The following is a 288,358-nucleotide window of genomic DNA, read 5'->3' as shown; positions in this document are numbered from 1 at the left end:
TTTCTCAAGGCCACTGTGACCTTTTTCTCTGATGAGGCTGTGGCTCCAAATTTGCCCCCCTTATCTGTCACTGAACCTGTCCACCCAAAAGAGGCAGCACGGAAGATGCTGCAAGGGTGAAGCTATGTTTGGGGATAGAGGAGGATGTTATCATTTCATGTGGGTTCAGAAAACTGCAGGACCTGCTGAGGTCTACATATATCTGATATTTGCAAGAAGTTGGTGCATCCCTTCAGCCCCTTAATTAATGGGTCCCAAATATAAATCAAAGCACAGCAAACAGCAGGAGAAACCATGCAGCTTTCTGAGCCATTGCAGACAGTGCCTGAGCTGCAGAGCTGCAAAAGCTGCCAGAGTTACAAAACAGCTCAGGAGCATGGGAGCAGTGGGACTGATCATGAACCACCTGCAGAACTCTGGCCAGGCAGGACAGCAACCTGATGCACCAGCCTGAATTTTCATTTTTAAAATGCATAACACAGCAAAGGCATGGAAGGGGAGCTGTTTGCATGAGGATGTTCTCAGAGGCAAGGTCAGAGCTGGGAGAGCTGCACTGCAGCATCTGAAGCCAGTGCTGCTTATCCATACGTGCCCCAAAGGCATGTGATGATCATTTAGCCCGCAGAAGAGAGGTTCTAAGCCAATCTGGGGCTTTTTCCATTATCTGACTTAATTTGGGGCTTCTTTCCTACCTATTTTTTCTCCTAAACTGCTTCTCTCCTTCTGTGTTTTGTGCTTTCTTGGACCCTTTATCCTGGCTATAGAGGTTTTGGGAGCAAACTGGAGGGATCCTTTGCCCAGATATTAAAGTAGTGAGGCAGTTGTGGTCAGTCAGTGCAGAAAAGTTTCAATCTCTCCAATGATAAATGGAGAAAACAGTGATTTGACTGTTGCTTTATCCATGGGCAGAGACTGCATCTTCTCTGGCTGTAGACAAAACAGAACTTCCGGGTGCTCATGGAAATGAGCAGAGACAATCAATTAAAATGGAGGGATTTATAGACTTTAAGTTATTAACAGAGTAATTAAGTAGTGTTTAATCAAATGAGATGATGGGAATGCAGACCTGAAATACAAATCCTGGCAGCAGAGCCCCTGTCAGTCAGTGATAGCAAGGGTAGAAACAACAGCACAAAGGCAGGGCAAGCTAATGCAGATATGCCTGGCTTCTTCTGCCTGTCAAGAAGCAAGGTGCACTGAAGTTACATGAGTGTGTTGAAGCTCAGCTAGTCAGTAGCAAATCCTTAAGCATCTGAGGGATAAACCTGTAAAAGAAGTTGGGTCCAGATAATGGAAGCTGAAGGCAACATCTGGGCTGGTTGGTGGGGTCTTGCCAGGGAGCTGGATGGTGTCTGCACCTTCACGGGTCTGTGCAGGCCACCATGCTGCATGGAAAAATCCAGCTGATGTCTGCCCCAGCATAATAAATAAATTAATTAATAAAAGTGAAATTGGAGCCATTTCTTGCTGTAGAGTAGCTTTTTACCAAGCCCTTGCATCAATGAGATGCTGTTTTGATGCTTTATTAAGCAAAAGATCATCTCTTGGTAAGCCCTCAGGATGCCAATTCAAAGAAACAGACTGGTTTGAATGGTCTGTGTGTGACTGACCACTTTTCAAAGTCTAAGCTTCAAGCTGGGGATGAAATACTGGCAAAAATGGAGTAAACGTGGAGAGAACAAGAAGCAAAGGGAGTGAAATAGAGCTTAGTGTGTAGCATTTGATCAAACATTGGATAACAAGAAACCCTAACATCCCCACACGTACTACTGTAAAAGTGGTAAATATGAGCCGTCCCAGGCTGGCTGGGAGACCTCACATCCAGCCTCCACCTCAGTGCTGTGCACTCGGCTGTCACTTGGATGATTCCCAGGCAGAGCAGAAAGCAAGTTCCTTCCCCACAGAGCCACTTGCGCACCACGCCTTGGGGCCTTCACGTCAAAGAGGCAAGTCCTGCAGAGCTGGGGTAGAAAAGTCCTGTCTGGGGTACCTGGAATTTAAGAGCAGTGCTTATGGAGACGGTCAGCCTGGGGGAAATCAGGGAGAGGATGGTCGTGGTCCGTGAAGCCCTTAGGCACCAAAAGGTCTCATGGCAGGGGGAAATGTACAGCAGCAATGAAAGAGGATGCTGAGTTTCAGGGTCTTAGTTGGAAGATGCACAAAGAAAAACATCAGTACAAAGGGTTAAAGGGTGACTCAGAAAAAGCCACATTGTATCTATTATTCCTGGTCTTTTTGTGGAAGAAAATTGCTCTCTTTGAAAGAAATCGGAAATTAAGACTGTCCATCCTCCCAAGCATAGAAAAACACAAACCCTCATTAGGTGGGCTGAAAAGCAATTCTCGGGCCTTTATCCGACAAGCTAAGAGCATGACTCTGTCTATAGCATCTAGGGAGAAATGACGAATTACCTGGCATGGGTTCAGCGCCTGAGCTTGGCATTGGGTAAGCACACAAAGAAGCTTGAAGCCAATCAATAACTTTGTACAAACCCTGCCGAAAGCAACCCTTTGAGGGATACAGTGAGGACATAACACCAATAAAATAATTCTGAACTTCCCATGCAGGAACATGTGCTTGGAGCACGGTTTACAAGAGCAGCTGGGCTCGTAGCATGGGAACACATGGCTGAGCCATGAGAGACACTGGCTGGAAGAAGGAAATAGGGGAAACAGTTTGGTACAGGCTGTTTCAGACACTGCTTTGAACAATAATATGGTTTGAATGTGTACAGATGCTGGGAGCACTTTGATGAGAAATAAATGCTTCTGGTAATAAAAAGTGCTGGAGTGGTGTGAACGAGAAAGGCTTGCTGGTGCAGTACGGTTGGAAAGGCTGCTTCATTGCTTTCCCACTGCAACTGCATTTCTCAAAATCAGTGTTCCCTGAGATACTTTGATATTTTTACCTCGGTGCTAGGCCCTTGCAGGGCCATGAGCTGTTCTGGAAAGCAGTCACCACTGCTGGCTGACTTACACAAAGGTCGCTGACACAGCAGGGGCTGCCGCTGCCACCCCTGTGCTTCAGCTCCCATCAGCACCAGGCACCAGACATGCTGGTGCTGTGCCCAAGCAGCTGGGGCTGTCTCCTGGTTCAGTGCCCGTGTGATCTCTGCCACCACTCCGGAAGCCTCCCCTGGCACAGCTCCTGCTCTGCGCCAGCTCCAGCAGGTAACGGGGGGCTGCTGAGGCCTGCCCCAGGCCACGCAGGGTGTTTGCAGCTCACCTTGGGGCAGTGCCCCCCGCAGGATTATACCTACATCCTCAGATGTAGTGTCTGGAGGATGCAAGACTTGCAGCTGCTTCTTTTTTTACCACAAACACTTCTGCAAGTAGCTTATTTTCCATGGCCTATAGGAAAATCTGCCTCTTTCATAGATTCAGCAGATTCTGCTCCTGTTGGACAAGTAATGTTAGTCCATCCCAGGCTTTCTCCTTGTTGGAAAACTGTGATAATCCTCTACCAGCTGGTAAGAGATTGCCAGCTGTACTGTGGTGGTGCAGCTAGGATCACTAGCAAAGCACACATGAGCACCTGCCTTACTGCGCAGGCTGTGTGAACTGAAGCAAGACTTATTTATTTCTGTGTCTCCTGCACTGCTGGAAGAGTTCTTCTGAGGGCCTCTGATGGAAATGCTGCTGTGGAAAGTAAAGAATACTAGAAGGAATAATAATTGCTAAAAGAGACATAAATGCTAATCTGTCTGGTAGGTTCCTGCTGTGCAGACAGCCACTGCTGCCAGCAGGCTTGGTGATAAAGGAATTTTCTGCTGGTGGAGTCCGAAGGATCTGAAATATCTGGCCCCTAAGCCCTTCCACACAGTGCCTTGGCCAAGTCCTTCTGAAAGGATTGTCCAGGGTGATTATGAAAAGACTGTTAATGGAGGCATCAGTGCAGGATTTTCTTGTTCAGTGTGAGCTATGTTTCTGAGAAACTGTCTCTGGATTTGTGTTTTGTTGTCTGTGTGATGGACTGCCTGAATCTAAGCTGCATTTACGGTTTGGCTTCAACTCCAAGAAGCACTTGATTATCAAAAAGATATAAAGTTCTTCCCCAGCATTTCTGCAGGAGATGTTTCTTCCGTTCAAAATCAGCACTAATAGATTATATTAGTGCCAAGCACAAATACAGGCTGGGCAGAGAATGGATTGAAAGCAGCCCTAATGAGAAGGACCTGGGGGTGTTGGTTGATGAGAAGCTCCACAAGAGCCAGCAATGTGTGCCTGCAGTCCAGAAAAACAACTGTATGCTGGGCTGCACTAAAAGTAGCATGGCCAGCAGGGCGAGGGAGGTGATTTTCCCCCTCTGCTCTGCTCTCGTGAGACCCCACCTGGAGCCCTGTGTTCACCTCTGGGGCCCCCAGCACAAGAAGGACAGGGAATTATTAGAGCAAGTCCAGAGGAGGCCATGAGGATGATCAAGGGACTGGAGCACCTCTGCTATGGGGACAGGCTGAGGGAGCTGGGGTTGTTCAGCCTGGAGAAGAGAAGGCTCCGGGGAGACCTTACAGTGGCCTGCCAGTGCCTAAAGGGGGCTGCAGAAAGCTGGGGAGGGACTATTTGCAGGGTGTGGAGTGATAGGACAAGGGGTGATGACTTTAAACTAAAAGAGGGTAGGTTTAGATTAGATATAAGGAGGAATTTCTTTACTCTGTGGGAGGTGAGGCCCTGGCCCAGGCTGCCCAGAGGAGCTGTGGGTGCCCCATCCCTGGCAGTGCCCAAGGCCAGGCTGGATGGGGCTGGGGGCAGCCTGGGCTGGTGGGAGGGGTCCCTGCCCATGGCAGGGGTTGGAACTGGATGGGCTTTAAGGCCCCTTCCAACCCAAACCATTCTAGGATTCTTATGATACTGTGATTCTATGTGTGAGCACAATGCTCAGTTGGGCTGTTGACATAGCTTTACTTTTCTTCTGGAATAGATCCTTTGCCTCCTTCATGCAGCAAGATGTAGAAGCCATCCTGCTGTCAGGCAGGATTTGGCACGTACCTAGGAGCAGTCTTGGTGAAGCTGGTTGCTTGGGCTCTGACACGCAGCCCACCCTGTCCAGCTATTGTTAGCTATTAAATTAGGATAAAGATAATTTAGTGCGAGATGGTAACATGGTGGCAACTGTGATGGTTGAGGAATTCAGCAGGGTGGGGTTTGGAAACTTAACACAATTGCACAATTTGGGGTTAAAATGTTTATTTCTTATTGTCTTTCTATGCCAGCAACCCCCTTCTGGCTGAGATGTTTATCTAATACAGTTGGCTCCTCCAGTTCTCACGACTGATTTTTGCCCTGGTCAACCCTGTCATGCTGGCTACTATTTGCTCGGGGAGCATTATGCATTGCAGTTACCCATATTGACTGTTTTAACTTAAACTTTATCTTTTTAGCTGCAACAAAATTAAATACTACCTGACTGTTTTGGCAATAGCAGTCTAAGGATAGATCCCCAATGCTTGTTGCAGATTCCAAGCACTGGAAAAAAATCTTTCAGGTTATTTCTCCTATTAGATGGTTCCTGTCTGCATGCCTGTTTTTTTTATGATCCAGACTGTCTGATATTGCTGTTGAGTTGTCCTAGTTTTACCTACGAGATGCGGAGTATGAAAAGCAAAACACGGCAGTTAGAATGCTTCTGCTTTTCATGGAAAATAAAAGCTTCCACTGTGTTCTTTGCTTTTACCCAGAGATCAGGGAAATTGCTACAAAGTGGAAATGTTTGTGTATGACAAATTAGACCTTATTGGCATGGATCATGGATAATTTTAGCAATCTTCAAAAATATATTCTTTAAAAAAGTTATATAAAGGGAATCACAGGACAGTGACCTGCTGCTGCTATGTAAAGGCGAAAGCTCAGTAATGGGCAGCATCTCTTGCAATAAAGAAACAAAACAAAGCTCAGATGTTTGTTTTCCACAGCTGGAAAGATCCATCCTGAAGTAACAGCATGCTTTGGTAACATTATTTACAGGGCTATTTATCTACAGCAAAAGAAATTGTTACATCACTTTGATTTTTCTGGCAAATCAACAATAACAGCCTACTGGAGCCCAGCTTTCAACTCAAATCTTGCGATACTGTTGATGAGAGACCACCTCATCATCCAAACAAAGGCTTGAAAATGTGATGGACTCTGTAAATGGCATGTACAGACCCCAGTAATCATTCTATCAAAAGCTGGTAAGTTGTATATACAATCAATTATAAGAAACCCATCAATTTTCAGCAGCATATTTGATCTGATGCATGGAGAAGAAAAAACACATTTTGCTCTTGTACTTGGAGCCATAGCTGAAAGAGGTTTTTTTTTTTTGGTTGTCGTTGCTTTGTTTTGTTTTAGATCATTCTGACAATAGGAAGATGAAGCTAGCTAAGTGAAAGCTGAAAAAGTAAATGCAATATTACATGGGCACGGAGCTGCTCCTGGCCTTAAAATGAACCCTGACGTTTGGGTTTACTCTCCTGCACTTGCCCTGCCTGCTTGTGCCTGTGAGGAGCCAAGATGCAACCATTTCCTTAAAGTTGCTGGTTTCCTTTAATGTACCCTTGTAAAAGTTTTTTTTGTTTGTTTGTTTGTTTGGATTGAGTAAGAGTTCAAGCTCTGCAAAAATTGTCTGATGTTTGGAATAAACATCTTGCTGCAAGGGTGCCCATTCTGTTCCCCGTGCTGAGAGAACAAGAGTCATTTCTGGAATGCAGCTGCCCCTCTCAGGCTGCTGTAACTTCTCCCTGGAGTCCCCCTTGGAATACAAAGCTGGCCGAAATTTTACCCTTGACCCACTTCAGATTAGCAAAGAGTAAAATCTGACTTTTTCGGAGAACTTAATGTAGCCGTTAGTGCCGGTTAGGCCTAGAGAGATTAGCAAGCACCAGTCAAATGCTGCCTTTCCAAGAATTGTCAAGAACACTTTCGAAACTTAAAAAAATATATATTTCTTAGTATCATATTAACCACTTCCAGCCCCCCAAGGGGTTTGTGCTCTAGCTGGCACCTTCTGCAAGCCATCTGCATTTAACAGGTCCCTCAGCTCCATCCCACTCCGTGGGCACCCCGTGCTCTCTCCATGGGCACCCCCAGCTCTGTCCAAGGGCACCCCAAACCCTGTCATGCCAAGGGCCTGCAGTGAGCCCAGGGCCACCACTCTGGGCAGATGGTGCCCAACACACAAAGGGCCTGATGGCCCCCTGGTCCCAGGGGGGTTGGCAGAGCCACCGCCTCTAACGAGTTCTGTCATTGTCTGGGAACAAAACCTCAGCTAATGGCAGCCATTAGCACCTGTCAGCACAACAGCCCATAATAGAGGAGGATGTTTTATAGACAGATGCCCTTAATTACAGATGAGTTGCTAAGCTACAGGCACTTAACCATTTCTGAGCCATGACAAATCCCCCAGTGCTCCTGTTAGCTGCCGAAGAAAAATGACTTCAGTTTATTGAGTAAGTCTCGGTGCTCATCTACATGTTAATCATAACAGAAGAAATAAAAGCAGTTTCCTGTCCTCGGGATAAGGGACGCAGTATATCACAGCCTTTCATGCAGTAATTGCTAGGATAGGTTAATAATGGAAGTGCATAAAAATACAGATTTACACTTCTGTTCTGATGTAACTACTTTAGCAGATGCAGATGTACAAGCTGTACTGCTTTACGGCTGCAAAGCACAGTATTTCAGTGAGAAAATAAGCAAATATTGCCACTGTGTCACAAATGAGACCCATCAGTGTAAATCATACAAACTGGAACATGGTGAGACTTCCATGCTGGTCCCTGGCAGCATCTGTATTCCATCCCCATTAATCTCTTCTTCAACAACTCTGCTTGCTGAGGCTCAGACGGGAAAGCACCGTACCACTGATAGTTCAAATACTCATCACATCTCTGTAGGGAAAAAAATAAAATAAAGCAAATGGGAAGACTAAATGTCAGTAAGGAGTGTTTTATGATAAAATATCCTTTGTCTGGATCCAGCAAACTGTCTGCTTTCTTGCAAATATAAGCCAGTAAGAAATAAGAACAAGGGGATGGGGAGCTCAGTAGCCCCTGGGTCCTGCAGGAAACTCTTGGCCCTGTGACTGGATAACTCTCCCTGTAAAACTGCAGAGGTGAAGCTGAAGGCAATGGCAAAGTCTCCCACTTGCACTGGTGACCTTCACATTGCTGCTCTACAAAACACAATGTAAAGCAGGAAACCAGCACAGATGGCCTAATTCAAAGCTACACACCGTAATGTGCTGTGAGATTTACACTGTGTTAGGGGTGATCCCGCACACCTCCAGCTGCCTGACAGTGGGGATCTCTCATACTGTTTCATTTCCAGGAGACTCGCTCTAGAGTGTTACTGTAACAGCATCACATGGCAAGTTTGCAAAATTAAAGTAATTTCAAGAGGGTACTTAAAACTGTGCGTTGTAAGAATCTCGTTGGAATGCAGTGGTGTTGCCCTGAGACATTGGCTCAGGTCTGGTTCACAGAGAGCAGTTGAGAACAGTTTAGTGACCAAAGGGATGGGATGTGACAACAGGAATTTGTTTGATACAAACTGCACCATGAGACCACCAGACAAGGCACCCTTTGTTGTGCCTTGGTCAGGATTCATTCATTGTTGCATGTTGATTGCTGCCTGGGCAATGCTGATGTTGCAAGGTAGGAGAGAGCTGCAACAGAAAGGATGTGCAATTAGCGCTGGGTGAGCTTGACTCAATACTCATGGAAAAGAGTGGGTCCATGACTCACACGCTGCTGTGGCTGAAGTTATAATTCACTGGGCCTCAGTATGGACCCTTGGGTAATGCTCTTATTACTCCATATCAACCAGATGTAGAACAATTGATTCCTGAACAAATATCTGCACTCTGGATTATTGAAGTTCCTGAAGGTATCACCTGTCCTAGCTACTCTCAGGCGAACAAGTAGGATTCAGGAAACTGATGTTCATCCAGAATGACCAGAGTCATGTAGAGGATGTCTTCTGGGTGCCCTCAGGAAACAGTCCCTGAAATCTCTTTCCTATCAACCCCTCTGGCAGTATACAGCCTCATTTCTGGTCTTATACTGAGCAAAACTCTCTCTGGGTCTCTTGGAAAGGCTGTCATTCATTATCTTTCAGGACATTAAAAAGAACCACCAGCACGTTTCCTTTTCTTCATATTTGGACCATTCTAATGAGCCTATTAAAAACAAAATAAGCAAAAAACTTCAGCACACCTGAATGGCTGGTAGGAATGAAAAAGCTAAAGGAGCGTTTGCTTTGACTCTATTTGTTTAATTGGTTGCTCAGAGTTCAGTGGTTTGCAACTGAATCCATTGTTAATCCTGTCAATTAGAAGATAACATGTTGCAAGAAGCACCCCAGACTTTCCATGGTTTAATGTGTGCTGTTCACACCATTAAATCTGTGCTTGAGGGAGTCTGGCTTGTATTCATGTGGACAAGCAACATCTGGGGACAATTAAGTCATCTGAATATCTGCCCTTGAGTTTGGGGAAATGTCTTTCTGAGAGATACATTAGCTGCTTTGTCCAAAGTTTATGCAACATGCTGGAAGTGCCCAAAATCCAGTGCTTTTTCTTTGTCAATATCACGTTGTGGTTTGGGTGACTGTTAGCAAAGAACCACTGCATCTGTCTTTCTCTTCCGCAATCCCTTGTAAATAAATAAATTTAGTTAAGTAATAAAGTCATTTAGAAATATGTTAATAAATAAAGTATTTTAGAGGATTTAATGAGCAAAGCATGGCAGCAAATGAAATGTGTCTTGCTCAAAGTCATCAGGCTTAAATTGTGGGGAAGAGACAAGGCACTTTTCATGAGAAAAGTCAAGTATCAGATATCGCTGTCTGGGATATGCCCTTGCAGTCCTTCTGACTTGAGTAGGGTTACCTGGGGCAAGCTAAGAGCAAAGGTTGTTCTCTAAACCAGAAAGAGCATGGTGATCTGTGACCTCTCTTTTTGTGGGTGCAGCCACCAGTGAATAGACAGGGTAATTTTAGCACAAATGACCAAGCTTACAATGAGCCAGCTACAAAATAAACACTCTAGGGACTAACCTGAAATCAATAACTCTTCACACATGTAAAGAAGCAGATGGTGTCTAAACCAATTACAAGGTACTTAGGGGTGTTTGCCTATTGTTCAAAGGACAAGGTGATGGGATTGCAGGGGTCTTAATATATCTATTTAGATGACCTCTGAATTGCTGATCATTCTAACAGCTGAGATTCAATATGTTGCCTTGTGCAAGATGAGCTTAGGTCAGCTGTGGCCTACACTTGCAGTTGAGCCCTTCCAGAAGGTCTTCCAGATGACTGCATGAGATAAAGGCTTCTCTGCAGAGACAGAGGAGGGTGGAGAGAGTGTCACATGCTTTACGGTCAGTGTGTGGACTTGGTGTGTCAGGCTTTTCATTTTGTTCCTCATGCCTTGGAAAGGCTGGTAGGGTGCACTTAAATGTTGTGTAGCTGGAAGGTGCTGGAGCTTTAGGGAATGTATCATTGGGTTCCCATACCAGCTTCCACAGAGAAACTTTTCTGTTGAGTTGCCTGCTAGGGTGGGTCTATTACTGTGTTACGGGATAGAAATGTTTCCTTTCTGCAGCAGGTTATTGTGGGATGACAGGAACTGCAGTAGCATGAATGCAAAATCTGAGTTAGAGGCAGGGGTTTTATACAGGTCCCAAATATTACAGTGTCTGTGTGTGTGTGAAGGAGCTTTTGGACATCACAGCAGTATGTGCTGAGTGGCAAGTTGCTACCAGGTCCCAGAAAAGCAGGTGAAGGCAGCTCCAGCCAAGTAAGCCAGGCTGCGGTCACACAACTGGGGATTGCAGCTTGTCTGATTGCAACTGGGAATAGGGCTCTGTGCAGGCTCCCATCTCCCTGACAGCACGCTGCTGTTGGGGTGCTTTGTCTTCTTGGGCAGCCCTATCTGGCTGCCACAGCCTCATCGCAGTGCGTTGGTTTCAGTGCTCAAAGAAATGTAGTCTGGGGGCAGATCTGCAGACCCTAAAACCATTTGGCCCCTGAGCTATAATGAGGCAGAGGAGGGCAGTCACTTTCTAACTGCATACAGAGCAGTATTGCTCTATTAGAATTACTTATTTGAGCAGTAATTTAAAAAATTCCATTTTAATTACATGTGGTCCGGTCCTTTATTTTCATTCCAGACCTTTATTATTTTGTCTCTCATTTATGAAATAAGTCTTCAAAGGAAGAAAGACAGACTTTCTGAATCCAGTTTGCCCTTTAATGGGTCTCGAAAAGCCAATGGTGCTGTGCTCTTCCAGCCCTCCAGGCTCCAAGAGCTGGGGTCTGGCTGACACGGATGGCAGCTATATGCGTGCTTTGCTCATTAAATGCAGATGAGATGGAAGCTCCCCCTTTTCTTGTTGGATGGGCAGGATCCAGCTAGCTACCAGCCCCTTGTGCTGCTGAGGCAGAGCCAGTCCCCTCCAGACACAGCAGTCATTGGCATGGCAAGCTCATTAAAATACAGCTGGATCTCAGACCTGTCACTTTGTGCTGATCCCCTTTCTGAAGGAAATAGCATCTTGCACTTGTCTGCCCCCATTCAGAAGATGTCAGAGCTCTCCATGCTGACTGAGCATGGTGCCACTGAGCATGGTGCCACTGAGCATGGTGCTGGCTGAGCAGTGGTGCCATCAGCAGGCCTCTGTGGCCTGGCGCCAGGGGCTGGAAAGCCTGCCGCCCTGTCTTGGCTGAGTCCTGGGCTTTTCTGCTTCGCAAGAACTACCTTCCTCCTATCCAGGTGACTAAACAGGAAACTAATCACAGAATCACAGACTGGTTGAGTCTGGAAAACACCTCTGGCCCAAGCTCTGCCCCAGCAGGGCCACCCAGAGCAGGGTGCCCAGCACCATGTCCAGGCGGCTGGGGAAGGTCTCCAAGGAGGGGACTCCACAATCTCTCTGGGCCTCACCTGTGCTAGTGCCCTGTCATCTGCGCAGCACAGAAGGGCTGCCTGGTGTTCAGCCAGAACTTCTTGTGTTTGTGCACACTGCCCCTTGTCCTGTCACTGGGCACCACTGATACTTCTTGTGTGGGAGCCATGTCATACAGTTCCTTGTGAAAGAAGATCTGTTAGCAAAGGACAGAGCCACCCAGCTAGGAGCAGTGAGGGGCTGGCCAAGCCAAGGGGACCTGGGTGTCTAGGCCATGTTCTGACCCACTGTGCACTCTCCAAGTTCAGGGGCCCTACTGCTTTTCTTAGGACACTCTTGCATGCCCTCTGTAATGGGCAATCCTTCACCTCTGTATGTTGCTCATGGCCTGAGAACATGCTTGATGGAGCAGAATCCTGAGCAGCCCTTGGTTACTCTGCTACGGAGCTAAAATCCTTAGTATTTCCCCCTTCCCACCCGGTCAAAAGTGCCCAAGGCTCTCTTAGTACCAGGCAAGGCTGGGTGTCAGAGACACTGCCCCCTGGCATGTTTTAACCTTTGGCCTTGGGGCTAAAGGTTGGGTTGGCTGTGTTGTACCATCAGCCTGCTGAAGGGTGCCTGCATCCTTTGGGTGTGATGGGACTAAGCCCTCTTCTCCACTCATCCCCCTTGGACATGGTGGGGAATACAGAGGTCACAAGCAAAAGCTGAGGCCAACATGGGTGAGCAGTCTGCAAGCTGGCTGGGTAGGAAAGGAGGTCCTCATGGTTGTGGCATTGTCTCTGCAACTCTGATCTCATCTTTACCATCCCAACTTCTGCTTTCTCAACAGAGACTCCAGAACATCCCAGGAAATGTCTGGTGGTTCAGGCAGGAGGCTGGCTTGTGCTGTAAGCATCCAGCCTGTACATCTGTGTCCTGTAACTGAGAGACCAGAAGCAGGCACCTACCTGGATGGAGGAAGGTCCCCTGGAGCTCTTCCCCCACAGCCTGAAAGGACAACAAATAGAGAGTTCCGGGCTTGAGGGATGGACAGAAGACACCTCTAGGTTTTAAGGTTAAGCCTTTAGCAAGGAAAAATAACTGTCAGAAGAAAAGAGCTGTTATACCAGAGAGAAACAATGCACGTGCAAAGCTACATGTTCCCGTTCTTGGGACTATCAGCTAAGACCATCTTTTTTCTGTCCTCTCTGAGCAGATTTTGATATTAAATCTCTCATTGGTCGGTTTGTGCCAGCTCAGCACAATGCGTACCTCCACAGCCTGCATGGGGCAGAGCTCCTCAGAAGAGATGGATTTCCTATCATCCAAGGGTAGAAATCAGCCATGGGAAATGAGACTGGCAGCAGTCTTAATGAAACGAGCATTTGCAAAAGCCCAGAAAGGGGGGTTTGCAGCTCTACCAGGGGTTGCTGATCACAAAATCACACTATATTAGGGATTGGAAGGACCTTCCAGTTGATCCTTGGACCCAGTCAGGCTTGGGCTTAGAGACAGGGGAGTAACAGACCAACAACAGTGCTAAAATCCCTGCAGGGAGAAGCACTTGAGCACATGAACTCAATGTTTACCCAGTCCTTCCCACACCATCCAGGGTCTGTTTTGACTGTAAGTATACGAACCTTCGTATATTGGTCTGCCAAAAGGACCTGTCTGCCTGATGCACACCCAACCCCCTGCTGCTTATCCAAGCAGGAACCAAATCCCACACCTATCCCCAGCATAAGCACAGCCCCTTTGCTGAAGCTCGTTTGCCCAGTTAATGCAAGAAAAGTTAATAATGAAGCCATTCAGTCAACACAGCTTTCAGCTCCTTGGGAAACTAAAATGTGATCCTTCTTTTTCTTCATTATTAAGGCACCACAAGGATTTATTATTCAATCCCTAAAGCAAGAGCAGGGCAGAGGTGATTAAAGCAGAATTTTCAGGCAGCAGCACCAGGCTCCCAGACAGATTGGTCACCTTAATAAATAAACTGACTGCAGACAGGAAAGTTGTTGTCTAAAGCTCAGCAGTGCCCTACAGTAGATGTGATATGGGGAGTGTATTTGCCATGCATATTTCATATCATCTGAACTAAACCCTGACAGCAAGTAAACATTACACAGAGGAATCCGATCCCCGTGGGACTGGGTTTTGGCAGCAGAGGCAAGACCAGGCTCCACGTGTGTGGCAAGCACTGAGTGTCATGGGGTTGAAATGGTGGTTGCTGGCATGTGGTGGGGGTGGGGGGTGGTGGGGGGTGGTGATGGGGTGCCTGCTCCTGCTGGAGACTGTGAGGAACTTCTGCTCCAGTGCAAGAGAGAGGGGACCATGACCCAGCTGTGCTTGAGGCACACACTCAACACCAGCATCATAGGATGTCTGTGGTCTCCTCCCAGCACACAGCTGGCAATCCCAGGGTGATAACCTGCTGGTATAAATGAACAAGCACACCATGGGGTCGACCATCCCTGCTTGGCCCCTGTGCCCCCTCTCTAGCAGATCTGAGAGCTTGAAGCAACCCAGGAGATAGCAAACTCCTAACTCTGTTTGAAACCTCTCCTGAAGACAGGGCTGCCTTTCCAAGGATGATGAGAACAGTGGTGGTGCCAGAAGGAGATTTTGGCAGGGGGTGGAAGGCAGGAGGGTGTACAGGGGCTTCTCCATTGCAGCCCCTCCTCATGCAGTAGCTGTCTGTCTCCCCTCTGTACTCTGGTTCGACTGCAGGCTTGGAAATATCTTAAATCCTTCTGGAAAGCATCGAGACAACGTTTGCATGGCAAGAGTGCCCTCTAGTGCAGACCCGGAGCTCGCTCTCCATCACCCCACCCTTGGTGCACGTCCCCCAAGAAAAGCCCTAGACCTGATCCCCACGCCTTCCGGTAAAGTTATTCCTCTTGGTCAATGTACACAGGCCGAGCTGGTGATGTCTTTGCCATGGGAATGGCAAGAAAGAAGATGAAAAGAAAATCGCTGTTTTAAAAGTTTTCCAATACTTAAAAAATAGTTCAGATTAATTCATTTTAAATAACTGTAAAATTTTAATATTGTCATGGAAATTTCCTTTCTGACACTTCATTTCAAATTTTGCACACTTGACACCTGAGAGGAAAACCAGGTGAGAAATGTCTCCCCTGGGGTGGCACTGAGAGCTAAGTGAAACTGAAACGTCCCACCTGCAGGATGTCATAGCAGAAAACCAGATGAAGGGTTTCTCCTGAAGGACAAACTCCCACCAAGGAGAGCCCAGCTTTTATTGGAAGGCTTCCCTGGAGGGAAAGGACAAGTGCTAATGGGCATCATCAAGGGACTCTGGGGGCTTTCTGTTTTGTTGTTAGTATTTGTTTGTTTGTTTTGCCATTCTAATTCCAAGGTGCTTTACAGTTGCAACTTCCAGGCTTTTATAGGCTGGGCATCATTTCCTCCTTGAGCTAAATCTCGAGCATCCTGGAGAGCTGTTCTTAGAAAACATCTAGCTGAGGTGCTGCAATGCTGCTAGTTAATGGAAAGGGAAGGCTTTAAAAAGCATGACCAAAGCAGGCAGGCTGAAGGGAACTGCTTTGCCTCGAGAGGATCTATCTGAAGCTATTTTCCTCTGAGCCCTGGAGGCTGACCTCAGAATGGTGCCAGTGGATGAATTCAGGTGGAAAGAGGTAAAAGCATCTTTTTCCCACAGAATATGGATGATTTGTCTACACTGGTTTTTGACAATTCCTTCAAACTGAGATGGATTTCAGGACAAACACAATGTCCTCTCCTCTCCTCTCCTCTCCTCTCCTCTCCTCTCCTCTCCTCTCCTCTCCTCTCCTCTCCTCTCCTCTCCTCTCCTCTCCTCTCCTCTCCTCTCCTCTCCTCTCCTCTCCTCTCCTCTTTTTTCCTACTTCCCTCCACCCCCCCCCCCTTCTGCTCTGCTCTTTATTTTGTGAGCTGTTTTTTCTGTCTGGCTACTTCCCATACCCCTCCACATCCAGCCAAGACAGGACAGACAGTAATCATAGCAGCAAAACCTGTGCTCTCACCCAGGTAGCCACCACCTCAGGTCCCAGCCTGGGATTAGGGATATTAAGGATGTGAGAGGCTGGGTGAGCCAATTTCTCTCTCTCCATCTCATTTGCATAGTGGGCTAATAGCCCAGTCTCATAGTCCAAAAGTGATTCTCTGCAGCAATGTTCCAAGGGCTTTAGCTAAATTTCCTTCAGAAATCCCTAAATGAAGCTGCCCTAAATTATACCATTTAGACTAATGTGACAGCATCCGTGAAAATTGCATTTTTCCCAATTGTTGGCTCCTCCTGAATTTGGGAGCATGTTAATTTTCTAGAGCAGCTAAATAGTTTCCTCTGGTGATTAAAAAATGAATAATAATAGCGGTGTCTGCCTTCCTGAGGCTCGTGTAGGACTTACCAGCAAGAAATTAAACACAGTAGGAAATTCCTTGAAAGAGTTAGAAAACAAATGATTGATACGATCTCTCCTCCCTCCCGGCTCTGTGATCTGCTTTTAGAATGATTATTAAACACAGCAAAATTCATTTGGTGCTGTAACATGAACAAGACAAATTACAGTCTCTGGAGCTCAGTTAATTGCTAAAGAACATACTGACCCTCTGCGGGTTCATCAGTTATGGTAACTAATGAAATGAAACGTAAGCCTTGCTACATGGGCCTACAGCAAGACTACCCTTGAGCTGCATGAAGAGGGAGATTCACCTGAACCCTGTGTGCTCTGGGGTAAACAATGTGAAATGAAGCTTCTGCAATACATTTCTGGACAAAACAAAAAGCTGTGGATGCCCAGGACCCACGGAGGATGGGTAGTTCAGCCATCAGGTTTGCCTCAGCTGTCCTGAAGGACCGTGCTAAGACACTGAGTCTTCCTGAAGTTTCATCTCAGCTAGGCCTAGATTTCTGGGGAGGAGGCCTCAGAATGCAGGCAGATTTATGGACACCTAAACTGAAACATCTTCCTAAGAGCTGTTGTCTATATTCCCTCAGTAGCTGATGTAGATCTTGTCACTGGAGCCCAGTGGTTCAGCTGGACAGATACTGGTGTCTACATTAGAGTGAACTTGTTGGGTCCAGCTCCACTATCATTGAACTCTCCAGGGACTATTTTGGGAGCTTGGACACTGACAGAACACCTGGAGGTGTTTCTGTGAAGATACTTGAATGTAACTATCAGCAGTCTGGAGCTGAACACCCCCTAGACAACTATTTCCAGTCTGGCCAGTAGAGAAACCAGTGCTCCTGGTGTATCGCACACGGAGGTAGAAGGCAGCAAACTACTGCCTAAAAATCACCTTTTCTCCTCCACCATGTGAAAAGGATGTGGAAGCCAAAATGAACTGCAGTAAAGCAGCAGTCAGGGGGGAGTACAGTTTTGCAATTGAGAGCAAAACACCAGGACATTGATGTAGTAACACACAGACCCTCCACCTAACCTGAGCTGTGCTGAAGGAAGGATTTTGGGCATAATAAAATCACTGGGAATGTTTTTTTTCCTTATTTGGAGGAAATATAGCCCAGAAGATCTAGTTCTGATATAATTGGAAATAATCCACTATGTTCATGGGGCTCACCATCTTCTGACAATGTTTGTGGGCATTTTCCCTACACTTGCCACCCAGGGGCAGTCAGCAGCTTCTCTGGCAGTTTCATACCTTCCTGAGGTTTTACCACTGTGATCCAAAAACACATGGCAAGTAGACTTTGAAAGATCAGAAGACTGCCCTAAAAATAACCAGGTATCATGTAAGGATATGGGCTTTTTCAGGCCAAAATTCAGGTAGTCATTTTGATTTTTTTAGTGTTAGCACAGACGTGGAAAGTCTGCGACTCTCAATGCTCAGTGCAGGGGCTTTAAGAGTAGTACTGTACATCACAGGAGTCATGATAAATTCATGAGTGCTGACAATGCTGCATGTGGTTTTATAAACAGACTCATTGCTCTGCTTTCATGAAAACATGCCCAGATTATTTTTTCTATTTTATTTTTTGTTGTTTTCCACTCTATTGTATTGGACCAAGATGTAAAATTATTAATAGAATAGTTCATTAATTTTATGATATTTCATTATTCAATTATTTCCTCCATTATTCTTCCACATTAAATCTGAATAATTTATTCAGTGAATTTTGCAAGCAAAATGTTCGATGCATAATTTTCTCCTTTGTTAATATTCTTCCAGTTCTAATTGTCCATGAGAATTTGATCTAATGCTCTACAGAAGAGCAACCTGAAGATAAAAAGCTCAACACAGTGCTGTGCTGAGCATGACTGTTGGTGCTTGTTCCCCATTTAGGCTCTCGCTGCACCACAGTGTGCTATGAAGCTGGCAAAAGGAGGCAACAGGCTGCATCCAGCACAGAAGCCAGCAGCAACTCATGCTGCACATGAGAAATGTCACTCCATTTGAGAACGTAGTACAAAGCCTTGAAAACAGCAGGGTAGGAAAGCAGTGACGTGCTTGACCGCCTTCTGCCAACAATGTCCTTTCCAATCCTGTGCAAAGAGCTCACTTCTCCTTGGAGGACATCGGTATGAAAAAGCAACAACTTGTTTCCCACCCTGTGCATCAGACCTGTGTTGACCTCCACTCGAAACCTTGGGAAGGGAAGGAGGCAGGCTGGTTGGCCAGGCTGCCATGGGAATGTAATCTGCACATGCACTGTAAGTGCCCAGCCCCTGCAGGAGTCCAAACTCACCAAAAATCATCGAGGTCCCATGCTGGCCGCTAGTGCTAAGCTCACCCCCTGCAGTGCGTGTGGGCTGAACACGCTGTGCCTGGCACAGCCGTCTCCACATGTCCCGCGGCACGAGCAATGCAACCTTGTGGTTGCTGGAGTCTGCAGCTTGGGTTCTTATAGGGTGGGCACACAGCCTGAGCCATGGGCATCTCATGGGGGGTAATACAGATGTGTAGGGTCACCTTGTGGTGGGTATAAGTCACCTCCTGGACATGCAGACTTAGGTCCAGCAAGCATGGGCTGTGTCCACATCATACCTAAGTCCTTTCCTTTACAAAGCAGAAAGTAAGAGCACCAGATAGTGCTAATGTTAAGGATTAGCATCATCTGCATGTCCCTGCCTGACAGCCTGGTGCCTTGCGTAGTGGCTGCCCAGAGGCCCTTGCAATCAACTGTGGGAGAGCAGCTCCTTCTGCTGGTCATTCAGACCACTTGTTCCTGTGGCAGGATGGACCAACAGCTCTCTGAGGGTACATCTGTCTTCTCTTCCCTGCACAAGGACCCTAAGGAGACAACCAGAGACCACAGTCTGAGAAGAGAGAAGCTGGATAACTGAAATCCTAACCCATCATGAATGGCATCAACAACTTCTTTGCAAAAAAGTAGGCCAAGCTTTAGTTTCAATTAAGATTTATTTCCAGTTTTCTGTTGGGCACATTTCAAGTAGGCCCTCGCACTGCCCGATCTCTGATAGCAGTTACCTGTTTGCTTCCAGGCTGGGGAATGCCTGTGAACAGGGTCTGAGTTGGGGAGGGTAGGAGACCTGCCGTACAAGGGCTGCTTCTGCTCCATGACTGGGAAGAATAAATGAAATGCTTTCAAATGACAGATTAGAAAATAATAAATAATGAACTTTTCAGTCTGGATAATCATTCAAGCCAAAATTTTGTGTAACTTTTGGAATTCACTATCATTTCCATGACAGCTCACTCATTGCTGGGATGTTTTCAGCCATTGCTGAAATGGTTTTAGCAAATATGATGAACTCTCAGAATTTCCCACGTACAAACCACAAGCAAACTGAGCCCTTTTGTTTCCATTAAAAACCATTGACCAGCCAGTCACCTTAACTGTTTACTCAGCTCAGCTGCCTGTGCTGTTTTATAGACAATATCCAGTTAAAACAGGACACAGTTGCTCCATATTAAGAGCTTTTTTTGGTTTGTTTTTGGTATAATTTCATGTGAGGAACAAATAAGAGTACTGTGATAGTAGTGTGATGAGTACTGTGACCACGGGCACAAGGACACTAGAAGGAAATATTAGCTTTTTAAATTGAAACTGAAAAGCAGAAAACAGACTAGATACTTATTGTATAGAGTTGAGAATTTGGGAATCCACACAGTACTTTGGGGCTATTAATTATTGCTTAATTAGAGGAACGAACATTTTCAGGTTATGCGATAACAGTTAATGTCTCATTCTCCTGAGAGACATGGATCTGGGTACAGAAATAGCAAGTTCCTTCATGAAGGGCAGCTGATTTCCTTGGGAAAAGAAGAGAAGCAGCTGATGGAGTGTGTCTTTATGGACCAGGGTATGTTCTCTGGAGAGCAACAAGAAGCCTGAAGAGAGAAACCCTGGGCCAGTTGTGCTGGAGGTAGAGCCATGTGAACACGGCTGTGACCCAGGAAAAATTGCTGGGCTCCAGGGGCCAGGCACCATGCTGCAGCCCCAGGGCCACACTGCCTCACCTTTGAGGGCCGTTTTGCATCTCTTGTGATATACCAACAATGTTAATGTAACAACTGAAGCAGGCAATCAGATAAAAACCTGCAAGAGCCAATGGAAGCCTCTTTCATTTGGAGTCAGCTAAAGCTGATCTCTAGGTCCCAACGTACATGGACCATTGGAATTGGATCCTCAAGAAGGAGAACAAACAATTTTTCTTGCTATTCGACAACAACAAAAAATCCATTTAAAATTGGTCATTCTTTGCGGAAATTTCAGAGATTGGAGTTACGGTAAAACTTCAGTTTGCCTTTTTTGGAGTGAACGCATATACTTTTCACAGTGATTTATAGAATAAGAGGGTCCTGCTTGCGTTGTCCTACCTGTTCTCTCTCTGGCAATCACCTCGGATAACCCCTTTAATAGATGTTGTGTTTGAAAGCAACAGTGTGTCCTATCATAAAGACTTGACTCCTGCTGTTCTGAACCTTCTTCTAACTCCCCACCAAAGCTGCTCAGAGCTGTCTGTGCAGCTCTGTTCTTGTGCTAAGCATTGCTCTTTAGAGAGCTTTTCCTTCCCTAAAGTTTACTCTGCTGTTTAATTTATAAAGATCAATCACTCCTTTACCAGCCTGCCTTCCTGAGTCAAGCTTTTCGTCTCCTCCTGGAGAACTGACTTCATGCCTCTTTGTTGTACTTGCTCCAATTTCTGCTCACCTTTCTGAACTGCAGCTGTACATGGTGTTTCAGATGAGGTTTGATCAACAGCTTGTGCAGCAATATTAACATGCGATATCTCCTTTGGAAACACTTTATCTGTTCTTGCCTCATATCTCTCAGAGTTTTCACAGTTACGTCATGGTAGTTGCAATACAACAACTTTATTCAAGTATTTCTCTTCCTCTTCTTGCTTCCAGCTGCAATCCTTATAGTATAGCAAAAACTCTGGTACTGAGCTCAAAAATGCATGAGCTGAAGCCTTACTTGGGAATTTCATTACATTTCCAGTGCTCCGGTCCTCAAAGTCACTGAATTCTTCAGATCCTCCACTGGGCTGCCCTTGCCTTCCACTTCTGCACGAGCAGTAATTTCTTGACCTCATTCCTACCTTCTCAGCCAAGGTCACTAAGTGAAAGACCAGTCTGATCTGCTCCAAGGTTGAGTTGTGAAACCTCACCACTCCCCTCCCAAGCCTGATAGCTCCTCTTTCAGTATGGTTTGTGTTTTTTTCAGCTAAGTTTTTAGCTCCTCACAATTCTTGCATTAATCCCCATCATTTCCAGATTAAATAATAATTTCCCAGGAGGCACTGTATCATATATGGTCTTTTCCAACCTTAATGTTTCTGTGATTCTATGTTACACTGATGAGAGGCTAGAGCCTGAGCTGGAAAACGTCATGTGGAACATGTGGAACAAGGTCTTCTCAGGCTGCAATTTGCAAGGTCCTGCAGTTTTGCCACCTAACCTAACCCATAAAAGTGGCCTAAAAGAAAGCTGGAGAGAGACTCTGTCAGGGAGTGTAGCCATGGAACCAGGAATAATGACTTTGAACAAATGGAGGGGAGATTTAGCTTGGATGTGACGTGAGGTAGAAATTCTTCACTCAGAGCACAAAGCGCACATGGGAATTAGGCCTGAAGATGCACCTTGCTTCTGTTCTTTTTTGTAAAGTAATTTCAACTTCCTAAAAAACAGTGTTAAAAATAAACCCAGGGCACAGGATGGGAGGTGCAGAGCAGTCCCTGTGGTCAAGGGGCAGCCTTTCTCTCTGGCAAGCCAAATGGCCCGGGGGAGCCAGCCCCAGAAAAGGGGCCCTCAGCCCCCCCAACCCTCCTCATCCTTCCATGGGAGGGCATCTTCCAGGCTGCTCCCAACACAGCCGCCTTTGGCCACGCATGGGCCACTGCATCGCAGAGGCTTGCTGAGGTCACAGTGGCCACCACTGCCCTGCCTTTGCTGCGGGCCCTATAAAACAGGCCCCCCTGCAGCTGGCCCACCACTCGCTCAGCGACTAGGTCCTCTGACAGCCGGCATACGTGGCAGGAAGGAGACTAGAAGCGGCAAGGCGAGAAGCAGCCCTGCTTGGTGTGCGAGGACAGCAATGCCGTCCAAAGAAGCACCAAGAAGGAATGCAGCTAACAAGAAGGAGAAGTGTCGGGCGGAGGGATAGCGCCGGCAGCACAAGGGACACCAGTGCTCGAGAGACCTCTGGTGCGCAGCCCACAGACACATACAAGCAGTACCACTCGTACCGCAACGACGCGGGGAACAGGCCGCCCCCTCTAACATCCAGCGACAGGGGGCCTGGGCCTTCCCGTAGGCGCGACGGTGGCGTGGGGCAAAATCAGGAGCATCAGGCAGACAGCCGTGGGGAGCAGAGGCGTGCCCATAGTCTGGAACGGAGCGTGGGACCCAGCCATGGCCAGAAAACAGATGGCAGCATCGAACCCATGCGTGAAAATCAAGCTGACAGTGGCATGGGACCTCAGGGACGACCCCCTGGTTCGGCACCCTGGCCTGTAAACATTCAGGATGGAAGGCATCCTGTTTGGGCAGTCCCGGGCAACGACTGGCTTATCCTTCTGCCAAACACTGTGGAGCCCATGGAGACGAATCCACCAGAAGATGTAGAGGAACAAATGGAAGTGGATCCATCTCCACCAGAACAGACCTGGGACTACCGCAGCATGTCGTTGCTCTCTTCCATCCGAGAGCACCAACAGTGTCTCAGGAGTGCCCGGCCAGCTCCCTACTCGATGCTCAGGCTCCATCCCAAGCATTAGCTTGGAGCCACCAAACACCACGGACATCCCGCAGGCTTACCTGCAAGATGTCCCGGCAAGAAAGAAATCTGTTGCCAATTCTCAGGGGTTGTGTGAGTGCTTCTTTCCCATCCCCCAGCCCTTGTGCGAGAGGTGGCATCCCTTCTGCACAGAGCCTCGAGGAAGAGCACAAGAGAGGACCCAGCTTCCTTCGTGCTGCTGCGCTGGGGTGACAGGAGGAGTCCCCGAGGGCCACCATGCACCTTTAAAATTTGTGAAAATAGACTGAGGGGTGCAAATTGTAGTGTGTAAGTGATTATAGGTGGCTGATTTCTTATATTTGGAGTGAGTTTCTATATCTGAGTAATTGGTAATGACAGCCACGGAGAAGGCTGAGGTACTCAGCAACTTCTTTGCCTCTGTCTGCACTGGTAGACGGGCTTTCCAAGTCTTTCATTTCCCTGAACCTGTAGATGGAGGCTGGGGGATCAAAGTCCCACCCACTGTAAGTGAAGAGCAGGTTCGACACCACCCGATGAATCTAAACAGGTACAGGTCTACAGGACCTGATGACATGAATCCCAGGGTCCTGAGGGAACTGGCTGATGTAGTTGCTAAGCCTCTCTCCATCATAGATGAAAAGTCCTTTCATCTGAGCGATGTCCCTGGTGAGTGGAAAAATGGAAACATCATGCCCCTAGTCTTCAAGGATTAAAACAAAGAATTGAACAAAGAGCACTACTCTTCAACAATTAAAACAATCAGGAGACTTTTCTTCTCAGAAAGAGCGGTCAGGCATTGGAACAGGCTGACCAGGGAAGTATTCGAGTCACTGTCCCTGGGGGTGTTCAAGGAAAGGTTGGACCTGGTTCATAAGGGCATGGTTTAGTGGGTGACTTTGGTGGTAGGGTGATGGTTGGACCAGATGGTCTTGAAGGTCTTGAAAGTCTCTAATTTTTCCATGATTCTATGAAGACAAAGTGACCAAAGCATGGATCTGTGAGAGCTGCTCCTCCTGCTTGGGCTCTTCCCAGGGTGATGTTGCCCTGACAGCAGCACCCCGTAGCTGTACCCGCACCCGGGGATGCACTGCTGCATTGGTGTGAAGGCCCTCATTGGAGATGGGTGCAAATTTCTGTAGACTGAGGCTAAAAAGAAATGAGATGTGCAGGGCATCCACGCACTAAACAACAAAGAGTGATGGGAACCAGGGGCCTGGCTGGTAAACCATTAGCTCAAGCTGCTCAGGACCACAGTAATCATGTTAAACCTACTCCCAGCTCACACCAGACCACAACTCTCCACAGGGGAGTCCGTGCTTGAGAGGAGTTTGGAAGGACTCCTGCAAAAAGAACAAAGCAATGAGCAGGGATTGGCACAGGGATCTGAGCACCACTGCTGACCCTGAACAGCCAGAGGTGTTGGTAGAGCATCTGAAAAATATGAGGGGTGGGTGAAGTATTGCAACCGTCTTTAGAGGGTGACTATCTTCAGTCCACATCCACATTCAGCCCTCCCGAGCGTGATACAGCAGCTGAGCTGCTTTGGCCTCTGGTGCCTTCATGATGGGTGCAGTGAGCATTTGGCTCAGTTTTTCCTTGCTGTAACACATGAGAATGACCCTGATGGTGGGGATGAAGGAGCTCTGGACCAGATGGCATCACAGTGGCATGGACCCCCTCCTCCTCCTCTGTGGAGCTTTTTGGGGCAGGTGAACACTCCTTGGCCACGAGAGCTGTAGGGAAAGTCAGCATTGCCTGGGGCTGTGATTCTGAATCACAGAATCACTGAATTGTAGGGGTTGGAAGGGACCTCAAGAGATCATCAGGTCAGACCCCTCTGCCAAAGTAGGTTCCCTAGAGCAGGTTGCCCAGGTAGGTGTCGAGATGGGCCTTGAATATCTCCAGAGAAGGAGACGCCACAACCTCCCTGGGCAGCCTGCTCCAGTGCTCCGTCACCCTCACCATGAGGAAGTTCTTTTGCATGTTGGTGCAGAACTTCCTGTGATCCATGTTGTGGCCATTGCCCTTTGTCCTATCCCCACAAACCACTGAAAAGAGGTTGGCCAAACCCCTCCGTCTCCCACACTTCAGGTATTTGTAAACATTAATAAGATCCCCTCTCAGTCTTCTCTTCTCAAGGCTGAACAGACCCAGGTCTCAGCCTTTCCTCATAGGGAGGATGCTCCAGGCCCCGTATCATCTTTGTGGCCCTCCGCTGGACTCTTTCAAGGAGATTCCTGTCTTTTTTGTACTGGGGAGCCCAGAACTGGACACAGTACTCCAGGGGAGGCCTGACCAGGGCAGAGTAGAGGGGGAGGATCACCTCCCTTGACCTGCTGGCCATGCTCCTTTTAATGCACGCCAGGATCCCCTTGGCCTTCTTGGCCACCAGGGCACACTGCTGGCTCATGGTCAACCTGTTGTCCACCGGACCCCCAGGTCCTTCTCCGCAGAGCTCCTCTCCAGCAGGTCATCCACCAGCCTGTACTGATCCATGCGGTTGTTCCTTCCCAGGTGCAGGACTTTACACTTGCTTTTGGTAAACTTCATTTGGTTTCTTCCTGCCCAGCTCTCCAGCCTGTCCAGGTCTTGCTGAATGGCAGCACAGCCTTCTGGCGTGTTGGCCACTCCTTCCAGCTTTGTATCATTGGTGCACCTGCTGAGGTTGGACACTATTCCCTCATCAAGGTCGTCAATGAAGATGTTGAACAAGACTGGACCCAGCACCGACCCCTGGTGAACACCACTAGTCACAGGTCTCCAGCTGGACTCTGAGCCACCAATCACCACCCTCTGAGCTCGGCCAGTCAGCCAGTTCTCAACCCACCTTACTGTCTACTCATCTATCCCACACTTTCTCATCTTTGTTAGCAGGATGTTATGGGAGACAGAAAAAAAAGAAAGCTGGAGAGGGACTCCGAGAGTCTTTGATATATGTTACTGAAGTCCATGTAGATTAGATCTGCATTTCCTTTGCCTAGAATATCCAGTATTGAATTGAAAGAGGGTACTGGGTTAGTCTGTCCTGGGCTAATGTGGATGAATCAGTGTCCCTTTTCCTCCTAGTCTATATTTACTTTCCTCTTCTCCATCTTTCCTTCAAAACATTTTTTAAACTCCCATGTATCATGGGAGACAAACAGTGCTGCTCCACAGGTTCCTTACTACTTTGGTTAGTTCAGAGCAGAAATGCAGTGCATTTAGTGTTCTGATGTAGGCTTTCTCCTCAGGCACAGGAATGTCCATTTCAAAACTCTCATTCATCAGCCTTTTCTAGCCGAAAGTCAATATATCAGTGTGGAACTGTTACAACTCATTACTTTAAGCCTTGCTCCAACCTTACGGTCTAGTAGCCCCACTTCTTGCCTCATCCTCCTGTTATTTATAAACCTGTCTAAACCTCTTCTATTAGGATCCCACAGCACCACGGCATGACACCATCTTCCTCTCCTGTCTGCGCTCCTCACCTCTCCCATGGAACCACCTTTGCTGCTCAGCCCCTTTCTCCTGTCCTCAGACCCCAGCATTTGCTGCTCGCATCCTTCCTGAGGCTGCTGTTCGTGGAGCTGGCCTGGGAGTCTCCCCTGCTGCTTCCTCCCCACTCCATAGGGTTGCAAATTCCATATGCTTTTGGACCTTTTACTTACAGAAGTCCTACGCCTCTTCCACATTTGGCTCCCTGAGCATCTGTGTTCACTTGACCTCCTTAAATAGTTTTTGTGGTTTCTCCTAGTTTGCCATTTTTTAAACTAAAACCCAACTTACAGGTTTTTTCCCCCTTCACTTTGATTCAAATTAAATCAACTCCTGATCATGCAATCCAAGGTTATTTTCTATTACCAGATCTTCTAAAAGTCTTCATCACTTGTCAAAACCATGTCAAAAATAGTATCCACCTCTCATTGTTTCCATGACTAATTGATGAAGAAAGTGGTCACTGTTCCACCAGGAATACCTGCATTCTTCTATTAATAGGGCCATTTTTTCTTCAATCTATAGCCTATAAGATGATGCATACGGCTATATTCTTGCTATCAGACTTTACAGCTGTCAGGATGAGCTCTCTAATTCTCTTTACAGAGAGACTTGAGTGGATTTTATGTTTACTCTAGGTACATAGGAAGGCTGCTTTAAGGAGCTACTGCAGTGGGATTCTGTGTCTTGGTATCAGACCTGGTTCCAACACTGAGGCTATCTTCTTATCTTATAACTTACCTAGGCAAAGGAGCTGGATAAAGCAAAGATACTGCTTGATAGATGCACCACATCCTTTATTTTACTTTTACATTTTAAAATACTGTTCCAGGCTTTGAAAACAGCTATTAGGAAAAACAAGTAGAGCTACTATTGCTATTCAATATTCATACCAGAAAACTACTAAAAAATGTGTTCAAACATACTCAGATAATGTCTCCAATATTGTAGCTTTGCAATGAGATAGAAGGTTACAGAAGAGCTTATCTGGGAAGAAAATTCATCTGTCAATAGCTTTGAAAAATTATAAGCCATTATCTTAGATTCTGAATTGTAGTCATTTTCCAGTACAGTGTTTAAACTAAACTTGCCCATATTGTCTTTTGTTGGACACTATGTCCAGGAGAATGCAGTGTGGTAGTACATGAAGGACAGCACATGCAGCCAGGCAGGAACTGGCCCCTGGCCTCTGCTGGTGCAATGTCTTGAAATATGGCATTTATTAACAGCAGTAGCAGGGGAAGGTAAAGTTTGGGTACAGTGACCATGACTGTGAAATTTTAATAGACTCTTAATTTCAGTTTTCGCAGCTTAACAGTATTTTAAATCACTTTAACTTTACAGCCTAGTGATTTCTATAACCACAGAGTACAAAGCTGAACTAGATTATTATTCCATGCTTACTGAGCCTTATGTCCTCAAAATCACGAAGAAGGGACTGAGTCCAGCTTCATCACAGGACCTTGTCTGCACATTTCCCTATTTTCTAAGGAAAGAAACAATATTTGTGGCAGACAGCATGACAGTCTCCCCACAGTGGGCTTGGTTGTCGGATGGGATGGGGCTGTACGGCATCTCCCTGCTGTGCTGGGGTGGAGGTGTGGGCATTTTCACGGACTGTGCTGCTCACCCATCAGCCCCGCACACTGTGTTTTGTGCTGGACAGACACAAAACTCCAGGAAAATGTTTTGCCTGAAAGTTTTTTCTTTTGCAAGAAAAATCTGAGTTGCCTTTGGACCACTAGAGGGAGGTGCCCATACTGATGCGAGCTCCCTGCGACTTTAAAGCATTTGTAAATAACATGAAAACATCAAAAAGGAATTTGAATCTGTGTTACTGGGCTGACAAATAGCAAATGAAATATAAAATAAAAACTGTCAACTAACAAATATGTTGCTGATGGTTTGGAGAGCTATTGGAGGAATTGCATGAGAATATAAGGCTGCGGGAGCAGATCTGTTGTTATGTTATGGTGTGAAAGGAGCTGGGGAAGAGCGTGCCACAAAAATAGATGGAAAGGAAGATGGTTTTTAAGTAGAAAATGTGTCAAATCACCAGAAACACATACTCTGCACATTCCACTCTTGGTCTGGAGTCTGGTCTGGAGCACAGAGGCTCCTCTGAATACCAGGGTTTGGGCTTCCTGTGTTCCCCAAGACGTCACAACAAAGCCATCTCCTAAGCTGCAGGGTGGGCCTGTGGGGCAGCAGAGGGCTATGGGACAACTATGGAGAGCAAATGGACCATAGGCCTGGGTGGGTCTTGTTCAGTTTCATTTTGGTAAGGGAGAACCTCAGCCTGCAGCATGTGCCCAAAAATGCTCTGGGCAATTGCATTTCTCTGGCCATCAGTGCATCAAAGCTGAGAAAGACAAGGGAGGGAGGGAAAAGGGGGCTGCAGGGTTAGACGGGCCATGGAGAGGCCTTTGGGGTGTTTTGTTATGGAAAATGAGTCTCAAATTTTGAAACTGCAATTTGGAATGAATTGGCTGCATGCTTTTTGTTGTGGTATCTGCCCCCCACTTTTATCAAACTGCCTGTACAGATGTGCATCCACCCACACTTGTACTTGGTCCTCCCGGACTTTGCATGCTCATGAGCTTGCTTTTGTTGCAGGTGCTGGGCTGGGCACCACACCCCTTGTGTGGGATGGTGTCACTGCCATTGTGTGTGCACAGAGGTGCAGGGATGGAAACACAGAGGGAAACACCACGTCTCCCGCTGCTCAGGTGCTGATCTCACGTGTTACCTCTGCTGTCACATCCACCCCTGCAGCCCAGCTTCAGGATGCCTTTCCTTGTCTGTCACTTTGTTGTGGGGAATGTACGGCAATTAGCTGCTCAGACTTCTGACTGTTTCCTGGTTTTTGCTTTTTCTTTCATTTATTATTCATCGTTCCTACTTGTATTAGATGTTTGCAAGTCTTCCTCCTTTGAGATGTGAAGAGAGCATTGGGCTTGAAATGCTTGATGGTGGTGACATCTTGGATTTTTTATGATAGTGTTTGCTTGAACAGTTTTGTGTATGAAAGTGGAATTGATGAGCCAGGAGGATAGTGGTGCGATCTGTGAGCTGAGCTTTATTGCTGCCATGGGCACTCCTGCTGCAGAATGGTCCTGACACGCTGCACAAGGCTCCTTCCTGTCCCAGGCGAGGTCTGCCTGAGAGAGGTGGGATGCTGAAAAAGACAGAGGCTTGATTTTTTTTTTTTTTTTGGTATACTTTCTGTAAAGTTATCTTCCCCCCAAAGCCCCTTGTAATGCAAAGTATCCAATCTTTGTTCAGCCGAAATACAAAAGAACCTGAGCTCTCTGCCCTGCGGCATTGAAGGAATTTGTTAATAGTTTCTAAGTAGGTGTCTCTCACTTGTGCAAAAATTTTGTATCCATTCTGAAGGGTTTATTAACAAATTGGGTATTTAAAACAAAACTAAACTAAAAAAGCACCAAACCAAACCAAACTAAAACAGTTTTTTAAAAGCCACATTTTCAGTAACCACTGGGATACTATTGCCATAGAAATATCACTAGCATGCCATTTTTGTCATGTATCCTGCAAAGTCAAGAGACTTTGGGGAAAAATGACATTTATAAAAGGAAACTGGTTTCTGGTGAAAGTCACTTAGCTTGAAAAATGTTGATGAACTTGTCTGTGGCATCTCTGCCCTGCTCTCCTTCTGTGCTGTGCGGCACCTTCTGGATGTACTTCTGGTACCCACGCAAAGGCAGTGTACTTCTAAAGTGCCATGCAACAGAGCTGAGTTTGCAACAGTCAACACCAACAAGGAGCACGTCAGGCCAAAGAAACCAAGATTCTTGTTTCCTCCCATTGACTGTATGATGAGCAAACCTGCTGGGCAGTGCTGACCCTTCTGTCCATTAGAAAAAGTCTCCACAACTTTTGCTAACATTTTTAGAGTACAAGGCTAAAAAAAGTCATCTGATTTTTCCTTTTCCTCCAATTTCCCAAATTCCTCTAAATGTGGGCAGAAATGGCCATATCCAGGAGAGCATTTTTGACACCTGCACTGGCATGGACTGCAGAAACCTGCAGTTGAATTGAGCTGATTGTTGCAGCTGAGGGTTGCAGGAATGGCAACAAACCTCAGCTTACACTAACTTGCCCCTTAGCATCTCCCCAAACCTCTGTGTTAATGTATCTGCACCTGTACACATGCACAAATGTAGATCAGCATGTGGAACGAGCTTCTGTGAGGTGCTGCAGTGAAGTATTTCCTGGCGAAGGCTGGCTGCGGAGAGGCAGTGTGTCAAGCCAGGATGGCTGAGAAGAACACTTCCAGGCTCAAATGCCAAAGCTAAGACGATATTGGAGGGAATATTAATAACACAGACTCCAATATAACTTTCCTTTGGAAACTGCCAGGCAGTGACTTAAAAATGCAGCATCTGAAAAGATTTCTGCCTTTCAGCATTTAAACAATGATTTTAAATTCAGTTCACACATCAATAACATCCTTTGAACAGAGGACCTGGCATTTATTTCAGCTGGAGTTGCAAGTGCTGAGCTCTTGTGAAAATATGGACTCAAGAGCAGAGCTGTCCACTAACATATTAAAAAATCTTGCTCTTAAATTTTTGAAACATGCTACATGAGTTTTGAAGGGTTTGCTTTCAGTGTTAGACATATTCAATATTTATTCCTTTAAAATGTGATTATGGCCCAAGCATCAAAGACCTGCTGTTTCAAACAGATTGTCAAAAAATAGAAGATTTTGTCAGAAAAATGTGAAGAAGGAAAACATATTTGAGGGCAATTCTCACTTTTGTCAGAAGAATGAAAACCCAAATTCCAGAATAGTTTGGACAAAGAAAGGGAAGTCAGATCGGGATAACTTTAGTCTGACTTTCCAGAGAAATCAAACCAAATTGCTGCAAATTACCTTTTTTATACAATGCTAAATTCTATCAAAATAGGAAAAGAAAACCCTCACTTCAGCATTTACCTTTAAGAATGATGTTGGTGGTATTTTTTCCTCTTCCAACTATCCTTGAATAGTATTGGAAGCACTGGCATACCTATGTAGCATTCTAGTGGTAAGAACCACTAGAATTTTAAAATAGAATGTTATCATACGAGGAGGAGTAGATTTGTCCATTCTCACTAAGATTTTAGTTAATGTATCCAGACCTGGTGGACTCTGTTGTTGTGTCCCCAGAACATCCCCCAGGAAGATGTGATCCCTAGAGATAAATATGGAGAAATGCAAAGTCTGTCCCTGTGCACTGAGTACTGAAACATCCACAGTGAGTTTGCCTGGGCCAAATCACACCACATCAGATGACTCAGATTCAGTAAGTGGATTATTTTTTTTTTAAATTATAATTATAATTATTATTTTTTTGCCATTCCACAGAGATTTAGACATGTGGGGAATCACTTCTATAGTGGACCGCAGACTGGCTGGCCAGTGCTACCAGGAAGGTGTGGGAGCAGCAAACACCAGTGATTTTTGGGGGAAATCAGTTTTATAACTATTGTCCAGCTGCATTTCATTACAGTTACTTTGCAGCTGTGTAAGAATTTTAAGTAGGATGGAGACTGGAAGAACCTAGCAATGATAATTAATGTGGGAGCTGGGACTCATCTGTGTGAGAAAACAATAACAAACTTGAAGCATTTCAGTTCTGTCTGTAGCAATCTGCAGGCTCGGGATAATCCTGTTAAAAGGCCTAAGGAATGTTTAGCAATAGGCACTCTGTGTCACTGTATCCACAGAGGAGCCAGGGAGGGGGAAATGCTGTCCTCAAGGAAAAAAAAAAAGAGAGAGAGAAAGAAAAGAAATTGTATATTTGCTTTTCTTATGGAAGACTGATGAAGCCAAGAAGAAATGTGGGGAAGCTGAAAAGGATCCTGTGGTGGAGGAAAGAGATGGGGCAGCTGATGAGAAGTTCTCCATGTCTCATACAACTTGGTGGGCATCATGTGGCGTAGGAGTGGGGTAATTCAAGGCTTGGTCCATGCTCTGCTTGATAGGTCCTGCTCCAGTCACACAGGAGGTGGTTGCTGACCTGCTGAGGTTGGACCCATACAAGAGGACATCAGGAGGTTGTACACTTACCTGTCGCCATCTGCAGAGCAAAAGCCAATGTGATGGAGAAGGCCAGAAACAACTCAGACCCTGAAAGTCCTCAGAATGGAGCTGCATCTTTGCACTACAAGGATTCAAGGGTCACTTTCCCAGTGAGGAGAGAATGGTCATTTCAGCTTGGGAAAAAAAAAAAAAAACCTTTAACAGAATGGTTAGGCTTCATCTGATGCATGGCACAGGTCCATGGGCTCCATCAAGCAGGGTATCACAGCAGGAGTGGACTCTCCTCTATGGAGGGAGCCCAACTCTTTTAATATTAATGATCTTCAGGGTTTTGTACTTGGTACAGACGTGCCTGGAACTACAAAAACAGCTCCAGGGAGTTGCAAGGTGTACAAAAAAATTACATTAAAAACTGTCCAAATTGGAATAATTTACAGAGAGTTAAAAAAGGGTATTCAAGAATAGACTTGTTCTAAATGTCTCCATGCTGATTTCACTGCCTCCAAATGTGAGGTACAGGTATTTGCAGAGTTATAAGTAGGTCAGTTATTTTTGTCACTCATTATTACTTGTGAAAAATGTGTGTAGCAAACGTACTAACATACTGTAGCAGCTGAATTTGGGACGCAAGCATTTCTTTTACGCATTTCTTGGATATGTCTAAATGACACAATTTCCTGATCGCAATGTAAAAGCCAATTATTTCCAAAGTCCAGCATATTGGGACATGCCATATAAAACCCCATTCTGCTGTCATGAAACTGCCTCTGAAAATATCTGTGCCACTTTGCTACACCGTGGCTCTCAAAGGAGCTCGATGGACCTTGCTGAAATTTGGTGATCTTGAGTCTTTCACCTGAGTTGCAGAAGTTTTTTTCTGCTGTTATTTACAGAAATGTGTTCAGCTTCACAAAGCACACATTATTCAGGGCCTTCTGGCAGAGCATGCATGGTGTTGCATTAGGATTCCTCTCCTCTTGCTTCGGATGTCTGTGCTGGGTGTCTCTGTAGTGAGCCTAGAGACTTGGATACCCTCAGTGGGGAATCTGCCTCATCTGGAGGTGGGGGCTGAACTTTCTCCAGGGAGCTTTTGTCTCTCCACAGACTTGTGGGCATTGTAGATGGTCCAGTTAGTGGACTTATAAACATCATTGGGCATATTTCCACCAGCTGATGGTTGTCCTTGGTGTTCACTCTTGACAAAGACACTGCTGTAGCCAGATGCTGCAGGCTCTAGTTACAACGTGAAGAAGTCCAAGTAGAAATCTCCAAGAGTGATTCCTGGTAGCACATCCAAGCATTTTGGGTAGATGAGATGCAACCAAGGGCTCATCGCCCTTGCACTGAAAGATAACATCGGTAGGGAACCGGGGTGCTGCCTCCTGAACTTCTGAAGAGCGTAAGGGGATGGATTGGTTTGCAGGGCTGTCCCTAAAGGTATGAGGATGGTCTCAGGGGAAAAATGAAATTCTGGGCTAGTTAGTGTGTTGTCTTGAGCTGGGTGCTTGGACAGAGCAAAAGAAAAATAGCAGCTACACAGATTTCAGGATAAATCGACTCTTTTGGGAAAATTGTTGAATATGCCGCCTTAAGCACTTTGTTCCTGCCTCTTTCCAAATGGTAGGTCATCTTCTAACATTCCTGCCTTGAAGAGGACACTGCATCCATCTGTTCACTGTCATGAGAGAAAATTTAAAACACACAAGATAACAAACGCATGAGTGTCTCTTGGGTTTAGGATATCCTGATAGAGAACTCCCTCTTGCCCTCTGACTGCTGTCACTTTTGGCACTGCCAGCAGTGGTTGATAAGTAGCATATTCCAGCATGAACAAAGTCACTTCTGTGCACAGAATGTGTGTAGAGCTTCTGGAAACACCTTTGGGAAGGTCAGTTCAGCCCCATAGCATTTCACTGGGATTTCCCTAATGTTCCTTGCGGTGTGCAGGGATGATGGAGAGAGGATGGCTTCCTGAACCTATGCCTCAGCTTGCACTTAGAAATGTCAGTAGCAATCTGGATATTCCATCGGTGGTTCTGCTCCAGAGCTGACAATGTTCACTAGTGTTCAAAAGAAAATTTTACAGATTTTCCAGGTAAAAAGAATGTTTTCCCCACTTCCTCATTTTGGATAATCTCTTGGGGCCTTTCTCTCTCTTAGGGGAAAAAGACAAAAAGAAAAAAAAAAAATCTACTTCTTGTGGTGTGGCCTGCTAAAATTCTGGCCTGAAGGCTGAATTGTGACACTGAGTTCCTCAGAGTGATCTCTTACTGAATATTCCCTCAGTATTTTTGAGTTTCATGTCATTCAACTTCATAGGATTCTGGTGTTCAAGATATGAAGATAATGAACCATAAAATGATTTCCTTCATCTAAATCATACATTATTTCCTATTACTGTACCTAGTTCCCACTTTTTTTGTCTCCTTCAAAACTAATACATAATAATTCAAAATAAATACTGCCCATCTTTGAAGTCTGTTTTCACAAAAGACACCTTGTCTTTCTGTAATATCTGTTTTGAGATGGAGTTCTGCTATACAGAGATGCCTAAGGGTGAGCCTCAAAGATGTTTATACATCTAAATTCCACAGAAATTGGAGGGAATGAGGTTTCTAAATGCTTTTGAAAAGCTGGGGCTTGTACTTCTACATTAGATGCATTTGAAAGCCCAGCTCTGAGCAGAACTGAATGCAGCCTCAGGGATGACATGCAGACAATCTGGGCAATGGTTTTAGGATGTCATTTGGATATTTTTTCACTTGTTCCAAACTCAGAATACATTTATAGAAAATTTCTGAGTCAATTTGAACATGCTTTCAAAGTGGATCCGTAATTTCATTTGAAAAGCTGTGTGAGAATGTTATTGTGAAATATTATTTTACTTAAAAATCAAAAAAGTTGACCAAACCCAGAGAATCTGCACACAAAGTGATAAATGATACTCTCCAGGCAAACAAGACATTTGCTGCTGAGCAAGTAAGCACTTGTGAGCAATTGTGAGCACTGCTGCCTCACTGACCTATGGACCCAGATATCCGTGTTGAAATACCCTATTGTCCTCAAATAAGTTTTCCAGCTCCCAATTTTCCCTCTTCTTGTTTGGATCATTCCAGTCATCAGATCTGACTTTTAAATTTGTCAGAGGCAGAGAAGTTTGACTCACTTTTAAAACCTGAACTCTCTTGTGGTCCATAGTAGTACAGTGCCAACAAGAACTGGATTTGGCTAACTATATATATATATAAAATATGTATATTTATACAGTACACGGCTTACTGTGTGTCCCTGATAAGTGACTAATCCCCAAATAATCCAAAACAGGCAGCCAAAAAGATGGGGAAAAAAAAAAAATCACATCTACTGTGTCACTGCAAGACTGTGTTAAAACAAAGCTAGAGGTGCAGGATTGTGAAGTGAACAGCACCCGTACAAGAAAGGAAACCTGGAGTTTCTTTATCTGAGCAGGAAGGCACCACTCCTCCTAATTATGTAGGAATCCTGGTTACTTTTGCTGACTTGGTCGTAGGAAACCTCTGAAAAACATACAGATTTCCAAATGGTAAATCTCTGCTTCCACAGTGCTTAAAGCTGGAAATTGTGTTAAAGGAAAATAAAAGAAAAGAAAAGAAAAGAAAAGAAAAGAAAAGAAAAGAAAAGAAAAGAAAAGAAAAGAAAAGAAAAGAAAAGAAAAGAAAAGAAAAGAAAAGAGAAAAGAAAAGAGAAAAGAAAAGAAGAAAAGAAAAGAAAAGAAAAGAAAAGAAAAGAAAAGAAAAGAAAAGAAAAGAAAAGAAAAGAAAAGAAAAGAAAAGAAAAGAAAAGAAAAGAAAAGAAAAGAAAAGAGGAAAGGAAAGGAAAGGAAAGGAAAGGAAAGGAAAGGAAAGGAAAGGAAAGGAAAGGAAAGGAAAGGAAAGGAAAGGAAAGGAAAGGAAAGGAAGGAAAGGAAAGGAAAGGAAAGGAAAGGAAAGGAAAGGAAAGGAAAGGAAAGGAAAGGAAAGGAAAGGAAAGGAAAGGAAAGGAAAGGAAAGGAAAGGAAAGGAAAGGAAAGGAAAGGAAAGGAAAGGAAAGGAAAGGAAAGGAAAGGAAAGGAAAGGAAGGGAGGTACAGTCAAATAAAGGAATACTTTCTCATATAAATCTTGTATAAATCTCTTCCTCTACTAGCATTCTTTCCTGTGGCTTTTGCTTTGCTGGCAAATGGCAAAATCTCTCACTGCCAAGGGCATCCTCCTGGCCAGGGGCACTGGGCACGTGGGACGGATGGGGCTGGGACCAAAGGCCCAGGGCTGCAGGGAGGCTGGGCTGAGCATGGGGTCCATGGGGTCAGTGACTCCCCTGCCACCCCACAGCAGGGCTGGCAAGCGGCCCCTTCCCAGGAGTGGAGAAGTGCTTGCGGACCTTCTGTGTGATACCCACTCCCCACCAGTGTCTCTGGGTACAGGGATGTGGAGGGATGGAATAATAAAGGGTGGGGGAGATTATTTTGTGAAATGCCCAACACTGGTACCAAGAGATGTGACTAAACAGTCATGTTCAGAAAGGAGTTGGAAATGTCCTGAATGTTGGATGTATTGTGGCCCTGATTTAGTGTCTTCTGCCACCGAGAAGGTTGAAACATGCCATGTCCTACTGTTGGGCGCTTTGTGCTTGATGTAAGGTAAAACATGACTTGAATCTGTATCAAGTTATAGATTTTAAAAATAAAAACTGGGCAGGCTAATGCCAGACAATATTCCTTGTTTTCAGACCAGGCTTTCCTTTGCTGCAGCTTCACAAACCATTTTTAATAACTGAAATGAAACATCAGACTGTGACCTATCACATCACATTGCATCAGTCAAATTGTGTTACATCCAATAATAAACTACTGCAACTGATGTTACCCAACATGACAAGCCAAATATAAACCTAGAGCTGGAAAATTCAAAGAAAAACACAGTTTTGATAAGCCAAGATCTTAAAAATATCTGAGCTGCTTTTGATGGTGATTCTTAGATTTATTCTGAAGTCTAAAACCCTTGGAGAAATCGGACTGGCTGTGAGCAGGCATATTTTTCTAGACAGTTTTGAGGATACGTGTCCTATAAATGCTTCAAAACAAACTTCAGCCACCATTTCCACAGAAACAGCACTTCCTTGCACACAGCAGGTAGCAGAGGAAGAACATGAAAAGACATACCTAGAACTCTCTTGAAATTTAGGGTGTTGACTGTATTTGGCTTTTATTAATCCAAAAATCCAGTTTCAGGACGCTTAAGGCTGGGGGTGAATTACTGTTAAAAGAAGAATGGGTGAAAATGTGTGGAAAAAAATGTGCATTTCTGATATGCATTGTCAAGTGGTTCAGTTAGAAATCTAGTTGTATGGGAATTTTTACTGAAAAGAAGAAATATCTTAGAAATCAAGCCAAAACAACTTTGGGTGAAATGTTTTGACAATTTTGCATATGGAGTGCTTTGTTGCTGTAGCCAAAAGGGTACAGAAAATATATTTTAGTTTTAGATAAAAAGCAATAAAAATATGAAATCCATCAAATTGAAACTGAAAGAATAGCTCAATTATTTGCAAAACCTTAATTCTTATTCTTGCACAATGAGTAGCATCATCATCTTTTTCTACACCCACTGTATTTTATGGGTCTGCACAGGATGTATTAGTAGGGGATGAATGACAGGTACAGATCTGTGTATACTTCAACAAAGTCATTTTCAAAACATGAATATCTTGGCATGGTTTAGCCCAATTTCTTCTTTAGTTACTTTTGGTCTGGTTTAGTTCCATATTTTCTCATGGTTTCATGGCCAAAAAAAATGCATACTCTATAACAGTACTGTGATATGACCACGAATAATTCCATATCTAGCAGGCATCAAGAGTAGCATTTCAAAAGAACTTACTTTTACAAACTACTTTGGACTAGAATTTGAAAGATGCTCATGCATTCAAGATGTAGGTTATTTGCTCATAAATTCGTATTAAAAGCATATGTATAAGAGTTTAAACGTCACCAGCAATACTTTTGGGTCTTTCTGACCAGTTGGCCATTCAGGATAACCAGCTATCACAAAACTGTCATTATTCTGAACAGTGAAAAAGTCACGCAATCAGCCAATTATGTTGGTAAGTGCTGTGTTGTATCAAAATCTTGTGGGAGCAGCTCCTCCCCTGAAAATTCAGCCAGAGACCAGTTCCTTTGTTCTGGGATCTATGTTTGACAACAAATGTTTGCGCACTGTGTAGTTGAAAGACTAGGTGATATGGCCATAGGGATTTTACATCACAAGTCATGAATCATTCAAAGGAAAAAATATATTAAAACTCAAAATATTTTACTGCTAAAAAGAAATAAAAATATGATTGAAACCCCCCAAATTCTGAAATATCTCAGTCTGTTTACTGGATGCTTTGATATTAAACACAATTCTAATCAAGTTACATCTACTCTTAATATTTCTATGTTCATGGTGAAAAAAAACCACACATACTATATCCACTGTTTCTTACTCTTTTTCCTTTATTTCACACAAAAAGAGAAAAGAGATTGATAGAGCTGAAATTTGAAACCAATCTCAGGGGATTAGTTTCATATTCACTTAGTTTCCTGTAAAGCTTCTAAATTTATAGTTATTTTTAAAGAAAAACTAAACTGAAGGTTGAAAGCCATTAGCAATAGCTCACTTGGATTTTAACTCATTCTGATGTTTACTTATTTTGATTTTAATGTACTCTGATATTCTTGTGCCGCTTGTTGGCATATTTCCATGCACTCAAGGAGCTGAATTTTCTTATTTGCAATACTGCAAGAAGGAATACAGAGTACCAGACCCACCAGATAACCAAGTTCCTTAAGATTTAATCTACCCATTTGTTTTATATTGGTAACGATCCAATTTAACTCCTTCAGAATTTTCATCTTCATCCAGTCTCATACAAATGTATTCAAATTCTTGGAAGAGTTTTTGAGGGCCACAAAATCTCAGAGCTGCAATGAGCAGAAATATTTTTGCATTTGGTGTAAGCACGAGGGTGAAGAGCACAAACCAACCTGCCAAGTGCTGATGTCCACATTGATGTGGGCTGTGCTCAACTGCGGGCTCTCCACTGCTCCCATGCCCAGGCAGCACTTTGTGGGTGGCAGCAGGTCCAGGTGGCGAGCAGAGTGACATAGGAGAGTCTGCATGTAAAATAACAGTACAGAGTAGCTCCTTCTGTGGGTGCTCACCAGCTTCATCAAGAGCAGAGGAGGGGCTGGCTGTGAGCGATGTGGTGCTGGCCACACGCAGCCAGGGGTAATTCCTGGCATTGTGGAGGAAATTGCTGTGCTAGAGAAAGTGGTGGTTCTCTTCACATACTGCGAACAATGATGAGCTCTTCCCTTCCTTACACAAAACTTACAAGAAAGCTCACAGAGGATCCTCAACTACTGAAGTGACGGTCATCAAGATTTCTTTCATAATGCATATGGTGCCACTCAAAGTATACCTGTGAAACCCATTTCTGTGCAAGGCACCAAGCTGGGAGAGCTGTGAGACACTGTTAACATGCACAGTGATCTTGAGAGGCTGGACAAAGACTGTCAACAGTGTGAAACCAAGTAAGGACATGTGCCGAAAAAGAAAATTAAATGCTTGCATAAAAATGGAGAATAGCTGGCCAGTTGGTCTCTAATAATAGCCAAAGCCACAGTCTATTCTGGGCTTATATAGCAGGAGTCTCACATGGGATTATGATATGGGAGGTAATTATTTCACTCTACTTGGCATTCATGAGGCCCCAGCTGGAGTCTCTGTCCAGTTTTGGGCACCACATAAAAAATGTTGGAGAGAATCCAGACAAGAATGGTAAAACCAGTTAGAGATTGGAAACCATGACCTCTGAAGACAGATTAAAAGAACTGGGTTTCTCTAGTCAAGAAACGTGGAACAGTCAATTGTTTTTCAAGGTGCTTTGGAATGATTTGAGGAAAAAGTTACACTATCTTTAAGATATGATGTTGGGATAATTTTGTGTTGGACTAGATTATCTAGAAAGACTGTACAACCACTGCTGGAATATTGGAGAGAGGTACTGAGCACTTCCTAGAGGAGAGCAGTGCATGTTTGGTTGGAACTTGCTGCCTGAGGTCTCATATGCAGATCTCCAGCTCCCACGAATGTCAGGGAGGGCCCCTGACATGCACCCTGCTCCTGGAAATTGGGACCAAGTACACATGCATTGATGCCAGCAACTTGTCATCGGCCAAAGATGATTTTCCAGGGACGAAACCCCAGCTTGCAGACATCAGGAGAACCACCATGGTGGCTTGCTTCAGTAGCTTATGTGCCACACTGTTAGAAACTTGGCCTTTACTTCTCATTTCAGTACGTCCATTTTCATCTTCTAACCACTGGTTCAAGCTGTTACATCTTCCAGGTTATTAGCACCTTGCTCAGTTATGCAGCATTTCGCCCTATGAACAGCGTAGTTAAGTCACTTCATAATCCTTTATAAGTGGAGACCATAAAGCCACCAGCATCCTACTGGAAGCATTTGCCTTTGGTGCTGTTCCTCACTGGCACTTACTGTATCTGATCTTTTATTAAAGGAGCTGATAACATCGAAAAATGCAACCCAAAGTTGAAACAAAAATTTGAGGTGCCAAAGCTTTAAGACTGTAAATGTTCAGAAGCCTGTTCTTTGGATCTTTTACTGTCACTGCCAGCAACCACTCACCATGAACCTTAACCATCTGCCATCCCCAGGTTATCATGGCCACCTCATTACTGTTATCTTTCATATTGCTCGGCATTAGTAAGCCTTTTAATACATGTACTGTTGATATCCCTGAGTGCAGCACTGCAAGCAGTGAGCACAATTTGAGTAGCTGCACTCAGAGCGGCCTTAATCTCACATCATGAGAGAGCAGTGTAACCAGAACAGGAACTAAGCTGTGAAATCTGCTTGGAAACCTGGGGAAATGTTTGTAAGTCTTCCAAGCTGAGCTTCACTATCAATTCTTCATCTGCTTAATTCAAATTAGCTTAGCTTTGACTACACTAGCTCCATCGCTCCCTTGGGTTGCAGAGTAGACACTGGCACACTACAGTGCATCCGTTATGTCAGTTGCAATCACATCTGCAATGTGAGAAAAGGAGGAAATCAGGTTTGTTTGAAATGGTCTATTTTTCCATAAAATCCTGTTGATTGACATTCACCATGTTACTACCCTTGCTTTCATTAACAGCTGGAGCTGTTTCTGCCTTTTTCATTATTTTGTCAGGACTGATGTTGGTTTGCAGTTTCATCAGGTATTCTGCCTGCCCTCTTGGTATACAGTTACCACTCCTGTTTTCTAGATTTTTGCCTTGAACTCCCGGATGAGTAAAAAAGGAACATCTGTAAGCCAGAGACCTTCTCAGTCAGTTCTCTTAGGACTTCTGCTACAAGCTATCCAAGACTTCTGATCTTAAAATGTTCTTGCACAGCAGATGTAGCTTAATGTTTTATCTTTGGTTATTGATGATTTTGTAAATACTTTGTTTACATGGGAAAAATACATCAACCTTTGTCTTTCCAAGTATACTACAAATATTTATTGCATATAGCTATTCCTATTTTAAATAACCTCTTGACAGCAAATAACTGCCAAAGTAATAGGTATTTTCAAAGTATCACTTCTGGGCAATCTGTTGGAAAATAAGCATGTGCGTGGTTGTCTCCGGGCAGTGCAGATGCAATGAGCCCCTCTTCTTTTTGTGATGTCTGATTGCTGAGGTATCCCTTCCAGAGAATACAAACCAGTATCCTAAGTCTATCCTCTGGCCTCATGCAATGGTAAAAATACTGTCCAGAGTGGTATCACTGTAACATCAGCAGGGTTGTTGTCCACAGAACTGACTGCAGGAGAGAGAGGAGGAAAGTATAATGCAGCATCCAACATCAAGAAGAAATAAACAGCAGGGCTACTAAACAACAAATCATGCCAGGAAAACCTGATGACTTTTGCTGTGTGGTTCAGTTGCTACAATTACTCTCCTCTCCTCTCCTCTCCTCTCCTCTCCTCTCCTCTCCTCTCCTCTCCTCTCCTCTCCTCTCCTCTCCTCTCCTCTCCCTTTTTTTTCAATCTTTTTCTATCTGTTTGTAATTAAAGTCAAAACACAAAATGCTCAGGACAAAACTCTGCAAGGAAGAGAAACAGAAAAACAGGGAGGAAAACACTTTGGAGGGATTTTTTCTTCAAGAAAAATTGAAAGCACTAATTACATTGAAATATTTAAATGAATACAGCCATATCACAGTGTAGATGCTGTGCTCAGTATGTCAATCCAAACACAAGCAGTGAAAGAAGTTAAAGAATTAAAGTCCTATGAGCTTTCGTAGATCTTCATCATCAGCCTCCCACGGATATGTGAGGATGGGATCAAGTACCACTCTCTTAAAACATTGTTTAAATGATCTGCTGCAGAATTGTCTGCTCAGATTTTGGAAGCAGATCAGAACTTATATTTGACATCAATGACAGCATGATACAATGGGTAATTCCCAGCTTGAAAAGCCAATTGGATGAAGCAGTCTTTTGTCTAATCAGAACAAGAGTGATGATGCACAAGAGCCACCAGACAATACTGATCTGAGAGTCTCTAGATGTTTAATTGCTGACTCCTTTCTTCCTGTTGCATAGTCAGGATGCTACACTTGCTGCTAATAGTGGCTTTGCTGCAACAGCTGTAGCAAGGGTGCATTTAAGTGCCACATTGAACTGTGCTGACTGAAGATATCGACTATGTAGGTTAATAAAAACATAAACTTTCACCTAACCTGTAGATTTTCTGGTCCTGACCTATTGAATTGAATCTGGCCCTGACTTTAAAGGGAGTTAACCCACTCTCTTTTAGGCGGCAACACCTCAGGACAAGCTGGCACACTCAGCAGTTGAGTGCGTAGCTCCCAGTGCCTTGCTCTAAGATCAGGTGTTGTTTGCAGTCAGAAGCTCCACCAGGCGAAACAGTTTGCAAGTTTGAGTAGACACTGTCATCATCTTCAATTTTCCTCTGTCACTTTGGCATCTGTAAAAGACATTCAGATTATCATAAAGAATGCTGAAAACTATTTGAGTGTCTGTAAAAGTTGCATAAATTTACCCCAAATTCTATAAAAGCATCTTTCATTAGAGTGGGCAACTCTGCATGCAACAAAACCCACCAATAACAGAGGTCAAAACATGCTGGGATAAGGATATGGTATTTTAGCCTAGAGATGGTGTTTGGGAGCTTCATCCACCTTTCATGGTAGCAATGGGCTTGTAGAAAGTGTCCTGCAGTAGAGCTGTCCTGATGTGACAGAGGTGAGGCTAGGACCTCTTTTATTTTGTCCTGCTTGGACTCTGTCTCAGAGTCATTCTGCTAATGTTACAAACACACACAAAAAAAGTGACGTTACCAGTTCACAGGAGAAATCTGAGAATTTGGTTTTGTTCCAATTCAGAACGTGAGCAAAATGTTGAAACATCAAACGAACTGTAAATTCTGGCCAGCTGTGAGAGGGAGCTCCTGCTGGGTCAGTCCAGCCTGCAAGCAGGACCACAGAGGTAGTGCCAAGAATGAGACATAATTAGTGAATGGTATTTCATGTTTTGGTGAGATTGAGGATGTCCCCCTGCTGCATGCAGGATGAGGAGGACTTCTGCCATAAAATAACACAGCTGGAATGACAGTGTTAGTCTCCAAGATTTAGCAAGTCAGAAAACAGAAATTCCTGCCTTGACCTATGAGCAGCTCTGTACCTCACCTTTTAATTCAAGCCAGTTTTATACTACAGCCCCTATCCCACTGTGAAGACAGACCGAAACTGCCAGTCCCAAAATTATCAAATCAGAAGGGCTGAATCCAACCAGGTTTCAACCTTCCCTTCACCAACAGCTTTTTGATTGAGGGCAATGGGAAGGAGCAGCATGGAAACTATTGCCATTGGGAGTGTACTCACCTGGTGTTCCTTTAAAATAAAAAAAAAATGTATTAATGCAGTGATTAATGCCAGTGATCAGTATTAAAGGAAGATTAGGAACTTGCTCAAACAGGCTGTTTCCACCTTCAGAAAACATGAGCCGTTAGCTTGCAGAAGTGTACCTATGCATCACACTGGATGAGCTGAGACCTTTAAGGTATTTATTTTGGATGGACCTTGTTCTGATCCATTGGTATTGTGATTTATCAAACCTTACTTTTTCTTTGTTGCCACCCTGTTAGTTTGCTTGTTGTTTGGGATTCCTCTTGGGACCATTGCTGTGGGGAATAGTTAGCATACATTTTGTCATTGCTGTCTAAAAAATTTCATCTAGGTGATCACTTTACTCATAACTGCAGGAGTGCCTAATGTCTTGCAGAACAAGCAAAATAAATGGGACTTCCAAGTACCTCTGGTGCCCTGTACTCCATGTGCTCTGGAAAGTCAGAGGAGGTCAAAGAGGCTTTGAAATGAAGCAGAGGCTACAGAAGGGCCTTTTGGACTCTTCTTTCCATATGAGCCTTTCCAGTGTTTGAGTCTAGCAGATCTCAGGAATCTGCACTAGCTGGCTCTACTGTGAGTTGGACCAGCTGGACTCCAGATATCCTTCCAACCTCAACATTTCTGTGATTCTATTGTCCTATGTACTTGCTCTCTTTCCTTCTCTTCTCTCTTCACCCCAGGCCTTCTCCTTCTTTTCCTGCCACCTGGCATAAATGAGCTAATGTGCTGAGATCAAACCGTCAAGTTGCTCTAAGATCCATCCCCAGTTTGTAAAATGATCATAACAGCAGTCTCTATGGCAGGAGAAGGTTAGCTCATTACAACAGTGTCCAAGAGATGGTAAGTCACCTGCCTCTATATCAAAATGTGTAGTAACAGTTCATGCAAAGCACTGAATTGGCACAAAATAATTTGCTAGGTCAAATTTCTTTGAGACTGTTTACAGTGCTCATGCTTGATCTGAACCAAACTTGTGCTGAGTGGTGAGATGAGATTGCACAGGTGCACTACTAGACAGCCTCAGAGATGTTACTCACCTTGAAATCCAGTTAGAGCAAAACTATTGCTTTACTGAAACAAAATCATTGGAAAAATAACTGAGCGTTACAGTAGTCCTCAGCTGCCTTGAAGAGAATAAGCAACAAACATTCTGCAGCTGCATCCTATTACCTTCAAACCTCCATCAACTTAGGACAAGGTCCTACGAGAACACTTGGCAGAAAGCCTGATCACTCCATGGGGCACCCATCATCCATTCCTTTGAGCTGTTATGAAAACACATGGGATGATCCATTGCCCACATCTCTGCAAACAAGTTAAAAGCTCACCTTGTCAAAATGCCCTTGTAGAACACAGGCTAATTTGCTAACATTCTGAAAAGAGACGGAATAGACAAAATAAAAGCAAGATACAAACACAGCCACAGCAGTTGTAATTGGAGGGATGGTTGAATGCTTTGTTTTTCCTGTGAAGTGCTGTCAGTTCAAACTGAGGCTGGAATCTCAAATAAAATGAACCAGTTTTTCCTTCCTGGAAACATCCCAGGACTTCCAAGTGATCTGGTGTCACATTGCCAGCAGAGTTGGGCAAATGATTTATTCCCCAATTTTGGTGTCTTTTTCTCTCTTGCGACATCTGTGAGTAGTTCAGGATGTCTTCAGACATATTGCTTGATCAGGTTTCTTCAATGAAATAATGGCAGAGCTTTTTTCCAGTCCATGATCACTATGCTAGGAAAATCAGATTTCTGCAGTACAGTGAGCTGTGTTACAGTTTCTATTTCTGTACAGTTTCCTGACACTATTATTGGCTAAATTAAGAGCCTTTAGAAGTCACCCTAAGTATGCCTGGGCAAATGCATGTTGGGATTTAGGTTGCTTAATTTATGAAATTTACAGTGGTTCAAAGCAGTTGTCTTGGCAGAGTCAAATACTATCCCAGTCCTCTTCGTGAGACCATTTGGGGTGCATGGATCAAAGGTGTGTACCTGATCCAAAGAAGAGGTCTCTCACAGCTCTAGCAGCTCAATAGCATGTCCCAACACCCAACCTAAGTGCAGGGCTGCAAATGTGCTTGGCTCCAGATGCCTCCTCAAGCTGGTAAAGTCCCACTGAAATACCTGGGGAGCTGGGAACTGAGACAGTCTTCACAGACTCAGCCCTACCACCCGTTTAAGAGAACTGAGAAGCTAAGGCATTGTCTACTCTCCAACTTCAGAAAAATTGTAAGAAATCTGAAGCCCACTAAGGATGTGCAATGACTCTGAAGTGGGGGACAGTGCACATGAACAGGTGAATATTAAATTTATGCACAAGGTGGTGGTTGTGGTGGTGGGAAAATGCTGGAGCAGGAAGGTGTTACTCCCACCTCTGTAGAGTTCAAGCTTTAGAATGAGTTGGTAGGAAAGAAATAGTAAAGGTATGGTGGAAAATGAGACTCCATGCAACAGGAAAATTGCTTTAAAAATAATTCAATCTACTCTTTAAATGCTTGGTGTATCGGACGGTAAGTTACAGCGGAGTGTATTAGAAATATATTTCATTGCAAAAACAATAATCATACAGTGCAGATAAGTGGTTTTGTCTTGGCAGACAGCTAAAGAAAATTCACTAAACAAAGAACAGAGTGACCTAGCAATAAATGTAATCCAGGTGAACAAGTTTTGGGGTAGAAAAAAACAATAAATACAGGTAGTAATGCATAAATGTGCTGACACTTCCTATTATGAGATTCAGTTCTCACTTTTTGATAACTTTGCTACTTTTATTCACTTGGGCTGCACTCTTCCAACCAGGGTCTGCTTAGACTGGGTTTGAAAACTTTCTGATATGGATCAGAACTAGGGGTGGGGGTCTATGAATTTATTAGCCCTGGCTCTGACAGCAGCCCATGCAAGGGTCCAAAATGATTCCAGGTTCTTTTCCTCCAAAATGTTTTAAAAATCAGGAAACTCATCCAAGTATTACATTAAAAGGAAAGTGAAGCTCTAAAGGGGAGCACCAAAGAATTTGAAAATGTCAGTCTTTTGCCCTGATCTGTTGGCCATATGGCCCAAGAGCCCCAGCTTGCCTGCCAGGCAGAGTGGTTGTGTAATATCATTGCAAGAAGTCAAGAGATTATAATACCATATAATACTAGATTTTCCATTTTAGCCTGGGAGAAAAAAAAGATCTGTAAAATATGACTTTCACATTACAATTTCACTTGAAATATTTATTGCTGTTTGTGCATAGCTTCAGCAGTGGAGAGAATCTCCCATTACAGGTTTGTTATGACTATTTCAGTGAGGGTCGTCACTTACATCCACAAATAGCTTTTGGTGCCTAAATATCTCTTCAGCTGTTTAAATCCAACCCACAGGCTCCTCTAACACTCACTAATGTCCTTCTTAGCCATCATCTTCTCCTTCCTTTATGTTCCTGCCCAAGTCCTGGCACTACCTCTCTTCTTCTGAACCTAAATTCAGTCTGCTTCTGGCCGAATCCTGGGTTAAATTCTCTGTGTTTGATTCAGACGTGTGCTCAGAGCCTTCCCAACCCTGACACGTGATAGCCACAGGGAGACCCTGGACCTAATATGTCTCTGCATTCCAGCAGAGAGAGCTAAACTAGTGTGTTATGTATCTAGAGGGTGTCCTAGTGTGGACAGGCTGATGTGGACATGCTTTTTTTGGTCTCCCACACTGAACAAAACATTTACTGGTCAGGAAGAGAAAAGTCAGAGATGCTTTTGGTGCAGCTCAATGGCTTTGGCTTTTGCTGGGTACCGTGGATGGCCAGATTGGAACCCTCCTTTTTGGCTACCATCCAGCTCTGGAGTGGGCTGCTCAGACAGGGTGCAGGGTGTCCATCCTTAGAGACATCCAAGACCCAATGGAATTTGGACCCGAGCAACCCACTCTAGCAGGACTGGGAGATATCCAGAGGTCCTTCCGACATCAGCGATTCTGTGATAATTCACAGTTATTTCAGATTCCTGTTTTCTGAAAACCTACATCCTGTTGAAGAGTGAAATGATGAGTGAGATCCCTTATTTTACATAGACTGGATGAATTCTCGTGAAATTTAATGTTTTTATGAAAGGCATATGCTGGTGTTAGATGACAGGATTGTGGGATAATACGATCTAAATTTGATTTTAGGTTAGTCTTTGGAACAGAGCTTTGTGATGCTCAAAAAGGCATTAAATAACGGGCTGACCTTGCTGAGATTTTCAGCTTGTTTCTTTTTGCACACAGTCCCATAGCGCAGATGTGGGTGGAGCTCATGTGACACACTTTTATCTCCATTCTATTGTTCCATATTTGGAGGTTGTTTGGGTCAATAGTGGCAAGATTTGGCCCTTTTTAATTATGTTGAGCTGTCTGACAGTGATTTCATCTGCAGAAGAGCTCCAGTCCTGCTGATGATGTGAGTATTACCTTTACCTGGCATGTATTTTTAGATGGAGTTTCATTGCAGATCCCACTTTTCCTCAGCTAAATTTTCTAATTTATTCTTCAGAGGGTTGCTGACCTCCGAAGACCTAGCTGAGGCACTTTACAAGCAGGTCTTCTCCATTAGAGAAGCACAAACTGGTACGCAGGTTCAAGGTGTGCTCCAAAACTGCTCCCCCAGTAACTAACAATAACTATTAGAAGGGTTGTTAGAGGATGCTAAATCCTAGGGACGCCTGCTCTTAGCATGAACAAAACCAAAGAAATCTCAGCACTGCTGCTGCAAATTTCAAAGGAATCCAAGGAAGCAGGTTGATTTAGGCACATGGATTTAGTCTGCCTGCAAAGGAAAATTCAGCAACTTAACTCTGCCAGTGTAATTATACTCCTACAAGCAAGAGTCCTCACATGAACACTTGTATGCAGCACTGAGTGTTTTGTTTTGTTTTGTTTTGTTTTATCTTGCATTGCATTCAAAGTAAAGCAAAGACACTAAACTGGAAAAAGCATCTGTAGGAAGGAACGTGAGTGGGAGTCGTACTGGTAAAATTATAACGGTGGTATAATTATCCTGATCAATTTTCCATATAAAACAGACTTCAGAAGAACTCATTTGTTAAACAGTATGTAAGCCTCAGCCTTTACTCTAGTGGCGTCTCTGTTCACCAATCAACATAATGAACATAGGCAATTAAGGTGCACCAGAAACCTGGCTACATTTCCTAGAGGCATTTTCCAATGTCCAAATGCTTGATTTGCAAAATTAATGAGCTGCTAAAGTCCCTTGGTATAAATCAGCACATCTCCACTGACTTCAGCTGAGATCCTCTTATACATACCAGCTGAAGGTTGGGCCCTCTGTAAGGCATGGGCTGCTCTGGGAAGCAGAATTATGGTTATTTTCAATATTTACAACTTGATCCTAGAAGTTAATTTGGACAATGTAACCAGTGATTGAATTAAATAGCAGCCTCGGCACAACTGCAAGCACTTAAGCTAAGAAAAAATGGCAGTTTCCTATGGCGTGAGCTCTGCTTAGTGAGGTGCCATTCAATGCTGTACCATAATGGCTGGACTTACAGCCCCCAGTTTTCATCCAAACAAATTTCTTCCCAGAAAACTGAATAAAACCTGCAGAATTTAGCCCCCCAGAAACCAGGAACCAGCACTGCCTCCTCATTAGCAGTAGGATATAATAGTAGCCGTGGTACATTTACCATTTGCTAGGCGAATACCATTTAAATGTACAAAAGAGTCTGGTACTTGATTGTTCAGCAGCAGAGAGCGAAAGGATGTCAAGTCCTTTGCTCACAACTGTGTTGGCTAATGCTGCCCTCAGGGGGCGAGACTCTTTCTAAAACCTGAAGTGTTTATGGCTGATTTGAATGAAAGTGATTTGCTCAAAAACCTCCCTGTATTTAGCAGTTTTAGCTTTAATGGACCAGCCCTACTCCTACAAAGGATCTGATTTCAATTCTGCTACCAGCAGTTTGTTCCAGAAAAGTGTTTGGAGGAGAAAGAGTGCAAGGAACAGCGTCAGAGGTAGCGTGTCCTGTCTTAGCAGCAGTGCGACGCCACAGCTTCATCACCCTGCCTGCAGGGACAGGTTTTTCCTCAGGAGCAGCATTAATTTGTAGGCAAAAAGCAATGACTTTGGGATCTGAATTTGGTCAGTAGCTGCCAGCTGTGCTCCTCTATGAACTCATGCTTAGGTGGTATCATTAGTACAAGATTGATTATTGTGCAGCCTTCACTGTTCTTCTCTTGCATTCATATTCTTGTTGACATGGCTCCAGGCAATGCTGCATTAATCACACATCACACAACGTAGGGCTTGTTCATCCCAAGGCAAACTCCCTAACTTTCGAGGCAAGAATTTTGGCCAACTCAAGCAGAAGACTGGAAATCCTAAAGGAGCCATGTTTACATAACCTCCTTGTAATTTTAAATGGGAGATGAATTATGGCTTTCCCATGAACCTGACTATATGGAATTGCTGGTGTGTTGGTCTTATGCCATAGCAGAAAGGTGGCTGCAGCTCTGCAGCTGAGCTGCCACCATGTTCTATAGCAAGGCTGTTGGGGGACTTCCAAACAGTGCTTTAGGTAAGCCAGTACAGCAGTTCTTTCTGTTTGCCAGCTCCCAAAACAATCTGAAAATTAGGGTGTGCACGGTGACAGTGAAGGACAAACTCTCCTATGCAGCCTACTGCCTCCAAGTATCACTGAGGCCATGGGAACAGCAGACTGAAAAGGGACTAGAAACTACCTTAAAAAAATAAAGACAATCAATGGGTCTTTGGGGAGTAAATGTGAATGGAATAAGCATTTGTGTTTCTGGACACATCAATACACATGCAGAGGTTAGTAGAACTTCCGTAATATCCTTATGTTTGAAGACATCCTCTTCTCCTTCAAATCTGCCTTATTTCAACTGGTGTCAATCATGATGGACTGAAGTCTAAAATTTTGGTAAATGGAGACTTACACTGCTGATCTTAGGGTTTATTTCCCTTTGTAAACATTGTTTATTCACGGCTTTCACAGAAATGAGGGGTTGGACTTCAAATATTATACTAAGGCAGGAATTTTTAATGTTTTCCTGGGTTGCAGCCACGTCACAGAAAAAAAGTCAGAGCATATATGAACAACAACAACAACAAAAGGAAAGGAAATGAAACAGTGGCAAATTTTCAATTTACTTTTGATGGTGGCTGTTAGATTGTTGCTCTGAAGGCTGGGCTGTTAGGAGTATCTGTATTAGAGAAGATGTGTAGGTTGTGGGAGGACAAATAAGACTGTCAATGGTATCTAACAGGAAGACGTTCTCTTTGCACATTAGTCAGAAGAGAAAGATCAAGGAAAGGTTTGATCCACTATTCAAGTAGAATGAGATATCAATAGGTGACAGGAAGGTGACCAAAACATTTAATGTCTCTTTGGCATTCACTAAAAAAGTCAAATGCAGTCAGAGAGAGGTCACAATTAAAAATAGTGTTAAATGGAATGTTCTCAGCCTTGAATAAGGGTAGAACAGAAAACATGTTCCTAAACAGACATTCAAAAATTGGCCAGGCCTGACAAACTTCATCTCAGCTTTCTACAAGAGCTGATTAATGAAATTTCAGTCTTCAGGCATTTATGAAGGATGGGCAAGGTGCTGAAATACTGGAGAAAAGCAGCAGCATGTCAGGAATGTAAAAAGTAAAGTGTGAGTCCAAGAATCACTAACTCACTAACTTTGCTCCTGTTCAGTCAAATTATTTGCAAGGACTAGAAAGAAGACAAGATACATATTTGGATTCAACAAAAGCAAATTATCTGCTGTTTAATTAATTTAGTTCCAAAATTAGGAAAAGAGTTGTGTGGGCAATTGTACTTTAAGAACATGATTTTTAAGTGCTCACACACTCTTGAAGAAGTGAGGGGAAAAAAAAAATATCTGAGTGAATCCGCAACAGGTGGCTGCACTGCTGAGTACTGAGGACATTGTCATGAGCTACCCAGAGAGATGCAGAGAGGGTCTCCACATACATCTCTCCTGGGAACTGGATGATGGAGGGAGAATGCACATTTTAAAGCCATGGAAGACACCAAGCCCAAAGGCTCTGTTAAAATGTCAGAAGACAAGGTTGAATCAAAAATTTCTTGGTAAATGTGAGAAACAGCCTAGAAAGGAAAAATAAAATAATAATAATAAAAAAAAAAGGATCAGTGCTGGATAGAGAAAAGGATTTCAGAAGAGATGGAGGGATACATGAGCAGGGATATTCTGCTACTACAAAAGGACCAAGCTACAGGTGTCTACAAATGGGTGTTTCATCCTGCTGGATGAGGACTACAACTGATGCTCTTCTCAGTGCTGGAGAGGCCTCAGCAGGATCTGGGATCCAGGCTTGGGCTCTGTACTTCAGGAAAAATGTGTGAGAGTTTGCATAGGTCCAGAGGAGAATGAGGAAGGTGGTAAGTCCAGAAAGCTGTGAGTTGTTTAAGCTGCAGTAAGAGGGGTGAGAAGGTGGAGACAGAACGAGCAGTGCTGAGGGCATCTTCAGAGAGGGAGGATGAGAAACAGGGGCTGCAGTCACTCCAGGCATGATTTCGTACAGTCAGAGGGAAGGCTGAAAACTAAGCATGTAAACTGCTAGCGTTGAAAGCTGTTAATTCTGTCTTTGACAGTCTTACAGAAAGACACACTTCTCTTGCGGTTCATATCGACTGAGCTCATCCAGTCCTGGTGGAGAGGATGGACCAGGCAGGTCCACGAGGACCCTGGAGAACTTCTGATGGTAATTGCAAAGCACTCAGTTGATTACTACAGCCCACTAACACGAGTTTTAGCCTCCTATCTCTGTGCATTGCTGTATTCATAGATAACCACCTTTGGGTATGTGGCTCAAGTGTTTGGCTCTGTGCAATCTCTGCCAGCAGAAACACCTGTGAGGTCAGCTGTCAGAGATGTGGCATCTGCTCAGCAGCAACAGGGCTATGAAGAAAGGTCAGAATGATGCAGGGGACAGACCAGTCTTGTTGTCCCACTGTGAGATTGCGCTCTTGGTGTTCAGGGGAACACTGAGCTACAATTCAGCAGCACTGAGACTACACGTTTCCAGAAAGTCTTGTATTTCTTGCAATGTGCAAATAGGCCAGGCTCAACATCCTTCGTAGAACAAGGACACTGAAATATTTCAGATGCAGAATTTAAGGCATTTTTAATGACCCATTCTTTACTCACATTTATTATTTAGGTCTGACTGTTTCAGAAACCTGAGCATTTCTCCTTATTCTTAGAGACCGATACTGATGCTGAGCTGGAAGTTTTTCATTTTGTATTTACCTTGAGCTGACCTCTCTCTCTCCTGCTAACATGAACAGTGAAATACATGAAAACACACATCCAGAGCTGTTGTCTTCCTCATTCTGTTTTGAGGGGCAGAGAGGCTAAAGCTTTTCCTGTGACTGATGAAGTCAGAGTTGGGCCCACAGGAGGGCCATAAGGATGCTCAGAGGGTTGGGCCACCTGTCTTGTGAAGACAGGCTGAGGAAGTTGGGGTTGTTCAGCCTGGAGAAGAGAAAGCTCCAGGCTGACCTTACAGTGGCCTGCCAGTGCCTAAAGGGGGCTACAGAAAGCTGGGGAGGGACTCTGTGTTGGGGGTACTGTGACAGGACAAGGGGTAATGGCCTTAAACTAAATGAGGGTGGGTTTATATTAAATACGAGGAAGAAATTCTTTACTTGGAGGGCGGTGAGGCCCTGGCTCAGGCTGCCTGGAGGAGCTGTGGGTGCCCCATCCCTGGCAGTGCCCAAGGCCAGGCTGGATGGGGCTGGGGGCAGCCTGGGCTGGTGGGAGGGGTCCCTGCCCATGGCAGGGGTTGGAACTGCATGGGCTTTAAGGTCCTTTCCAACCCAAACCATTCCAAGATTCTATGATAAATTATTGTAATACAAGTTACAACTTTCTCTTACTGAGCATCTGTATCAGGCTTACATCTTTGTGTGATGATTGCTTCACACATCCTCAGACTGCCCGAGAAATTCACCCTGCCCTTCACCTTTGGTGCACTTAGACCTCACCTAGCACTCATCTGATCATCACTTGGTAAAGCAAGACCAGCTGTGAATAATGACATGTTGTTCCTCAATGAGCACCCAAGGGTAATTAATGGCCCCACCTCCCAGGGGAGGTTGTGCCAGACCATGCAAAGAGCCAGCCTAACTCTGGAGAAGCCAAACCAGGAGCTGGCAGAGGAACACAGTGGAAACAGAATACACCCCACTCTGAACTAGTGAGCTTGGTTCACCAGCCCAGTACACCAGACAACTTGCTTGTCATATCTTTATCTTGTTCTTTGCAGGGCTGGGTATGTCTGCAGGTACGGTCTGTCTATGTGGCCTGGTGCCATCCAGTGGAGGGTCTGGTGATAGTGGGGACTTTGGGGTGGTTCAGGCTGCAGCGTCAGATGCATTACGTGATGCCTGCTCAGCTGGAAACTTTGTTGTGTTGTGGTCACCGGAGTCATCGCACATGCTGAAAACAAATATTTACCCATCTCTTGAAAAAAAAAAAAAAGACTTAAGATTAAACTCATCCTCCAAATTTTCTGCAGCAAAACTCAACAGAAAGGGCTGAATCTTGGCACTAGCTGCACCTGTGGACTTCAGAAGATTATACTGGTGTAACTGGGGCAGTGTTTGACCCCTCAGATGCCATCTGGAGCGGGCAGATACAGGGGGTACTGAGGTTTCCATGTAGAGATAGTTGTTTTATCTCATGTTTCTTATTTTATAGGTTTAGGGCATTCATTCTAATTTTCCTCTCTGGTAAAGCCTCTAAAGGTTGCATGTCAGAAATGTGCATAGGAGAATGTCAATCTTGCACGGATTCTGTAGATGGAGATAGTGTTTTATGACCTGAGTCTGGGATAGAAAGACATGGACAAGTCTCATCCTGCACCTGCAGGTACATAAGAAAAAGGCTTTTACCTTTATAGCAAGTCTGAGCTGCAGCCTGAATTCTGGTTAAAAAAAATGACTGATGGGGACCTAGTAACCTTTGGTATTTTAGTTCTTCTTTTACAGTATCCATAGGCAATTAACATTCTGCAACCTTCTTTAGAAGTACTTGTGCTCCTTTAGAAATACTCATGTTCTTCTTGGGAAGCTGACAGACTCTGCCACGTCACTGTGTCACTTCAATTCAAAATGTTCAGAATTGTTGTTATCCAGTCAGGAAAAAAAATAATAATCTTCCTGTTTCTGAGCTTTATAGCTTGGTGCAATCCAGCTCTGTGGCTATTTTTATGGCTGTACTCCTAAAAACCACACTGGAAACTGGGGATATCTACTGTAGATGAGCATCCATACAGCTGTTCCTTGGCTATTCAAAAGAGACTTGCAAAGGGTAATAAATGTTTATGGATTCTTTTTTTTGTGGTGGTTCTTAGGTTCTGCCTCTTCTAATGCCTCTATTTGGATTTAATATAAAATAAAATAAAGTCCTGTTTAGTCCACAAAAACTTCTTTGACCTTTGGAAGTAGATACGTAGGTGTAATGACCTGGAGAATGGAAGTTGAGTGGTCACAAAGAGAAAGCTACAGTGAAAAGGCTTTTCTGTAGATCTGCTAATAGACCAAACTGTGCACTAAACCATGAGATCACACAAGAGGAAACTTTACATTTAAGTACAATTAAAAAAAAAGGGAAAAAAAATCAACCCAAAGCTTTTTTATCTGTGATTAAACACTGCTTCTTTGTGTGGATCAACTAGCCAATAGTTTTTGGCTTTGAAAATACATTAAGTTTCATATCTCTACAGATATCAGATTAGAGAATATTCTGCAAAGTCATTGTGAAGAGGGTGTAGGAGTCACGTGTGTGAGTTCCAGAGTCAGTGAGTGGATTTAAAAATCCTACAAGAAAATAAAAACTTTAAGTGAACTTTCAGAATTTAATCTCATTTTTGGTGGGTTGTAAATAAAAATCATGTGAAGGCACTGCAAAAAATATTTTTGTGGATATTTTATTATTATTATTATTATTATTATTATTATTATTATTATTATTATTATTATTATTATTATTATTATTATTTTGTCAGGCTAAGTGGCCCTTCAAGACTCAAAGGCTGAGAAGCACCAGTCTGTGCTTGGAAATGGGACACAGAGACATACCTAAGTGCAATGGTGTGCCTGGCAGCAACCTGGGGAGCACAGCTGGACCCCCACAGCTGGGTGTGTGAGCGTTGCACAGATTCCATAAGGAGAGGTACAGTATTTTAACAAAGTCAACACTTCGTATTGGTATGAAAAGGACAGTAAATTCTGGAGTTTAGACAACTCCTAAGTACCTGTCACCACTCGGCCACCAGTGAAACTGCAGTGAGGCACAAGTGCCTGGGTTGGGTGAGCTTTCTTATTGCCCGAGTGAGAGCATTCAAAGAATATTGCTATCAGTTATTGCTCCTATTAATTATTAATCAAATAAGGACTGGGTTCATTTTCTGCCATTGTCAAAGGCTGCCATGCTCAGCCTTTTGCAGTGAAACTATGCCTCCCTGCACTCCCTGCTGTTACCCTTACTTAGATATAACTTGGGAGTTTGGCCCCATGGTGTTTGTGGATGGAAGCTGAATCTCTTCACTTGTGTTTGCTGAACAGAACAAGTTCTTGTTCCTCATGTTTGGGATTGGGAGGTTTGAGGGGTACTCCTGAAAACACATTCTCATTGATCACAGTGCTTTGGCAACTCCTCTGCTCATCACTTGCCTTGGGCAGGAGATGCCTTTCCAGACTATTTTTCTGTTTGATATATAGTTAGAAACATTTGACTGGCTGGCTGTTAGACCTGTAAACTCATTAGGTACTCCAAGCAGACAATTTGGGTGAGAGAGCACCATGTGGTGGTCTGAGAGGAGAAAAGATCATGCTGCGTGCAGTATGCAGGTGGCACTCAGCAGCCTGAACAAGCTGCTCCCCAGATTACAAGGCCAAGGACTACAGTACCTCCCTGATTTGGGATTTTTCTGAGAAACTGCTACCTTTAAAATAGACTAAAGACTTCAGAAGCATAGTTCAGAAGGAGACATAGCCCATCAGTGCTAATTTTTGGATTTATTTTTCTTGACAAACCTTTAGACCTGAGAACCTGTGATTACATGTATGGGTTGAAGGATTTGCAAGTTGTATTTCTGATGTGAGTCAAATGTGGCTGACGTTATTTCAGTGAGATCCATTTCAGGACTTCCAGCCTGAAATGTTAGAAAAACAAATGCACAACATTTTCTCCTCAAGAAATATGCCAAAAATAAAATGAAAAATAGAAGACAGACTTCACACACCATGCGAGGAACAGAATGGTAACACTTCTTCAGGCAACAAGGGAAATGTTGTGCTCTGTTCTTTCTCAGCTACATATGCTCACGCTGCCTAGCCGGTGCGGTGCAGCACACACCTTCCCACGGCGCTGGGCTTGTGCAGGCGCTACAGCACGTGGTGGTGGCTGCTGTCAGAATACAGCTGCACTGGGTCATTTCCTTGTTCTCCTGGGTCATTTGCTTTCTGCTATATCCATGGACCTGAGTGCCCACCCTCTGTCCACCAAGCACCAGCCCGTTGCTTCTACAGAGGTAGCAGATGGGCCCTGGGAAGCTTCTGAAAACTAAATAAGAGGAAATGCACAGGATAATGTCTCTAAGATCTATATGAGATTCTCTGGAGTCATTTTCATGGGTGAATCAATAGCACAGAAACCTGGGCTGGACCAGGAAGGTCTTCTCTGGTGCTGGAGGCTGTGCCCTTACTTAGTTAGACTGCCCGTCAGGGAGCAAAGAGGGTGATGTTCCCCAGTGAAGGAGTAGGTGTGGAGTCCAAGCACAGTGTCATGCAAAGAAATACAGTCTGGGAAAAGCTGTACAACCATGGGCCAGGCTTGGTGTGGGACAAGTCTGGTTTAGGACTTCTTGTTTTAAGGCTGTGTTTGCCTCATGTTAGAAGAGTCCTCTCCAATGTCCCTCTGCTCTGCAGGTTTCTCAGAATTTCTATTTATAGATGATCACAAGCGTCCACGTTTCTGGACTGTCATCTTTTCGCCAACTTCTGCGGGTCTGCCCTATGCACTCAGAGAGGTGCTGGAGTTTGACACCTGGCAGAAAATTCTTGTCAACCCTGATTTTCTTAGGCACCTTTCAATTAATTAGGTCCTCATTATAGTGTCTTTGTCTAGACAGCACCTTAGCTCCACGCACATCAGATTCTTCTGCTGACTCACAGGAAATGGCTTTTTAACCTTTAAGTAAGCATTTTTCTACACATAAGGAAGAAAAGCTATGGGGGAAATAACTTTTGAAGCAGAAATCTAGGGCACAGAGTGGGAACCAGAGTGTTTTAAACAGATTCTGCCACCAGCTCCTCCAGAAAGTGAAACTTTGCCCTGAGACCATCACACAGCTCAGAGCAAATCCTCCAGAGTTGCTGGCTGGACCCTGTGTCCCAAGGTGTGGGCTGGGAAAGGTGAGGGTGTCCCGTGGTTTGGTGGTGCAGGGGCTTGGGCTGCTGGGGACAGGGAGCAGAGGTGAGAAGTGCAGCCAGACAAAGCATGCCAAGGAGCCCAGAAGGGAGAAATTCAGAAGGGAGATGCTTTAACACAGTAAGTGAAAGGTCTTGAAGCAAGTTGGCATGGGCATTTTGGATCAAATCAGGGGCTTTCATCTTCTGCAGCTGCTCTGCTCCTCTTTTAGTTGTTTGGCTTTCTAGAGCTAGCAAGGCAGTGACCCAAGGGAGGAGCTCCACTGCCTCTCTTCATCTCTGGCAGCATCTTTTCCCTTCTGCCTTGGAGCTGCAGGAAGGTGTTGTGGCAGCCAGGTCAAGCGGCACGAGTAGGATTTGGGGACGCAGGTGGATTGGCTGGGCTGGAAGTATTTAAGAGTGGATTAGGATGTGATGGGAAGTGACCTGCTCCTAGCAGACCAGGCTATGGTTTCTGTTTGTCAGGTTATTCAGGGCCTGAGAAGAGGGGTAATTTCAGCAGTTTCTCATTTCACCAGCTGCATGAGTCCAGACCCTGCTGTTAGCTGCAGCTTTTCCTGATAGCTTTACTTCCTTTATCAGCAGTGAGTTTTGATGCTGCTGTTGGGTCAGCATCAGGCTGATAGTGGCTGGGTGGCTGCCTTTGGAGAAAACCAGCTGCATCAATTCATTAAATACCAACCCAAGTTGTGTTTGGTCATCAGTGGTTCCTGTATCTTTATCAGCCCGTGCCCCGCTCCAGCAAAAATCTGTGTCCCCCCATCCACTCCAGTGAGGCAATGAATGCTGTAAGCAGAGCCAGCCCTGCTCCGATGGGATTTCTGTTTTCCTTTTAACCAGAGCAAACCCGTGTAGATCTTGGTCCTCAGCATTTAGTGTTGAAATATGGAGGAAACACATTGTGCTCTGCACCTCACCACTGCATCTGCAAATGGGGGATATAGAGTCTCCTTGGAGCCCCAGGAAAATTGGGTTACAGCTGAGCTCTTCCCATAGGAGCAAGAGCAGGTCATCCTGGTCACCTTCCACCAGGGGCTGCTTGTCCCTAGACCTGAGATTCTGAAAAAAAAGCTATATATTTTTTTGATAAAAAGGCCTTGTAAAGTTCCCTCAGTACCTCCCAAAACAGGTGCTGTCAATGGTCATGATCACATTCACCCCCCTGGTGACAAAACTGAAATTGCCCAAAACAGCATGGATTTGGTGATTGCCACTAATTGTGTCATGATAATCAGGTGTGCTTTGCTTGTTCTGACAAGCCTACTAACTTAATTTTCCTGTCTTTTTGCCTTTTTTTTTTTTCCATATTAAAATGTTTAGCAGTTGTTCTTGCTAATTCTTACAGCTTTTAGAAAATAGATTAATATACAAAATAACATCATAAGCAGCAGGGAATCTGATAAATTCAATTGGCTAAATGACTGATGGCTGTGTTTCTTCCTAAAGCAGAAATCTGTGTGTGAGGTACAGGATTGCATGAACGGTAACGTTCAGCAGTACGTTGTCTATGTGTGTGTGAAAATGTATGTGTGCGCATAAACACTTGCGGGTGTTGTTTTTTTTTAAATCAGCACAGCATGCAAATATATATTTCTGCTGAAATTATGTTCAAACAGTCAAAGTAGAAACAGATGTATTGAAAATATAAATACAGCGCTTGATAAATATTTTATTATCAAATATTTCAAAAATGTCATCTTTAAAAACATGAAAATTCAGCCTCAGGAGGACCAAAATATTTAATCACTCTCAAGAAATTCTTAAAAGGGAATCTCTTTTTATCAGATTCCTTCTGAATAGAAGAATGAATTTCCAGGTGCTGTGAGCTATATTTATTTTAATCAAAATCAGTCAGTTAAAGGAGATAGAATAATCAGTGAGGTCATTATTAAGTGAGATAACAACTTCTGAATGAATGCTCCCATTAATCTAATTATAAAATGGAATAGTATCTTACTAATCAGGCTGTTAATTGAATCACAGAAAATGTAAGGCTGTAATCACAGTTATTTGAACCACACCAGGCTCCATGACACCGATGCAGTGGAAAATGAGCTGGAGACACGTTCTCTGCAGCCGTGCAGGACATCTGTCCCCATCTACACAGGGGCACACCAGTGACACAGGTGACTGTGGGTGGGGTACGACCCGCAGCTCATCATCACAGAGCTGAAGGTCATTAAAAATTGTCTGAAAAAAAAAAAACAACGCCAACAGCAAAAGTAATTGATGAAACCTGTACTCAACAGCGCAGTGCCTGCCTGCATTTAGGGACACATGCCATATCAGCCTGATGGTCTGTTCTGAACCTCTGCCTTCTTCAGCCCTGGTGGTGCCCCATGCCTTGGACACGTAGCAGGACCCCATGAGTGTTCCCAAGCACTGAGGGTAGACAGAACCAGCAGAGTTCATATTTGCTCTGCAGATAGTGTTCCTAGCTGGGGGTGGGGGTTGGAAAAGGTGAGATTGTCTTGGAGGATGTAGGTCCAGCTGGCTGTCTGGATACATGGACATCAGGACTGGGCACACATGGCCTTTCTGTGTGACCTGGCCACAGCTGTCACAGCCAGGGCTTCTGGCCCCCTCAGCTGTGACGTCTGGTTAACCTGGAACATACCTTTAAAACAGAAATACCTGGTTTTAATACAAGGACTTAAAACGTCCTCGTGATCTTCATACAAAAAGCTGGGCATGTTCAGATCCTCCAGTGCTCAGCTCTACCCACACCACTAGCCTTCATTTTATGGCATCTTCCCATTTTCTGTGCATGTGTATTAATTTTTTTAATTCCTGAAGGGTTTCATAACCCAACCACCCTCACCCAGGCAAGTCTTCCCCTTGGCCTGCCCTCACTGAGGACATCCAAACACATATCCCTCTATCTTGGCAAGGCCCATCTTGGCTGTAGACGGGAGAAAACGGCACGAGGAACCTGGAGGGCAGGGTGGGAAGAGCCAGGGGGACAAGGAGGCAGACAGCGGGTCTCAGGGGCTCTAACCCTGCACCTCCTTCAGATGGTAGGCAGTTTTCTTCACCAGTTTTTCTCTCTGAATCAGAGATTGCTGGTGGTTTACCAGTGTCAGTGATCTGGATCCATGTAACACCAGGGTGAGGATGAGAAAGTATGTAAACACATGTGGAGCATCCTTCCAGGCATACTGAGTCTTCTTCATCCTTAATTGCTAAAGGAACTGGTGTGCCTCCCCCATCTAAAATCAAGTCCTGGGGCATGTCCATCCTGCACAGTGTTGGCCATGTGTCTTTGCATTTAAGGGTGCAAACAGACAAGAATATTGTTTTGGCTCTAAACACTGCCCAGCTTTACACAGAGGCATTGTTCCTCTTTTCAACCTCTGCTGTTCGTAAGGTGGGAGTAGAAAATGCTGCCTGTACATCTCACCCTGACCTAAGTCACCAGGAACTCAGCAGTGGCGGCTCTCTGAGAGTGCTCCACTCAGGATGGAAAGCTAAAAATTCTGCATCTTTAACTGATACCAGGTGAATGAAGAATGCTTGCTTTTTTTAGAATATATGCCAAGAAATACATGCATTGGAGCTTGATGAAAAGCTAAAACGACATACCCCTAAGTGAGCTCTAAAAACCGTATAACAGGTTTTTAAATATTTGAGAAGAAAGATAACGTATAAATTGTATAAAATGTATGCCTCTGTACCACTGCTCCAGCAAGAAATGCATTTCAAGTGGAGAAAAGGTATATTTCTTTCCTAGGTGTTTTTGTAAATCCCACCCAGTTACTTTCTGCATTTTTTGTTCATAATTTTTTTTTTCCAAGTCCAATCTAATAATCTACTTTTTTGAGGAAAAAAAAAAAGGAGAAAAAAGTTTTTTTCTCCTATTTATTAACGCCTGCTAAGAATTTTCACAGCTATTAGCAAAAACACAGGATTTTATTTCACTTCAGCAGATACAGGAGCCAAGTGATATCCCACCAGACATGTTTTGAAATTTCCAGTAAAAATATATTGTCACAAATAATATGGAAAGTGCAGTTCATTACAACACTCAGACTCTATTTTCTGTTGTCCATATAAATGCTATACAACCTGGTGCGACCAGCTTTTAAAATGTGAGATAAAATTAAGTTTAAATTAAGGAAGAAAGGTCATTTGGAACCCATCCCAGAAAAAGTCTTCCTTCCTAAAATATTTCAGTTCGTCTCTCCTGGATCATGGCAAGAGGATCCTGTGAGAGAAGAAGTAAGTGAGGAAAGGAGAACGGGGCAGGTTGAAGAATCAGGCTGGAAGCTGCACAGAGGTAGGGCTTATTTCCTAGTGCTGAGTGATGAGGAGGGAATAGACATCCTTATTTTCTATTTTCTTAGATAAAAATTAAGAATTACTCGAGTGGTTCAAAGCACGTGCTTGTTTTTGAGAATGGCCAGGTTCAGACACAGCAGTGGAATGAAAACAGATGGAGGATGTATGTTAGCACATGAAAGATGCCACATGGTGGGGTAGAAGACCTGGTCCCTCATGTAAATCTCCTATCTCAGGCCTCTGAACCGTTTCAAAATCTTTCTTCTTACTAGAATTGACCAGAAATGCAAAACAGAATGAGCTCTGGCCCTGCTCTGATGGTCTTCTGTGAGGACACCTTCAGCCATTTCTTTCTGGCACCCAAACCTCACCATTTCACGATGTAATCTCTGAAACCAGAATGGTCTTGACATTCACATCACCAGCACCTGCCTGCTGGAAGTCTGCTCTGACTCTGAGGAAGAGTACGAGTGAGCACAAAAGCCTCATTTGTAAGAAAAGGGAATTGGTGTTCAAAAGTCCATTATCAGAGAAGGATGGCTAAGAAGGACTGTTGGAGGATCCCCTCAAAGGTGTTCTGAAGAGTTAGGAGTCTCTAAAGCCAGCCTGATATCATTCTGCTGGATCTGAAAGTCATACTGCTAAAATGAAGGCCCATGGTATCACTTTGTTTTGTGGACAAGGACAGAAACAGACACTGGGCAACTCATTGAGCAGCTAGGGCAATTAAGTTCAAGCAGTCTGAACTAGTGGTGCCTATACACAGACCAAATGGCAATTGTGGCTTTCATGACAAATGAGTCATGAACGAGGTACCAAGAGCAGCTGTATCTCATGCTTGCCTTTAATAAATAATTTGTTGCTGTTGTTGGAAGATCTCACTGAATTAGATCTTCCTTGGGCATATCAAAGATGCTGCAGCTGCACAGTCTTGAGGCTCAGCGTACTATTCCAATCCTGAATCGACATTTCCGTCATTTGGGGAAATTTTCAACCCTTCAGAGTAGCTCTGCTTTCCATAATTCCATGCATCGTGCCATATTTGGACATTTTGATCATGAGTTCAATGGAAGATGAATTTGTTGAGCAACTTAGGGAATTTTCACACATATTTGGAAAATCTTATGCCTGAGTTAAGGCAAAAAACAATCAGGGCCATCTTCTTGGAATATTTCATTGGTGCACATCACTCTCTAGTACTAGAGTAACTGTCATTCACACATTTCTGGAGGAATCAAAGCTACAGTTCTAGAACATTAGGTGCACTTTGAGAACATTGAAATCTGAGATATGAAACACTTAAGTGGGAGCGTTAGCCAAGATGTAAGCCTGATTGCCCAAACCAGTGCTAATATATAGAGAGGATTGTAAGTGCAGGTTTTTCTTGCCAAGATATGCCCCAGGCCCTGCTGAAAGCTTGAATGTTTCCATGGAAAGTATCCAGAGGCAGTGGTCCAAAATCCAAACTGATTTCATTTGTCTTGTTGAGGGAATGAACTTCCAGACTGTGGTGGTTTCTTATTTACAGTAGCTGGAAATGTTTTTTGTCTTATCACAGACATCTACCACGATCATTTCTGCTCTTTGTGAATTGGTACCTTTTGTGGATTAACACATAACACAACGTCTGAGGGTGGAAATGTTACCTCCTCGACAAGTAGTAAGATTATACTCAAAGCAACCTCCTTTGAGTTGTCATCAAGTTGCCATACAAGCAGACCCTCCCAAGTGATGGCCAGGCTGAACACATAATGCAGAAGCCCAAGATGCCTCAGAAGGGACTGCTGAGGCTAAGTGGGCTTTCACTCATCAGGTCAGTCATTGTCTGACTGTTAGAGCCAAACAAGTTCATTTCTTCATAGGCTGATATCTCCAGTGCCACACCCCTGATCAGTCTAAATCCTGACACAAACAGGAAAGCTTTTGGGACCCAGCCTGCTCCACGTCCCCCTGTCCAGCTCTCCCTGCAGCAGCAGAGTTTTGGCTTCTGCCCTGCGGGGACGCCCAGCGGTCACCGGCACCAAGGACGAGGGAAACTGGGCGCCTTCGGCAGCAGGCAGAGTCACTCTGTCTGCAGTGTGCAGGCACCGGAGTGCTGCTGCCACTGAAGGAAATAGTTGTAGAAGACACTGAAAAGGCACCCAGGGCCAAATGCTGGTGTGCTTGCTACCATCAGCTTAGCTGGCTTGCTAGCGCAGGTGTGTGTCTGCAAGATGAAGGGTGAAGCACTTAAGATAAAGAAGAAAATCCACCATTGTTAAACATTCCCTTCCACCATTTACCAAAACACGTAATACAGATACTCTCACTATTTCGCCTCAGGAAAGGCATGGTGGGTTAAAATTAACAGCAATTCTATATTCATTGCTAGCTCTTAATTAACCAGGCTGGGCCGTACTGCTCCAGCCAGATAATTCCCCAATATTTAGCCATTATTTCTTTCCAATTTGGCCTGCTGCTGCTTCTGGCAAGTTTTGTCTCATAAACAATTATGCTGAATGCCAGATGTCCTAATAGACTGCTCCACTTTCACTAGCGGCTGTCTCATCAGGCCAGTTTTGCTGGAGCTGGGGAGACAGTTTGACATTTGACATCCGTGTGTGTATAAAGCTAAGGGTCAGTCAGAATCCCAGCGAGGACTTTTAATTACAGCAGCCTCACAGACTGAACACACACATCCATATCACAGCTGTTTTCTGACAAGGCAGCGCCCACATTTCATTCTCCGAGGAGAACTACTGCGTGCCTGAGCTCCTGCCATCCTCTTTTTCCACTTGAGTCCGATTTGCACAGGAGAAGGATTTGGAGATGGTGACCTGGACAAGGCAAAGTGTGCATCAGTATAAAGTTGATATTTATTTTACTTTGCAGGGAAACGAACCAACCAAAAAAAAAAAAAAAAACAAAAAAAAAACAAACAACAAGGCCCAAGAAGTCTTTTCATCTGTTCTGTGTACAAAAGCCCTTGAAGACCCACAGGTCTTTTCCCTGCAGACCCAGCAGGACCATGCATGGGGTGATCTCGTGGGCAGGATCCTCAGATAAAGAATGTCCCCACTCAGGCTCCACATGCAGTGGGTCTGAAACTGGAGTTTTGGAGAGCCTTGTGTGGGGCTGTCTGAGTGGGGCAGGATGGTGGATGATACCTATGAAGTTTCAAAACACCACCCCAGCACAGGTAGATCTCGGAGAGAGTCCAGGACTTGTCCCTTAGCCACCTAACCCCGTAGTAGGAATGCAAAGGAACAGTGGAGTCTGTGGGATCCTCCTCATTGTCCTCTCCCAGAGATGCCCTCTCTCCGTGGGGCCACTCCAGGGATCAGGGATCTCCAGCTAGGGGTAAGTGTATTGCACTCAGCCACATCTCTGCAGAGCTGTCTTGATGGACCAGGGTATGTGGCTGCAGTTTTTACTGCAGGAACAGAGGAGCAGTTGGGTCAAAGTACTATTTATTGTTTATTTTAAAGCAAATTTCATTAGAGGTGTGTGCATTACACGAAGAAACTTTTATAACTGAAAAGGTTTAATTCTTCTTAATGCAGAAGGATGAATTTCCCAGCTGAAATTCCCTGAGAGTCTCATGAGATTCAGAAACAAGCAAAGAATGTGCATTTTAATATAATATTCTTTCAGATTCCCACATAAAACATTGCATGTTTTTATCCTCAGTGTGGCAGCTTTTATTTTAAAATAAACAAGTGCAGGTTTAATGGAAGGACACTTTGACAGACAGATTAATTTCTCACTAAAGAAACACAGAAAAAGCACAGGTAAATTCCTGAGACAAATGTATTTTAAGATAAAAGGCTAGTGGTGTTTCATATTCCTGAGTGCTGGTTTATGCAGAGATGAGTTGATTCAGGTGGTATGGTTTAAGCTGGTTCTAGGGCAAATAGTGCAGTGGTACCCAAGGGAACCAGCTGTGGAGATGCAGTGATGGCACACAGGAAAACAAACTCTTATGAGATAGGGTTTGGCTGTGATTTTTGTGGCCAGTTAGTTCATACAGGAGTTTTTCTACTCTGTTGGCATTGCTAAGATACTACACTGATGTCCACTCGTGCCCTAGGTCATACAGAAGTTAGTAACACTTGCTCCCAATGATGAACATTGCCTAATTTAGGTCTAACTCTGCTATTTGCAGAAAAACAGTGAGCCCCTTGAAATGTCATAAAATGCACTTCTGAGAAAAGTTAGGTACACCTCTGAGGCCCTTCCAAGTGACTGTCCTTTCTCTGGGCCTCTTAAATCAGGTTCTGCTTGGAAAGTGCCAAAAGGAAATGACATTTCTTCCTCCTGACACTGGAGCTGTTTTGCTGGAGCAGAAGTTGCTCATCTTCCATTGGAGCCAGCATCACATTCTGGCAGGTGAGAATTGGTTCGTGACACACTGTCTTCTACAGGCTGGCCCACCCGAGATGTTCCTGCCTGTGGCAGGTACACCTTCTCCAAAATTCTTCTACCAACTGGGAGTGATACTGCTTTACATTTGGATTCGTCTGGCAGAGCCAGTTTCTAATAAATAACTTTATGTTGAATTATTTTTTTTTCTGACAAATGGAGGACTCACTTTATTAGTCTGCAAGTAAGGCTCTTGATTTTAAAGGGCAAATGATAAGCTAAATGAACTAAGATGACTGACCTGAGCAGCTCAGAGACATAAGTGAGAAAGCAGTGGGAATATATTGAAATCAAATATGCAACAGTGTCTGGAACAGGCTTCCAAAGCAAGTGGAAAAATCCTGGAAGACTGGGCTCCAGGTTTAACACAATGAATAACCTCATCCAAAAGTCTGTTAGGATCAAGCAGACAGGCTGCAAGGACAAGAAGAAAGAACTGAGCAGCAAATAAACTTGTCTTAAATCTCAGAAAGTGTATAAAAAAAGTGAGAATTGATAAAAGTCGAGCTGAGTTAAAACTAAATCAAAGCAAATTGTAAAATATTTGTTCTTGTTATGAATAAAAAGAGATGAGAGAAGGAGAGAAAGAGAGAAAGAGAGAGAAAGAGAGAGAAAGAAAAAAGAAAAACGACAAAAAAGAGACAGAAAGACAGGAAGGAAGGAAGGAAGGAAGAGAGAGAGAGAGAGAGAGAGAGAAAGAAAGGCATTTGCTGATCAATGATAGTGAAGATTAAAGTTTTTTTGGATATAGCCCCAAAACTCCATACATATTTTGCGTCATTTATCACAAATGAAGAAAACATTGAATGCAGAAGCAACGCCAGGATGCTGCTGTGAATGAAGGCATGAAAATGGAGTCGATCATCTCCATGGAGGAGCAACTTCTGAACAACTCAATGCTGAGGAGCCAGGGGGCCAGATAATCTTGGACTTCTAAAAGTATCCAGAACATCAAATTCTAGTGATTATTTCATATACATTTACTAAGTTGAGGGTGGTGTTGGAGCAACGAAGAGTAGGCGGGGGAGTTCCCAGGGCAAAAGAAAAGAGCAACCCAGCACCTATCAGCCAGCTAGTTTGATCCCTGCTGTATCTGAGCTGTTGGAGTCAATTTGGACACAGAAAAATGAAAGAAGTGGGATCAGTGAAAGGAGAGTAGAACTCAAAATTGATTTATTAAACTAGATGGTGCAAGACTAACTTTGAATGCTTTGAATAAAAAGGTGCTTTTCTTGATAAGAAATAATGTTGTTCCTCTAACCAGTCACACTGGAGGAAATCTTCTGATTCTGCATCATATAAGGAGTTATTATTTAAACTACAGTAAGGGACAACTGGGACAATGGGAGCAGATGAGTGTAAGTCAGGGAAATATTTCTCAGCTGTGTGTTGGAAAAAGTTTTGTCCTGCAAGGAGGATGCTTCAAGCCTGGCCCCAAGGGAATGGGCAGCACAGAGGCTCTGTGCCCCCTGCCCAGAGTTTCCAAAGCCCTTACAGACCTCAGACCATTTACACCACACTTTCATCGTGCTTTAGCCCTCCACTAAAACTGAACTGGCACTTGTTAATTCAGAAAATGCCATGCTTTGGGGGGTCCAGCCTTGCTGTAGGCCCACCAATACACCTGCTTGTCACAAATCTACATCTCAGACTTTCTCAGCAGGTTACTCTCATTTGCTCACCATAGAATGTTTTTTCTGCTTGCACTAACACTGTTTCACTGTCCTTTCTCATCAAGATGCTCTGTGCCTGCTCACCCACCTGTTCAGCACGTCCTCAGCCCAGACCCTGCCCTCCCCATGCAATCTTCAGCTCTTCCCTGAAAGGTCATGGAAGGACCTATCTGAAAAGCTCTGAATTACATCCACCTTCTGAACAGTCTTCTACACTCATATATCGAGACTATCTTGATATGTTCATCACAGTGACTAAGTTTTGTGAATCTCTTTATGTGATGCTGATGTAAGTCTAGCATGCCAAATGCGGTATTTATGAATAGTGTCGCAAGAAAATGTTGATAACATATTTTGCTGTATGTCTCCATGTGAAAAATTACATTGCTGCAGAAGTTTCTGTACTGATAATTCACCTGGATGGAAAAAAATTCTATTTCTAAATCTGTCATGTTCAGCCTCTGGATATCAGTGTTGCAAATATTTTGTCTTCTAAAGACTGGAATAACTCCCTAGATAGCTCAGCTAGCTGCAGTACAGTTATATAGCCTTCTCCCTTGGTTTATCTATTTTATTTTATTTTTAAGGTGGGCAGAATCTACCCCGTATTCAATGATCATTGCTTCATTTAATAGCTCTGAGGTTAGGGGGTTAGGGCAGCATCCTGCTGGTAGAATTTCTTACAGACACTTCCTACTCACCCCAAATGTTGCTGCTGGAGCACTGGCAAGGGACGCAGACAGTTAATCGAAGCTCTGGACGTCCCTCTGCCCCATGCTGAGAAGATTTCAGAATTGCCTTTGTCGCTTTTGCCACACTGCCTGGATGAGGCCATTACTCACATACTGCCTGCCAGGAGTGACTCTCCCCTTGGGTATCACTGATTTAATTACTTTCACATTTCCAAAAGGAGTTCTGCTTTCAGACTTTTGAGAAACAGTCAAAAAAAAGTCATTCTTTTTTTTATTCTTCTCCCACTAGAATAGTTTTCTCCCAAACTTTCTATCAGGACTAGCCTTCTGAAACCCTTTAGACAACTCAGAAGCAACTCTAGATGCTTGGTTAACGACTCCTTCAAGGAGCAGGAGGATGAAGGAGAGGGAACCTGGAGGAGAGCCCCTGATTTCAGGGGGACACCACTGCAGGCTGCTGCCGGCATTGAGGAACATGCAGCGGTGACAAACCAGCTGCAGGATATATCTGTGCCTCTGTTTTGTCTCTGTGAACATTATCTTCTTATTAGAAGAGGGAGAAATAATTAACCAATTAATTAAACTTTCTTTGCTTTTTATTCCAGTTAAACTTGCAGTTTAAAACTATCACGGTAGCTAAGATAGCAGTAATTAAGAAGACAGTTAGGTAAATAGCAGGATTTCAGGAAGAAATTTGTGACTTAGAGAAAAAATTAAACCAGAGGCCCTCGTCTACTTTATCTGAGTCATTTCTTTCTTCTTCCTGGGGCTCAAGTGGTGTTAAAGCACCTGAAGGCTAGACAGAGAGGGGATCATACCTGCCTTTCTGTAAAGACTCAGCAGAGCACGTCAGAGCAGGGAAGACTGGCAAAGCAGACGATGAGCAGTGGGACTGTTACCCAGCAAAGGGCTGGGCGCCCTGGCTGAACCCCCAGGGGATCTGTGCATTGCCTGCACCTTCACAGCCAGAATGAGGCACCCGTTATGGGGGCTATGGGAGGGTGGGTTTTATGCTGAAATGTTTCCTGGATATCTTGTAATCAGTTTCATAAGCAAAAGAATTCAACCACTATTATTACAATACACATTTTAAACATTTTCAATTTCTCTGTAAATGAAAAACAAAACAAAACAAAACAAAGAAAGGTTTCTTTTTTTTCCCCCAATAATTCTGTGCTAGGTGAAAGTTCCTGCCATGTCTGGTGATGATGATCCTGTCTGTCACAACTCTGACATGCTCAGGGCCTGCTCACTGATTAATGTCAAAATAACAATTTCTGTGCTTTTTGCATGCTTGAAAACTTTTCAGAACTATGCTATCATCAGTAATTATTTTTCCCCTTATATTTATGCAACATATTACAGTGACTTTAAAATTTAAATGAAGATGGAGTTTGGGACATAGGACTTTGTATAATATATTCACTCATCTGCATATTAGAATTCAGAAAGCAACAAATGATCATTTATTTTTATTACAAGAGGAGCTGGCAGAACTGCTTTATGCTTCAGGTTGCCTGACAACTCCGTTTTAAAACATTGTTCTGAATTGCTTAAAACCTTGCCAGATCTTGAGCATTTTTGTCAGAAACTTTCCAAGTTGAGTTCCTGTCTCAGATTGATGTTTTTACATATATATAGTTTTTGGAAACTGAAACTCAAATAGGTCAATCATTTCTTTGGATGCAATTAAGGGAAATATATTGCTATGCTAATGTTTAACAGCTCTTGAGGGTTTTCTTGTATGCGTATGTGTGCTGGATAGCTCTGATAGCTTCTTGGTTTGGAGCAACTCTTGATTGGGAGGGATGGCAGTCTGGCTAGGTAAGTCTTTTATTGTTCCTATGGACAGCAACCAGATGTATATGTACTATGTACCGCAGGAAAGAAAAAAACTGTTTTTTTACAAGTTCATGAGGCTGCAGCTAAACAGTCTGGAAGTCCATCTGTATTGTACGTGCTGTCTGCAGAGCTGGGCTGAGGTCTGTGATTGCAAATCTCATCTCCAGGTGCTGCAGGTGGCATGGAGGGGATGCTGGGCATCCCCCCAGTGTCCCTGTGCTCCCACCAGGGTGGTGGGACTGGTGGGTGGCAGCGGGGCAGTGGGGGAGCAGCCGGGACAGGAGCCCGCAGTGGGGACAAACATGCAGCTCCTCCTTGCAGGCTCACTGCGTTCCCAGGGCACGCAGGCAGGAGCATCAGGAAAATAAGAGTGAACTATCAGGTTATGCTGGTCTTCTGCAGAAGGAGTGGGAAAAGAGGGCAGGTTTTCTCTTCTGTTGCTCCACAATACCATTTGCTTGGGATTTCTGGGTAGGGGCACTATTCAGCAGTCCCCAGTATCTCCAGGGCTGTGGTCTAGGGAGAAAGGAGGGGGTTTAGCTGGTTTTGCTGCTAAAGCTCCATCCAATTTTTCTCTGTGTTATCATGCAGCTGATGACTGGGTCTTCTCTCTCAAGGCCAGAGAGGGGCTGGGAGATCACAGCCATCCCTCCAGCTTTGACAACCACAAGAGAAAAACAAATGTAAGCTGGAGGGTGCAGCTGGAGGCTCAGATGTCTGCTGCCGTCCTGCTGCCCCATCACGGGGTGGCCCAGCACACTGTTTTGCTCCCGTGGGACTTGGAAACCCCCAGACAGCATCCGCTGGGTCTTCACATCTCTGGTCTCCCTGAGAAAGGCGAAATCTTCATCAGCAATGTGGAGGTGGTTGGAGAGCTCAGCACAGCAGACAGCTTGGAGCTGAACACACCCTTCCTTGCCCATCCAGATTGTCCTTAGAGCAGGATGAGAGCTCTAAGCTTAGACAGTGATGCGTTGTGGAGGGACCCCAAAATCCTGATTTCTCCTACCAGAAGGAGGCAGGGCAGGACGGGGCTCAGTGCCGGGTGCTGGGGCTGGCTTCGCTGGCGTTTGCTGGGGATGAAATGCAGCTCCTGGGCGTTTCCCATGATTGCATACCTTTCTATTTAAAAATGACAAAATTGCTAATTAGAATTTTCTTTCTGCATTTGGCTTTGGAAAAAAATTAAAAATGTATAAGTCCCTCTGTACTGCATATGTATATTTTATTGCTGTATAATTGGGATCTTCATTAGTTCCCTGGGTGGCGAAGTGACAGGCTTTTCATGTGATACAGACACTAATGCATTGCGATACAGTTCTCTTTTATTTTTTTTCCAAGATGCTCATTGCTAAACACTTGCAATACTCCCTAATAAGGATTTATGCAGAAAGCCCCTTTTTTGGGTAACGCTATCCACTGTAGCGCCATTGAAAGACAAGACTCTGATTGCAGCAGAAGAGGGGGTGGGAGGGCCACTTGGAGATGGAGAAAGTATTAATCACGTTAATCCCAAACCCCAGGGTATAATTCCTGCTGCTTTCAAACAAAATGTTACTTTTATCTAAATTACTAAAGTAGGAAAAGCGCAATCTGGTTTAATTTAGCACTGGTGCTCCCAAGCAGGCTGCAAGGGGAAGGGAGCAGTGGGGCTCTTGGCACAGTGCAGTTCCCATCTTTGAGGACCAGAGATCTTCCCCGGTCCGGAAGCGGCTGACCCAGCTCCATCAGAGATAGAGGGGAGAGATAAGGGTAGAGGAAACTTCTGGGTGAAGGTGACCAACCCTGTGAGGGAACGGAGATTCCCAGCTGCCTTCTTTTTCCCCTTTTCTACCAGTATTCAAGATGCTTGTTCCCTCAGGAACCTGAAGAAGGCTTTCCTCTGCAAGCTGCCGAGAGCAGCATGGTGGATTTGGGGAAAGATGGCTCATGACCAAGCATGTTTCATATTTCTCCTGGTGGCTCATGACTTTTAGAGGCTGATCGCTGACTGATGAATTCTCTGTTCTGGAGCAAAGAAAAAAAATATATAAGTGGCCTAGAAGTGTGGCATTTTAAGGAAGAGTGTGGCAAAAAAATTCCCATCAACCCCAAAAGGAACTTTCAAAAGCAAATTTAGCCCTTCACTATTCATTTCCAAGTTTAAAATGTTGTTTTTTATTTCAAATCAAAACAAAGATTCTTTTGTCTTGCTTCAGAATGGTAGTTCCAAATGATTTTTTTTTTTCATTCTAAAAATCCCATGTTTAATCAAAATTAACATCTCCTTTGGGGAAAATGGATTCCTTTTGTACTGGCTTCTGGCCCATGAGGAGGTCAACTAATTATTCCACATTTAAAAAATATTTCAGTTGATTTCCCAATGGTCCTGGTAGCTCTGGACTAGCTGATATTTGCCAAGATGTCATACAGCAAAGGAGCAAGAAGCCTGTGTGCCAGCTTCCTTTGCAAGTCCCTTCCTCTCAAAGAGATTAGACTAGACCTGAAGAAGCTTTGGAGAAGACATCAGTTATGGTCAAAGGTCTGAGAAAGCCCCATTGTGAGGAACAACTAAGCAGAGCAGGACTCTTCAACCTAGAGAGAAGACAACTGAGGGGGCTGTGGCAGATGCCTACAAAACTGCAAGCAGCCCTGGAGAAGTCAGACAGGTTCACTCTTCCCAGCTCCACTAGGGCTATCAAGAAAACCTAGTAGGAACCAGTTTTGAAACAAATAAAAAGAGAGGGCCTTCACCAAGGGGCAATACACCTGCAAGCTGCCTTGTCAAAGCATGTTGTGGGTGATTAGAGTTTACAGAGGGTCAGCAGGAGACCAGAATAGCTCATTAAGTGGTTCATCCCCTGTGAAATACAGAAGCCACATCTAGTTCAAACTATTGATAAAATGAAAACATTTATAAGCCAAGAGATTCTTAGGGAAACGTACCCGGTATATTTGCCCAGTTGTCACTCTTCCTTAGGCTGTCAGAGACAAGCTCTGGGACAGATGAGTCTCCTGTACAGCCTGACAGTTCATACATTTGTAGACAGGGAAGGAGCAGTCACACTTGCAGTGTGCTCTGTCATCATCTGCTCTTAAAGGAGGTCCCTTTGGATGACAGATGAGACTAGAAGGGCTACTGAAAGCCAGCTTCATAAGGCAGACCAGCCTGGACTTTGAGCATCAAGTCCCTGGATTCAGCAGCATCTCCCTGCTCAACCCTCCATACCCATACTCATCTTGCCTGACCTTCCCTCTCCAGTTCTTCCTTCACCCTGGTTCATTGGGCTCTGTTGTCTCTCCATCGAACTGGTCCAGTCCCAGCAATTTTTGAGCTCACACCCCCACCAAATCTCATTCTTCACCCCAATGCATAATGACTTTGGAGGCCTTACAGCTAGGGGAGGCACAACTTAGACATTTAGTGGAAGGAAAGCAGAGTGGAAGATGGTCTGGTTACAGCTAGAGGTGGTGAGGGGCACAGCTCTGCACATGTGGAAGATGGGCCATCTGCTCAACAAAGGACCTTCATCCATCTACATCTAGTAGACTGTTGGGAATGTCACAGACAATTCATCAGGTGAGATTTTGATGCCTCCAAGAGTCACAGATGACTAACTCACTGTGCAGGAATTGGACTCATTATTTTTTAGTTCAAGTGGGTTTGAATTTTTTGGAGTTCTGGTGTTCTACTATATCAAATTTGTTTCAGTTCATTGTGGCAAGCTCTTAAAATTAAAAAATAAAGTAAAATAAAATAAAATTAAAATAAAACAAAACAAAAAACACAACAAAACACAATATACTTATGCAAGACATACTGTTTTCATGACCAGAACTAGCTACATGCTCACCAGGATCAAACAGCCTAGCAGAAGGAGCTCTCAATGCAACAAACAGTGTGAGAAATAAAGAGGAAAGCCAAGTGACTGTGCAGATACTGTCAAGGGCTGGTCCTATCCTCAAAGCTTGTGTCAATGATGCTTGTTCAGTGATTCATGATAAGCTCATTAGAACATGGAGTTACTGCAAAAAAATATCCTTCACACCAAGAAATACACTCATGTCACTGTTGAATCAGATGTGACACCAGCATACATTTTAAGAAGTGCATTTTTTAATTCCAAATAACCGTTGACAAATACGTGTCCCAGTTTTTTAAAAGACTGATCATATTTTTAGTTCTCTAAGCAGAATAAATATCAGCTCTTTCCTTTGTTGTCAGAATTTCTAATTCACTGCTGTCCACTACTGTTATCAGTGTTTTTATTAAAAAATCCCCCAAACACCCGACTGAGAATCTGTACACTGTGGAAGTGACTAATTTTGCATCAAGGTGTAATAAGAATGAAGGAACAGACATCCCTGGTCAGCTCCATCTGCCCCATTACCTGTCCCTGCCAGTGGTCACCAGAGAATGCTCAGGAGAACCAGAGAAACAGGACCAATGTGGAATGGCTTTTCCCTGGTGAGTCTCCCAGCTTCCAGCAGAGTGCCTCAAGGACTTTTCACTGAGCATTATTCTGCGTCATCGTGTTTCAGATTCCATCCTTCTGATGCATGAGTCTGTTTCACTGCTTTCTGATCCTATTTCTGATCCTATGTGTACCTTTGGGCTCAACAATGTGCTCACATTCAGACATTAAGAAGTGTAATTATGCAGATGATCTTTCCTGCTTTTAAACCACTTGCCTCATAACTCAATATGGTGATCACAGAGTTTAGGAAAATAGGGACCGACTGTTCTCTACTCACTGTTTCTGTTAGTAGGACTTTGTCCACCACAATCTTTCTCTGTCCTCTGCAACCACCCTTTTTCCAAGGTGAGTAGTGGTAGCCTTCTAAAACCCACAGCAGAAGTTGGTCTAAATCTCTGGTTATCCTTCCTGCCCTTCTTTGAAACTTTACTAGCTTGCTAAAAGCTTTGTGGAACAGTTTCAATGGGAATGTTTTCATTATGTTAATATTTCATTATGTTAATATTTCAAAATAATGTCATTCCACAGATTTGTACATGCAATCATGCTGTTTTCTGCTCACTCCTTTTGGTTTTTTGTTTGTTTTTTGTTTTATTTTTCTAACATTTTCTTTACGAGCATTATCAAGGATTGGGCTGATGTTCCCAAGAACTCTCTATAAAGATTAAATCAGAGAATTATAGGATGGTTTGGAGTGGAAGGGACCTTAAAGCCCATCTGGTTCCAACCCCTGCCATGGGCAGGGACCCCTCCCACCAGCCCAGGCTGCCCCCAGCCCCATCCAGCCTGGCCTTGGTCACTGCCAGGGATGGGGCACCCACAGCTTCTCTGGGCAGCCTGGGTCAGGGCCTCACCACCCCCACTGTGAAGAATTTCTTTTGAATATCAAATCTAAACACTCTTAATTTAAAAACTGCTACCCCATGTCCTATCACTCTACTCCCTGACAAAGAGTCCCTCCCCACCTTTCCTGTAGCCCCCTTTAGGCACTGGCAGGCTGCTGTAAGGTCTCCCTGGAGCCTTCTCTTCTCCAGGCTGAACAACCCCAACTCCCTCAGCCTGTCTCCATAGGAGAGGTGATCCAGTCCCTTGATCATCTTAATGGCCTCCCTCTGGACTTGTTCTAATAATTCCATGTCCTTCTTGTGCTGGGGCCCCAGAGCTGAATGCAGGGCTCCAGGTCAGATCTCAAGAGAGCAGAGCAGAGGGGGAAAATCACCTCCCTCGCCCTGGTGGCCATGCTGCTTTTGGTGCAGCCCAGGGTACAGCTGGCTTTCTGGGCTGCAAGTGAACATTGCCAGCTCGTGTCAAGCTTCTCATCTACCACTCCCCCAGGTCCTCCTCAGGGCTGCCCTTGATCCATTCTCTGTCTAGCTTCTATTCCTGTTTAGGATTGCCTCAGCCCAGGTGCAGGACCTTGCACTTGTCTTTGTTGAACCTCATGAGGTTCACACAGGCCCACCTCTTAGGCCTGGCCAGGTCCCTCTGAATAGCATCCCTTCCCTCCAGCGTGTTGGCCACACCACACAGCTTGCTGTTATTGGCAGACTTGCTGAGGATGCACTCAATCCTGCTGTCCATGTCACCAACAAAGGTTAGATAACACTGGTCCCAGTATGGATCCCTGAGGAACGCTACTTGTCAGTGGTCTCCACCTGTACATCAAATGGTTGACTACAATTCTTTGGACGCAGCCATCCGGCCAGTTCCTTACCCACTGAGTGGTCCATCCTTCAAATCCATGTCTCTCTACCTTAGAGAAAAGGATGTTGTGTGGGACAGTGTCAAAGGCTTTGCACAGGTCCAGGTAGATGACACTAGTTGCTCTTCCCTAGACCACCAATGCTGTGCTCCCATCACAGAAGGCCACCAGATTTCTCAGGCACAATCTGTCCATAGTGAAGCCATGTTGGCTGTCGGAAATCACCTCCTTATTTTCCATGTCTCTTAGCATGGTTATCAGGAGGATCTGCTCCGTTTCCTTGACAGGCCCAGAGATAAGACTAACTAGCCTGCAGTTCCCCAGGTCTTCCTTTTTTTCTTTTTAAAAATGGGGGTTATGTTTCCTCACCTCCAGTCACTGGGAACTTCGTTGGACCGTCATGACTTTTCAAATATGATGGATAGTGGCTCAGCAATCTTTATACGTTTTCATATTATGCCCTTCTACCATGCTTGGCATGGTGTGACGCGTGTCCATACCTTGTATTAGTACTGGTCTACTCTCTGGGAAAGCGTGGTTGTATCCACACTGATAATTGGATATTATCCCTGGGCTCTGCCAATTGCCAGATGATTTGTTCAGTACGATGTACATTGGCTGGGAAAACAAACAAATAAACAAACGAACAAAACCAAAAAACCTAGAGGCCAGGCATAAAATTTGACAGCATTATGTTGTAATTATTGAATTGCACTGCCCAGGAAGGTTCCCTGGCACTGTTTAATGTACTGTCGTAGGCAGATTCCCCCAACTCCAGCATTACTCTCTTGAGACATAAAACTCTGTGACTGTCCCCTCTTTTTTCCATAACATTTAAGTGTCCATTAGACTGTAGAAAGTCCTTTCTTTTTATCCCATGACTTCTTTTGAGGCAAACTTTATTGAAAGCTTTTTGGAAATCCAAGTACTCATGGCTACATCTGTCCTCATCTCCAGGATCTAGGAGTGCTCTACTGGTCAATTTTGGATCAGACACCATCTTGTTCTGTTTTGTGTGCCTGCTTATTTATCCTTTATTATAGTGTCTACCAGCTTTCCTTACAAAAAAAAAAAAATATACTCTTCCCATTTTGTAGCTTTCCATATTTCCTCTTCAAGTCTTTTTAATAAGTCAGCAAGAAATTTTCCATCTTCTATTTTCTGGTGCTTATGTAGATAGAAGTGACAGTTAATAGACTGGAATTTCACTTTTTGATTTCTTCAGTCTTTGGAAAATATCATCTAGTCTTGATGAATTTTTATTACTCAATTTTTAATTTCAACTCTAAAATATAAAACAGTTCCTTATACTCATCCTTGTAATGAAAATTTCCCGTGTGGGAAGACTACTAAATTCCTCCATTTATTTAACTTTACCGTTGGCCTTTTCCATCCATAGCTGTCCCACTGACTTTTGATCTTCCATAGGCTGCACGAGCCCTATGGTGTGTGCTCACCTTCTAATTCTTGAAAAAATGTAATTGCTAATTTTTATGTCTTTAGCAAGTTCTTCCTTAAGCACAAAAATTTTGGCCCATGTTAATGGTTTTACATTAACTTGCTAGAGTTTATTTTCCTCATTTGAAATTTATCTTTTTAGTTCTAGTCACTTCTTTTATTGCTGCTTTATAACCATGGCCAGAATTATTTTTGTCCATTTAAAGTTTTTAATAATGTTCCAGAGCTTCTAATGTGATGTTTTTCATAAGTATCCCCATCACTTTCAATCATTTTACCCTTCTAGCCATTCTTTTAAATTCCTTTTTAACTACTCTCCTCTTTTTTTTTTTTTTTAAGTTTCCCTTTAAACTTTACCAGAGTTATTTCAGCTTTTTTTTCCCCCACACTCCCATAGAGAATTGAACTTCAGTCTATTATGGTCACTCTTGTGGAGCTGTGTTTTGATGGTTAGACCTTGAACCTGGACTCCTGGTTCCTGGACTTCTGCACACTAAATCAAAAGTTGCTTCTTCTCTTTCATATTCTCTGAAGAAACAGTCACTTACGCTGCTTGACAACGTAGTTTCAGCACCTCACCCCTTTGTAGCAGTCACTAATCACCACGGGGGTAACTGAAGTCTACTTCGATTTTCATGTTTTCTGCCCTGACTGACGAATATTACTCTGTGCTTGATGACCCTGTTCACCAGCATGGTGTTGTCTCTTATGCATAGACCAAAGCCTGCAGCCACAGTTCTTTCCACATACACATAAAACTTCAGTCCACAGGAACTGTGTGTTACTTCTTGATACAACAAACTTTTTATTTACCTTTAAGATTTCCCTAATGTCTCTTCTCCACTGCTGCCACTTACTCCGTTGTTACTGTATGAACTACACCCTGGTATGAATTACACCCTGATATGTTACTTTATTAATTACACCCTAGTCACTGCTATGTCCAACAGGTATCTAGAAGGCCTGTTAAGTCAATACTCTCCTTTAGAATTGAGTTTCCTGTTCACCTAGCTTAATTTTAGCATTCAGATAGGTACATGCAAATATTTAGTCTTGGCTTAGCTGTTGTTTTTTAACCCTACTTCTTAAAGGCCATTGTCAGCTGAGGTGTGTTTTGGCCATGTAGGAACCCAAGTCTCAAGGGCACATTCTATGAATACCAAAAAAAAATGCTGAATTTCTATCAATTCCAGATCCCAATAACATACATATTTTTCTCATATATGCCCTGAGACATTTTCTTTCTGCTTCTTTGTCTGCTGCATACATTATTCTGAGAGCATTATTACACTGTCAAGATCTCGCTATTTAAAATCTTCATTATCAAATTAAGCTTTGTGTCTAAAACTTCCTTCTTGTTCCTCCTTGGGCCAATGGCACTCACACAGGTAACCACCATTAACCTTTCTCAGCACAAGGAGACTAGCGAGACATCTTATGAAGCCTGCACCAGAGTGTCTCAACGTGTGATCCTCCCAGAGCCGATATCCAAAAGTCCAACAGCAGGATCCTTCCCACTGCATCCTCCATGAAGGACATTGCATCCTACGGCCGATATTTTGTGGTGTTCATTAGGTAGGTGTCCCTCTTCTGGGTTTCAACATACCTCTCTCAGATGATGACAACCAAACAGATGTCCAAATCTTAGGTATTGAAATAAAGAAGATGATATGTATGTTCTTCTTAGGCTGGATTTGTTAAATATTATTAGGGATGAATGCAACAAATCCAAATTAATCCCCTACAACAAAAAGCTGCAGCTTTCTCAAAAGCATTTGATAAAGATTGCTTGAGAATTTTGAAGTCCTGCCAATATTTTTTTCCAGCAAAAGATAATTTAGAAATTGAGCCAAACCACTCTACAAAACTCAGTGCTATTTCTAACTGTTTTGTGAATAACAGATCCAGGTCTACCAGGGAAAATACTCTTTTCTTGTGTCTCTATTTTTTAATATTAGGAAATCAACTATTGGCTTAGCTGACCACAATCTCCAAGGAGTAAAAGAAATAAATCTGGAGACCAAGTAGCAAAAACTAGTCTGTGTTCAGATGACTTACTCCTGAGACTAAAGACCACATGAGAACCAGATAAAATGGAGATGGGGGAGGAATTAGATTCCCAGTGAGGTGAAGAAATAAGACATAATGCTTTTAAGTGATAAACCGATAAGATTTAAATGGAAATTTTTTACAAATGAAGGTACATATACACAAAATGAATGCCCCAGGCATGCTGTCAGGAACAGAAATGGTCAGACTTAAACAGGTGGGAGGTTGCCTCTTAAAATATCTGTCTTGGTTAAAAAAAATCTTCTTAAAATATGTGTGCTGCCCTGGCCCTTCTGCTGGCACCAGTGGTCCGTTGCAATAGCTCAGTCTAGTGGTTAAACACTGTGATACATTACTGGTTTTCTGTGGAAATGTGCAAGACTTGTGGTAGTTCCCTAAAACAGTTGGAGTGACACATGATTAGCCATTTGTTCCATTAATGCTGTATTTCTTTTTATCTCAGAAATTAACTGTGAACTGTTTGTTTTGTATGAATGTACTCTGTTATTACAAATGTACTTATAATGGGAACATATTTCTGTCTCCTGATGGCTTGTGAACTATTCAGAGTGGTAGTTTTCTTCCACTGCTCATTATTTATGGTGAATAATCTGTCACATAAGTCACCTGGTATTGCTTTGGCTCCATGACTGAGTGACTGAAATGTTTATAGATAGGCGGAGGGATAGCAAAGTAGTTTCAAGCTGGCCAAGCAGCCACATGCAGAATAAATACCAGCGCACGTGTATTGCAAAGAGAGTCATGAAAACATTGCTGCTAAAGGAACTGGAAATACACTGAAAATGAACAAAGGCAACCACAATAAATAAATCTTACAACACAACAAAGATAACTTCCTGTGGACAACATGGGCAGTAAAAGCTTCTTTTCAATAGAGACAATTTCAGCATTAACCTGTGTGGAATTAGAAGAGGTCACCAAAGAAAACTGTGAAGGGGATGGAAGCTGGATCTCCCTTTTGTGTGAATATGCACCAGTCAGCCCATGGCTGTGTAGCTGGACTCGTGGTGGTTCTCACAGCTGGGATGTGACCTTGGGAAGGACTTACGCATGTTGTTACAGGGCTCAGGGAGAGGTATGACTTGAGCATCACTAAATTCTCTGGGGTGAAAGAGGATAAAACTCTCTGTAGGCCCTGACAGCAACATCTGTCAATGCAGAGGGAATATCTGAGCCAGAGAAAGGATGGGGAATGAAATAATAATGGCCCCAGAGGGCACTGATGCTAAGTGAGTGACCTCAGATGCTGAAATGCATCACTCCACCCAAGACCCAGTGTTGGCAGCTCTGCAGCCATCTCTGAAAGCCCTGTGGACCCAAATGTGCATATTGAAATATCTTTCATGAGGAGAGGTTCCTTTACCCTTGGCACATCCAGGTGGGAAGGCAATTTTCCACAGTGATTTTCAGCCAGAAGGTCTCATTGCCTTGTTGAGACTGGCTGCTTTATCAGAGAGGGCTTCACTCCAGCAAAAAGGCAAATCCTTGGTGTTTGGGCAGAGCATGTCTTCCAGAAAAGAAACCTGGGTCCTGAACAGAAGCTATCAGGAGACAGAGGATGCTCCCCTTTCCTCAGGACTTTATTCCAGCATTTAATCATCTCCATTGTTAAAACCTTGTGGCTTATTTAGTCTGAATTTCCCCAGCTTCAGCTCCCAGCCATTAGTTCTTATTATGCCTTTCTCCATTAAATTAAAGAGCCCTTTAGTACCTGGTATTTTCTCCCCACGAAGGTACTTACACACTAATCAAGTCACCTCTCACTTGTCCTTTCTACAATCTAAACAGATTGTGCTTTTTAAATCATTGACTATAGGGCTTTTTTCTTTTCTTTCTCTTCTCTTCTCTTCTCTTCTCTTCTCTTCTCTTCTCTTCTCTTCTCTTCTCTTCTCTTTTCTTTTCTTTTCTTCTCTTTTCTTCTCTTCTCTTCTCTTCTCTTCTCTTCTCTTCTCTTCTCTTCTCCTCTCTTCTCTTCTCTTCTCTTCTCTTCTTTTCTTTTCTTTTCTTTTCTTTTCTTTTCTTTTCTTTTCTTTTTTTCCTCAGTCCTCAAATTATTTTGTGGCTCTTTTCTGTAGCTTCTCCAGCTCCCTTTTACAAGTGTGTACATCAGATTGGTGACTCGTGATCCAGGCTTGACGTGAGCACTTGCAAGTGGAGAGAAGAAACCTTTCCCTGCTCTACCTCACCCCACGTCAGTATGCACCAGCCTACATTAACTCTGTGCTCTGGCAGCTTATATGGGCTCACTTGCCCACAGTGCTCCTCAATCCATTTTTGGAGCCGCTGTTTTCCAAGATGTCCTTTTTGCCTTTAGATGCACAAGTTGCACTTGGCTTCACACTAATGCACGTGAATGTGCCCATGTGATGCCAATCTCTCTATTACTGCCCTGTCAGAGGCACTGCAAACAGCTGCTGCATCCATGCAATACGTTTCTCAAACAACCTCCAGTTCCAGCAAGAAAGGAAATCAGGCTGGTGTGACAGGATCTAATTGCTATAAAACCATGTGGACCAACATTTGTTGATTTTCCAGGTGTTCATTTTCAATCTGTGGTGGTTCCATTATTTTGCCTGGGACCTATGCCAGGCTTACTGGCTTAGAACTACTCATGTTATCCTGCTACCACTGCTTAAATATCAACCCACCATCACTGCAATGTCTTACAAAATCAACACTGGAGTACAAGACATCTGCTATTTTAGGATGCTGAAGTATAAAGTGAGAGATATGCTGATGATAAAATGTTCAGATCTAACAGATGTTGCTTAATATTATCCTGGAATACTAACAGACAGAAAAAAATACATCTGCATGCCTTGACATACATTTGTGCTGAGACACTGAGTGTCCACTCATGCCATCTGAGTGTCCTTTTTAAGTTCAAAGGCATATTCAGTCTGGACATCTGGAAAGGAAGATGGCTAAGTGGAGTCTTCCTACACAGCATTTTTTTACTCCTTTATTTATAAAGCAAGGCCAGCAGGGCTGAGTGCATGGCAGTGTGTTAGACAGGCTCACGTGAAGGGGGGGGGGGGGGGGGGGCTGAAACTACAAAATGATTTGCTGGTTCTTGGGCCAGCATCTCCTGCAGAATAAGGGTTTCATGCAGTGCTACTGGCTCAGACCCTCTTCAGACTTCTCTCTCTCCTTTTAAAAAAAAAACGTGTATGAAAAGCATTTGTAATTATCATACAGTGCGGCACATTAGCACAGATATAGCTACAGTCCTGTCACTTTGTAGTGATAACAGTATATTGTTGGTGTTGCGTTTCTCCTGTAATGACAGCACCAAAGGAACGCTGGTGCCTGGCAGCCCACATGCAAAGATGCAGTGTTATTTTACTACAAACACGAGGGTAAGTACAACAGATTCATGGCATGTACAATGTACACTGTTGGATCAGAGGATAACACAGTCCTTGCTCCAGCGGCACCAAGCAGACCCAGCCAGCTTTGAGTTCCACTTGGGCTGGGCGAGTGTGAGGACACCCCGCTTTTCCTGGGTGATCCTTTCCCAGACCTCAGCAGCTATGAGAGCTGAGGGTAATATTTACACTTAGTGGTCAATGACAAGACCAAACTGGCTGCAGCACTGCCTAGAAATATGGAAAAATGACAAATATCCTCCATGTTTCTCAGATAAGTGCTCCTTATGCAATGGCCCTGTATCTGTATTGAGGATAAGGGCACAGCATGGGAACAGAAAAATGCCCCCCACTACCTAACGGGGGTTGGCTGTGCTGGGGTCTCTTTTCCTGCTCTCCAGAAAATGGTGGCAGGAAGTCTCAGTGTCACACAGACCTGGGCACAAGCCCATCCTACACCCAGCCATTTTGGTTGGTAAATCTCGGTTGTTTAATTGATGCTGAAAGCAAAACGGAAAGCAGAAGATAAAGACCACCCTGTGCATGGGCACTGCACACCTGCCCAGTTTCTCCATCCACGGGGCCTTGCTCTGCCCTTCACTGAGCCCTCACTCCACGTGCTCTGTGTCTGTGCTCTTCTGCAATTGCTGGTGGGTCAGCGGTCGGAAGGCGGAGGGGACCCTTCTCCAACCTGGGTGCTTCCCTCAAGCCTGGCTCAAAAAGGAGTGTCATTTCGAGTCTGGGCTCTCAAGATCCCATCCCAGTGCTAGAAATCTTACTTTTAAACAGTTTAAACAGACTGTGAGATCATCATAGGATGATGACAGCACCATCTGTGCAAAGTGACTGCTTTAACTCCTGCTTTTACTTAAATGTCCTATACTGAAGGAAAAGCAGCTCCACGTGAACAGGGCATAAAGCGGCAGTGATGTGACCAGCTCGATACCTACTGTGGTCACCAGACAACAGGGGGCTCACAGACTGATTTCTCCTGCTACAAGCGCTGGTATCTGTCTTCCTGTCTTAGCACCAGGCATACTCAGGACTGACAACAATTACCGTCTGAAGGAGAAAATGGAAAGCTTGGCCCTTTACAAAAGGGAATGAGGCTGCTGGCAAACATGAGCCACTGGAAAGAGCAAACCCCAGCGTGGCTCAGCACCGCTCAGCACCCCGGCCCCAGGCTGGCCAAGCGCCTGCAAGCGCGTTTGTAGCAAGTGACCCCAGTGCAGTTCAGGAGGCAGAAACCTGATGGGAACAGCCTGTAAGGGGACCTCAGTTTGCATTTTTCCAGACTTGCCTCACTTCTGTTAGCAACAAGCTAAAATCCTGACAGCCCTGAGAAAACTTCTCACGTCTACCCCATGCAGACTCTAGCAAGGCCATGGCTGCTGTACCCCTTCCACCTGCTCTGCCAAATAGCTGAGAAACGTCAACAGTTCATTCTGACAACAGTTTGTAGAGACTTACTGGAAGTTCAATGCATCTGACAAATTTTCTACAGCACACAGGCCCTGGATCTTCAGCCCAGCACTCAACTTGCAGCTTATTTCTGCACTTTCAGCTTCAGGCAAGGTCATCAGGACTTGTTTGATGGGCAGAGAGACAATGTTTGTTCCTGACACTTGATGCCAGCTGCACTATTTTTGTAATATTCTCAGGAGAAACCCACCTGAGAGCAGAGATGGAGCCCAGAAAATACAAATCCAAAAGGTTTTCAGCTCTGTCTAGCTACAAGGCTTGGAAACAGGAGGTTAGAAGGGCAAGGTATCGGTAGCCTGATTGCCCTCACAGATGGTCCTACTTTCTCCATACCTTATGGGCTCTAATACCAATCTTTTGCTGCTTGAGGGTGATAAAAGCCACAATATATCTAAATAGAAGAGAAAGAGGTGAAGAAATGTTCAATAGCTGCTCTGACCAGCTTTGTGCCCTATCTTCATTGCCTCTAAGAAAATCCTCAAGTAAGCATCACTGATGGCTCCTGGGTCTTCACTCTGCTGGCTGCACTTTTCCCTTCCGCCTTGCCTGGCACACCCCAGCTGCCTGACAGCTCCACAGGCAATCTGCCACAGCAAAGGAAGAGAGCATAAGATATTTCTGAATTAGTTGGCTCTTTGATGCTGGACAAGCTCTGCCCTCCTGTGCTTTCTGAGCCAGGATCATCTCTCTGCACCTCACTGTAAGGTGAACCACAATCTCCTGTGAATCATTTCTTCACATGGGTTTTCCTTCCTTAAGAAGTATGTGAGGATGTCTTTTTAAGATCTGGGTAAAACAAGGTGGCTTGGCATCCTCACTGTGCTGTTGTAAAGGTTCAATTTTTCATTGGAGAATTAAGAAGATTGATTGATCAAATTCTTCTGTCATTTTCCAACTGCTTTGTCACACAGGGTCACTTTTCTGGCACTCCCACACTAAGCCTTCATCCTGAGACACTGCTGCCAGGAAATACATTATTTAACAAGGGAGTTTCACAGCAAGGTTCAGAGTTCCCTTTGCCGTTGATGGCTTCTGATGGGTTTTCCAGCCAGCTGGTGACATTTCCCTCCTGCAGTTCCTGAAGCTTGGCTGAGGAAAGCTGCAAAGGGAAAACACCAGGCAGCTTCCCTGGCACGGACTCCGACCTACCATCAAGTGGCACGAGCAGGTTTCCAGACTCAGGGGGGCTGAAGAAATGGAGGTGCTCCATGCTGGCCTTGCAGGCATCCACCCTTCATATTGACACAGATGAGCACTTCAGTTCCTTTGCCACTTCTTTCAGCTGGACCATGGTAATCTCTGGATATATTAAACATAAATGTTAAGCAAAAAAGGCTCATATGTACCTACCATAGGGTCTAGAGCTGCTTGACTTTGCCCTGGCTACCAGAGCAGGAGGGGGTCAGAGCTGTAGTAGTGAGGAGCTGGCTGGTACCTGGCTGGGTCTTTCTGCTGCTCTCTTACAAATAATGTTGCATTCAAATTAAATTGTAAATTGTCTAGAAACAACATGTCTTGATGACTGAGGAGCACGACAGCTAAAGCTACCAAGGCATGCTGTTTGCATGGTAGTTTCCCAGGATCATAAAACATTAGTTTCCAAAAGAACCAAACCAAAAGCCAGAAACAAGATGAACAGAGATGGCAATGCCATTCATAGGAAATCATTCTTCCTCACCTAAATTTCATGAAAAATTATAAACATCTTAAAAACAAACATGTGATGTGTCTTAGAGCCCAAAAATGCCCAAGAAATTGGTGTTCTGGCCCTGTTGGCTCTAACTTTATGTGGACTGCTTTAAAAAGCAACTCCACCCCAGTAAAGAGATGGCAAAGCAGAGCAGCAAAAGTGATAACGGCCAGGGACCTATGCCCATGCATGCACCACACAGTTGAACAAACTCCTATTAAAATAGAAAATTAATCTGCATCCAAGACCAGCATGTGCACTCTGAGCCCCCATCTACAAAAAGAGGCAGGTCTGGGAGTGGGAACAGAACACGATGGATGATATTTCTGTTGCTATCATTGCAATCATACAGTGGCAATGGGTGTGCACATAGGTATATTAGAGGGATGTCCCAGAATCCTTCCCCACTAAGTGTTACCCCTTGCTGTTGCAAGCCGAGGTCTCTATTTCAGGGTGCACCCATCAACTCTTTTTGCGAGGCTGGGAGAAGATTGGGTCTGCATGCACGTCACGTGCCAACGTGCAGTGCAGGTGAAGCCAGCATGTCCCCAGGGTATTTGGGTGGATGAGCCAAGTCCCCCAGGACAATCTGACTGACTTCTGAGTAGCCCAGATGTGTCTCAGCAGGTCTCACAGTCTTGGTGACCCCATGTTTCATCACTTCCACACCTTCCCCCAGTCACAATGGAGTTGTCACCAGCATGGCCTCTCATTTCCACCTGCCAAACCAAGGCAGCAGAATGGCATCACAGTCCTGGGTGAGCAAGGAGACTCCATCTGGGCTTAACATCTGGGTCAAAATGACAGCAGTTTGATGTTTTCCAACAGGGAAGGTTTTCCCTCCAAAAAGACAAGGCAATTTCAGCTGGGCTGTTGCCCTTAGCCTCTCAGGTCTGGGGAGGAATCGGTCCATATTATGTCTAATCATTGGTGTCTTAGTGGAGGAGGTGGTCAATGGAGATGCACAGCCTTTTTAGGTAAGGCACTTACCCCCGGTCCCCCTGCAGGATTTGAGAAGCCACAATACTTCAATTCAGGGACCGCATTTCCTCCCGCTACTGACCCAGTCTTCAGCACAGGAGATGCTCTCGGCTGCTCTGTCCTCCTCTCTGTGGGACACCAGGTGAATGCCCATCATCCTGGGCAGTCGTGTGTGATGTGACTCCACAGGGGCTCCAGATGTGTACACCCAGAGTGTTCGGTGCAAGAGATGGGGGAGTGCAGGGAGGACGCGCTGCAGGCAGTAGTGGGCCTTGTGGCTCTCTCCCTCGCAGGACTCGAGCGGCACGCACAGCCCGGCGACTCAGCCTAGCCCTGAAACAACCTAACTCTACCTGAATGAGAATTTTTGTTTCTTCAAATGTTTCAGAGCAGAGCAAAGTAAGGAAACCGATACATCTTGGAGACTTTCAGACAGATGTATATCCTGTATAGTCTGTAATCAAGGAGAGGCTGTATACTGAGCCGTAGTATTATGGTGTCAGGTGTTGTTCTCTGACAATTAAAGGTCTGTCAGTGTTTCCATTGTAAACTCAGTTTTTAGGGGTTTATAACTTTTCTTTAGAGAGTGAACACCAATGACCTGTTTGTGCATTCTAAGCAGGTTTTAAGGTCATTATGTGAGTGTTAACGTTCCGTTACAGTATATTGTAATGAAATGAGTCTTTCAGAGTAAAAGCATTTCACAGTATTGGCAAAAATGAGCATATTCATCTTAATTTTTGCATCTACTTAATTTCAGGAGCTTTTATAATTAAATGTTTGGTTGCACTGGCAAATAGAAGAAGCAAATCCTTGTCATCATGAAAACAATCCTATCCCATCTGTATGCTCTGCTGGGGAAGAATGAAAACAGCTTTACAGGGAACTTCTCCTTAAAAAGCCAGATGATGATTTTTCCATACTGGAGAAGCAGATGGGTCTTATTTTCTCAGTGCACTCACAGACAGTTGATGCTGCTCCCCAGCCAGTACCCAACAATCACCTGCCTGAGAATCATGCACTTTCCGAGGTAATTGTATATTTTCCTGCACTGCTGGACAGAGTTCTGCTACAGCACCAGGACTGGCTAAACACCTCCAGAAACCACCACTCCTGAACGTAAAGGAGAGCTGCGAGGAGGTGGTGAGTGAGAAGCAGCATGGTGGTCACAGGGACCAAGCCATGTCCTGCTTGTTACAGCTGCACAGGGGGACGGGGACACACTTCTGCTGCTCCCATGAGTGAAATGTATGGACCACCAAAGCCCTTGACAAAGGCAGGTGACTGCCTCCTCTGGGCAACAAAGCTGCCCAGGAGACCACAAAATACCTTGAGAAAAGGCTGTTTCCCAGGTGTTACCTTTTTCCTAAAAAGACACCATCACATTTTGTAGGGTTCCCACAGGGATTACGCAACACCTCCTTCCTCAGGGGCACGATTGCTGTGGCATTTTCTGCCTTCATTTATAGTCCAAACTTCTTTTCCTTTGGTGAAGGACTACTCCAGAGTGAGAAAAAGGGAGTGTTCCCAGAGCTGAGGGTCTGAGGTTGGTGAGCCCACAACTGGTAACCATATGTCATGGGGGTGCTCCTGTGTCAAAAAGTTGTTGACACATTGGATAAGTACAAGAGAATAACAACGATTCAAAGGCTGGAAAATAGTATTACAATTAAATATATATATATATATATATTTTTTTAATCAGTCCAAAAGATATAACTCCCACATTTCAAGATCTTCCATGGGGAAAGCAGCTCGAAGGGTGGGTGAGAGTAGGAAAGTCAGAGAGTTTCCCTGAGAGTAGGAAAAGGCAGACTGAGAGCCAACAGTCTGAAAATGAAGGTAGACATGTTCAGGCCAGAAATAAAGTGCAATTTTTAATAGTGAGGTAATTGATCATGGGAATAGCATGCCTGGGGACACAGTGGATTTTTTCATCAATTGGATGATGATGTCTTGCTATCTTTTCAGAGGTGTTAAATTGAAATTGTGGGTTTGAACTATAAGTTATTGGTGGGAGTCTTTGGGCTCTGTTAGGCAGAAGGTCTGATCAGCAGTTGTGATGGTCCTTTATGGCCTGAAGTCCATGAATCTTTGCCTTTCAGCATCTTTTTTCATTCTAATGATGAGAGTACCCACATCTTCTGAATCATACCTCTTGAGCACTGTCCTGAATTACTCTGCTAATAATTAGGGTTGGAGGCAGCTGAACTGAAGGACTGACAGCCACACATCCAGTTCGGGAGATCAATGCAGAATAGTTTTTTTCACAAATGTCCCTCCAGGTGCCACAGCACATTCCAGACTCTGCACCAGGATGCACACACCTGCTGGGTGCTGCCTGGGGATGGGGTGGGCCATGAGTTGCCTTCGTCCTTCTGCTGCTCTGGGGCCAGCACTCAGGAGACCTGAGGATTTTTAAAAACCATGGATAGGGCATAAAGAACAGGACTTAAAGTGACAGAAAAAATGTCTTGAACAGTGTATGATCCAGCTCTTGGGCTCCAGTTTATTGAACTGGACTACGTGCAGATCTGCTTGCTCATGTACAAGAACCCAAAGTCAGGTGACAGGGAACAGGGAACCTTTCTTACAGGAATGAGCTAACAACCCACGCCTGAGCAGGACAGCAAAATAAAGGCTACCATTTGTAAATGAGCCTGGGGAACGTCAGAGAGGGAGAGGAGCTTTTTCAGCTACAGACCTGTGGTGGCACTGCTGCCTTGGCCATAGGCAAATGGAGGTTGTGACCTAGAAAAATCCAAACCCCCAGACAACTGGGGTTCTGGAAGGACAGGCAAGACACCAAACTGTTTTCCAGATGGAGATGAAAATATTTCTGAGCAAGACAGTCATCAACATAGGACAGCTTTTACATTCAGAGACAGGTGTTAAAGGTCCTTCGCTTTTGTGTTCTCCATTCTTAAATTTCCCAGTTCCCATTAACAAAGAGAAATCTTCCATAAAGCAAAGGATTTCCTAGTTCAATACGGAGCAATAGCAGAACAACCAGTAAAGGAGAAACAAAAAACATGCAGCTCCAAAACCCAAGGGTGCGTCAGAATCAGGAAAAAAAAATATTACAGAGAAACCAGTCCTGAAGCCAGCTATTTCAACACTTCCAGGAAAGTGTGAGCCATAAGAAACAGTTCAAGGAGGTACCTGCTGCTGGTGGGGCTGTCAGCAACCTGCCCTCGCAGGACTGCCCCTGCAGCAATGCTCCTCCTGCTCCCTGAACCCTGGTTCCTGGTGCTGACGATATTCTTGTGTTTGATCTGAGCTCTCTCTGTTTCCCACACACACCTACATAGCACAGGAGAAATGCTGTAAAGGTGTTTATGAAAGGACATGCATTCCAGTGTCTTAAAAGTAGCCAGTTTTACTAGTTTTACCAAGAAAATCTTAGGATATTTTGAAATTTCTTCAAGTTTGAGCACTTCCTGAAAAATGAAGATGTCTTGACACAGATCAGGTGGAAGCAGGCAGAGAAATGCTGCTTTTACAGTAAGAAAAAGAGTGTTCAGCTGAGACGAAGTCACCAAACAAAACCTCTTTTCACCTCCAGCCCTGCAGCCCCTGTGTTTGTGTGCAGAGTGCCACTGAGGTCAGAACAAGGACTCTGCAGGACAAGGGTTAGCAAGTGGCTCGTGACAATTAGGATTTTTTTTTCCCAAGGAAAGAGAGAGGAGAGCTAAATCTGAGCACTCTGACCCCCTGCCTCCTGCAGCCCCACACTTCCTCCCTTGAATGTCTTTGCTCTCAGTCATGGGCCAGTTGGGGGCTTTTGTAACCAGAGGAGAAATGATCTCACCTCTAGGGAGAAGTCACCTTGATCCCTGGGAAAATGGCAGAGAAAGGAGCAAAGAACAGTTTACAGCTGAATGCAGGGGTACAGGAGGGCTGTCTCAGGGTACAGTCCTGCATACTTGTGTAAAAGTTGACACTAATGCCCTGGGCCAGGGTAGGGAGCACTGCAAAGCAGTCTCTCTTCAGACATTTATCAGAGTTCACATGGTTAACTGAAATATTTCTGCTCCTACAGCTTTAATTCATTCAGTGTAGTTCAGAAGCTTCTGATAATAAGACCTAATTTATAATTAGGCTTTATCAGTAATCAGTTAATTTATAGAACCCTAATTCTCATGAAGGTATTTCAGAGGTTTTGCTTATTATATTGCAGAGCTGATGCCCATAGACGACCAAATCACAGTGATAGGATGGAAACAAATTTCAGGGTAATCCTGCTGCGTAAGTGCTCTATTTATTTACTTCACATTTCATGCAGTAGGTGTAATACTGTATATCATTTATGCAGGCAGCCAGGGACAAGGGTACTTCATTCAAACATGTCAGGAATAGCATATCAATAGCAGGTAACCTTCCATGTGCATTTAGCCGGCTGGGGATTACAAGGATATGGGCTGAGATGTGAGACCCACACAAGGGAAGGGACAATACTGGCTGGAATGGACTCATCCAGGGCTGCATGGTGAGAGGTATCGCCTCCAGGATTGAATCAGAAGCCCATGGAGAACAACAGAAAGCTTCTGAGGGGCTTCAGAGGGTTCAGGTCTAATAGATCCAATATTGCCAGCATGGATAAATATAAGCCAGTTCCCAAAAATTTCCATCTGGTGGGATATTTCTGGTAGAGCTGATTCCCTTGATGGACAGCCATCTCTCTCTTCTGGCTCTTTGAGATGTCCTCCCAAATTGTGCCAGCCTTTCTGTAACCATTTCACACTGCAAACTCATCTTCACCTTTCCATCATCTCCCTCCATGCTTTCAGACCTTCCCACAACTCTGTCTCCTGATTTCTCCCTCCCAGGCAGCATGTTACTCTCACCCGATCCCCTCCAATTCACTGGGAAAAAATCAGCACAAGCCCTCTCTCTCTTTCTCTCTTGAACCTTTCAAATCCCTTCTCTGTCCATTCATGCTTGTTCCTCTTCCAAATTAAGTGCAACCCACAAACATTCCTGCTGTGTTTGCTGTCAGAGAATTGACAGCTATTTTAAGACCTAGCCCAGGCACTAATGAGCCCAAATTGTTGCCTTGAAGTGTAACGCTCTCCTTGGTTGACTGTCCTTTCTCCAGCTTTTAAGCCCTCTGAGAGCTCCTAGCCAACCTGTTTCAATTAAATTTCAATTAACATATCTGAGCAAAATGTTATATGCTACGAAGTCTCTAGGAGGGCTGGATTAAAGTACAAACACGAGCAGCTCACCCCAGAGGCACTTGCTTCTGGGACTGTGTGGCCATATCAAAACCTCAGTTTGCTCTGAAAGGCATGGCCATTCCCCACGGCACTGTGCTCTGCAGCAGGCTGGCGAGGGCAGATGTGGTAGGAACTGTGAAAAGGGCCATGGACCCACCAGAGACCTCTCTGCCTGGGAGAGCATCTCGGGTGACGCTGTCCATATGGCGTGGTACAGTGGTGGCACCACCCTGGTCTTGCCCTCACTCCAGGAGGGTACACAGGCCTGCCCTGGGTTTCTGCCCTATGGTGACACCATGACTTTAGCCCAAGGGACAGGTTTCAGCAGTGTCAGAACAGGGATGCTCAATATTCTTCCCCACTCTCAGTGTAGGATTTCCTCCAAATTAAATTTTGCACTTGCTAGCAGAGCAGGGAGGTCTTTAATACTTGTCCTGCTCTCCCTGTTGGAGAGGACTGGTCCACATTTCCAACACATCTCTTTAGCTCCTGACTTATTCTCTTTCAGTTTTGCCTCTTGTGCGCCTCACTCATCATTTGTGTTTATTTTACTGAACCTCGCTGTGTGAAGAGAGATTTTAGTGAGCCATTCAGGGTCTCAACTCCAGTAGCTGTGAGTCATCATCCATGGGCACTGCTCTTCCCATTGCACTTCTGCCCCATCAGCCCACAGGGTATTTCTATTATCTGCATATGCCATGGCAGTGCTACTCACACTGTTGTTTTCTAGCCCTTGTCTTTTCCCTTTGAACTCCACCATTCCTTGTTTAGATCTCTCCCACTCCCTGGTCCACTTCTAGGACAGGTTTTCTTTTATCCTCAAATCTCTGAGCTGCCTTTTCCTGATGCCACATCAGCCAATTCTCCTTCCTTGTAATTGCAGAGGAGCTGCAGTCTGTTGTGCTTTAATTAAAGTGTATTAGTAGTGGCATGTTATTGATTTACTATACATTTGCATTAGCTGAGTACATCACACTCTTATCTGATGGGCAGAGGATTGATACAGTGCTCTGAACCTCCCTTGATGAACTACAAATGAGAGAAGCAGAAGGCCCACCTGGGTAGATCTGCAGAGTGCTGGCTGGTTGGCAGCAGATTCTGTTATTGCCAGCCACAAATCCCGATGAGAAGGTGTGATCCTTGAAAAATGGTTTTATTTAGACTGGCAGAACTTTCCAATCAAAATCCTTCAAGTTTCATGCTTCTGTCCTTATTTCCTTGCTCAGAGCATAGAAAAGTTTTGGCTTGTGCCCCTTCACACTGCGTGGGAACTGCCCAGCACAGTAAAATGCGCAGAAAATTGCAAGCAAGGTCATCCCTTTGGAGAAGGCTCATAACGCGTGGAAGCCATGTCATAAAGGATCATGCCTTACAGTCCTGTGACTGCAGATACCCTCTAGGTCTGCAGGGGCACCTATTCTTGCCCCTACTGGGGTGAAGAGGCAGCTCTTGGGCTCCAGGGAGTCACCCCACCAGTGGCACAGCTTAGCCAGAGCTATCTTGGTGTCATGCCATGAAGCAGATCTCCTCCTCTTTCCATCCCAGAGCCTTTGCAGAGATGGGTACATTTCAGACAATATTCTCTTTTTACCTGGTGAACATCTCCTCTCTTCTCCATCACATGCTGCACTGAGTGGCCTATTTATAGGGCAAAGACAGGAAGGGAACGTGGCACATCTAAATGAGCGCAATGCTCTGCAGCCCATGCAGATGAGACAAATTTGGCAAGCAAACATAGAAACTGGTCATTCTGCTGCAATTTCAATTAACTGATTAGGGCATGCAGGGCTCTGGATGGGGTCAGGTCACCAAAAGGGCCCCATAAGGGATCCTAGTTGATCAGAGCTGAGCATTTGGAGTGGGGCAAGCTGCATTTTACAGCTTTTGCTCAGTGTTGGGGTCATGTGTGATGCTAAGCCATGCAGAAAGTCCTGGCCAACATGGGATGTGTCTGTAGTCCTGATCAGGGGGCATGGTAGGAATGTGGCCGTTTGCCTGCTCATGAGCATGCAGGCTGCCCCACAGAGGCACTGAGGAGCCCTGGCTTGGCCGGCTCCAGCAGGGTGCCCCAGGTCTGCTTTCCAGGACGAACTGGACTTTAGTCTGTAAGGGTCTGCGTTGGGGTCCAGCCCCACATGCCCTGAACATGTGCAAGAGCAGAGGCAAATCGCACTGGCCCTGCTCTGGAAAGGTGCTTTGGCCCCACAGCCGGTGCTCCTTGACGGCCTTTAATGTCACGTCTCTGCACAGGTGCTATCGGCTCCTGGGTGCTGTGTTCTCTGGCTGGCACTTCTGCACTGACTGCTCTAGACCAAACCTTCCTCTGCAGGCTCTTCCAATGACATCTCTGTGGCAGCTTTCATGTCAATGAAGCCAGGATCTGAGCCAAGCAGTAGCACATGGTCATGGTCAGCACGCTGGTCTTGGCCAGTCAGAAGGTCTTGTGGACATGGCCAAGAGGAGCTGCTTTGCTCTCGTTTGCTGGAGCTGAACCACTGGGAGACCTCTTTTTTGGCATCTTTGGCTACCTTCTGCAACAGCAGCAGTCGCTGGAGCTGAGCTGGTTTGTTTGCAGTGTCTAACAGACCGGCTCCTGGAAGGCTCAAGTATTTGAACTTGCCTCTCTTACTGCTTCTTGCGAGCATCTGAGCAACACTGTGAGGATCTTTGCAATTACTGACAGTGAAACCACATCTCCCAGCGTGTGGAGCCTGGAATTCCCCGTGCTCAGACTAGCAAAGGCTCTTCCCTGAAAAGTACCCATACCCAGGGTTGTGGCTTTCCTCGTTAATTTTAGAACTGATTGAAATTTGTGTCCTAAAAAGCAGATTTAACAAGATGCAAATATTTCATAGGGCTGTAGAGTTTTCAATGGATAATTATATTAAAATACTTGAATAAAGTCATAACTATTTTTTTTCTGATTAAAATTACGATTAACAATTAACATAGCAAAAGTTTTGATCTTACTGGCAAGCATTTTTTCATTTTCTTTTTAGAAGAATTTTTCATATCCAGGTTTATTTTAAACAAGTTGCAATATGGTATCCATTTTTAAAATGCACCGTACAGAGCATAGGCTTACAGTAAAGTTACAGTAGCAATACTGAAGAAATAGGAAGTCTGAAAAAAACAATGTTAAAAGTATTACGACAGATTCAGAATTATTGTGCTAATATTCTTTTTACTGGGCTTTTTTTCTTTTTTTAAATATTGAAATGCATGCTACAGGGGAGATTTACTTTTCTGTCCTATTCTAGTGATCAAGGATCCCTGTGCACTTATGCACTCACATTTCATTTTAGATGGCACGCTTCAAATTTAAGACTTCAAATTTGTGAAATTCTTCAACAAAAGAGAGAAATCACAAGGATTTACCCCGCACCTGCACACTGCTCGGAGCACTCAGGCTCCTGGGCATCCTCCCTGGGCAGTTGGCAAGGTTTCTGTGCTGAGTGTCCTACTGCCAGGCCCCCTAAATGCAGCGCCGTAGTGACCTGGGGCCACGTTTCTGCTGTAAAGGTCAGATTCTCAGCACCAGTCCTTGCGGTGACAGCAGCCAGTCCTTGCTGGGAAATGCAGTTTCAAGCTCTCCACCAAACCCTGGTCTCTGTTTCTGGGCACATTGAGGGACAATGGAACACCCGTGGGTGCAGACACAGGCTATGGCTGCCTCATCACCCCAGCTCTGTGCCAGCCTAACACCCCCAACTTCAATGCCTTTTCATTACTGCAGAGATGAACAGAATCAAAGCTTGTGATGCTCAATGTACCTGTAAGATATCATTTTCTGCTCATTAGATGGTCAGAGAAATCACAAAACGCAGAGCAGAAGCAGCTCAGCCACCCACAGGAAACATCCCCACATTGGTGTCTGCAGCAAGGCCAAATAAAGACTTTTTGCCCTGCAAGAGGGTTTGCACCTCCCAGATCATTGCAAAGTGCAGAATCCTGGGAATTCACCATGCATGTTGTCTGCGGCTGTCTACAAGCCCCGAGATGAGTCTGGAAGAGGAGCCAAACACTCAGCCCATGCCTAGGCTGGCTGAGTTGATTCAGCCATGTTGGCTGAATGCTGGCTCATGCTCTGATCCCAGCATACCCTGCAAACGTGGGGCAGAATGACTCCTGTTAAGCTCCTTGCCCACACACGGTATGGCCATGATCAGCGTGAGCCCCTCAGCCAAGGAAACTTGACCTCAGGCTCAAGGATCTGAGGGTCAAGGATCCCTTGAAATCTGAGGATCTCAAGGATCAAGGGTCCGAAAACCAGTGTGGGCACAACCTCCACTTGCTTAAATTCAAGGCATGAGGGTTTGGGGCTGGTTTGGAAGTAGAAACCAGCTCCCTGGACATCAGTCTGTGCACTGGTACAGCACTCCTGCTTTCTGCCAGGTTGGTCTGAGCATGCTGTGCCCTCCAAGAGAAAAGCTAAACATTTGACAGCTTTAAATCTTCTGCATTTTACACGCACCATCTGCCTTGGGGGAACAATTTAGCAGCAGAAGCAAACCCCACCCCACTGGAAAATCCCAACACACTTTGGGAAGTCCCATACAACAGGTTATCTGCAAAAATAAGATTGTGGACCTGCCCGTGCAATGGCACCATGAAGAGCCCGCTCTGCTCCCTTGCCCAGGGCTCCCTGCCCACCCCAGGCAGCCTCCTGCCCACGCTTCTGCGGCTTTTATATGCTCGCTCTCTGCCAGTGCCCGAGCCAGCAGCTCTGTGCCGGCCACTGCTACCCTGTGAACTCTGGGCTAAAGTCCCAGAAATCAGGCAGCTTCCTGCCGTTCCAGGTGGATGAGATGCCTCAGCATTGATCTTCTCCACCCCAGAGATGTTCTGCTGCACTCAGGTAGACCTTTGGCAACTCTGCCATCTCCTGCTTGCCCAGCAAGGGCTTCCTCACAGTTGGACCTCTCATCCCCACTGGAAAAGACAAACCTGTAAGGTTTGTCCCCTCTCAACACCCCAGCCCACTGCACTCCTCGCTCCTCTCCAAGGGTCTGTCCACACAGAGTCCAACTCCAGACAGTCTGCAGTGCTAGCAGTTGAGTGACTACATTCAAATGCTCAGAAAGCTGTAAATAAGCAAATCTTCCAGGTAATTTAAAATAAATCTGAAATGAGAGAGAGTTGGCCTATATCTCAACGAGTTTTCAGCAAAATGTATGCAAAAGCACATTTCCATATGGAGGATGTTTCATTAACTGACAAAGATGAGCTAAATATCTCAGTCTCTTTTCTTCGCTGTGGATGCAGCAGCTATTTTAAGTAGTTGGGAGTTCACAGTTATCTACTCCTGCACCTTTGTTTAAATTGATTTGCAGTGGTGTTTTATTGGCCTTGCTGCATAAAAAAGCTCAAAGAAAACAAAAATGTTAGACCTCATTAGAAGACCCAGAACAAGCATTAGTCAACCTGTGAGCTTTACCCATCCCACCACCTGGAGCAAACTTCAGCTTGTGCTTGCATCTAGCTGTTAAATTATCATCTCCATTGAGTTCATTATTCTTCTGCTCTGAGGTGCAGAGGCACCACATCCTGCTCCCCACAGTGAAGCCCAGCCTGGGGAGCATGGTGCAGAGCCATGCACCACCCCAGCTTGCACTGGACACAAAACCATCCTCTTTCTTCCCACCAGAAGATATTCCCTGACTTAATTTTAATCCCTGCCTTTCACAGGCCATGTGCCACAAATGTTCTGTTTAAAGTAACTATTTCAGCCTCCATAAGAACACTCTGTCTTCACAAACTTGTACCTTTTCCTAAAATTCTCCTCTTGGAACAAACGTGTTTTATGGAAAGTTGGAGGGAAATCAATTTGGCCACATTTGCATTAGGAGAGAAGGGGAAAATCATACTATTTTCCTACCTTGGAAAAAAAGGAAGAAAGAAAGAAAAAGAAAGAATGAAAGAAAAAGAAAGAAAGAAAGAAAGAAAGAAAGAAAGAAAGAAAGAAAGAAAGAAAGAGAAAGAAAAAGAAAGAAAAAGAGAAAGAAAGAAAAAGAGAAAAAGAAAGAAAGAAAGAGAGAAAGAAAGAGAAAGAAAGAAAGAAAGAAAGAAAGAAAGAAAGAAAGAAAGAAAGAAAGAGAAAGAAAGAAAGAAAGAGAAAGAAAGAAAGAAAGAAAGAAAGAAAGAAAGAAAGAAAGAAAGAAAGAAAGAAAGACTACATTTTTCATACAATGCAAACAGCTCTAAAATCCTGGAAGTCTGCATTCTCCTGCATTCTGCTGCTGCAGCTGGGGGTGCAAACAGGAGCAGGAGATCATAGAGGCAGACAAGATGTAAAGGAGGAAGATAAATGAGCCTGAGCATTCCGACAATTTTTTTTGGCCACAAGTGTGATAAATCAGGAAAATAGAAGAAGAAAATAAGAAACTTTTGAACAGATAAACAAACCCTGATGGGTCCAGGTGGAACACTTCGCTTCCGGTTCCACAGTTCCTACAGTTGTTCATGTACATACCTACTTATCTCTATATATTCCATATGCTTTAAGGAACAGGTTGTTCTGCTGGGATACAAGAATGCATTCTCCCAGTAAACCAGATAAAAATACAATAATCTCAGTCCCTTCTTAAATGGCAGAGGGAGGAAAGCAGGGAGGGATTCAGAGAAGCCTCCAGTGGCATATGATTATTTGAAGACCCACCAGTGAAAGCCTTGTCATACATCATCTGGCTTGGCTGCCAGGCCAGGACTGGGAGGAGCTGGGAGGTGTCTGGGGGGAGTTACTCACTTTCTTGTTCTTTGTGTGATTTTATGATATAATGTCACTGCAACAGAAGTTCTGTATCCCAGATATCCCACAAAACTCATGTCTTCTCCTCATGGCTTACTGCAGTAGATACTGTCAAGTAAATGTCAAGCTTTCTTCAGGAATCTGCTTCTCTGAAGGGAAGTTTTATTTCAGACTAATTGTCTCCGCTAAAGTCATGGGGAACAAGACTTTTCTTTGTGGTTTAAGAGAAAGACCCTTTCCTTCCATGTTTTCTGCTCTGTTCTTCAGTGGTTAGAGCATGTCTGATTACTCCTTCAGCCTATATCCTTTGCCAAGAAATGCCTTGATCAACACTGCTGGGGTAACCCTGATAGCAGGGAGACCACAAAGAGCAGAGCTGCTACTGAAGGAAGTTAAGCACATTCAGACTAGAATTAAAGTGCTCATTTTTATTAACATGTGTTAATTAATTATTGGAACAAGATACTGAGAGACACAGTGAATTCTCTGCTGCTAGATCTCTAAGGTAAAACTGAATCATTTTCCGAAGTAAGATCCTTCCCAATCCTGTGCTGCTACCTGGATGGGGCTCTGCGTGAACCTAAAAGATCTCAGCAACCTTCAAAGCAGAAGGTCAAAGAACCAAGTGGAGTAAGAGCTAAACATGACTCAGGAGATGATGGCTCACATCATCGTATTATTGCTGTTGAAGTCTGATGTTCAGAGCTGTTTCATAGAATGAAACTGACTTTAACCTTCTACCCCTACCTTTACAGTTGAGGTGAATATTAATTAAAGTAAATCAGCCTATTGAACACCAACAGAGGTAGGCTGCATTAACAAACATTCCCCTCTTGTTTCTTTATAGGTTTCTGAATCTCTGCTGAAGCTTTTGAGGGGGAGAGATGCCATTGCTAATTCGTTTGCTTAGTAAAAAAGGGATCAATGTTAAAAAGCTCATAAAAGTTTGTGATTCTCTTCAGGGTAGGCATATGGGTGGGATCAATCTCATTGATAATCTCTTGGTTTGCGTGAGACCTTCCACTGGGAAAGGGAGCCGTGCTCAGCACTAGAATTAAAACCAGAAAGGAATTTCTTTCTTAACTCCTGTATCTCCCAGCTTCCCCCTGTTTCCATGGGGCTGGGACCAGTGAGTTGTTGGGCTAACATCTCCAGAAATGAGCCAGTCCTGAGAAAAGAGTGCCAAGAAAGAGAGAGCTCCACCTCTTTCTTGAACAGTTTACTCCAGTGATTAACTGCCCTCATTGCTAATATTTGTGCCCAGTTTCCAATTCAAATTTTACTGACTTCAGCTGTTGATGGTTCTTTTCATGTTCTTCTCCACTAAACAAAAAACCTCTCTAGTATCTCATATTCCCTGCACCCCAGTGTCATTTGGTGCTCTCCAGCCATTGAGGGGACACAGGACCACCCCAGAGCTAGTCCCAAATAACTCCTCCAGAACACTCAGTATGGATGCTGACTCATAAGTGCCCTCACAGCCAAGAAGGCTCACGGTATCCTGGGGTGCATTCAGAAGTGTTACCAGCAGGTCAATGGAGGTGATCCTCCCCCTCTACTCAGCCCTGCTGAGGCCACACCTGGAGTACTGTGCCCAGTTCTGTACTCCCCAGTACCAGAGGGACATGGAGCTACTGGAGCTAGTCCAGAGGAGGGCTACGAAAATGATGAGAGGACTGAAACACCTGTCGCATGGGGACAGGCTGAGAGAACTGGGCCTGTTTAGCCTGGAAAAGAGAAGACTGAGGGCAGACCTCATTAATGTGTATAAATACCTGAGGGGAGGGTGTCGGGAGGATGAAGCTGGTCTCTTTCCAGTTGTGCCCAGTGACAGGATGAGAGACAACAGGCACAAGTCGAAGCACAGGAGGTTCTGGCTCAATATGAGGGGGCACTTCTTTACTGGGAGGGCGACAGAGCTGGGACCACTGGGACAGGTTGCCCAGAGGGGTTGTGGAGTCTCCTTCTCTGAAGGTATTCAAAACCTGCCCAGATGCCATCCTAGGCAATGTGCTCTAGGTGATCCTGCTTGGCAGGGGGGTTGGACTAGATGATCTTCAGAGGTCCCTTCTGACCCCAACCATTCTGTGATTCTGTGATTCTGTTTCACTCTAAAGATCTGCTCATATTGAGCTGCATTGGTGTAGACAGTTTACCGCTCTCCAGACAGAGAGAAAAGGATTCCAGTTTATTTGGGCAGGGTCTGTTACCAAATAGTGTATAATGATGGCAAATGTACAGTGTACCACAAGAATGGAGAAGAGATCAAAACTCTCCAAATAGGACTTTGTGGCTGGTAGGCAAATGGCTGAACATGGTAGCATCTTCAAGTTGCATTAATAGGGTTTGGGCAGGGCTTAAATCTGTACTGGTCCAAAGAGTCTGGTGGTGTTTGAAGGCTTACCTTCTGAACACGATGGCAAATTTGTGTGTAAACATGCCAGTTTACGCACAAATGAGCACAGAAGTTATTCAGGCTGTAGTTGCTGTGTTCAAGCTGTCAAGTGGAAAGGCTTTCCAGTCGCTTTTACTGTCACCAGCAAAACAAGGACTGACTACGGCTTCCTAGTGCATGTGTGCCACCCTACAGCAGGTGACACAGGATGGAAATTAACCTTGTGTCTACATGGCAGTGTCTGCCAACAAAGTATGACTTTGGTTTAGCTTAAACCAGCTTCTAGCTGGCTAAAAATAGACAAAAGAAACTTGGTCCCATATTTAATGAAAGGATCTCTAGGCAGATTTTCATCATTTAAAGATACTGCTTTTAAGCCATGCTATGGTCTCTATTACTGGGTTTCATCAGCTTGACTCAGTTCAAAATGTTTTTGTATGTGTTCTGTTTGGAAATAAATGGTTCACAAAATACGATGCTCCAACTGAGATATAAGTAAACACAGACTGCCAAATTACTGCAGCTTAATGAGTTACTGCTCATCAGCTGAGCTGCAGGAACTGGCCTTCTGTGTACCCCCTTTGAAGTGTAATGTACTCACATAAGCCACCCTAAGAGGCTTTAGGTAGGGATTCTTGTTTGGGCAAGGCTTCACAATGGCTGGTGCTGGGATTCTTGAGAATTAGGTGGCTGCTTTGCTAATATTTTCCTCCTGTCCTTGCCTCCAGTTGAGTCTCTACTTCATAGACTAGTTCTAAACAACATCTCTGAGCTTTTATCTGCAGGTGACAAACAGAGGCATACAAACTGGATTGGCAGGAACACAAAGAAGGCTTTCATCTCATCATTGCACGAGGCACTTACAGTAACTTCTCAAGGAAAAAAGAGATTATGCATCAACATTGTGAGCATAAAGACAATTTAAAAGGGATGTTAAGAAACTTCATGTCAGGAAAATATAGAACATCTGCAAACAGACGAGTATTCAGTAATAAGCTACGTCAACAATCTTGGAGGAAAGAGCCTGTTTTCTTGCAGTGACAGGCCCATAGAATATCCCAAAGGAGATTTTAACAGGCTAAAGTGCTCCTTGTGGTCAGAAAAATAAACTGGCTGTGTGCCACAGTTATGGCTGCTTGGCTGTGTTTGTTTCACCTGCTTGAAGTTCCTTGCTGCTTGTCTCTGCGGCAGCTCACAGCTTGGTTCACCCTTGGCGCAGGGTGGTGTGAAGGTTTGCTCCAAGACTGTGACACCTACTGCCCTAGAAGACTTCTGGACTTGACATAAAAGCTACCATTTGGTCTCCTGGTAGTTTATGGAATTTATGGTATTTTGCCCTCGTGCTTGGCAGGACCAAGCGTGGGGTGAAAGAAGCAGCCAGAACAGTTGCAGGGCATACTGTGCTCCTTTCTGGAGGACACTGTCACCAGCAGTGCTGTGCAGGAGTATGCACAGTACTTGTTATTATTATAATAATCCAGGATGACAGGGAAGACTCAATCACTAACTAATAAGCTGTCTTAACTAGTTATTAATCCACTAATTAATGGATAACTAATTGTAATACATATTTATTTCCAGTCGTCAGTAAACACTTCTGCAGCCAATGCTTTAGATGTGCGTTCATCCACCAGGAAAGCACTGAACTGAATTTACGTGCTCTAGCAAACATTGACAGATCTGCCAGGGTGATCTGATGTCTGGGTTTCTCCTGTTGTCTTCACCTCTTCAGGGCTCTGTGCTCCTGCCTCTGCCAGCTGGATACAGCATCTGTGCCAGCTGGTGGGGTTTCCAGCATCTCTGAGATGTGCCTCCACGTGAGCTTGCTGCCTTCTGCTGTGGTTACAGTCAATGGAGGCTGGCTTGGAGGCTTGGTGTGGTCCAGGCTGTCAGCACTGGGCACACCTGAGACATCCTGAGATGAGCCGTGGCCTGCTGTATAAGGCATTTTACTTACATCTGCTCTGGTGACTATGTCCAAGCCAAAAGTGGCCTCCTCAGGTGGAGTTAGTCAAAAGACTGTTGCTTTTGCAACATTGTCTGCAATGCACTTTTTCAAATACCGCCCTATGGCGCCCTATGCCAGGATGCCAGTGGGGACAGGGTGTGCTACACTTTCTCCAGATGCTGTTCTAAATCAGGGCAGGACAAATGTCCTGACAAATGAGAGCCTGAGGAAGCCAGTGGATGTTGACTGGTGTTACGTATTGTGTTTTGCCTCTAGAGCTTCAGGCCAGTGGCCAGACACAGCCATTGCCCCCTTGGTTTTAAGATGAAACCATGTGAGATGTGGGACTCAGCACAGTCTGGAGCCCGACCCACCAAAATGTCTGTCTGCAGTCCTGAGGAAGGCAGTTAAGTCCGAGATATATCCTGCTCTTTGACATTCCTATTGAGTGAGGCATCCCAGTGCTCAGCTCCTGCCAGTGACAGCTCTGGAGCCTAAGCTCTGCAAAGTGGGCATCTGCCAGAGCAGTGCAAAATCCACCCTGAGGTCCAGGTGCTAGATTTCAAGCACTGGTTGTTGTCATGAGTCCTAAGACCTCTTGAGCTTTATGATGCAGAATCTTCTGCAGAAGAACTGAGCTCCTCCAGCTGAAGACTCTGTCACCTCCAGCCACTTGCGGCTCCCTGTTTGCCTGCCATTCTGATGGCAGGAAGAAATGTGTTAACTGATTTTGCCTGCAGGGGATTTGGGGGTGCTCCCACTGCCCCCGCACATAACAGAGCTGGTCAATGGGCAGGAAGGAGCAGCGGGGGAGGTGGCCACGTCTTTGCTGCTTCAGCCATCCGAAAGTGAGCCCGCACCTAGCAGGGAGGACAGAGAGAGCCAGAGGACTAGCAGTGGAAGGACTGCGCAAACCATCTGAGTGCAAGCTGCTTCCTGCATGTGTTGGCTTGGCAGAAAGCAGTATTTCAACTGCAATGTTTTAAACGGCAGTAAGCATGAAGGGTGTGAATTATCTGACTCACAGCAGATGCCTGGTGCTGTTTTAAGTACCTAGATGTTTGGCGGTGATTCCTCTCGACTACCCTGAACACCAGCACGATGTTGTTCCTGGGAGTGATTGCATTTAGCACACTTTGCACAGAAAGATGTCTATGCCATCTGCATGGGCTGGCTCGCAGTGCCCAGCCAGGGTGAGACTTGCTGAGTTTCACCTCTTACAGATGTCTTCCAGTCCCTGATGCTTTTCCAGCCACCTACTGCTATTTGTCGAAATGGCTGTTTCTCCCCAGATCTGTTCTTTTTCCTTATGGGGTGCCTTTCTGTGAGCTCAGACTGCACTGAAAGAACCCTCTCCCTGGACCAGGCAGGCCTGTGCCTTCCTAAGGACAGTCCAACACACACGGCTCGCCAAGAGGGCAGGAGCTGTGCTCTGCCAAGCGGTGGGTAGGCGACACCAGGCCATCGTCCCCACCCAGCCCCAGCTGTGGCATTGAGCTGGGCTGCAGGAAGGAGAGGTGTCTGCTCAGAACACAGTGATGGCAACGCTGCAACTTCACTTTTGGCCTGGTTTGATCCTGAGTCTTCCCTTCTGCTACTGCACATGGTGCTGATGGCTTGTGGGGCCTTTCTTCTGCAGGAGCCCGGCAGACAGGGAGACAGGTCAGAGGTCCTCTTGCAGAAATGACTTACGGTAGGCGTGATGGAGGAGGACAGTATGCAGGGGAGTACAATTGGGAGACAGTGTGTGTTTGTGTCTGTGAACTGGTTTAGTTGCTTTTGACCACCGTGGGATGTGAATGCCTGCTGATATCCCCATGAAGCAGACTAGTTGGTCTGCATGAGAACCTAGACAGCTGAAGAGCCTTTTCTGGACTAGCTGGTCAACGCATTTACACTGCATGTGGGCATCTGGTTCAGAAGAGTCATCTCCCTCTACTTAGAGAAATTCCACACAGGGTATTCACACACGTAGGCACTGAAATATGGATGTGTAAGCCTCTTCCCCTGTATTAATTGCTTAGGGCTTTTCTTTTCTAGACTGAAATGACACAGATGAAGATCTTAAGTATATAGTCCTTCCTGCCAACAACTGCCTTTCCCAAGTTTTGACTGAATTTCTACTTAATGAATCCAGCTTTGTCATTTAGGGGATGTTCCGGCAATAAGATATGACAAGGTGTGAATTATAGTACAATAATTCATGCCTAGAGCATTGTCAGGCACAAGGCTGAAAGCCGAGTGCTGTCCATGCAACTCAGCGTGAATTATTGCACCATAATTCAAGCCCCAAGGAAACAATAAGGGACTAGCCAGAGACTATCAATACAAAGAAAAAATTGGGTTAAATCTATTAATTTTATTTAGGTTGCTGGATTAAAAAGAAAAATTATGCTCTTTGTAACATTTCCTTCTGTCCATCCCTGTGTTTTCTTTGCAGAGAAGTGAAATTAAACAACAACAAAAAAAATGCACAGCCATGCCTGGCTTAATGTAGAATGGGAGAGAGTATGGTCCAGGCTCCTTGAGGGGAGAGCAATGAGCTGTGGGCATAGCAGCTGGCAGCTACCTGCTCATTTTTCCCTCTTCCCTGTTTTAAATATTCAGCACCTGTCACTGGATCCAAAAGCACTTTCCAAATGTAGCACAAAGTATGCACATGGATCATTCACCTGCCAGGGAAACGATGCTGAGCTCAAGGGAGGGCACGGAGAGCGCGAATGGGAGCGTGTTCAATGAGGTGGGACCTGAGGCACGGGGTTAGTCACACACAACATAGACCTGTGGCGAGTTGCATCTGATGCTCATCCTGAAGAAAACCTTCTCCTTCACCCAGGCTAAAAAAAAAACTGACTGCAGAAAGTGGACTAAGAATTGGCAGCAGCAAAAGGGATATCACACCAGAGCCTCTGCACAGGTCAATGGCTGGGCTTCTTTTGCTTCTTACTGCATTTGATGTCCAGTAGGACATGCAGCAGAGACTTTAGAAATGGATTTGCTGAACATTTTAAAGGCAGTTCTGGTGTAGTCACTCCATAGAAGACCACGCTTGTGAAGTATTTTTTTTAATCTGAAAAAACAGAACAGCTCAAAGTTTTTTCTGTCCCTGAGTTTCATTCAGCCCTTCCTAGAAACTTTCTGGAGTTTAAAAATAAAACTACCTATTTTCTAGGGTTCTGTGATAGATAATCTGCCTCCAGAAGCCCCTATAAACAACCCTATTTTGCACTAGGTATCATCCAGCTTGCCCATCTTTTGGGGCTACATACCCAACAGCCCAAAAAATTTCTTCCAGGATTTCTTCTATTGAACAAGGGGGCAAGGTGTCCTCACCCTGCAAGATGTCCTTCTCTCCATATGTCTTGATTTCTTTGTAGGAATGTCTCCAGTCCCTCCACTGCAATGAAAGACCCGATACAGCCCTGACCAAGAGGAAGTCCTCTTCCTCCCAACAGTGGTCACCTCTGAAAACCAGGCAGCAGGGATTCAGGGTTGGCTGCTGACCATGGTAGACCTAGCATGAAAGGAAATTCAGGGATATCCAGAGCAAATTTTTAGTGATCATTTGGACCTCAGTTACCCTCTCAGTATAGATTTCATTTTGAAATGTCTCTGAGTTAATTGATTGTTGCTTCAGACAGCTATTGATTTTCAAATAATTATTCTAATTATTTTTCATCTAGCTATCTTTCTGCTCCTATGTCAGGCAGTCTGACATAGCCTTGAAACTACTTACCTGCAGGGTCCCACACGAGAGGCTGATTTTCAGTTTTGCTACTTGACAGTGGGACATAGCGACAGAGCAAGGCTCCAGGGCAGAGCCCCATCCCTGCTCCCATGGGATGCAGGTCCTGTCGTGGTGTCTACCAGCAAAGGAGCACAGGACAACCCTACACGCCCTGCCACAGGGCTGCCCAGGCACAGCACGATACTCATCAAGAGTGGGAGTAGGTGACGGGCTCATGTCAACTCTTTGGACATCCAGGACACGTGCTCTGCATGTTGTTTTCCACTGGCCAAAGAAGGACCAGCATCCTGGGGCTGCTCCTCACCTCCAGGACTGTTTGTGTCCCTAAATCACCTGCCCATGTTAGCACAGAAAGCTGCAACAGATCTCCCTTAGCCTTCAACACTGCAGGAGATACCAACTCTCTTTCAGCCCCGGTTCTGCTGATAATGACAATGGACTCCCTGCAAAACTGAGCATTACTTTTATGGATTTATTTACCATATCACTTACAATGCCATTCAAAGATACCAAACAAAAACAGAACTTCTTTCCCAGGATTTGCGCATACATAAGATGCGATCTCAGCTCCAAAGACTAAAAACAGTCTTTTTCAGTCTAAAATCAGCCAAGAGGAAATAATAATGGGTGGAAATACAATGGCAATGTTGATTAAAAAGTCAGTCGTATTCAATAAGATTGATTTTTTAAATCACCAGTTTTCATTACACTTCTCAAAATTTTGAATTATCCTAATTGATCAAAAATATTTCAGAACGTCTTTGTAAGTTAACACATTACAGATGGGCTCAATGGGAATCCCTCCATTATTCTGATGGAGACCCAGTTTTCCAGCTCTTCCATTCGTGCCCATGGATTTGTTCTTGCCTGGGATTGCACAGTGTGGGAGCTGGATATGTTGGAGGGTCTTTTGAAGCATCAAAGGAATTTCTTCATAAGAAATTCATGGGGTCATGAGCATAATGATTGGACTTGATGATTTTAGAGGTTTTTGTCAACCTAAACGATTCTGTGATTCTATGATTATATATTGAAGAAAGATAGGAAGCAATATAAAAAAAAAATAGTTGTGATATCTTATCTGTCCATAAATGAGACGATATGGCAATTTTTGCTGTATTGATAAGTAGTAATGTGTGCATGGTGCAACACATTAGCTAACATTGTGGGAAAGGCTGGTTTGTGGGCTGGTACGCGCCATCACACCCCATGCTGGATGCGCCTGTCTGCGGGGTATCTAAAGTAAACTTGCCCTTTTCTGCAGGATATTACTGTGGGAGGTGAATGCTGGAGACCTCCTGCAGGCAGTAATAAAACATCAGTGGCATCTCTAAAAATTATATATGATAATTTTCTAACACAAAAGGGATGGCACCTAACGTGAGGTAATTCTATTTTAGATCTTATTATGATGGATAAAGATGAATTGATCACTGAACTAGAAATCGGTGGTTGCCTAGAGACCGGTGATCATGACCTGATTACATTAATTATGGGATAATAAAAGACAGTCCCGACCAGTAATATATACCTGGTGCTTCTCCCTGGATCTGTTAAGCTGAATAAAGAGATGAGTGAAACTCATTGGGAAGAAAAATAAACATGTAAGTAAATGAGTGAAAAATGAAAAGTTCCTGCTAAGAGTTCACAACCTGACTAAAAAGTTATATTTCCACTCTCATTTTTTAAGAATGGTATATGATTTTGAGGTCTTTCGAGGTGAACATGAAAGCAGCAATTAGAAACCAAAACAACACGCAAAGAATAGAAAAAGGGGAAAAAAAATAGTAATCAAGATAATTTAACATTTCTGAGTGGTAGAAAATTGATAAGGGAAGCCAAATGCATTAAGAAAAAATGTAGCTGATGAGTTATAGATAATAGGAGCTGTTATTATCAACAAGAAAAAGAAACCTAATTGTGGTATATACCCACTGCTTGAAAAAGATGTATAAAATGATAAAATTAGATCATAAAACTAATAATGGTGAAACAGAGAAGATCCAAAAATGTCGGTGTGTCATTATCTTGGTCAAGCAGCTCATAAGCTCCTCGGGGCATTGGAAGAAGCTTAAATTTAGAGAGTCTACAAAAAACTTGCTCCTTGAGGGTTTTATGGAAGTATTGCAAATGGTACATTGCATGTCGCCTGGATTTTTTGAAATATGGCATTTGCCACCCTTTGGTCATGGGTGTGAACTATGCCACAGACTTCTGCTCTTCCTAAGTTTGTACTCTGCCATTGTACTTACAGTCTTTAAAAAACATGTCTTTAAAAATCATGGCAAATTGCCCTTTCTTATTTTGTATAGATTTTATCTAGGGACAGCTGCTGGCTTATAGCCTGCTCTTGTAGAATATTTTGTAAAAAAAAAACAGACAAAATTATGATTATTTTTAATCTAGAGTATAGATTATTTGTATAACCCCCATTAGTAAAATAGCTGAGCCCCTTGCAGTCTCTCATATATTTATTCTTGCAAGAAGCAATGAAGTAGAGAATAGGATTAAGGTAGGTTAATAGGTCTTGAGTGGAGCTCACAGAGAAGAAACAGAGTGTGACTCCACAAGTAGTAGGCTGGGTCCTGCTCCCCACGAAGCCACGACAGGGCCACCACCAGCAGTGTCCATGTCCAGGTACTTACTTAAGCTTGTAAGGAGGTTTTCTGTCCTGTACTGATCTCCATGCTACTGCAGCCTCGTAGTTCATTTCCTACCAGCACTCAGAAGTTCAGCACCTTGCTAAAGATGGGTGGGGAAGACGTTACCATCAAAATTGCTGGGGGAGTTGGTGGCACCTCTATTTCCCACCCGCATGCGGGGAAAGCTGATGGGGTAGAAGGGGACGAGCCCAGACCAAGGAATGCCTTACCCAAAGGCAGTTGACAAAGCTGGGGCACTCGTAGCTCACCAGCTTTACTGGCTTCCTCCTGCCTGCTGGGGCTCCCTGGCAGCCAGAAAGTTCCCCTTTGCCTCTGCACCAGCCTTACCCAGACAAAGGGAGGCATTTCCACATCCCATTTTGCATAATGACCAAGAAATTGTCCCTGTATGTCCTACGTGTTCCTCAGCACCCCTTGAGAAGACCCTGGTCTTGCTGCTGCTTTGCACTACAAGGGTGAAGGTACCCAGACCCTGAGCTGCAGCAGCTCCAATGCCCCAGTGCAGCTCTATGGGAAGGAGGTGGGGGGGTGATGGGGGAAGGGATGGCATCTAGAGGGACCTGGACAGGCCTGAGAGGTGGGCCCATGAGAATCTCATGAGGTTCAACAAGGCCAAGTGCAAGGTCCTGCACCTGGGGCAATCCCAAGCAAAAATACAGGCTGGGTGATGAATGGATTGAAAGCAGCCCTGAAGAGAAGGACCTGGGGGTGCTGGTTGATGAGGAGGTCAACATGAGCCAGCAATGTGCACTGGCAGCCCAGAAAGCCGACCATATCCTTGGCTGCACCGAAAGCAGCATGGCCAGCAGGGTGAGGGAGGTGATTCTCCCATGAGACCTGACCTGAAGCTATGTGTTCAGCTCTGGGGCCCCCAGCACAAGAAGGACATGGAATTATTAGAACAAGTCCAGAGGAGGCCATGAGGATGATCAAGGGGTTGGAGCACCTCTGCTATGGAGACAGGCTGAGGGAGTCGGGGTTGTTCAGCCTGGAGAAGAGAAAGCTCCAGGCTGACCTTACAGTGGCCTGCCAGTGCCTAAAGGGGGCTACAGAAAGCTGGGGAGGGACTCTGTGTTGGGGGTACTGTGACAGGACAAGGGGTAATGGCCTTAAACTAAATGAGGGTGGGTTTATATTAAATACGAGGAAGAAATTCTTTACTTGGAGGGCGGTGAGGCCCTGGCCCAGGCTGCCCAGAGGAGCTGTGGGTGCCCCATCCCTGGCAGTGCCCAAGGCCAGGCTGGATGGGGCTGGGGGCAGCCTGGGCTGGTGGGAGGGGTCCCTGCCCATGGCAGGGGTTGGAACTGCATGGGCTTTAAGGTCCTTTCCAACCCAAACCATTCCAAGATTCCGTGATTCTTTTATTTCTGCAATATCAGGAGATCCCCCTTGGGAATGGGGATTCCTGGCCAGCCATTGATCAAACATAGGCCTTGCCACAAAGAGCCTCCAGTCTTAAAGCAACAGCAAACAGAAAAAGCGGAAAGACAACTGCTTCAGAAACTGGTCGTATTTAGTAAAGTGTAAGATTTTTGCTAAGCTGCTGAGCTCTCTGGAAAGTCATAACCAGTCCAAAGTGTTTCAGAGCAGGTTTCAGTCCCGCTTTCAGTAGGTGGAGCTGGAGGCCCCGCTGCACGCCTGGGATCTGGGGGGACATTCCTGAGGGATCTTCCTGAAGGTTGTGAACCAGCAGCTCCGGACACCTCAAGCTTTTGGTGTGTCCCCAGAGATGCCAGGTAGGGGCCTGACTTTCTACAAAACACTGAGAGGAGCTGATCCCCACTTGAGCAAACCGATCTGATGCTGGTGTGCTGGAGTTGTGCTTTTGGGCCAAGAGGCCCAAAGTGCAACCAAGGGTGCTCCCTAGAACCAAAGGGGCAGAGATGCTGGGGCTGAAGCTTCCCAACCATGGGACAGGGAGATCGCTGCAAACACACCATGTTTGCAGGTCACCCTCTGTTGGCTAAGCCATGCATACAGGTTTATAAATGCTCTTTATGACTCTTGAGCTAATTGTTCAAGGGGAGAGAGAATTCTTCAGAGGCAGGAGTACCCAAGTCTCTTTGGAACCCCTGAGCTGGATCCAAGGGGAGCAAATCTCAGCATCCAAAGGCAAGGACCAGTTTTGTTCCTTGGAGGCTGCATCTGAATCTCTGACCTCGATTTGGAATGTAGTCCCTAGAGGGGCAGAGCCGCTCTGTGTCTCCAGCACCCGCTTCCCTCCCCGTCTGGGCCACAGAGCAGCCTCCTGAGCAGTCAGGATGCGGTCAGGTCTCTGCTTTTGGCACAGCACAGTGGTTGACTTGCCATGGAATGTAAAACGCAGGTTTCCAGAATGCCAAAAAGGTAATTTAAATGTTAAAACATTTGTGATTGCATAAATTGCATGTATTATTCCAATGGAATTGTAGTGGGATTAATCTGACCTTAATAGAATACTACTAATAATTTATATTATTATCTTTAATAATATTAATTCTACTTAATTTTTTTCCATTTACTTTGTTCATTTAAGGGCAGCTCCATTGAGCTCTGGAGCGTTTAGCTCTTGGTGTGCAGCAGTCAGTTATCATTTGCACAAGTGGGGATTCCACTAGGCAATTTTCAGAGAAATAAAGATCATCTTTTAGTGAAAGGAACTTTAAAAAAATTATAGTATTAAATAAGTAGATATTAATGTGTCATATTTAGAATATAAAACACCCCATAATCTATTCTGAAGTCTCTTCCACCTAAACATATACTTTTTTCCTTCCAGAGGAATCTTTTATTCCGCTGTTTAACTTATTAGGCATTGCCATTCTAACTGTTAAAATAAAATTGTTAGGATCATAATGTCAGGAAAATAAAAACCTTGGCAGTATGATAGTGCCTTCTAAACAGAGCATCACAGTTTGTTGGTGATGAATCGGAATTGCGCATTTCATTAGAATTTATATCACAAGCCAAGGGATGAAGCATTATTTCATTAAGTATCTTGAAATTTCACCAACCTAATGAAGCTGTCAAAATTCTATTAATAAAGCACTGGAAATATTTATTTGTTTGTTTGTTAGCGTGCATTTGCCATTATTTAATGTTGTATTTGCAATTTGTTAATTTACGAGCACAGGCTCAGAGGCGCAGCAAGGAAGAGCACCAAAGGCTGGCGGTGGGGCTGGGGGTGGGGGGTCCCGCTGAGGCTCAGCCCTGCCTTGCAGGGAGGGGCGCAAAGCCCTAATTGCTCTGCACAACGAGCAAGCAGGTGCTCAGGGAAGGAGTAGGACTCTTTGTTGAAGATGACTGTCAAGGAACCTGCACAGTTCGGTCAAGCAGTAGAACCACACGCCGCCGCTTTGTTTTCAAAATGATTTTTTAAACTTTTCTGACTTACTTGATTTTGCCCATACTTTGTTTCTCAGTTCATCTCTGTGGGGTAGCAAACTTCAGTGAGAGCTGAGTAATGTTAGTGATTATTATCATTTAAAAAATGCTAAGTTTTACTGAGTGCCATTCGGCAAGGACCGTGGATTTCCTGCTGGTTGCGCCCCTGGGCCGTGCCAGCCCATCCCTACCCGAGGTGGGCCAGCAGCTGTGGTAAGGCTACAAATGCCGACACCTCACATCTGAGCCAGGCTCTTGGGCTTGAATAGCACCGCGGATGTTTACGGGCAGTTTTCAGAGGTGATGCTGTCTGTGGTGGTATGGCACAAAGGGTTTTACTGGCGTGCATCTGGGATGGACATGTTACTCATGCACGGTGAAGCCATAAGCAGATGATTGGGAGCACCCCAGATGAGTGCTAATAAAATTAATTATACCAGCTCAGTCTCATACTTGATATATCCTGTTTGTGATGGTAAAAATATTTAGGAAATCTTTCAGTTCTCCAACTTGCCATCCCACGGCCCACATGCAATGTACTGAATGCCTTCAAAAAACAACTTACTTTCATTATTCAGACTAACACTTACGACCTGACTCTCCCCTGTGTCTGGGTGCTCCAGAGCAGCCACAGGCCTCCGGAGCTTGCTGCTCCATGAAGCCTCATCCCGCAGGGCCGCACAAGCACCCCAAAATGCACAGTCTGGGCTTGCACTTGTGCCCCTGCTGTTGGGGACCACAGCCGGGTGCAAATCTGTATGGGAAGCTTTGAGGGAAAACCCTGCAAACCAGTGCCACTGAATAAACTTCCAGCTATGAAGCAGAATTTTTAGGAGGCCATTCACTCTAAAATAAATTATCCAAGTGAAATTTATATATAAGATTTCAGAGAATATTAATTACACAGGAAGGTTGCAGGGTCTGCATTATTCTGTTAATAGGATCTTCAGGAAAAAAAAAAAAGACAGTTCTGACACAATGCATTAGATTTGTTAAAGGGCCGATGTTTAATTAGTCTTAGCTGATAAATTAATTAATGAATTTGCAAATACATACCCAGGACATGCATTCGATATTCAAAAAGTAGATGCTGGGATTTTGCGGAGAATAGTCTTTAACAAAGAGATTGTATGCCTGCCTGAAGTGCAAAATTCAACATCGCCATAACTACGGATCCCTAAATAGTGATTTCCATAATTACACAATTAAAACAGAAAATCTCAATTTAAGGCATGCAAATATTCTTAATTCTGCTCTGCCATGACACTGTAAAGAAGAGACAGATGAATATGATTATGGGCCCAGAAAGCTACAATTCCTCTGTAATGCTCAGATGACGGCTGCGTGTTATGGCAGAGCAGAGATAGGATTTCCTGAGTGAACTGCATGCACTTCTTTTAAGTACAACTTTAACTTTCAATTTCTTCCGTTTATACTACTTAGCATGGGGATAACTGCAAATCACTTTAATCTAATTTACCCCAAAATAGTGATGATACATCTCTCAGTATAAACTCCTTCTTAACGTAACATCTCCCTAGGAATATCAATACCGCATACAATTTTTCAATTAAAGCAGAAACTCAACCTTTTCTGTCTGAAGAGCATTTTGTTATCTTCTTCTAAGCTTACAGCACCTGATGTGTGGATAAAAAATCCGTCTTCTGGGGATTTTCAGCTAAATCTATTATTTAAATCCCATTTATTAAGGTTCTTTGCTTCAGTGTCTGAATTTTCTTGGACACCTTTTTCCTGCCAAATACAGTCTTCATCATAATGCACATCTTTGAGAAAATACCCCAAGAGCTCCTGTGCAGGCAGCAGGCATGTGCCAACCTGGACCATCTCCTGGGGTTGCCAGCTGGGCTGAATGCACCTGGGGGCTTTATCCACGCAATGGGACGTTCTCCATCAGACCAGCACGTAGTCTCCAGACAAGGCAGCGCTGCTCTGGCTCGCAGCCTCAGCACCCATCGCCTCCTGTGTAGCCCCTCGGGAGGGCAGATGGGCTCCAAGCATCCTCCTCCCATAAGGGTCCACCCCATCTGGTGGGGTGTGTGTGCGCTGCCATCACACCTCCAGATTAAGGCAGGGTAGCTTCCCGTGCTGGGAGGTGGCCACTCCATGACTCGTCGAAGGCAGAAGGAAGCTCTTTGTTGTAGCAATAAACCTTTTGCGGTCAGCAGAAATCTGTTGCATGGTCATTAAAGAGTAAAGTGTAAGAGGTGCCCCACGGCTTGGGATTGTATTGCTTTGCAGTTTGCTCTGGAGAGTGTAGTGTTTATAAAATCTTAATGCTTTTAAAATCATAGGTTTCTTGTTTTATACAGGTAACGTGTACACGCACATACTTACAAATGCTCCCACACCCATGTGCTTCCACGTGAAATTCAGCCACATTCTGAGACTTGCATGGCTCCAGCCCTGTCACCAAATCATTCAGAACAGGGGGAGAAAAGCACCTTGTGCATCCGACACCATGCACCAGTTCAGCACTCAGAGGGCTATTGCTTTCACGGGGATTTCCCACGGACAGGGCTTCATCGTCGTCACCCAAACAGAGCCGATCCTAGTGAGTCAGCCACTGCAATTTCTGAAAAAGACTTTGATGCAAATGAAGGATTCATTCATCATCCTGTAGAGAAAAACATTGGACCTAAAAATCCTGCTCCACACAGTTGGTTATTTAGTGCATTATTGGTATCAAGCCATTGCAGAGAGCATCCGTCTCTGTTGGATGCAAGGGCCAAACTACGATCACCACAGGCCCCTTAGAGGGGTCTAAGCACTGACAGCAAGTGCTCAGAGCATAAAAGATCCCCCAAAAGGAGGGTACAAAGAGGATCACAACTGGAAAAAGAAGGACCAGGAGCAGCTTGGTGCTGACAAGGACAAATACAATCCAACTCTTCCTTTCACAGAACCACCGGCAAACATTTTGATGAGTTTAAATGCCTCAGAGTGAAGCAAATGGAGGGTGCTGGGGTCAGGAAGAGTGAAGTGGGGATTTTTTTTGCTGGTCTCACAGATATCTTTACAGATAGGGGTGATTTATAAATAGCCATTTTGCCATTTCCTGATTGCGGTTTGCCGACTCTGCCTTATTTATGGCAGCGCACGAGAAGTGCTCAGCACTTTGCTTCGGTGCATGCCCCGGCGCAGGGCTTCAGACGCAGAGTTCAAACTTCGGAGCGGGCACCGAAACAAATGGATCCCCTGCCACCCGTCAGGATCACCTTCAGCATCTCGTGACAGATGCTGTGAGGACTGTGATGCTCTTACGGAATAGACACCGTGCTGCCTGCCTTGAAAATACGCTGGGGTGAAACATGCAAATACAGTACCACAACAGATTATCAAGCTTGCAGAGCCAGCCCTCTTACATATGCATGTTATGACAGTCTTTAATCATATTAACACATCAGTGTATTGCAGGCAGGACCCTCCCTCCTCCAACACATGTGAGGATCCAGGATGGCATTCCCAGCCTGGAATGGCTGTGGAGCTTCCTCGAGAATGGGAATTGGGAATTGCTGCTGCCCCATTTCGCAGATGGGAAAGCAGAAGTCAAAACATCCAGGCTGGGAATGCTGAGCTGGTGTGAGCCCCTGCTGTGCCCTCTGCCTGTGGCCACCTGGAACTGGAATAATGAGAAAAGACATCGACCTTTTTCGGAAGGTCATTTTTGAATGGACCGTTCAGTAGCTGTCACCCAACGCAGCTTGGAAGACACTTAAAAAGTGAGGATGCGGGTTTTCAGGTTCTGGTCACCAACCATGGGGAGATTTTGACAGAAAAAGCAGAAACCTGGCATCAGGCAGGATAGATGAGCCCACTGAATGTTACCGGTGCAGCAGGCTGGCATGGCCAAAATGCCTTTCTCTAACACGCAGGAGAAAAGGGCACCTCATCAGAGGGACATCAGCCAGAGTGACACCACGGGTATCTCATCCTACCAGCATTAAATCATCCTTGGAACATCCTCCGACTTAATCAGTAGAAATTTCCTAACTCAAAACTGTAGAAATTCTGTGTTAGACCTCACACTGATAGATGAGAACAGGCCATTCTTCAGGTGGAAGTGATCACAATTTGGTTATATTCATTATGCACAAACAGGATGAGAGCCAAGCTCAGCAGCATAAACACGTGCTGATTTTGGAGGGCCAGTTTCACACAGCCAAAACCAACCAGCACCCAGGACGAGGACTTCAAGCACAGAAATCTGCCCAAGAACTGGCAACTCTCCTGTGGACCCCAACCCCATCGGCCACGTTAGGTGGACAGCCAGAGCAGACAGCAGGGGCAGAGGAAAAGGTATAAGAAGATATAAGAAGGCCTGGTTGGTGTTCCTGGCAGTTTCCTGATTGCTACTCAATTTCTGCATTTGTTCTGTATCTACAATCAGAAGAAATGGGAGAGGATTTGGGGAGGAGTGCTGAGGAAGCTCTAACACTGCCCTTCCAGAGGGAAGAGAGACCTTAAAAGAAGGCAAGGGATGATTTATCTACATGGCCCACAGAAATGGGATGGCAGGAGGCTCCCCCATCTTCCAAATGCACCAAATGGGAGCAAAGCTGGGTTAGGTTTGACATGAGTCATGGATTTGTCTTTAGCAGTGGAGGTGATGATGGTTGGCCTCATCATTGTGAGTTGTGATGGATTTTCTGTAGCTGAAAGTGTTTAAATCAGCACTGGATGTTCAAGGACACAGTTTAAAGGGACATAGGAGCAGCCTTACTGTAAAACTAAGGAGTGGTAAAGTGTTTCACGGTGCCATGCTCGAGACAGACCGCGTCCCTCACCCAGGGGCTGAAGCACAGCCAACCCAGCTGTCGGCTTCTCATTCTGCAGGCTTGGGTGGGCTGTGCCATGGATCTGTCACAGCCACTGAGGCAACTTGTGCTTCTGCCCTCCTCTCTGAAGGTGCTGCGGGGGCTCTGTAGGCACATCGGTGGTGCTGTGCGCAGCTGGGGCACGTTGTTTGTTGAGTGGGTGCAGAAGAGGCTCCGACCCATGCGGAAGCACACAAATGTAAATGTTAGACATCACATTACCCAGAGGTGCAAAGATTTTCGCTCTCTACCATCTTTGAGCAGGTCTCCTAAAGCCTCTAGAAGGCATCTCAGCACGGAGGCACTGGGCCCTCTGCTCCAGAGGATGCAGCAGCACGGGCTGGGACCAGGCTGTGAAGCAGACTGAACCCCGCGTCCTTCCTTCTTTGGGGGTTTTCTCCAAAAACCTGTATTTTGCACCTGAGAGTGGAAAGTCTTAAAGGTTGAGGAACTGCCCTTGGGCAAATGAGCATCCTAAACGCGGCTGTTTTTTGTTTTGTTTTGTTTCCCCCCCCAATCTTCCTCATACTTATTACATGCATTGAACATCCTATTTGGCTTCACGCTTGACCTTGGGGGACTCCTTGCTCCTCTTTACACTGCGCAGGGGGTGACAGAGGCTCACGAGCGCGCTTTGCCTCCTGCTTTCCCACATCCCTTCTAAGCTCATTGGAAAAACATCTTCCCTTGCCCAACTTCACCAATTCCCCTGCCCCTTTGCTTTTATTTAGCTCTGTAATTACATTATCTGATTGTACAGCATTTTGGAATGAAATCTGCATGAACGATATTAAAAAAATAAATTTCTATTTCGCAATGTCTTTGAAGCTATCTTTAGTCTGGGCAACCAGAATAAAACCAGTGCTTGACTCTTCACAAATTTTCTGCTTCGTGGAGCTCTTGGGAAAGAGGGCTTCATGGGCCGGGGCAGGGAAATCCATGAGTTCAGATTATTTTATTAATACTATTAATAACTATCTTTTTGGCAGTGCTTCACAAGGGAGAAAAACACCAGGTATGCGCAAGATGTAATTATGTTTATAGTTAATGCTGAATGTTTTCCATGGGAGAAAAAGCGCCATGTTTTTTTTTTTTTTTTCTTTTTCTTTCTTTCTTTCTTTTTTTTTTTTTTTTTTTTTTTTTTTTTCCCGAGGAAAACAGCAAATTTTGCCGGGCAGCACCAAACGTCGCGAGGACGTGCCGGGGAAGAGCTCTTTCTCAGAGGGAGATGGTGGCGGGATGAGTTTCACACGAGGATGGGGACTTAATGCTTATTGTGAGAGACTTCTCAAACAGGGGGTGTCACCGCGCTCCCGAGCGCGGGGGCTCCGCGCGCAGCGGGCGCTGCCCACGCCGGCCGCGCTGCGGGGGACGGGGACGGGGACGGGGACAGGGACGGGGCGAGCGGGCGGCGGGGAGCGGGACCCGCCGCCAGCCCCCTCCCGCCCGGCCCCGCCGCCGGCCCGGCTCTCGCCCCGCGCCGCCCGCGGCTCCGCGGCTCTCGCCCCGCCGCAGGCCGCCGGCTTTCCGCCGCCCCCCGGGGCGGCAGCGGGGCGCTTCGACGCCGCCGCCGCCGCTCGCCCCGCGGCCCCTCGCCGGCCGCCCCCGGCCCCCGCCGCGCCCCGCAGCCCGGCCACAGCCACCCCGCGGGGGGCGGCGCGGCGCGGGGCTCGGCGCGGCCGGGGGCGCTTTCCCGGCCCCACGGCGCGGAGCGGCCCCGCGCCCGCCGGGCGGCGGCGGCGGCGGTGGTGCCCGTCGCGGGGCCGGGCCGAGCCGTGCCGGGGCCGCGCGGGGGCGGAGGGCAGCGCGGGGCCGGCCGGCGGCGCGGCGCGGCTCCCGCGCTGGGCCAGACTCAGCCCCTTTCTCCCGCCGCCGCTGGCTGCGAGCGCGCTGCGGCTGGAGCTGCCCCAGAGCGGCTTCGTGATGGCGGCGGCGGCGGCGGCGCGGGCTCGGCAGCGGGAGGCGCCCGCCCAGCCCTGCGCGCCGCGCCGCTAGCGGCAGCGCCCGTGCCCGCGGCGGCCGCCCCGGCCCATGCCCCCGGGGGGAAGGGGGGCTGCAGCAGCCCGGCGAGCCGCCCACCCGCGCAGCGGGGGCATCGCCCCCACTCGCCGCTCCTGGGAGGGCGGAAAGGAGGCAGCGGCGGCGGCGGCGGCGCCGGCATTGTGCGCGGCGGATCGCAGGCCCCGGCGGCGCGGGGCTCGCCTGCCTCCCGCCCCAGCCCCATGAACCAGCCGGACGGCTCCGCTCCGGCGGCGGCGGCGGCGGCGGCGGCGGGGAGCGCAGGTACGCGGCGGCCGGGCGGCGTGTCCCCGGGGGGAGGCGGAGGGAGCGGGGAGGGAGGGCGGCAGCCGCAGCCGCCCCGTCGCGGAGCCCCGCCGGCGGCGCTTTGGCGCAGTGCGCGAGGGGCGCCGCCGGGGCAGCCGGACCCGCGCCGCCGAGGCCTCCCGGCCCGGCCCGGCCCGGCCCGCGCCCCTCGGACCGGGGCGGAAAACAAAGCGGCGCCCAGCAGCCATGTCGGCGGGGACGAGCCGCCGGCCGCCTCGCCTCGCCTCCGCGGCCCGGCCCGGCCCCGCGCCCGCTCCCCGGCCCGGCTCGGCTCGGCCCGGCCCGGCCCGGCCCGGCGCCCCCGGCCCCGCGCTCCGGTCCCGTCTTTCTCCCTGCTGGAGCTTCTCCCCCCCCCCTCGCTCCCCTTCTCTTTTTTTTTTTTTTTATTTCTAATTTTCCTCCCAAACGGTAGTTTTTTTTTTTTTTTTTTTTTTTTCCATTAAAACGACGCCACCTAGAGGAGACTATTTTCGTAAATAAAAAAAAAAAAAGAAATTAAAATTGAAAAAAAAAAAAAGAGGAAATATTCAGCTATTTCTTATTTTTAAGAAAGTTGGCGCCGGGCGGGGCGGTGCGGGGCCAGCGGCCGGGGGGGACCCCGGCACCGCCCCGCCCAGCCAAATTTTATTTTTGTCCCTTTGGAAGCAAAGCCCTGCTCATATGTAAATGAAAATTAAGCTGGAATTTGAATGAATTCAGGTTTTTCTCTCCCCCCCGACCTGCCCCCCCCCGGTTCTCCTGAAGGAAAATAGAGGCTGGAAGCAGCAGAGTGCTCGGGAATCCAACTCGTTCAAGTTGGAGGTGGGCACCTCTGGATTAACTGCAATAAAATGATTAGTTTGGGAAAGTGGGAGAATTGCTGTTACGGAGCAATTAAGAATTGTACTTCATTGTAATTTTGAACTTGCCTACCACGGTGTGCCAGAACGGGTTTTTGCTGCAGTGCTTAAAGTTACTTGTTTCAAATAAGGAGTTTTGCAGGAAAATTAGACCGTAGAAAATTTGCTGTGGACACACCCCAATTTTTTTTTTTTTTTTTGTGATTTTGGATTTCATGCAAAACTGCTCTTAAACAATAAGATTCTAAACACGGTCCAGGAAAACACGAGGACAAGCAAAATTAAGAGTCAAATGTCAGTTTTATTTTTGAATTTCTTGGCTTTTCTGATGGTTTCTTCTGGCATAATTAAAACATAGTTTCCAGCATTTAATTTCCTACTTCATTTGTAAAGAAAAAATTTCCATAGTAGGGTTTTTTTCCTTTTTTTTTTTTTTTTAAGCACATGCATACTGTAACTACTCCAGATACTGTGGATCTTATAAATCTAGTATTTGCACAGGTTTATTATAAGGTCCGCCATGATATTATGAATGTGCATAATTAACAATATTGTGAAAAATTAATTGAAGATTTAGTGATTTTGATTATTTTTTTTTAACAGTAAATCTGAAGTGCCTTTTCAGGGCTCTGCCATGATATTTTTCACAATTTCAAAATCCTTTTTCTCCTTGACTCTTACTGCAAAGCCTTCCTGGAGTTTGAGATGAAAATCTTTTTTTTTTTTTAATTTGTTGTCATGTTCAGATTATTTTGCTGTTACGGGGAGCCTGCAAGTTTAGGACTGTGCACAGACTGGTTTGTTATTGTAGGGTTGCCCTTGAATACTGGGGTCTTGGTATTGATCTTTTAAAAATAAATAACAAAAGAGCTCTGAAACATGCATTGTTTCAATAAAAAGCAATATAGGAGAGATGCATGGCCTTTCCACCCAAAAGTGGGGGAGGGAGAGGAAGGGAAAGATTAGGTCAACATTGAGTTTTACCAACCTTGACACAGTCTCCTCTCTAAAATGGGGACAAAATAGCAAGATGGCTGGCTCCACAGCTGCAGCAGTTCTTTTTTTTTTTTTTTTTTTTTTTTTTGAAAAAGGCATTTTTAAATTTTGAACTCAGAAGAGTTTGTGGAGCTGCCGGGCACCCACCCACAAATGTTGAATTGCAACTGCTTAAAAAAAATTAAAATTCAATCTGGAATGAATTTTTAAATCTGAATTTCAAACCCCTGAAAAGTTTCTTCTGTTTTAATTTTATTTCATTGTAACTTGATCTTTGTTTGAAATTAGGCAGCACTGGCTGAAAAATTCAAGGTTCTGAGGCTGTTTTTCACCCTGCTCCCATTATTTTATTTCACATTTTGTGTTTCTGGCGGGGGGAGGGGGGGCGATGAGAAAATTTGCAAAGCAGGATAATTCTCTTGGGTGGAGGAGAAAATATTCTGAAATGTCAACTTCATATTTTTATTTTTGCGTTTATTCTCCCCCCAACCCCCCCAACAAGGACCCACCCTCTTCCTGAATCTTTTTTAGCAAATAATGAAACAAGTACCACGGTTACAGACCTGCAGTGGTACAGATAGAGCGGGGTGGCACATATGGGCAAAAATTACACACAATGCTCTAAATTGGATTAAACAATCCCGGAGAATATTTTATTCATGGTTTCAGCCAGGAAGCTGTAACATGCTGGCTTTTCCATATTCTTATGTGCCAAGAATTCCCTTCCTTGAGCTGCACCCCAGAACTTTCACTGACTCTGTGATTATACCAAAAGAGACTGTTTAGCTGTAATTTTTTTTTTTAAGGTTTCATACTTTTTTTTTTTTCCAAACAGAGAGCTTTTGATGCTGCTCTTTCTCTCCCTCTGTGCTCCCCCCACCATCACCCTGAGATCTGGGGAGAAACCCTGTGGCTGCATTGTAGGATCGGGGGGGTTACGCATTGATGGGTGCTGCATTTAATTATAAATAATGGCATATCTTTGGTTTGGGGCCACAAATACGGTGTTTTAGAGTTTTGTGTTTAAAGTTTGTCGTGCTCTCCTAAAATATCATTATTGAAATTAGTTTATATCTATCGTAACCTGTTTTAGTCTGTTGTGAGAATAAGTGAATTGTCTTGAGGTGGTTATTGGGGATGTGCTGTGTGTTGCACGTCTCCTCTGCAGAGATTTGAAATGCAAGGCAATAGTACTCGGTTGCAACTTGTGGGGATGCTGTCATACAGTAGGTGTGCGTACCGCAACCTTTACAGTCTTTAACTCTGCGTATATCAGTTTCATTTAAACAACGGCTTCCATTATATATTCCACTGGTGATGAAAAGCTGCGGTTTAGGTTATAATGGGTTTCTGAATCTAACCTTTCTGTGTGCTGGTGTCCTTCCAGGAGAAGCCTCCTCTTGCTTGAAAAATTTTTCATAATTTTTCATTGCAGTCTGCTTTCAGAGGATTTTTTTTTTTCTGGAAAGTTGATCAGTATTTATCATTTTAAAAATTGCTCTTGGGCAGCCAGGGAGGGGGAGGGGAGGAAGCAGCGATACCAACGCCGCACTGGTGGCAGGACTGAAACGTGCTTTTGAAAAAGGAAAAATTTTCAAAAAGTACCCAGTCCTCAGCGAGGGATGAAAATAGACACAACATTATTAAAGTAGTAGATAATATTTACACAAGCTCAATATAAAATGTTACGATCCTATTCGCATAACTCCAGAATAATTTAAATATATATCACTGCCGTAATGCCGCGCGTAGTACAGGTCTGGGTGCAGTCACGTGGCTCTGGTGATGCACAGCCAAGTTTGCAATTAGGCAAGCGCGGTAGTGAAATTAGGCTTCCAAAAATTGGATTTTTTTAAAAAATTTGTATTTTATGTTGGAAACCTGATGTTTCCAACATAAAACAGCTTGTGCTGGGAAGGAGTTGGGGTTTATGCCCTGAGGCTGTTCCGTGGGCAGCTCGGGCATCCTTCAGGTTTGGGAATGGGCACAGCGTCCATCCACACAGGGCAGCAGGACAGCTCGGCCCAGGTAACGTCCATCGCCCTGCTTGCGTGTGCGAAGCACGGTGTGTGTACAGAGGGGCTGCTGGATCGCAACTGCACCTGCTGCTGCTGCCCAGGGCACTGCAGGTTACTCTGATTCACCTTCTGATCCCCATCAACAATTATTTGTATGCTAATTGCGCTGGGGGCTTTCAGGAGCAGCCTAACGTGGACAGCATTGGTCCTGCAGTGTGCAGGAACGTGCCTTTTGTGTCGTGGTGCTGGCAGGATTAGGCCCTGGTTGTAAGTGGTGGGAAAAGCGGTGGCAAGAGAGCACCTGGGCACGGGGACTGCAAGTGGCTGGAGGTTGTGGTTGCTTTTCGGTGATGGACAAAAGTAAATGCCGCCGGGAGATACTTATTCCTTGTAATTTCTCAGTTTCTGAGCTGTTAAAACTACAGCATTATGTATATTTGGAATTGGGCATTTATGGATTCGGTTTGGCCGTACTGCATTTTCTGGGGAAGAAGTTTAATTTTTAAAGGTCTTTTATGGATTAATTGCTAGTCATCTGCCTCCTTTTTGCTTTTGTTTGGTTCCTTGAATGTCTCTTGATTATTCTGTACTATGTGATGCCAATTTAGTGGTTAACTAGTATGCAAACTACATCTGGACGTGTTGACTTTGCATTAACAATCATTGATTTGTCTGGAGCAAGGGAATAGAAATGAATGATGCTGTTTACCATGGATAGTATATGAAAAATAACCATTTGCGATGTATCTTTCATCAGTGGCATGCAGCTCTGGTGCAGCTTGTCACAGCGGCTCTGCCTCATCAGCAGTCGCGTGAGAGCTGAATTTTTAAGCCCTAGCACTTGGAGTGGGAAAGAAACCCAGGAAAGCAGCTGCACATGGTGTATGGTGAAGGTGGTGACTGTGTACCCGGCGTGGAAGAGGCTTGGCATGTGGCTCCTGGTCTCCTTGGTTAGCTCTTGGGGTGGTGGAAGGGGCATAAAGTTGTGGCAGAAAGGGAGGGGTAAGAAATTAATTTATATATATATGGACCTTTTCAGTTGAACATTATAATCACCAATGGTAAGTGGCGGGCTGCTTCTGTGACAGCTGAGGGCCTGCAATGCCTGTGACAGGAGGAGCATGGTTGGCTCCCATCCCCACCTTGTCTTGCAGATCCCAAGATGTGCCTGCAGTGCATGTTCAGGTGAGTTGTGGGACAGGGGAGATTGTGCTACATGCTTGGGTCTTCTTCAGAAGAAGGAAGGGCTGAAGGACTTTCCCAAGGAGTGAGTCCCTTCCCAAGACACGTGACGCTGGAGACAGCAGACTGTTTATAAAGGTAGGGTTCCTTCCCTTGGTTGATGTTGGATATTTACACCTTGAATCTGTCCTCCTCCTCCTCCAGTCCTGGTCCCTGTCTGCCATGCTGTCCATAGGACTCTGGTGGTGTGTGAAGTTGATTGTGAGCATCTATCTTCCTTTTGGGCTTGGGTCAGCAGCTTTGGTTCTTTGTTTTCAGAAATTGCTGAAATTGTGTTTGCCAGTTGGATACCGTAATGATGGATATAGGTAGCCTCCTGTGATGTGGGTATCCTACACCGACAATATTGAGCATCTAAACGCATGTGGAGGTGTTGGGCAAGCTGCATGATGGCTTTGTTGAGTTATTTGGGTTTTCCGTGTTTGATTATTTGTTGCTCCCAAAGTGAGTGATGTCAAACATGGCAGAAGATTAATAAGAGAAATGTGTCCTTCATACTCTTGAAAGTGTGGCTGCAAAGAAGTTTCTTATTCAGAGGTATATTTTGGGGAGGGATACAGCACTGAGGGTATGAGTGGTGTAGAAGCACCTCGATATTAGCAGATTAGGCTCTGCACCTGTACTTAAACCACTTCCTTTGTGCCAATATAGAAGAGGTTTTATGCTCTACATTTTTTTTTTGACAACTGATTGGCAGTTAACTCAGGTGTGTAACCCATCTGAATGCTCGTGCTGGCATGCTGGAATCCTTTTCTCCAACTGGGACATCTCAGGGAGTGGAGTTTGCTTGATGAGAACCCAGGTCCTCCCCGGGGAAGTCAAAGCAGCTGAACCCCTGAGCTTGTGCCTCTATGGGTGTAGAACGATCCAGATGATCCTGGATGAGGTCAGGGCAGAGCTGCAGGCTGGTGGTCCCACCAGGCAGAGACCAGACTTGTGGTGATGTGCTGCATCTGGAGAACCTGGAGGCTATGTGGCTGGTTTGCAGTAAAACTGCAGTGCTGTGGGGCAGCCATGGCTGTCCCCATGCTGAGGGCCTGGGGTGAAGGGCACAATGCTTGTCACTGGTGGGACCAGTGTCAAAACACCAATTCTGCTAGGGCAGCTCTTCTCGGGAGTCTTTCTCCTCTGTCATTATTTCTCTAACCTATATTGCCAAGGTACTCCTTAACGTGTGCTTTAGAAAGGCTTAGCTGGTGCACTGTACCTGCAAAGATTTAATTACATAGGCAAGGCCTTCCTTGCTTGTAATTTACAGTACTGCTGTTTGTTTCGCATCTATATTTGGCTGTCATAATGTGAAAAATAATGCTGGAAGTGGAAAAGCAGTGACGAGATTTTTTGTATCCTGATGCTGGCTGACAAAGAGAAGATGCCAACATTGGTGTGTGGAGCAGAGGCTTGGGACTGTTGAAGCCTCTGAGAAGCCATCGTGTGTGGAGAGAATCAATACAAGTATTTATGGTTATATGTATGGTTATAGTGTCTGAGAGACTTGGTCTAGCGATGGTTATAGTGTCCGAGAGACTTGGTGTAGCGATGGAGGATGGTGAGGCTTGGGCACTGCCTGGGCCTTCGGCTCTGTACTGGCCAGGGCTCGGGCTGCAAACACAAGGGGCTCAGTGAACATCAGTACGCTGGGTGTTTTTAAACACTGGGGATGGTATTGCGTGAGGTTCAGCATCTCAGCAAGTGACAGAAGTAAAACCAGGGGTGCTCACCAGGCCTTCCTTCAGCTGCCAGCTGAGCAAGTGCTCCGTGGGCCAGATGCGGTCACGGTCCTGTGCTGGTGCCATGTGGCACCGCTGTGTCCTTGGGGCCTTCCTTCATAATGCTCGTTGCAGTTTCATTTTGCTAGGTATATTCTGGCAACAAGTAATTTTTCAAAAGTTAATTTTTTACTCTGTGTGGGTGTAGGTGTCCTTTCCTGTCTGAAAATAACAACAGAAGTAAGTTTTCAGCAGAACTTGGGTTTGCTTGCGTTGAAGGCCCATCATTTAGGTTCTGCTTAGAGTATGTGGAGAACAATTTTAGTAGAAGTATTTAATTGCTTTAGGCCCATTTATGGAAGTATTAAACCTCGGTGTTCAGAACTCTGTGGCCAAAGCCAGCAGCTCTGTGGAGAGGAGAGCCCGACAGGCTGGTGTGGGGGGAGCAGAGCGGGGTGGTAGAAGTGGGGGCACTGGGGCCTTGGGGTGTGTGCCTCTAACCAGGGCTCGGAGGTGTCTGTGTTTTGGTGAGTTGTCTTTTTTTTTGTGTGACTATTTTAATTACTTGGCTACATGAGGGAAGAAGGAAACTCTACTTCAGCAGATTCGTATAATTTCTTATATTTAGACTGCTGGGTGTACTTTGGGAGTAGAGCTGAGATTACCCCGTCAGTCGTGTGTGAACTGCCTCAGTAGAGCTGTACCTCAAAACCCAAGAACAGCCACAGGCTTCTGGGTGTAAATCTGTCACTGAAGGTCTGGTGCTCTTCAGTCTGTGAGTTGCAAATCCTGAGTTTTTACCAGTGTTCGTGATGCTCATAATTTTGAGGGTGAGAAGGAAGGGTCATAAGGACAGAGGATAATTATTTGCTGGAAACAAAATACCTTCTCAGATTTCTGAATGCGTTTTTGAAACCCGTGTAGGGAGGCACAGCTGGATTTGGGTCTGGTGCGTAGCGGAGGGGAACTGAAAACCCCATTGAGAATCGATGAAATTCCCCTGTGCAGTTAGGTGATGCTGTCAGCAGGAGCATATGTTGGGACCTTGAGATGCTCAAGTGTGTCCTGGGGACAGTGGTGGTGGCAGTGACACATGAGATGGGTCAGGACTGACGTTTGGTGTCCCTGGTGCTGCGGCGATGGGCATGAGCTGGTGGGATCATCCCAGGCCAGCAGGGATGTGGACGAACTCTGCCAGCAAATGAATTAATAATTTAACAAAGCAAAGACTTGTTGTGGGTGTATTTTGACTCTTTGTCATATTTAGATTGTTTTGGGGCATGTGGCTTCTGATATCTGCTCATGGTTAATGCCACCAAGGCATACTACGTATTTATCTGATGGAGGGATATTTTTGCCTTCTTATCTCTCTTTATTGTAAGGGCCTATAAATTCAGCTGGGTGGTGATAACAGCAGTTAGAATTAGCGTTTCTCCTTCATCATGTTTTTTAGGATATTGCCAGAGAGAAAGCCTTGGAGGGGGACCCGCTCTGCTGTGGGCCGGGAGGCAGAGTATGTCTGGAGCAAGTTTGTAGGGTTGGAGTTGCAATGTGCGTGGTTTGAGAGTAGCGATGCAGTTCCCGCTTCTGGAATCGGCACGCAGATGTCAGAGAGATGTAGGCACGGGTCCATTGGAGCACCCTGCACTTACTGGCAATAGTCTTGCTGTTCATAAATGAGAAAAAACACCCCCAAACTGACAAAAACGAAAGGCCTTTTTTCTGAAACCTTGCGTGGATTTAACTTTTTCTTATTTTTTTTAATGTCTTAATTGGTTTATTTGCTAAGAAGTAGATTTACTGAGAATGCTCCATTGCTTTTGGTTTCTAATAATGTTGTGTAGATAGCAGTCACACGTTGTGAATGTTTGTTTGTCTAACTCGTATATGTTTGTGCTTTCCTCATTTTACAGAGAACTCTTTGGCCTTCCTATTCCAGCATAAACAGTGCTTGTGATTGTAGTTCATTATGTGATATTTAAAATGTATAAAATGAAATGTTCCTGTCTACCTTAAGCAGACGTATGTCTACATTTTACAAATTAACCTAATTAAATATATATGTAGAAATTTATGATATTCAGCTCCTAGCGTAAGATATGCAATTAGCATCCATGGAGCCAGGAAGGAATTTTCCATTTGTGTCTTGACTTTTCCTCATAGGATGTGTTTTTTTTTTTTTTTTTTTCTTTCAATGCTTTAATTTTTGTTCTGCTTAGGAATTCACGTAGGGACTAGTCCTAAAGGGATTTATGCTTGTGGTTAAATTTCCTCAAAAGGAGCTTTGACTGAAGTCAGTAAAATGGTACCTAAATACTGCACTTCAGCCTATCCTTGTAACTGTGCAGGACAGAAGGATTTCGTTTTGTTAAGACAATATTATCATGAGCAAAATATCATTCTGGAGGAAAAATGGCACTAGAATATTTACATTTTTCAAGCCTCTTCCTTCCTCCTACCCGAAAATAGAAAAAAAAATTATCTGTCTCCTCTGGATTTATGTAATTTTCAAGTGTTAGGCCAGCATTGTTTCCAAAACACACAGTCCTTCCACCTTAACTCTCTCTATGGCAAGAGAGCCCTTGCGCAATAAATACAAGGAACATATTCCATTAATATATGCTCTCATATAGAACTGTTCTGGCACCAGGAATAATACATTTTAGTTTCTTTTCTGCCAAAGTGTTTTTTTTTTTTTTTTTAAGTTGGATCACACTATAATAGTTTGTTATATAAATAATCATTTAGTCTATTTTGCATCTCAATAGTTGAATGCATTTTATTCACAAAAAGCCTTTTTTCCCCCATAAACATCGCCACTGTTACCCAAAGGTACTCTTTCCTAGCAAAACCCACAAAGTGAATGACGTTCCCAGCTTAGCTATTTTAATGATCCCACAAACCAAAAAAAGCCGTAGGAAATTTTTCAAAAGCAAACTGCAGAAACATGTTTTTGGGACATCATAACTTTTAGACTTTTTGTCCAATTATTTTTGTTAGATTTTCCAAGTAGTCATAACAGCAAACTGTAAACTCGAAGAATTTGGGACTGTTCTTTCTTTCTGTGGAGAAAGTTTAGGGCTTTTAAACTTGACCCAAAATGGAGCAAAGCTGACTCAAAGAGCATCCTTGAACAAAGCCACGGGGCTGTAGACCCAGCAAACATTCTGGCTCTGTTGCTAATTTGTGTTCAAGAACTATTAATAATTTTGTGCGAGGAAGGTGAGATGTTGGATCATAACCATTTTTCCCCTCTTGGACACCTCTGTGAATTCATCCTCCAGTATTTTCCTTTAACTTTCTGCCCTGCTGTGTTGCAGAGTCTCTATTTCGAGGCCTGGTGGAAATTTTGCTTTAAGGCACATCTCCAGACCTCTCTCTTTGCATGAGCTTTCTGCTCCTGCGTTGTCTCAAGTTGGTGGTAGATGGTTTCTCTTGCTCTCACTGGTTTTTTTTTAATGCCCTTTGCCTTAGGGGGGAATCCTTTTTATATGCGCTGGTCAGCCTTTTGTTTGTGCTCCTCCATCACCAGATGCTGAGTGGCAGCCAACTACGTAAATTAGAAGACAGCATTGCAAACTCTTCTAGGTTTTCTTGTAAGCCTACGGCTTTGCCAGTGAGCTCTGCAGGGCAGGAACTGTCTTACATCTGCGTCCCATGTAACTCCAGGTACTGGACAGATGATTTATTAATAATAACTTTGTTTTCCAGTCTGGCAGGTATATTGTACAGCTGTTTCCTTCTCACCTCTGCTTCATAACTCTGTGCTGACCCTTTGGAGGCTCCTCATGTTGCAGCCCCAGCGCGTGCTGCAGGCTCCTGTTAATGTGGATTTTTGGTAGCCTGGTGTTGCTGAGCGCCGAGGCAATGGTTTGTGTAATTGCAGCGTCTGCAATTTATTTAGGCAAATAGGAGCACGAAAAATATTTGCTCTTCCAGTTTTATTTCTACAGTTATTTTTGAGGTGGGACCACCAGAACTATGCACGGTGCTATGGATTCAGCGGTATGCGTTGGCACATTCTCCGTTCCTTTGCTAATAACTAGCTGCGTTTCACTTGCCGTGCCGGCCACCATCGAGCGCTGTGCTGACGCTGTTGGGGAAGTGCCCTCAGCTGCTCCTCGTCTGCTTTTATGAATGCTAATGGCTGATTTAGATGCCTTTATTTTGTGTATTCCCATATAGTTGCTTTTCCCCAGGTGTATTACTTTGCATGTATCCGTGTTGAATTTCATCCCCAATTTCGTCACCTGCTCTCCAGCTTCATAAGATCTTTCTGCTGCTTGTCATGGTCCCCCTTGGCTTTGGATGGCCTCAGCAATGTCTTCTGTCCACAGTCTTGGCTACCTCACTCTCCTCATCCCTTTCTCCGCATCTCACTTGGTGCGCTGACCAGGCGTCTGTATGGTCCCCACTATGAGATCGAACTATTCTTCTCCTTTATTTTCTGTCTTATTAGTTGTTAGGTGATCAGAACATTTCTTGCTTTATCCCGTACATATGACAGCATTGTGAGTGCGCTTGGTGTAAGAGCCTTCGTAGAGGAAACTTGGCGAAGACTTGGCAATTCGGGTATGTTGCATCGCACACTCATCCTTTTCTATTTGCTCATCAACACGTTCCGGACACCCTGATAGTTTTGTGAGTTGTGACTGCAAAGCTGTGTTGACTCCTGGTGTATCCTTTTTCTCTGTGTGAAGACAGATTTTGTTTCTAATTAACTGTACTAATTCTTCTGCTACAAAAATCAAGTTCTGCAGTTTGTAGTTCTTTGGATTTATTCTGTGACCCTTCCAAAACAGTGCAGTCACATTCTCTGCTTTGTGGGTTTTAGGTACTGAGGCTGACACGAGTGATTTTGTGGTACTAGGTAATTTTAATAGCTCAGTGCCTTTCAGACTTTTTGTTGGATACTGTCTGGCTCTGTTTTTTATTATACTGCTAATTTTTTTAGGCAGGTCTACATCTTTTTCCAGTGACCCTGCAGTTTGAGGCAGATACTCTGATCACTCCTGATGAAGGAAGGGTCCAGAAGGGGAGTTTCTGAGCCATTTCACATGCGAGCACTGATGCAGAGAAGTTGAATTTTTGTACTGTGGTTTTATCTTTCTTCAGTGCTTGATTTATACCAGACTCTGACTTCTGGTGCTTATGGGTTTGATTTTATTTATTTATTTATTTATTTATTTAAAATCAGTTTTTATTCCTTTAGCGACCTGTTTCTCTTTTTTTTTTGGATTGGCTTCTTATGGCTTTAAATTTAGCTTCATTGAGTTTACATTCTTCCTTGAGTGTGTCTTTCTGTTCCTAATGGCCTTTTTCACTCTGCTCTTTAGCTGTGCTTATTTTTTTAACAAGCCCCTTTGACAGTGATAGCCATCTTCTCCAAGTTCTCCACCTCACCTGCAGGCTCTTACATTTAACTGCTCCACTGATCTTTCTTTTAACAAATTCTCCCATTTAAGTACCCTTTTCTGCAGTTAAATCATAGCATAATGGACTTTGTGGTGCAGCTTTTGTGTTCCCAAGAGTTCTGGATTTGGAGCACGGGTGCAGGGCGGCAGGGCTGGGCTTGGTGGCTGCCTCTGGGTCAGGTTTTGGGGGGACAGGAGCGGCGGGACACCCGGCGGCCTCCTGCTGGTCTTCGAGAATGATGGAGCAGGGCTCATGGACTTGTATCTCCAGACCCGCATTTAAGGACACGATGGGGGGAGAGGTCAGATGTGGCCTCCGGAGCATCGATGTTGCATCAAACCAGGTTTTGCATTTGCAGGCCTCTGGGATTAACTGAGTTCTGCCGTTCCTGTCGTTGTATTTCCTGCCCTTGTAAATACCTGCAGCCTTCTGGTATTCTTTGACATGCCCGAGGTGCTGTCACCATCCTTCGGTGCTCACTGGTGCCGGAGCTGTACCTGCCTCTCGTGGGCGCGCTGCGGTCCCTACAGGTGCTCTGCCACCGGTCCCTACAGGTGTTCTGCCACCAGTTCGTGGCCGCAGCTGCCCTGGCGTGGCTGTGCATGCTCCTCAGCCAGCACGCCCCACTCGGCATGCCGACCTAACTTGGACACGGACGGTAGTGCGCTGACTGCTGTTTCCTACCTGAATTTTAGAAATATCTGTAACGTTTTTCAGGGATGCAGTATGCTTATGACCTCATCAATAGAAAATGCTTTACTTAAGCTGGGCGTTCTTCTGCGCTTGTTGATTTTCTCAGGCTATAGTTTAAATAGTCCTGTATGTGCCGGCATCTGTTTTCATTTTGGTTTTGTTGAAGTCCGGCTTTCTTGTAGGAGCTCTATCTCCTTTGGGGTAAGCCCTCCTTTAGCTCGTGCCTTCGGACCCTCTGAAGCCGCCTGGACCCACAATTGGGTCCGCAGAATTTCAGAAGAGGGCACCACATAGGTCCTGGGTTTTACTTTTTCCCAGTTTGTTTTGCTTCCAGGATCTGTTGTCTTCTGTGTCATTCATGTGCACTTTTCAGGCCCTGCTGTGAAACGAGAGCCACGTTCTGATTTGGGGCTTGTTCTGAAGCCAGGCCCCAGCTTGCTGTGCACAGGGCCCTGCGCCCCCCTCTCACGCTGGCCCTCCAGCGAGCTCGCTGGGCTTGCCACGAGAGACTGGGGAGAATGAAAATAAGGGAAAAAAAGGAATAATAAAAGGAAGAGATGACAGTTATCCTTGAGTTAGAAGTTATCAAGCGCAGAAAATTGATAAAGGAAGTTAAAAACACAAGGGAAAAAATCTGTGACTGTCACTGCAAAGAACAGTAAGAAAGTATTTATATTAGGAACAAAAGAAATTCTAATAATGGTTTGTGTAGACTTATCACGACTGCGGAGAGGTAAAACGCATAATAAAGCAGAAAAACTAGACATGTTTAATAAATATTGCTGTTCCCTATTTGTAAAGAAGAGGTGTGATGTATTCATAGTCCATGTGCAGAAGAGGTCTGCCGTTGTTAACAGGGAGGGTGTTGGGCAGAGGCTGGGAAGTGGAAGAAGCATTTTCCAGCTGGCACGTGTGGGTGGTGCTCACGGGGGAGTCCTGCAGGGGATGGATGGCTGCCGGGTTTCCTTTTTTTTTTTTTTTTTTTCTTTTTCCCTTTTGGGCGTTTTGAGAACATTCCAGAAAAACTGGCAGATGCTGTTGCTGTACCATCTTAACCCAACATCAGTCTGGGGACGATGGAGCAAAGGAGCACACGAAGGAAGCGTCGGGAAGGAAGCGATGGGAATAGCAAACCACTTGAGCTCATTCTTTCGCAGAAGTGGTGGCGGCACATGTCGTGTGCTGAGCTGGTGAAGTGTTTTGGTGTCGGGCAGCGTTTGGCTCCATCAGCTGCTTGTGGCATCGCGCTCGTGTGAAGGTAGAGCTGGATGGGGCCTGGGATGCCCCAAAGGCGCGGTGCTGCCTGCCCCGTGGGCCTGGAGCCAGAGGCTCACCCGGGCCAATCTGAGGAGCTTTGGTACGGTCAGTTGTAGGATTTGTGCACTGGGAGATACGATCTCGAGGGGGTGCTTTAGAAATGGGGAAAATAGAGAAGGAGCAGAGATCCCAAAGCAGGCTTTTAGGGTGGGAAAGGGACAATTGCTGCAGCGGAGGCAATGACACCGCATCTGTGGGAATGGGGTTATGCAAACCACGGGTGTGCAGAGCAAGGGAGCTATGTGAAAACCACTATTCTGTCTTTTCCTATTGCTTGTGCGTTAATGCAATATCCCTATTTTCAGTTCTCATTTTTTTTTAAGAGATGTTGTAAAGTTGGAGAAGACGCAGACTGTGTGGCTGGAGTGAAGCAATTCAGGGAGCCAAGGAAATAGTCACTGGTATTTGTTCTGAAATGTTTTGGGACGTGCACAGTATTTTGGGAAATTCTCTCTGGCAATAAGATTAAAAAAACCACTTGTTGATTTTTATCTTTGTAGAGCCAGTTCTCCATGGATTTTAAAAATAAATAAATAAAAAATAAAAGGCAGGTACCAAAGAGCTCTTCATTTTAGCAGACCATGAAGCAAGGAACAATACCTGGAAGCTGAATCCAAACATTCAGATGACAAAATGAAGACGCAAAAATATTTTTAAGAGTAGGAGGTGGAAATTTTGAACAGCAGGGGAGATCAGCCATTAGAGCAAACTACCAAGGGAAAATGTGGACGCTGCATATCTTGATGCCTTTGCTTATTCTCTGCATCTATGGAATATGTGTTTCAGAGTTTTCTGGCAGAGTTTAGCAGTTAGGCAGGGGAGAATTGCTGTTATGTTATAAAGAATGACTATTCTGTGGTTTAAACAAAAGATCTCGCTCTCTGTCTCTCTCTTTTGGTATCCTGTTTCCCAGTGTCCAGCAGCAGATGGTTGGGGAAGGATTATAAGGAACAGAGAAAATATTGAGTGAGCCTTTAATATACTCTCACTTCTGTCGAATAATGGTGTAGGGACTTACCAAGCCAGAGCCTCAGTCTGAACCCCTGTCATTAGTGAGACAAACTCAATTACCGTTCCCTGCTCACATTCACCATGGCGCTTGGAAAGGCTCCTGCTCCCCAAATCGTGCTACCCGCGCGTGTCCTCCTGCGTGGGAGTGGCGGCTCGCGCAGCCTGGGTAGCAGCTCTGCGGCGTTTCTGAGTCTCTCCAAACTAAAGATGGATGCTTATTCCCACTCCGCAGCCCTGACCTGTTTTTCCCAGCTGGAATTGTTAGTGAAATGCAGCATGGATTTGTAGTTTGCTTAGGTGAACCCCAAATTACACCTACGTCCAAACCCTGCGGGATGCACCAAAACTTCCTGGTAGTTTTGCTGGGCCGGTGTCAGACCATGGCACGTGCACACACACAGGCACCCCCCAGCGTAAGCCAGCGCACGAAGCCAAAGTGCTTGCAACTGTTTTTTGCCCCTAGTAGAGATATAACTAATGAAATTCATCGGTAATCTCCTGTAACACTGAGCACAAAAGGCTATTTGTTTACTTTTTCAGGCAGGAAATGATAATGAATAAGGTAGTTAGGGAACACATGGGACTCAGTCATTAATAATCTGCTTAATATTCCTAATGCAGAAACGATAGGCAGAGCAGTGGAGAGAAGTGTGCCTAAAGTGCTGTATAAGAATACGGATTTGCCTCAGAGCACCTCATGGTCCGGAGGAGACTTCGTTCCCTCGTCCAGATAGGAGGGAAATGTATGGCAGAAGAAATGGGAGGTATTTACAAACTGTTGTAGAGATCAGAGAGGAAATTTCCCCTGGTTAACTCTGAAATCAGGCAAAAAGCAGCAACTGTGCTGAGGTGGCTAAGTGAAGATGTAAACAGTATTAGAAGCAGTAAGCAGTAGGCTTTTAAAAAGTATAAACAGTCTGGTAAGGACGAGGATAGGAAGATCTATTAAAATAAGCAGAAGGCAGTTAAAAGGATAATTAGGAAGGCGAAAAGAAATAGAGAAGATTTAATTGCTAAGAATATTTTGACTTCAAAGGGTTCCTTAGATACATTCAGAGCAGACGGAAGCTAGCAGAGGAAACTTGTCCACTGAAGATGGTGATAGCAATTGGAGGAAGAAGATATGGGAACAACCTATTTGCAAAGGAGCTGTTTAATGCCTTTGGTAGGTGATAGGCAAACTGGGTCCAGGACCCGATTTGTGTCACGTGCTGGGAAGTCCATGATCCGAGGGCGTGGCAAAATGCCGGGGCATGCTCATTTTGTGGGGATTGTGTTTTTAAGCTAAGAGGTACGTGCAGCTTGCCGCCAAGCCTGGAGTCTCCTTGCACAACAAACATACCTTGTTGCTGCACTGACCTGCTGAGCGTAGAGGTGACCTCGAGCCACAGGCGATTTTGAAGGATTAGATTTTTCTTACGACCTTTACAACCATCAGAGACATATGTGTGTGCATGTATGCATATATTTGTATGCATACTGTGTGTGTATACATCTATTTTGCACAGAAGCACAAGGCTTGTCATCTGGGAGTGGACGTTTGTAGCAAAAATGGCAATTTTTTGTGTATGTGTTTGGTGTGTACTCCATTTCCAAAATCCTCCCTTTCTAAGCTCAGTGAACATTTGAATAAAAAAGGTAATGCCACAAACAAAATGAATTCTGGCTGGAAGCTCTCGAGTTCTGCGCATAAAAATCTGGAGACAAATTATGCGGTAACTCTGTAAGGTCACTAGTTTTTCTTTTTTACAGTCTACAGAATGGGCTTGGAAGCTTTGATCAAAGTTGCTTTTTCTCAGCAAGCCGCCCTTGCAGTAGAGCTGGAGTGTTACGAACTCCTTTGTGTGTGTAATTAAAAGCCGACATCTATCTTGATATCACGCTGGCGGTTAATGTTTCGTTTAGGAAAATGGGTTGACTTGAACATGCTGGGAGAGTTGGTGATTCTTCTGCTTGCTGGAGCAGGAGCAGATGGATCTGAGGGCTCCCCTTTGCCTGCCCGGGTGAGCGGGTGTAACGGCTTGCTCTGATTTGGAGAGCAGGATTAGCAGTTCCAGAAGGTCTCGTTATATTTTGTCATATGTGTTTATTAGGATGGAGTCCACGTGGTGTTGTGCTAGGTAAGTTGTCACAGCCTGTCTCAGTGAGGCTGTCTCAGCGATGGGTGCCTCCCGTTGGGTCTGTCCCTGCCGCTGGCTGGTCGAAGACAGTTCTGGTGGATCTGTGGAGTCCAGACTTTGAATTCCTGCTTTTCACCCAGCTGCCGCTATAATCTGAATTTCAACAAATCTGGGAAGAAATGAGCAATATTTCAAGTGGCTGCAGTGCGCAGCTCTTCAGTTATATTCCTGGGGTGCTGTGGTTGCATGGGCAATGCCTCACCAATAGACCGAGTTTCCATGTCAGCGCGCGTTGGGTGGCTGGTGTCACATCTTGACTGGAGGGCGGAATTTGTCTTGTCAGGAATGTGACCAAGTCCATTGTTCATGCATTACGGCTTGTCCCTTAAAACATTACAACATTTACGCAGAGTGGTTCAGACTCGCAGCATCGCCTGTGTGTTTAGCTTGGGGTTGCCAGCTCCATCGGCTTGAATGAAGTGTCCAGCTGTGCGCGGCATTGCTGCTGCTCTCTGCACAAGCTACGCTCCTTGTCCTTGTCCTGGAGAAGCCCTTGTGCCTGCCGGTCGCTGTTCCCTTGCACAGCCCTTCCTTCCTTTGCAGGCACTGGAGCAAGTTCGTCCGGGGCACGAGGGAGCTGGTGGGCTGGGGGAGCGGCGGCGGCTCCCTGAATTCGCATCTCGAGGCTCGGGTGTAACCAGCAGATAAATAGCTGGCCCATTTTGGGAGGGCAGCTTCTTTAGCAGGATGGTGTTCTATAAGCTGTTACATTTTTAATGGAGTGGGGAAATGTCCTAAATATCAAATGCTTTAAGTTTTCAAATGGGATTTGAGAGGTTTCCTATTGAACGTTATTAGCCCAGATAAGAAGTTATAGTCTTGTGAGTAAAAGAGCTCCTCATACAGAGAAAGAGCTTAGCATTGATACTTGGCAAGTTCCAACAGGCCCAGAGTGGATGTTTTTCATGTGCCCACACTGTTTTAATAATAAACCTTTTTATTTTCACCTGCATTAAGTGCTAATGAGACCAGGGTGTTGTTTGGGCTGAATGGGAAATAAAGCAAGACAAGAGCGCGCCACATCTGTCATCATGCTCTGCTTCCCTCTTGTCCTCAAATCTGATACCCTTCAACTTTGTTTCATGCAACCAAATGACGATCAGAGGAAAATAGTAATTTAATTCAAGGGGAGAAAAGTTAAATTAAAGTCAAAAACCAATATATGGGAGAAATTTGTGCAGAAGAAATGTAGATCTTGAGGGAAAGCTTTAGTAATTCAGCAGATGTTATCAGCAGCAAAGGAGGATGTGTGTTGTAGTGGAGAAGAAAAGAAGGACTACAGAGTCCTGGAGCCATCAGCCCAGACAAAGAGATGAACAGGAGAGATCCCGGACTGTCGTGGAGGGAAGGGTTCGCTAACGAGATGTAGTTACCGCAGCAAGCCTCGCTTATGCTGGAGCTGGCACCGCGGCTGTTTTCAAATCGCAGCCGGCTTTGGAGAGGAAAGTGAACATATTGCCTGCAGCAGAGGACCTGCGCTTGTTCCAGCTTCTCTGAGTGTTTATGTGGTGCAAACACAGTATCAGCAACTTGCCTGGATGGCGGATGAGAAGACCTTGTAGATAGTGAGCAGATCTTAAGAGGACATGCAAGTAACTGACCTCGAGTCCCTGTATCTTATGTAGCTTGTTAGACCAAGGTTTGCCTTGTAGGAAAATCAGAAATACGTGCAGCCTGTATAATGAAAACTTGAAATTTTGGCAGACCTGGTCTTGAGTTCCTTGTTTGCCCTGCAGCGATCCCAGTAGCTAGCCAGCTTGCAGTCTTCCTCCGTGCTGACTGCTGCAGCCAGCGGGCGCTGGCCGTCAGCTGCTCTCTGGGAGCAGAAGGAGTGAGCAGGAGGTGATGGTTTTCACCTGACGCAGAGGCTTAAGTTGGAACAAGAGCAAACCAGAAGATGTGCCTCTGTCATAGCAGCGCAGTAATTAAGCAGTGGGGAGGAAGTGGCAGAGCTTGTTGAGTAGCTTCGCTTGGATGTGCCAGACTCTGCTTCCTTCTTATCAGCGGCCCTTGTTCACTGCGTGGAAAGAAAAAATGTGAACAAAACCTAGAGGAAGTTTCAGAGGCTGTGACCTGCCTTTGTTCTTCCTCATGGAAGATAATTGAGAGAGGAAGCTTGAAAATGAGATTACGTCTGTTGTCAAGACTGAGCGAGCTTCTTTCCTCGTTTCCTAAGTCTCCTGGGGAGAGCATCCTTGGTGTTATGGAGCCCAAAACGTGCTGTGAAGGGGCACCTTCTGCCTGCCATCAGTTGGATGGGGAAGGTCTCATCCAGTATACCAGGATGTTTCTCTTGATAATAGGAGCAGCAGGGGACTTTGAGGCAGTTCTTACTGAGGTGCAGTGTGGTTGGGAGGTTCTATTCCTGTTCACAGACAGAGGAGCCCAAGGAAGTCAGTGTGGTTCAGGCGAGACTCCTGTGCCTTGGAGCAGCCCAGACACATCCCTGTGGCACCATGGCCATGGGCTGGGACCTGGGGCAGGGCCCGTTCGCAGGGCCAGTGGGGGAAGAATATCTGTTTCTGTGGGGTAAATTTGCCGTAAGCACCTTTCTCAAACTGTGCACAGACTCAGATCTGAGGTTGTTCTAATAAAACCCAGATCACACCCAAAGCTACTGGTCCCAGTCTGTGTGGTGAGATCCCACCAGCACGTTCAGGCAGGATGGATTTCCATGAACTCGAAGGATCTTTCTGCTGCTTAAATGTCTGCAGTTGCTGCCTGTGACAATACTGATGGGCAGAGACTTGTTATAGAGTCTGGGTGGTGGTTCAGCATTGGAAGTTGAGACAGTGACAAGAAACTAAGGAGGAAGTAGGAGATCTTGGGTCGAAGAACAAAGGTGATGCCACAGTGGGGGACTTGGTAGGACAAGCACCGCAGTGCTGTGGAGTGAGGGGTCTCAGGGCTGGCACAGGTAGGAGAAAGGAGAACGTTCTTGGAGGAGGTGGGAGAAAACCAAGGGTGAGATGGTGTGCAATGATAAATGATGATGAATTTAATATTTTGGGGTTCAGATGTGTTGATGGAAGTCACTGATTTGACTGACGTTCAAAGGGAAAGCAAAAATAAAATCTCTCCACAGTGCTGACACCTTTTCTCTCTCCCCACGCACACCGTGGTGAGGAACATCCCTTCCATCAGCCCAAATGCAAATGAAGGGGAAAGGAAGGAGATGACTTGAAGGAGTCTCTTAAGTGCGGTGCCTTTGGGATCGTGGCATAGGTGCTAGTGTCTGAAGCAACATCACTTTGGGATGCAGGAAGCCACGCCACGCTGGGATGTCCGGGCGCATCCCTGGAGCTCGGTTCCTGCAGAGGACAGGTAGTGGTGGAGCGTTCTGCCTAGAGGATCGGTGTCACCGTGGGTGAGACCAAGGTGCCACAGAAGGTGCTCTCCAGAAATTGCTCCAGGTGTTCTCCTCTGTTCTGTTCTTGATGCATCTTCCAACAGTCCTTTGCCTCAAAGACATTTCACTTGAGGGCTTGCTGGTTTTGATCCTTCCCTGCTACTGGATTTGTAGTGAAATGTTATTTCTGAAAATAAGATGCTCTGTTCGTTCTGTTTCTAGAGATTAATCTGTTCCCTTTTTCTTCGGCTGTCCTTCCATGAAAGGATTGCTGGTAGCCTGTAAAGGCTGCATAACGTAGCTTTCAGTAAAATTCTCATTTCAGCGAGCTTTCAGTAATTGACCTGTTTGCATCAACCATTGCAAAAGCAAGTGCAAGACTAACTACACCCAAAACCTGCTGTGTTGCTTGGTGTGATACGCAGACACGTGCGCTGCACCACATATTTTTGCACGGTTGTGTTAGCGATTCCTGGCCTCCTGCAAACAGCTGGTGCATCCTCTGGAGATCCTCCTGCCATGCTCCTGGCTCCGCGCTTGTGTCTTTTGGCATCCGGCGGTAGGACCGTGGCTTTGGCCGGCGCTCCAGCCTCGCTCCATCCTTGGCTGCTGCCGCTCGAGCGGCATAACAACGTGGTGTCGAGCTACCTGATCCAACCCATTGACTCGCTGGCCTGGCGTACCTCTGTCGCTGCCTGCTGCATTCACGTCCAGAAGCATTCAGGATTTCCTTTAAAAATAGCTGAGAGCTAGAAGTGCACTTTTAATGAGAAATACTTTCCAAGTGCAAGCTGAAGGCAGACCAACACGTTATGGTCTCCTTAAGTTTGTCGGCAGTGTTACCGACTAACTCGAGGAGGTGTGAACTCCCTTAGCCCTCGTTTGTTGGATGTTAATGACACTGCTAGTCATCCCGTGGAGGGGAGGAGTGGGTGGCAGCAGAGCCTGCAAGATGGAGTAGGGAGCCCGGCCAGGAGCTCGCTGTTGGCAGAAAACAGAGGTGCAGGTCCTGTGCCTCCTGTCCATGCCCTTCTGCTGCTTCTCTCGTGGGCTAGTGTTTGTTGGAGCCTTCTGTGCGTTGATTTATCCCCCCAACCCTGGAAAAGAACACAAAAACCTGTGAAGGCTGGGAAGAGGCAGGGCTTTCTGCCAGCTTGGTGAGTAAGCTGGCTTATGGAGGGGAGCAGTGAGTGGGGAGGCAGAGGAAGGGTGGGAGGAGGAAGGCACCCCCTCTGTACTGTGAGACCAGTTTGGTCACTCGGGAGCCCACCTCCCACATGGTGCGAGGGGCTGAGGATTGTGGCAGATGAAAGGGAGAGGACCGAAGTTCAGATGGGAAGGGAGACCTTTCTTTTGGGCTCTCTACAGCATGGCCAGAAGTAGGACTGTGGCTCGTGTGGGCGTGCTTGAACCTTCCATAACTCAGTTCGTGGCGTTGCTGTGACCGGGCAGGGATGTCACTGCCGCATCACTCAGCAAAAGCTGTACTCTTGCATCTTACCTGCCACTTCGCAGGCAGGCTCCGCTGTCCTTTGGCTCATGTCTCTCTAGGTGGGTTACTGCTGGTGCCTGCCGCGGTCTGGGGACACTGCCCTGCCTGCCACTGTCCCACCCACTGCTGGCTGTGGCCGCAGTGCGGAGCAAAGGGCTCACCACCCTTCCCACCACGTGCTTTGTCACAGCACGTTTTCAGAATCTGGAGTCGTAATCCCTCTGTGGTCCCAGCAGCAGGTGTCTGACACCTTTTTTGGCCTGATTTGGCAGCGGTGGCTGTTCAGCTTGCACTAGCTCAGCTGCTCAGTGTGCTGGCTGGGGTCAGGTCTCGTGGAGCTGAGCACCACACAGTCCCGTGGTTTTATAGTGACAAATGGTTGAAGAATAAACCGCTCACAGGGGGTGCCTGGGCCGTGCAGGAGCAGGACCTGTGTTCAGAGCCCTGGAAAAGTGCCACGTCGCCTGGGCTGCGATGCCACCCTGCCATAGCCAGCCTCGTGCTGGACCTGGACCGGACCCCGTGCAAGTTCCCGTCACAGCACAGAGTCCTGTGGCAAACACACCACCAAGCCACACGTTCGCCCTGCTGTTTGGCCTCCGCTGGGTTTGTACCGCAGTAGCCGTACCCAGTACCTGCAGGCTGCACCGCGGTTCTGTCAGCGGTGCTGTGCAGGCAGCTGGCTGGAACTGCAGGGCAGCCGTTGCAACGGTTGTTTCCCAGAAAGCTGATGGATCCTACCCTTAAGCTAAGTAAAAGTCAAATGAAGAGCTTTGTTTTAGTACGTGCTATGTAAAAGTTTTCGTGTCTCAGCTTCTTCCCGTTCTCTGCAGTCATCGGTGCCGAGTCTCACCCTGAGCTTCTTTGCAGCCCCAGGGCAGTCCTAGCAGACTCCAGAAGACACGTGGAAACTTTCACGCTCGCTGTTTCCAACCCTCTGCCCTTTCCGCAAGCCTTGCAGCCCTGCTGTACCCTCTGGACATTGGCTTTGAGCAATTGCCCTCTCCTCAGAAGCGGTTCTCAGGTGGTTCTGTGAGGCGTGCCCAGCCCATCGGGCTCACCAAGAGCCGAGTCGTTGGGAAGAGGGGCCTGGGACAAGAGTGGTGGAGCATCTCCCACCTCCGGTGGGCTGTCACCTGCTAATTCAGAGCCCTTCATGGTCCTCTGGTCTGCTCTGTCCTCTCCTGAAGGACTGGGAACTGAGGTGTGCTCTGGGCAGCTCCAGCTCTCTCTATTTCTTCCAGAATTTGTAACAATTTCCCAAGCTGTTGCTCACCAGGGTGCATAAAAGGCTGGTAACAGGAACGGTGATGAAAGCCGCCTTCTGCTCCCGACTTCAGAGGAGGCCGTTGTGCTGCAGCATGCTTACACCACCATACCTCAGGAAAAAGGTAAAATCCTTGAATCGGGGAAATCCATCAGTTTTCCACATGCAGTCAAATCTCAAGACACTGTTCTCTATGCAAAACCTCTTTACTGGGAGAGTATCAATGGAGGGCAGCACCTAATTTCACCCGGGATCAAGCTCATATCTGAGCAAACTCTGCTCTGTTTGCTGGTGTGACAGCAGATGGACGTGAGTGAACCAGCCGGGCTTTTCTGCTGCTGTGAGGATTTATTACGATGTTTTACCTACCCTGGCTTGCAGCGTCGATATGTGCCTTGCTGTTACCCCATAATTCCTGCTGTGCCGTTGGGACGGTGACTACTGGTCCCTGATGGAGGTTCGGCATTAGCCTCCAGTAAGGGCCTTCTGCCTCCTGAAGTTTGAAATGAGGTGCACTCTGCTTTTATATTACAAGTTTTTTTTTTTGTTTGTTTGTTTTTTCTTCCCCCACGGCATGCTGGTGGCCAGAGCTACATGTGGCTACCCTAAGTATACTGCACCTTAATTAATCGTGGCTGATGGTTTATTGAGACACTTTGTACTGCTTAAATTTCCATTAAGGGCAGCTGCAGGAAGCACAGGCTCTACTGCTGTTTCTCCTTAGCGCTCTCCTGGTCCACCACATTCAACTTCAAGTTTTACAGAAATTGTCTAACAGTTAGTGGGATGTTAGTGGGATTCTTTTGATCTAAACTGAAAAATATGAAAATAGGTATTACTGGGAAAAAGCGCTACTATGTCAAAATTCATCTTCTTGAGAAGTTAAAGGACCTATTTGAGTAACACGCTTAAGACGACATATTTCATCCTTGTGTATCTTGTTCCCCCAAGAAACAAATATTTTGAACTTCTGCCCAAGACACCATCACCGCGTCCTCTCCCTGCCTCTGCACCGGTCCCAGCAGAAATCTTGGCACCGCAGCCAGCAGTGTCGAAGTGATGAAGTAGTGAAACTCGATGGATTTCCGTTCCTGAGGTCAAGCAGCGCATAATTCATCCCCCGCTTCCTCTCCCTCCAATTCAAAGGACGTTCCCCAGCAGGCCGCCGTGGGACCGGGTGGCACCAAGCACTGCGCCTCTGCGGGGAGGGACGCCTGCGCTTCGGGGCCGCACGTGGGCTGCGTGCTGAGGCGTTTCTGTTTGAAACCCTGGGGTTTGGGCTGCTGTGCAATAGTAGTCGATTTGGTTTAAGATGAGCTTTGTAAGGAGGAGGTTGTTGAAGGGTGATGGTGTTGGCCAGTCCCTTCCAAAGGATGGGGCTTTGGGTCTTGCTGCGTGAAGGAGGGATGGGTTATACCCCCGCTACTCTAGAGGTGGAATTAACAATAAAAAACCCTGTGTTTGTGAAGGAAAGTTTTAAAACACCGTGATGTCTGGAGCAGTGCACTGAGGAGCGGGGCTGTGTGGGAAGGAGGAGTGGGGCAGCACAGGCAGCAGCTTCCCAGAGTGCCCGCCGAGCTGCGGGGCTGCTGCAGCATCGCTGTGAGCGCAGGCGGGTAGCGTGCTGCCTGCGGTCTGTTGTCCTGGTGCCGTCCGGGTTGGGCACTTCAGAGTCCCATCTCATTTTCCCCGGTTAGCTCGTCTCAGCTGGAAGGTTTTCATTCATTTTACCACTTCCATAAGAGAAGTGACTTCCAGCCTCTGATCATCCAGCTCTGCAGTCCCTAGAGATGCAGGTCTTTGAGATGGTGGACAGATCTGCATGCTGTGCTCAAAATGAAGGTGCGGTAGGGATGTATGCATGGCACGATTATGTTTTCTGTTTGTTTTGCCTTTTTTTAACAACTCCTTACCCTCTCTTTTGCTCTTTGACCGCTAATGAGTACTGAGCTGATGTTTTCTCTGCACATGTAAGACATGAAGGCCAACTGAGCTGTGTTGCATTCAGGTCCCTTTCCTAACAGTGCATAGGTCTGTTGCTTTTTTAGTAATTCTATTCTGACTTGTACTTCTGCTTGATTGTAACAGTTTCTGTGTGTTCTGCTGGTGGTTTATTCAGGCCCCTGCCTCTCCACCTGCAGAGCTGTGGGGCTCAGGTTTGCAGTTCCCGTTCCTCACCATGGTCAGCCTGCGTGGATGTGCCGTGGGGGTACCGCGGCCATTTCGTGTTTGCTTTCCCTTTGCAAACAGCGGTTTTGTTCTGCGCAATCTGGTCTTGGCAATTACTGCTCAGTTCATGAAATTCATTCTGAAACCTTCTTGGACGTGTTGTGAAGATCTTTGCTGGTATTTCCATGTGCAAATGTGATTAATTGTATGTGGGGGTGAGGGGGCAGGTGACAAACAAGCATAAATCCCACAGGGGCACTTGGTGGGGAGGTAGTGAGGCTGGGTGGTTATGCCAAGGAGAGGTTTGGCTTTCACACCCAGAAGATGGCCCTGCCTTTGCAAAAGGAAGCTATTTGCACCTTTTAATGGAGCAATTAGAAATGCCTTTAGGGGGTTCAATTCTGTAGCCTGGATGTGGTCTTCATCCGTAGCGGCAGTGGCACGGAAGGTGCTGGGTGCGGCTGGGTGCCTGCCAGCTGCCTGGTGTCACTGCCGGCTGGGAGAGCAGGTTTTGCTCTGGGTTTGAAGAGGTAGATTTTGAGTGATCCCATCAGGTGATGTCCACTCCTGTTAGCGAGATGGTGAGGCTTGGTGCAGACAAACAGACCATCAGGTTATTAAAGATAACATGGGTTGAGTTTATTAAAAATAAGTGGCTCACTGAGCTCTGATTTGGCCTTTTTATCAGGTGTTTCTCCTTTCCTGCTGCACGAGGACCTGTTTCACTCATGTGGGTTTTGAGGCAGCGTCTCACATAGCATAGGGGACACAGGCTGGCTTTGGCCATCGTTGCTAGCTGAAGCCACCGAGGCTGCACAGGGACATCTTCCTGGAAGCCGCAGTGCTGGTGAAAGAGCTCACTTCATTTACTTTATGCCAAGTCACCTAGGTTAGCATTCACATTTGATTTCCGGTGTGAGCAATCATGTTTCATTTCCTTAGAGTGGTTTTGTGTGCTGCTGTGGCCATGCTTGGGGTTTGACCCCAGGTCAGTGTGTGAGAGTCAACCCGCTGCCCGCCGGGATGCCTGCAGGAGTTTGGGACGGTGCTGCATGCCATGGGTGAGTAAGCAATGGGGAGAGCTCCCACCTGGTCATCAAACCCGGGCTGCTGCCCTTGCTGTCCTCTCCCTGGTCTCCTCTGCTGGGCGAGGGGCTGCAGGATGAGCCGTGCTGCGGCTGCGTCCCCTGTGCGGAAGGGGCTCGTGGGCACTGTGATGGCCCCACTGCCTCCAGGGCTCGGCAGTGGTGGTGGTATGTGAGGCTACCTTAACATTAAGCATTAACCGAAAGGGAGCCTTGCCCCAGCTGTGCACGCGAGGAAGCGCGAGGCTATTCCTCTTTTCTTGGAAGGGCGGAAGCCAGTGCCCGCTGCTGGCACATGGCGGCCCTGGGGCTGCTTTGCAGTTGTGGTCGCAGTCGGGATGTGTCTCGCCGCGTCTTTGCTAATCTGCCTCTGCCCTCCTGTAGTGAACAAAGAGGCTCCCTGCTCTCAGACATCCTCTGGCAAGGGGGTCCGCGCAGGGGGGACAGCCCTCGCTGGAGACGTTTGGGTCTCCGGACCCCTGCTGCCAGTGCGGGCGAGGGGGTGCTGCAGCAGGGGCCATCCTCAGTCAGCCCTGGTTGCGCCCGCGCTTTACAGCGCACCCTTCGCACGCGAACTCACGGCCGTGCTTCTCCTATCACCTTGCCCAGAAGGATCCTTAATTAGACGAGGAGCCAGCTTCGTTAGGGGCTGCCCTGCGGTGAGCGGGCAGGGATGCAGGCAGGGAGAGGAGGCGTGGGGCTCAGCGCGCCTGCTGCCCATGCGGGCAGGGAGGCACCCAGGCTGCTGCCGAAGCGCGTCCCCGTACGCCCGAAGGAAACTGGTTGAGAGTTTAGATTTTTCTGGACTACGCTGTAAGTGTTTTAAAATAGTTCTTGAAGTTTTATTTAACTTGAAAGCATTTGCGAAGTGATTTTGAAGCCATTTGGTTGATTCACTGCTATTCCTACAGTAGGATGCAGAGCAGTGATTCTGTAATTAATTTAATTACATGCTTATTCAATCTTTCCTAAACTAGTAAAATTTCAGAATGCTTTTGAATTCAATTAAATGTGATTTTCAGGGACAGGAGGAAGGGAAGGCAGGGAAATTTCAAGCCATGTGATACTTTCTCCCTGCCTTCGTGCACGAGCCCTCCCTCACCCCCCACCAGCCCGCAGCGCCCATCGCCTCTGCCCCTCCCCACGCTGCCCCAGCCCTGTCGGACATTTGCCCAATTCTTGCCTCTCGGGGCATCCCTTGCAGAGCTCCCTTCCCCTGCCGGGCAAAGGGAAGGATTTTAAAGGAGTTTCACCGATCAGCATAAAAACACTTTTCTTCTTCCCTCTCCCCCACCTCTTCCCGATTTGCTGTTACCTAAGAGTTCATTTCTCTCGCTGCTTTTACTGCATTCGGATTTGGCCAAAACAAGATATTATGTAATTGGGCTAATGAGTTCCAACCCGCTCTCCATCTTCCCATTGTGGCACAGCGAGCAGCTCATCTCTACCTAGTTCACTTCTTTCCCATTTTCAGTTATTAATTTAAAAATATCATTTCGAAAGCTGCCTCTCTTTGTCAGTAAGTCTGTTTTTTCTTTTTTTTTTTTTTTTTTAACTTCGCAGAAGGCCTTGAATGAGTAACCAAATATCTCCTGGGCTCTGGAATTTAACAGTCTTTGCCCTTTGTTCAGCTGGGTCAATGCATGAATTCACAAGTTACTGGATTAAAAAGGAGAAAAATACAGATGTCTGATTGTGATTTGATTTGTATGTTTTTTCAGAAGAAATGAAGTACAAAGAGGAACTAATATTATTTAGCAGTTTAAAATGTAGTAATTTATTTTAAAATCGAGTTGTTGCGAAGGCCAGTTCTTAATGTGGTATTAAGCATCGAGTTCTTCTAAAGGGAAAGTAGTAAAATCCAACTTTTTGTATTTAAGAAGTTAGAAAATTTAAATCTTCTTACTGCGTAAACATGGGTAGGCTGGAAAAGGGCTTGATGGGCAGGGCTTACAGCTGGAGCATAAAATCACCACAACGCCAAGATGGTTCCCTAATTTTCGCTGCCTGAGGGGGACGATAAGGTCGGGCGTGCAGTGGGAGCCGCCGGTGTCGGAAGGCCCCGTGTGCGAGGCCGCGCTGCGACAGCCGGAGCAGCGTGAACAGACCTCCATTCAAGTTTTTATGAGCGCATCTTTATAAAAAAATTAAAAAAGAAATAATGTAGTGGTGGCTGGTGCGAATTCGTCGGTGTTGGGCAAGCCGGTTTTGGCCAAGCTCTCAGCCGGGAGCCAGGAGGGTTCCCGGTGGGATGTGCTCTGGGCTGGGGACCGGCAGGAGCACGGGGTCGGGATTGCTGCGGCCCTGTGCAGGCGTCGGGGTGATGTGGGGCACCTGCTGACGAAGAGCTGCCCAGGTAGAAATTTATTGGTAGGGACTGACGGAGCTTCAGGGTTTTTGTAGGGATCCTGTGGTTGCATGAGGTGGGCTTGTAGTGCTGTACCTCTTCAAAAATGACTTCTGTATATATATACAAATAACAGGACTCATACATCTCACCTTCTTGCAAATCAGTCGTTTGGTTTGATATTTTGGGGATGGAGCGCTTTGACTTTGCTTTTCTTCTTACTCGTGCACGGCAGCACAAGGCGGCCGAGCTTTGTGCTTGGCCTTTGGGATTGCTGTTGGATCTCCAGCAGCGCCTTCGGAGGGCTTCGTGCCTGGCGGTATTTTCCGTGTGCGTTTGTGGCAGACACCTCCTGCCCTCCTCCCTTGGCCCTTGAGTCAGCTCTGAACCAAGCCTTGCTCTGCTCCAGCTGCGCAAGGAGATGGCTTCTGGGCAGCCACCGCCGCCTCCTCCTCCTCCTCTTCCTCATCCTCATCCTCACCCATCTGCCTTTTCCAGCTCCGTCGGAGCAGCCCCAGAAGTTTTGCTGGCTGCTGGTGCCCTGGTGAGTAGCAGTGGGGACTGAGGACAGTTGGGTCTGCTGTGACCCCAAATTTTAGTTTGTTTTTGTTCCATGTGGTTGATGTTGGGCAGCGTGTGGGAAGAAGAGACAAAAAGCCTTGGTTGTCTTAAACAGAGATTCATTTTAGCATATTAAAATTGGCGGCTGCCCCCAATTTGGGTGACTTTGGCTGTTGGCTCCCTCGGCACTGCCTCTGCCTTTGAGAACTTTTTGCATTCAAAATGATAAATGTAACTAGAGACCTTAAGTGACCTTAATTTCTCCAAATTGGATGCCTCATGCCCAATGTGACAGCCTCAGAGTTAAAATTAATATAAATTTTGTAAATCAGTAGACTGACCTTTTGGTGAACTGGAAAGAAATGTCAAATTTCTGTTTTTTTCCCCCCTGTAATCAGCAGTCTGTAATGAATGAATTATTCCTAATTTCAAGATTGTAGCTCAAAAGGGCACTCAAATGGCTGAAATCCCATAAGAAAGGCTGACCTTTTGGTTGTCTCTGATGAAAATTCAAGATTTTCCCCGAACTTCGCAGTCTGTAATGGACTGGACGAGAAGGTACTGTAGCTCAGCGGGAGCAGCTCCCCATTTCTTTTGTTACTACCTTTCTGGTGGCACCGTATGGTCCCCCAAAGAGCCTTCGCAGTCTCGTAGGAGCATTAAAGGTGTAGTTGAGATTCGGTGCCAAGACTTCTTTAGGTACAAAGCAATTGTGAAATAAACAATTCCCCTCCTACTCCGTAAAGGATTGATTATTTGTCATCTGCTGCCTCGGACACAGCGACTGCATTTTCCCCACCTGCCCCAAGTTGCTGCTGTGGGTTTTTGTTGTGCTGGGTACGTGTGGGGGGCTTGGAGAGTGTGCGAGCCCTCCTAGCCCCAGGAAACAGGGCTCTGAGGTGACAAGGAGCAGGGAACCTGTCCTCCACAACACCTTACAAATGACCATAGATATGTTTTTGCTTGGAAACCACGGCAGAGAGTTTTGGTTTGTCAAATGAATGTGACTGATGCTAAGGTTGTGTGCTAGCAGGACATGCACCGGCAAGTGTGCACTGAGTGCAAGTGGGATTTTTGTTTTCTTTTCGGCATCAGTGGGAAACGTGCATGGTGCTGGGTAAGGAATGGTGCCGGTGTCTATGTAGGGCGGTCCTGTGTGTACCTGGTGTGCTCCGGGTTGCAGGAGCTTTCCTGGCCCCTTGGCTCCGGGCTGCCGGTCAGGCGTTACCGGAGGGGGCAGGTGCAGAACCACTCATGCTTTGGCACCGGAGCTCCTTTCGCTCTCTCTGTAGCACGGACTTGTAGGTACAGAAACGTGTTCTGCAGTAGCGAACAGCAGACTTCAATTTAGAGAGGAAGTCCCATGAAACCCGCCCATACACGCAGTGCTGGGCGAGGCGGGGTTGGGGATGCCAGCATTGGGCTTGGTGCAGCGGCCGCCCCGGCGCAGTACCCGGTCCCATGGGGGGCCTGGGCTCCCAGCTGAGCGCCGGGGGGCAGCTCAGGACCCCTGCCGGCATGGCATGGCCCCGCTACGCGGAGCTGCGGAGGTGGGCAGCAGTGCGGGGCAGGTGGCTGCCGCGGTGCGACACCTTCCAGAAGTGGCCGTGTTTCAAAGGGGATGGTTATAGGGGGAAGAGCCAACACTGGCATGGACTGGAGAGCTCTTTCCTTGTGTTACTGCCAGTGGCAAAGGTTACTGAAACTGAGTGAAGCAGCAAAAAAGTCCCACAAAGCTCCCTCCCCCTCCCTTGTTCTTTTTTTTTTTTTTTTTTTTTAATTTCCATTATTTTAGAGGTGAAAACTGGCTGAGATCACTCTAGGTTTTCATTTTCTGGTTCTCTTCCATGGTGTAAATTTTGGAGGTGCGTTTTTTGCTACAATGCAAAAGCAAGATTAAACTTAAGCCTGGTTTTCATTTTAACTTTATTAAATCATGGAAATATTTCTAGTAGATTCCGGAATAGATTTTGCAAATTGTACCGCTTTGAAATAATAGATACCAAGTGTTAAATTATTTGGCACTGGTTTTGAAGTGTCCAAGTGCTGGATAATAGTATGAAGCCTGTCTCCTGTCAGCCTTTTCAGCTGTTTTCTTGGATACTTGAGATGATGAGCAGTTCAATGAAATGTTTAGCTTGGTAAAGTGCTGTCACATATGGCTTTAAAAGATAGCAATTAAAAAAAGATCAGAAGGTTTAATGTTCCTAAGTTTGTATGCTACACTCCAGCAAACAACAACAAAAAAAAACCCACCAAGGAATCATGTTTTTGTTTTTTGTTTTTAATTTTATTTGGAGAGTACCTCAGGCTACAGGTAAATGTGTGTGTACAGGCTGCTGGGCACTGCTCAGAGCGTTGGCTTGCACTAACGGTGCCAGCCAGCTTTTGGCAGTCTCTTGAATCTGAAGGTCTGGATCAGGAAACTTTCACAGCCCACCTTCTCCCATGTCCGAAGGGCAATGATTGGTAACAGCCAGGAGTGCCACAGAGCTTTTGTTTTGCCTTTTTTTTTTTTTTTTTTTTAATTTGTTCCCTTCTTATGCTGCGAAGAAACCAACCCACGGACGATTAAGCGGCCTCTCTGTGGTGCTGCTTAAAAATCATTTAATGCTTCTGGCGGTGCTCCGAGGCAGCGGGGAGGGCTCGCAGCTCGAGAGGGGTTTGCCAAGCTGTGCACCAAGCAGTCGGTGTGAGGGCTCCATGCCCTCCAGGTGGCCTCTCAGGAGCCTCTCCTCCACTTCTGCTCTGCACATGATGTGTTGTCGCTTCACCAAGTAAAACACTTTAAATGGTTTCGGTGGGAATGGTTCAAGCTTCTTCTTTTCTTGCTGTTTTGGAGAAGCTGGCATTAGGTTTAATACTGATAAAATAGTAAAAAAAAAAAAAAAAAAAAAAAAAAAAAAAAAAAAGGCAGCTACTGGCTGAATTCGTGAAAGAAATTTCTGCACCCAGTGACCAGGCGCAAAAGCAGTGCTTCTTGCCCATGAGGCCTCTCAACTGCAGCTTGCTGGAGGATGGGAGGTAATTCTGGAGAAGTCCCACACATGCTCTCCGTGATTTTATGCACTTGCCTAACCCAACCATTGCTGGGGTCAGAATGGTGGCTCACATGGAGCTGTGTCCTGAGCCTGCTGCCGTCTTTCTCACATTGGCATTCTTACAGAAAAACAGTCCAGCTGCTTTTTAAAGATTTTTGCAAGGGCTTGATCCTGCACGAAACTGAGTGAGAAACAAGAGTATGCAGGAGCCAGAACAAGTCCTTTATGGAATTGTCCCTGTCCATGGCAGGAGGGCTAGATTTATATGATCTTTAAGGTCTTTTCCAACCCAAACTGCTCTGTGATTCTGTGAGTCTCATGCTTGGTGCATGAGGATGGACAGGTCTGGAGCAAAGCCAGGACCGCTGGCATCCTGCAGGGTCGCACCCTGAACCAGGACATCTGCCTGTGCCACATAAGCACAGTAATGATGCTGTCCTTTCCGAGGAGGGGTCATTTCTTTTAAGAAACATTAGAATAGCCAGAGAAACGTTTTTCATTCAAGTGTGCTGGGAAGTTCAGCTCCCGTTGCTCTCTCTTGCTCTGTCCCCAGCACTCAGCATTGCTGGAGTGATGCAAGGAGCCCAGCCCGAGCCTTCATCTGCAGCCAGGAGAGCGCAGCGGTGGGGCTGAGGCTGTGGCCACAGCTTCACTTGGGCCCAGCAGCCTTCATTCTGGTGCAGGGTGCAGTCATGAAAGTGACGTTGGTCGTGGATTCAGTCCATATGCAAATTCTTTGAGTGTTGGCTAGCCAGAAGATTGTATCTTGGCAGTGTAGGTATGAAGAGCCCTGCCATCTCCTGCTGGGGGGGGTTCTGCCAAGCAGCTGGCGGTGGAGGTGGTCGGAGACTTCCATCTCCTGCTTACAGCTCTGTGTCGGAGCTGCCTGTTTCTGGCTGAGAGGAGGAATGCTTTTCCTCACGTGCATAATGTTCTGGTGGAAGAGGGATGTCCGCTCCTGCCCCCAACGGGGCTGGGATGCGCTCAGAGCCGGGCAGCGCAGGGGACGCAGCGTGGCTCCCCTCCTTTTCCCTTCCCCCAGCTCCTACGTGCTGCAAAAGTAGGACTTTCAGACAGAGGTAGTACGTCGCCTTTATCTTTCAGTTCGGTATTGGATGTCACTTATTCGTAGATTCAAAATTTGTGTTTCCTTTTTCCTGTGCCTCGCTGGGCACTGGGAAGCATGTGTCAGGAAGCTGTTGTTACTGGCAGCTTTCAGACCGAAAGCGTAGCTGTGCCCAGGGAAGAAGTTTTGTAGCCACCTGCACTTCTCCACCCTTGGCATGGGTTTGATGGAGAAATTCCTTCCATGCAGGACCTACTCCACAGGGGCATCCCCAGGTTTCACCGGGCACCACGAGCATCTGCAGCCCGTGGCTGTGCCTGGACGCAGGACGAGCTCACGGCTCTGGTTTCCATCCACCAGTGCTGAATTAAGGGCAAAAAATCCTAACAGTGTTACTGGTCTTACTGGGTGGCTGGTCCAGCAGAGACAGCAGTGGTTCGGATGGACCTTTGGCTGTTTCCCAGTCCAGCAGCCTGAATCATCTCCTTGTTAAACGCTGAAGTTTGTGCTTTGAATCCCCCGTACCCGATGGGAAGGGGTTGTATGGCTGCACCAGGGTGCGTGTAGGCCCCCCCATGTGGCTGGCAGAAGGCTGCTGGGAGAGCAAGCCTGTTGGAGTGCTCACACCTCCAAAATATTTGAGAAAAGTGAGAAAAAAAAAAAAAGATTTAAAGCTGTTCATTTGGAGCATAGCATTGAACACTGAGCGGAGCAGCCCGAGGTGGGGCTGGGAGGAGCATTTTGGGAAGAAACCGTCTTGGTTTGGTCCTTCCCCTGTCACCCAGCAGCTTTCTGAGCCTGCAGGTAGTGTGGTTCCGAAGTCTGTCCCATACATCAAAAGCTCTTGGGTGGTTTCTGTGTGGGGCCCAGGAGAGAACCCACTTGATACATTCTCTGTTTCTGCAGAATTAGAATTGCTGAAGCTCCCATCCAGCCGTTCTGTTACCACCGCCCCCTCTGCCTGACCCCTCATGGTGGACACAACTGTGTGAGCCCCTCAGCATCCCCCCGTGCCCGAGCGTGCCGAGAGGAGCACCCTGCGGGCACCGGGACACCCGGAGCTGTACCTCACCCCGTGGGATCCCTTGGTGCGTGTCCTGGGGGTGCTCAGCGCCACGGGCTGGGCTCTGCAAATGCATTGATGTCCTCTTCAGATGGTGCTGAGCTCTGCTCTGAGGCTGTCCTTCTCTGCAAAGAGAGCGTGTCCTGGAAAGAGCACGTCTGCGTGGGGCGGGCTTTTCCTCTGAGTGCTGTGAAAGGTGATGGTACTCGCACTTCACGCTTGTGTCGTCCGCTCCAGAAATGAAAGCAAAAAGGATAAAATCACATTATCTGGTGCTTTCCAAAGTATCCTCTCATACGACAATAAGCTTTTGCTATCTAGCTCTTTGCATACTGCTCTAACGTGGTCAGCCTCCAGCCTTCAAGGAGACAGCTCGCTCCTCCTGCCGTGGGCCCTGCAGCCCCTCTGCGTGCCCAGGCCGCGGCATCTGAGCGGCAGCAGCATTGCTGGTGGCAGAACAAAGACCACCCTCACCCACCCGTCAGCATTCCCGATGGTGGCTGTGGGGTGATAGGTGTGAATGTCAGAGAGCCAATAAAGGCGAAAATCCTTTGAGCCAAAATGTGTAATTTTAGAAGTAAATTCTGGTCACAGCGTTTAGGTTGGCTGTTGCAGACAACCTCATCGCAGAGTTCCTGGCACTCTTCATCTGCCTGTCCTAGAACTACGTGGGATGGACGCCTGCTCTGCTAAATGGCTGATGTGCCATTGAGGTACGATTTTCTCATCTGGTATTCAGAAGCTTTGAAGATAGGAACTGTGTAGTGCTGGAAGTTAAATACATGAAAATAAAATAAGAAGTAAGTATTTCGCCCTGCAAATAAACATGTAGGAAATGAGACAGCTTTGTGGTGTGTGTGGGTAAGGTGTTGAAGAGTGCGAGGTCTGTGTGGCAGGTGTGGCTGCCCTTTCTATCAGCTTATTTTGTTTGATTTGTTATACAGTTTGTTGAAAAATGAGTGATTGTGCAGACTGGCGGTAACAAGCAAGACCCAGTGCTGCAGGTCCTCAAAGTTGTGGGTGACAGGTAGTGGGAACTCTCTCCATCTTCTTCAGCACTGTTTGCCACTTACCTCAAAGACATGGAGAACATTCAGAGGAAAATGTTACGCTTGCCAAAGTCAAGGGGTTTATTGGGTTGGGATTTACGCTTTCTGTTCAGATTTTGTGTTTTCCTACGTGTTGCTGGAGGAAAGCAGTAGTTGTGTCGGCTTTGCAAGGACATAGATTAGAGGCTTAAGACCAGAAGTTGATGATCTGGCACTTCACATGCCGAACAGTGTGTGTTGACCAGCACTTTTCAATGCCTGGCCAATGTGTTTGGTTGCCAAGCCACCTCTGCAAGTGTCATTGCCTGCTATTTCTGGAAGAGTGCTGTCACAGCCAGCCATAAAAGCTCTATAGCTGCACTGCATGGCTGGACGGCAATTGAGGATTCTCCAGTTAACTGAAGAACAAATCCAGAATTAAAATAAAATTAAATTAAATATTTACCAGATTAAAAATTAATAAAAATATTTATATTTTTAATTATTATATATAATATAATATAATAAAATATATTAAAATATAATTTTAATTAATAAAATGTTTATATTTTTATAAAAATATTTAAAAATTAAATAATTACCAGAATGGGGTGGAAAGCACCACTTTTGTCCGAACAGGTTACTGTGTTAGGGGTGACTTGAAGTCCAGGCTCTGGCTGTTTGAATGTTGGACCTTGGTGGGGAGCCAGAGGTGTGGATGGTTTGGGGGACACAGAGTGGGGTCTGGACTCTTGTTTGGTGCTTAACAGGGAGGTGGAGTTCAGACTTCTGGGTCTGGGATATTTATGCATTTTTGTCAAGCCCAAATGTCACATCTGTTAGGAGCAGGAAGGTGTGGTAACTCTTTGATGCTTCTGCTTGTTGAGTTTGTGATACTGTTCAGTGGCTGACTGCAGCATCTGCTTGTGTTACCTGCCACATGGGAACACTCCAGGAAGCCTTTATTTATTTATTTATCTATCTATTTTCTGAGAGAAAGCTATCAACAGACCCCAAGGAGCAGTAACTAGTTATATATTGTAGTTGCTTGTGTGTCAGTCTGAGTTAATGCTCTTTGGATAGTGTTCTCCAGCACTGAGTTCGTTACCTGGATCCCTCCATCCTGGCATAACATCCTCCTTACCTTTGGAAAGGTATCAAATGATCCTGTTTTCTTTTAATAGTAATTACAGTAGCAATAAGCAGTTTGGAGTGCTCTTGGTATTTTTGCTTTTACTGGCCAGGTTGTGCCTATTGCCTTTCTGATGTTTTGGCTACCCAGGAGAGGCTGGGGATGACCCCAGGCACTTAGATAACCTCTCCAAAATGAAGGAGCAATTTTATGAATAAAACACAAGACTAAAATTCAAAAGACAAGTGTCTGGTTCTCACAAAATCTTTTCGCGTGGCTCTGGGCAAGCTGTATAATCAGTCTTAGATTTCCCAGCACAAGAACACAAGAGAAATGACTTCATCAACTCACTTCAAAATTGTCAGTATTAACTGGTGTTTGGGAGACATTGGGATGTTTTAGACATTCTGGATTTTCTAATACTTTTGAATGATTAGAGTAATAGAATGACGTTTATTGAACCTCTGGAGCCTTCTTCCCAAAGTTATCTCCATTTACCTTGTCTTTGTCCTCTTTAGATGTAGAAAAAATACCACCTCATAGCTTCGACATGGTGACACGGCTCTGTCCTTGTAGACTTAACCAAATTTGCCATGGGTTGTAGATCATGAACCAGCTGGACATTGACCAGTAAACTTAGCAGAGAGGCCAAGGATTTTCTTATATGTGGAGATCAATCGCTGCGTCATTTTAAAGGTGACAATTTTCAGGTCACAGTTGAGGTACCCAAACAGCAAACCACGTATGAAAACTCTCTCACCTTGAGTATATTGTGCCTGGTCTGTGGACAAACTCATTCTTTATTGTTGTCAGTCTGCCATCATTTGCTAGCATTGAATTCACTTCCAAAGTAGCAATACAAAAAGAAAAAAACAAAACACATTGCTTTTTTTTTTTTTTTGAGCACTGACAATAGCCTTTGGAAAAGTCCAGTTTTCCTTTCCGAGAAGGTCGCCATGACTACTCTCTGTGCAGCATTTAACAGCCGTGCTGGCTAATGCAGCAGAAACAGATTTGGCTTTTCCTTTTGGATGTAATGAATAGCAAACTGCTGCGTATTCATTAAGAGAAGCAACTTGCAGAGGTTAAGTGTTTCATTTCTGGAGCTGCCATCTAGGGCAGTAATAAAAAATAAATTGGGCAGCCAAGGAGGAAAAGGGGTTTATAAGACATAAAGTGGGAAGAAAATAATTGCTACCTCGTTCCTTCTTTCTTTCCCTGGGTTCTACAAGCGTAAGTTAGGGTCCTTGAGTCCAAGCTATGCAGATTTTTGTTAAATGCAATCAAATTTGCTGGAGAATTAGCTCTGTTTTTGATAGGGACCCATCTGACCAATTCAGCAAAAAATAAACAGGCTCTTGGACTGCAATCATCCCGTCCGGGAAAGATTGAGGAAAGCGAGGCTGGCTTTAAAGTCTGAATGGCCCTAGTCCAAATGATGCTCTGTTTACCTTCCATGGATTTGTACTCTCAAGGCTGGAGAGGCTCATTGTGATCATCCAGCCACAACCTCCTGTACTGCCCAGGGCAGCAATTCCAGAGTCCAACCCACAGTTTTTGGTTGGCCTGATTTTTTTTTCTTAGGAAAAGGTACATAACTCTGATTTTAAGACTCTGGAAATGGTATTAGTCTCTCTCAGGTTTAGATGTCCGTGTCCATAGTCAGTGAGGAGGGAAGGGCACGTCTCATATACGCGTAAGATGCAAGGAGTCAGATGCTGATTGTGCCTCTTTCCCTTTCAGTTTGTCATTGCTGCACATAAAAGGGCAAAAGAAACGGAAACGAAGCTGGTGAAGTGCCTGGAACACAAGTCCTCTGAGGAGCGGCTGAGGGAACTGGGGGTGTTTGGTCTGGAGAAGAGGAGGCTTGGGGGAGACCTTATTGCTCTCTGCAACTACCTGAAAGGAAGGTGTGGGGAGCTGGGGGTCGGCCTCTTCTCACAGGTAACCAGTGATAGGACTAGAGGGAATGGCCTCAAGTTGTGCCAGGGGAGCTTCAGGTTGGAAATTAGGAGACATTTCTTCTCAGAAAGAGCAGTCAGGTGTTGGGACGGGTTGCCCAGGGAAGTGGTGGTGTCGCCGTCCCTGGGGGTGTGTTTAAGGAAAGGTTGGACGTGGTGCCTGGGGACATGGGTTAGTGGGTGACATTGGTGGCAGGGGGATGGTTGGACCAGATGATCTTGGAGGTGTTTTCCAACCTTAATGTTTCTGTGATTCTGTGTTACACTGACGAGAGGCTAGAGCCTGAGCTGGAAAACGTCATGTGGAACATGTGGAACAAGGTCTTCTCAGGCTGCAATTTGCAAGGTCCTGCAGTTTTGCCACCTAACCTAACCCATAAAAGTGGCCTAAAAGAAAGCTGGAGAGAGACTCTGTCAGGGAGTGTAGCCATGGAACCAGGAATAATGGCTTTGAACAAATGGAGGGGAGATTTAGCTTGGATGTGAGGTGAGGTAGAAATTCCTCACTCAGAGCACAAAGCGCACGTGGGAATTAGGCCTGAAGATGCTCCTTGCTTCTGTTCTTTTCCATAAAGTAATTTTAGTTACCTAAAAAACAGTGTTAAAAATAAACCCAGGGCACAGGATGGGAGGTGCAGAGCAGTCCCTGTGGTCAAGGGGCAGCCTTTCTCTCTGGCAAGCCAAATGGCCCGGGGGAGCCAGCCCCAGAAAAGGGGCCCTCAGCCCCCCCAACCCTCCTCATCCTTCCATGGGAGGGCATCTTCCAGGCCGCTCCCAACACAGCCGCCTTTGGCCACGCATGGGCCACTGCATCGCAGAGGCTTGCTGAGGCCACAGTGGCCACCACTGCCCTGCCTTTGCTGCGGGCCCTATAAAACAGGCCCCCCTGCAGCTGGCCCACCACTCGCTCAGCGACTAGGTCCTCTGACAGCCGGCGTACGCGGCAGGAAGGAGACCGCTGGTCTCTGGTTTACTCCGGTCCCTCTGGTTTACTGCAGGAGAACCGTGGGTTTCCAGTCGCTCATGCAGGACGCTGTCCATCTGCTGCTTATTGTTGTCGTGCTAGTTGTACAACCTTGTGTTTGGCTCCGTAACAATGCATCTTGTTTAAGTGAGTCCAGCACACCCATTGATCCAGATGGCATTGTATTAGTGACCTGTCCTCTTTAATTATGTGCAACTAATTTTTAATTTCATGTTCCCTGCAAACATGACGGGGAATGATTTTCTGGCTGCTTGTAAATCACTGATAGATACCAAATCCTTTCAGGGAATGCTTTCTCTTAGAAGAAGTAAGGATCCCCTATTACAGTTAGTTTTCAATATTTATCAAATAGCCAGTTTTTAATCCAGTTAGTATATGTTTACATTGATTTCTGTTCTAGGGCTGATTTTTTTGAATTAGCATCTTGTGCAATAGCAGGCCATGCAGAAGTCTAAGTCTCTTATGCTAAAATAGTTATCTTTCTCAACTGACGCCATAAATCTTATCAGGATATAATGCCAAGTGCATTTGACAAGGCTGGTTTTTTTCTTCTTTCCCGTAAGAAGGCATACAGGATGAATGTCTTGTTAAGATTTTTTTAGCTGTGTTGGCGCAGGCTACTCATACCTGCAGCAAAATGGTGTTGAATCGTTTCCCCGCGTTGTTCTGTCTGAGGTGTGTTCATCGTCACCGCCACAGGTATGAGTGTTGAAGGAGAAGCTGCTGTGGCGTGTCCAAGCCTCTCTTTGCTCTGGCAGCATCACACGGTTACTACCATTTCCTCATAATTTTTTTTTCCTTCCCTTTTTTGTTGGGAAGGACCATGCTACATGATGCTTCTAGAGGCGTACTGCGCTGTGAGCTGTTGAGAAGTTTCATCTATGTCGAAAGTCCATGCTTCCCTGGGATCTGACCCATTGCCATTGGGTGTAGCAGGACGTGGCAGAGATGTCCACTGTCTGAAAGGAGTATGAAGAGGAGGGTGTGGAGGACTGAAGGGACAAGTGTCCTTCTACCCTGCTCGTGGTGGTGGCTGTGTTTTCGCAGACGAAGCAGCACAAGCTGTTTTCGTGTGTATGAAACGCCTGGGCATGGGGGTGGCATTGCTGATCAGAGCAGTCACCTGCATCTCTCAGTGTGGATTGAGTTGAAAGTAGTGCAGAGCTTTAGGTGTCTACATAGCTCCTGGCTCGATCTGTGTTTTAAAGACATCTGTTTATAACTGATCCAAAACGCTGCTGACAGTGTCTTGGAGGGGATGGTGCATGTGAAGGTCAGGTCTGTGCCTCCTCCTGGTGGCCACGGGCGTGCTTGGTGATGGGGTTTTGGTGGCCAGAAATGGGTTACCTACCTCCAGAGATGCTGGCAGCTGGATGAATGGCTATGAAAGTCATCAAATCTACCTTCCCAGAGAGTTTTCCCACCTTAGTGCTGTTTTCTAGGAGTCTGTTGGCTGTCTAGGCAGACCTCACGGTGTTTTCTTGGTGAAGAACGTGGTTGGTGTTCACTGGGTACATCTGACCCAGCACTCACGTGTCCCCAGCAAACCTGTAGCAGGTCAGGCTACACCAAGGCAGAGCTGCCCCATTGTTGGACCAGCACCTTGCCTGCAGGTTTCGTTAGATGGGAACTATGTGTGTTATGGAGCATTGCTTAAGAGGCTCAGTGAGCCTTTTCCAAAGACCATTAAAGTCAGCTGGAAGGCTCAAAAAGCTGCAAAGCCTTGAATTGAGATTTAGAAGGGAATAGAGTTTTTGAGTGTGTGTGGATGGCGGGCACTGGGGAGTGCTCGAGGTAGTGAGACCTACTTACTCTCTTCCCTAGTCTCTGGCACAGGGGGCTGTGAGGATAGAGAAGGAGGAGGTGAGCTGTGGGAATCCCAGGGAGATGGTTGGGAGATGGATGAGAAGCTGGAGTTCATAATGCTGGGAGCACATGAACCGTGCCTATGTTTTTTGCCTCTGGACATTATGCTCCTTATTTTAACAGGTTTTCAGGTATTTTTCAGATGGTGTTTTGAGCACGTGCTGTCTACGTGACTGTCCTTGACAATTATACAACAGTGGAAGGGATGGAGAACTTGGCTCTGCTGGGTGTTTGCAAAATGCGATGGGAAAGCTCGTGTGGGATAGCAGGGGTCTGAGTCCCACGGCGTGTATTCATCCTCATAGGTCCATGTTGAGCATCTGGCCCTACCCCGTGCTGAAAACCCTGGCAGTTTGGTGCCAGAAGTCAGCTCAGGGGACTGATTTCTAGATTTAAGTAGGGCCCTAGGGCAACAAAGAGCTGGGCTGCAGGGTGCTCTGCCTGAACACAAGCCAGTTTGTGTAGAGGTCTGTGAATAAGCATTTGTTTTTCAGGCATTGGGCTGGAATGCGTTGTTGCCTTTATTTGGGGGTAAAATGAAGCCTGGTGGTGAATCAGTCCCTTTAAAATGACACACAGAGCTGTAGATATGGAGCCTACTGCTGGAAATCAGTGATAAGTAAGAGCATCAGAATTTTAAAACATCTTTATTTGGATGCTGAAAGCTACTGTGGTTAATAGAGATTGGGTATAAAGGTTTTTATTAAAGAGAGAAACCCCTGTAGTTTAGGGTAAAAGCCAGCCACCAGCTGATCAAATTAAGCAGAAGCATCCTCGTGCATGGGCTGGTCTGTAATTGCTCACTTCAGAATTTCTTCGTCTCTTTCTCTCTTTCAGCTGATTATGGCAGTGCCACAGTCAGGGCATCAGTTCTGCTGCTGTGATTCGTCCTGACGGCTGGTTTGTGCTGAGGGGACAAAGTCTCAGGAGGTGGATTCTGGTGGTGCTTTAAAGGAGCAGATGATTGACTCATGGTCTGGAGAGATGAACAAAAAGAGAGGAGGTTGGGTCTGCGGAAGCAAAAGCAGTGCTTGACTTAAGAACAGATACTGTAGGAACACCGAATAAGCTAACACAAAATCCTAATTGGGAAAAACCTTTTGTGTGATTCTCAGGAATAACCAACAGATGAGAGAGATCCATTGTGAGCAAAGTGTCATCTGTGCAGGAGTTATTGTCCTGCTCCTTGGGACATTGCTAAAGAGATGGGCTAGATGATGAGTAGATGGGAGAAGGGCTGGAGAAGGCTTTTAAATTAGTCTTCGAGCAGTTACTGATGAATCAGAGGGAGAAATGCTAAAGAATTTTGGAAAGGGAGAGTTTTAGAATTAGCACGGTGTGGTGTGATGCAAGAGCGGAGTGAGCCTCTTACGAGAGGTGCTCAGGAGGATGCTGATGCTCAGTGATTTCCAAACTCTCAGCTGACATCAGGGATGACACAGCCCAGGAGTCTGCATCTGCCCACCTCTTGCCTACTTGCGATGGAGGTCTGTGCAGATGCCGGTAGTGGTGTTCTTACCAGAGTCGTGAGCAATACTTTGCCATATTCAATTTTTACTTTACTAAAATGAATATCATGGGCTTCTTAATAGTCATAGGAGCATAAAAATCTCACTGTATCACAATTCATCATCCTTTAAAAATTGAATTTCTGTTGAATTATGCCTTGCCGCTATAGTGCTGTGGAAAAGCTCTTATTATTCATAACTATAAATACAATGATGTTGAGATTTAACTGGTGCCTGAAGGCTTTATGCTGTACTTTCGTATTGACAAAGCAAACAGTCTTATGGATCGGTTTAAGTTTATGGGACTGGAGGCAGCTGAGTGCTTCCGCGCTGTTGGAAGCTCCTCTGCTACAGTCCCCAGCTGTCCCTGTGACTGCTCTGCAGGCCAGCAGGAACATTTTGTGCCGTTTTGGCCCTGTGGGACTAAGATAAACCAAAAAACTACATAAAATACCTATTGGTCAGTGCTTGTCCTCTTGTGTACCAGCTCGGTTCGGCTGCTAGAGGTCGTGTGTCATGTCTGGCCGCAGCGAGGGTTTGTGAGAGCAGAGCTTGTGTAGGCTGAAGGACAGGACGGAGGAGCTGGAGCATGAGAAGGACCAACAGAAACTGCCTGAATCGCCGGTGTCTTCATCTTCCTCAGCGTGGAGTAGTGACTGGACCTTGATTCAAACGTCTTTCCCTGGCAGGGTTGTCATATGGACTCTTTGCCTTGGGTGGACATTGAAAAATAATGTCTTGTTCATCCTCATCCCAACTGAACACTCAAACAGACATTGACCAATATGTGCAATTGCTGACGAGGACAGGCCTGACTGGGTAAAAGTTTGCTAGGGTTCACATTTTGCTTTGCAAGCATCTATTTTGGGCTTGAAATGTGGAAAAGTCCCACAATTCGGTGCTTGGCCAAGTTCGAGCTGTTCAAATGTATTTTACTGTAACACAAAAGAGAAGTGAGTTAATCTTTTACAAGAAATAATTAACATATGGAAATAATTTTTTAAGTTGTGATTGGGTAAATTTAGTCCCTTGGGATGAGGTAGGAGAGATTCTGATTGGATTTGGAAAAAAAAAATTTTTTTTGCTGTGGTTATAATTAGAAATTTACACATAGCGAAAGAAGTATTGCTGTTGGATATGGGTTATCATGGATTTTATGTTGTTTGAAGTTTTGTTTGTTTTACAATCTCTTTTCTTAATATAGAGATTGGGCCTTGCAGAAGTTTGGCAGTGGCATGTTTAACTTTTGACTTAGTTTAGACATTCAATATTTTTGTTACAAAATAACTTTATTTTTTTTTTAAACAAAAATTAATGATCTCTTGAGAACTCAAATTCTGTATTTGAAAAATTGCAAAGCTTCCATTTCAGGCTTTCTTCTACCGAAAGCAAGGCAACAAATTCAGTGATTCCACAGTGGTTATGAGTTTCATTTCAAAACTTGTTTTCGTGTAGGTATACACAGAGATACAAGAAAGTATTAAAAATCAGATGCCTAAATGTTTTGCCCTGTGACAGGACTAAACAACTGGCCAGTCGTTAACTGCTGTTGGGTGTGTTTGGCCCCTACAAGTGAGTGCATCTCTGCTCTTTGTGTGTCTTGGAGTCATTTTAAATGTTGGTGAGTGTGCCAGGGGCTTGCTGCCATTGCAGGACCCATGAAATAGGTTTTGTCCCTCTGTCTCGGGTCTGATGTGCGAGGACCCATGGTGGCATTGAGGGCAGTTGGGCTGCGTTTGCAGGAGGATGAGGGTGGTGCCAGTGGAGGGGCAGGAATTCCTCCCTTGACTTTTGCAAAAATACTTTTTTTTTTTTTTTTTTTTTCAGGGAAATAGTGGGCACCTGAACAGAAATCACTCCCATTGAGGGTTTTCTTTCCTTGCAAAAACCTTGATACCTGTTGGCTTGGGACTACTGGAGCGGGAGGGAAAGAAGGGATGGTCCTGCTGTCCTCCACGCTTCAACGGCACCAATGGCATGCGGCTGGAGCAGGAGGAGACCCGCGTGGGTCGACACGCAGGGTGCTGCTGTGCTGCCCCAGGAGCTGGGGCCCAAGGGTGGCAGTGCTGGCCCCAGGGATTTGGGGTGGCTGTGGCGGTCGCTGCGTGGGAGGGGAAGGCACGGGCTGTTTCTCCGCCTGTTTGGTGGTGACCATTAATTTGAAAGGAAACAGGAAAAACTGGTTCAGTGCACTTGGAAACTTCAAAATGAGAGAAAAGTCCCCATCCCCGTGCCCCTCCAAGTGAACCCAAGTGAACGAGGAGCTGGGTCCTCTCATTTGCAAAACCGAGATTGACCAAATGGATAAACAGTGACAAAAGTGGTGCTGGACGCGCACAAACCCTGGGGCTCGTTCAGACTTCCTGCAACTTTTTGTTTGTTAAATGAGAGATGGGTTTTCTGACTTGAAGGAAGCGCCAGCCTCGAAGGGAGCGAGGGGCTGGCCTGGAGCCGTGGCCGGGTGCAGGAGGCAGCGCAGGGGAGCAGCAGCTGGGCTGATCAGCCCTAAATGAAAGGGGAACTGCAGGTCGCTTGTCCCTGTGTGCCTTGAAATGATGGGAAGAGTAGATGGTGGGTTTGTGCTTTTCGCACACTGATTTGTTGTTTGTGTTTGTTTTTTTTTTCGTGGGAACAAGCGTGTTATCACTCCATCTGAGCCTCTCCGGGGCAGTGAGGGTTCCTCCTGGCTGTTATTTCACATAACTTTCCCTGGCCGGGCAGGTGTGAGCACTCAGCGCCTGTGGCCACCCTGGTTAATGATTGCCCGTTGCCGGCGGAGAGCTGGGAGTTAGGTCACAGCTCGGCTCAGGGAGCACCAGGAGCCAGCTCGGGCACAACCCGAGCGTTTGGGGTTAGCCCCCTGCCTGTCAAAATCGGGATAGAGAGCTGCGAGGCTTTGTGAACACTGGGAGAGTTTGGACGTGAAAGGAATTGGAGAAGTGTTACCTGCTGTGGTGGACTGCCCGTGAGCATCAGGTGGTGGCACCCACTGGGTCCCTGGTGCAGCCACAGTCAGCTGGAGGAAAATGTGTGTGTGTTGTTACTTGGAATACCTAATTTAAAGAAGAACTTAACTGATTGCAAATCTCCTTCCGACAAGAGAGAGAAACTCTGTCTCAAATTTTATTTTTTTTTAAATGTTTGTTGCTGTAGGGACACTGACAGTTGCATCTTTCTCATAAATCTGCGCCTGTCTGGAGGCTCCCGGTGCGGTGGGGACCCAGCGTGTTGCAGGGCTGGAACCAAACCCACAGAGCATCCGTCGTTGGCTTCAAATTAAATTCACCAAAGGCGATTTTATTTTTATCGATTTACCAACCAACCAGTTATTTCAGAAATGACTGGCTGCTGCTGTTGGTCATTTCTGGATGACCAGTTGTCTCTGCGTCGCGCGGCTTAATGATTGCATACTTTATGCTGGTTAAATAGTGCTCAACAAGGAAACAAGAGAAAACCACACTGGGATAATCTAAGAAAAACAAGGATTATAAAAATGGCTCTGAGGCGCTGGCTGCTGGAAGTGAAACCTATTTTGTGGGTTTGCTGCTGCACCTTTTCTTCAAAAAAAAAAAAAATTGGAGCAGTTGTTGCACTTGTTTTCTCAGCAGATGGGCTACTCTATCACAGGCACGTTCGCCCGTCTGGAAAGCAATTACGTCACTTGGCCCTGTCTTGATTTGCGTTTCTATTAGCGTGTGCTTAACTAATACTGTGTTCCAAAGAAGACAGGGTAAATTAGTAAATAAAAAAAATAAAACCAAGCCCATGATGCACCACAGAAACATAAAAAAAAAAAAAAAAAAAAAAAGGCCATTTTAATTCAAAATGTTTCAAAAACTGTTCTAAGATGACCTTAAAATTCAGGTTTTTGGTGCCAATCCAAGAAGAAATTTAAAATAATATTTCATCTCCACAGTCTTTTATACAGCATTGGCAACCATGGGAAATCCTCCTTGTGTAGGTCAAGAAATTCTCCATTGTGGTTTTAGTTAATTTTTTTCTCGTTTTAGTAGGTAAGGGCACGATTCAGAGCATGGGTGTTATGCCAGCGAGGCCTGTGCAGGGCTCTCCTGGGGTACAGAGTGCCACTGCTGGCATGCTCGGGGATTCTCCAAAAAGGTTGGAATTGTAGGGGACAGGGACACTGTTCCATCCTCTGTGCTCCATCCTCATCTCCCTGCTGGGCAGAGTGTGCTTTCCTCCCCAAAACAGCCTTGCACTTGTGTCTCTGTTGTCAGCTGATGAATCAAAATTTGGGTGGCTGAAGTTGATGGGGTGAAGCCTACAGTCACTCATTTCAGTAGGGTTGCTAAAACTTAAATAGGAAGTGCAAAAATAAGCCACACATAAAGGTCCCAATGTACTTTGATTTTTTATTTTTTTTTCCAAAGCACAACTATATAAGCTTGAGGTATTAAGGGCTTTACCAAAATTGTAATAGCAGAGGAGTGGGCTGGGGTTTGCAGGCACCTGCAATGCCTGACGTCGTGCAGGCTCCTGCCAGGCAGCCAGGCACGGGTTTGCACTGGAGCTGTTTATTTAAATCCTTCCCTTCTTCCTCATTGTCCAGACGTCTTTTCTTTTTCTTCTTCTGAAAGCATGACTTGGAAGGACACGGGCTAGCGATGCTTTTATATTTATTTCCTAGTTGTGTTTAGCAAATAAATGAGCAGGAGTTGCTGGTGTCTCCTCAAGGTCGCCAGGCACGTGACTTGTTCATGATTCATTAATGTTATTTCTTCTTCGCTTCATCAAAAAAGAAAAAACAAACAAACCACAAACAACCCTGAAGAGGCCTCTTGTTCGAGCGGCCGTGCTGTGCTGCCTTGTGCCACCAGCCCTGCTGGTTTCACACCATGCCTCCATGCCGCGTTGCCTTGTACCTGCAAGGAGCGCGAGCGAGCCCTGTGGCTGAGCCCTGCGGGCCTGACCCGGGTCGACACCGAACCACGGCGCTGCAGGGCCCGGTGACATGGCCGGGCCCTGTGAGACTGCTGGGCCCGGTGACACAGCCATGTTGAGCAACACTGCTGGGCCCGGTGACACTGCCAGGCCTGGTGACACTGCCAGGCCTGGTGACACTGCCACATTGGGCAGCTTTGCTGGGCCTGGTGACGCTGCTGGGCCAGACCTGGTGACAGTGCTGGGCTGGGTGGTAGCAGCGGCCTGGCTGTGCCATGCCAAGTCCATGAGCAGCACCAGGCCCAGCCGCCACTGGTGGGAGGGCTGGTCTATTTTGGTAAATAATAAAAATAATACTTTGTTCATCGCCCAGAGAGAGTAGGGTGTGACTGTCAGCCATTTTGCTTGTCATTAATAGCTTCGCTTAATCGCGAAACAAGACTTTTCCTGTGATATATCTGTAAAACAATGCAAAACAAAACAACCTTTCTTCCTCCAGTATCTCCACAGCACCACCCCCTCCCAAACAAACAAAAAAAAGGCATAATTCCTCCTCTCCTTTGACGAACAATGACTCATTCAGTGTTTTTTTCTTTAGTGTTTTTTTTAATAAATTATTTTTTATTTTATTTTATTTTGGCCTTTGCTTCCCTTCAGTGGCTGTGTTGCAGCAGAGCTGGCAGCAGTGCCGGCAGTGGAGATTGCCTAACACTTATGAGCCCCTGTTTTCAACTGTTTATAACTCTGCCAAACTTTAAGTGTTTGGGCTGAAATTTTCCAAGCCAGGTGTCTGCCTAAGGGGGGAATTCGTTTGGAGAAGTTGCAGCAGTGCTGCTTCTGCCTGCACTGATTAATGAGATTCAGAGGAAAATGTGTTTGCCCATGGTGAGCCGAAAAAATCGCTCCACAAGCAGGGAAAGTGCATTGTGCCAGGCCTAGGCACTTCTGTGTCTTTCTCCTGTGCTGTTACATATTTTTGGTGTGTGTGTTTTTTGAGACCTCCCCTCCTTAAGCGTGGTTAAATTACGGGTAGGGGCCAGCACCGTCCCTGTGCACTTTGCTTCTCCATGGAAAGAGGCAGAAAGCACTCCTAGGCATTCAGTGGAAAATTTGGAGAACTTTTTGCATTTCAGGGACGTGACACTGTAGAAAAACACCCTGATCTGGCTGAATTATTAACCTCTGAAAGTACTCGGGCTTCAAATGCTCAGCCAGGGGAAAACAGCAGCTGGAGGGGCTGAAGGTGCTGCCCACAGCAGGGCCTGTGGGTGACAGGAGCATCCCTCCTACATCCTGTCCTCACATGGGGACATGGCAAAACACCAGTATGAGAAAATGGGAAAAATACTACTAATAAATAAATAACTTATTTCTAAAAAATATTCTAAAAATCCTAATTCTAAATTAAAAAAAAATATTCTGGAGAAATATTGCTGAGTGAATGACCTATGTGGTCATCCAGCAGTGGCCCCCTGCCACATCAATCTGGCTGCTAGAAATTTTCTTTTTTGTCCTTTTCATTTCTTTCTAAAGAGAATTGAGCATTGGACAAATATGGGGTGCTGCAGAAAGAGTGCTGTATGCTCAAGCAGCTCCAGGGTGCATCAGAGCACGGGGCAGGCTAGCAGCCTGTACCACAGGGTAGATTCAACCAAAATTTTGGCATTTTCCAACTTTTGATTTTGTAACCGTGTTATTTTTTTTAGATGTGGTTTTAATGTAATCTGCATGGGGAAAGCTCTGTGCTCACTGGTTAGGTTTTTGGTACAGCCTTATAAAGCTGGATTTTTTTGATGGGTTGCTGGTGCTGCATTTTCTGGCCCCAGGGTGGCTGTGGTCGCTCATCCTCCCTGTCTGATGTCCTGGGATTTGTAAGTGGTTGATGCATCCCCTTGCTTATTTTCTTTCTCCCTCTCTCTTAATTTCCAAATTCTTTCACATTTTTCCTTTCAACATAGCGTCTTAATTCTGGTGCTTTATTAATCCAATTTTGTTGAGCTCAGGATGTTTGAAATACACTTATATTCATATAGGAAGTACTTACTGTATTAATCAAATGATCCAAGGTGGCTTCTCCTCTGAAGTCCTTAATTTGCGTTATATGTATTATTCCTGGTAATAGCAAACTTTGTAACAATGTGCTTCTCCATCATGTTCCCAAGGAGACCCTGAAATACATTAATTCTGTGATTTTTGAGTACACCAATATAATTCATCTGTCCCTTTTGCAGCCACATCAAATACGATCAGTCACCAGAATCCCAGTGATGATCTGCTAGTGGAGTGTGCAAAAGGCTGTGTGAAAACAAGTACAGATGAATCAGGTTTTCTTAAAGATTTGAAAATTGTATTTATATAAGCTATTGGAAAAGACAGCTTAGGAGAGGGAGCAGGCTGTTTGAGGGCTCTTGTACCAGTCATTTTGGGTGGAAAGCACCTCTTTTGCATCACCATTTTGATTCTCTTTCCAGGAAAATGATAAGATGGTGGCTCTTGGCTTTGCTCACTACGTATTTCTGAGCAAACACTATGGAGGAAGATTTGATCAATCTCTGTAGGAGCAGAATAGCATTTCCCACGTGTCTTTATTGGATTTTCAGGAGTGTTTTCCCTTGGTGGGTTATACATGCAGCAAAACCTTGTAAACCTGGCAGCGGGGTTTCCCCTGAAGTGTGTGCCTTCAGTGTGCCCCAGCTCTGTGGTGAGTGCTGGGCAGGAAAGTGGTCAGAAACCTGCAGAAACTCGGTTTCTGACTCAAACTTGAGGCTTAGAGCTCTAGTTAGAGCCATGCTTTAAATAAAGCAGTCGAGATGGGGAAGGGAGGGTGGCATGGAGAAGTGCTGAGGTTAATTCTAGGTCTGACAAATGCTGGTGCCCGACAAGCTAAATCTATAGTTGTAGGAACCCAAAAGCACTCCAAGTGTCTAAGTCACTGAGACAACAGAAATAATACCAGCCACAGCAACTCTCCGTGAGAAGAGAGAAGAATGGATGCAGAAATTAGGGGCATTTAGGGCCACGAATGAAAAACCAGTTTTTGCTAAATCCTTAGAGGTCTTTCCCCAGTACGGGACTGTATGATGCAGTTAGATGCACCAGGGAGGCGGTGGGATCTTTGGAACATGTGACTGGGTCTCCAGCCCTCCAAAAGCATTGCACTTAGCTCTGCTTGTCAGGCTTCATGCTGTGCTTTTTTTGGTATGGCATAAAATTAGTTAAATGAGGTGGTGTAAACACGGAAAGCTTTGCAGGTTTAGTTTAGAGTTTCTAAATAAATACAAAAGACTGCCCGTGTATGAGTGTGTGTGGGAGAGGATGGGCTGACTTGTACGGGCGATCAGCATCCTTCTACGTTTGCATATTGACACCAGTGCCTTTTTTAGACAGTAACTCTCAGAATAAGGACTGTGTGCCCAATTCATGCTCCCCTTGTCCTGTTTGTGCTCTTCTGACAGGGGAAAACTGTTTGTCCACAGTATGATTTGGGAGCAAGAGTTTTCCTAATTGGACTGGTTCTTGCAGCATTGGGCATGTACCAGATAACAGCCCCCTATCCTGAGCCGAAGTGTGTCACGCCAATAATAGCATTAAAGTTTTAAACTGAAGGGATACATTTTGTGGTGGTTAATGATTAATTAGGTCAAATTCTCCAAAATTAGACTGCTGAAGAAGGAATGGGCCAACAATTTGCATTTTTCACAAAACCTTGCAGCAGCAACTGATGTGGGCTGATTCCACCTCCCCCACCACACGCTCTGTCCCGTGCCCCAAACTCACTTGTCCCCAGAAGAGATTCATTTTTAAAATTGTATCCATTAATATCCCAATTTCCTTTTTTACCCCCTTTTCAAATCTTGCATTAAACCCCTGTAGATTCTGCTTTAAGTAGGCAATTAAGCTAACAACATAATTATATCCCTTAATGCTCATTTTAACCGGTTTAGAGAAGAAACAAAAGGGAAAGCAGCTTCAAATATATGGAAATAAAAGCTCCATTGTAAAGATATTTTTGATACCCATGTGATAATTTGTGTGAGGTGCGGAGTTTGCCCATGAGTGGCTGCAGGGAAGCCGGGAGGTCATAGCTGAAGAGCCTCGCAGGCAACGTGGAGCTGTACCTTTGAGTATCCTTTTTCTGAACCCTATTCCGGCTGCAAATTTAGGGGAATCCCAGGAGACTTGAGAGTATGTCCACTTTGTACTGCAGTATAGTGGCTGCATTGCTGCGGTAGGATAGTTTTTTTCATTTTTTATTACCTAGGCAATTAGTCACAAGAGACCAATACACCGAGTCCGCAAGCTGCTGCCTTACCATATGTATGAGTGGAAAACAGAGCTGCAAAATAACATTGATGGAGAATTATTGTAGTGGATCTCTGCCAACTCAGTGAAGCTCCTTTGCTCCCTGTGCAGAAGCAGGGGAATTGCTGCATAGTGTCCTTGTGGTAGCAAGCGGAGTAACTTTGATTCTGTTCGTGGTTTTCTGCAGAGCACACAATGTCCACAAAAACCTGTTTGTGAGGCACAAAGTTTTACGAAGACCCTCCAAGCTTAAAGCCAGGAAGCTGCTTTGGAATCTCAGCTCTTGTTGAGGAATCCAAATGCTTGGTTGGAGCCTGACTTCCTGAGGTTAGCTGGTGGCCCTGAAATACTGATAGTGCAGTGTGGGCACACACAGCTGCAGATGCTGTTGTCCTTTACAGAATTGTGCCTCCCTTTTCACTCTCCTTTACACACTCTGATTCCAGTAAGGAAATGGAGGTGCCATTCAAGCAGTTTGGCCAGTGTTTGATTCTGGGACAAGTGCCTCTCTGACCTGTGAGGATCCTGTCTCAGCGTGCGAGTGGCAGTGATCTAGATCTAGTGAGGAGGACCAGCTTTCAGGTGGAAATAAAATAAATACTTATCTTTCTTAAGAAAAAGAACCAGAAGCTGTAAGCCTTGGGCAGTCAGCTGCCTGCCGGCTTGTGTTGTGTTGGGTATCTGCTCCCACGGGCTGTGATGTGTAGGCACTTCGGTTTCTGGGTGCAGGGAGTATGGGGAAATATTTATACAATTACAGCCTTCAGAACATTGCTTAGACCTGCAAGATGCTTCCTCACATGTTCACCGGTCACTGGAGAAGGTGTGAGTATCAGAAGGCATTCCCCAGGGATGACCCACTCCTTGTCTTCTCTGCAGACACTGCCCACAAGAAGTGCAGGGAGCATCTCTTGGGGGTGCGGCTTCATAGACCACAGCTTCTGTTAACTTAAACATGAAGGTGGTTTATTGTTCAATTTTCTTTATTTCACCAAGAAATAACCGTTATTTAATAAGACTTTTCTATTTTTTCTAAAGTCTGTTTCACTAGGGTAGGAATTTAAAGTTGTCTATCTCATCCCGGCTGTGCCAAGCAAGTCCATCGCTAGCTGTGCTGGAGCGAAGGAAAACCATATATGAGATAGTGCGAGATGGAATCCTTTACATACAGGGTTTTTGGGTTTGCAATTGGAAAAGGAAGACTATAATTGACTGGATGTTGGCTTTCCATCCTTAAATGCTGCATAAATAAGTGAAGGAATTGGGATAGGAAGATAGAAAATTCTGTAGTTTGAATATCATCTATTGCACGACTCACTAGTGCGAGAGGAGGGAATATTTTCAATGTAACATCCTCATTTATCTCCAGTCCCCGTTCAGTCCCCATCCCTCTTGTTGGAGCTGTTCAGCTTTTCTTGGCAGTGTAGAGCTTGTCTGTGGGACACTTTGCGGGCTCGTGAGCCTGTGCCCTGATGTGCTGGAGCAATTCAACCTTACTTTTTCTCTGACCTTGCCCATTTCTTTCCTCTTCATATGAAATACAACATCATGGCTTATTGCCAGGTGTCTGTAAGCCCAGGTCTCTGACCTGGTGTAGTTTCAGGAAACATCCATAGCTCCAGCCTTGGGTGTCTGCTCACCCTTTCAGGGATGTGTTGCAGCAGGTGAGGAGGTGTATGGTATTTGTAAAGGGCTGGAGATTCCTCATTGAAGTGGCCAGCTTGACAAAGCAGGGAAAGGCTGGAGTGAAGATGCATCCCTACCTCAGTCTGCTGCTTTTGTTTATTTGTAATGTTGAAGCTCCCTGAAAGGCTCTCCTGCTCGTCAGGGGGTGTGCATCTCTTGTGTCCCCATCTCTCTCCAGTCAACCTTCTCCATTTCCTCCTTTCAATTTAGAACAATGTGGAGGCAAAGTGCATCAAAGTAGAGATCCAGGATGGAGTTTGGGGATGCAAGGACAGTACCCAGTATTCACCAGACTTTCACACAGACGCCCTGAGTTGTTGCATCTTCCCATACTTTTAATCCCACACTTGGAAAGTTTTGTGCAGAAACAATTCTTGGGCTTAAGAAATTTTTCCTATGTTTAGTAGGTTTAATTCATTGGAGATTGTATGCCATAAGGCACTCCCAAAATTTGTGGTATACCATATTCCTTGGGTACAAAACAGTTGATATAGAAAATATCCACTGCTTTTGCTGTGGTTTGTTTATGATCCCAGTGTGAAACAATCCACCCAAGGTGAATAATTGCCTGTGTGACTGCCACAGCATGAAGCATAAGTGAGCATCACTTTTTTGGAAGAGGTTGTAGAAGTGGGTGTATGTGAGCTTTTCCCAGCCCAACATCTCGTACTGTTCATGGTCAACAGGAGACTGGAGCAGCAAGGAGCAGGTTGGCAGTCAGAGAATTTCTGGAGGAGGAAGCAGCCGTTGGCCTAGGGTTTTGTGTCCTTTTTTTTCCACGCAAAGGACCGTGGCTCTGTTGTGGTGGGCTCATTTCTCAACTTGGAGGCAGAACCAGGCACTGGCAGCAGCGGCCTGTGCTCTGGGGAAACCCAGACTTTGTTTGAAAATTCTGCCTTAACACTTGGGCTCGGGGATTTCTCTCTGCTTTTTAGACATGACCCAAGGCCGCCTTTGAATTTTGGGGAGGCAGTCATGCCTCCTTTCAAGAGGTTCCTTGCTTTCCTGTCGAGATGTGGCAGCAGTTACTGGTCTGCAGACTTACAGAGGACTAATGATGCAGCCTGCAAAATTCAGTCCCAAAATGGATTCTGTAAGAACATTTGTACCTTTGTTCACATCACGGTCACGGTTTTCCAGCACTGCTCTGACAAAACCTGTCCAGTGGCAGAGCTGTGCAAATAATAGATTTTTTGTTTCCTTGAAGCACTGACAAATTGAAAAATTCCTTCTTGGGTTGAGCCAAAGGAAAAATATATTGATTTTAATTTTTGTTGTGAAAATAAAAAATAGCATTTGGGGGTATATAGGTTTGGGTTGAACAAAATTTGGGGCTTGCAAGTATTTCCTTTAGATTTTGAACATACCTTCAAGTTCTTGCTTTAAAAAATAAATAGGACAGATATTTTGCCTGTATGAATCAGAAAATTTTAAATGTCAGACTGCGTCACTTCCACTTTTTGAAAATGAGTGTCGTACTCCATTGTATGAATACTTCAGCAAAAATGACAGTAATCCATGCAATAGTCGGTCTTGCTATATAGCTACACTTCTGGCTGAAAATAATTTCCCTTCAGCTCTATGCCCTTATTTTTTTTCAGCTCCATGAACTATAGAGAATATAAGGTCAGGAAGGATGGGTCTGGGTGATGTTTGTCCCATGGAAACTCCTCGAAAGAGAATTTCTTTAGTCTAGGCGATTGCTGAAAGATGTCAGTTTGGGAGTGACAGAAGCAAAGGCTGGTGGTATGCAGAGAGAACCCCTCTTCCCAGCCTGGTTTGAGGACTTGAGGTGAGGTTTGCAGGGCAGGTCCTGGGCCAGATCGGCTGCTCTATCACCGTGCCCTCCGTGCTCGGCAGCCCCTGGGTTTTCTCCAGGAGAGGAACGTGTCCCCGCAGGAGCGCTCCCACAGCCTTTGCGTTTCAGCTGTACCCAGGAGCAGTTGTTTTTTCTCTTCCCTTATTTTCCAAATTGCCATAGTTCTCGGGAACCCACCCGACTTTGCTGAGGGCAGCAAGGCATTTTTTTCATCCTTTTTTATTTTTTTTTCTTTTTTTAATCTAGGAGGTTTGTTGTTTATTTATTTATATCCACTCAGGGAGTTGATCTGTTGATATTTATAGGATTTGTGGTTGGCTGATGGGGGTTATTTTGCAATCAGAATTTCTTAGATTTCTACTTTAAGCCTGCTTTTTTCAAACTTCGTTTTTTTCCCTTTGTTCTATTTTTTCTTTTTTCTCTTTTCTCTTTTTACTGTTTTGTCTTCCTTTTTTCTTTTTTCTTTTTTTTTTTTTTTTGAGAGAGACAGGCAGACTAAACTCTTTCTGAATTTTTCCCCTGTAATTACTGCTCTTTTTTAAGTTTGAAAAAATCATCGAGCTTTGTGTGCCGTCCCCCTTCTTACTTTTAGGTCAATGTGGTTTGACTTTTTCTTTTTTTTTTTTCCCTTTCCAAAGTAAAATTACCACAATTTCATGCTATTAAAAAAGCCAATCACACAAAATTGGGAGAGAAGGTGACGATCCCTAGTTAACCTTCCAGTGGTAAACATTTGTTTAGTTTCAGCTTCCTAGCTCATCTCTGAGCGCTACAAGGGGTTTCTCTTGTAAGGCTAAAAAAAAATTGTAGTGATAAAATAAGAATTTTATTCTTACAGTCCTGCTCTTAACACAGTTGCACTGTAGTCCAATGTATCTATGTCCATTGAGGTATTTATTAAATTACGCATTTTTAATTCTGGATACTAATTTACTGCTTTGGATTATCATTTGACAAATGTTTAATTTTTCATTATATACCTCAGATATAAAACTGAACATCATTAATACCTTGCATCTGTACAGCGCAGTTAATTACGAAAGGACCCAAAGCATTCTCCAAAATTTACAAAAGAAAGATTAAAAACTCCAAAATGTATAGTTCTGCCCAGGGATCACATTACTACCACGGACACACAGATGACAGGACAGCTGCTCTGGGACGTGCATCGCAGTGTCTGCAGATTTAAAGGGCAAAGTTTTAGTCTTATGAAAGCTTCTTCCAAGAAGTACTTCATCACCGGGCTCCTCCTCGCCTCCTCGGCCCGCGAAGCTGCGGTTGGTGGATCTCCCCCAGGCACAAGCTGTCCTCTGAGGATGTTCTGGACATGATTTGTTTTTATTTTTTGTTTTGAATGTTTTCTAATGTCTTGGGTTGGGGCTTCTTGAAGGTCACAGGCTCCTGTTGGAGACCAGCGGGGCGATCTGTGGGGTTCTCTGGCATTTTTGCACTGGGAAGCAGCAATGGGACTTTGGCGTTTCACGGACATCTGTCCAAGGAGCTACCCTGTTCAGGGGTGGTTTTCCTGGAGGTACAGGCTTGGCTCTCTCTTTTCCAGCACCATTTTCAGTGCTCAGAGAGCAGGACTTGAGCATCTGAAACAGCTCAAGGTACAGGAGCAGAGGTGCTTCTGGTGAGCCACGGTGCTGTCAGGTGATTCACCTGCTCTAACGAGCATCAGGAGTGCTCCTGATGGCAGAAATGCTCCCATGTAGCCTGCAGCCTGTATCTGCATGGTGGAGTTGCACCTGAAGGTGCTTTTGGATCAGGACATCCCACGGTTTGAGAGCTTGAGGTGTCTCCTGGCTGGTCGCCGCTTGCAGCTGCTGCCCCAGGGGCCGTGCTCCCTGCAGCGTGGCTCTGCTGCCCTCGGCTGTTTGCTCTACCCATGGCTTCTCTCACCAGGCTCCTGTCAGCGGTGCCCCGTGACTGGCGCAGAACACAACAAGTTCTGTCTGAGCACCAGGCAGCCCTTCTGAGCTGTGCAGGTGGCAGGGCACTGGCACAGGCTGCCCAGAGAGGTTGTGGAGTCCCCTCCTTGGAGATCTTCAGGAGCCTCCCGGATGTGATGCTGGGCACCTTGCTCTGGGTGGCTCTGCTGGGGCAGGGCTTGGACCAGAGGCGCCCAGGGGTGCCTCCAGCTTCTGTCAGCCGTGCCGTGACTCTCTGTTTTCACAAAACAATGGCGTAGATCAAACCTTCCACCGAGTCCTTCCGCCTATGGTGCAGTTAGCCTGGGCCGGCATGCTCCCAGCCCTTGCCTCTCACAGGCCGGCGTGCCGCGCGCTCACCCGGCAGGGCAGGGCCGAGCTGGCCAGGCCGTGCCCGCTGCATCGCTCAACGCGTGCGGAGGAACGGTGCTGGCGGTTCCTGCGGGCTGGGTAACTCATGCCACGGGAGGCGACTGCAGCTCCGTCGGATGTGGCATTTCAAAGCACAGCCTACCTACGCAGAGCCAGGAGATGCGCCTGTTTGGAAACGGCAGAACAAAATGTGTCTAACAGCACTTCTGTAGTAAAATGTGTGGGATTCTGTGTATAAATAAGTCCTACTATATTTTTTTTTTTCACATGCGCTTATAGCTTTTTAGATATGTTTGTTTTATCAACTTGGAAAGTTGCCTGTAACAGGATTTTTTAAAAATTGATTTCCTGAGAGTTTCCTGTGAAATTGGAAACCTGGAGAAATGGGTGGATTTCTGAAATACTATCGCATGGTTTTTCTCCCCCTTTTTTCCCTAAGTAAAAAATAATAATACCCTCCTCCCCCCTCAAGGTTTCATTCCATATACATTTATTCTTTAAAAATATTTCCAGCTGTTCCTTTTGCTGGGAAACTCATACCATCTATAAACAAGGGCTTGATTCAGATAATTCTGTTGTTTTTCCTGGTCACTCTGATTTTCCAGCTTTTACAATATGAGAGTTCAGAAGTAATCAGTAATGGTTTTTCTCCTCTTCACCCTCAATTTGATTATTTTTCTCGTAAAGAACAGAGTAAGAAGAGCGCTGAGCAACAGGAGATGGAAAAAATATTTTGATTACTTTTCAGTTGCTTATAATCAAGGAGTAACTCTTTAAGTCCAGGGCAATTTATAGCATTGATTTAATTCATAATTTTAATTTAATGACTTTTTTGAAGGAAAAAAAAAAGACAAAAACAACAGCACACTGAGGTGCATAAGGTTGAAGCTTTTTAATACTTGTTTGAACAGTTGTAGTTTTAGATTAAAATTTATTTAATGTTCCCTTTCTTCTGTCTACCTCTGCCAGAATACGCTACTTGAATTTCCCTGGGCTGCCACAAGAGAAAAATTGAAATTCAAAGCACAGATTCCGCCAGTACTTTCAGCAAGTTCATAAAATTACTCATATGAATATTCCCTTGACTCAAAGGCAACTGCTTGCAGTCCTTAAACCTGTCTGGGACTATCTGAAGTATTGGGAGCCAAAGCAAATGGTAGGTGACACGGAAATCCTGAGTACTTCAAAGACAATTTTTTTCAGTTTCAGGAGCAAGAAGCTCTGGAGTTGTTCAGTGCTTGGCCAAGCTGTTTGTGATATTTTGATCTTTTTTTTCCTTTCATGTCAATAGGCTGGCGTTAAATCTGGAGGGTGGTTTTCATCTTGTAATCCATGATGTGGATATAACTGGGAGGGGTGCCCTTGGTGCAGGACAGGAAGAGCTGGAGGTGACAGAGGTGGCCAGAATTATTTCCTCGCTGATTTTGGTGTTTGCGTGGCTCTCCCAGTTACGAGCTAGCAAAACCCTTAATGTGCCTTTTCCAGCAGGGAGTAAACCTCTTCAGTCTGAAACTTTTAGAAGAACTTGTAATTACGAGTTACAGAGCCAGCTCAGAAACTGGGTGGCTGCAAGTAAAACACCCAAGTTATTAAGTTAAGGTTATAAAGTGGAAAGATAATCAGTAATAAGCAAGAAGTAAATACAGTGAAATTTACTGAGAATAATTTCCAGTTTTTAATCACTTTTATTATAATAATACTAATCATTATTATTTGTCTACTTAGAATTTTCACCTCTGTGCTCCAACTTTCTCTGCCTGAGATAAGAGTTTGGGGAAAAGTTAGAGCAAACCAAGTCCAGCCGCTTTCAAGACCAAACAATCTTAAAAAAAAGAAAAAAAGAAAAAGAAAAATAATTCTTCTGCCAATACAAAGAGAATTGAAATCAGTGTAGAGAGGGCCCCTGGGTTAAGTCAGAACTGAAACTCTGAACGTGGAAAGCGTCATTCTCGTTTCAGCTTCTCCAGTGAAATCTTGTGCTCACGTCTGACCTTTGGGCTGCTTTGGGCTGATGGAGCTCCTGGCTCCGTCTCCATCAGCCATATTCGGGAAGTGCTGAGCAGCTTTGGGACAACTGGGGACCTTCAGGGAGGCGGGCTGCTTCCTTCCCCAGTCATTCGAGTGGTGTGAAGCATCGTCAGCTTTTAGTTCTCCGTGTTAATTCAGGGATGGGCACCTGGGAGAGACGAGGTGCGGATCAGTCAGACTCTGTGCATGGGATCATCCGTGGGGTGGCCCCGTGGGGATGAGAGCATCTCTTTGCAGCTCTGGTGGTTTCTCGTGTTGGGACACTGCAGAGCTCTTGGCTGTCCTGGCACTGTGGTGGTCAAGCAGCACCCCTGGCCTCAGACGCTGGGAACCACCACCTCTGGGTGCTGAATCGTGCTGATAGACCATGTTCTCTGCCTGAATGTATTCCTTGCCACATGTTCTTTCTGGGACATCGGCCACCAGCAAGAAGGAGACACAGGAACCTTAGGTGATGGTGTTTTCCTACCTAGAAATTGCTCTGTAACAACTGGTTTCTTTGTACGGTGAGTAACTGGTTCCAGCAGGCGTTACCTGCACAGGTAGATGAGATGGATGAGCTCATGTCGGTGAGCTGGCTGTAATAAATTCATGAATTCCGCTCAAACGTGCACCAAGCATGCAGACTTGGTGGTGGCCAAGTGGGGTTGGATGGGTTAATGATGGGTTAATGGTGTCCCCGTGGCAGTGGGGATGCTCTGTCTTCTGGTGCCTGGGAGCTGGGAACTGGTTTGTCACGGCACCATGGAGTCACCTTGGCAGCTTCCAGTGAATGAACTTTGGAAATCTAAACATTAAAGCAAGTCTTTGTAGTGCTGGGTTTAAGTAATGCATGTGCAGAAATATCTGTAGTCCTGTTGCTGTACTCTCCTCTGGCACTGGGTGTGCTGAGTTACAGACTAAAAGATTTCAGTAGATGCGTTGGTCCAGTCACTGATGGGTGGACCTGTCCCAGCGCCATCGATGCTGCTTGGGTGAGCCCAGTGCCTGGTGATGGTTCCTGCATGGTCCTTATGTCCCTGATTGTCACCCTTGGTGCCCTTCTTACCTGCTCACCTCTGGCTGGGCTGGGGCTCCATGCAGTTCTGTGGCCAAGGTGAGAGTCACCACCTTTCTCGTGGTGACCTCGAGTAGAAAATACTCCCACTACTCTCATCTCGGAGCGTGATTTGTTTTTAATATCGGGTGTTCCACCTTGCTGCAGGAGAAAGCACCGACCTCAGCCCCTACATGCTCTGCATTTTCACTGCGGCAAGACAGCAGCTGAAGGAAGGGGAGGAATTGCCCCAGAAGCTCAGCACTAACTCAGCACCGCTGTTCGTCAAGGCAGAGCCCGCGATGGGCAGGGCCAGGGGCACCCTATCCCCGGGGCTCGGCTCTGCTGGTGCTCCCTGCTCTCCTGGGGGAGATGCCTTGGTAGAGCTCAGATTTCCTCCGTGTTGAATTTTTTTTATTATTATTATTCTGGTTATTTCTTGAGGGGAATGCTGCAGCTGAGGAAATAGGCAGCACATTCCTCCTTCCCAATGAACTTACTTGTTCCCTCGTGGAAAAATCATCCCTTTCAGAGGCTGGTGCAGCCCGTGTAGCTGTGCTAAGGCGAAGGGTAAGGATGGGATAAGCCAAAGCTTTCCAAAGCATCAGAGATCATTTTGCCTGGTGTAGGGGATACTTTGACTCCAGGAAGTGCGTGGGCACAGGTGCTCAGCTCACCCAGCCGCTCAGCATCGCTCCCTGCCTTTTGTTAAACGTGGGGGGCATCGCTGAGCTGGGACCGGGGGGGAGGGAGAGAACCAAGTGGGGGAGATGCAGAGGGCTGCGGTGCAAAATTCAGCACTTGAGCTTTTCCTTAGCATCCCCATGTTGACGGTGGGAAGCAAAGGGCACGGGTGTATGGATGGGTCCTGGTGTTCTGCAGATGTTTTGGTCCGGTAGGGGGTTCTTCTTTCTCTCTCTCTCTCTCTCTTTTGGATTTTTTTTGGTTCTTTAATGAAAATTAAATAGGAAACTGCCAGTGTCTTACCCTTTGTTTAAAAAAAAAAAAAAAAAAAAAGCACTTCCTGCATTTTCTGTTGCTCTGAAGTTAATAATAATAGACAGTGCAGGTAGGTAGGCCGGCAGTTATTTTTATGGCACATTCCTTTGTAAGGTCTGTTTTCAGTTGCTTATCATGTTGCCAAATTTTAATTATTTGGGGTGAAATTTTCCATGCTGGATGTCTGTTTCTGGCTCCCTCCTGACCTGTACGTGTGTTTTGTGTTTTGCCGAAAATGATTCAGCTGTCTTTGGGAATGCATTCAGGTTGCTTTTTTTTTTTCCTTTTTTTTTTTTTTCTTTTTCCTTTCCCCCACCCCAGGTAAAACAAACAATTCCACCCTTCCACAAACAATCCAGTGAGTTAACCCGCCTTACTCTGCTTTGGGAGAGGTTGTGAAAGGACCTCACAAGTTACCATAAAAACACAGAATTGGTAGTATGGGTGAGAACAATTAATTCACATAAGCATTAATTAACACGGGTTGAATGCAGTGTGGTGGAGGTGCGTCAGGCAGCAATTTGGGTTCAATTCTGGTGGATTTTGAGCTGCTACCAGCCTGTGTGGGTCCGGGGCTCCCCGTCCTGTCCATGCTGGCCCCAGGGTTTGTGGTGGTAACTTCAATGATCAAGCAGAAAGCCCATGCCTAAGTCTGAAATCTCATTTAACATTTTAACGCTTTTTAGTTGTTAATGCTTCTCAGTAACTGTTAAAATGTTGTGTTTTCTTTTCCCAAAAAAGTGTAGCCCTTTCTCTAAACATGCATTTCTGGGGTCAGTTGTACATCTGCTTGGACTCCTAATTTTTGACACTTTATCCTGTTAGGAGATGTTGACTGATAAATTTTTTATTTATCTCATGATTTACTTTTTGCTTACCACTTGAATTGAGGAACATATGGCCAGAAACCACATTCTGGTTTTGTGCATTTTAATTTAATGGATATTTATTTGTATTAGTTTTGTTTAACTACCTTAAACGTACCAGATAAGTACAAAAGCACCTTTGGAATCATATTTTGAATTGTAAATTATTTTATGCAAGAAGCTGTGCTACTAATTATGCAGCAGGAGCCTTGCCTCTGTTGCAAAGCCCCGGGTCCTGGTGGAGGCGAGCAGAGCCCATCCTTCCCGGCTTACGGACCGGCAGGCAGGCGCAAATGCTGCTCTTCTGCTTTTTCAATTAAAAATGAGGAAGTCCCTGAATTAAATTAACTGGGTAAACTGGTGTGCAGAAGATTTATCTTTCCCCTTCCCGAAGACACTACTTCGTTGAAAGCTGCTCTCAGCCATTTCAGTATGTTCTGGTTGCCAGTGGTTGAATGGCGATTTCCACCAATTCACTGCTTTAACTTTCTTGGGAAGTTTCTGCTCCTTAAATGGGATATTCTAGAAGTTAAAAGCAACTTTTTGCTTTATATGGGTTAATAGTGTGGCTTGCTAAAGTCATCAAAACTTAGTATTCGATTCTAAATCCAACTCATTGCAAAATAAAAGAACAAAAGTTTGTTTCAGCCAGATTTTTAGGAACGTGTGCAGCATCTCCCCATGTTCCCTGTGCTGAGGGTGAGCCCGAAGCTGAGCAGGAGAGGAGGAGAAGCACCTTTTGGGCAGGGCCATGGGCTGGAGGCCAGGCTGGTGCCACCAGGGGTTGCGATGCACTGTTGCGGTGGTTTCTCAGGCCGGTCCAGGTAGCGCTTGCTCAGTCTCTGTCCATGGAGCGGGTCGCTGGGCACTGCCTGGCCACGCTCAGAAATAGCCGCTTTTCTAGTGGCTCGGGCTGGCCACGATGGCCATTTCTGCAGGTAGCTGCTCACAGGGCGTGCTGCCACCCAGCCCTGCACCAAAGCCGTAAATTCAAGTCCTCAGGTCTGTGATAGGGAGGTAATTTGTGAATTTGATCAGTTTGGGGCCAGCAGCCTGGCAGCAGTCACCTCTGCCCAGACCATCCTGTAGCTGCAGCCCCAGCCGGGCTTCCCCGGGCTTGGCGCTGAACCAAACGGAGCTGCCCCTCAGGAGCCGCGACCGAGATAAACCGCTGGTACAGCAGATTTGCCAGTTTGGAAACTGGAGCAGTGTGTGAAGGTTTCTCCTAGTGGCACCTTTGGTGAGGATGGGCTTATTTAAGCATCCAGAAACCTTTCAGAGAGCCAACCTGGATCTGATGGCCTTCTTTTGGTCTGACAGATCCAAACTAGGAAGTCAGGTGCGGGCTTGCAGCAGCCCCTGAACAACCACGCCACTGGTGTCCATCAGTGGGATCTTGAGCATTTTCCCACGTGGGCAGGCTGGGAGATGGTCTCCTCCCCTCCAAGAGCATCTTGGCTGGTGTTAAACTGCCTGGATTGAGAGCTCTCTTCTCTTTGTGGTTCCTGTTTTCTGTCTTTTAAAACAGAAATACCTAATGGTGGTGTGGTCACACCATCACATTTCCCTTTCTGTGCTCCTCTTGCACGTCTCACCCTTTGCACTGATACATGCAGCAGCCTAGGAGGAGGGAGCCCATGAATTGCTCAGGAAAAGAAGTTGAAAAGCAAAAAAATTGTCATTAGAATTCATTAAAAAAAAAAATAAAGCAGAAGGGGAAAATGACACAGGGCAAGTGCACACCAAATGTAGAAGGTAAACAAAAAATGAAGTAAATAATAAAACTGCCAGGGGCCTTCTGGTGCTGCCTCTTCTGGTGCTGCCTGTGGGTCGCCCACATCGCGAGGTGATGCCGCAGGTGGGCCTGGGTCGGGCCTGGGCTTGGGCCTTGCACACGGGTGCGTTTGTCCTGAGCCTCCCGTGTGGTTGCCCCGTCCTGTTTCTAGCACGTCACTTGCTCGACTCCAGATACAGGTAGGAAAAGGAGCGATGTCTGCATTAGGCGGGGTGGTAAATCAGACGAGAGGTTGTGCACGTGTGTACAAGCATAAAGTACGGCGCTGGGCTATTGGCACGCTTCGTGTTGGAGCACGCTGCCGGCACCATGCTCTCCGAGAAGGAATTTGTACCTAAAGGATACCTTGCTTACATGGGGGACAAACACTGCGAATTCAAACAGTTTTCTGAATTTGAGGCTTGGTGCCAGCTGCTGACGTGCCTCCCTACTTCCCAAACCGAAATCTTTTAATTTTGGGTGGATAGCACACAGTGTTGCCGCTGGAGCGGTGCAGCCCGGTGATGGGAGGGCAGAGTTCGGCTTGGGCTTCTGCGCCGGGAGGCTCCTGGAGCTCGGGAGCCTTTCTGCTCCGCCCCTGTTCGGCGGCTGCTCCTACCGAGGGGCACGGGAGGTGGCTCACGGGCTGCCCGCGAGGCTGGGCTGTACGGAAAGCTCTTCAAAGGGGTGGGCACTGAAGTGTCGCCGATCTGTAGGGGTAGGGGAGTTCGGGTAATGCTGATGCCCCAGCACCCCACAAGGCTTTTGGCCTGGCTTTATGTAAAGTCTCCTTTTTATCTTTTTTTTTTCTTTCCTTTTTTTCTTTTTTGTACACACAGATCTAATCTTCTAGAAAATGCCCTGAAGGTTTGAGCAATCTACCAGTTGCAGGAACCCATAAAGCTTTTTTTTTTTTTTTTCCCATTGTGTAAGCATGACAAATCATTAATTTTTGATTGATTGCTTTGAATTATGGGTGCTCTGACATCCTTTCTGTAGCTGAACAGCTGTATAACAAATGAACATATCAGTGCTCACAAAAGATTGGAGATCTAACAGAAGCAATTACATTGTCAGCTCCTCCCTTCTGGCTTTTCCCAGGCAATGGAGGGAGGAAATTTTTTAACAGAAATTCCTCAAGTGGCTAACAATAATAATAAAAAAAAACCTTTTTGTAATTGAATTAGATTTTTATCTCTTCATTTCCAGTGAATTTCTGAAACCTTTAGAAGCCAGGATGCCTTCCTGCTTTGTGTAACTCAGAGAATCCTTTTGAACAAAATTTCATCCAAAGAATTAAAAAAAAAAAAATCAAATTGTAATATTTTGGTTGCTATTCCTTTAAGATTTCAGAATTGCACCAGTGCACTAAATGTGACCTCCATAACTTTTAAATTAAGAATTTATGCTGGCTTGAAATTTATGAAATATTTCAGCATGAAAGAAAGCCTTTTTCCCTCAGGAAAATTGAGCAATAAATCACAGCACTCTCGATTTACTGCCCTACAGCCAGCCAAAGATAGGATTTTTTTCCTTCCCCCCTTCGTTCTGAAAAAAAAAAAATGTAATCATATAAGACAGCTTAGCTGCTATCCTCCCACTCTCTAGAATTTTTAATTTCAGCTGTTTCTGCTTGGATTTATTTCCAATATTCCTGCTCGGCTTTTCAATTTCCTCAGTTATTAAATTTTAATTCAGTGCATTAGCATTTAAATTAAAAAAGGGTTTATTTTATCGAAATCGTTGGCTAGCCCCCATCCTGCTGCACATGAATTGCCTGTTTCTGCCATTTGCACAAAATGTGAAATGCAGCTAATATCTTTTAACTTGTATTTGCACAAATTCAGAAATAAAATTTCTGGGTTTGGAATAATATTGTCTTTCCAAGGAAGCCTCTAATCAGAGAGCTGGAGGAAGGAGGCAGGGAGGAGGTGGCGGCTCCCGCTCATCCCCTTCCTGCGACCGGGAGGGCAGGACTGGGCCGCCCGCGGGCGAGCCAGGTGTGTCTGGGCAGGGAGCTCCCCTAGGGGCTCCTTCCCTGCAGCCCGGCCTCCAGGCAGGGCAGGGCTTGGAGGAGTCCTGGCTTGGGATGAGGAGCTTTGGGATGACACCCAGTGCCCCCATGCCTGCTGCCTGATCCGGCCCGGCAGAGCAAATGCAAGGCACTGTGGGATTTTGGTGTAATTTTAGGCTATCTGAGCTTGGATGCTTTGATTTTTCTTCCAGCAAATTGCGTATTTTGGCCTTATTTTCCTCCTGCAAAGCATGGATTGTTGCTTTAAACTTGGGAGGTTTCCGGTAGAGCACAACAAAGTAATTGCACAAGTGATCTCCACCGCTTGCTGCCAGCTGGTTGTTTTTGGAGATATCATGGGGATGGGAATAAAAACAAAAAATCACCTTCTTGGTGGAGCTGCGTCTGAAGTCCTGCCTCAGTCTGTGGAAAACTTGGTGCACCTGCTTGGATTTAAGTGCACGACACATCCTGCCAAAACTAAACATGGAGGATGCATGTGACTCAGAATGGAGAAACTCAAGGTGGCTTTGGTGCAGAATGCACCGAAAGTGTTGGAAGACAGCCTTGCCTTTCTTGACCTAAACAGCCTTTTTTAATGTGTTTTGCCCCACAGGCCGACGAGAGCAACAGCACTGGGAGGAGGAGCTCTTCCAGCAGGTACGTGACAGTTTTCTCTTCGGTGGTGGGACACGGTGGGCAGCTGCAGTTCTGCTGGGGTGCGCTGCCCCGTCTCGGAGATGGGTGGTGAGGAGAATGAGATGGGAGTTGTTAGAGTGCAGAGGCCATACACCCATGTTTAGACTTTGCTAGAGATGGATGCAAGAAAGATAATTCTAGCCTTGGGGGTCCACGAGGAGATATGTGTGTGAGTGCAGCGGGGGGGCCCTGTGCCCATGCCGTGGTGCAACGACCATCGCAGCATGCAGCTCTGATGGAGACTTCAGTCCGTGCTGCACAGGCTGTCTGGGGAAGGGGGCCCATGGCCCGGAGGAAAGTGTGGCACAAAGGCGAGGGAGGTGCTGAGGCTGGGGCTGTCCATGCTGTGGCCTCACTACCTCCTGCCCGTCGGTGCTGTGGGGCACCTTTCCTTGCTGGGCGCACTGGGAGGTGGGAGGTGCACTATGGATGGTGCTTCTCCATCTCCGAGGGGCAGCTGGCCACCTAGCTTCCTTCCTCGGTCAGACGTAAATTAATTTTAATTGGGTTTCCTCTGGAGAGCAGCACTGGTGTGCCAGGAGGACGGGGCACGGCGTGGCTTTGGTGCTGGTTGGGTTTGTGTGGTCCTGTGAGCCGGTTCCGCCTGTCAGCTGTCCACCAGCAGCACGGCAAACTCATCACCCAGGTTTAAAAAGTTTTGTGGTAAAAATAGATGGAGATGCAGGAGCTGAGAAATGTGAGGCTGGAAAAGGCAGCACTGAGATATACAGGGGAGGGGAGCACATGGTGTGGGAAGGGGAGTGGGCTGCAACAGAGAATGGAAACATCCACAAGAGTTGGTAGGAAAGTCAGGGAGGTGCCAGCATGTGGTGAGGGGACCACCACCCACCCAGGGCACGTTTGTGGGTTACATCCGTTTGCGGGTTACATTGGCATGGATGGGGGAAGATGGGCGATGGAGAACAGGAGCCAGTTTGGCTGCTGTGGAAATAGTCATTGAAGTGCAGGTTTGGGCACCCGTCCTGGCGTCACCTCCATCAGCATCACCTGCCCCGTCCTCAGCGTGGTCCTTTGCAGCGAGCAGCAGACCCCAGGCGCTGCCGGCCTCCTGCAGAGGTGGAGCTGTATTTCATGCCCTCCTGTCTGCACTACCCAGCGGTGCCATCTCTCTGCTAATGGTATTCCAGAACACCTTTCTACTTCCTCCTGAGACTCAAAAGCACTCAGGAGATCTCCAAAATGCTCTGTGCGGCACTGGGTGCTCCGTGCTGCAGCAGACGCCTTTGCAGGGTTTCCGAATGAAACTGCCATTTTGCGGTGCTGTGGCGGTGCCCAGCTTTGGGCACCTCTTGGGTACCCGGTGGTTGGGGCTCGGCGGGTGGATTTCAGCATGGGGGAGCAAGCACCAGCATCGGATGTCTTATGCAAAAGAAAATTTAAAATGTAAGTTTTCCCAGTTTGGGGAGGCTCATCAGTGAGGACCAGCAGTGCTTGCTTTTAGGATGCTGGGAATGAGCCTGAACAAAGCGCTGGGGGGAAAGCTGAAAATTGGCTAAGGAACTAGGCATTGCTTGCTTCCCCCAAAGTTTTTATCCTGACTTTTGATCTGATCTTCTAGCTCTCACTGGAGGGTTTTGCAGTGCTGGTCCATGAGCTCAGTCTCCATGTGGACACAGATGTCTCACGGCAGTCTGGTGTGGATGTCCTCCCCTCCCGGGCGTGCAGGAGGTGCCCTCGGGCTGAGGACCTGAGCATCCTCCTGGGCGTGAGCCAGAGCCACTCCACAGGCGGGCACCCGAACTCACAGCGGTGGCAGAACTGCTTCCAGCAGCATCACTCTTTACGTACATAGACAACGAGCGTGAGGCTGGCCATCGCATTTTTTCTTTTAGAAAAGTGGAAACAAAATCCACTTCAGCATCTGCCTGGCTGAACAAAAGATGTTCAAAGAAACATTTTTTTTTTTTTTTAAAAAAAAGCAGTTGTTTTAAAAAAACCTGCTGTCAGTGACTGAAGGTTGAAATTTGGATTTGATGAAATCAGAGGCCGCTAATGGCTGGGGATACAGAGTAGATGTTTTTTGAGGTTGTTGCTGCTTGAAACTGTCTCATTAATTGCAAGCTATCATGTTAGATTTTAAGTATTCGTTTATATCAGGAAAAAGTATAAGCAAAATAAGGTTGCCAGGGCAACTTTACCTTTTTTACAATATTTTTTTATTATTACTTTTTTTACTATAGCATGCTTGATATTAATGTGGTGACCATAGTATTGGGCCGCTCCTGTTTTTATTTATTTATTGGATTGCATTGATTTTATTCTGTTTCAAGTAAATGTTAAAAGCTCTGAAGGCACAGGATTTTACTGATCTTATCACCTCTGCAGCTCTGATCGGGTCTGTCTGCTGCCTTTGAAATAACATTGGTTCAGCGTGCAGCCATTTTCAGCTGAGAATTAGTGGTGGCAGAAAGCGTACTCTGTTTCCTGCCTTATTAACTTGTGTGTGGATCCTGTACCTCACTGTATGCTTGTTAATGGGATATTTTAAAAACCAAGGAGAATTGCTAGGAGCATAGGAAAACGCTTCTTTTAAGGGAGCGGGAGGAGAGATGGCTGTTTGCCTTGGAGAAGATGACAATTAAGAGACAACATGACAAAGCTGTGCATGTTATTGAACGCTCCAGAAAAGGTAGATCAGAGACTTCTTTTTTTCCCTTTTGCAAGAAAAAAGAGGCAGTCAACAAAATTAAAAGGTAGGAAATTAAAAGCCGATAACAAGAAGGATTCTTTTTTCTTGCATGGTGGGCTGTTGGAGCATATTGCCAAGAGCTGGGCGCTCGAGTGGCATTCAGAAGGAGCTCAAACGGAGGATGTCATCTATGGGTGACACGGGTCACCTGGGTGACCCATGGGTGACGTGGGTCTCTCTTCTGGATGAGAGATGTTTCCTGGGGATCAGTTACCCTGCTGCTGTCTGTGGAAAGTTCCTTGAACCTTCTCCTGAAGCCCCTCCTGAGCAAGGGAGACTGACCTGGATTCACTCGCTGTCTGCACGCCAGCCTTGTAGGGCTGCGGACCTTGGGGTGGCTGTTGGGAATCCTCACGACACCATCAGAAGGCGAACTGCTTACCAATAATTAATGTCAGCATTCAGATGGTGGGCTCTGGATCTTGACAAGAAATAATTGAAAAACAAAATGTGCAATTATGTCTGACAAGCAGCGTGTGCTTTTCTTGGTCACCAGAGCCTTGTGTAGTCATGTGTTAGACACGGTTTTGTGTAATTATTACTGTTTATGTGGTGGGTGTCAAAGGAAGGAAGATTTTTAGTTTCAAGTCCTCCATTGGCTATTTATTTTAAAGTCATTAGATTTGTTTTCAGACTTAACTACACTTAATGTGCGAGACTCCTGCTGAATAAATCAGACCCTGATATAGGAACTGCATCTGTTTGCGGAGGGAACGGAGCCAGCTGGAAGCTCAGCCCCCGTCTGCACGAGGGCTGTCACCAGCCGGGGAACCCGCTTGCAGCACAGATGTAGCTGTGCAGAAAAACCTGCTTCTCTCCCCAAACAGAGGTAAATCCCAGACCCGCTGGGGTTGTGAACTGGCTGTGAGAGCCTGGATGGGTCTTGTAGTTACTGCAGCATTTCCCAGCACTGTCGTAAGGGTCCCAAAGATGGTGGGAGCTCTCTTGGAGGTGAAGCTTCAGCAGAAGGGCTGTGCGGGACGTGAGCATTTCCAGCGGCTCCTTTGGCTGGGATTTGGAGGTCTCCCAGCTCTGATGTGGTGCGCTTTTCCCTAACACATCAGAGCAAGCTGTGGTGTTTAGGTGCTCTGGCAGTTTTGGTCTTTATCAAGAGGACTGTTGTCAGGAAAGGTTGTGTGTTTTAGTAGACCAAGATAGCTGGAAAAATTAAATATGCTGCTTTGTTTCTCTTCACCAGATTTTAATTTGTAGTTTTACCTCTTCAAAAATCATGTGATTTCAATAAGATGTGTAAATAAGACTATTTCAATAAGATGTTTCCACCTGGAGGAGAAGGTGCCAAGATGTTCTCACACCTACTTTGCTCCTTTGCCTTACTGGTGGTATCTTCTCTCCTCCTTCCCTCTCTGTGCATTCTGTCCTTTGCAGACACATCCTCATTTGCAGCTCTTTTAACCCAAAGGGAGGTCTGCCAGGGATGGCACCAGCTCTTCTGCAGGCTCCTCTCCCACCTGACCAGTCCTCGCCATGTCCCCGGCTTTCAGGGAGGAGGATCTCCAGGTGTGGCCAAGCATGGGTGGGCATCCCTGGGACATGGTTCTCTGAACCTCTGAAGAAAGTTCTGCACCCCACGAAGGGATGTGTGTGAGTGTTTCTAAGAAGCCAAACTATTTAAACTGTTTCCCCTTCCTTTACAAAGCCACCTGTGGGATTTTCAGTCCCAGAGTATGAAGAGCTTAGATATCCTCATCCTGCATCAGAAAGAGACAAAGTATTAATAATGAGGCAAGGTAGTTAATAAGTCTTGGTGCTCTCTGAAGGATTCTTACCAGCCATCTTCAAAAAGGAGCAAACAAACCAACCAGCCAACCAAAAAGGAACAAAGCAACCCCCCAGAAATCCCCACTAGCTGATTTAAGAGAAGTGGACAGTGGTGTTAAGTTCTGTGCTGGGATGAAGACAAAAACTGTGGGAAACCTGTGCAGGTTTCCTTGAAACACAAACCAAGGTCAAGGTGCTGCAGGTGTACACGTAAAAGAAGAGACAACAGTGCATAGATGCATCGCAGAGCCCGTGGGACCGACATGTTTTCTGCATAATCCATGCCAATTTGCCACACCAGACCCAGGGAAGCCTTTGAAGGTTTGAGTTGGAGAAATGTGTCTTTCTGGAGCTGTGAAGTACTGAGACTCAGTAGCAATAATGTCTTGGGCAAAGCTGAGTTACCAGGACATAATTTTTCGCAGGTCATTTGCTCTCATGGCCAGCTTGGGGTTGTTCTGATAAGAGCGTATAGTCTCCTATCTTGTTTACTTTAAATGCGTGTGTATCTCCAGCAACAGGACATCTGCCACCTCATTTGTATCACTCCCCAGCTGAGGAGTTCTCCCAGTCCCGAGGTCCTGTCTCCTTTTCTGGCCATCTCTTCCGTTTGCTCGTTTTATCCCATTCATCTCGCGGCCGTGCTGTGCCATGCTGTCGCCCATGGGTCCATGGCGCAGTCTGGTGTGGGCTTCTCCTGGTGGTGTCGGTGGACCTATGGAGGTCTGCAGAGTTGTCACCCCCTCAGTCATTTCTTAGTCAAGCAACATAGAGCTCTTTCACCGTTATAAATAAATCCTTAATCTATTTTCTTTGTTTTTCCCTGAATTTCTTTGTCTCTGTTGACATTTCCACGCTTGAAAATTTAAAGACGCTGGCAGCTATCCTATTATCATCTTAAATTTAGTTTTTAACCTGCATCATTTGTATGTCACAGTTTTTATCAGACTGAATTCTTTTGCTTTTGGCAAACACTGAGCATTTGTTTTTGTTGGATAAGCCTTTTTTTTTTTTTTTTAATTTGGTTAGACTTCCCTCTTCAAACCGTCCTCAAGATACTCCTAATAAGGACTTAAGGGAATTTGTTTTGCTAATAACTTAGGAATTCTTTGTGGCTCTTTACTATTGTTCATGTTTGTATTTTAATGTTTATTTTCTAGAGGAGAGGCAGCCTGGTTTGGTCCTGTAGTTTACCTGTTCTGAAGGATTTGGAGCTTTGGAGCTGTTGAGCATCCCTTGAGGAAAGAACACACAATTAAATTCCTCTTACACTTACTGAAGCAGTTTGTTGTTAGGAAAGGTTGTGTGTTTTAGTAGACCAAGAATGTTTGAAAAAATAAGTATGCTGCTTTGTTTGTATGTTTTCCTTAGATTTTAGCAGTTGTTTCATTTATGGTATTATTTCTTCAAAAACATTTTATTTCTTTTATGTCTTGAGACCCTCACTGCTACAAAGCTGTTGATGCAGCATGCTTGAGAAGTCTCTGAGCAGATGAACACTTATATTCCTGTTAAGAATTTCTTCTTTTTTGTATTGGGGGATTCCTGCTAAATACACGCATATGTGTTCTGCAGTCAGTTAAATTATGGTGAGGGTCGAGGTTAGGGTCACTACGTAAAGCTCAGGACGTGGTGGTGCAACAACTGGGCTAGAACACTAGAAATCACTTCAGTTGTTGCTTTCTTGAGATTTTGCTGCTAGTCGGTCCTGGGGTCCTCGCGGTGCTGATCTCGCACCATGCTATGTGTTGCATTAGTTTGGTGTTTTTGAAAGTTCTTGCCTCTCTTTTTTGGCTGATGTTGCCTCTCTCTGATGGCTGGCTGCCATCAGAGGCAGGTAGTGATCCTACTTGATGCATCTCTCTTCTAAAAAGCACTTAGGGTATTCTGAATTTATGAATTCCATGACAGCCGTGGTATCTATTGAGCAACATTTTTCCAGAGTTGCCTAAATGGCAGTTACTGTTGTATTTCTGCCTGCAGAAGGATGTGGTGTCACACTCTGATTTTAGCTTGTTTTTGGGGGGAAAAGCAGAAAACTTGGATGTGTCCCAGGAAAGGACAGGGTTTTGGGCTGTATTTCTTACCTCAGAAATTATCTTTGCATGTCCAATTAATGTGATCTCCTCAGATCTAATTGCTAAATTTGGAGGATGGGTGTCACAGCCCCTGAGAGTTGCACATTCATCCTGGTTAGCCTCAGCTTATTTTGGGTAGTTTGTAAGTGATTACTGCATTCCGAAAAGTCATCTCTGGCACAAGATGGGTACACCAGCCTGGTGAAGCAAACCCTCTGGCTGACCAAGGATACAGCCCGTAGGACTGTGAATGAAGCAAGCAGAGAGATTTGAAGTAACCCTTCCAACCTAGCAGTGACCTTGAAGTCCTCGAAGCATGAGGTTCACATGAGCATGTTGCGTGGGCTCTGACCCATCTTTTTTTCATTTTTTCTGTTTTTCAGCATGTTTTGTTCCTCCACTGATGGAGGAAGAAGGAGTTCCCATTCCCTAAAATAATTTCAGAGAACGAGAGTGTACAGGTTCTTCTCGTAATGTTTGCTTTCAGAGGTTGTACCCACACTTTGAGAATATGCAGTGGCATCTTGGTGATTCTGAAAAGAACTGAAATCTCCTGGGGGAACGGTAGTGACCATGACCTCCCTGTGCTGATCTGTGACCAGGAGTTCGTGTTATCAACACACACCTGCACATGGTGCCACCAGCATGTGGTGCCACCACTAAGAGTGCTGCTGGCATTCTTCTTCCTGCTCTGGTATCTGTGCTTCAAAACGCGGATGGGTTCCCAAACACTTGTGGAAAGAATTGGAAGGTATATTTTAATGTGTGTACAGTATATATTAAGGAAGTGTGTTCACTTTACTTCATTCAAGAGACAGCAGAAGAGGTTGCTTGCTCCTATGGAGGGGAGATTCCCAGTAAGAGGATCTCTTCTCCAGCAAACCAAGTGGAGCATGGCTCAATGACCAGAGCCAGCTATCCATGCTGGAGATACGGTGCTTGTTTTGGAGGATAATGACTCATAGGAGAGACCCAGAAATGTGTTTGTTAATCCAGAACTTTGCACATCAAAATCAAGGCGGCCTCCATAGAAAAGAGGCACTAGATCAAACTGCAGGTGTGCTTTTGGCAGAGGAACAGCTCTGGAGCTCAGGACGTTGGGCTGGGTGAGTAGGTTGGTCGCTGTGAGGGAACGTTTGAAGCAGGAAGCATCGAAACTAGAAGCAAAATGTTCAGCTGTGTCACTGGAAAAAATAGCCCCATCTTTTCTCTCTTTTAACCCTAAACTTGAAAGCCTTTTTGCCCAGTAATGTCCGTGAAAGAGGTGGCCCTGGTGGAGGACACCAGCCAGTTCCCCGGCTTTCTGACCCACTCCACTCCACTTCTCCCCATGCGAGGCATAGTGCCCACACAGCGAGGCTGCCCTGGGGAGCAAATGAGAACTAAGAAGAGGGGGTAGGAAGGGCACCGCAAATCATTTATCAAACAAACTTGAATTTTACATTGTTCTTTTTCTCTTCCTGCTTTCATCATCTCCGTGTAAACTGAGAGTTTGTTTCCAGCTGCTCTGTTTGGGGAGGTTTAGGTTGGATATTAGGAAGAACTTCTTTACTGAAAGGGTTGTTAGGCATTGGAATGGGCTGCCCAGGGAAGTGGTTGAGTCACCATCCCTGGAGGGCTTTAAAAGACATTTAGATGTAGAGCTTGGTGATATGGTTTAGTGGAGGACTTGTTAGTGTTAGGTCAGAGGTTGGAGTAGGTGATCTTGGAGGTCTCTTCCAACCTAGATGATTCTGTGATTCTGTCCATTCCACTTCCCTTAGCTCCAGTCCTGGCAGGAACCTTCTGACCCTGAAAACCATGGCAGAGGTCTGTAAGTTGAGCCCAATTTTTTTTCAGCCCTACATTTTGTGCCTGCTTTCCTTTCTGACAGCTGAAGCCTTTTGATAAGGCATGAGATGAGCCAGCTGCCTGTTGGTTTTGAGAAGGCAAGTTGTGGTGTGTCATATGGGTGACATTATCTTGGTGGGCTCTGCAAAGCATGGCCTTTCAAGTGTCCACTTCATGGTCCCAATTACTCTGCTCTTCTGAACCTCTTTGGTCCTGCAGACCAAAACAGCAGACCAAGCACTGTACAAGTGTGTATTTTAGTAGTGTAAAAGAGGACAGAACATGCTTTCCCAAGGGGAAGTTAGATAGAACCATCATCAATATCATCAAGGCATTAGTGATGTGTCTATGTTCTTATAGCCTGAGTGGTGTCCGGGAAAAAAAAAAAAAAAAAGAAGACGCTCTGTGTTTCTGTGTTTGCTGCTGGGGAGGAAGAGCTTTGTTTGTAGGTGTTGACTCAGACTATGTCCTCCTCATTTGTTTCCTTTTCCTCTCCTTTTGAGGAGAAAACACACAGGAGCTGACGTTGAAAACTGAGTCTCCACTGATCTCACTTTGCTCCTCCCAAAAAGCTCAGCAGGATGTGCGCTATAAAAATAGCCTCTTTAGAAGCCATCTGAGTACATGTACAATCACAGATCACTCAAAAGGGAGCACAGAGCATGCATGTTTCTGTTGCTGTCTTCAGAGAATTACATGACAAATTATTCCTAGCTGGAAGAAATGTCCTTTTGTAATTGAGGTTTTTCCTCATTCTTTCTTAAGGGAGGAGTGTGTGTTTTTTAAGTAGCTTTTAGTCACTTTCATTATTTATGAGAATGCTACTCCAGATCAGAAAAAGCAAACTGCAAATGCAAGTTTCTTCTGGCTGCAGCAGCTGACAGGACCCATTTGCTTTCAGTCATTGCTGGTTCCGCTTATCACAGCCAGGAAGAAACGCTCTCCAAAGATAAAAACGACACCATATTGCAGCTCTTCGGTTTGCACCTCTTTCCCCTCCTTTTCTTCTTCAGCAGGAGATGGGTTGGAAGGGGAGCCGCTGGCCTCATCCCGAGAGTGTTACGGTGCAGAGGAGACAGCTGCAAAGAGTCGCCCGTTTCCTTTCTGTCCTCCCACCTGGAAGAGCTCCTACCATTGCTCCTTGCGTTGCTGTCCCTGAGGCATCACTCAGACTACTTGGCTTTATAGCCCAAACTGTACATCTTGCGCAGTCCGTAGTCTGTGGTTGCATCATCTGGCTGTGTAAAGCCTCAGGCCTCCAGGAGCTATTGTAGCTGTACCTAAACGGGTCCCGGAACACGTATCTACCCGTAGCTGTCCAGCTCCTCGTGATGACTCTTCACCAAGCCTCCTTAAATCTCTTCTGCCTTCACATGCTTGTATTTGACATGAAAGTGGCCGTAACGTCATTGGAAGATGAAAGTCTGATGATCAAAGCAGGCAGCAGTGTTGAAATGAGCATTGTGAGATGGTAGAGCTGGTAATACAGTAATTGGCTCCGTGGCCTAGTTACACAGAGGACTGACACATACAAGTACAATGTTTGTTTGCCTCTTTAATGTTTAAAATCCATAGGGCCTGTGTTCTGGGAAGGAAGGAGCTCCAGTAGGAGCAACTGAGCATGCGTTGAGTGATGGTGTGAGCAGCATGTGATCCCAAGGTTTGTGCCTCCTCTCCTCAGCAAGGGAAAGCCTCTTGGATCTCCAAGCTCCACAGCTTGGTAAAGACAAGACAATAAGTAGTAAAGGAAGTTGGTATTACCCAGGAGAGCTCAAAGACATGGAGAAGAATTTAAATTCACCCTGTGGAAGGAGGGGGGGGTCTAAGCTAGCACCCAGTGGAAGGAAGTTAGCAGATTATGCACTCTGCTAATCTCTGGTCTGATTTATCTGAGGAGTTTTTGTCGTACGCAAACAGTACTTTGAAGAATGTCCTTTTCCCAGGAGATGTCGTGCCATGGATGTTAAATGCAGGCTGGACTTAATAGAGGGAATTGCAGCAGATCTGTGGAAGGCCACACCTGAACACTGTACAATTCAGAGCCACCATGAGTGGGATGCGTGCAGGTACCCAGGAGTGGAATCTGACTCACGGGAGGTTGTCCCTTAGTTCTTGTGCGCTGCTGTCTCCACCAAGTGGAGGCTCTGACCACATTGCTGGTACCTGTGTGTTACCCAGCGGCACCCTGCAGGAATTCAGAAGATGGAGCTGGTCTCAGTGTTGGCACAGCATGAGCTCTCTGCCTCATGGTCAGTGCTTGGAGACATGGTCACTTTTTGGTTTGTGGTGAGGAGTACTTCTTCCGGGTGATAATACCAATTCTTGACTTAACTGAAGGCCAGGCAGCATGTTCTCAGTTACTGTCGTTCTCAAGGGAATTTTCTGGAGAAGTATGTTCTGGATCTGCTGCTGCTTTCTCCTTATCTCTACCTGGAGGCCCTCTGAGCTGTCTGGAACGAGGGAAAGCAAAATTCTGCATAGCACACAGCAAGTGCAGTGTTGCAGGCTTGCAGGGAATGCAACATCCTAGGACCAGAGGGGTAATGAAGAAATTATGCTTTACTGGGTCATGTCTCTTTGGCTCCTCACAGACCTGCAGTGCTCCCCCTCTCCATCCTATCTGAAGTTTTCCAGTGTCTTCTCTTTTTTCTCTACCAGTTTGCTGTGAGGTGTTGGTAGTGTTTTTTCCAGCCACAACAGGAGGTTTCAAACTCTGCTGTCCCACGTGGATCTTCAGTCCTCCTTCCCCTGGACTCTGGAGACAATTATATTCAGTTCTTCGTGATATCACCTCAGACCCAAGAAGCCTGGACTGATCCTAGTTTTGCTCTAGTCACAGGAGCACTGGCTGAATTTCACATGGGAGCAGAAGAAAGGGGCCTCCACGGACGGTGCCAGTGCTTGCCAGGAAAGCACCGTTGGTGCTTCCTCATCTCTCTCCAAAGCTGCATAGCCCCCAGTGGAGGCACCGAGAGAGCTGTCTGAGAGCTCAGGCCTGAGCCCAGTAGTTTCAGTGCTGCGCTGTTGGGTGTAGGATGGTTGGATGAAGTAGCACCATGGCCCTGTTTCTTTTTCCAGTGCAGCCCACGGCCTCCTGCTGCGCTGGTGGCTAAATGCTGGGAGATGGATTCAGAAGACCATGTTGATGACTAAGCCAACTCAGTGGATCTCCAGACCACCTACACAACTTGTGCCTCCTTCCTGTCAAGGTGGATCCCACATGGATCTCTGGGCGTGACCTGTTCTGAGGAACTTGGACTTCAAGCTGCGTAGGTGCACGTGGGTGTGGGTGTGCTTCGCTCACTGTGGACGTGCTGTCTGCTCACGGTGGGTAAAGGCGAAGGTCCCTGCGGGGCATTGCCATCCACAACAGCAGCCGTCTGTCAGCCCTGCTCCTCGTGGCCTGAAGAGGGACCCGTCTTCATGCCTGGGGAACTTTTTGGTTGCTGTGTCCGAGCAGATTGAGTCTGTCACTGGACAGTCACCGTGCAAGTGGTGATCGTTGCATCGCTGTGCCTTTAGGGACCACTCCCATTGCCACTATGTACAAGTCAACCCCACCGCCCAAGTCAAGATCTTGTTTTGTGTTCTTGAGACAAGTTATTCTGTGTAGTCTTACTGTCAGTCCCTCAGAGGCTGTAAAAATGAGGAAGATATTCTCCATCTGTGGGTGTAGAAGTACCAGGGGAAATAGGAGGGGGCTGTTGCCTTCACCTGCTGTTTTCAGGAGCTGTTTTCAGGGCCCTCATCACGCATCATGTGAAGTAATCCCAGTCTGCTGGCTCCTCTGTCCCCTGCAGAGCACATCCGTAGGAGAGGGAAGGTGGGCTGGGACCATGTTGCCCTTCAGTTACATTTATGTGAAGGTATTTTGCAAAACCATTGTGCTCCTGTGGACATTCAGCTGGGGTGAGCCTGCAGCTGAAGCTTGGCTAAAGCTTGGCATCAGCTAGTAGCTAGAAAATACCTGTGAGATATGAAATAATAAGAGTAATAGAAGAACACAGCTCTTCCGTCTTAAGCAAAACAGCAACGGTCATGAAGAAGATAAATTTGCTGTCGGGGGTGTGGGACTAATTCCAGCCTCATGCAGCTCAACAAGGGAAACGCAATACAGCATTTCCCTGCAGCGTGCTTTTGTTTGGGGTGGCATTCTCTGCATTTTGGCTTGTGTAGTCTGGGTGCTGGGGCCCTCAGTGCTCTGAAATGGGATCTGGCTTGTGCAGTAAAACACCGGCACCTCGGGGTGCTGGAGGTGAATGTGTGTCCTGGGGCTGTGGCAGCAGGGGTGGGAGTATATATATATACTGAAAAAAATCTCTTGTAGTTGGTGTTCATCATTTATTCCCTTCTCTCCCTAAATGTGGGATGTGAGCGGGACGTGACGTGGCTGTGCATAGACCTCACCGCTGGGTCACCATGCAGGCGATACCGGGGTGCTCGATGGGAAGCACTGGGGGCTGTAGGTTCACTTCCCTGACACCTGGGTACATCTGCTAGCTGCTGCTCTCATTGCTCCTAGAAAGTGTCAGAAGACAGAGAGGGTCTCAATTCTGACAATCCAGTGGCGCTGTTTTTTTTTTAATTATTATTTTTTTTGAGAGGACCTGTGGGCTCCTTTCAGAGCTTCCATGCTCCAAAATCATGCAGAAGATAGTTGCAAAAACATTTTGGGCTGGTGTCCTCTACACTGAGTATCTGATCAGGATTGTAACATATGGGGCAATGTCAGAGGAATGGATTGCTTTTAATTAATACTTGCAGATTTAGGTCCCAGCTAAGAGCAGACTTCCCAACTGGGAAGTTACTTTCTTGGCAGAGATGGATCCAGAAAGTCACTGAGTGTCGGGAGCAAAGTTTCAGAGAGTCCATCGGTCTGGTCTACTCGCTTACATCTTCCTGCAGCTTCTGGCCACCAAGTCAGGCACCTGTGTGCCTCTGGCCGGCACATGTGTACCGAGCCCCCTAACCTGGGGCTGGCCAGATGCAGATGCCCTGGGTTTTTGGAGCCTTTGAGAGTTTTGTTCTGCCTGAGCACATCCTTTGGAAAATGGTTGTTCCAGTGGACCACCATCAGTGCTCACATTTTATGCCTCATTTCAACTGGTTCCAGCTTCCAGTGATGAGCTCTCTCTCTACTTTTCTCTGCCAAATTAAGGAAAGACAGTATTTTCTCCCCATGAAGATTATAATACGCTGCAATCAAATCATCTCTCAGTCTTCCTTTTGGCATGAGAAGCAGCATGAAGTTGTTTGGTCTCATAAAGTCATAAAGCATTTTTTCCCAGTCTTGAACCATTTGAGTGCCTCTTTTTGAACCCTCTCCAGCTTTTCTAATCACCTTTTAAAAACAAGGGTGCTCAGCCTGTCTGCAGCGCACTGGAGCTGGCTTTGCCGCAGCTTTGTGCAAAGAGAAAATCACCTCCATGTTACATCTTTCTGCTCTCACGCATGTGTATCCAGAAGTCGCGTTAGTCCTTTCGGCCAGAGCGTGGCTCTGTGGCTGCAAAGCGACCTGCCTGGGGGGCTGTGGGTGAGCACTGGACTCAAGTCCATGGGGGCACCACGTACCTGGACGCATTTTGCTACACTGTAACTACTCGGCTTGTGCAGGTCCAGTTGACAGAGCGACTAGGATCACTGGTTTTGGCGTCCCTTTCACACTCATTGCTCTCCATCCCCCACACCTCCTTCAGTCAGCAGTAATTTTGGCAGCGATGATATTAGATTTAATTCCAGAGCACGATGAATAAATCTGTCTCAAATCAACCACTTGGGAAGCCCTGTGGAAATAACTCTGCTCAGGAGCACTACAGGTTGAGGACAGCGTTTTGCCTTAGAGCACATGGCCTGTTGCTCTCTCTGGGCCATGTACTGCCGATAAATTTTGTCTGAATGTGACATAAAGCTGGGCACCATCAGAAGATCTCTGTTATTCCCACCAAACTTATGATCTGCTCAAAAAGCACTATCCTTAGTCTCACTGCTAGCTGTATAAGCTTTTAATTCCACATCACTTGGCTCCTGCATTGATTTTTATGTTGTTCTGTCCGGGATTGGCAAGTACAGGTTGCTGTGCCATCAATAACTGAGCCATTTCGCCTTCATTTTAGGTCAAAGCTGGCTTTTACTGACTGCTTTTACCTTTCTGCCGAACAGCGAGAATTGTAGTGCTTTGATTTTGGTCTACCTCCCCTTCCCCCATTAAGGGAGGGATTTTCTTCCCCAGAACCCATGGCTTTTGCTGCCTTTATCAGTGTTTTGCATTTCACACCTTCCTGGTCTGATTGATTTACAATTGATCCCACCCTTTTCACTCTCACTCCTGGCTGCTGCCTTTGCTTCGGCTTTGGAGCGGGCACTCAGCCATGTTGCTGTCTGGTGAGATTGATGGACCTTCTTGGACGTCCAATAATATTACCATAAAGAACTTCCAATTTTCAACCACGTTTTCTCTGTCTTAATTCATCTTTCTCACTTGTAAAAGCCCTGGATGATTTTGGGAGCATGGGGGGAAGCATGTGTGAGGAGGATGGGAATGAGTGGGGAGGCAGGTCAAGGCTAATTCTCTCTGTTTAGGGGCTATTAATTGCACATTTCATTCCATAATGAGAATGAAGGGATGAATAATAACATATCTGGTGATACGATGTGATTGACCCATTCTGAAATAGCAGCTACGTGTCTGTGTAGGAGGTTGTGCAGTAATTACTGCAAAAGATTGTTCTCTTCCTTCATCTGCTCCTCTCATCTCCAGCCTCCCAGGCTTACCCGCTGAGCGCCTTCTCCTTCAGTTGCAGCATTTGGATTTGTCTTCCAGCTTCATAACCAGAATCTGAAAGCGTTGCAGGAGTTAGTTTTATAACATGTTAACTTATGCTTTGTTCTGACTTCCTATGATGTTCCAAGCAATGGGATTTCCTTCTTTTTTTGCCATTGCATGGTCTAATAGTTCCCATCCATAAGTTCAGCCTGTTTTTCACTTAATTTTGTCTATTACTTCCGCTTATAACTTTTTCAAACACTGCTGGCTGTTCCCAGTGTTAATATGACTCTAAATATGTCACATACTCTTTAAAATCTCATGTTCTGTGTAATCTACAATATAGTTATATATTTAGTTCTTCTGATTTCTGCGCAGACTGAACCAGCAATTATTTTATTTTTGCATTGCATGTTGGAATTTATTAATAATCAGTCTTGAAAACAGGGAGCCCATAAAGAATGATGGGATGGTGCATTTGGAAAAGGAGCTATACTGGGTTAGTACTTGGTCATTGTCTGATGTGCTCTAAATCCCTGTGTCTTTTGCCACCTCAGCACATTTGAATTTGCTGGTGTTGCCTTGCAGCTTTGGGCTGTCCAGGTTCCTTCCTTCTCTTAGGGGGGTTGGGAATTTATGTATTTTATTTTGATTCTTTTCTTCCATTAATTTTGAGTTTTCTCACTATTTCGTTCATCTGCTCCTAAATCCTTTCCTCCTCCATCTTCTCCTGCCCACCTCACTTTCCCTGTCACCTTTAATACTTGCATCTGCCCATAAATTAATAGCCTCCCTAGATGTTATTATCATACTATATGATCATTACTCTATATCACCTCTTTGATCATCACTGTATATGTTAAATAAGGGCATATGAATACCAAAGGATGACAGTCAGGTTGCTATGAAGGGTTAAGAGAGGATGCAACAGTAGATTAATGCACAGAGGAATGCACAGGGGCAGAGATAGCTCCAAATTAAAAATGTCAGGAGCAAATGATGTTTCCTCTGCATGTGTGGACTACTTTTGGCATGATAGTCATCGTTTGGACTGCTGGAGTTGTCGTCCTTGACCTTCTAGGAGCCAGCTGAAGTTCTGTGCTCCTGCTCACTGAATTGGGCTGGTTTTGACTGATACTGTTGTTAGTGATGATTAAGGTTATTTTCATTACTGGCAAGTGGTTTTGCTACCTTTTTCTGGTTAAGTTTTAATTGTTTACTATTATGTAATTACTGTTTATTTATATGACCGACACCCATACCTAACCATATTTTAAAATAAGCCACATTTTAAAGTAATTGCATTAAACAAAAATATCTTTGCTGAATTCCCATTAAAAGTGAGTGCTTGAAAATGAGAATTCATGGTTTCTCTTCTTCTCCCCCCATTCAGGGAGTGTTTGAAGAGGAGCCCACGGAGCCCAAAAGCAGAGGGCTCCGATTCGGTGACATCTCAGTCCTCACCCAGTGAAGAGGCTGGAATGATGACTGAGGTGAAGGTGAAAACAGAGGTACCAGATGACTACATCGAAGAGGTGATCTGGCAGGATGACGCCAAAGATTCGAAGAAGAATATAAAAGATGGGCCAGGAGACGTGCCAGCAGAGATCTGCGTGGTGATCGGTGGGGTTCGCAACCAGCAGACGCTCGGTAAGCTGTGGGTCAGTGTGCCCCAGAGCTGCTCCTGGCGCCTCGGCTCTGCTGGACAGACCAGAGCGAGGTGCACATTGCTCCCTGGGGCCTGGCTCAGGGTTAGTGACTTTCTTTAACTACTGCTATCTGTTTGCATCTGGTCACTCCTAAAGACTCAACCAAGATAAGAGTAACTTTAAGAGAAAGATTATCACCTCTTCTGAAGAGTTAAATCACATGTCCATCAGTCATGCAAAATTCTTGGTGAACCCAGAGCTGCCCAGCATAGAGGAAACCAGGAAAAAAGCTTGAGAAAAAGTTTAAATGTTTTGAGGGAAGTTGCTTTGATGAAAGTAGATGTTTCCTGTAAATAATTAGATTTAGCTTAGAAACAGTTTTACAGGTTGCTGTTTGTTTGCTTTTCTGTTTGCTAGTAACATTTCGGAATAATTTTGACTTTGAGTTGGCTGCGGTGCGCCACTTCCAAAACAGTATTTCCTATCCCCACCCCACCTAGAGCTGTGAAGTTGTGATGAGAAGGTTTTCTTTTTTGCTGTGAACATCAGACTGTCCTCTCCTGCTCCAGAGAAGGGCCTTTCTGTGGGGCCCTGGGGGAGCCTCTGCTCTGGCTAAAGCGTCTCCTCCATCACTGGGACATGGAGCAGGTCCCAGTGACTGAGAGCGAGGGTAGTTGCTGATACGAAGAAGAGAGAGAGGTGGGCTAGGGAGAAAGCTAATTTGAGCTGCCTGGTGTTGCTTTTGGGGTTGGTTTGTCTTGCAGGGGGAAAGAAAAGAGCCACTGATGTTAGATTTTCTCCTGATTTTTGCTTGATTGCTGTTCATGCTGTTGGAAAGAAACCCTGGAGGATGTTGTTAGCTGGGGACTGTCTTGAGAGCATTGTGGTCCTGCTTGTCTTCCCTTCGCCAGCAGGACAGCCACTAGGAAAGGCAGGGTGGGAGGTCACTGCTGTTTATGCAAGTTTAAAACATTTGGGGAAAGCCTAAGTCCATAACTGGCTTCAACTTAAAAATCGTCTACTTTGGAGGAAACACTCTGTGTATTTTCAGGGTTTTTTTGCGCCTCCACAGCTCTTGAGAAGTTGGAGACTGCGTGGGCAACCCTGAAACACAGAGGTATCCCTGGGGGTGGCTGCTGAGCAGAGGCAATAGGAGCTTCTCTTCCAGCTGTGGTCGCCAGCCCTTGCCGAGGGGATCTGGGCCCCTGTCACATAGGACCCCCTTCCCCTCCTCCTGCTGGCTGGGCTCTGCAGATGGTGTCTCCTGAGAATGTGGTTTCCAGCTAAGGTTGACTAGATTGTCATGCAAAGTGGGGAATGGGGTTTTGCTGTTGGCTAGCTTGGATGCACACCAACATGTCACATATCGAGGGTGTTGGGGACAGGCTGGGGTGAGGGGAACATGATTTCCTCCCCACGGGGTGAGGGACAGAGAGGGTTATTTACTAGCTAACAAGTGGTAGTTGAGAGCTTTAGAAAGTAAACTGGAGAACTTCTATCTGGAATTGCTTCTTGAAATGAAATGCGCATCGCATTTGTTATTTTATAGCCTCGTGCTGGGTTTCTTTAAAGGCAACTTGGTCCTGAGGCGATTGGCAGTTAGTGGCCGATTCCTTTGTGCAAAGAGCCCTGTAAGTGCCCTTATTCATCCAGCCACTCGCATAATTCTTGTTTGTTGGGGAGGTGGCTCTGAATAACTTTTCTGTTTGGCCACCAAATACTGTGCTCTGTGTGGACCGACCGTGGTGCCCAGATATCAGTTCCTTGTGGTTTCTTGGAACTGGCTCCCAGTCAATTCTTCTGGTCCCGTCCACCCCCCACAGAAACCACAGGCAGGCACTATTTCTATGGCTGCAGCCATCTGCGGAACTCACAGGGGAAAAGCCCCGTGCCTGCTGCTGCGCCGGTGATTTTGGCTGCTGCTCTGAGGCAGCCCAAGGTTGCAGGCAGCCGGGGGCACCGGTGCTGCCCAGCTCCGGAGCAGAGGCTCCACGCGCTCTGCTGCTGCTCACCGGTGCTTCCAGGAGGTGTTCTCCTGGAGCCTTTCTTGCAATTCTGGTAGCCCTGTGTCTAAATCACTTCAGCCATGCAGAAAGGCAAGGCCTCGGTAGGGTGTTATTCCCCTTCATCTGAGAAGGTGTCAAAAAGGGTTATTTTTTATAGTAATTCATGTTGTGGGATGAAGTAGAGAATTGGAGGTAAATGAATCCCCATCGTTTCCATGGGAATGGGAAGGCTGCCCCCCAGAGTGTGGTTTCATGGTGCAGTGGGCACGGTGGGTAGCACAGGGGATGTCTCGCCTGAGCTGTGGCCGCGGTGCCTTCGGCGGCAGAGCCCACGTGGCTGCAGATGACAGAGCTCTCTGAGGGCTTGGTGTCAGGGCTGGGCCGCAGAGTGCGTTAGAAGATCTGTGCCTCTTTTCTGAGCCACGTCTCCTGCAGGGCCCCCCCTTTTTCACACATCTGTAACTTTCAGCAGTTTATAACAGGGATTCCCAGCTCGGTTGCGGTTGTTCTCTTGTAGGGCTTTCATCAGATTAGGCTGTGTGCATGCTGCCTGCTGTTTGGCTGCAAGTTCCCATGTCTCCCCCTGAGCTCTGGTCTACACCAAACTCTGTTTCAAGCCCTGCGGTGGATGAGCGGGAAGTGCCACGGCTCTGCTGATGTTCGAGTTTTTGGACTGCTACAGCTTTTGGAATGCTGTGTTGGGATGCAGCGATCCATGAGATGGTGGAGTTCAAGATGGAACTTGGTGGAAGAAGTAAGGCAAAAAGTAGGATTGCTACCCTGGACTTTCGGAGAGCCAACTTCGACCTCTCCTGAGACCTGCTTGGGGTTATCTCATGGGCAAGATTGCTAGAAGGCAAGGGTGCTTTTGAGAGCTGGGCAACATTTAAACAGTGCTTCTTCCAAGCTCAGGATCAGTGCATCCCTAAGAGTAGCAAATCAGGGAAGGGAGGCAGGAGACCTGCGTGGATAAGCAAGGAGCTCATCAACAAGATCAAGTTCAGGCCAGGGTGCCGAACCAGGGGGTCGTCCAGTTCCACCCTGAGGTCCCATGCCACTGTCAGCTTGATTTTCACGCATGGGTTCGATGCTGCCATCTGTTTTCTGGCCATGGCTGGGTCCCACGCTCCGTTCCGGACTATGGGCACGCCTCTGCTCCCCACGGCTGTCTGCCTGATGCTCCTGATTTTGCCCCACGCCTGGGAAGGCCCAGGCCCCCTGTCACTGGGTGTTAGAGGGGGCGGCCTGTTCCCCACGTCGTTGCAGTACGAGTGGTACTGCTTGTATGTGTCTGTGGGCTGCGCACCAGAGGTCTCTCGAGCACTGGTGTCCCTTGTGCTGCCGGCGCTATCCCTCCGCCCGACACTTCTCCTTCTTGTTAGCTGCATTCCTTCTTGGTGCTTCTTTGGACGGCATTGCTGTCCTCGCACACCAAGCAGGGCTGCTTCTCGCCTTGCTGCTTCTAGTCTCCTTCCTGCCACGTACGCCGGCTGTCAGAGGACCTAGTCGCTGAGCGAGTGGTGGGCCAGCTGCAGGGGGGCCCGCAGCAAAGGCGGGGCAGTGGTGGCCACTGTGACCTCAGCAAGCCTCTGCGATGCAGTGGCCCATGCGTGGCCAAAGGCGGCTGTGTTGGGAGCGGCCTGGAAGATGCCCTCCCATGGAAGGATGAGGAGGGTTGGGGGGGCTGAGGGCCCCTTTTCTGGGGCTGGCTCCCCCGGGCCATTTGGCTTGCCAGAGAGAAAGGCTGCCCCTTGACCACAGGGACTGCTCTGCACCTCCCATCCTGTGCCCTGGGTTTATTTTTAACACTGTTTTTTAGGTAACTAAAATTACTTTATGGAAAAGAACAGAAGCAAGGAGCATCTTCAGGCCTAATTCCCACGTGCGCTTTGTGCTCTGAGTGAGGAATTTCTACCTCACGTCACATCCAAGCTAAATCTCCCCTCCATTTGTTCAAAGCCATTATTCCTGGTTCCATGGCTACACTCCCTGACAGAGTCTCTCTCCAGCTTTCTTTTAGGCCACTTTTATGGGTTAGGTTAGGTGGCAAAACTGCAGGACCTTGCAAATTGCAGCCTGAGAAGACCTTGTTCCACATGTTCCACATGACGTTTTCCAGCTCAGGCTCTAGCCTCTCGTCAGTGTAACACAGAATCACAGAAACATTAAGGTTGGAAAACACCTCCAAGATCATCTGGTCCAACCATCCCCCTGCCACCAATGTCACCCACTAACCCATGTCCCCAGGCACCACGTCCAACCTTTCCTTAAACACACCCCCAGGGACGGCGACACCACCACTTCCCTGGGCAACCCATTCCAATGCCTGACTGCATTGACTGACTGACTTTCTGAGAAGAAATGTGTCCTAATTTCCAACCTGAAGCTCCCCTGGCACAACTTGAGGCCATTCCCTCTAGTCCAAACACCTCATGAAGGCACCCTTTCCTCTCCTGGGGCGATTATTCCTGGCAGGATGCAGAGGTCCCGCATCCCGAGGCCCAACCACACCCTGACATTTCCATTTCCCCTCGCTTTTACCCTCAGCCCCCTCACTACAGAAAGCGGGGGCTTCCATCCCCCACTCCTCTCCCGCTTTGCCGCCCTCTTCTCCTCATAATACCCTTGCTTTAGAAACAGAGAGTCCTTCTGTTACAAATAAGAACCTGAAGAATGGGGTGAACCAAGTGACTTCCCAAAAATCTTCTGGAGAGTCTGGTTTGGGGCAAGAGGGTCCCAGGGGCTGCACCTGGACTGCAGCTGGGGCAGCATCTGGAGGTGACTGGGGCAGACCCCCAAAACGTGCTCTTTTTTGCGTTTTGCTGAGTTTGGGCCCATTTGCTCTCAGCCCTACAGGGCTGCCCTCCGGTTCTACTATCTGCTGGAAGCTGCTGTCTCGCTGCTGGTGCCTAATTATCCAGGTGCTAATGAAGTTCATACGAACGCCCTTTTGACCCCCGCACAGGCAGTGGAAGGGGTGAAGGAATTCAGGGAAGAAACAAATGAGGAAAAGTGTACAAGAGCAAGTGTAGAGTCCTGCACCTGGGAAGGAACAACCGCGTGGATCAGTACAGGCTGGGGGATGACCTGCTGGAGAGGAGCTCTGTGGAGAAGGACCTGGGGATCCTAGCAGACGACAGGTTGGCCATGAGCCAGCAGCGTGCCCTGGTGGCCAAGAAGGCCGAGGGGATCCTGGCATGCATTAAAAGGAGCATGGCCAGCAGGTCAAGGGAGGTGACTCTCCCCCTCTACTCTGCCCTGGTCAGGCCTCCCCTGGAGTACTGTGTCCAGTTCTGGGCTCCCTGGTACAAAAAAGACAGGGATCTCCTGGAAGGAGTCCAGCGGAGGGCCACAAAGATGATATGGGGCCTGGAGCATCTTCCCTACGAGGAAAGGCTGAGAGACCTGGGTCTCTTCAGCCTTGAGAAAAGAAGACTGGGAAGGGATCTTATTAATGTTTACAAATGCCTGAAGTGTGGGAGACAGAGGGATTTGGCCAACCTCTTTTCAGTGGTTTGTGGGGATAGGACAAAGGGCAATGGCCACAAAATGAGCACAGGAAGTTCTGCACCAACATGCAAAAGAACTTCCTCACGGTGAGGGTGACGGAGCACTGGAACAGGCTGCCCAGGGAGGTTGTGGAGTCTCCTTCTCTGGAGATACTCAAGGCCCGTCTGGACGCCTACCTGGGCAACCCGCTCTATGGAACCTGCTTTGGCAGGGGGGTTGGACCTGATGATCTCTTGAGATCCCTTCCAACCCCTACAATTCTGTGATTCTGTTGTTCTGTGATTCCTTTTGATCTGCTGTTATGCAGGAATCTCACAAGGCCCATGGGTTCCCCTGGGTCGTCCCAAGCAAGGGAAGCCAATAGACTGATGGCTCCCACAGGCCCAGAGCTGCTGTCTCCTTGCCGGTGTGTCTGGGAGGGCACAACTTAGAGAGCTGATGTCTCCTCTCCTCCTCCTTTGTCCTTTTCATCTTGCTCACTTCATGTGCTGGCCTTGGGCCAGGGCCATTTGAAGAGGTCCAACACATCAGCGTTTCTCAGGGCAGGGCTGTGAGGGCAAGAAAGGCCAAGAAGCGCACTGCGAAGTGATCTAGAAAGGAGAGGAAAGTAAAATGGTATTGGTGTTGTAAATCAAGAGAAGGGGAGGGAGACTGTTTGGCTGGTGTGGATGATTTTCTAACGCTGGGAATACCATCAGGTCAGTATTTGTGTTTTGAAGGGCTGAGTTATCTGTGAGTTGATCAGGAGAAGTTTTACATAAGACTATTTAAACTCCTAGTCTGGTCCGGACTTTATGAAAAGTATTTTGGAGAGGATTTTTCAAGTCATGCATTAAATCAGAAATGTTTCTGAGACAAAGTGAAGAGTGAATCCTTCTGCTTTGAGACTATCAATCTAACATGTACATGCTTGATTCATACTGTGATGCTGATGTCTGAGTTGCTGAGCTGCTATGCACACATAATTCATGAGATCTTTGGATTCTCCTTAGTTAAACCACGTAAGTGCTGCAAAAGCCTTAAAAATTTCCGAGGCCATCTGTCCCTGTGGCTTGGCAACAAAATGTCAGAGGCTACAGAGATTTTTAATAGGCATCAGCCATCATTATCCTTTGGAAATGCATCCACTTTAAGGGCTCTTTTCTGATTTTTTCTGCACAATTTAGATGGAAAAGCAGTGGAACGTGGCTCTCCCGTTGGATAAACACGAAATCGATATTCAGGGACCTGGATTTTTGACCATGTATTGAGATACACGTCTGGTATGTGACGGAAGGGTGTGAAAGTCTAATCAGGGACAAGAGAGCAAGGGAAAGCTCTGGACACTCTGGGTGTGTTGCCCAAATTCTATCTGCAAGGCTCAGTAGAAGTCTGGCCAAACTGAGTGCACCAACTAACCAAAAACCCTCCCCATCTTCTCACCTACTACAAGCAGCTTTAACCTGCATGGCACATCCTGATGTGGGTGAGATCTGAAATAAGCCATGACCACAGTGGCAGTGCCCAAGGCAACACAAGCATGTCCTCTGTAAAGCATTAGCATGTGATTTTTTTTTTCACTTCGTCTCTACTCCACTCTAACAACACATTTACTGTGGCAAACACTCCCTCCTTTCTCTCACAGTGGGATCTGTGCCTCTGACCCCACCATGGTGTGCTGCGTACGCAGCTGGGGCTGTTGGGCTGTCTCGCAGTCCCCGTGGGGCAGTGCTTGGCCACCTGCATGCAGGAGGTGTGTAGAGGTGCCCCCGGCAAAGCTGGCTCCAGCCTCCCCCACGTTGCATGTGAGACCTGGGTCACAGGGGATATGGGGAGCAAAGCGCTGGCCATGAGATGCTCTGGGCTCTGTCCTGCCATCAGTTCCTGCCCGTGCTTCCTGGGCAGAGCCCATTGTGCGGGGCAGCAGTGCCGGTTTGGTTCCGTACTGGCAAGGGAAGACACTATGCAATCACTTGTATGGCTTATGTTCTTCCTGAAGAACTTCTGCACAAGCAAATGCATTTATGTGGCTTAGACCATCTGCAGAGGAGGGGAGAAATACAAGAAATGGGGGAGGGGGGGAGGGGAAATCAGCCCATAGCCCCTAATTGGTTTTTATCTGTTTTTATTTTTATTTTTTGCAGTGCTCTGTGTGTGCGCAGCACTGTTTTAGGGGCATGGGTGGGCGTCAGTCTCAGTTTGCTGGTGGTACAGCTGAACCTCACGCATTGCACAAGGTTACGGGTTGGAAGGGCCCAAGTGATCAGGAGCGCACTCATCTTCTGGCCATGCTTGCTTTGGGACTCTAGCTGGAATAGTTTTCAGAAAAGACCTGTGGAGGTTGGCGATCAATTTCATCAGTCTTTGAGCATGGACAATGAGGGCTGGCAGATGCTGCTGACTTGCTGGTATCCAGGATTTCACTTAGGATAACCTGAGTAGAGTGGCCGTGGGTGATGACTGTCCCATCTATATGTATCTGTATACAGGAAATGCAGCTAGGTACGATATAAGAGGCTGTGGAGCAGATCATAGTCAACTGACTACAGTGTCAGTATTTTAGAGTGTTTTTCCAGATGTGTTCTCCTGTGTTCGGGCTATAGCAAATTGCCTGTTCGAGCATCAGTGACAAAGTATCCTCCCAAGCTCAAAAGACAGTCCCAAGCGATGCTAACAGTGATGGGCAGGGAATTCAGCACGGCTGTGAGATGGAAGGAGGGTTGTTTTCTTCAGAAGCTGTAAGCAATAGGACATGGAGAAGAAAGAATGTGGGTATAGTGTGTTCAAAAAACGTTTGATTTTGTTCCTGGAAAGACCTTACTCAAGAGTAACACACGGTAAGTATTGCTGTAATGTGATGTTTGGGAGTGTTTATTTGGACGTGTGTGAATGTTGTGTTCTTGTTTGTGGCTCGTCCTTGAGTTTTGCTGTTTCGCATGATCAGGAAAAGATTTTTCCAAGGTTGCATGCATGTCCATGGAAAGGAAATGCTCCGTTCACACTAAAGAATCCTCAGCCCTGCCTTCTCCCACCTCCTCTTCCAGTGAGTGCTGCCCTTGCTCTACCAGATAGGACGTTTAGGATCTATTACTTACCTGCTGATGGACAGCTAACAAATGCAATACATTTTGCAAGTGAGAGCTTGAAAGTCTAATTTATAGCCTGTTTGCCAAGATGGAGTGGGGAAAAAAGATTGAATCGTCTTAAATAACAAATCTGAGGAAATTTTTGTCTGCCTGTCCAATAAACAGAAGAGGCTAAATTCATTGCATAATTTCATCATTACAAATGATTCTCCCAGCTCTGTTTCTCTGGTTTCATTTCAAATGACTTTTTGCAGATGTGTGTTTTCTGGAATTAGATACACAAATTGAGAAGAGAGACTACTGTGGTCATGTGATTTTCCTTAAAAAGGTCAAAAGTTCTATTTGTATCTATTTGGTTTCCTCTGGGTGGATATTTACCAAATCTCTGTGGGTTTCCTGAGAAATTTGTACATTGTACATTTCTTGAGAAATTTTGAAAACTACTTGCCTCAAGATAACAAACTGCCTTCTTTTTTCGGTTGAAAAGTTTTTTTCCCATATACTAGAACTTACTGAAAAGTGATTCAAGGTTATTTCTGTCCATAGGAAATATTAGTCATTATTATAAAATTATAAGTCAGGCTATTTTGAGAGTGGCCCTTTCATGTTAGCAAATTTATAAAGATATACTGAAAATGTAAGTTCAGGGTAATATGCCAAGGAATCTTAAATAAGGCTGAAAAACGAATAGAGTCTGGATAGTGATTTCCTGCATTTATCTCCGTGAATCTTCCAAAAATTACTTTGCTGCAAACTGCATTTTTTTTGTCCGTGGTTTATGGATAAGTATATGGTGAGGCTGTTTTTCCTGATCTAATATGGCGTATACTTTTCTGTCTTGTTTTTCAGGATCTTATGAGTGTGGAATATGTGGGAAGAAATACAAGTATTACAACTGTTTCCAGACCCATGTGCGAGCGCATAGAGGTATCTCTCTCCTGCTCAAATATTTGGGAATCCTGGGGTAACATTCAAGCTCAGGGAATGTTTTGGGGAAGGCTTTGAAGATTGCTCTGCCACTTCTTTGTCCATCACTAATGCTTCTTTTGGGTAGCCTGTTTGTAGGATAATCTTTGTGGCTCTCTGATTTCTTTGGCTCTCCACTCCAGCAGTATTCCTCCTGAAGTTGTGACCAGCCACTGTGCTTGGTGCAGTAGGATAACTGCAGTATTTACTGCACGGGGCTATTTGCGGCATTGCTGTGTGTTGGGAGAGCTGCAAATCACTCTCTCCTGGCAGATGAAATCATGCGCCAGCCCCAGGCAGTGTAGGCACCTGCCCGAGGTGTTATGATCCACCCCTGCTGTGTCTGGGTGGAGGACAGTTACAGATCAAGGCAAAAAGTTCAGGCAAAATCCGGGACTTCAGGATGTTCATACCTGTGCAGAGGGTTGTTTTTATTCATGGAAAAGGATTACACACAGTAAAACGCATCAGGTGCTGATGTTCGTTACTATTTATGGATGCCCACAGTACAGGCTGCTAACATGTGTATCTCACTTTATGCTGGCAGTGGTATGCTTCTGTGTTTTCATGCTAAACATAAAATGATACTTGAAATCATCCCTGTGCCCCTGCTGAGGTCACTTTCCAAATGTATTGTTTGCATGAAATTTCTTGTGCTTAGTCAGAAGTGATTTTCTTTTTCCCGAATTTTCTGTAAGTCTGGCTAATTTCAAGTTACTTAATTGCAGAAATGGGGAAGTTTTGCTTGGCTGTTTTGTACAATTAGCGTAGCATGTATAATTTGGAGAAATACGTATCTAAAATAACAAAACCATAGGGACTTGAAACTAGATCACAAGCCTTTCAGTGTTTTTATTTTCTTCCACCTGAGTTAAGCACTGAAGTGTGTCAGACTTGTAGGAGCATCTGCAATAACTCCTCATTTGTCACTAGCAATATTAGTGCATTTGGTCTTCCATTAAGCAATTGACTGGAATGTCTGAAGGCACATCAGGGAATCTCCCAATGAAAACTGAAAATCCAGGAATAATGAATGCTAATGCAGTGTTAAATCTTAAATGCTTAAACTCTCAGAAGTCAGCAAATGCATAGCTGAAAAGCAAACATGCATCTGAAACTTCTCAGAGTCTACAGTCACATAATAAATCCTTTAATTGCATGGTTGCATAGTTCTTGTGTGCTGTTTAACATCATAGAGCTTCTTCTGTATCCTCAGATAGATGCATAATTGGTTTTTGATACTGGTATTTCTTTCTAAATGCCAACAAAGCTCCTAGAAGTCCTTTAAATAACTGCTACAAACTAGCTTCGCTCTGCAGTTGAAGAAAAAAATCCATAAAATAATAGTGAGTGGCAACTGTCCCACCCACTGTAGGAGAACATCAGGTTTGTGACTATCTGAAGAACCTGAATATGGTTCCTGGAACATACCGAATCCTGAGGGAACTGGCAGGTGAAGTTGCTAAGCCACTCTCCATCATATTTGAAAAGTTGTGGCAGTCAGGGGAAGTCCCCAGTGACCGGAGGAGAAGCATAACCCCCATTTTGAGAAAGGGTGAAAAGGAGGATGCAGGGAACTACAGACTGGTCAGCCTCAGCTCTTTGCCCGGGAAGATCATGGAGCAGATCTTCCTGGAAGCCATGCTTAGGGACTTGGAAAACAGGTGATGGAGACATCCTGCATGGCTTCGCTAAGGGCGAATTGTGCCTGACTAACTTGGTGGCCTTTTATGACAGATTGACAGCATTGGTGGACAAAGGAAGAGCAACTGATGTCGTCTACCTGGACTTGCCCAAAGCCTTTGATACAGTCCCACACAACATCCATATCTCTAAATTGGAGAGACACGGATTTGATGGGTGGACTATTTGGTGGGTAAGGAATTGGCTGGATGGCTTCATCTAGAGAGCTGTGGTGAAAGGTTCAATGTGCAGATGAAGACCAGTTATGAGAGGTGTCCCTCAGAGGTCTGTATTGGGACCAGTACCGTTTAATACTTCCATTAGTGACATGAATTGAGTGCACCCTCAGCAAGCAGGTTTGCAGATGACACCAGGCTTTGTGGTGCGGTTGACATGCTGCATGGAAGGGATGCCATCCAGAGGGACCTGGACGGGCCAGAGAGGTGGGCCTGTGCCAACTTCATGGAGTTCAACAAGGCCAAGTGCAAGGTCCTGCACCTGGGCCAGGGCAATCCCCTGGCCATGGAGCTGTTGGAACAGGTCCAGAGGAGGCCATGAGGATGATCAAGGGGTTGGAGAACCTCTGCTATGGAGACAGGCTGAGGGAGTTGGGGTTGTTCAGCCTGGAGATGAGAAGGCTCTGGGGAGACCTTACAGCGTTCTTCCAGTGCCTAAAGGGGGCTACAGGAAAGCTAGGGGGGGGACTCTTTGCAGGGAGCAGAGTGATAGGACGAGGGGTAATGGCTTTAAATTTAAAGAGGGTAGGTTTAGATTAAATATGAGGAAGAAATTCTTTACTCAGAGGGCGTTGAGGCCCTGGCCCAGGCTGCCCAGAGGAGCTGTGGGTGCCCCATCCCTGGCAGTGCCCAAGGCCAGGCTGGATGGGGCTGGGGGCAGCCTGGGCTGGTGGGAGGGGTCCCTGCCCACGGCAGGGGTTGGAACTGGATGAACTTTAAGGTCCCTTCCAACCCAAACCATTCCATGATTCTGTGATTCTAATAGTTTGCTGACAACAGAGGGCTTTACTGTTGCCTCACAGCATTGCAATAATTTTATAATAATGATTGCAATATTTAAATTTGGGACAAGGATTGCTTTTATTTTACTTCTCTCCAACAAGCACTACGGGATCCTTACTGCAACAGGAATTTGTAGGAGCCGCATTTGTATGAGATCAGCTGCTATTGCATGATTCAATTTACTTGTATTTATATATTTATTTATATTGCAAATGAAATTAAGGTATGCATCACATGGTCTCGATTCATCACCATACACACGTACAATTGATATCTGTAGGTTTACCACAAACTCAGTGGAGACATTGCTTTGCCTTTTGCTTCCAAAGTCTTTTTAATGTGTAGCTACAGAAGATGGAAATTTTCAAAATTTTGTACGTGGAAATTTATTAGTAATTTTCATGTCAGCACTGGAGAAGCACAATTTATATATGTAAAACTTAGAAAGTGTTGTTTTATCTTGCTGTAAATTGATGCATGCAGTGGTAACATTTAAAGTGCATTTAAATTGCCTTAAGACAATAAAAATCAAAATGAGATATTTATTCTTGTATACTAGTGAACAAGAAATCAAATTGAAAACTTGACGCAACTCTGTAAATGTGATTCTCCCAGAAACAGACCCTGAACTAGCTTCTTAAGCAGCTCAGAAGTGTACCTGTCTGCAGACAAATAATATGCCATTGAATATGCATGTTAATTATACATCAAAAATAATAATAAAAAAGAAGGCCTATATGGAGGAAAGCTCTGTGTCCTGTTATCCAGTGAGAGTCAGACACAGCTGAACCAGCAACAATGCTGGAAATAGCAGAAGACTGCAGGACTTACAGAAATTTTGTTGGAAGATGCTTTTATTGCAACATGTACCTAAGGTTTTATGTAGAAGCAGTGGCTGGTGTTGTCCACCATAACAAATACTAGATAACCTTCTGGTTATCACGGAGGGTGTGGTTCTTCACTCTCCATATTCTCCCTCTGAATCTGCAGTCCACGTCTTGGATCAAACCCCAAAGCACTGGCAAGCTAGCTCTTTTAGTTCTGCTTGTCCTCGAAGTACCATGAGTTGAGCTCCCTTGGCCTATTTTGTGCAATCCTGGATCTTTTCATCTTTTCATTTTAGCTGGGCAAGGAAGGAGCGGTGGCAGGACTTGGCATTCCCTCTTTGCCCGATGGTTTTTCTGAGCATCAGCCACTGCCACGTGTCAGACACCCAGTACCTGCCTTTGCCTGAGGGTTTGGCTGACGCAGGATCAGCTCTACAGCTCAGCATCAAAATAGCTGGAGCAAGCTCAGGCTGCTTTTCTTCTCTTTGGGTGCTTTCTTCCAGGGCTTTTTGGGCCCTCAAGCAGAAATAACTACTTTTCGTTAGGCATTGAAGGATATCCCCCTTCCTCTTGAACAGCCCCGCTGCTTTTTGCTTTCTTGTGCCATTGCTGTGTCACTAATGGGATTTGGGTAGGCCCTGCAGAGGGACAAAGCTGGTGATCCAGTGGGATCATCAGCTGTTTCCTGTCGTGGATGAGGAGAAAGGTTCAAACCTGATCAACACAATTACTTTGGGACAGAACAAATGAAAAAGCATCTCTATAGCCAGTCCTGCTGTCCTCAATCAGTGACACAAGTTCTGTTCCCAGGAGGGGAGGTTGAAAGGTCCCAAATTGTCCTTGCTTAGCACTGGTTTATTTCTAAGCTCAGTTTTGTGCAGCCCGATATCGAGGTAGCAGCAGTAGCTGGGGAGCCTGGGGCTTGGGGCTGGTGCAGGCATGGGGTCTTCGACCCTCTCCCTTTTTGTCCTTAATTGTCAGATCATTGGTTTAGCCCACGCAAGGCCTAAATTTGTTCTCATCCTTTGAGTTGTTCAGTTCCACGTTGACTCTCACTTGGTGACATCTTTAAAGAGTAAAAATCACATTCTTCTTTGTAGCGATCATTTTCGATATAAATGTCCTAGATTTTTCTTTATGTGCACCTGCCTACTCACTGAATGTCCATGGCAGAGAAGCTGTGCTGACAGTGACTTTCTTCAGGCTGACTTTTTTTCCTTCATCTACCTTCAGGAATGTTGGTTTCTTAATAAAAAACTGGACGTTCTCTTAGTTTATTGAGCCTTCTCTATGGTGCTCTGCTTGGCTGGAGGAATTCAGGGAGCGATTGATCTCCTGGTACTTTGCAAGTGCTGAGGGTCGAGGTAGCTGTTTGCCGAAGAACTGCTGCCTTGCAGGGGCAGGCTCCCTTTCTGCTTTGCTCTGAAAGCCCAGTTGCAGGCATGGGAACCCCACGTGAAGCTTTTGACTCTGCCAAGAGTCAGGTACATAGGTAAGAAATTTACTCACTACAGATTATCTCAGAAGAAATGAAAAGATTGCAAGAAATGAAAAGAAGTGAAAAGGTTGTTACCCTGCGCCTCCCCAATATGCAAAAAAAAAAACAAAACGTTGGGCTCAAAGGCTCCTTTGTGAGCTGTTGTGCAGCCCCATGGGACCAGGGCTCCTTCCTCCCCCTGCAGAGCTGCTGGAGCTGGGCCGGAGCAGAGAGGCTGCAAATTCCTGGTTGCACTGGTGGGCACTGTCCCAGCTGTCAGCATGGACAAATGTTGCCGCGTCACCTACAGGAAACCTAGGCCTCAGAAATGTGTTGCTTACAGTGCTTTTTGTTTAGCTACGTGGGGCTTTTCAAGTCATTGGAAGGTTTGGAGTCTCTTCAGGAATTAGTCAGCTAGAAAGTTTTGTTTTCTACGGTTCAGTTGGATTTGAGCAACATGAGCAGCAAAACATCGGCATGGTTTGAGTGAGGAGAATTATTTCACTTTTAGATAACTCAGAAATGGCTGAAATTACTTTATTAGACTTTCAAAAAGTAAATTAAAAAACCTCTGGGCTGAGGCCAAGCAGGCAAGTTTTTTACCCAATGGAGAATTCTACAGAAAGCAAATGAAAGAAAATAGCAAGACTCAAGTTTAACCCTCGCAGGATATATCGCCTCCGCTGTAATAATTGGTGGAAGTTCTCTGTTTCCAGATAAGCTTTTCTGGGCTGAAAGATGATTTTGCTTGAGCTGTTTTTCTTTATTATTTATTGACATTATTTAGTTGCTGCAGTGCCTCCCTGAGAACAGACCAGCTCTGTTACCTTTCCACATGGGTGTGCCAGCCCAGGGCCTGATACAGCACCGTCAGGGTAGGGTTGTTGACTTCAGGTGAAATTTCTAGTTTAACCAATTGTTTGATGATCTGAAAAATTCTCAGAGCTTCTGGAGTTTTGGGTGGGTGTTTTGCAAGAATGATTTCTGCTTAGTTCCAAAAATATGAAAAGGAAGATGGCTCATTCAAACTGTGAATATGGAAAAAAGCATTTTGCCCACGTGCATGTTTTTGGAGTGTTGAGTTGGAGCAGTTCTGTGACTGAAACAATTTTGAGGTGAGAAGTTGAAAATTAATAGAGAAATAACCATTCTTGAGGAGAGATGGTGGTTTTGAGCTGAAGAAACCTGGGTTTCATTTGTATGATTATCTGCTACTGAAAAATCATAGGATATTTGGGGCAGGCATTTCGCCCTCTGTGCTGCATCCCAAGCATTTTTTGTATTATTTTTTTTTAATGTGCATTTCACACTCTGTGGCAGATTTTTATAGGAGATACAGAAAGTTACTTGAGACACAGGAGTTAACTTGCTTACTTTCCAGCTCTCCTGCTGACCTCCCTACTCTCACTTTTGCAACTTTCTCAGAAATTGGTCTTTTGTTTAAAGCTGTAATTACTTGGTCTCAGCCCAAAGGTGATTTAGAATGGGCTGTTAGGGGATTTTTAGTTGTTGTTGGTTTTTTTTTTTCTTTTTCTTTTTTTTTTCCATGAAGCCTTTAGTCTATCTTATGACTAAGAGTAACAGCATTTCTTAACACAGTACAGAAATGGCTGCTCTTTAAACCTTTGCGTGTTGCTTGATTCGTGTTATGTTTAACTAAAGTACTTTTAAAAGCTATTTAAATGACAGAAATAGTCTGGTGCATGCATACTACATATCTTTTATGGTCTATTTATGTCATTGTCTGTGAACGCCAGAACAGTATTTTGCAGAACTCCATTGTGCCACAGCTAGCTTTCTCCTTGAGTGATAGGTGGTAATTCAAACAAGTAGCAGCTGTGGAAAAATACAGGGGTTTGACTTTCGAGGTTTTGCATATGATACTGAGGCTTTCTAATCTGGCCCCTCAGTTTATGAAATTGTGCCAAATTAATTGCATACTCTTTAATCTTGCTGCCTAGAAAAGTGATCTAATCGGGCAGGTTAATCAGGAAGAAATGTACAAATTCATAAATCCACAGCCATTTATTTGTATTCTTTTTAAGAAACAAGAAGGAAATTAAATGCAAACAGTGTTTATTACTTAAGGTTGCAAATTTTAAATTTAAAAATGCTGTGACATTCCACAGCTGTGGTTTTCAGAGTAATGCAAGCATGATTCCAAGAGACATACGGAATATTTTGAAATGTAGTTATGTTATTAGATAACGTGACATACGGTATATGCAGCTTAGGATGAATATGAAACACTTCAAAATGGCTTGGAAGTCCTAATCATTTACGATCCTTGACTTGTAACATTGGGTTTTGTTTTCCAGCTTGCAGCTTTGCCCATTGCATTCATTTAGGGCTTGAATGTAATCTTTGCTGTGTGCTGCTTGCGGTCACACGTGCTGCAGTGAAGGGGGCTTTCTCTCCCATCTTTTCACATGTGTCTTCAGTAAAGCAGGATGGAGTAGCCCCGGGGGGATTCCTGTGGCTCATGGCCCATCTCTCACAGAGGTTTGCGGTCGCTGTTGGAGGAGGGGCACAGTCTCCAGGGAAGTGGCAGCAGTGCTGGCTGTGCATCTCCCAGGGGAGACCGAGCTGGGTGTGTTGTTCACCATTTGCTTTCCTGGGTTGACAGCGTTTGCCCAGGAATTAAACACATGAGCGATTTCCACAAACCTTCGGCAGAAAATTATGAAACGCATCATCATGAGCTCCACGAATAACGCTGGGACCATTAGGTTGTGTCAGTCAGTCCAGGCACACCTCAGCCACGACCCCTCTGCCCTGAGATACACGGCCCTCTACTCCGCTGCGACCCAGGCTGGCCTGAGACCAGAGGGGTGATGGCAGGGGTTTTCCAAGGGGGGCTGAGGCCGTGCCAGTGACTGTCCCACAACCTGGTGCTGCCTGTGGGGCCCAAGAGGGCTCTGGATGGAGCACCTCTGCCGGGCTGAGCCAAGCTGGCGGGCAGACCCTGGCGGGCAGATCCTTACGCCCAGCACCTCAGTGAAGCCTGCTCCAGGCTGCCAGAGCTGGGGCTCGCTCCTCAGGGTCCAGGCTGCTCCCTGGGGTGCAGGGTTGGGGTAGGGGTACCCTTGTAGCTGTCCTGCTTCAAAATCAAGCTTCTGCGACAGCGCAGAAAAAGTTTGAGTGGTGGCAGCCCCTGCAGGCATCGTGGGCCGCTGTGGTGGGGTGCCGCTGTGTGGGGTGGCGCTGTGTGGGGTGCTGCGATGCGGCTGGAGACGAGCGAGCGGTCAAGGTGCTGGGGCAGCTGCGAGGCTGCGTGCTCTCAGATGTGGGGCAGAGTCTGCTGTCAGATCTAAGTGCAGCTCTTTCTCTTTGCAGACACTGAAGCTGCCTCAGGTGAAGGAGCCTCACAAGGCAGTAAGTACTCACGGCGCTGTGTGCGCGTAAAGGGGGGACCGGGGCCTGACGTGTGCGAGCACCGCGGGCGCGCAGGGTGCCCAGGGCGCTCGGCTGGGCGCTCTCCCCCGGCGGCACGGCCGGGACCGGCTGCTCACGGCTCCCGGTCCGGCGCGGCCGGTGCCCGGTGCGGGGAGCGGGGATGGCGGATATTTCAGGAGCGGGGCCGGGAGGCCCAGGGCCCCTGGGGGCCCTTCCCCGCAGGCTGCGGAGCGGCGGCTCGGCCGGCAGAGGGCGGCCGGCGCCGCGGAGATGGCGGCCGCGGGGCGGTGGCGGTGGGCGGAGTGGCAGCGGCCGCCTCCCGGCTCGGCACGGCCTCACCCGGCCCGCCGGGAGCGGAGCGGCGGGGCCCGGGCAGCTCCGGACGGCGCTGATGGGCTGGGGGGTGCCGAGGGGCCGGCCGGAGCCCCGCCGCCCTCCCCGTCACTCACCCCTTCGGGGCGGCCCCGGGTGTTGCTGAGCTCTCCAGCTTGATCAAGTCATGCAGGATTTTTGAACCTCAAACCCACAATTTGGTTCTGTGCCCCCTGGGGAAAGACACTTATGGAGTGGAGGGGTTCAGCACAGGGCCCTCCACTAGGAGCGGGGCTGGCTCAGCCCGGGGACGGGGCAGCAGGGACCTGGTGGCGTCGGGAGGACAGAGCCAGGCGTGGTGCATGGCAGGAGGATGAGAGGCAGCAGGCGTAAGCTGGAAGAGAGGTTCAGGCTACGTGTGAGGAGAAGTTTTCCCCCATGCTGTGGAGAAGGTTGTCCAGAGAGATTGTACCTTCTCCATCCTTGGAGGTTTTCAAGACAAGTCTGAATAAAGCACTGAATAACCAGGTCTGAGCTCAGATCAGACCCTGCTTTGAGCAGGATGTTGGCCTGGAGACCTCCTGAGATCTCTAGAGACCTGTATTTTTTCCTGTTAGGTAAGAACCATGGGTTTCACTGAAAAGGTAAGTTACCAGTCTTACCAGTCATAGAGGATGGCTTGGAAGTGCCAAACTGACCCTGGTTGGGTTAAAAAGAGAAAAAAAAAAAAAAAAAAAGAAAAAAAGAAGTTAGATAAATAGTGAAGAATAAAAATAATTAAAAAATACAACCACGCAACCTTTTTTAAACTGCTGTTTCATCAGTCCCATTCTGTGATAGGTGAAGAGTTGGAAATGAGCACGGGGGAGTCCCGGCTTTCTGCCTGCAGGAGGCAGGGCTGACCGCTCCGTGCAGGGGTGAAGGTCCTCAGCCCCTGGCTGAAATGGCTGGGTAGTGCCCGGCCGTCTCACAGCATGTATCTCTTCCTCGTGTCCACTGGACAGGAGATGGGCTCTGGGAACGGGCCCTTTCAGGCCCCCTGTGACATAGGGTCTGCAGGTCCAGGCAGAGAATGGAGGCTCCTTTGCAGACTCACGTTGTCTCTTGTTCCATAGCTGCCATGCTGCCTGTTGGTGTTTCACTTATCCTGAGTCTTCCCAGGTTCATCTCTTGCCCCCTTGCTTGAATTTTGGCATGTTTTTTCTGTAAGTCAACTTTCCCCTCCTTACCTGTCAAAGGAATGTTTTTGGCTGAGATAGAGTGAGGAGTGGAGAATAAGAGTGGAAAAGTGTGAGGGTTAGTGCCCCTGCTGTGTGGGCAAACCCCACATTGTTTGAGCTATAGAAGGATTTATGTGGACAATAACTGCCTCTTGTGGTTGGTGGCTGCATCTCAGGGGCTGGAGAGAATGGAAAGTCACAGGCAGAAAAAATCACTGGGAGAAGACAGTGACAAGAAGCTGCTCTTTACACCAGGTTTCAGAGGAGCTGCCTTGGTAGCAGTGGAGGTGCATCAGCGAGCAGTAAGAATGGCAGGGACTGCTTCTGTCTTTATGCAGGGCTGTACGAGTCTGCCCGTCTGCCATCCCCAATGCACGAGTTACTGAACCCCCTTTAACCTACCACGCTCAATGCTCTCCCAAAATAGTCTCACCTAGCTGAAGAGCTGGAGGCGAGACCAAGCCACCAGAGCTGGGAGTTGGTGAGTGCTGAGAGGGAGGCCACCACAGCCATCCAGCACCATGGAAGACCAGCTGTGCGTGTCACCTGCCTTCCAGCTTGAATGTGAAACTGCTCAGCCAGTGCTGCTGTTCCTAACTGCAGACGGTTGTAATTTCCTGACGAAGTCATCTTCCTCTTCCCCTCCTTGCCGCTGCAATGAAATAATTCAGCTGTCTTCTTTCTTCCCTGTGCCCTAGCCTACCCTGGTTGCCTATGCATGGCTCTTCTCCTCTTTTTGCTCAATGGCCCTCTTGTTTTCTTGTCGTTCTGTTTGCTCATCATATATTTTAGGATTTTTATTTATCTTTCCTTTCCTGCTATTTTTGTTTTGCCTGCTCTCCAGTGCTATTCCTCTGTGACCCGATTTGGCTGTTTATACCCCTTCTGTTACAGACGTCTGTATTGTCCAAATCTTCCTTTGCTATTTCTATCATGTTGGGAACCTCTAGACTCTTGGGCTCTGCAGACATGGTTTGCTGCCTTACAAAATGTCTCAGTATTTAATGGATACAACAAGATCTTGTTTTCTCTCATGTGTTTCTCCATGGGTCCCTGTGGCATAGATTGCATCCATCCAGAACTGGTGTTGATGAGGGTCTTCTTCGCCTGGCACTGGGTCCTGCACGTTTCTAAAAGCTTTTTTCTCCACAGTGACTTTCTGAAGGCAGCTGTTACTCACAGCCACAGCGGGCACCTGGGGGGGTTTGGGGAAGCTCCTCCTGTCTGTGGGTAGTGGGGAGGCATCTCAGCCGGGCCTCTGCAGAGTGCAGCGAGGGCACTGTGGCTGGGTCCCAGGCTTCCTGGAGCTGCGGTGGCGCTTAGCGGCGTCCTGTCATGTGGACTTACCCCAGAGCAGTGACCTCTTGGGAGGCGACATCCGAGTTGTGCTTGGCCTGCTCCGGGCACGAGGGGGTGAAGCTGTGAAGTAACGTGCCTGTGCCGTCAGGGCTGAAGGACTGAGGTAGGAAGGGGCTGCTGCGGGCCGGGCTGGCCCGGCCTTCTGTGGGGAGAAGGGAGCCGTGGGGCGAGCTGGGGCGCAGCTGAGGCCAGTTGTTAGTTTGCTGCCTGCTTAAAGAGGAGACATTGGTGTTTAGACTTTCCAGCTGGGAAGGCACTTTGAAGGCTCCCTCGAGGAAAAACTGTCCGTTATTTGCAGCCTTGGCATGTTAGTCTATAGATTGTGTCTCTGGGAGTCACTTTTCTGTCGTGGATCCATTCTCAAAGTGACATAGATCTGTGGTACTGAGGAGAGGGCAGTGCTCTTGGGGACACAGTTGCATGACTTTGGGAGCAACTTTTTAACCTTGGCTCACGATCCAAGACCAGAATTCCCACATGTAGAGTGAAGAAAACAATGCAACCCACAGTGCTAATGTGTTAATAAAAAGGATTGTCGAGCTGTTACCAACTTTGACTGACAGGGAGGAAGGGAGGAGAGGTTTTGGGAAAAAAAAAAAAAAACACACAAAAAAATGTTTGATACTTTTTCCTAGGCAGGGATGACCAATTTGACATCTAGGTCACTGACTTCCTATAGAAGGGTCTGGCAGTCTTTCCTGAGATGCTTTTATCTCTCTTTTGTTTGCTCCAGACTTTTCAAAGTCCTCGGGAAGAAGGTGATTGTACTACATCAGCACCATCATTTTCCATGGAAATTCCATTCATGTTTCAGGGGGTTACAAACTTTGTAAAAACAACCTCCCTCCTGCTGTTCACATACCAGGGGAAATTCTTGGCAACCTGAGAGATAGCTAAATAAAGCCACTGGCAAGCAGGGGTCCGCAAACCCTGTCCCGGCAGGGACAGTGTGCCAGGGACATGGCTGTGTGCAGCATCACCTCGGATGTGAACTTGTCTGTGCACTGTGCGGGGTTGTGGGCAGGTTGTGTTCAGTGTGCACGTCTCAGGTTGGGGACAACAGTTGTTAGAGCTGGGCTGTCACCAGGGTTGGATCAGCAGTCCTACCCGAGCCAGTGCCTAAACTGGGTTAGGAGGAAAACCCAGGATGGGCTCCATGCTGCCAGCTTCTTCTGGGCTCATCTGCAGTGGAGGGGAGGGAGCTAGAGAAGTCTGAGCATCCCCCCACAGGGCACTGTCTCCAGTTAGCATAGCTGTGTTCTGTAACTCTGCTACATATCATGGATTTTAATAGTCAGGCTGATGGATTTTGGTATTACTCGTCTGTAGGAAAGAAGAACTTGCATATAAGAACATGTGCAATGCAACCAGAATTGGCTTGCAGAGCTCAGAGTTAGACTGCCAGTTTTATGGTTGCTCATGAAACCTTAATTCATCCTGGGACTGGGTAAGCATTTAAGCTCTTGCCTACATGCTCACTACTGCTTTTTCTAATGGTGTCTCTGCCTCTTTGGACCAGCATATGACAGAATTAAAAGGTTGCTCCAGCAACTGTTAATACAGCACTTGCCTGATTACAGCTTACCAATGGCCTTTTAATATCTGTTTTCAAAATGCCGTATGTTAATAAATGCAGCCAGTAGTCCTACTAGTCCCTGGTATGTCTAAGCCTTTTGCCTGGGCGAGCCTTGGATCGCCTGCAGAGGAGTTTGCTGTCCTGCAGGCAGGCGGGGAACAGCAGAGCGAGAGCAAGCAACATGCCGGAGGCAACCAGCGGGCGAGTGGCAAAGGAGAGAGCGCAAGTCTCCGGGCTCGCAGCCCAGTCCCTGTCTGCCAGGCACAGCCTCATGCTGTTGGATTGCATTTCTGTGCCTTGTGAGAGAAAGCAGAACAGCAAGCGCGTAGAGCAGAGCAGGGGAAGAATTACTAAAGGATGAAGGTTGCTTAAAGTGTAGCTGGAATATTAGCTTTGCATATGGCTGTTTGGCTATCTGAGACTTCATAAGTGTTCCTCTTCTCGAGAGAGAAGTCCTGAGTGTGATGGAGCAGTGCTTAATACCATGGGGAATAGTATTCCTGGAAGTTTTTAAAGAAATGCTGTTAGAAGTGGGAAGAAACAGGAAGAATTGATTTCAGGAGCATTTCATCTCCAGCGTGTCAGTCAGTTTGGCTGAGTCCAGAGGAGTTCACTGATAGTGTGGTTGGCTTTGTTCTGCTGCCGTGGTAAGAACTTTTTTGAGGACCGTGACATCCAAGATGTAGTAGTTTAAAAGCAGGTATTGCTCACAGCCAGTACGAGCCATGAAAGTGAAGTCTGCTCTGCTAGGCTGTTAGCATGCCACCAGCCAGTTATTCTGTGATTTGCTGGAAAATAACATGAAAAAGAAGTTCCCCTCAAACAACCCAGTTCAAATAGTTCACCTGCTTTCATTCCTAGCAGTGTTGCAGTTTGTTACTATGACAAGTATGTGACATTTGCTGGAGGTTTGAAGACCACTAAGGGTTGTTTTCTGGCAGATCCTGTTCTTTCTGCCTCCATCTCATGCTTTTGTTTACATGCAATTCTGTTTAAGAGGCTAAGCTGGGTTTTGTGATGTTTTTTAAAAGCAGATCCTTGTGCTCACGCTGCCAGCAGGTTACTCCTACACAGCTCTTCAATGGACTCCACTGTATGGGAGATGCCTGAGAGCCCAGTGTACAATTCCTGTCTGTAAACCCAGACCATCGTTTGCCTGGCAGCTCCTTCACTTGTGCCTTAAATTCTAGCAGAAATGGGAAGCAACTTTCCTAGTCCCTTTGTGCTTCCTGTGGCCAGCCCCATAGTTGAAAAAATCATGAGCTGGACGAATGAACTCCAGCAGTATTCCCACAGAATTCCAAGACTGATCCCAAAAAACACAACTTGTTTTTCCTTTATGCCTGTTGACCTTCCTGTTGTCTTGGAGCCCATTTTTCCTGTTTGCAAAGAATTTTTGAAAGAATCTCACAGGTGATAATATTTACCAAATATTTCAGACAGAAATTCTCAGCCTAGAGCAATTTTTTAATGTATTATGAATTGCTTTCCCTGTTGAAGTGTGTTGCTTTATTGCATTGGGGGTACAAAATTTTTGTAATTGAAGTCTTACACAGATGCTGGTGTCCTACAGAGAGAAAAACCGAGATCTGTCTTCCACGAAGACAGCACAGCTGGCAATATGAAGAGTTCTTGAGTTTTTCTGTACAGTCCAGGCTTTAGCATCTCTGCAACTCAAAACTGGCCATTAAGAAGAGATTGAGAAATGGATGGACTGCGCTCTCCTCTCCTCTTGAGTGACAAACTGGTGTAGAGACCAGAACCATACTGCTTGTTATAAAATGCTGAGAAGCATTTCAGCTCAAAGGCTGCCAGTTCTACCAGTGCGATCGAGGGAAAGAAAAGCCAGTCAACACATTTTCCATGTACATTGAGTGGCACACCAAGGAAGTTGGTGAAGTACAGTATCTGCTGTGGTGTTGCAGTGTTAAAAATAACTGCTGTTAAGGTCGGGTATCTTTGTAATACACAGGTACCAAAGAGGTACCAAGGGCCTTCAGAAGAGATCGTTGTCCCAGCTGTGCACGTGGTGAAGCCGGCAGGATAACCCTGTCCTCCTCGGGTGTTTGTGTTTCTGGCTGGTGCCATCACTATCCTTGGTTCAGAGCTTTACTCCACGCCTGGGCTTCGCCGTAGTCTAGAGGGAAGCATGTGCCTACGGTACAGCAGGGCCAGCTGCCTGCTCACGTGTCGCATGCTGAAGCTCCTGCCTTGTGGCACAGTTTAGCAGGTACCATGCGATATCTGAGTCATTTCTCTTTGCTTGGTCTTCACTCCCTCTTCTCAGGTGCTCAAGATGTAGTGCTACACCTAAGATGTAGCACGCTACGTGTTAGTTTGTGGTCATATCCCAGCTCCTGGTAGCAGGCTGTAATTCTCATCAGGTTTGCGGTGGGTCGGGAGGTGAGCCGTTTGAAAATGGGGTTTAACCTGTGAGGCTTGTTCTCTCCTTCCCCATCACAGTAGCATCACACTTGCTGTCTGTGCACTGGATTGTACCCGGGTGCTGAGCTAAGAGAGTAGGACGCGAGGTGCTGTGGGGGACGCCAGCTTTCGTCGCTGTCTGAGGGTGCTGTAGGCTGCCAACAGAATTACGATTTTCTTTCAAGTTTAGGTGCATTCAGACTCATCACTTGTGTGCATGACAGTGTCCATGAGGAGTGTGTGTCTCCACTCTGTGACGTTACTTAGATAGAAGGAAAAAAAAGGAATTCTGTGATTCTGTAATTTTCTTTTCCAAAATTGAATGCATAGTATATATTTCACAATCCCATAAATAAAAAAAATAAAATAAATGATTGGCCTGATCTTTAAAAAACATACCTCCCTTTGGGCTCTGACTAAGCATGAGAAAGTTCAGACTAAAAGGAATTTATTCGAAAAAGCAGTGAAAGGTTAGAAACAAGGATTTGGGCTGGAATATGTCTTGCAGACATTAACTGTGGAGGCATAGTGCCACTGCTTCGCATGTGCAAAAACATCTTGAGGGTTGTGAATTTACATCATTAAATTAATATATTAAAAATGAAGGTTTTCTTGCCCTCACCTTATATGTGGAGGATATAGTGATTTAATGTTCTGACTAGAGCTGGAAGGATATGTAAATGGTTTGCTAGTGTTAATCTAAGGTTAAGGAAGAATATTTGGCATCTACATTTCTTCATTAATTTTAAATATTCAAATTTGCAACCTTAATGTTTCCATAAAGTAAATTTTAGCTTTTGATTTCCTTTAACTTTTTTGAGGGTAACAGAGCAAAAAATGGGAAGTTCCACTGTTGTGCTTGGTAAAACTTACTAATGCCTTACACAATTAAAAGCCTAATGTAAAAGATGTGTGTGCGTGTGCACACCCACGTACACATGCCAAAGTGAACAGTTAGTCATTTACAACTTTGATTAATTTTTCCAATGTTCTTATTTAATAATACTCCTGCTCCTTGGGGAAAGCTATAAAAATGGATTTTATTTTTTAATGCGTTTGCATTTTAAATAGGTAAAGTCTCTTTAGATTCCCATTTGCCTAACAAGGAGATGAATATGTTCATCTTCAAATTTAAATGACCAATGGGCTGAGACCAAGAATGATAAATTTCTGTGCAGGAGGAGGACATTAAGAAAATAATAAGGAACTTCGTCTACAGTGTGAAGGAAATTTTGACTTCTAAGCCTGGCGTGTGTTCCCTCAGCGGTGTAGTTGTTGCCTTTCACAAGAGCCTATTTCTTCGCAGCTCATGGACTGGGGTCACTCCTGCTCCCCCCAGAGCTGGTGTTTGTGGCGAGGCACAGTGCTGTCCGTGGCACCGTGACACAGGTTACTGTTGTCTTGCTCCCACAATCTCTTTCTCTGAGTACATTGCACGCCAGGAATGGCACAGGGAGGGAACCAGGACCAATGTTTGCTGCTTTGGAGCCTTCACGTCGCCGCACCGACATTTTGTTGAGGCTGGGTGAAGTAGGTACAGCTCCTGGCCCTGGTTTTTAGTAGAGTAAATTTGATCTCACTCTTCTGACATCACTCCGTAATGCTAAGGGTTCTTTCAGATGTTCTCGTTTGGGGTATCCTGCTGGGTGTCTTTCCTTACGAGCATGTAAGGTGTGCTCCGGAGCATGGAACACAGGAGGATGTGATGTTTGTGCAAGTGCTGCAGTTCCATAGCTCTAGAAAGGAACAGTTGTTTTCTGCGTAGCTTTAGTCTAAGATTTTAGAAAAGAAGGTTTCAAGTTTTCTATTAATCTCCAAACATGATCTTATACAGAAAATTGCTAATACACCCATAAAAAATAAATTTCTTCCGCTTTTCTGGATACTGACAAAATAGACAATGTTTACAGAAATCTGGCTGTTAATACCTTGTGAGAAATCTCTTACACAGTTCCCAGGCAGAAAAATTGATGGAAAAATGTATTTATTTTAATAAAAAAGGGTAAGAAATTTAGTAATTCCAAACTGTTCCATTCATCCATCAGTCTGTCTTGAAAATGCCAGGAGAACTTTTCTGAAGATAGGATTACATCCCTCCCATGTTCGTTAGGAAGCAATACCCTTTCCAGCTTTCAACATGGGTTGAAAATTAGCAGTGGAAAAGGTATACAAACAGCAATGCCATTAATTATTCCAAATTCTTCTTTCAGCTTGCACCTTTGTCTGCTGAGCTGCATGTTGGTATTTCAACAATGTTTTATCTGAATAACACAGAAAAAATATATTTTAAGTATTTTTACGATTTATTAAAACACTACCCCAAACATTTTTAAGCCAAGACAACAATCCAACAGTGCAGCGGTCTGCACTGTTGATTAATCCAGCTTACCTCACCATAGTTCTCAGTATTTTCACTTTAAAACCAGGAAAGGCAGAACAATACAATGGTTACCTTCTTAAAATTTCCTCCTTTCAACCTGACATAAAGGTTAGAGGCCTGGATTACCGTAGACAATTGTAGAGAGTTTATTATTCCATTTTATTTTAGTTTGATCTTGGTCCTTATGAAGGTTTAGGAAGCCAGGATTTGTTCTTTAGTGCTGTTCAGTCATTTAACTATAACTTTTCCTTTCCACTTTGGAAACTATGCATGAATCCTATGAATACCCATCTGGAAATCACAGTAAGAACAAAATTTCTGGTCAAGGACAAATGTGTACAAAAATGTCAAGATGAGATTTGTTTTCCTTTACGCGACTCTTGGTGCTACGTCATTTAATCTAAACAGTTGTGAGGCAGATGAGTAGAGTATGTTCCCAGTCAGACCTTAAACTGCTTTTGATTTCAGAGGAATTTAAAATAAAATGGCCCATATCATATCTTGTGCAAAATTCCATAATGTGAGCTGAACTGAGTTTTTCACTTGTGGAGATTCAGCATCCCTTTTAATGTAAAAAAATAATAAATCTTATTGCGTCACAAGTTAGGTATGTACAAGTACACCTATTTTTTAATTATGCAAAATTGATGCTGTTCATTGTCAAAATTCTGGTAGTAGAACATTAACACTCTCTTTTCCACATTCTTTATCTTGCACTGAGTTACAATTTAAATAAAAAGAATCCAGCACTCCCCTGAAGTGACACCAGAATGAAAAAGCATGAAACCAGATCTGCTGGCGTTAATTATATTGTCTGGTGTGTCTGATTTGTGTCATGGAATCCGAACATTCTGTTCATAGTGCTGATTTTGGGCATAATTGCAAAATGCCATAATATTTTCACTTTAAATTGGTGGTATTTGCTGTCTGTTTTGATTCAAATTTAACGTACTTTTAAGTGTGGAAGGAGGAAACTCATTGATGTGTAGCAGCCTGAGGACTCCTGGGAAGTCTTTTCTGTCCCACCATCCAGTGAGCAGTACCCGAACACTTTCCTCCCCCAAAGGTAAAAAAAAAAAACACAACAACCACCCATATGAGATCATGAGACTATGATGAACAGGGGGCTGTCTTTCAGAAATGGATATGGGATATTCTCCGCTGTATGGAATCTCCTGCTAGTCTGGCATCACGCTCCCTGACCTGGAAGGATTACATCCAGCTCCAGAGGGTCTGTATTGAAATCTCCGTCTTGTCGATACATTCGGCTGACACGTGGTTTGGATAAAGCATCACAGAATTCGTGGACCTCACTGGCTGCCTGCTTGAAAGCAGCTTGTAAAACACTGTGAGGTGAAGCCAGCCCCGTAGCTGCCGAGTGTGTCTGCAGCAGCTGCTCATAGGAGTCGGGACTGGGCTCTGAAATGCTGCACTGAGAACCTGAGCACACGCCGGTGGCTCTGTGCCCTCTCACTTGTCGTTGAGCCCTTCACCAGCCCACAGCTCACAGCCTGCACCATTTGTTGGTTATCTCAAGGGGTTTGACCTGGCTGTGTCAGGGTTTGTGATTACCTTTTCTTGGCTTGTTAGTTAGGACACCCTTTGAGACGCACGCGAAGCACCATGCTAGGATGGGCCAGTGCATGTCTAAATGTCTTTTGTGTTTCTGACAAAGGCCAAATGTTCATGGGAAAGAAGGAAGTGATCATGAAATGAGTGATCTTGGAATAGTTTGCCCACTGGGAAAGTTTTTTTACTAAACCCCACTTAGGAGCTGGCTTGTGCATTTGTGTGAGGGTTTCTGTCCTTTCCAAATTTCTGGATTTTATTATTATTTAATCCTTACTAATATAACTTGGGATACTTTAATCCCCTTAAGGGGTTGCTGCTGACTTTGGGCTCTCTCCTGCTCCCTTTCCAGGGAATTTTGCCATTAGACACCTTTGAGTTGAGCTCTGATGTAGATTGTCATGGATTTTACTGGCAACTCTCTACTTGGCTGTAAAATGCAGGTGTAAAGCTCATAACTTCAGTGCTGCAGCACAGTTTGAATGAGGAGTAGATGGAGGTCTGCTGGCAGCAAGCTGTGTGTCTGCAGGCATGCATTTTACCTCTCCCCGCTGCCAGTCCAGCATCTAGAAGGAAGCTCCTGAAGATGCTGGGGGCTAGGTCAGAGGAATTGCCTTGAATCTGTGTGGGGAATATTCTGCGAGCTTAGGAAACCATAAATGTGTTCCTTTCCTTCCAGGTGCCCCTCAGGCTGCTAAAAGGCAGAAGAAGCCTCTCTCCAGAGCTGTCTTTGTGCTGCTCTGGGTGGAAGACACAGAAGCAAGCAGGGCTGCCAGATGTTTCTGCTCCCTGCTGTGTTGTAAGGACGCAGTAGCTGCGCTCTGGGTCTTTTTCTGGGGAGGCTGCTCAGGTAGTCTGTGCTGGACACAGCTTGAAAAGCTGTTTTCTGGTGACAGGCATGTGGCACGTATCTCAGAAAATGCCAGTCTTTCCTGTTTCTTTGCATCAGGTAGTTCAGTTGCGGTGGCTTTGGCTCTCAATGAAGAGTGCTGCAGTTGTTCGTGGTTCCCTTCTGTGAGGCAGACATCCTGGGAAAGATGGTGCTTTTGTCAGGTACTCTGCACAGCCACTCACCATCTCCAGCCCACTGCGTTTATCACCAGCAGGACATTTCAGGACTCCAGCATCTGCCAGCAGAGACTGGAGAAAGAAAGAAATACCACAGCCTCAGGCAGAGAGAGGGCAAGTAAACCTATTGCAGCAGGCTTAGCCGCGAGAAATCCAGTCACCCTTCCCAGTCAATGATGGACTTTATGAACTGCTTGGGAAACCTTGTTCCCTGAGGTGAGCCGGGGACATGGAATTCTGGAGATCAGTGCTTCCTTGGCTGTTCTCAGAGCTCCTGGTACCATGAAGTCAAGGAGCAGGACACGTAATGCGCTGTCCAGACTGTCCTCTTCTCCTTTCTGATTTTGCTGCTTTTTTGTTGACATGAGCTTGGAACACTGCTGGGTTTTAGGGGTAATTCAGTAGGCTCTTGCAATTTACTAACTTACATTCAGCAGTTTTGCTCTTCCACATTTGGAGTCTGTCCCTAGTAAACAGCTAGCTCTGCAGTGCTCGGTGAGAGTGGAATCGCTTTGGTTTCAAGAGTATCTACGAAGTGTCTGGCTGCTGAGAGCTCCTGTATCGTGTAGCTTTTGTGGCTTCTTCGATTTAAAAGGTGAATGTGAGTTCTGCGACAGGCAAAACTTGTTGTTTCCCTTGAGAAGTCCTCAAGTAGCTCCTGCAGCATGTTGTACGGAGACCCCGTTATTCTGGATGCTCAATGGGATGTGATCTCATCCTTGCAGGGATGTCATCTGGATGATATATGTAGTTGTTTCCAATCTGGGTTTCTGTGATGCTGTGCAGAGCGCTCTGTCAGCCCAGTGGAAACTTGAATTTGTGTGCAATTTGTGTGGTCTGAGATTCCTGCACTTACGAGGGGCGGGTTAATTGATCTGTATTTTTAGCTTGAGATACAGAAGTCCTGACCTTTCAGCAAGTTTGATAGCTATTGTTCCCTTCTTGAGTTTCTAGAGCAAAATCCAGAGGCTCTGGGCCAAGTGCCCTGAGCAATGAATCCTGGTTTCTTTTGCCTGCCACTGTTGGGCACATGTTCTCTGCCCTCCCTCTTTCCTGCCAAAATGAGATGTGTGTTTTCTTCTCTGCTGGATATCTGAACCAAAACAACTAAAAGATCTCAAAATATTCAATGCTACATTTGGGAAGAAAGATGACCTGACTGATCATCCCCACGGCGGGGTATTTCAGTATTTCAGGAGCTACAAGTCATCGCTGAACACAGGCCACACGACAACTCGGCTGGAGCCAGCAGGCAGCAGCCCCTGGAGACAGGCGTAGAAGAGCAGCACATTCCCTGTCCTGTACGGGAGGTGCACTTGCAAGCAAAATGGTCAAAAATGCCTTCAGGTCCCACAGAATTGTTTTTTTGGGTACTTGAAAAATGATGGCCTGTTTGCCATCTCAGTATGCCAGTGCTTCATATCTGAGGAGCTGCCTTGTAATGTGACTGGTGCTTTGCCTTTTTTCCAAGAGCTGCTGCGGCTGGGAAGAGCACTGGAAGTGCCTGAGAGCTGTCAGCAGACAGCTCTATTGGGTACGAAGTCTGGCGCTTTGGTCCAGCCCTGCAAGAGTGACCGCCGCTCAGAGAGGGGAAAGCTTAGCTACACATTGGCACTCTCCTGGTACTTTCTGAATTCTCTGTAAACCTCCTCATGTCTGAGACTTGGCACTGTTTGCTGGGTGTTATCTCCTTCAAAGCGGAGAGGAAGAGATTAGTACCAATACCAGCTGGAACAAATTCTTCTCATAATGATTTTTTTCAATATAATCTCTGGAGGCTGTTCTTCCTTGGGGAAAACAGTCTCCAAACAAAACAAGCAAACACCTTTTCTCCTGGACTGCACCATTATACTTGGTGTGTGTTTCCATTTTGCCCACACTGCCTAGGAAAGGCAGTGGTCATACCCAGCACATGGTCACCCCTTCAAGTCCCAGCCATTATCAGCATGATCCCTGCAGTCCTTCTCAAGTTACAGAAACTATAACTAGCTGTGCCTGCGTGAGTGTGAGATGATATCCTAGTGCCGTGGTGTGCCTCGCTTTCAGTTTTATTCTGTTCTAACGAGTTTCCTTATTTATTGAGCACTTTGCTTCCAAACTAAGGCTGTAATAGTTTTCTTCTTCCAAATGGAGATATTGAAAGTGCTTGGCATTTGGTACTCCTTTGAAGAATTAGTCCTCAGTTCATCTACTCCAAGGCTCATTACACTTCAGAAAGGAGGTTGGTTTCTTGTCTTTGGGATGCGTGGTGATGTGAGTCTGATTACTGATGACTCATTACGAATTTTATTTGCTGATAATTGAATTTTTTTGCAGCAGATACACAGATACTCACGAGGAATCATTAGATTCCCTTTGTTGTTGAACGGGGTCCCAGGTAGATTGAGACCCTCTGCACCATTGTACTACTACAGAAGGAGATTGCATAAGATTATTTATGAACCGCTGTTAGATGTGCATATCTTTGCAGTGACCCACCAGTGCTTTTATCATTTGAATGTTCTTGTGTTTTGCTTCTCCTCCTCCTCTTCCTTAAGCAGTGCACTGTCTGAAGCAGAGGATCTTTTTCATCTTGGTTTATGTGCCTGGGCTCTATCTCACTTATTCAGCCTGAACTCTTTAAAATCCCTTATGTCTAGTTTAGTATTGCTGTGCTCTAATTAAGATACAAATATTTTTGGTAGCAGTTGTAAAGTTACAATGCCCAGCTATTTAACACCTATTATATTGAACGTTTTTCTCTTACACATCACAATAGCTCCTAGTTTTATTTTGCCAAGCAGAATAAAGGGGTGGAAGGTGATGCTTCATTTAGTGTTGAAACCTCAAGGGCTGATGAACCCGAGTGATCAGACTGTACCATTGCATCTGAGCTTTAAATATTTATTTGTTAAAAATAAAATTGTGGACAAGTAAAATAAAAGATTACTTAATGCGCACACTCTGGTGCGTTTGAATGCAGCGTGGAGGAGGTGAAAACAAACAATGCCTTAACTTCGCTAATTGTATGCACACATGGCTGCAAACAACTGAGCTGCGGCAGGGGAGCTCACGGAGTGGCAGCTCGTCTGTGGAGGCACAGCAGCTGGTGTGTGCAGTCCTCGCTTGCTCCTGGTGTGAAGTAAAATACATTAAAGATCCTTTCTGGCTACACGGGCTGATGCGTTCCACTTTGTTTGTAGCAGGCTGGTGGCACACAACAGGCACACAAGCCATCAGCTGTGGCTGGCCACAAGCACAGCGCTGCACGTCTCAGTGGGGTGACTACTGGTGGATGCAGGTGGTTGCCCGATACCGGGAGCTGGAAAACCTCACTGAGCTGACCAGCAAGGATGTGCTCAGGGTTACAGCACCCCTACTCAGATTTTCCCTACACAGGTGCAATATCTGGGTCAAAGGCTTTCATTGTCCCCAGTCAGAGCAAACCAGATTCATAAGCATCCCGAGCTTTTTGCATCTGCCTGACTTCCCCTCCCCACCCTGATGGTGCCAGCCACATAGACTGACAGAGAGCTGAGCGTACATTGGGGGCTTTCCTCCTCTGGTTGTCCTCCTGTTCTCTGTAAAATCTGAGCTGTGCCAGTGGCGTTTTCCTGATGTTTCCCAGTGGGCCTGCTGGAAGATCACTGCCCCAGCTTGGCAGGTGCAGCAGGACTCAGAAGCAGGGTGCCTGAATGCAAAACTCGCTGCGTCCGCTTCCGGAACGGTTGAGAGAGCACTGCTGTAGCAGCGGGGAAAATATAACTCCTCTTCTGAAGCCGTTTTCGGTTCTTAGTCTGATCTCTGAAGGGGACAGGGTTTGTGCAGACGTTTGTCTGTCTGTCAGTCCATCCCCATGGTGATTCCAGTCAAATCTGACTGAAGGCTGCAAGCCTCAAACCGCAGCGTGTTCCTCTGGGAGTGGTGGCCGTAGGCATCCCGGTGGAGGGGAGACCCCCAGGATGGAGAGCCAGCGGGTCTCTCCGCTGACAAAGGGACATGCAGGCAGCACTGAGGGTGGGCACCTGAGCAGGACGGACACGGGAGGGAGCTGGTGTTTTGAGGGAGCCAGCGGCACGTATCAGTGGGGGATGAAAAGATAGGAACACAGCTGTGGTGAAGGGGGGATGTTTTTTGTGGGCTGAAGGGAGGGGGTCGAGGGTACTGATACGTATGGTACCAGGCTGCGTCGGTCCTGTCGTTGGGCAGATGCCCTTTGTGCTTTGAATTGCTGGTTCTCTTTGGTTTTGTTTGTTCTCATGTGCCCATACGGGATCCTGGGTGCGGTTAGCAATCAGTTAGCAGCAGCAGTGAGAACCAGGTGTGGACAGGAGCGTGCATACATTTCCAGTCCTTGTTTTAGGTGGCGTGTTATATCTTCGGCTTCTAACAGCGCGTACCTTGGCTCTGTGTTAAATTCTTCCAGTTTGTCCCCACCCTGACCAGTACTGTAGCCCTGAACTCCCAAAGGAGATTTCAGCAGGGCCTGCTGAGACGTCTTATGGAGGCTTTACTGGAGAGCAGAGCTGCCTGACTGAAATCAAAAACAGAGTATACCTCAGGATAAGCTACATAGCGTGGGGGGTCAGTGTGAGACAGTGGCTGTCTGCGTGCCTGAGAGATTCGGCAGGGTGTGTGGGAATCAATGCATGGGGCTTTCTGACTGAGCAGTGTACTCTGGAGTGCTTGCTTTTTACTTCAAGGTTTCTAAAGTGGCCTGTTTTCTTATTCCTACAGACAACTTTAGGTACACGTGTGACATTTGCGGGAAAAAATATAAATATTATAGCTGCTTCCAAGAGCACAGAGACCTGCATGCCGTGGATGGTGAGTACTATTTTGACACTTAGACACCTAAACTAAAATGAGAAGTGGTTGCTGTGTTGCCCTGGGGAAGGCAAAATGTGGTCCTGCAGGATCATGCAGCCCATGATGTGCAGGACGTGTCGCAGCATTCCTCACTCGCCTTTGTCAGGGGAGGCAGTCTGCAGGCACTGCAGGAAGTCTGCTGGGCTTGATTCTCTTTGCATGCATCAAAACAACACCCTCTGCTGGGACCTGCGGTCCTTGCAGTCCTCCCTTCTGTATTAAGGTTCGTGGATCAGATGGATATGCTAGAGCAGAGTGCCTCAAGGTAAATTGTCAGTCTGGCTACTGCCTAGGCAAGAGTTGGTTGCTTTTTGGTTTCTGACTTCACAGGTTTGTTCCTAACATGCCCTTCTGTGAGAAACCACGTTTCAGAGTTGAGAAATGTTGTTTTGTTCTTGTTAATCACTGTGGTAGTGAAGTGATACAGTTGTCAGGCTAATTTTTCCTTTGTGAATGTAGATGTGGCCTAGGCGGGTGACGCTTAGACAGAAGCAGACATCTTCCTCCAGAAGCAGTGCATTTCTTTTTTCTATATTGGGGGGAATAGAAGCAACAACATACTGTCTTTGGCTTGGCTGCCTATACTTACAGGTCATTTAAAGCTCCTTAACTTGGAGCCCACACTTACTCCAAACCCTCGCTGCACATGCTGTGAGCATGTCGGTGTTGCTCCTCACCTGGCTGAGGAGGGAGGCCTGGCAGATTTTTAGGTAGAGACTGCTTGGGAAGCAGAAAGTTCTGGTTAGCTGGAGCATCTCAGAAAAGCAAGTGGATTTTCACAGTAAATGTTTTGCTGTTTTTCAGTGGAACATGTGGACATCTAAATGTGCTCAAAGAGCAGCCAGTGTTCTCTTGCAGTACACCATGACACACTACCGTTCTTGCGCAGGGGCCTAAAATTAAATTAGCGGGGCTAAAAGTCACTGTGGGATGGACATGTCTGCTCCTGTCAGAAGTGTGTCTTCATAGCTATGGTTCAGGGAGTGCTACCTTGGCTTATGAGAGAGCTTTGGAAATGGCTTCCGCTTGTCTTTTGCAAAGACACTGTTCATCGTGGTTCCACCGAGGGGGTGGTAGTGTCTCAGCAAACACAAGTGTGAGGCAGGTGTGCACCTGAACTTCACGTGGGGCTGAGTCTGTGTCAGAACAAAGGCCTTGAGAATCTCTGTGTTTTAGGGCTGGGCATGCTCAAATAGTTCCTGCGTGGATGCTGGGAAGAGGAGGGACTGGGGCACAAAGCCTGGTGTATTCTGTGGGGCTGAAATGTGCTAAAGCGGTACGTGAAATACAGGAGGAAAACAAGGCCGTTTAAGGATTTAATTTCTGTTCTGTTTCTTCCCCTCCTTCTTCTATTCTGTGTTAGTTTTTAGTGTGGAAGGTGCCCCAGAAAACCGGGCAGGTAAGCTGTGATCCTTCGTGTGCTTTATTTCACAAACATTTTCAAGCATTCAGTAATTCAGGTACAGCAGGTCTGATTCTACACTTGTAAGAGTCAAGGGAGTTTTTTCACTGATTGCAGTGGGAGAGGAGCATCCTCTCTGCCTCACCTGGTGTGTACAGCCCAGGTTAATGCCCAGCCCTAGTAGATACCAGGCTTTTGTTGTACGTACAATTGATCAGGCTTCTGAAAAATCAAAGAAACAGGTGTTTCATGTCTCCGGTGATTTAGTGAATTGTTCAAGGCATAAATTACATTATTTTATAAAATGGGTTGGGTTCTGATTTGCTTCGAGCTGTGGTGTTAGATGGTAGAAATTCACTGGTCAGTGTTTGGTAGCTGACTTGCTTGCAGACTGCATTACTGTGGCCACTTTCAGACATCAAAACGTCATTAGATGGGAAATGCACTGGAAGAAAATCAGGAAATATAAATCAGGCTCTGAATTGCCGGGCTGGAAGGGGGGTTAATATCTGACTGGGGCACCTGAGGTGGAGGAGGGACAAGTCAGACAGAGGGGTCATTGGGTTTGTAATTCATGTCTTGAAATCTTGTTACAGATCGAAATGTCATTACAGATGCAGGAGCATTCAGTGCCTATGCAGCTGTAGAAGGAAAACCTGAGGGTGTTGTCAGCTCTCTTGCTGGTTCTGTTCTCTTGCAGACCCCTATGACCAGGCCGTCATAGCAGCAGATGAAGTGAAGGAGGAGGAGCCGGAACCGTTCCAGAAGATTGGTCCAAGTATGACTTACTTTAGAGCTTCAAATATCAGAGGCAGCACAATGGTTTCAAATGTGGCACTAGGTGGAGTTCCTCTAGTAAAACCAGAATGCACTGCCTTATGCATAGATTTTGGGACCCTAGGAGTGCTAAAAGATATGTTTAGGTTCAAATGAACAACCGTCACCAGCCCTGGCCCTGAGAAATGCAGCTTTGTGATGTTTTCTGTTCAAGATCTTTGCTAAGAGAAGAGGAAAGCAGTTGAGGAGAAAAGCAAACTGGCAGTGATTAGAGAGGGTCTTAGGGTATACTGGCAGAGTTGACAGGTGATTGCATGCACACTGCCTCTCTGGTGGGTTCTTCAAACTGATCAGGGTGCAACCAAAGAGATCAGAGGACCAGATTTTGCCCAATAAATTTTGGAAACAATTGATTAACCCTGGATTTTACTTTGGCTTGCAGCTTCCTATCAGTTCTGTTCTTCCCAGCACTGGCAGGAACGGGAGGTGTCAGCGCATGGGTACACTACCTCATTATTTCAGGTACCCCCAAAACATGGATTGGCACAGAAAAGCGCATCCTCCTGAAGACAAATTGACAATTCCAATATACATTCTGTAATTAAGACTTGAACTTGACAGTTCTGTTCCCTGATTTGACTATCCCTGCTGTCCATTCATCACAAACTGTCTGTAACCAGAAGACAAAAATGTGTTGTCTGTAATGTTGACTTCAGAAATGGATTCTCTGTTTTGTTTTACACACTTACCTGCTGCAATTTTGGATAATCTCTTGCAGCTTGTGCAGTTCTACTGGAGCTGGTCCATCAGTCTGAGCACCGGCTTTAACTGTTGCCTTTTGGGGGGAAAGGGATGTGTGAATTATAGGACAGATAAGTTCCTAGTGCATGAGGAAAATGCTCTACTGTTTTTTGTCACCTGGCCCGGTTTCTATGTAAAGAGTCAGGAAGTCAGTGATTGTGTGAGAGGATGCTGCACTCTTTTCTAATTTTATTTAATGCATTTCATCTTCACAGAAACTGGCAATTACACCTGTGAATTCTGTGGCAAGCAGTACAAATACTACACTCCATACCAAGAACACGTGGCGCTGCATGCACCTATTAGTGAGTATCCTGCTGGAGATCTATTACAGACTGTGATTTACAGTGGTTGGTGATAAATGATGAGGGCTGCAGGAGAGGGTATCACTCTTGTGGATCCTTCCACTGGACCCTGTGGGATTGCAGCTGGCAGGCCACAGATCATGTGCTGACCAGACCACTGCAAAGCTGAGCTGAAATCTCCTCTTAGAGGGGCACTGTTACTGTTAGGTCTATAAAGTCACTGAACTTTTACCAAAACCCATGCAATTCCTTATGTGTTCCGTGGGGGTTTGATACATGATTTTGTTGTTTAACTGAAAGTTCCAGTACCTTAAGTATATATAAAAAAGTGATGCACAAACTTTTCTAGCCTCCCCTAAATAAATGAGTACATGCTGGGGGGGGAGCGTCTTTCTTTTGAGCTTCTGAGAAACTATTGCAGACAGCGAGTTCAAACTGGTATTCAAAATCATGTAAATTACCTTGGCAGCTTACTACTAAATCACAGGCAATAAAATATTTATTTCAGGGAGCTCGGGAAAAGGCAGTTCTCAGCATACTACACGACACTACGATCTGCACTCTGGAGGGACACTACGATCTGCACTCCCCAGACAAAGGGGAGGTTGTAATGAGCAATTAAGTGTAATTCAGTGCAAAAGTCTAGTGAAACAATTGAGAGAAATTCTTGCTATGTGCTGGTTTGGGATGCTTTAAAAGCATGCAGGGAAGTTCTTAGCCCCTGAACTTCATGCTTCTTTCATAGCATCGCCCTGTGCCACATTGCAATTTTAATGCTGTGAGCCAGCATGGTTGCTCTTTTGCCCACATTTGTCCGGCTGCCAGCATTTTGGCTGATGATGGGGATGGATGAGCTGAGTTCATTAGTTTAAGTTGGTTTTGTTAGCTGCTCATCCACAGCCAGCAGAGGGAGTGCATACTCCTTCCTCACCAAATTGAGCTTAAGTTAGACTTTAGAGTTATTCTAATGAGGCAGCTTTAGTTTTAGACATACGTAGAAAAAAATTGGGAACATAGTCCACCAGACCATCACTTTGAAGGTAGGTCAAGGCTTGGTGGCTCTTGACAGCTCCCATCCAGGTTCTCTGGGGCATGGAGATGTACCAGGATGACGGTAGAAGGTGTGGGGCCTGGAATATCTCTGCCACCACCCTCACATAGTCAATCTGCTTATCTCCCATCTGCCCAAGGGAACTAACTTACGGTTGCACATGTGAGAGGTATTCCTAAACATCCCTACACACTCAAACTCCACTTCCCAGAGGAGACAGCAGTCTTAACTCAGGTGTTTTCAGGTCCTCAGAAAAGCTGCTGGAGGTGATCAGTAGTAGATTGATCTATGAGTATAGAGGGGCCCATAGACACTGAGACTTTGGTGTCTTTAGTCCACCCCTGTACAGATAATCAAAGAAACTTAGTAGTTGTATAGCTACGGAGCAGTGTGCTGTGATGAGTGTTCATCAAATCTCTGCTCAACAAGAACAGATTCTTATCTTCTCAGTACATCCCATTTGAAGGGGATTTATCACTAAGGATATCTCTCCACCCTCCCAGCCATCTGTAATAATAGTCTGCAGCTGCTGGTTCCAGTCCAGGCTATCCAGCATAACAGAAACACACAACTGTTCTTCTTTGAGAGGAATTTGCCTGAAGTGGGCCCTGCAGGTCTGACTGCAGATACAAATGGTCCATGTGGATACTGCCCTTCTTCCTGAGCAGAGTGCAGCTGTAGGATCATCTGCTCAGCATGAGGGTTAGGGCTAGTGCTGTGGGCCTGATGTACATTTTTTGGCTGCTAGAAGCCAGAACAGTCTGAAACTGCAATGTGGGAGAAGTCAGAAAGCCATTTTGCCAAGTGCCAGGAGAGCTGCTGAGATAAACCTGAACCCTAAAGGGTCAGGAGCTCCCCTGTGTTAGGCAGGGATTTGCCAAGCAGGAAGCTATGGTTTTTCCAGTGGTCACCAGTTTTGGAGGAGGAGGCACATTGTTTTGAATGGTGAGATTAAAGCCATTCTTGCACCATGGTTTCTGCAGTAGCCTTTGCAAAGGAGAAAGAAGCTGTTCCCACCGAAGACTAGAACCAGCAGTCACTGAGAGAACAAGTCCAGTCCTTTCAGCAATTATCTTTTAACTATGAGGATGCATGAGATCAGATCAGGATAATACTGTCATAAGGTTTAAACCCTCCTTACAAATTTATTTTTTTTTTTTACATTTTTTTCCTCTCCTAGTTGCCATGACCAGTAAGCTTTATGATTTACAGTGACAAACTGCAATCCCTGATGAACATACGGGGTGTGGTTAAGCTCCCAAGAAAGGCTGGCCAGTACATCCTCCCAACTTGCTATGTTCAGACTCTGCTCTTCATTTAAACCAAGGTCCTGTGAGGTAGCTGCAAACACCTGACTTTTGATGCAGTGCACAACTGTTTTTTCTCATCCCCTAGCAACCAGAGGAAGTAAGAATGAGACTCTGTCTTTACCCTGGCCTTGTTCTTGTGTTTATATGGCAAATGCTGAAAAATTAGCCTTATTGGGGTAAGGAACACACTTCACCATTACCAGTCCAGCTTTCTGGGTCTCTCTGCCTGAGTGCAAGCTTCCCTTCCGGAGCCTGTCTTTCTGGTTTTCTGTGATAATGGATTAAAAGTTACTGAAAAGAGGCTAAAACAAGGACTTATATCCTGCAGAGTCTCTGGGGCCTTCCAGGATAATTTTTGGTCAGTGCTACTGGATACCTGCTGTCTGAAAAAGTGCTCTGCTGTGGGGTTCCCTGGAATTGTTAATGCCAAATATCTCCTTCAGAACTCCCCTTTTGTTAGTGAGGAGAAAGAGCTTTTTCCTGTGCCTAGAACTGGGTTATTACTCTTCTAAAATACTGATTCTTACAATGTTTCTATCAGCCAAGAGGTCTATTCACTCTAAGAAGGGTGTTTCAAAAAGAAATGGATTGTGGAAATGGATTGTAGGCATGTTTGTTGTCACTGGTTTAGAAATGTCTCTGAATGGAGGTGCACATGAGGGAGGGTTCAGAGGTTTCTTTCTGTCCTCTCACAGCTCTGTCTGCTCTGTAATTTGGAACATTTGCAGGTGGTGGCTGTGCTATTGTGGATGCAGAGAAAACCTAGTGCCTTTGAGACGTGGACTGGTTAGAAAAGCTACTGAGATTGTGTTTTAGCTTGCTAAGTCCAGGCTCAAGAGTGTGCACTCTTCTGGTAACTGCAGGTATGGCAACAGACTCCAGTCATGGAAGCATGTGGTGAGAGCTCTAAAATCCACACAGCTATCCACATCCATTGCTTCCAGGATGAAAATCTGAAGTGATGTTAGGGCCCTGAGTGCACTAATAAATCTGGGTGGCCCTGGCTAGCCTCACATGGGGCCTCCACCCACACACAAAACCCCTGTGTCAGTTCAGCTGTTTTAGTCTCTGCCTGTACAACACTACGGGATATCAGTCTACAGCTCAGTTGTAGACATGTAGATCTGGACCCTGGCCTGTAGACCTCTCAGCTTGACCTCAACCCTGTCACATCGCTCTGGACCTCCTCGAGGATTGCTGGGCTGTGGCTAACCCTGGTTATTCTCATGAGACCTGATCCTGCCTCTGACCTGTGAATTGACTTGTCAGCTTGATCACAGACATCCCTCATCACCAAGAACTTGCCTGATAATCTGGACTTTTGATTGAACCTGGCTTCCATCTCTTGCCTGCCCTGTTCACCTTTTGGAGGCCGTAGGATGGGTTCTGGCTAGTGAGGCCCCTGCCCTGCCAGCCCCGTAGCTGTGCTTGGCTTCTGAGGGGACAGCCAGACTGCACCATGAAAAAGACTGCCTGCATCCAGACTTCCTGCATCATGACACCTGAGAGACTTACAGAAGTTCATCAGGCCTGGCTGCTAAATTATTTTTCTTGTTGTAAAGGGCACTGGATACAATTTGTTCATCAAAATTGCTTACACACTTGCAGTGCTTCTTAAAGACAGCTGTCATCATGGCTTTTTCTCTTAAGGAAAGCAATCCTTTTTGGTAGCATGTCATGTTTCCACTTAAGTCCTACCTAACAAAGAAAAAAATTCCAGATTCCATTTGTGTGTCTTTGCTTCCTCCGTTTCAGTGAGTGAAACTTGTGAGTTTCCTGTTTTTTCTCACTCTCTAGACACAAAGTGCCTTAGCAACAGACTGCACAGGCCTGCATTTGTAATACAACAAAAACATGTGTTTGTGTAGAGAAGCACGTTAAGAATTTGATAGATTTGAGCATAGAGTCTTTCCTGTGGAAAGTTCTGTTTCCAATAGGGGAGGTCTCCACTCAGCATATGGGATTTTAAGCCATTGCTAAGGAATCCCTTTCCATCATATTCATTAAAGGGAGGTTTTTCTCCAGAGGTGATTGCGTAATTCCATCCAAACCATCTGAATGGCTTTCTTGCCATACTTCCTTATCTGTCCTGACAAAATGTTTCTGAAGAAATGTGATACGCAAATTATTAGCCAGAACTTTTACCTGGAATAAGTTAAATTACTCAGATAATCTGACAACCTTCTCTGTTGTGATAGGGAAGAACAGAGAGTTAATGTCTTCCTGATCCTCTTTGGGAGTGTTTGTATACCCAAAGAGTACCTCAGTTGCTTTAGCCACAGCATTGCCCTGAGAGCACTTCTACAGCCATTGTGACCATGCATTGCAACTACCAAGCTCTTTTTTTCTGCTGCCAGGGAGGAGTCCCCTATCTTTTTATTATCACCTGCATTGTCGGTCTTCTTTAGTACACAGTGTGCACTTCCGTGCCATTTTGTGTGGCTATAGCACGGTGCACTCAGTTTAGTTTAACAACTGATTGGAGATCATTCAGTGAGTCTTAATCTCCATGTTACATCTTTTTCTACTAGGTGTTGGATCATTTAAAAACTTTTTAATGAAGTTTGGGGTGTTACTCAAGGTCACTGATTAAAAAAAGGGGAGAAATAAAGAACCGATGCTTCTCTAAGTTTGATATGGTGGGGATGCACCAACAGCTGAAACTTCTCTATTGCCCTCCCTTTTCCAATTTGTCAGCCTCAACTGGGGCATATCTCAGATGATGTCTGAGAAAGTTTAAAAATAATATTCTGTAGCAGCAGTTATGGGATCATCTGTCCATAATGCTGTCTCCAGTCTTGCTGTCTACCTGCAGATTTTGAGGCAGGAGGTTTTTGTAGCCATTCAGCAATTCAGTGTTTTAATTTGTGGAAATATCTTGAACTTGGCCTTTTCATCAGCCTGAGGCAGTGAGTTCCACAATGAAGACTCCTTATCAAGAGCAGAACAGAGGAGCTACGTGATCATCTCTACATATGTTGCTTAGTCTTCAGAGGAAATTTGTCATCTGGTGAGCTAAATTCTAAAACATGTTTTCAGTGAGTTACTAGCATCCTCAAGACTGCTAGTGCTAATATTCTTTTGTCTGTCTTGCCTTGCTGGCTCAAACTCTGTCTCTGCCTAGTGTCAGATGGAGCAGCCTTCTCTCTGGAGCCTGAATTTGAACTGTACAGCTGGAGAGGGAGAGGACTAAAGCCAGGTCTCCTGCTACATCACAGGTTTGAGACCAAACAGTCAGCCTGTTTATCCCTGATACAAGCCATGACATCGTATTTGTTTAAGTTGGGAGGAAAAAGAAGTCATTTTGGAGGTCTTCAGAGCATTCAGACTTCTTCCTTCAGATCTCACAGAAGGAGCAGGGTTTTGCAATGACCCACTGTTTCTGACATTGAATAGTTGGCTGACTGATTGCTTCTTCATTTGGTATAGATGGGGAAATAAAGCAACAGTTGGTAGGAACAGGCGTAGTTGGAAATTAAATGACACGTAAGCAGGAAATTGTCATATCTGACTACGTATGTGCTGGCACTTTGGCAGCAACTGGAGGAGAATTATCCGTGGAGATGAAGTGAAGTCTAGGAAGCAAAAGCAAGCCTTCTGCCTATTCAGCTGGCCAGAGACCAAGCAGAGAAGTATCTTGACCTAAACTATGAGAAAACCTAGTGTAGACTCGCCTGCAGAAGTACACTAAAACATTTTCAGGAAATGTCATCTTGGATCTCTGTAACAGATCAAATGAAACAAAAAAAAATGTTTCCTTTGAGTATCTGTTTGCAGGTTGCTTTGAAAGTACTCATCATCACTCTGCCATGCTGTTGACCTCTGGCAGGAAAAGATGAGAGCAATTCTGTAATGTCTCATGGGATTTAGGAAATGAGCATCCAGTCCCAGCCTCGGACTTTTCTCCTTGCCTGCTTCAGAGGCAGGCTGTTGTGCTGCTGTGGCAGTCCATGACTGAGAACTGCTCAATGTGGTTAAGTGTTTCTGAGTTACACTATACAGGATTAGCAGGTTACTGGTGTTACCATCCAGTCGTAGGCATCTTGAAATATCACCCAAGTACAGAAATTGCTGCTAATGAGCTTGGGTTGTGGGTAACGTGAACCCTGTTCGTTAGTGATTCTTTGCAGTTGGTTGGAGTGGGTCTTGACTTCAGGAGCTACATCCACATTTCCATGGAAGAAGTCACTGAGGAATGAAGGGTGTTTTTAGGTTGTTTCTCTGTTTCTGTATCTTTTTTTTTTTTTTTTTAATCAATGAGGCCTAGACAAAGGGCTGTCCTCCCAAGAGCTTTTCATATGACTTTTGGCATTGAAAGTTCCTGGTGATCCTCACTGTGCACTGCAGAGACCAAAATGTAGCTGAGGTGTATTCAAAGAGCATACCCCAGTAATATTGAGAACTTTTCCATGTGCCACCAGCATTTGTGTGGAGATGGGGACCAAAAAGTCTTTCCTGACTTGCAGGATGAGAACTCTGCTTCATAATTCCTTTCCATTACAAACAGACAGTGCCATTTGCTTTATATTGTTAAACAGACAAGGAACGTAGCCAGGGTTCTCTAGAACATGTGTAAGGCTCAAGGAACAAAGGTGTAAACCTCTCCCCGTGTAGAGCTCTGACTAGCACATTAGAAATCTTTTAACAAAGTTCAGCCTCTTCCTGACATGGAAATGGAGCACAAAGTTGCAGGTACATCCAACCAGGCCATGGCAATCAAATAGGAATCCTAGATGGATGGGGTGATTCCTACTGGAGTAGGAATGGGTTGGTCATGTGGCAGTTAAAGGTGTGGAAGGGAAGTAATAAGCTTCAAGAATCTCTCCCCTCGGGTGAGTGGGGAAAACAATTTTGTTACTTGGGATCAGTGGATCCACAGTTGCTGCAGGTCCCCATGCAAGGGATTCGTGAGCATGGCTGTTAGAAAGCAACCCTCCCAGAAGGCACACGGTCTGGGAGCTGACTGACTGTCCAGGCACTAGTTCTGAGTGTTCATATCCAGAGTTCTCTCGATCTCCACTCTTCGTGGCAGTGAAGACACAGGGGAGCCAATCCAGCAAAAAAACACCGTCTTCAATAAACCGATGTTCTACCCTCCTGCACCGCACCCCCTCCGGTGTCCCACCGGCATCCCAATCCCAGATGTTCCGCGCTCCAAATTCTGGATCCCCAGGAAGCAAGGCCATCACAGGTACCAATTGCCTTTCTACCATCAACTTTCTTAACTGCTTAGTGTCCCCTGGGTTGGCTTTTGACCCTTCCTGGACTCAGTCTGCTCCATCCATGACTGTCCCAGAAAAGCTCCTCCCAGAAGCAGTTGAGGGGATTAGACCCTTTGGCACAATATAAATAAAAATTCAGATCAGCAGTAGGTCTTCATAACCCAATGACAAGTTTTTGTTTTTTAAAACATTGTGGTAACCACAAGGTACAAAAGACCCTGTTTCAAATCCTGGTGTCACAAACTGAGGAGAGCTTTCTGACAAGGATTGGCTTTAGTAGTTTGTCAGGTATGGAGATTTTTATTCATTTTTCAGCTTTGTTTGGCTTTTAGTTTTCATTTCTCTCAAGCAGATATCTTCAGGGTTAAGCCTGGGCCTGGGCAAATGAAATGGAGTACAGGTGTTTTCACAGTGCTCCACTCCCCACAGGAACCACTGGGAGATAACATGGGCTCCAGCAGCAGAATTAATGGGACAGAACAATTACAGAGGTGTCAGAAAACTCAAGTTAAGGTGGATCTTCCCTTTGTTCCCTCTCTCCAAACAAGATCAAATTAAAAAAAAATCAATTAATAAATAGAATGTGAGACATAGTATTCACATATCTAGACAGCAGGGAAGAGCTCTTAAATCTGTGGGATTGGTAGATACGTATTCCATATCAGTACAGGAGAAGGGCAGGTTAATCAGCTGTTTAAACACCTCTGAATAGTCTGGCATGGACAGATCCTGAGAAGCAGAGGTGGGAGAGGCCACAGGATGCTGAATAAGGGTGATTTTTTGTTAGATGACACATGTCCACAGCTACCAGATGTTGCAGTGTGACCTGTCTTCTTATATCTTGTGGGTCCTGAAATTCCATATTGTTATTGCACGTCTTAAATATTAATATGATTTTATTACTGATTTAAGGTCTATCCAGTTCAACCAATTTAGGTGTTCAAGCTGAGCAACCTTTTTCATTATTTATGTAAGCTTGTGACAACTTCTTCTAGTCTCGTGTCTCTTTCAGAAGCAGAAAGAGCCTAACTGGGAGTCTTCCTGAGTCCAGATTCATCTGAGCAATAACTGGGAGATAAGTTTTATACAGGGACATTTTTTCCCCACTACTTTAACCGAAAAGAATATTGATGCATTGGATAAAAAGTTTGAACTGTTCTCTTCCTGTATGTAGGAAGGAATTTCATGATGCTTGAGCCTGGTAGATTGATCTTCAAGAAAGAATATTTTGTTTGGGGGTCCTAGCATATCTGTCTGGTGGCGTGTTTTCCATGGTGTCTTTCAAGGCAGCTTCTTGTACAAACGCAATCTGAGTGGCATTTGAATTTCTGGCACAAATGCATCGACCATAACACCTATCAGGAAGACAGTCTCAAGAAGGGATGCCTTCCGAGTGTTGCAGTTAGAAGCGTTTCATGTGGGCCTGGATAACACCAGAGATGGTGGAACACCACTCCACTGGTGGTATTTGGATTTCATAGCCACGTGGTGGATTGGCAATTACTTTTCGTACAGCAGAGAATTTTGCTTCACATGCAAAAGTTTCAGGTACAAGGAGGAGAGAGACAACTTGTGTCAACTGCTATCTCTGATGTGGGAAGGACAGAGTAAGTCCAAGGAGATGCATTAAACCATTTTTTTCTTATAGCCAGACATGGCAAAATAAAAAGGATTGGGGATAAGGACAAAACCACCATGCAATTTTTTTCCAAACAGTTTTGGAGACCTCCAACTCACTTTCACTTGTGACATAAGCCAGGATTTGAACCTGGGTCTCTTTAGGGGTAGGTTCGCCAAATCCATTTTGTCATGGTTTTATTTTCCCACTATGCCATCTGATTTGCTGGTTACTTAAGGTCACTTGTTCCTATTATTTACCTGTTGAAGGGGATAGACTAGATAATGTATCTAGCTCTTTTTCAGCTCTGTTTTATGTAGTTATGGTTAACTGATTTGATTACCAAGTTGTCCTATTCTGCATATGAGAAAGAATCAGGAATGTAGTGGAGAGTTTGAGGAACCTGCTCAGCACTGGAAGGGTCCACTAAGGATTGGCTGGGCGAAAATTTGTGGTCTGGGAGCTTCATGCTGTTCAGGTCTTTTGGAGCCACGTCAGACATACAGCCCTTGTGTCTGAGCCATGAGGGGGCCATGAGGTGGCTGGGGCATCCACACAAAAGTCAGGACAGCAGTGCCGAGTGCTCCGCTGTCTGCAGAAACACAAAATGAAACAATTATCTGAAATCAATTTGCAGCAGTCCCTGTCATTCCTGAATTAAATATTTCTTTTCCCAAACACCCTCCCTATACAATTTGTATGCTGCTCAGCCCAGCAGAGCTGTGCTAGGCCACGTTCAGGTGAACCCATTGGGTGACACTGGACTTCATGAATGAGTCCACATATGGCAAGAGTCTATGCAGCATAGACCATACACAGTAGTTTGGCAAGTTCACCTGTCATTTTACTGATCTCTAATTGACCCTTTGAGTCACTACAGCAAATATACTCGCCCAGATATTGCAAACCCAGTTGAAGCAAGGTAAGACCTGACACTCCTTGTACTGTTGAACTTGGGCTAAGGAACATTGGCCTGAGAAGGATGGGTGGCACCTCAGATGTGCTGTACGGTGATATTTTAGGACACCAGCTATTGCCAGGGTCACGCAGCCACGTCTGCACATTGAAGGAGTAGTCCTTCCGCTACAGGGACTGGGAAGTGGTTCTGCTCCGGTGCTGAATTGTGCCAGCCACACGGTGCAGAGGAGCAGGGCCTGCCTGCATGGCGTTGGGTAGGGGTAAGGTGAGCTCGCTGTTGGGAAGCACAGGAGGGCTGGGGATCCACCACAGCTTTTCCAGACATCGTGGGCAGACTCTGAGACAGCCCTTCAGTCCTCCACTTGAACATTTCAGGGACGATGTTTAGGGAAGGAATGTGGATGACTGGGAAGCATGGGGAGAGCTGATGTAGGGATTCATTAGGTGACACTCTAAATGTCATAGTGAGGACGTGAATTCAATCTGCAGGCCTAGTCACCTGTGCCAGAAGCTTTGAGGGCTGCATATTGCCTTAAGGAAGGGTAAGATAAGAGTGTTTTTGTTTTGATTTAGTTTTGGAGGGGAGAAAGGCATGACCCTTCTGGATCAGTCAGGGCTGGTACTCATAGGCTCTGTAGGGAGTTACTGCAGACCACCTCAGACAGAAGGCAATAACAAAAAAAATCTACCTGTTATCTTTTCAATTAATCTGTCCCATTGTCCTCCAAAGCAAGGTATTTCACTTTTTGGCCGTATTCAGGGTATGTGATTACATGGCACAGGGAACATGTCGTCTGCCTCCTTTTGTTATAGTCCCTTGTCCAGTATTGACCAGTCACCATCCCTGCTTTGTTCTCCACCCAGCAGAAAGTGCTTTCAGCAGGAGAGTGGAAGGCAAAGCGCAAAACAACTTTGAAGAAACAAACAGCAATTCTCAGAACTCCAGCGGTAAGTGTGTTCACTCCCTCCTGCTGTACCTTACCACGATCCTCTCCAGGGCAGTATTCAGCTGTGATTGGTGATTATATATCTGGGGAACCTACTTTAAGCTTGCAGACAGACAGCCTTCCTGGGGTGTTGTCCTCTTGTCAATCCCCCCCAGGTTCCTGCCACTCCAGAGCCTGTACAAATTACTCTCTGGAGATTCTGCTCCTAAGTCCTGGTGCTTTACCATAATTTTTTCAGTGGGGAACAAAGATGTAGAGAAGGGGGAATATGGATGGAGATAAAGCAGTACTCATTCTTTGTCTGTGTGTCAGTAAAGGACTTGTGAAGCAAAACCATTTGGAATATGTAAGAGAACTCCGGGGACCATAAATAGAACAGCAGTGTGCATATTACTGTGATGCTCACTGTGGCAATATATTTACAAATCACTGTAACTGAAGGCCAGCTGTTTGTGAATTTGCTTTATGGAGGTCACAATATATGAGATGTGCAGATGTGAGACCAGAATTTACCCTACTTCTGGAGTCTCCTTTGAGTTTTAAGTCCAAGTGGTAGTAACTAAATATAACCACTTGCCTAGACAATCTCCTAGACAACACAATTTATACAGTCTTCCTTACAAGATTTTCGTCGTGCTTATCTATCCCCCTGCCTTCAAGTGGGACACTGCCATTCTCTTACGCTCCCTAATTGAAGCTTGACAGACAAACCAGATGTATTGTAATTTCAGTGATAATTGTAATTTCAGAGATAAATAATATGCCAGTAGAAAAGGCTGGCCTCCCTCCATTCCCATTCAAGAGTACCAAAACACATGGTGTTCACAATGCTGCTAGCTGGAATGGACAGGTAAGGAAAGGGATTTCTCCCTGCAGCAGGTTGCATAGTGTCTGCCTTGGGGGTTTGTCTGCCTCTGAAGCAAATGAGGGGCCTGTACAACTGTGTTAAAAGGGAATGGAGTGGTGTTGGAAAACCCACGTGCGGTAGCAGAGTGGGTGATAGTGAATGGGGAAAAAAAGTTGTTACTGAAATGCTGTGTTTTGTTTTGGGGAACAACCCTGTACTAATCCAAGCATTCACCACAATTACAGCTGTTCATTCGGGGACAGAAAAACCTAAAGAAAAGAGATGTAAGCAGAACCCATCAGGTGAGCTTGTCTCTGTGTTTCAGGCCCTTATACTCTCTAGTCCTCTTCCACTTGGGTAGCAGCAGTCAGGAGAGCTTAGGGGCTGGACAAGTCTGTCTTCAGTCAGCCAAACCAGGCCGTTAGACATGACAGAAGACAGATGTAGTTCGCTGACTGCCAAGAGCTGTTAGCCTGACTTTCTGCTCTGAAAGTGGCCACTTGCCTCTCAGCAGGCCTGCTCCCCATGTCTTGTCTTCTGTGGGTAGTATGAGTGCTTTGTCTGAAGGATTTCAAAGCCTGCATGTCATAAAAACAATATACCATTTGGGCTCCTAACTCCTTTGGGGCCCTTTGAAAACAGCAACCTTAGATTGTTTCTTTTTTTTTTTTCCTGTCAAACCCTGTAGAGTCTATGTCATCATGGACGAAGGACAGAATTATCTCCCTTCATATCAAATAGCTTATCCCTAAAGCCAAGAATGCTGCATTGTAAAACCTTCTGGCTGCAAACATGCTCATGATAAATGTTTCAGAAGTGGAAAAGAACCCGTAGCATGAAAAGGGTTCCAGGAACCGCTGACAAGAAGCACACGGAAAAGTACAGAGTGGCTGTATTGAATAGTCTAAGAATTTAGTTCTGTCTGAACTGCTATTAAATACTGACCCATTGTTGCTATGACACATCTTGCAGACTCTCCCTACCATCTCCTTGTACCAACTCACATCACACTCATCCTTCTGAATCTGTTTTCTCCAACATTTGAAGCACACGAGTAACAGCTCGCAGTAAAAAAAACAAACACAGAAATTCTTACAAACTGAATAGTGAGTTTAATACAATTTATTCATCTTCTGTCGTTGTTAGATGTGTTTCTGTCTGCACCACAGCTATAGTCAGTTTATTTCAGTGGCTTAGTCTAGGGCCTGACAGACTGCAGGGGAGTTACAAAGTGCTCACCAAAACTGTTGTTTGAGCCAGGAAACCTGAGGAACTCTAGTGAGCTGCTCAGGACTGGTTTGAAGGGTGTTAGTCTCTGGTTGGAAATGTTTCTTTTCTTCGTTAGGAAGCAGACACACTTCTCAAAGCCAGACTGGTGCATGGGGATATATAAACTTCTTCCCTTTTCTCCTTTGACTCCATCTTTGTGCTGCTTCTTTAGTGTCCCATTCAGTGCTCTTTTCCAGCTCTCCCACCAAGCCATCACCTCTTTTATTTCTTCATGTTTCTCAGCAGTCTGAATGTTCTAACAGATAGCAGCCTTAGCAGCCATCACCACTGTGAATGACGCTGGTGATTAGAGAGGCCATAGGAAGCTCTGTGGGCATCTGTGTGCTTGGGTGTCAAGGCAGAGCTCTCCATAACTTCATTTTTGAAGAGCTGCCATGTGGCTGTGTTGTAGCATATGGGACAAACTCTGTGAGGCTCAGTGTTCACGCGTGTGATGTGAACTATTGGAGTAACTGGCATTGTCGGCTTGTCTTCTCTTGTGCTCCAGGCAGCAGAATTCACGCAGGCAGGGAAGCAGCTGGTGCTAATGTGCTGAGAGTGACAGGACAGACACTGCCCTCCACTCCTGTCTGCTGCTCATCACCAAACTCTGCTGCTGTAAAGAACAATCCCCAGGTTTGGGGGGTAAATCCAGGACCTAGTTGAGCAGCCTGAGAGCTGCATGGTTTGGCCTCATGAAATGCTTGATTCCCTGTAACATTTGCTTGTTAAGTATGTGAGTTTTGTGTCACAGGCTCAGCGGTGGTGATAAAGAAGGCGACAGCATCTTTTTGGGCCACTCAGCTGGGTGCATTATGCTCCGTGTCACCTTCCAAACTTGCAGTGCCACATGTCCAAAGTAAAAAGACAATGAGGGGGAGGACAAGCAGAGCAAGGTCAGCAGCTAAAGCCACCTAAAGTAGACTTGGAAGCAGTACTGTAGGGAGACCTAAGTGGGAGTAAGACAACTAGAATGGAAAATCAAGATGTCTCGTCCCTGCACACAGCCCCATTCCTTGTCATAGTGAATTTAGGTAACCGGTATCCTTATCTGAGAAGTCTGTCATCTCACTACCCACAGGCAGCAACAGGACCTGCTCTGCTTGGCAAAGCACTGCTTCCTGCCTGTATTTGAATCTGTCTACTCGCAGGTCATTTTGCCAGCAGGGCGTGATGTAGGCACAGAGTGGATAGAGAGGGATCGTTTAGCTGCTGCCCACCTCCTGAAAGGGAGAGTGTCCTTTGTGTTCGTAGGAAAGAGGCTCAACAGCCTCTTGCTTTTTGATAAAAGCTGGAAGTTTCGCAGTGCTTTGAAATTGTTCCTTGCTAAAGCATGCAGATGGCTTCCTAGTGCTGCCTCTGGAGCACAGGCAGCCTTGCAGACATCCCTGGTCACGTGAAGCTTGTGATTATTCACTGCTGAACTAAGCAAGGTCCAGAAAACAATGGCATGAGCTGATTGTGAAAGATGGAGTTGGCTTGTTGCAATGCTGTTAATCATCTAAAGTGTAAAGGTGCTTTAAAGAAAACACTTGTTGGTGGTCATTTTGCTGAGTTTTGACATGTAGGATTTTTCTGTACTAAATTCTCAAAAGGCCAAAAAGTATTTGAAGGCCAGTTTGAGAAATATTTTTCATGCAAAAGGTATTGATTATCGGCCTGAGCATGGTAAGAAAAAAGCCCTAGAAAAGAGCAAACCTGTGTTGTGTTCAATGGGGAAGGCTTGTTGCTTTCCTTTCTCCCCTCTTCCACCATGCGCACCCACAGCAGGCAAAGAAACAGTTGGATGGTCCAGCAGCGACACAGTGTGTAACCATCGGTGTGTTACCTTCCAGACTTCTGGGTCTCTGTTTTCTTGCTTCTTGTCTGACTTCAGAAAGCCTCAGGAACAACAGTTGTCTTTAACTTAGTGTTCACAGGATAATCCAGCCTTGATCTGCTGTTTTGGACTTAATAGAGAGCTCCTTTGTAAAATGAAGATTTTGTGGTAACACCACCAAGAAGGATGAATGAAACTACAAAACCTTGAGAAGAAATTAAAAAAAAGAGGCAAAAAGGAAAAACTAAAGTTCTTTAGTTCAGATATCTTAAAATACTACCATTAAAATAATAAAAAAAAAAAAGGAAAGTGATAGTATTCACTGATGTCTAAACTTGGTAGACATTATTAATGCGAAAGATACAGCGTTTAAAATTATGTAGGGAATTGGAAAGTATTTTAACTTCAAGGTTGATTTAAGCTGTATAAATATGTCTCAGTTTCATCTGCTGCATCAGGTATCTATTACTTTCAGAAATTCTAGTGAAATGTTAGCATTTACAGTTTTTAAAATGTCAGTGCTCTTAATTCACGTTTACACAAGATAGCTTTTCTTTCCAGCAGCATTGCAGTGTTTATTTCAGACTGGGTAGAGGGACAAGGAAAATGTGTTTTTTTTTTTTTTTTTTTAATCAGTTTATGCCAAGTTGAGGCAAGATTAAGAAAAGAAAAAAAAATTTAATTTCCTCCTTTCGATTTAGAAGTAAAAAATAAATAAATTTGAAAAGAATGAGAAGTGAGAAATATAAAAGTTGTAGGACCAAATTTTAAATGTATGCTTATTAGAATTTTCTGAAATGACAGGTTAGCTAGTCTGTCATTTCCAGATCTTTCATGCTGTATTTCTTTTTAGTGGCAGTTGAAAACATTTTTCAGTACTGCACTTTATTTTGGCATGTATTCAGCACACTTAAGATAGTCCTGTTCAACTAATACAAATGTATTTTAAGATGCTGTGTATATACGTTAGGTAACAAAGTATATATACACCTAGTAGCAGCATGGCACTATTTCAAGTGGAAGGATAATTGTAAATGTCTCATTCACTACTTGACATATAAAAATAAGGTTTTTAGTGTATGTTAAAAAAGGTAATCAAATAGAAGTAGATAGTGTGATTGAGCGGTAGTGTGTTTTTCCTGCGTAGCAACAGAGCACCTAACCTTTAGTTGTTTAGAAATGGCAAAAAGGCATAATGCAAATGAGTTTTAAACTCGTGATATAAGTCTCTTCCAAAGCTTTCTTTGGTGCTGACAAGAGCAGACACGATGTCTGCTTGAGTCCCCTGTGCAACTTCCAATTGCAGTAAGAGGAGTCCCATTTCCAGTCTTGCCCCTTCGATGCCCAGTCCCGTAGTACAGCAGAACGGAGACACCCAGCAGTGGCTGTGGCCAGACTTCTGGGGTGAAGCAAGTTACATCATTATGATGAGACTGTTGTCAGCGTCACTGTGTGTTCGTGAGACTTAAGTGGATGGATGATCTCACTACAGGGTAAGGACGTTCAGGTCCTCAAACTGCCAGCTAGTCCAAAAAAAATCTCTCTTGCACTGCAAGTGCAAGTGGTCATGGTGCACACAGAGAAGGAGTAAACTACCTGTGTTAGAAACGCTGGGGCCTTCCTTCTCTGCTGTTGGCCATACATCGTCTTCTCTTTCTTTGTAGTCCAGTGTTCATACAGCCTGTCTGGTTGGATTTCCTCTGGGAAAACTTGTGGCTTTTAGGCTAAGATTTTTGGTGGGTGAGTGCAGTGTTAATGCTCAGGGCATAGTAATTCTTGATAGCTGATTACAGTCTTGTGTTCATGCAACCAACCCCTACACCTCTGCCTCCTGAGATGCACCTGACTGTCGTACAGGTTATGTTAGCTGGACCGAAGCTCAAAATACAAATCCCATGCAAAAGTGCACTGACTCATCTTTTGGTAAATCTCTTTCTCACCTAGTGGTTGGTTTGTGGACGGTAAGAGCCTGATACTCCTGCCTTTCTGCAGAGTTGGAAGGGCAGCAGGTCCAAGCCTGCTAATGCTTGAGTCTGAGGAGTGAGGAAATCAGGGACTTGTCATTATGTGAGTTGTCATAACTGACCTGTGCAGAGCACAGGTAATACTAACCACAGGGCAATGCAATTGCACGTGCATGGAGTTGTATTTTTTCAAAGCAGATGAAAAATTATGCGCCCAGGTGAAAGATTACCAACAAAGTGCAGTTCTCACCACTAACAGAAGAGCAGCAAATGTAGAAGCCTCTGTCAGGAAGTGACACTTTGCTCCGTTGCTTAAATATGAGTGCCTGTGTCCACTGGGCATTTGCATGGAATTGAGTTTTCTGAGAATTCACTGTTTATTTCTGGTGCCGCGTTCATTTATGCTGCTCTGAACTTGTCTTGTTGAACAGGTAGACAGGAAGAAAGATACCTGGGTTAAAATAACCACTCAGCAGCAAGTCTCTGTGGGTGAAATCCCGCCAATTACTCAGTGATACGAGCTCTGGATTGCAGTCTTCAAGGACAGATACAGTGCTTGGGCTGGACAGGTCATTAAAGAAAGGTCCACTGATAGATGAATGTATGGGCAGAAAAAGGTGAACTTCTGTTCTGGTTATGCCTGAAGAGTCTGTGGTGTGAAGGATTAGCAAATCCTCCAGAGCAAGCTAGATTATCATGGATCAATCTAACTGTTGACACTTAGGTTAATTTTACTCAATGTAGCTGGCTTTAGTTGGAATTGACTATGCTGAGGCAGGGGCATTACAGTGCATGGATAATAAAGTGGACTGTAGTATAAAGATCAGAAAAATCCCAAGTCTTTCTTCACTTAACATAACATAGTAGCAATGCTTACTGTGTGGCCTGAACTCACATTTCAAACTGATAACATTATTCATATATAGGAGGTCAAGCATAAAAGTGAGACTGCGTTAAGACTTCTGGCTGGAAAACAGTCAGAAGAGTACATTGAGAATACGTTGGGGTGTATTAAATGGTGTATGCCTCTGCTGTGTGCCTCTTCCAGGTTCACTTCTGGGTGGAGGGTAAAATGTTGGGTTTTGGCCCTCAAAAGCTTACTCACTGCGGTGCTGAGAGAGCCCTCTAAACCCTGAGGCTGTGGGACCATCCAGTGAGCATCCATGTGTTCACTGTGTAAGCACAATGCTTTCCAAAGCAGAAGTGGAGAGAAGTGGAGAGCGCAAATAATGAAAAAGTGGTACCCAGAGCAGCCTGCCCTGTTCAGCTGCTTGGCAGGACCAGATCAGGAACCTGCTTTAGTGAAGGTCTTCCTCCAGATGCAGACCTCATCAGCTGTACAAGGCACTCTGAGTAATAGAACTGTGCTAAGCAGTCAGCAGCGGTCTGTATCCTGTTAGTGCCTTCCATACATACCCTTTCCATAGCACTGTCTATTCACATCTTTGCCTAGCATCATCCATGCCTTTGTTGTCATTCCTGACCAGCTGGCTCTGCCAGCTGAAGCCAAGCAATCTTCAGCAGCACAGGACCTCCTCACAGTGCAGTACTTATCATGAAGCCTCACTGTACTTCGCCTATGGGGTTAAAAAGAGACTCAGTTAAGCTTGCCTTCTAAGCAAACCACTCCAAGTCCATCAGCCCTCGTTCACTGATGGATCAGCTCATAACTTTGGACCCAAGACTATTCCATAAATGAACTGAATCGGTGACTGAATAATTAACACTGGTGATTTCTTCCCCTCTGCAGGGGTTGGCAGTAAAGGACCTCACCTGGAAACTGCACAAGGTCCGAGGTGCTGAGAATCACTGCTTCTGCTCCAGTGCACTGTGGGGTAGATGCAAATAGCCCCTAGCTGACCAAGGGCTCGTTTGAGAACCCGGGGTTTCCATTTCTCTCAGTCACATCTCAAAGGCAGGAAGTCTGCAAGGTGTGCTTGACAGAAGATGTGTATTCTCAGCCAGAAATAACATACACTGGTTAGGAACTGTCCACTTTGGCCTATCATCCAGTGAGGCTGAACCACCCCCTTTTTCCTTCCCAGCTTGACTTTGAGGAGGCTACATGGTGAATCTGGGAATTTGCACCTGGGGCCACAACAAAGGCATTTGTAAAAGGTTTCTTGCCCCCTCAGCTGTTCTTCTCCTGGCCCTCACCACTTGACTGTTCCCATCACTGTAGGACAGTGTATGTTAAAACCTCTGGACCTTTCAAAATGGGAAGGAAAGATGCATATGCCCAGCCAGTTGGCAAGACACTGAGAGAAAATTCACAGCTGGACGTGTTGTAATTTGTGGTACGTGGAGAGCCCCATCGTGCCGCAGTTAAATCTGGAAGTGCGGAGCAAGGATAAGGATCAGTGAGTAGATAGGCAGAGCTGTGTAGCATGCAGCAAAGTCTCTGCCAGTCTCAATATTTAAATCTCTTTCTTTTTTGCAGAAACCGCAAGTCCCCTGATTTCAAACCCTTTCCCGCTTTTACGAAGTAAGTGTGACGGATGTCTGTGGTGCGCATAGGCGGGGACTTCCACCTGCAGCCACACTGGCCTGCCCTCTTAGCATTTTTCATGAATAAATGATTTTTTATTATGAGTCCAGTTGTCAAGGAATGAAATGCCTCACTTTTGTGGCTCTGGTTTCAGGTTTAAATGCAACAGCAATCCTTCAGGGTGTTTCAGTTCAGTGTGTGGCTGCTAGACCATTTGCACTCACAGCCTTCTGGGAGCAAAACTTTGTGAAATATGCCAGTAATAGATTTTCTGAGAGACCAAGGCTTGAAGACTGAAAATGAACCCATGTTAAAGTTACGTTTATACAGTGGAAAACTTGTCTTGATTGCTCAGCTCACAAAACACCTTTCCAGAGACAGTTCCCATTGCCTGGAGAGCACAGCTGAGGAGTGAGAGCCCAGGGCATGGTGCTGAGCCAGCCGTGGGTGAAGGAAAGCAGGTATGGATGGGCGGATGCAGGCAGTCTGCCCCCTGTCCCTGATGCTTCCAAGAGGTGGAGCTTCTTCCTTTGTCTTACAGTGGGGTTTGTTACTGCTTGGGTTGTGTCTGTATTGTAGGGGTGGTGCTGTCTGTGCCAGCCCCGTAATCCAGGACTGATGTCCCTTAGCATGGGACAGCTCTGAGTGCTGCACCCTGAGCATGGCCATGATGCCAGAGGACACTTGTTCTTTCTACAGCTGCAAATCTGAGAAAGAAATGAGAGTTTTATTTAGAACATGACAGTTCCTATTGGAAAAGAAATCATATTAGTGCCAACAAATGTAACAATCATGATGCACCCAGGGACCGCCTTTTTAAAGCATGCTGTGTAGCACTTCTTTTACTGAGATGGGCAGAAATGACAGAAGTTCGATTTTCAAGAAACTTGCACTTATTTCTGTGTGTGATGGCATTTTCATAGAACCGTAGAATCATTTCGGTTGGAAAATGTCTCCGAGATCATCAAGTCCTGCTGTTAACCTAGCAATTCCACTAGGAGACTGCTGCTATCCCAAATTTGTCGTTTCAACAGTTTGTGACCAAGGTATGCAAAGATGCAGTTACTAAAGCTATTGCCAATGGAAGCGTTGGGGAAAAATGCTGAGAACTTTTCCCTGCAGTTCTATATTTGGTTTTCATCAAAATGTAGACAGAGGTGTTGAAATGTAGGTCCTTTTTGTAGAGGAGAGAGGTGCCTGGGGGCCCGCTCTCTGCACTGCCCTCAGTTGAGAGCTGGCTGTTGTGTTCCACTTGTGCATGGCCAGATTTGGGCATTTTCTGTTGAATGGCAGGAAATTTTGTGTTAAACGCCTTCAGCTCATGTTCACTCATGGCCACAGACCTCTCTTCTCTGGTTTAGATATGACATGGGGAGTTAACATGGGAATTGGAGTGCGCAAATGCTGTTTTTTCTTTCTGTTGGCTTGCTGTCTTGCTCTGGAGCCTTGTTCACTGGATATATATATTTAAAGCACTAATAAATGTGTCTAATAATAGCCTTGGGGAAAGATGTTGGACTTGGTGTTGGATGGTTGGACTTGATGACGTTAGAGGTCTTTTCCAACCTAAATGATTGTATGATTGTAAATTGTGCAGCCGATGACAGTTCTGTGTGGCTTGGGAGCCTTGAGGAGGCTTCAGCAGCTGCCGATGTGTCAGGTTGCTGTGAAGGTGTTTTCAGAGAGCACCCGGCCAGCTGGTGAGGACAGCCCGGTAGCATGCCTTGTTCAGAGTGGAGAATGACCTGTCTTGCAAAGGAGATAGTTCTGGGAAAGTGTGCTTTTGGGCAGAAGGAGCACTCTGTGCCCAACATCCAACACCCTGCGCACCACGGACAAGTGTCTCATTTTTGGGAAGGAAGGCTCTTCAGTGCGTGATAGAGAGCCAGACACCATTGCTTGGGGATGCTGCAATGCTCGACCTCCAGTCTGAGCTTTCAAGAGGCTATTAGAAATGCCATCGATGGGTGCTTGTAGTCTGCTGGCACTGCTGTGTTTGTGCTCTGCAGCACACAGCCCCTTGTCAGCACAGGAAAACTCGGAAATGAGAGTCAGGCTCCACTGAGGCTGGCTGCGGAGGAGTCTGTGGTGGGAGCTGTCGGGGAACGGGGCCAGGCAGTGAGGAGGGGGGTGGGAGGTGTTGGTGGGTGGATAGATAGCGGGGGGCTGCTGTCGGCGCTGTGTACCCAGCCGCCTGTCGAAGTTGTATGCGCTCCGTGGCACCGCGTGGACAGTTCTGGCCCACGCAACATTTGCTGTTTCATGCACAGACTTTTCACTGCCAGATTTAGGCTACAGGCTTGCAGAAAGCTTCTGAACACAAGGCAACAACACAGAGCCGAAGAGGCAGCAGGGCCAATGTGGCCATCTGAACTCCACAGTTCATTATTTCATAGCCTCTTTGCAAAGACTCACCCCTTCAGCAACAAAGCCTGGTGCATGCAGTTTGGCTACGTGTGAGATGAGGCAGAACACAGAGGACAGGAGATGCACAGAGCCTTGACTCTGCGAGGCTCCCTGCCCAGCAGCATGCCTCATGCAGAGCCACTTCCCTGCTGCTGCACAGGTTCTCCAGCCTTCCCTGCTCCTGCACCAAGGCACATTGGTGCAGGAGCACAAGGAATTGTGGCTGAACATCCATCTACGGGTGAGCTCGAGCTGTATCCCAAGGCCTGCAGAAAAAGCAGCATCTCTGCTGCCCCAGCTTCATGGCTCTGGTGTTTGCTGCATGGAAAACTTGCTTTCTGGAGGTGGGTAGGGGAGCAATGGCAGCTTGGCATTGTATCTTCTGAGCAGTTTAGTGATGTGTGAGAATGCTGTGCTATGCATTTAGAGCTGAGTATTGCGAGATTTTTTTGGTCAGTTGGTTAATGCAAAGTTTTTGCAAGATGTGCATGTGGCAGTTGGCCAGAGTCTGCCACGTGTGAAGAGCAGGACCTTGTGCCTAGGTCACAGCCTGGCAAGCAAAGCAAGAGCTGCCCAAACTTGGGATTTCAGCCTGTAAAGGGGGAGACTGGGGCTCAGCAGGCAGCATTCAAGGGTCATGGATCAGCAGCCTCCTCCTGAGAGCAAGGAAGGAGCCAGGGCACTGCTTGTCTGTGTGAAATGGGATCCAGCTGCCTGTTGCCTGGAGTGCCTTGGCTGGGGGCTGACAGCTCCTTGCAGTGGTGGTCTGTGGGGGATGACAGCTGGTTTTTAGCCCCAGCTACAGCAGCTCACGTCTAGCTTGGGAGACCTGTGAGTGCAGGAGCTCTGCATGCCCACTGGGAATCTGACAGTTGCTGCCCACCTGCACAGAGTGGCTGCACACATGCAGGTCCTTATTGAGGGCTTGCTCAGTTCACGTTGCTGGTAAAAGACCCTCAAACACAGGACTGGTGTCATGCTGCTGTGCCACACAGGCAGCGGTGCTGAGAGTTAGGGGTGCAGAGGGGAAAAGCCGCCAGGGAGACGCTTGGCCCCTGTCAAGCCCTCGCTGCCCTCAGCAGTGCTTGCCCTGCTCGTAGCCCACCTCCTGCACCACCAGCCCAGGAGACCTGGGGCTCTGGGAGCTGTGGCTACAGATGTGAACAGGAGCTCCAACCCACTGAGCAAGTGTGCAGCAGGAGACCAGCTGGCACCAGAATGTGCTCAGCAGCTGCTCAGGGGAATGCAACTAGAGGTTGGAGGAAGGAAAGCCCCCTCCTCCCCAACCCACGCCAAGGGGCAACATGTTGCTCCTGCCATGACTCCCGGCCCCCTCAGCTGTGGAGCAGCAAGAGGAATTGGTTCCGGAGAAGCAAGTAAGGGTTCGAGATCAGGGAGGTTTCCTGCAGAGTGAGATAGACTGCCTGGGAAGTCCTGCTGCAGGCTGGAGGTCTCTGAGCTGTTTCTCAGCTGACCGTGTAGCTGCTGTTCCTGCTTCGTTCATACACAAGGCCTGCTTTGGCTGCCCAGAACAATTAAGGCTGCTGGGGGGCACAGGTATTCTTGGGTGGTTGGAGCAAGCAGCACAGAGGGGTCACAGCTTTCCTCGTAGCACCACCAACAAAGCTGAGAGGGAAGGAAGAGGTTCATCGATGCGAGCAGTCTGGGCATGGACTGCTCTCCTGAGTCCCTTGTTGAGCCCAGACCACCCGATGGAGAACAGATCCCCTCTGCGTGCGTTAGACCTCAGTCTGAGCAGGGGGAAGGGAGCTGAAATTCCCCTACAGAAGGGAAAAGCAGAGGTCCCGCAGTGGCATGGAAGGGACTGTGCTCCCGGGAAGAAGAAAGGAGCACCAGCATGGCTCCCAGGGCGGTTCAGAGTGGTTTTAGCAAAATCTCCAGTTCACTGTACCTTCAAGTTGCAAGCAGAAATGAAAGGGAGAAGGGAATTTACTCCTGTAAGGACCAGGAAAGTCCTGGGAAGTAAAGTGAGACTTGAGAGAGTAAGGTGAAATTCCATTTTCACAGGAATTTTGCACATCCAGACTTCTGGATTGTTTGACGAATTTAAATTTTATCTCTAGTTTTAACTTAACTCATTTTCATCCATGGCAAACTGTAGACTTCTATGAATCTTTGTCTTAGAAGTATTTAGAAAATGTTTCAGCATCTTGAGAATGAGAAATTAGTTTTCCAAAGCAGACAGTGGTTTTGGTACTCAAGCTGGACATTCCTGCAGGAGGCGGCTTTTGGAAATGGGATGAAAATCAACAGGGTTTTTCTAAGAATCACATATGAGGGACCTTTCAGAGTGCACTGAGGACACAGTATGTTGCCATGGCAAAGGGAAGAGCTTGAGATGAAGAACTGGGGTCACTACGTGATGGATGGAGAAGGGAAGAAACCAGCAGAGACCAGTAGGGAGTGAAGGGGAGCCAGGCAAGGGGAGCGCCAGAAGAAAGACGGCATGGTGATGAAATAGCTGAAAATGTAAAAGGAGGTAAATAAAGCAGGTCAGCAAGACGAGATGAGCTGGGAAGGAGCAGTGAGGATATAGTGAAACAGGAGAGACAAATGAATATGAGAAATGTGCTGCTTGGAGGGTAGTTTCCTTCCCAGTGAAACATCCTGTAAGTGAGCTTAGGGGAAGCGTTGTGCTAGTGGCTACTTGGAAACTTGCCTGTAGGGGAATTGCAGAGTTTGTGTGCTTGTTTGGAAGCAGAGAAGAGTCCTTGGACTTCAGCAGTGCTCTGCCACTCCTCTGGCCAAGGTTACCACAGGCAGAGATTGCAGAAGGGAATACATTATCTTTAAAAGACATGTGAAGATCTGAAAGTGTCCCAGGGAACCAAGGTGTGAGATCTCTTAATTTCAGGCTTGCTGAAGCACCTGAGATGTGCAGCGTGTTCTGTTCACCCACCTCTGCTGCAGGAAAGGAGGCTCCAGCAAAGCAGTGGGGGAGTGGTAGCCCTGTGAGCTGCCCTGGCTGCACCGCCAGAGCTCTTCTGGCCCTGCCTCCTGCTGCCAGCAACCTTCTGTTAGAGTCGTGACCTCTTTCATGTAGATTAATCACGTGTTAATTCTGGCGCTTGAGACACCTCCATCTGAGCAGTCTAGGCTCCATGAACAGCAGAGACAAATAGGTGCATCTGTAACACAAGTCATCTGATGCTGAAATACACATCTGAGAGTGATGGTTTGCACCCACGTGTGGTTTTCTCTCTGATAAGTACAAAAGGAATCTAAACGGATTAAATTGGACCTCTTACATCATTTTACCATAACTGACAAGGTGGCTATGGATGATTTCAACAGAAACAGCTAATCCATATTTTAATTTCCCCGGTCCTGAAATGCCTATGTGTGACCCTCAGCTGCCAAATTCCTTGCTTTTCTTCAAAAAAACACAGTTCCTTAAGTACGATATTCCCAGACTTCCTCACTGCAGCAAAACACAGCAATAGCATCACAATAAAATACAGTGAGTTAAATAAAGCATTGGACACAGGTCCACCAGAGGGCTGTAGGTTCTATGAGAAAGGCATGGCAGAGTCTGTAACCTTACAGCTTATACGTATAGCTTATGTTTGTGGTTTCTTCTGTGTTTTCCTTATCAGTTTCCTGTAGCCATCTGACAAATTCTGTGTTTTGCTACCTAAAATAGATGTCTTACAGCCAAGTCAAGCTTGTGCTTTCCAGTATTTTAGCTCTTCCATCCTGGACACCAGTGCTTTTGTTTATATGCTGTAGATTTCTTTCATTTCGTTGATACAAGAATATATTTTCCCTTCAGAAGTAGATACAGGTTTCTGGTACACTGTAGCAATAGGCTTTGCTCTGTGTGTGCCAGGCATTTGTATGCAAAGTTGTTGATGGGAAAAAGACAAGCATTTAACATTTCTACTGTTCTAAAACAAATTGCCACAGCATAAACGGTGGCAGTGTGCTGGTATATCTGGAAGTCTCGAAACAAACTGCATTGTTAAGATATCTCAGCCACTGTAGTTTGATATTACATCTGTCAACTAATGCATCCAGCTAATAGCTGTTTAAACTGAGCAGCTGCAAACATCTGCTACTAGGTTAAATGAGTGGAAGAAATGCATTTTCAGCATACTTGTTAGAACAGAACTAAACGTATCTCTCGGCTCATGAGGGAGCTCTGCACCCAGCTCTTTCCTGACTCCAGCTCATCCACATGACTCTGGCAACACGGCTCTCCTGCTCTGCTCTCCGCCGTCTGGCACAGCTCTGATTTCTGTGCTTCTTCCCCTCCACCTCTGCTTACCCCGGCTGCTGACTGCTGCTGAGCCCAGTGGCACTCGCCATTCCCCAGTCTTGCTGTGCTTGACAACAGCCACAAAAAAAGTCATCCGCATCCCCATGTGGCATTTCTCCATGTCCCAACTTCTGAGCAACAGGATTTTTACAACCCGCTGCTCCTTGCCTTACTCAGGAAAGACAGCAGAGACTGGATTTTGACATAAACAGATGCAAAATGCATTCACCACGCTTTGAGGCTTAAACAAGAACAAGGATAAGCATAAAACAGCCTGCAGCAGGCGTGAGCTAGTGAAGCCCAGTTGGTCTGCAGCCTCTTGAGGCTCTGCACAGATTCGCTGATACCCTACACACGCACGGCGGGTGCTTCGCTTCAGTGCACGAGCAGCCCCGCTGCTGCCTGGGGCTGTGTCGTGGCAGTGAAGCAAAGCACGCAGAGAAACGCCCGGCCCTGGCCCCGGAGCAGTCGCGTGCCCGGCGCTTTCCCCACTCTCAGCCTGAGCCCTGCAGGGCCGGCTCTGTGGAGTCACTGTGACGAGCACACCTGGGCTGCGGTGACACGCACCGGGCCCTCGGGCACTGCCCCGCTGCTGCACAGACTGAAGTACGCACATGTGCTGCTTCCCTGCATACTCTGTATAATTCTTCTGAACTGATTTCTCCCAAACAGAGCCTTACACCTGTGGAGCTTGTGGAATCCAGTTCCAGTTTTATAACAATCTCCTGGAGCACATGCAGTCCCATGCAGGTAAGCTGGGCACCTCGACTCGCTTAAAGCGGAGAATTAAATTCTGCGCTGATGCCTGATGTTGACCCCGTTGTGTGTCAATGGAGCTTCCCGTGCTCACGGTTTCCAAAGCCCCAGTAACTTCACCTGCAGCAAAAAGATACCCAAAGGCTGGAGCACACAGCAGCGGCTGCAGCAGCGTGAGGCTCAGGGTGTGTCACAAATACTGCTCCTTTCCCTAGGAAGAGAGGACATGTGCCATTTTAGCACATCAAACTGCTCATTCCCTTTACCCAAAGGTATCTAGGGAATGCTCATTTTGTAAGCATTAATGGTTCTTTCCTACAACAGATGAAATCCCTGCTCCCACAATCAGGGTAGTACTCACTGAGGCAAACAAAGCAAAAATGCTTGCAGGGCAGCAGAGCCTTTGCCAACACAAGTCCTTTTCTGTGCTTATGTGTCCTGGAGTTCTGCAAAGGACTGAAATGTGTTCTCAGAAGAATTTGCCATTTCAGCAGTTGGGTTCGTTTCCTTCTCAGTTATCCACAAAAGAAAATTCTGAGGAGTAGTAATTCAACTACTTTGTTTCTAAGCCACCTTTTTTGTTTTCTGTCTCAACACAGAAGTTTTTAGCATTTCAAAGCCAAAGCTGTTTCAAAGACAGCATTCAGAATATTCAAAAATGTAGAAAAAAGCATATTTTGGATATAAGCAGATTTTTTTTTCTTTTCTTGATCAAAAATTCAAGTGAATTGATGCAGGTTTACAAATTAATTCACCTTTGGCAGACCTGTGTTCTCCAACAGACAGCTGCTCTGTTGTAGTATACATTCAGTGCTTTGCATTTGTGCTCACTTCACAGGTAAGCCCTGAGTAATGTGGCAGGGAAGGACAGATTGCTTGAGGAAAAGCATGTAACCTGTTCTGTAACAGTAAATTTAATCAAAGTTTGTATTTTCTTCTTTGTTTTATTTTTAGTCCTAATTTTAGTGGCAGCATCCCTTGAGTTCTTCATGTGCACGGTTCCTCAGTCAAGCTCAGTTCTTGCTGGCAAATCTTAGTGCAGGCTCCATGTGTTGTTCAGCAGCTACTTTATTTATTATCTTTATAATGCCATGGATAGACCTTTAGGGTGACCTGTTGTAAGACAGTGAGCTGAGTTTTATGGATGGTATTTTCTGTTAGAGCATAAACTGGTTAGTGTGGAGTGCTCAGAAGCTAGGTTATGATGAGGAGCAGTGATGCTCCACTCAGGATAGGGCTGGTGTCATTCCTTGGTGTTGGGGTCTGTTCTTGCTGCTCATCAATGGCAATTTGTGCTTGCTTTCCTGCCGTGTCCTGACTGTCCTATTCCTTGTTCTTGTCTCTGCTGGGGAAATGCGGCAGTGTGAGTTACAGCTCTTAGTGAGACTGAGGAGAGGAGCTGCAGAGGAGGGACCAAGGCTAAGGTGCTGGGGGGAGAAGGGCAATTCACTGGCAAGCTGTCAGAAGTTTTAAGCTAATGCTGTCTGCAGCTTCTTCCTCCTCTTTTCTTTACAAATGACCAGCGGCCGCTGGGCTTGCTTACCTGGCTTGCTTTGAACACAGAACAGAGCCAGAGGGAGCAGGTGGCCGTGATCTGAGTCATGCATAGATACACTTATATTACGTGTCACCAGAGATACACTTATATTAATGGATAAATCCCCTCTCCCCAGCTCAGGGCTGTTCCTCTTAAACTCTGTGTTTTACACTTTTCCCTGCTCTGTTTGTAAGACACCGTGTTCTGCATGGCTGCTTCCCCCCAGATATCTTGCACTTACTGAAGTGCGTTCTCAAGGCTGCTGCCCGAGCTGCCCCCCATGCAAGCAGTCGTCCCCGCTGTGGTGTCCCTGGGCACGGTGCTCGCCAGGCTATGTGCTCATGCCTTGTCCTCTGGGGGAAGCAGCAGCTTTTCTTCTAGCTCTGTGCAGCTGGAGGCGAACAGCGCAGTATTTGCTGCTGTGGGATGAAAATGAAGAGGTGTGAGAGCCTCAGACAGCCTTGGTGGGTATCTGGTTCTGGAAACCATACTCAAGCAGAGCAGCAGCAGAGATTACCCAGGGTGTGCAGCTACTCTGAACACATTTGTTGCCTTTTAGTCTGTCAGAGCTTGCAGACTGGCACATCCGAGAAGCAGCATCAGCACAACGTCTGTGCCATCTGGGGAGGCAGAGACCTTACCGGTCAGCAGAACTGGGGGCAAAGGATCTGCAGTGGGGACACTGGCACAGTAGCCATTTGTAGTAGTCTGTGTGCCTGTGTTCAAGGAACGTTTCGCGACGGGGATGTGGAGATCCAAAAAGCCCATCCATGTCAAGTACTCCCTCAGCTGATGTGTTTGGGACCCAGTTTAGCTTGCTGTGTCTGATGCAAAGGGCTAATCTCTTGCAACTAAATGCGACCCGTCCACTGAGCCCCTCTCGTAAGTGACCAAAGATAGGGAACGTGCAGCTGGCTTCAAGGAGCAAGAGCGGGGTTGTACTGGCTCTTGAGTCGTTCAGAGGGCTGAGCCTGGAGGCTAGAAGGAGAGATTATAGCTCCATAAAACAGCTACACAATGAGAAGAAGCAATTAGAATGCAAATTGGAGGCTGAAAGGCAGAAGTAGAACAGCAGAACGTCAGGCGAAAGAATTTGTTCTGTAATTACACTGTACAATATACAGCTTTGATTCCCTTTGTGGTACTTTGTTCAGGTCGAGTGCCACCATATAATGCCCTTCTGACAGCCTAGAGCTAAAAAATAAAAGGACAACTAGGTTGAATCTGGATTAAAAGATTGGAGCCATGAAGAGAAATTAAAGAACTATGATCAGTGTAGTTCACAGACTGCCTGATAAGGAAGATGTGGCCAAAATGTACAAACCTCATTTATGCCACATTGAATGCTGACGAATATTTGCAGATAATAAATCCCCTATTACTTTAAAACAGATTAAAGAGTCGGGGAAAGTAAATTCCGAGGTTTTCTCCCCCCACCCACCTCACCAATATGAGGAAGCCTTCATGTTGATACGCCCAGACCACGAACAAGTTGGTAGCCAACATTGAGCATTTTCCTTTGCCTACCCGCAGACATTTTAAGTTGAGGCCACTTGTGGCATTAGGTCAGGAGCAATTAGACTAGGCAAATGCTGGGGGAAGAGTGCTGTTATATATGATTGCTGGCATTCACTGGAGAACCTCCTGCTCATTGTGTCTCTTCCACACATGCAAAGACCAACCTCTGGCTGCAGTCCTGAGCATGGCGGTACTCCCCAACCACCAACCACCACGGTGCACCCTGGTTTCCATGGGCACCTACATTCCTCCCGCAGAGCCCTGGCTGGGCTCTGGTCCTGCCATACCCTGGATTTCTCCAAGGTGTTGATCTAGTCTGTGTCCAGGCCTAACAATAACTGTTCATCTTCAAGGTTTATGAATGCCCCAGCAGTTAAGATGCAGAGCTGCTCAAATTTGACAGGACTTGTTTGTGAGGAGTTTCATCATATCATTGCTTGTCTCTAGATCCTTGCTGGACTCCCTTTTCTCCCAGGTCATTGCCACACGTGAAGGAGATCGCCTTTGTGCTCTCCCATTCGTTCTGATGGGCAATCCACAGCTCTGCCTAGCACCAGATGAACCTGGGCTGCAGAGCAAAGCCCTCAAACCTGTGTGTGCTTTCGTAAAGCATCCTTTCCTTCATGTGCTGCTGTCTGGAGTGCTGGGGCAGGATTAATTTCACTGCATGCTGGTGTATCTAGGCTACAGATGTTGTCATCTGAGCTGATCTTTTTGGACTCCCTTTCTAATCAGTGGAGAAGTCATTGACTCCAGGTGAGTTCAGAGCATGTTGAATCTCATGCTGCAAGAGGCATCTTGTTCTGGCTGGGTGGATGAAGCACACCCTAATCCTGTTTCGCACCACTGAGGGTAAAAGAAGCCATAGAGGGGCCGTCTTGAAGAGAGACATGTCTAATTGAGATGTCCAAAATTAGGTGAGATGAGTCCAGTTGTGATGAGTAAAGGACCTGTTTTGTCTTTGTTTTTAATTCCATTCTTCTGTTCAGCTTGATCATCAGTCTCTCCATCTTCCTCTTTCCTTTTCCACCTCTCTTCATTGTACGCTTTAATATAGCTTCAGAGACTATTTCAGAGCACAATTTCATAGTGAAGCATACTAACAACTAGAAAACTTCTGGAGTGGGGGAAAGGTTCTTCAGACACAGGAAAGGAACGACATGGACATGATATGGAATTTACTTATCTTGTCTGCATTTCCTTGGAAAATCCCATCAGTTGGCAGCCAAAGTGTTTAGCCCAGTCCCATATAAGAAAATGGAGCATGAACACCTCTAGTCGACACACAGGGGGTCTTCTTTGCAGCTGTAGGGAGGAACAATCTTTGGTCATACTCCGGAAACATTTTTTATTTCTTTTTATTTCCAGTCTGAGGCAGCAGTGAGTAGCCTGAGGGACATTGGGAAGAAAACATGAAGTAGTTCCAGTAGAGGAAAGGGGAGCCACTTGCAATGTGGAAAGAAAAATAATACGGCAAATGAAGGATAAATATTTGTTAACCTTGCTTTCATTTTGAAAGCAAGCAAATTGCACAGGTCAGGCTGCACAAGGGGCATCTGTTCCTCCCAAAATGTTGAGACATTTCTCAAGTTGTGCTGATGGCATCAATGTCACTGATGCACAGAAAAATTTAATGTCATTTCAGCCACGTTTTGGGAAGGTGGTGGGGTGCAAGTCAGTTTTCAAGGTTTCTGACAGTACTCTGCCATCTCTGAAAACTTCTTAATTACTACAGAGAATGTAGTAGATTGGGGTCACCTGAGTTAGGGAACCATAAGTAGATGCTAAACAGATGGGTATTGTTTCCCCTTCTCTGTGCTTTAAGAATTAGTATCTTGTGTTCTAACACCTCCCTGTCTCTTGCCCCACAGCTGACAACGAGAACAATATTGCCTCTAGCCAGCCCAGATCACCTCTAGCTGTTGTTGAAGAAAAGTGGAAACCACAGCTCCAAAGAAATAACGCCAACAATAGTACGTAGCAGTGTTTGGTCTTCGTCCCGGGCTTTCCTGTTGGGTTTGAAGGAGTGACTGTCAGGGTGTGCAGCAGTAATGTAGGCATCACACAAAGCTCTTGTCCTCCCCTGTCTGCACTTGATTTCATCTGTTATTCATGTACAGCCCTGCAGAGCAGAGCAACCATCCCATTAGAGGAGTACTCGTATGCAAAAAGTACTGGGGATACTGGGGAGGACGTTTGTAAGGGCACACTTGAGAATGCCTGGAAAAAGTTAACTTCTGATCCAAGGTCAGACATCCAGTCTGGGGTTAAGAAATGACTCCATTTAGTGTGGTGTGACATAGGCTTCCTAAGCTGGCTGGCAGCCAGTGTCTGGCTTTGTCCCCAGCTCGTCCTGCGAGCTTATGCTTCATGGGACGTGGTAGAATACAGCCCTTTGGGAAAGCATCTCCAAAGCACTTGAGCTGAGCATCCTGGTGGATGGGTGATAAAAAACCATGGTGCTTATGGGTTTTGGTGTGCTAAAACTGACATTTATGTTCCCAAAAATCATCCACAAAAAGTAGGGGTGCTGGAGATCGGAGGAAAAAAAATAAAACCTGGGCTTCGGCACTGCTTGAGATGGTGGAAGAAGTTGTATGCTTCCCTTCTAAAACAGCTGGCTCAAAGAAAAGGCTTAAATCACAAAAATAGTAAGAATTTCAGCTTTCCAGCTGGGCTAAGCCACATGAGCAGAGTTGTGACCATCAGCCTGTAGAAATGGATAGCAAATGGCACACGTGATTATAACTTACCTAGACAATTCTTAAATGAATACCACGGAGGTGCCATTGGTAAGGCACTGTGTTGTGAATAGCCAGTGTGTGCTCTGTCTCAGTCCCCACGCCAGGGAATGCAAGCAGATAAGGTCTTAGCTGCTCTTAACAAGTTGTTCCGTCTACCCTGGCAGTACATCTGTCCAGAAGTTCTCTGGGGAAGAAATGCAGGGTTGGAAATGTCTCTGCCATCATCTGGGCATGTTCCACCTCCTCGGGTCAATCTCAGCATTGTTTTTTGACTTCCCCCCTGCTGTTGCAGACAAACAATTCTCATCTGTTGCTTTCTCTTCCTCCTTGTATTTCACTGCAGCATCTGCAAGTGGTTCAGTAGGGAACAGCGCGATCCCGGAGAAGGAGCGGCAGAACATTGCCGAGAGGCTCCTGAGGGTGATGTGCACTGACCTTGGGGCTCTGAGCGTGGTGAGTGGGAAGGAGTTCATCAAGCTAGCGCAGACCCTGGTGGACAGTGGAGCTCGCTATGGTGCCTTCTCAGTCACCGAAATTCTTGGCAATTTCAACACACTGGCTCTGAAGCATTTGCCTCGGATGTACAACCAAGTGAAGGTGAAAGTCACCTGCGCCCTGGGCAGCAATGCCTGCCTGGGCATCGGTGTCACTTGCCACTCACAGAGCATTGGCCCTGATTCTTGCTACATCCTGACAGCTTATCAGGTGGAAGGCAACCACATCAAGAGTTATGTCCTGGGAATTAAGGGTGTAGATATTCGAGATAATGGTGATTTTATCCACCACTGGGTACAGAACGTGCTCTCAGAGTTTGTGATGTCGGAGATCAGGACGGTGTACGTCACAGACTGCAAAGTCAATTCCTCTGCGTTCTCCAAGGCAGGCATGTGCTTGCGTTGTTCGGCCTGTGCCTTGAACTCAGTAGTGCAGAGTGTGCTGAATAAGCGAACACTACAAGCTCGCAATATGCACGAAGTGATCGAGCTCCTGAATGTCTGTGAAGATTTGGCAGGATCCACAGGCCTCTCAAAGGAGACCTTTGGCTCCCTGGAGGAGACCTCTCCCCCACCCTGCTGGAACTCAGTCACTGACTCCCTCCTGCTTGTCCACGAGCGCTACGAGCAGATCTGTGAGTTCTACAGTAGGGCCAAGAAGATGAACCTCATCCAAAACCTGAACAAACACCTGCTCAGCAACCTGGCGGCTATTTTGGCGCCGGTGAAGCAGGCGGTAATTGAGTTGAGCAACGAGAGCCGGCCCACCTTGCAGCTGGTACTGCCCACCTACGTCAAACTGGAGAAACTGTTCACTTCCAAAGCTAACGATGCTGGCGTAGTCAGCAAACTCTGCCACCTCTTCTTGGAGGCGCTGAAGGAGAACTTCAAAGTTCATTCAGCACACAAGGTAGCCATGATCCTAGACCCTCAGCAGAAGCTGCGGCCCGTCCCACCATACCAGCACGAAGAGATCATTGGCAAGGTCTGTGAGTTGATTAATGAGGTGAAAGAGTCCTGGGCAGAAGAAACAGAATTTGAACCTTCAACCAAGAAGCCCCGGGCAGCAGGGGAAGCCACAGCAGCTCAGGAAGAAGATTGGTTCGGGAAAAATGAAGTCTATGATTATTTGCAAGAACCTCTCTTCCAGGCCACCCCTGACCTGTTTCAGTACTGGTCGTGTGTTACCCAAAAGCATACAAAACTAGCCAAGCTAGCCTTTTGGCTCTTAGCAGTGCCTGCTGTTGGTGCCAGAAGCGAATGTGTAAATATGTGTGAGCAGGCTCTCTTAATCAAAAGGAGACGGCTACTCAGTCCAGAAGACATGAACAAACTCATGTTTTTGAAGTCCAACATGCTTTAAGACTTTCTTTTAATTAAAACAAAACTTTAAAACACTGTTCCAAACAAAGAAAAAGAATTTTAAGTTCTAAACACTGTGGACCTCATTATGAATGCCCCTGGAAACCAAGTGCTTTTTTATATATATATAAAAATATAAATATATATAAAATTAAGTTTGAGAGGAAAGCTGAGCACGTGAGAGAGACAGCCCTCTGCCAGGAACGTGCTCCTTTCCATAGATAGTGTGTGGACTTGACAGACTTTCTAATGTTTTCAAGTGGGCAGACCAATGGGAGGCTGATGTTCTAAAGTCTTCAGGCAGCTGAGATCTAAAGTGACTTGAAGTTTCTTTTGTTTCTCCTCCACCCCATCTTTCCTCTTGTCCCCTGGGCCATCTTGCCATGGATAATCAGACTACATTGAACAGACCAGTTCTTCACTGGACTTTGCTCCTTTGAATAACTGTACACCTTGAGGGCATTTGTCTGCAGCCTTCTTGACATATGGTGCATGTTATCAGGGCAGCTGTGTTTTACGAACACCAGTATCTTTAGAAATCAGGAAGGGAGACTCTAAGATTGTTTTTATTATTATTTTTATTTTAACTTTTTCATATAGGGTTTTTCCAAAAAGAACAAAAGTTACTCTTCTGTCTCCACTCCCAGTTTTGAGTTTAACTTGTTAGCTACTGATTACAAGTTTGATTTAAAACTAAGAGAAATGATTCATGGCAGAAAACATCTGTAATTGTTATGTTTCTTGGATTATTTTTTTTTTACAGCATACCTTCTTTTCTGAATTCCCAGTGTAAATTAGCTTCTCTGTGAATTCTGTACATCAGGGGTTCTCAAATTTGTTCACAGAGTAGCCCATTTATGATTAAATAATATCCTTATGGAAGCCACAGCTGTTGCTTATATGGAAAAGCTAGAAACCGGGACAAGCAAGCAGGCGGTTACAACACAGATGTCTTTGGCCATCAGCAAGCTTGCCAGCGTTTGCCAGCTGCCATTGAGAATCCTTGTACCTAAATTTTTTGTAAACCTTCCCACTACACACACTCAAAATAGCCTTCACAAGGCCAAGGACAAACCAAGGTGTATGATTTTTCAGGGGAACAAAGATCATCAGTTCTGTCAAACTAGGGTTTGAAGGAAGCTTAGAGAAGCGCATGGGCTCAAAGATCCTTCTGAATGTAAGTGCTCCTGATTGAGTGCGATGAATATCTTCCTGTTTTATTTGGAATGGTTTCCTCTAGTAGCACGAATGTCTTTTTAATACCTACAGTGCATTACACTACTTGTTATGTTGTTGAATCGTTCTGGCTAGGAAGGCCATCGGCCCTTAAATGTTCACGCTTACTGGCTCACCCCGAATGCAATTAGAGATCATCGTCACGCAGAAACATCTCAGTCACTCTGCTGTCCACTAAGGCCAGTGCTCTGCTGTGTCCGATTCCCATAGGCACAGCTCATGGGCTGCTAGACAAGATCTCTGCAAGCTATCAGAGTTGGTGCCTCTTGGACAATTCCTGACTTCTGGTGCCAAACTGTTAATTTTTCATCACTGGGACTTGTATCCCAGAGGCAAATTGAAACAAATTCTTATTTTTGAAGCATTCTCTCCTGCTTCCAGTAGTGTCCTCAGGAGCTGCAGCCACAGTGGCAGCGGAGCAGCAGCGGTGGTGTGGGAGGACGGATGGGGCAGGGTCCAGGGACAGGCTGGAGGCTGGAGCCCTCAAACAGCGCAGCGGTGTTTCTGGTTGCTGGTGATGCAGTGGTAAGATCGGGGGCCCTTTTTGGAATGCTGCTGTTGAACAGACATTCAACCAAGATCCCACCTGCCCATCTCTGGTTGAATTAGAAGTTGCACGTCACAGGACATGAGAAATGGCAGGGCCAGTCAGCTAGCTCGCAGCTCAGCCCACCCGGCCTCGGGTTTTGTGTTCAGACACGGAACCCAGGAACTAATGGACAGCTTCACTGCCACGGGGCTCAGACGGGGAACAGTTTGCATGCTAGAGACCTTCCCTAGATCAAGGTCACCGACGATGGCTCTTTGTACCCAAGTGTCTTGCCCCAGAATGACTCTTGCCCTTCTGAGCCTGGAAACAGGACTTACTGTAGCCTGAGTACAGAGCTTAGGTTGACAGCACCTCTTGGCACTATTAGTGGCCTCAGGGCAAAACTAGTTCTCTCTTAAGTCTGAGTTTTGCATATGGATAACTTAAAATATGTAGTCCACAACCCCACCGGCAACTGCAGAGGTAGCAGCAGGTGAAGATGAGCAGCCAAGGCGGAGGCACTTGGAGATCTGATTTCTCTGGCAATGGTTTTTGCAAACAGGTGCAGGTCGCAGGGCCAACGTTTCTTCTTTCTGGTTTTATTTTCCCCCAGACAAATCCTGCCCACCCAGCCACTGTCTGGGCCCGCAGTAGCATATCTATTTGCGCTTGCAGTGCAGGTGGAGCCTGTAACAAACAAAAACTAAGTCTCAGACTAAAACCAAACAAAAATAAATAATTCAGCAGGTGCAAAGTGTGCCAATTATGAAGTATTTGTGACTGCTGCAGGTTCCACTGAAAAACACAAGGGATCCTGCAGCAAGAAAACTGGGCTGAAGGGACAAGTCCAAAGCAAGATTAGCTTTTGAGGCTGCAGAGCTCAGCGGACAGGCAGAAGCGGGACAGGATTTGTACTGCTTTTTCCAAATGGTGTGCTACACCTTTTTGCCTGGTTTGCCTGAGATTCTAAGAGCTGCTCACAGGCTCTTCAGCACTCAGGCAAAGGTGTGACAGCTACTTGTTCCTTTCAGAGAGTTCCAAACCCAGCACTTCTTTGCTGTGGGACAGGCTGCTAACTGCCGTGGGATCTGCCAACTCAGGCTCGTTGTGTCTGTGTGCCAGGCATTAGGATAGGGAAGTGTACCAACAAGAACTTACCACAGGTTTAAAGCCCCAGAACTGAGGTAAAATTGCAGTCATTTGTGCAAACATTTAATGCCAGGCTGTCCAGCAGTGAGCTGGACCAGGGCTACACAACCAGGGCATGTGGGTGGAGAGGCCAGCGCCACCTGTAGTTCCTCTTCTCCTTTTTACAGTCTGTATGTGGCATCAGATCTGGAGCTTTTCTGCTGTGGTGACCAAAGAGGGACTGATGGGCCCTCTCCCCAGTTAGCAGCTGCCAAATCCACAGTTATCATTGCACTAATGCCAAGAGGGATCTAAGCAAACATACAGCAATGTCTGGCAGATGAGATTCTCACAAAGACTTAAAAACTCAATAGTAGCTGAAAAAAAGCAAAACAAAATCTAATGGAGCAATCTGGAAAGTCTGGGTGAGAAGAGAAGCTGGTTGGCCAGCCCTTCTCCAGCAGGTCAGTGGAAGAGGCCACAGCTTTTCATGAGACTTCAGAAGGTCACAGGGTGTTCTGCTCGGAGGAGCTCTTAGTGCTGGGCCTGCCCATGGGCTGACTTGTGTCTGATGTTCCTTTGCCTCTTTGAAAGGAGGGAAGCACATCTGGAGCATGCGGATTTACTCTAAATTTACTCTAAATGCCAAGGTTTTGCTCCTATTTCTCCTTCCCTCCTTAGGACTCAGATGTGCATTCTAGGGAGTGTAGATACACTACCACGGTCTGACTTTTGGAAGCTCTTATTTGCCAGGTTATTGGCATCAGCTCAGTGGTAGCTCTCTGTACAGAGCAGCAGTTGTGCTGTGAGGAGTCCTGCCTGTCCTGTGCTGGGAGGCAGGAGGAGAGAGGTCCTCTTGGGTTTGGCCAGAGCTGTCATGAGGTTCTGCTCCCCGTGGGCTGGGAAAAGTCCTCACAGTTGGGATCATCCTGTGGTAGGTCATGCTGGGAATTGTCTTCTGCTTCTTCTGTTTCCTATACTTGCACTTGAGAAAGATGTTTGGAGAAAAAAAGAAAAAAAAAGAAAAAAATGGTGTATGTGTCCTCTGGGCATTCATTTGTTTCTGCTGCTTGTTCTGAGCCTGACCTTGCAGGCTGCTCTGTCGGACTTATACTTTGCTCTGGGAGTGGTTGTGTCTGCAGGTGGGGAGCGGGTACCGACAGAAGGTGAACTGTAAAGAATGAAGGGCATTCCAGTCCTGTCCGAAGATCTGTGTTAAAACAAAACTGAGGAAGGAGGGTACAGAGGCAGAGCTCTGCACAACAGAAGGTTGTTTCTTTGTGAGTACACCAGTCAGGGTCAGTGGAGATCGTGGAGCCCAGATCTGTCCCTGTCTCTCTCCCCGTCTCTAGCAGTAGATGGTAGTTGTGTTCTGGCTTGCAAGATGGCTCGGTGTCTTGTGCCTGGGTCCATTGCAGATGGAAGTAAACTTTTCTTTTTGTCAAAGTTTTGTCTGTTCTAAGAAACCTGATTTGGTTGGTTTTGAATTAGTGCAATCTGGAAAACATGTTGTGAAAGCCAACAGTAGGCTCAGGTTTTGGTAAATTTAGACTTCTGTTGTTGCTGGGTAAAACAGTCTAACTTTGAGATAAATTGGTTTAAGCATCCCTAAGAACCGCCTGCACTGGTTTAACTGTGCTTGCTGGGTGTTCTCCCCTGCTGATCAGAGAATACATCCAGAAGCATCTCAGGGAGTCATGACCCTTATGTGCATTCTGCCCGTGAAGGTGCGGCAGATATGTTCAAAGCTCGGGAATCACTGAAAACAGAGGGGAGACACTTCGGAAAGTGGTTGAGCTCTGAATTGAGATATCTGGGTTATTCCAGGATTCAGTGAGATGTCTCAGGTTGGGTGGTTTGCTTTTCTCCAGCTGCTTGCAATAACACAGAAGGTTTAGTGTGAGAAGAAATTCCTACATGTGTTTATGTTGGTGGGTGACACTGCTCAGCCTTACCCAGGGAAAGGGATCGATTCCACCTCGCGGGTCCCACAGCAGGCGAGCCGAGACGCTGTGTTGCACAGGAGACGGGTGATGAGACATTGTGCTGCTCAGAGAGCACTGCACGTGTTCTAGGCAGCACCGAGTTAGCGGTTAATCAAAAGGCAGTAAAAGAGCAGCCAAAAGTTGATGAGAGGCTGGGAGTGCTGCTTGTGCTGAGGAAGGACTCAGATCTCTAATTGCATCTCTGCGTAAGGGAGGGGAGAGAAGCTCCTGTGAGCTCTCACAGGGAACAGGTTGTTCCCTATGGAATAATTGGGAGTATTGGGATGAAAGCGAACAACAACAAAAAAAAGGACACTAAAGGCAGATTCTGGGAAACGTTTTTATTGAGGAGAAATCTGTGATCTGGGAGGAGTCTGTTACGTGGAATGTGTCCTGGGCCCTGTCATGAAAAAGGAGACTGCACGGCTGTGTGCTCCATGAGGCTGCTTAGGACCTGACAGGGAGGAAAGAGCCTGGGTGCAGAGGTCAGAGGTGCTGGGGCTTGAGGCCCATCCTGCCCAACAGCCGATAGGTCCAGAAGGGCTCGGAGAGCATCTTCTCCCACGTCCTCCCACTCACCTCCGACACTGCGCCATCCACCAGTCCCTGCAGGAGGGAGGGAGCTGGCCGGTGGGGCAGAGGAGGTGACACCAGTTTGGGGGCAAATGTCTCATCACCCCTCGTAATGCCAAGGTGAAAGAATCAGGGGCAGGGGAGAGTATTAAATGTTTTGCTGCTTCTGCTGTGCATTTTCTGTGCTACACCACGATCTTGAGTTCATGGGATCTGTTGGGAATGCCCAGAAACATCAGCTGAGACTTGAGGTGCTTTGTCAGGTACTTCTGAGGATGTCACCCTGTAGCAATAAGAGCTCGCTTTTCCCAGCGTGTGGGACCTGTCCCTATGCCACAGGTTGCCATCGTCCTGGGCTCCAGGAAATGTCACCGAACCAACCAAACAATAACACACAGAGAGGTAAAACCAAGCACAGCTCCAAGTTGAATGCCTCATTAGTACTGTGGGATAGTTTGCTTATGCTAGGCCAGAAATGGTAAACCAATGAGAGTGTATTGCCCTGAAATTTAATTTTATATATTGAATGTTTGGGGAAAGTCTGTTTAATTCCTTGGTTTTGTTTGGCTGGTTAGTTGGGTTTTCTGCTACTCCTGTTAGAGTCCTTTCTTTTTAACTTGACGGAAAAGTTTTGCTCATGTTAGACAAAGGTGTATCCATTAGCCCCTGTAGGGTTTAATGTAGGCAGCTGAGTTTGATTTTTTTAGAATAGCTTCTGAAATGAGTCACATAAATGGCTCATTCATGCACAACATCAACCACTGACTGAAAGGATTTTCTTTTTTTTGCCATCGTTTTAGCATCATTGGCAGTGGTCAGCGTGTCTTGGTACCCGGGTGAGCAGCGCAGCCTTAACGACAGGAATATTTTGCAGTGGAGTTGATGAGTACAGGCATGTCAAACCCTTGCTTTTTACAACCAAAGTTCCTTAAAAAGACACTTCCAGCCTCATCAGCCTTGAATGCTTGTTTTCAGTCTTCTAGGGGTTCTTGTGGCGGTCTCTGCAACATGTGTGGATAGGATGGTTTTCTTTCCGCTGGGCTGGGGGGGTGGGAAGAGGCATTTATTTTTTTCTTGCTCTCCCTGGAGAAAGACCTTTCCGCTCAAGGAAGGAGGTGTGTATTCTGGAAGGAGAAGCAGTCTAAGGAGCTGTTTTCCATGGTCCCTTAAAACTTACTGGGACTAATTTTTTTTTTTTAATTGTTTAAAAGCAAAACTGATAATGGATGAGCTGAAATACTCATGACAGGTGGCTAGCCAAGGCTGTAAGTCCAGGAGGAACACACATCATCCAGACCTGAGGATTCTGGTCCGCCGTAGCTAGAAAGTGTCATGCCGACAAACCAAACTGTCAGGAAATCCTTGTTTGCAGCCAGTCTGAAAAGAGAAGCTGTTCCTCGTTCGTGTGTTCGTTTTTGGAAACCTCCTGCTGGGAGCTGAATTCTTGTTGTTTCATCAAGAAAACAATTAATGTTCTCCTTTCCCTCCTCACCCTCCCTCCCCTCAGTAACTTGTGTGCATTTCCTTCTTTTCTGTAGATGCAGATGTTCTAGGCAATACCACAGATGCACCTGCGTGTGTCTCTACCTGCGAGTGCAAGAATCTCATGTCATCTTAAAAAATACAAAAAAATATACAAAAAATATACAAAAAATATCTTTTTTAGGCCAGAGTTTTCTACAGGTATTAATGAATATTTTTCTTAATCCTTATAAGTTTTATGTGTTTAATATTTCTTAATACCGGTAGCATTAATTTATACTTTTGTAGCAACACAATATTTTTATAAACCGCCACCGCTGGCTTTGTCTTCATAATGGGGAAATGTGCGGGCAGCTGGCCCTGCACTGTACCATGTACTGTATTTAAAAGGTTATCTAATGTCACACTTGCTGTGTTAATAAACAAAACAAAACCTGTTTGAAGTCTCATGTATTGTTGGTGTGGATCGAATGACTCAATAGAGAGCAATATTGCACGGGGTTGAGTTGCTGATTTTCATTGTGATATATGAACGCTTGAGGCCAACTCAAGTTCTTCTGATTTTTTTCTTTTTAGAATTTTGTTTTGTTTTGTTTTGTTTTTTTTACAGCTAAATAAATTCAGTGCTGTTTGAAACTTAGACTGACGTCAAATGAAAAGGATTATTAAAGAAAAAAAAATCAAGGTGTTTAAATGTTGCTGTTTTTACAAGTCTGTTGCTGTCTGAATGGAAATATTCCACAAGAGAGAGGAATAGTTCCACTTAGCTTCCAAACGAGCTGAGCGCTCCAGGCCAGAGCTCGGTTATTTGGAGATACCTTAGAGACATGTTTCTGCAACATTCTTTTCAGAGTTGATGCCAAGGCAGAAGACAAACTGTAACTGTAAGAAAGCATCCGTTGCTTGAGGATTTTCATGTCAGTGTTGTATTTATGGTTTTACAATAAAACAACCTTTAGGAAAAAAGAAGTGTCTGAGGTTTTCTATTTTTCAAGCATGTTCATGGGACCTCAGTCAATGCTGAGTGTCTTGGTGTGAAGAGGGAAAGGAAGACATATGCTAAAGGGACTTAAATGTCAGTAGCAGTCTCTTTGATGGTCCTAATCAGGGATAGAACTCTGTAGTGGCTTCTCACTGCCTCCCTTGTGCACCAAAAGCATTTTAAAGTATTTTCCTGAGCATCTTCTGTCCCAGGTGTGGTTGCCAGTGCAGTGAACCTGCTCCTCTCCCCAGCAAGACATATATGTCTATCAGAAAGTGAACCAACACTATTTGACCAGCTGGATGTACGTTGTACAATAAGTTGTAATGCGATGTTTGTGTTCACACAGCCAGGACGGGTTCAGGTCAGCTGAATTTTATCCTGTTATAATTAGCCTTAAGTCACACATGCCATGTTCTTGTCCAGTGTGGTCAGTGATTTTCATTTCTATAGGCAGATCCTCCTGTGAACTTGATCTCACCCCATAAGAAAAGAGGTGTCCAGGCATTGAGCCAGGCACTGAGCAGGCTCGGCCTTCTCCACAAGACAAGGCACACGGTGGCCGTTTACACTGATAGCCGAAATATCAAAGGGCACAGAAATCCTTGCGTAGAGGCTGTGTCAGCCTTGACCTGACTCAAGGTGCCCCAAAAAGGTGTGGGACTGGGGCTCACTTGGGAGTTTTGCATGCAGGGGGGTGGCGTTGCTGATGCTGTCTGGAGCTCCAAAACCCAGCTACAAAGGAACCAGAAGTATCCGGGGAATTGTCCCATGTACAGAGCAAGTGCATAGGGCAGGGTTCAAAGGAGGAGCCCAAGCCTACTGCTGGCAAATCCAAGGCATGTTTCCTGTCACCCTTCATGTATCCTTTTCTTTGAATTGTTTTGATATCCTTTGGGGGTTTCTAACCTTGCCAGAAAAAAAAAAAAAAAAAAAAAAAAAAAAAAAAAAAAAAAAAAAAAAAAAGCTTGATA

General features: G+C 45.9%; 1 protein-coding gene across 7 annotated transcripts; it reads left to right on the top strand.

Annotated features, from left to right (window-relative positions):
* The first annotated feature begins 121,187 nt into the window (after positions 1-121,187).
* Positions 121,188-286,839, top strand: ZNF618 (zinc finger protein 618). 7 transcript variants are annotated; one of them, XM_040532085.1, is made up of 16 exons: positions 121,188-121,301; positions 190,036-190,079; positions 206,675-206,931; positions 216,361-216,438; positions 224,820-224,858; positions 241,504-241,593; positions 242,999-243,034; positions 243,738-243,815; positions 244,831-244,920; positions 252,284-252,472; positions 255,904-255,987; positions 257,079-257,135; positions 264,326-264,370; positions 271,731-271,808; positions 276,741-276,842; positions 277,957-286,839. In XM_040532085.1, the coding sequence occupies exons 1-16, from the start codon at positions 121,293-121,295 to the stop codon at positions 279,468-279,470; spliced, it is 2,790 nt and encodes a 929-aa protein (XP_040388019.1). In that variant the 5' UTR covers positions 121,188-121,292; the 3' UTR covers positions 279,471-286,839. The 7 variants fall into 7 exon arrangements, with proteins under 7 accessions (XP_040388019.1, XP_040388020.1, XP_040388018.1 ...); XM_040532086.1 differs by lacking the exon at positions 121,188-121,301 and adding an exon at positions 122,038-122,308; XM_040532084.1 differs by lacking the exon at positions 121,188-121,301 and adding an exon at positions 181,725-181,858.
* Positions 286,840-288,358: the final 1,519 nt, after the last annotated feature.

Source organism: Cygnus olor, chromosome 19, assembly GCF_009769625.2.
Source record: "Cygnus olor isolate bCygOlo1 chromosome 19, bCygOlo1.pri.v2, whole genome shotgun sequence".
NCBI classification, from domain to species: Eukaryota; Metazoa; Chordata; class Aves; order Anseriformes; family Anatidae; genus Cygnus; species Cygnus olor.
Note: the sequence above shows the minus strand (reverse complement) of the source record. Positions and strands in the feature narration are given on the sequence as shown.

Bases quoted from the DNA above. Each gene is read 5' to 3' on its own strand.
- ZNF618 (XM_040532084.1), top strand. From the start codon at position 181,772: ATGAATATTCCCTTGACTCAAAGGCAACTGCTTGCAGTCCTTAAACCT. The intron at 216,439-224,819 runs GTATCTCTCTCC...TTCTCTTTGCAG, and splicing joins CCATGTGCGAGCGCATAGAG to ACACTGAAGCTGCCTCAGGT. The intron at 243,816-244,830 runs GTATGACTTACT...TCATCTTCACAG, and splicing joins GTTCCAGAAGATTGGTCCAA to AAACTGGCAATTACACCTGT.